The sequence below is a fragment of the Strongylocentrotus purpuratus genome, unplaced genomic scaffold, assembly GCF_000002235.5.
Source record: "Strongylocentrotus purpuratus isolate Spur 01 unplaced genomic scaffold, Spur_5.0 spur5_scaffold_7, whole genome shotgun sequence".
NCBI lineage: Eukaryota > Metazoa > Echinodermata > Echinoidea > Camarodonta > Strongylocentrotidae > Strongylocentrotus > Strongylocentrotus purpuratus.
The window spans coordinates 88018-328175 of record NW_022145613.1 but is presented as its reverse complement, the minus strand read 5'-3'; the positions used below and the strand labels follow the sequence as shown (position 1 = coordinate 328175).

Below are 240158 nucleotides of genomic sequence, written 5' to 3'. Positions count from 1 at the left end.
GGACATAGTACCTTTAAGTAATGAGGAGGGATATTTTTTCCCGGAATGCTAGATACTATGATTAAAGTCGTTGCTATAAAAAAGAATAGAACAGCTATGAAAAAAATAACCTCTCTATCTTCTTGTCTTCTTCTTTTTCTCTTGCTCCTCGATCTTCTCTTCTTCTTCCTTGGGTGTCGGAGATCAACGGCACCAGACTGCCTGTTATGGGGGTGCATGACATACAAGAAGAGTGTTAGCATTGGCTTAGTCTTGGCAACCAGAAGCTCGTATTGAGTGGATTCGAAAGATGAAGTGGAGGTTTGTGATATGTAAAGGCATGTGGGCAGGGGCGGAGGAACGACCTCCAAAGTGGGAGGAGGGGGGCGCCAACAAAAACGGCCACTTTAAGGAAGAAAAGGGCACCTACAAAGGAAAAATCTGAAAGCAGAAATATACAATTTTTTAATACATTGGTATATTGTGATGACATTATCAGGTATGATTTCAATATTTGTTTCTCTTTATATACCATACAAGATATTGCATAAGCATCATTCTTTGCAGTTGGGTGTGATGGTTCGGAATCAATTTGCGAGCGAGGAAACATTCTTAAGATTTGTTAGGTCGCAAAGCGAAAAAATACAGCTTATAAAGAGGAAAAACCCCAATCCTGTTGGGGTTATAGGCACATTCTCCTATAACGGAAGACTGAAAAGGCCTTGATAAGCAACATATAGATATCATCTCTAAATGCAAGCGAGGGGTGCAATTTATTGTGCACCACATCAAACTCCCCTACTTTCAGTCAAGTATTTCATTGTATTATGTAGTTTGGTAGGTTTATTTTACTAACTGTTTAATTATCTAATATATCAATGATAGTTTAAAGATATGGAAAAGATTCTTGTATTTTATATTTAGCAAAGCAATCTCACATACAAAATCATTATCAAGTGTCGTCTGATCCGCCGATTGCCGTCTGCTATATACGCGAACTAGCTACGTTTGTGCATGTCCCTGGTTTGTGCTAGCGAAAATGAGACAACCGGAGCAATATATTTCATCTCTGATTAGCGTCATTTTAACCTCTAATAATACCTTTTTTTAAATTAAAAAAAAATTCTTATAATGTTCTCTTTCCTTATTATAAGTGCCCCTGTTCAGGTGCGATAAATACCCCATTTCAACCTCTAATAATGGCCCTTTGTACTAAATATTTTAATCATCCCTGATAATGTAATCACAATGTAAGAGGATATAATCGTATACCAATGTCTAGGCGCGCCGGAAGCAGATTGTTTTGTTTGTTTGTTTGTTTGTTTGTTGTTGTTGTTTTTTTTTTTTTTTTGGGGGGGGGGGGGGAAACATTCCAGGGGCTCATCTTCCAGGGGCAGTGGCATAATGGGCAAAAACGTTTTTTTTCGGGGGGGGGGGGGGGCAGAAGAAAAATCTGCATCACCATCAATCTTACATGCAGGCCCCGCGGAACGTTTTTCAAAATGGAGTATTAACGATCAGGTAGAGCGTAACGAGCGTAAAGAGCGTAAATTGAAACAGGGTCCAAGGGTTTTGTCCCATGTGCGGCGGGGGTCAAGGGGCTGAGCCCCCGGAAAGCTCAGGGTTTTTAGGTATTTAATTATGGTCAGATAAGCATCCAGGGGCACTCTTCAGGGACCTGGTTGGGGTCCAGGGGGCAGAGCCCCCGGTAGCTCAGAGGTTTTAGGTATTTTATTACGGTCAGATGAGCATCCAGGGGCCATCGTTTCAGGTATTTAATTACAGCCAGATTATCATATTTTGATACCTTATTTGTGACATTGACAGGTCACTCATTTTTTCTCTCTCTTTATTTCTTTTTCTCTCTAATACTTTTTCAAAAAAGTGAGGGGGGGGGGGGGGGGGGCTCGAGCCCCCGAGCCACGACGTTCTGCAGGCCCTGACATGAAGGCTTCTAAACAAGCATATTTTTTCGCCCGACTGTAAATTTGGGAATAAGTTATTCTCCAACAAACGCATAAAAAGGTACGATTTACAAAAAATTGAGAAAAAATACCGGAAAATCATGTCATTTTAGCAACATTTGTAAATCACTGGTATCGAATGAGAACCTCTATAATAAAAAAAATACAAACGTACGCTTTCCCATTCTCTCACAATATTTCCATGATATGCGGTTATCGCTAATATGCCTTCATTGATAAATATAGGGGCATGCGGAATGTATAGGAAATTTAATTCCTGTTAACTTTCCTTTTCTTTGAATTGAATCTTCACTCCTTTTTTCTTGTTGAAAGGAGGGGGGGGGGGGGCGTTTAATTTTTTTTTTTTTTGGGGGGGGGGCGAAAAGGCGAAACTGTGTTTGCCTCCCACTTTTTCGGTTGGGGGTGGGGGCGCCCCCTGCCCCCCCCCCTCCCGGCGCCTATGCCAATGTCCAACAAATTGTATATTTCCGCTTTGAGATCCCTCTGTCGGTGCCCCTTTTTTCTCCAGAAACTGAGAAAGTCCCCCTTTTCTTCGGTGCTGCCCCCCCCCCCTCACTTTGGCAGTCGCTCCGTCGCCCCTGAATAGTATGCCATTTAAAAATCATGTTTGTCCGTCAATGACGATGGATGGCGGGCAAAATAAAAAGATAACTCAGCACTTCTTGCGTCTACAAAAAATCGAGGTGTGATGAGACAAAGATGATAATTAGGCTAGCGAGTCACGATTGCGTCACGTCACCGCCCCACATGTGCACACAGTACATGACCATAATTACTGGCAGTACATTTTCGTCTGCACATGTAAACATATCATCGAACTGAATACTCAGCAAATAGTTTGAGCAAGAGATATTACACGGTGACCTGTAAATATGCAAAAGTGGATTGCTAACGTGGGTTAAGTACGGTAAGTACGTTGTTATTTGTATTTATTATCCCGTTTGAAATGTTTCCTACCCGTATATTTACGAAATGAAATTAATATTGCCCCACATATTGATATCTGCGTGAGCTATTTAAACTGAGTTAAAACTTTTCACCTGTATTCACCTAAGACCATCTCCGAACTGAAAAATGAAATGGATAAATCATATATCGAACTAAAGCTTATTAGCCATAGAGTACAGTAATTGCTATTAATTTGCTCACAAAGTGTCATGCAGAGGAGAAATAATTGTTTAGATTCTACTTTGAAAGCTTGAATTCAAGAACATCAAAACCCGGAATTAATCACATAAGACGACTTGATGACGTTGGCATATATGCCACCGGTTGCTTCTTCACTTGTGTTTACATGCTGTTAACATGGTATGTATATATTAGACCCCGTTCTCACTCACTTTGAAAGTGGTCTTAGTTAGACCGATCCAGAGGAACGGGTCTTGAGGAACGGTTTGCGAGCGTTCACACTCCGAGCAGTTTTTTTATGGCTCAAACCGCTCCACGAGTCAAAGTGGTCTTGTTGCTATGGCAGCTCAGGTCAGCAGGTCAATTTTTTTGCGCGCGGAATACAAACCGTATGTACCGTACTACATGTTTCGCACCGAAGGTCACTAGCTCACTTCCGTTCAAAGTACGCTTCCGTTCACATTGCACATTAGAGCGCTCCAAACCGCTCTTAATAAGACCCGCTCGGAAGGTGGTCTTCTGGAGCGATCCAGAAGTCCACTTCCTGGACCACTTTGACCGTTCTCACTCACCTAAGAACCGCTCCTGAGGAACGGGTCTTAGTTAGAGCGCTCCAGAGCGCTCCAACGAATTGAGTGAGAGTGAAAAGAGAGAGAGAGAGAGAGAGAGAGAGAGAGAAAGGGAGAGAGAGAGAGAGGGGGGGGGGGGGAGAAAAACTAGAGAGTAGAGAAGACAGAGAGACAGGAAAGAAGGCGTTGATATTTAGCGTTCTTCTTTCCTTAGATGAAAAAAAAATGAAACAAAATAAAAGTAAAAAACTATCAAATTTAGCAAAAGATGCAGTATTCCATTCAATAGGCTTACACTCCTGTTGAATAATAGAACAGAGAACTTTTTTTCTCTTTGTGAAATCATATACATGTACATATAGTTTGCTTTATCATCTCACTTATAAACAGATACCGGTAATTGTATACAAACTTCCACTTTTTATTTGAAAATTATTTTCATCCCATTCAGCCTTATTGATGATCATCCTCAGTGTGGAGTTGGTTACAGTCAACAGAGACACACAGTAACCATGGCAGCAGCAGCAGCATCAGAGAACATTCAGAAGCAGGCATCCTCGCTCTTCTCTCAATTGAAATACGAGCATCTGGTAGCTGGTATCAGTGGAGGTGTTCTGTCTACTATGGTTCTTCATCCTTTGGATCTCATTAAAATCAGGTTTCAAGGTGAGACATCTATCTCATTGATTGAGGGACCTAAGAGTCATTTGAATACTTCAATAGTGATCTGTCAAGTTTATCAACCAAAATTTTATATCAAGTGTCTCTCCAAGTTCCACTGAATACTTAAGTAAATTAAATACTGAGATTAAACTTTCAAGTATATTTTGCATGTATACCAAGTGAACAAAAAGAAGAAAAGTGGCATTGTTATAATTTGTTAAAATGGAGCAGTGTTAGGGCAAATATGACATTCTTTTAGTGAAGAGAGTGCTCTCTCTCTCAGAATGAAAAGTTTGCAATGGCCTATTCATTTGATATAACATATCTAATTACCAGTTTGAACCTCAGAGTGAAAAATATGGCAACCACTTTCAATAAATCTTATTGCCACATTACCACCTTTTCCAACCAATATTGACGGGATTGTGGATTATGTTAGAAGGGGGGGGGGGGGGGGACAATTCTGGCATCAAAGTGGCTCAAATGAAAGCTTAACAATGAGAAAAGTAGATCAATGAATGTATGAGGAAGATCTGATAAAGATGACATTCAGAATCCTTCAGATTTAGATTCAGATTCATGTCTAATATCATTTTTCCAGTGAATGATGGTAACCAAGCCCGACCCACATACAATGGACTGATCCATGCCTGTAGGAGCATTGTCACACAGAGGGGTTATCGAGGACTCTATCAAGGCGTAATACCCAACGTCTGGGGCGCTGGGGCATCTTGGGGATTCTACTTCTTTTTGTGAGTTTATGTTGTAGATTTCGGTTTGAATTAATGTGTAGTTTACACTTTAAAGCCCCTCTAAAAGCTTCGGAGCCCGAAAGTTTTGATGGCAAATTTCACCTGAATTGTATCATAATGTGAAAGAAAAATGTCATTAAAAAAAGGGGATTTTTAAAACAACAAAACATCATCTTTCATGTTATGATACAATTTAAATGAAATTTTGACATCAAATTGGGGCAAATTTTCTTTAAGCATATTTTTGCTGTTTTGCCTTGAAAGCTAATCTACTGACCAATGTTTCTGCGTAATTGTTCATAATAATTCATATGTCCACAACTATGCTGTAAGAATACAGGAGATTAGAATGGGCTAGAGATAGAAATTTATGTGCAGGGATCAAATTGTTCTATTCCCATTGTGTTAAAAAGATAGCAGCCAATATGAGAGGTGTCCTGTACACTTGTAGTCATGACAGAAAGATTTAATGATCGCGAAAAGAACCCAGGTTCACATTTGTGTTTGCCAGATCAAACTGAATGCCAATTCATCGGATGAGATAGACATGTGACATGTGACATGAGACATGTGTCTTGTAGCGTTTTAACAACATTCTCAGCTTGTGATGAATGCTGTTGTTTCTTTGCATTCCATCTGCATTTCAATTAATTTGTTCCATCTTTGTTTTATTTGTCTGCAGTTACAATGCAATAAAGACATACATGCAGGCAGATACATCTACACCACTAGGTGCTGGTCATCACATGTTAGCTGCTGCACAATCAGGTGATTAATCTCTTTGAATACATACATACATGCCTACCGTTCCGATTTTAACGGAACTGTTCCGTTTTTGAAGTTTTTATAGCCCTAAAAAACGGAACGTTCCGATTTTGGGGAATTTGGCTTTCCATACATAGCATTGATCCGATCGAGGTACCTCCGATCGAGTGCTGAACGGATTGCATTGCGCAAGGTGCGTGCAGCGTGCACTGATATGTACGTACAGTGGCAGCGTGTTGCTGCTCGCCACGTGCACTCTGATATGTGTTTCCGTACGTAAATACTTGCGCTGGCAAATCTCGTAAGTATAATTTCTATACGTGTGCATGCGCATATCAGCATGCATGCATTCGCTATCGCGGCTAGCGCACCGTGGGTCCGGAGGTACTGTATACTTTGTGATTTGTCTCGGAAGAAAATCTGTCAAAATGAGCGGAACAGCAGCAAGACGAATTCAGAAGTACAAACAGGAATACAAGGAACGATTTCCCTTTATTAGAGCAAGCACAAAAGGGGAGGAATATGCATACTGCATTTATTGTCGGCAAGATGTCTTGTTCTGCTGACATTGATTTTGACAACCTCATTTACATGTAGCTCAATGAGTTACAATAATTTTGGATTGTTGACTGTTGTCTGGAAAGTTGAATACCATTATTGCCAGTCTCATTTTATGCATAGATCTATGTCATGTATAATTATTTAAAAAGTAACTAGACTTAAATGCATCACTCTGCATGAGTGGCTAATTAAATCTAGACCTATGTCTATTAATATTATATGCTCTGCCTCTGCCAAGGATAAATTAAAATGTGGAATTCACTTCAATCACTTTTTTGTTTGGTATGACACAAAAATTACCCATAAACTTGGGTTGAATTTTAGGGGAAATGGTCCCTAAAATAGGCTCAGATTGCACCAGAGAGCATCTGGAAACCCAGAGCTTCCAGGGCCCTAAAGCGGGCCCTGGACCCCGGCTAAAAACTTCGCGCTTCACGCTCGTGATGTGCGCTTCGCGCACATAGTGTACAGATTTCTGATTTTCAAATGTTGGCATGTATGATACATACCTCTTGGCTCGCACAATAACATTATATTGTCTTTCTTTAAATGAGAATTCACAATGATATTGCAAATTTTCAATCTATATGATTTAAATAGCTTCTATGAAATAGGAGAATCAAATGTATTTATCTGGCTAGGAATATGAATCAAATAGGTAATTTATAGAAATGAATCCTACACTGGCTTGCTTATCTGCCAAGATGAATCTAGATTTCTATCCTGACCAGTATACTTTGGTCAGGGGTTTATAAATTGGGAGTTCTAGTATTATGAAAAAGACATTTGGAAATTAATTTACCTAGAATGTTCTATATCATTTGAGGTAAATACAATGCCTGTTTTAAATGATAAATATTTTTTAAAGTAATGGAAATAAAGAGGATGAATATGACCAAATGTTGTCCCTTCCCAGATTTCACCGTCATGATTGAGTGTGTCAAGTGAGATTAGTTGCAATGCTACACCACTATTACAATCAGACTCTGCATTTCTCAGAAGCTCATCTTATGATTTCCTTATTTTCTACAGGTGTGATGACTCTCTTCATAACTAACCCTATCTGGGTTGTGAAAACTCGTCTCTGTCTTCAGTATGATGGTATTGACAAGAAGTTAGATACAGGTCATTCAGGTAGAAGATACCGAGGGATGTTAGATGCCTTGTACAAGATCTATAGATATGAAGGACTACGGGGACTGTATAAGGTGAGTCCAAACAATGTTTTTGTGTCTGCATTGTACAAGACACTATTCCATTGCAAATTAACTTCTAGTAGGTGCATACTATGTACAGAAATTTTTGTGGGATGTCAAGTAAATATATTTTCTTCATCGTGAGCTATTGTTGTGTGATGACTGAATATTTGACAATAGATATTTATTACGTTATAATGTTAGTACTGTGTTGTCAATGGGCCTAGTAAAAAAATCTGTAAGAAAATGACTCCATCCCCATATTAAGTAAATAATGATGTTGCTTTGAGTTCATAACATATTCTTTTGGTTGCCACTTTACTTTCAAACTTGTAGGGTCTCGTTCCAGGACTGTTTGGTGTATCCCATGGTGCATTGCAGTTTATGGCCTACGAGGAGCTCAAGAAATCTTATAATAGTTACATGAATCTTCCATCAAATGGACAACTGGTAAGCTTTCCGTCTAACACCATACTACCAGTACTTATTATGTTCATTTAAATGAATTCCATTATACAAATATATATTTGTATAACTTGCTAAACTACCAGTAGTCATAAATTTGATTTGACTAACAAATTCGTTTATCAAACTATCATTGAGACCATGTAATAACTCATTGATATACAGAGAGAGTGTACCATTGTATTCACTTAAAAGGAAATCTGCTAATCTTGCCAATTTGCATGGATTTGTAACATGATTAAGCAAGGTTTGACACTAAAAATGAATTTGTGTGATGGTTTAGAGTTTGGGTTGCCTGAAGAATGAACTTTGTCACATGTATGATTTTTTTCAGCTCTTTTATTTTCAGGCGCCAATATTTTCAATGTTTGTTTTCATGTAGTTTGCAAACTTTGTATGAAATAATCATCATCATATGGATAAGGTATAGATGACTTGTTAATTTGAATATGAAACCATCCTTCTTTCCTTCTCTGCAGGGTGCTTTAGAGTACATCACCTTTGCAGCATTATCCAAGATGTTTGCCGTATTAACAACGTACCCCTACCAGGTAGTACGGTCCAGGTTACAGGATCAACATGCACAGTACCAAGGAGTCATCAACACAATTAGGATTACACACAGGTACCATACTTGCTGCTCTCTGTTTCAATATGTACATTTTAATTGCTTGTTAAGCACTTTGGACCCATTCGGAGTTGAATTGGCGGATGTTAAAACATTATGCTATTATTATTATTACTCTGTCAATATGTTTTATGGCATTTGTCCCATTTTAATGTATCAAATATTCATACCATACGTTGTTTATTCTAATTGAGGTGTACAATTATATAGACAACTATGAAGATCACTATATGATGGAGACAAATTGGCAGATTGATGATGTGGCATTTCCTTTTTAACCTTTATTTTTGTTGTAGAACAAGTCTGATGTATTTTGTCTCATATATAACTGACATCATCAAGATTTTTGGTATACCCAATGGTTCTATCAAGTTGATAGCACTCCTAGGTCTTTGGTAAAACCAAATAACAAAGAACATCAAACATGTCATTTTAATTTTCATATATATTTCTGTCTTCTTGGTACCATATGGGTAAGAGACGGGACATAACATAATCAAATATCTTGGACGTACCCTCTTATGAATAAATAATATATGTATTGATTAGCTGTAATAATGTATGGGTACTACGACCGGAAAGCAGCACATTCATGTCATCTTTTCTGGTATGTGTTGTGTTACAGGGGTGAAGGATGGAAAGGTTTTTACAAGGGACTGATGCCAAACCTCTTAAGAGTCACACCTGCATGCTGTATTACATTTGTTGTTTATGAGAAGATCTCCCATGCTCTGCTGCCATCCAAAGGATGAACCAGATAGACCAGATTCAGAGGGTGCGGTAATATTCAGGACCTCCTACAACAACAGAGGTAGCCAAGCTGAGATTTGAAGATGATCTAAACGAGTGCTGCAATCATTAGTGAGGAATTGACATTGCACAAATATACTATTCCATTTGCAAGGTTTCTCATTTCAAGTGATGCAGCGGTTTCATTCTTAATCATCAGATAAAGCCCATAGTACTCTTTGACTAGTTTATTTCTCATTTTAGTTGTGAACATTTGAAACCCATTTTTTGATTTGCATTAATTAATTTAAGCATTATAAAATTGTTACTCCCTTTTATATGTTCCCTTCTTGTATGCCTTACTGCAACCCTGTATGTTGTATGTAATTTGTAGAATATCCTTTGGCACTAAGGGTTTTGATATTTGGGAACTTAAAATCCTAGGGCAAGTTTAACAATACCATCATGAGTTCTTGTATGTATGTATGTATGTATGGACACCTCAAAGAAAATTGCCTTATAAAATTCACATCGGTTATTCCCGACTTAGACTTGTGATGCTTTCAAGAAACTTGCCCCTGGTATGTGTAGTTTTGGGATTGACCTTTATTTCTAAAATTCATTATTTTATCATGTTCTGACATCCATCCACTTCTCTCTACACATGTTCAGTATAGTGTTGAGAAAATTGAAGTATATTTAGGATTCTCGGATTATGATTTATTCATTATTGTACCTTAATACTGTATTTACTTGAGGTGGTCGTGCTATAGGTTATTGGGTTATCCAGAGTTAAAAGATCCTTATATCAACTATTAAAATTACAATAATTTTTAAATATTTTTTAAATCCTGTAAATGTAGTTGATTTTTATTACAAGGCAGATAGATACCTTTGAAACGTATATATTAGTCATGTATAACAAACCAAGTAACAATTTAAAATCTTTGTTTGCAAAGAAGATACAATGAATACCATATCATACCATGAGAATGTGCTACAGGCATGAAGCTCACAAATGGTGAATTGGATTATGAGATGCACAGTGAAATCATGATACAAAGAAATTAATGTTAATGGTTTTTTAGCAAGTACCGGTACCACTAGAATCATCGCTGCTTTTCAGTCCCATCTTTCAAATAAGAGTCAATGCTGAACCGAGGCCCTCTTCCTTTTGTATGCACATGTAGTATTCTGGCCAAGGGCTGCCCCCACAATGCAACAGTTGCATCATCTTTCGTGTAATTCTTTTAGTTAAGAATTGTTACGCTGTTTTCTTGATATTGTTTATCTTTATTTAAGAAACAGATTTGTTAATAGAATTACCAAAAATAGAAAGAAAAAAAGGGCAGATCACTGGTTGATGGTTGTCATAGGTAACTGCGTACAGGGGAGATACAGTTATACAAAATCATCAGAAGTATTCCTGAAATGTTATGGAAGAAATGATTTTCTTGTGTAGATGCAAATGGGCAAAGCACAAAATAACTCAATTCATGCAATTTGTGCAAAGGCAAGAGGAGAAGATGCAGGGATATATAAATAAAAGAATCAAGTTGTGACATCATTGATACTCAAATGAAAGAGTTGCCATATATCTTTATGAAAAAGTGATCTTTATACAACCTTTTTGTCATCTATTTTCTTCCTGATCAAGTATGGTTTGATATTCATCTACATTTTAAAGAATACATTTTGAACAATGAATGGTGCAATCAGTGTGTGAGATGATGATGATGAATAAATGTACAATGCATTTCATAGAGAAAGTTTGTGTTTATTTTATTGGATGAATGTACATGTGTGATGATTATAGAAATGTATACGCATGCCATCTGAATTTTGGGTAGTGATAGAAGTCAACAGAAAATATATTCTCGGTTAATCATAACAAAACATACATTAAAATTTCAAAAATATAAATAAAATATTTCCAGAACAATTTTAAGAGAAAAATACAGTTGCCAAATTATGTGCAGAGAGATGTGGGTATTGAGCCAACGTTCTGGACAAATGTGTGTAACATGCCACCTTTTATGTGAATGGAGTTGTGCTTTTAGTGAATCTAATATGTAGGTGTCTCATCATATGCTGTGGTGACAATTTCTCTGGGCTTTATTTCTTCACAGAAATTGCATTACAGTCAGGGTTACTATGTAGTTTTAAGTTCATTTTTATGGTGTATGGTCCAGGGTTGAAGTTTAGAAATTACTTAAGTGTAGGGTAGTGACTGCAGAGCAATCATTGCTGGAGCAGGTCTTAGAACCAATTTCTACCAGAGAGAATTTTGACTTGTGTTGTGTAAACCCAAGGTCTGCACATCTCCAACATGATAAAAAGGTTGTAATCATCAATGCAACCAGCTTCTTTCATTACAGCCTTATACATTGATCTATTACCAGAATTATTTAAATGTTGGTGCATACTCTTAGTAGTTCGTATTTAGAGCTATTGCAGTGTGCAACATATTTCTTTGTAATCAACACCAACAATCAAACCACTTATCTGATATATCACCGTCTATTCACCTTTTGTAACCACACCATTAAAACACATTCTACCATTTATTTCTCTACTATGCTCACGTTAAATCAAACCACATTCTACTATCTCTTTCTCTCCTATCCTCACCACCATCAAATCACATTCTATCCTTTTCTCTTTTATCCTTACAACCATCAAACCACATTCTACTCTCTCTCCTATCCTCACCACCATCAAATCACATTCTATCCTTTTCTCTTTTATCCTTGCTACCATCAACCCACATTCTACTATCTCTTTCTCTCCTATCCTCACCACCATCAAACCACATTCTATTCTTTTCTCTTTTATCCTTGCTACCATCAACCCACATTCTACTATCTCTTTCTCTCCTATCCTCACTACCATCAAACCATATTCAACTATCTTCAAGTTGTATCCTCACAATACTCGACCATATTCGATAATAAATTTACAATTTCATGTTCAATTTGTTATAGAGAACCACCATTCAGGACTTATAACAAGAATGACACAATAAATGAATGAGCTTGAGACTTGGTGTTATCTACACATGAGACAATATGATTTATTTGACCCCAAGAACTGACCCCCGACCTTGACCTTACGAGGCCTGCTCTGATGGCATGCTGCGGATGATGTCACTGTCACCTGTAGAGGGTGAGATAACACAACAAAACAAAAATTACAACTGGAAACATTCTTTACATAAAGTTGACTGGATTTGGAACTATCTATTTATTTATTTCAACATAAAAGCCCATTTACAGTAATTGCAGTAAAATGATATTTGGATTGTAGAGCAATTGTAGCTGGAGCACGCATCACACATTATATTTAGGGCACAGGTATTCAAAATTATTCCCTTTGGTGAGAAATACAATCTTAAAGCATATCTTAAAACGCTGTAGCCCTCTGTTAACGAGTTGACCTGATTTGCATTTTGAGTCTACATGGGTGTCACACACGGTTAAGAACTTCAAGTCAAGACAGTATGAATGTGATATAGATACGAGCTACAGTACTACTTCAGAATGTTCTTGTGATGTTCATTAAGGTTAAAGCCCAAGTCTGCTCCAAAAAAAACTTATGTTCAATAGAACCAGAAAAATCAGACAAACCAATCAAAAAGAGTTTGAGCAAAATCTGATAACTTATAAGAAAGTTATGAATTTTTAATGACATGAAAAACTTTGAAAATCACTACACAAATTGGCAACTCACTCATGAGTCTGTGACGTATGGTCCTCACCAATTATTTTCTGTATATTAATAATATAAATTTCCTATTTTCACCCTAAGAATCGTATTTCATCACACCAGCATCCAAGTTAGATTTTGAGTAATATGTGTTTGTGTGGATGCACAAATAAAGAGTAATTTTTGTCCAATTAAATCATGAAAAAAATGAATTTTTATAATTTATAAAAAAAAATTTAAAACTATTTATATAAAAATCAATAATTATAAAAAATACAATATTCAGAAAATAGTATAAATTCCTTAAAATTCATAAAAGTTTTTGGGAAATGTCATGCACGCAATATGATACAAATCATATAACCTGGGCAAAAGCATGGGGAAATCAAGTTTTGGGGGATAAAAGGGAAATTAATGGGATTAAGCTATGTAAAGCAATTGACAAGTTGTGAGGACATGACGTCACAAATTGATAACCATCTTGGCAATTTATGTTGTGATTCTCATTGTTCCATAGTTTTACATACTTTTTCAAAAATTCATAACTTTCTTATTAGTCATCCGATTTTGCTCAAACTTTTTTTGATTGGTTTGTCTGATTTTTCTGCTTTTATTGAAAGTGGACTTGTCCTTTAATACATACCAGGGTCTGTGATGCAGAGTGTGCACACCCTGAAGTACTTTCCGCAGGCTGTCCCGAGTTCAATGTTGTTACCGCTGTAGTGATGGACACCAGTCTTGGCCAACATAGCGTAGTATTCTACTTCACTTTTCCTAAAGTTATCAAAAATGAAGAAACATTTGAAGAGTGTGAGTTTCACACACACTTCATATACTTTCAGGTTTTGCCAAAAGACCGTTATTGTACCATAATTCTCATTCTTGATGACATTTACCTTGAAAAACATTTTCATCATCATTCTAATCAGCATATGACATCTTTAGCAACACTTTGTTTTGTACTTAAAAACAGAGAAAATTATGTGGATAGCAGTAGTGCTGTAAGTCAGACGCTATGTTCGTGTTCGGTTCGGTAGAGTTCAGCATTTTTCACCCGAACTTGGTTCGGTTCGGGGTTCGGTAATATAATAGCAAGCGGTGTTATAGCCACGGCGGTCGGCACTGGGCGGGCTGGCCGGCCGGGCCCGACCAGCACGAAGGACTTCTGCCCAATCCTGCTGAAAAAACAGTGCTTCCGACCAGCACGAATTTCACATTTAAAAACTGCTCCAAACGTAATTATTTTTGAAGAAAAGTACTACTGACATTCGTATTTCCGTCTTGAATCGTGTTTTATTTTCAATTTTAAAAGAATCATGTTTTCAAATTGTCAATAAATGATATTTTTCCAAGATTTTCCGAGACGGTTGTTGTCTAATGTCAGAGTCATGAAAGCTGCCATCTTCAATAGCGATTCAGGCTCGTCAATAACTGTTTTGATTTTCAATGGGAAAAATATAAAATCCCTATTTTTCCTGAATAAATAAATACCATACTATAATATATATTTATTTCATTATTTATATTGTAAAATTTGTCTGATATTGTTACAATTAAAATATTGATTTTTTTTTGTAAAATGGGTTTGAGCTGAACTTGTTTTGATCACGCACATGCATTCTTGTTTATAGCTTGCGATCGCGACGTAGCGTGGTCAGGATTTGGGATTGAAATGAACCACTGGATAGGCATAAATCACAGAGGCGGAAAATAGGAAAAAAGTAAATATAAAATTAGCGATCATGACATGAAAATTAGGTACAAAATGACAAGTTTATTAGCTTGCAAAAACGTCAACATTTTTCTGCCAAACATCCGAACCAGGCCTTTGCGTTTGGTTCGGTTCGGAGGTGCCATGTTCGGCGAACTTCCGTTCGGTTCGGCGGTTCGGCTACAGCACTAGATAGCAGCTAACCAAAATAATTGGCCTATATGAGATGTTTTTTCTTCTTCCAGGGACTGCTGATTTGACAAGTTTTTAACCACCCAAAATGATCATGCAGAGGTAGGAAAGAGGAATAAGCTTTCAAGAAAAAAAACAACAACGATAATTTGGGCTAAGATATATAAAGGAAAAGAGAGAAGTATCTATGAAATAGAAGATTAGAACTAAAGAAATAGTAATACAATTATTCAGTTGCTTGGCTTGAGGCCATGTAAATAAGAGAGAGATTCCATTTAGTAATCCTATGGAGTTCATAGGCCAATTTCTTACCTAAGTGGGGGTGTGTTGTTAGCAAGAATGACCAGCTTTGCCTTGCCATTGCGGAGAGCCTTCAATGTCTGCTTGTAGCCAAGATTGTACTTGCCACTTTTCATCACCAGTTGAAGGCGAGTGTTGATGCTTTCCATCTGCTTTTTCTTTAAAAACAAAGCAAACATAACCAAATTAAACATGAATACTCTATAGAATTGTATCACTTGAAAATATCTTCTATACAACTTGTGAGACATTATGTACAGGCTAAGTCGTTAAGCTAATCTGATCATTTTACTTTTAGGAAAACTAACCATAGCATAAACTGGACTTCACTTACCAGTTCAAATACACTTTCTATTCTTATTTTTGCCAAGGTCCAAGATCCTCTTTATTTGTCATTTCAATGTGTTGGATAAAATTAAAAACAACACAATATGAAAGATATCAGATCAGCCTGGTCTAACAATACATTATAATAATATAAATATTCTAATGTGATTTACACTGTTGGAAAAATCAACACTGAAATGGAGAGAGCACCCCGACACCCCCTTGATTGCAATCATACAATACAAACTTGATATCAACCTAACTCAATTTCCCTGCTTAGAATCATTGTCTTCATTAGTAGATTGTATACAGTAAAGGCACAAAGCCAATAATCCTATTTGGAAGACTTTGACAAGAATTTTGGCAGACCGAAAGATTCAGTTTTTTATATCGACTTTGGGGGGGGGGGGGGGGGGGGGGTATGGTCACCTTTTTTTAGGTCAGCCATTGGCATAATTATCATTTAAAAAAAAAAAAAAATTTACACAAAAAAAGGAAGGGGTTTAACCCCAAACCCCCCTCCCCCCTGCGTACGCGCCTGGGTGTGCTGGTCCGAGATGAGGAATCGTCAGCATTTTCGCAAATTTCATATTTCTGATCTGCGCGTTGGCGGTGCAAAGACGGATTCCGCAATCATTTTTCTTGATGCATTTTACATTGACTTTGTACAGAGACTTTCACATTATGAACGATAAATCTTCAGGAAGACCCATACCTGTAGAAGGTGAACTGGGGTTATTTTTTAACGCGGAATCCGTTTTTCGCATCTCCAGCACGGGAACCCAAAACCCGCAGAGCGCCGATGAAAAAAAACCTCCGTGAATATGAGGACGATACTTATTATTTGGGACGCAATTGACTTCGTTAACAAGGATCTAGGGGGCCGTTTCTCGAAACGGTCATAACTACAAGATCAACGACATCTCGCCACTGTCACGCAACTTGTCAGCTGAGTGTTTCACGAAGCCGTCTTTGCCAAGATGAGCGACAACTTCCGCGACAAGCGAGTTGTCACTGCTCCGAACCCGTCATATCTTTTTAATTGCTGTAAAGCGCCATCACAAGTCAGTTTGTTGCCATTCCATGGGCCGCGAAATGTATGATTAGTTTCACTATCGATTTGAGAAAAATATAGACGAGTTCGCTACGTAATTCTCTGGGATGCGAAATGCAAATGTAAAGAAGTGACAATACAAATCATACAGACATTTTAAAAAGCTGAATATAAAAATTTAATCACAAATCGTTAAACTATAACATATAAATAAAAGAGATAAGAATGTTACACACCGTTGTCCATAGTCAATTAATAGTCTTTCTTAGGATACCATCATACCTTTCGGGCCTATGTGCATTATTATTCCCTCTCTAATTACTTCTTTCAAATTATATTTTCAATATCAAATCAATTATATAACGAGTATTTATAAGACTCTAGAATAAGAACTGGCCGAGAAAAGGTATTTTGCCTAAAATTCCTTGTCACAATAAACAAAAAAGTACGTATTGATAAACTATCACATTACGGTATCCTTCAACTAACTTTTCATTCGACTGCCAAAAAAAAAACACTCACCGGTTTTTCTTCAATTTAAGAATCTTTACAGAAATATGCAAATCGTTTGGTGATCTACATTTGATAATGACACTATTTGTTATTTATTTTAGGAGAATTTATATGTATATATTTTTTTTGGAACAATTTTAGCCCCAAAACTTGTTTTGGGTTATTCTTGATAAATCAAATGGATCGTGACAAAGACTATGTTCTTGAGCTGCTAGTATCGCGATATATCGATATCATGTCTGTCATGGCTTTGTGAAACGGTTTATCCGCTTCATGACATCTCCGTAGGTCGGCGACAAAGATATGACTGTCATGGAGTTGGTTTCGAGAAACGGCCCCCTGATCTATCCGTGTTTGTGCAGACGAGCCTTTTTCTCGGATCAGCGCCCCTACTGATTAAAGTAGACGATGAACTGGGGGAATCTGTTTTTTTCACATCGCCAGCGCACGGTTTTGGGAACCCAAAATCCTCAGAGCGCCAATGAAAAAAACGTCCGTGAATATGAGGACGATCCTTATTTGGGACTCAATTGGCCCGTTTACGATACGAGTAGGGAGGCCAATGCCCAAATCTAACTTTTTAATTACTAATTTGTTTATACTAAAACTAAGATTAAAAGAAAGCATTTACTTTCACTAAGAAAATCCACCCATCTGCCGACTCCATAGGTTCCATCAAATAGGAGATATCCAGCTGGTTTGTAGCCATTTCCTTCTACGCCTTTCCGTACGTAAGAGCCTTGAAACAATTATATTTCATGTCGCAAAGTTACGTTCATAATTAGACAGGCCCGAGGGACAAAGTTCATGATGAAGTTTAAAACTTCGCGCGAAAGTGCAATCACTCAACAGCGGCTAGCCTTGAATCGGTCGCACACGTACACACCTTCTTCTTCTTAGTTGATCCCTCCACCGACACAGGCAAGCCCCGATGCAGGCTGAAGTCCAGCCATCAATGTGCGAACGATTACATCTTCTACTACTACGAGCCGAAGACGATGGTTCAAAAAAGGAAAGAAATATATATAATTCATTGATATTTACCTTAGATGTGTATTCCAATAATTTGATTTCCTCATGAGTATTCCTTATTATCAACGATCGAGAAGTTACGAGGTCCAATTAAAATCCATCTTGCAGCGAACACAATCATAGCGCACATCCATGCATGCAACGTACGTGTACTAATATTTCTCTCACTCTCTCTCTCTCTCTCTCTCCCTTTCGCTATACGTAACATACACACTCACTAACCATGTATCATACAACACACCTTCAAATCATGGCTTTCATTTCAATTCTCAATTGGAGTATAGACTGCTCACGTAGACTTTTTTTTTACTGAAATATCTTTTTTAACACTTCTCATACATTACTGCACGACACTCGTATCTAGTGCTGTGAGAATAAGGTACTAGGGTCTATAAATAAGACTACGCTTTGGGCACGCTCTGACCGGAGCTCAGATTATGTCGCAATACCCTTTATTTTTGGCGCGAACAATGACGTCACTGTTCACTGTTTTCCTTCTCATTTTGAGATGGATGTAGCTATAGGGCTCAAACCAACGCAAGATTGACAGAAACATCGTACTCTATCTACTTTCGAATGTTCAGTTTGTAAAAATCTGTATTTAAAAAGATATAATCTTTTTTCTTTATATTTTCTAGTTGTTAGAAGTGGCAATTGTGAACATCTGAAATGTTGATCTCTATCAAAAGTTCTTTACTCAAAACGGATCCCATATTTTTAGGGTCTACCTTCTGCCAATGAGAAGGTTTTTAGTGAGCAAACCTCTACGCCCTCTAGGATTTTCTTAGTCGGTGGTGCCAGTGCGTCAAGGTCGTCTGCAACCACAATTATTGGTAGGGTGTCTGATCGCGCACCCGATGTTGTGTGCTAAAATTCTTCCCATAGAGATTGCACGCATCCCTATGCGGTCTACGTGCATTACGCGATCATGCAAAAAAAGTCAAGTTTTTTTTTTCAATTCGAACTTCAAACCTTTATCTGTTGTGATCCTGAAGGTGATACTCGATAAATGAGGTGTCATATGAAAGAGCAGGTGAATTCCAATATTTCCACAGGGCGTTGCCTCGAAATTCTAAAAATATCTTGGTCAAAACAGCGATTTAAACATTGTGTCCTGGCTAACTCCGAGGTTTGTCACTTTTGAGATATGACGCCCCGATCGATAAGTAGTCCCAGTCCTAAGGAATTATGTATGTGCTTTTTTTTTCGCTAGCCCCCAGGGATCACAACTGACAACAGTTTGAAAATACCCTTCTCCACATTTTTCGGATCAGCTAATTAGGGAGGCGTGACTCTGCTCAGCCCAAATCCATGGTGACAGCGCTTAAAATCCGCTGATGCATATGCATTTAGATCACGCAACGTTCAGCGGCGCTTAGCAAATTTTGTGCGTGCTACCCGTGTCGCAAGCCTTTGTACACACTATGACGCGTACGCAGCGTTGAATATGTGTAGGCCTATTATAAGATGGGTAGAAGAATCCCTGCAATCTGATTGGTCAATCTGTCTGTGATGCGCTTGCCCGTACCGTGTGTGTACTACTTGTGTGTGTATTCGGATCTGTCTGTGCTGGCGTGATGTATTTAGTGTGCACTAAGAGAGTGCATCTTCGCATTATCCCCATTGCCTGAAATGTATATGTCGCTAATGGTTAATATGCATTCATCAATTTGCAACGGGCGTCGCTGGGAACGAGCCCCTTGTTCACGTGACATTGTTGAAGGCGGGCAATTCGCATTGTACTTGTCCCCACTGCCTGAAATGTATATGTCGCTAATGGTTAATTTACATTCATCAATTTGCAACGGGCGTCGTTAGGAACGAGCCCCTTGTTCACGTGACATTATTGAAGGCGGGTAATTAATTTAAAAGGCGGGTAATTTAAAGGGCCATCTAGTGCAGCGCGTATGCGCTGCATACGTAATTACGAGCATTATCGAAATCTACTCGATTTACGACTCTACTCGACTCCAGCTCTGAATTGGTTTGCAATTGACGTTTTTACTCTGTTTTTACCTGGATTCAACTAGCTTTTCATCTGACAGCCAGCCCCAGCCAGCATCATGAACCCTGAAGCCGTAAGTAACTTTTTGAATTGTTTTCAGTCTCCTCCAATAAAGAAAGAATACATGACATTTCAGGACCTTTCTATTTTTTTCTCACATTTCGACGTCTGGCAAGAATCTAGTACTGAGTGCAACGGCACACAAAGGGAGTGCCTCTTGGCATATTCTAAAACAGTTTCCAAGAACCATATCAATGTCATTTCTATACACTTCGGTAATCTTAGGAGGAAGACAACGTACAGCTTGAAGAAAGGGAGGGGGGATGAAGTTGTACAAGAATTGCATAAACTAGTGTCGGGGTTGGGACCAAACTGTTCAAAGATTGGGGTATTGGAGGGTGATGTTCAAGCTGCGTTGTGTAACGAGTATGACCGTGAGAGGATGGGATGGGCGTGGATGACGAATGGTGTGGTTTTAGAACTCTATGCGTGGGGTAGGAAAAATGATCTTTCCACCGAAAGTTTCAAACAGTTGTTGCGTGCGCTGTTTGAGGTTGATGATAGTGTTGGTAGTGTAAGTACACATAGGCTGCACAACAAAATACGAAAGGTAACTGAACAAAGGAGCTCTGGATTGAATGAAAGAGACTTAGACAAATTCTTGAACGAGGTGTTTGTAATTTTGCCCGTAAGTGGTAATCAGGCAAGTGGGGTTGGGGGGAGAAGAAAGCCGGATGGTGGGAAGAAGAGGCAAAGTGGTGGGAAGGGAAAGCGCGGGAAAGGGGGTTCGAGGCCAGTTCGCGAGAGGGTTAGTAGAAGTCAAGAAAAATCCAATTGTAAATGTAGATTTCGAAAGGAATGTATAATACTCAAAACGAGGTTAAGGAAAATGAGAGTAAGGTTGACCGGCGTAGAAAAGAAACTTAACGACTACAAATTAAGTTTAGCAAAATCGGAAGTACAAAGGCGACGATTTAAGATAAAAGATGAAGGTAGGAAAAGGGCACTTGATAATCAAACAAAGGCAGTAAAAAAAATGCAAACAGAGTTGCTCTCAAGAAAAATGAAAATTTCGCTTCTTGAAGAACAAACAAAGCAGTTCAGAAAGTTAAAACAACAAAAAGGGGCGATGAAAGTAATGTGGAAGAAAAGTCAAGTACGCTTGAATTATCTAAAGAAAAGAAACGACTTGCTTTCGAAAACTATCCAAGAAAATAAATCTCTCAAACGAAAATTGAAGAAAATGACAGTTAAGTTAGGCAAATTAGCGAGTCCGCTATCGGAGATTGTCATTCAGTCAATCGAAAAAGGCAAGTACACAGATGAGGTTAGACAGGTATACCAAGAGTTAGAGTGCAAATTTGGAGTCAGTTCAAGGAACTGTGAAGGGGTGGTAAGGTCAATAATCGAGGGTTTGACAAAAGCAGAGGTGGGGAAATTACCAAAAAAGGACTTTGCAGCAGATATGTTTCAAGAAGCCAGAGTTCTTAGTCAAATTCAAGTATTAGATACGCTGATGAATGAAGACCAGTCAAATCTGACAATAGGGGGGGATGGCACAACAAAGGGGGGTCATCATTATGGGGCTTTTGATATTCACACACAAGATGGTGACTGCTATGTCATGGGGGTAAGAGAAAGTGTGGGGGGTACCGCCGAAGAAACTTTAGGTTTAATGAAGGAAGTACTAGAGGATATGTGTAATGTTTTAGACGATGAAGGGCCCCAGAAGATGAACAAAATTCTTCAAAAGATGAAAAACACTATCAGTGATAGGCATATTGCTCAAAAAAAATTCAATGAACTCTTACAACAGTATAAAAGGGAGGTGCTGCCTAAGGTTGACAATGGGTGGGATGGGTACAGTGAAATTCAGAAGGAAAGGGCAGTTAGTATGAACAACTTCTTTTGCGGCTTACATTATATGGTGGGATTAGCAGATCAATCGTCTCAAACATTGAATGTATGGGAGAAAATGATATTTGGTGAAACTAATGTTGGTGCCAAAAAGGTTGGGGTCTCATCAAAGGGGAATGAAGGGGGTACAGAGAGACTAGTCAGAACAGTATGCAAGGCCATACAGGACAGGGGTTGTGAAAAGTCAGGAAAACCTGTTCAATTTCGGGCATTTTTAAGGGAGAGAGGAAGAGATTGGGTGCCACTCGCTCCATTCAAGGGAAATAGGTTTAATATTTTATTTAAAAACGGGGCTGGCGTGTTCTACCTTGCAAGCGATTTAAAGGATTTTTTTAATGATTACAAAGATGATAATTTACTAATGAGAGCTGTCCACGCCGACCTACATGTACCACATTATCTGGCGGCGTGTAGGGCTCTTGGTCTCATTGACCGGTTCGTTACCAAACCCCTTTGGCAAATTCTTGAAACAAAAGAAAACATTAACACGATGAATGATAGATACAAAACGATGATGAGTAAGTTTCAGGAATTTGCGGAAGATTCCTCAGAATTCATGAAGGGCAAGTGTAAAATATTTGATGATGTAGATATTCCTAACGATGTAATGCTAGATAAGTTAGTTAACCATGAAGGGGATGACCATTTGACCCAACAAGTACTTGAAATGCTTTTCATTGGGTTTGTAACCGTAACGAATAGACTAGTACATGATCATCTACAGGATAAGTACAAAGACAAAGACGGGGAAGTAGAAAGCGTGCCAAAAACAAATGTATCTGTAGAAAGGGACTTTGGAATGCTTGACCGAACAATGAAATGCAAACCCAAAGCAAAAACAAACTGTTTGGAGAGCATTATCATGTATTCCAAAAACCAAACAAGCAAGTGGGTCTCCACTTTACCCGAAGATAAAAGAAAACAATATATGGAAGTAGCGAGAAAACAAAAACATGTTCAAAAACAGAAGTATGCGATGCGTGCCAAGAAAATTTGGGAGGGTAGGGAAAAAGCAATTAGGGACAAAAGGGAAAGCAAATTGCACAAAGAGGAAAAGGACAACGTAAGAAAAGAAACAGTATACAATGAGGTTAAAGATATGTGCGGGGGGATCTGGACTAAGGCTAATGATGTCACGGTGGGACTTGCAAATCAAACACCAAAACAAAAACTAGACATTTTAAAATTGCAACTAAAAGCTCGAAGACTTGTGTTCGGTGACAAAAATGAAAACGGTATTTTGAATTTTTCGGAGAAGGGCAGGGTTAAGACATGGGTTGAACTCAATAAACAACTACTAACACTCATTACAAAAAGTCAGGAACGTGCGAGGTTAGTAGAGGATGAAGATCGGGAAATAACAGAAGCATTGTGCGCTCCTAATGAGAAAGTAGAGGAATACAAAATAAAAATGAAACGGAAAAGGGAAATCGAGTTGGAAAGGGCTAGAAAGCGTCCCAAAATAGGAAGACAGGTGCAGTATAATGATCTGGTTGGGAAGATAATTGAACACTTGATAAAGGAGGATAATGACGAAAAATGGTATAGCGCGTTTGTTAGTTCTAAAACCAATCAGGGATTAAATCTTGTTTATCTTACTGACACCAACAACGTCTATTCTTTTAGCCAGGAGGAAATAAGGGCAGACATGGAAACAGGGGATATATATGTGAAAGAAATAAAAGCTACAGATTTACTAGGTTTTAAAATAAGACACAAGTTTAATGTAGAAGGGAAAAATGTGTGGTTTACTGGGTACGTAATAGACGCAGAAGAGGGGGAGGGAGTAAATAAGCCATGCAAAGTGGAATACGAATACTTAGAAGGGGAAGGGGAAGAGGAAGAGGACGAAGATTTAGAGACATGGGAAGGTCTCCTTCTTGAGGATTATTGGAAGGGTGAGGTGAGGCTGTTGGAAAAAATGTGAATTAATATGTACAGGGAACATATAGGTTTTTGTAATTATTTGATAATGAATTAAGGCAGTAACATTCTTTTTTACCTACCTCATAATCAAGAATGCTAGTCATGTTTAGGTCACACGTTCTCCTTCTTCATCTTCTGCTGCTTTAAAGGTAGTAGCACTCATTTGCACACCTCCCCCAATTTCGACGAAATAAATGGACAATAACTGGAATTGTGCTATATAAATGATTTGATTTGATTTATTCATTTATTACCGATTTACAAGTTTAAATATTTACATTTGACAGCAATTTATATATCGTACATTGGAACAAAAAAGCAACATGCTAAATTAGGTTAGCCTCAAGATTGTTTTGAATTACGTCTAATAAATATTAAAATTAAAGTGGTACAATTAAATTACAGAGGTTCATAATTGTTATTAATTCAATTATTAAATACCTAGTACAAAATGAGGTGTACATCTCTCTCTTTACTCAAGGTCGGTATCTGAGACGGGAGTTCCAGTATACATGGCCTATGTAGAGGGAGTGGTGTGTGGGCCCTGTTGAGGGATACTTGTTTTATTTTCGACAAATTATGTGATAATATTTTTGTAGTGTATAAGATCACTGAATTTATAATTTCATCCCTCTAGATCAATACCTTAATCACGGGACACAGCCTCATACGGGACCTCGGCCAGTATTCACCCAACCTAAATCTAGCTAAAGATAATATCGAGATTCACGGGTTCCCTGGAGCAACGGTAGGTTCCCTCATTAACAAATTTCATTCTTTATCATTTCTTAAGTACCAGCTTGTCATTTTCCAGATTGGAGGCAATGACATCTCTGCCCCACACTCCCCCCCTGACAAGGTTATGAGGGACATCCATCACCTCGTAGACAGCGTTAGGTATCTGAACCCACAAGCCCATATCACGTTCATGGAGTTACTTCCTCGTAAAAAGACTAGAGCTCACAAACATGACGTCCACATTGATATTTATAATTCTAGGGTAGATCAACTAAATGATTTGCTAAGAGAATTCCTCCCTTCTGTACAGGCTAACTTCTGGCAACATTCCCGGCAAATTAAAGACCCATGTAAGTTTTACAAGGATGATGGGGTTCACTTTGCTTACCTACCTCCATACTTTAAGTCCGTTAGAGGGTGTACCATAGAGGCTCTAAAAAACTAAACACTAAAAATGGGACCGGCCCACGAGACTGCTTTATAAATAGAAAAAAGGGAACTTGCTTTCTTAATGCTTTCTAACTTCAGTGATCTTTCACACTTTCATTTTTTTGCTATAAGATTTAGATTCAAACAAAACACTCAAACATTGTAAGGCTGAAATGAAATTGTTTCAAGGTAGCGTAAACTAAAAGCCAACACTTTATGTAAATGGTCCAATGCGTTTAAAATTACGTTTGTATTTTCTTCCGTCCGTCTGTACTTCCGTCCGTCTGTACTTCCTTCCGTATTTCTGTCCGCCCGTACTTCCGTATTTCCGTCCGTCCGTTCTTCCGTCCGTACTGCCTTCCGTCTGTTCTAATTGTGTCCGTCCGTTCTTCCGTCCGTACTGCCTTCCGTCTGTTCTAATTGTGTCCGTCCGTCCGTACTTCCGTACTGCCTTCCGTCTGTTCTAATTGTGTCCGTCCGTCCGTACTTCCGTACTGCCTTCCGTCTGTTCTAATTGTGTCCGTCCGTCCGTACTTACTTCCGTACTGCCTTCCGTCCGTTCTTCCGTCCGTACTGCCTTCCGTCTGTTCTAATTGTGTCCGTCCGTCCGTACTTCCGTACTGCCTTCCGTCTGTTCTAATTGTGTCCGTCCGTCCGTCCTGCCTTCCGTCTGTTCTAATTGTGTCCGTCCGTCCGTACTTACTTCCGTACTGCCTTCCGTCCGTTCTTCCGTCCGTACTGCCTTCCGTCTGTTCTAATTGTGTCCGTCCGTCCGTACTTCCGTACTGCCTTCCGTCCGTTCTTCCGTCCGTCCGTCCGACTACCTTTCATCCATCCATCCGTCCTTTCCGGTCATAGCTCATTTAATATGCAAAATACTTAATTATATATGCAAAAATGTGGTTAACTTCCTTGGTAGTATAATGTATATAGTATAATGGAGGTAACTTTATCTAAGCTTAATTGCTTTGACTTGTCCATATTTGTATTTCGCTTCTAAATTGCAACTCGTTATTAATTAAATTTATAATACCTAGTACAGGGGTACATCTCTCTCTTTACTCAAGGTCGGTATCTGAGACGGGAGTTCCAGTATACATGGCCTATGTAGAGAGAGTGTTTTGTGGCCCCTCTTGGGGATATTTCGCTTCTAAATTGCAACTCATTATAGTGTTATTAATTAAATTTATAATACCTAGTACAGGGCTACATCTCTCTCTTTACTCAAGGTCAGTATCTGAGACGGGAGTTCCAGTATACATGGCCTATGTAGAGGGAGTGTTTTGTGGCCTCTGTTGAGGATATTTGGCTACCAAATTTGTAACTAAAAGAATTATTAAATTTCATGAATGCTATTGAAACTGCAGTGTGCCATGCACCAATAGTATTAATGCTACACGTACCACATGCAATGCAGTGGAATCTTAAATAATATCTGAAATTTACTTTTCTAATAATTTCTTTATTGATTCTTTTTCTTCCATATCAATCTGCATGGCATGTCATGTCATGACTGGATACTGGGAGAGAATAAATACTCGAGACTTATAATGGCAGACAGAGGTAGTGGACCCGGTTGCTTCATGAACTGATCCTTGCACTGCTGCAGCTCTCAGTACGACCATCAGAACTGTTTGTGATGCTGCAGATTGCTGAAGTGATCACCGGACGTTTCCTGTCCTAGGAAGGAGCCTGTGAAGAACTGATTACTCCATCAAATGATCATGATTTTATATTTTGTTTTTATACTATGTCAGAAAATTATGTAATATTTAAGTTGTCAATATCTTTAATTATGATTTTATATACCGGTATTGTTTTCATACCATGTCAGAAAATTTGATTGATTTAATTAATACCCATTTAAAATTAAAGTTCTTCTGTAATATTTAAGTTTTCAATATCTTTAATTTTGATTTTATATTATGTTTTTATACTATGTCAGAAAATTTGATTGATTTAATACACATTTCAAATTAAAGCTCTTATGTAATATTCAAGTTTTCAATATCTTTAATTATGATTTTATATTTTGTTTTTATACTATGTCAGACAAATTGATTTATTTAATTAATACCCATTTAAAATTAAAGTTCTTCTGTAATATTTAAGATTTCAATACTTTTAATTTGGATTTTATATTATGTTTTTATACTATGTCAGAAAATTTGATTGATTTAATTAATACACATTTAAAATTAAAGCTCTTATGTAACATTCAAGTTTTCAATATCTTTAATTATGATTTTATATTTTGTTTTTATACTATGTCAGACAATTTGATTGATTTAATTAATACCCATTTAAAATTACAGTTCTTCTGTAATATTTAAGATTTCAATACTTTTAATTTGGATTTTATATTATGTTTTTATACTATGTCAGAAAATTTGATTGATTTAATACACATTTAAAATTAAAGCTCTTATGTAATATTCAAGTTTTCAATATCTTTAATTATGATTGATTTAATTAATACCCATCTAAAATTAAAGTTCTTCTGTAATATTTAAGATTTCAATATTTTTAATCATGATTTTATATTGTTTTTATACTATGTCAGAAAATTTGATTTGATAGATTTAATTAATACCAATTTAAAATTAAATTTCTTTAATTTATATAAGTTTTCAATATTTTCAATTATTAGTTGGACCAGTAGCATACGCAGGATTTTTCACAACAACTCAGCCAGCCGCTGAATAAGTGGGGGGGGGGGGGTAGTTAAAGAGCACATTATCATTGTGAGCCTGTGTTTACATCATTTTGTCTTATACATGTAACTGTTATCATCTGAATCTTACAAAGAAAAGGGCATACTTATATAATATTGGTGAAAGGGGGGGGGGGGGGAGAGCACATTATTATTGTGAGCCTGTGTTTACATCATTTTTTTTCTGATACATGTAACTGTTATCATCTGAAGAATGAAATGAAATACAATTTTTCAAAGAAAAAGGGCATACTTGGTACACATATTTTTTGGCTAAATAGATTCTGACTTCTTGAAATTATTTTAAATTGTTTAAAAAATGAAAAGGGGTATGATAAAAAGCATATCACATCCTTATGAAATAGGCCAGATCCAAGAGCATTTTGCTTGGTTGCACATATATTTCAATTGCGACTTATGATCGCAAACGTGGGCCGTAGGGGAATTTTCCAAACTATTGATTTAGGCTGTTGGGTTTTTCGCCCCTACTTGGAGATGAAGTATGACGGTGCAGTTTTGGAAGATGCACCGTTGTAGTAAATTACTGTAATCATATATCTATTATCTACATTTGAAATGTACCGATAGATTATTCAATTTTTTTGTATAAACATTGCCACTTAACGATAGAACGTAACTTGGTCTAGATATACATTGCTTGAATTATTTTTGCATGCAAATTACTGTAGATATTCAGCTACATGTATCCTTCACTTTTTGAATGATGATCTTAAGATGATTGCATATTTTCTCATACCTGCATACAGACTGCAGAGTATTGTCTGTGTCAGACAAACAGTTGTAAATAATTGTAAATTAAAAAATCAACCTGTGATTGTTGGTGGAATAACACACAAATAATGAATACAAGCCTTTCTTTTGTACATAAATAGGAGAACTAGAGAGCGAGGAGGGGAAAACTACTGAAATCTAGATTTAGGGAGAGAGAGAGGGAGAGATCGAAAGAGACTAGGCAGGACAAAACACGAGATTGATATGAAAAAGAGAACAATAAAATAAAAAGATAATAATACAACAAAATTGGACAATGTTTGAGTCAGAGAGCGAACAATAGAATTACGAGCAAGTAATAAAATGGTGCGTACAAATGTTAGCTGAAGATGGGGAAAATGAGAGACAAAATAGATATTAGGGAGTGGTAATGAGCGGATATAATTTCAAAGCACAAATCATGCAACATGCAAGGGTAAGAAAAGAGAGTGGGAATTAAAGGCTACATTAAATAATGCAATCGATAGTCAAAACAGAAAAGAATGATAGAAATTGAAATTTAAAAAATATAATAAAGCACAACAACTTGTTTGTTTTTATCATTAGATAAGTGAAAGAGATCGAGGTCATGGTAACAAAAAAGTGAAAGGGAAGGGGGAATCAAGCAAAAAAGAGTGATGTGATCCGATGAACAAATGAGTACAAAATAATTAAAATCATGTTGGCAGTGTCAAGCCAGACGGCAGACAGCCAGCGATCAATGCATCATGATTATACCAGCCCATTGAAGCTAGTGCATTGACGAAATCACCGTACACTCAAGCTCACTCAGTCACTGCATGCATTGCACTGCACTAGCAGTTGTGTACCTATAGCTACAACAGCACGATTGTATTTTGATCTGAATCTAATATCATTAAGGATCAGGCGGTGTAAGGAAATACCAAAGTATTTTTCGCAACAATTAATTCATGCAACAAAGAGATTGTTATGAATACGCACCTGAGCTTGGGAATCCCCCCCAGCTGAGCTGACGTGATGACTCAGCGCGCGATCGCCAGCTGCTGCCAAGCTTGGCTCAGCTGAGATCACGTCATCATCGCCCAGCCAGAAATGCAGCGCATGCGCACGAGGGAGCGATGACATCATGTGAAATGTCACGGGTCATCTGGAGAACGGACGCGTATGCGGATGCACACTGAAGACGAAGGAGGAGGAGTTTAACGATCGCGCTCAATAAGCGCCGCAGCTAAGCAACAGGCGTACGCTATGCATATAGCGCTACGCAGATTGCTGCTCGAGCTGCTCAGCTGTTGAGCACAATTTGCAACTCTGCGTGTAACATCTTTTTCGACCATTCTGATCAAAATCGTATGAATATTGAATAGATTTGAGGGGGCTGTATCTTTTGATAGAAACATCGGTTAGTCTTGAAATTTAGAATGGGTAGTTATGAGTCAATGATTTTTCTAAATATCCAACAATAATGGTGACAAACGATCCGAAAGTGAAAATTGAAAAATCGTCCAGACACCCTATTATTAGGGTGTCTGAACGATTTTTCAATTTTCAATTTGGGATCGTTTTTCACCATTTTTGTTTGATATTGGAATAACAAATGTAATCAGAATAATACCTTTCAAATTTCAAGACTCACCGATGTTTCTATCAAAAGATACAGCCCCTCAAAAATTGTGCAATATTCATAGCATTTTGGTCAGAATGGACAGAAAAGTGGTTCACGCAGAGTTATAATTTCTGCTCAAAAGCTGCACAGCTAATGCACAGCACGATATGCAAAGTGTGGAGCAAGGGTATTTTCAAACTGTTGTAACAAATGATCCCTTGGGACTAGAGAAAAAATAAGTGCATGGATATATTCTTTACAGCTGGCCCAACTTATCCCTCGGGGGAGCAGTTCGTGAAATTGGTAAATCTCCGAGTTACCATGGAAACGATGTTTAAATCGCTGTTTTGAGCAAGATATTTTTAGAATTCCGGGGGTGGCCCCCTATGGGGAATATGGAGAAAAACCTGCTCTTTCATATGACACCACATTTATTGAGTTTCACCTTCAGGATCATTTGTTATAAAGGTTTGAATTTCAAATTTTTCATAAAACCATTGACCAATTTTGCTTGGTCGCGCAATGCATGTAGACCACATAGGGATGTGTGCAATCTCTATGGGAAAGATTTTAGCACACAACATCGGGTGCGCGATCAGACACCCTACTATTATTGGATTAAAAAACGTCAAAATCTGCAAGATTGTCAACAAATGGTGAAAGACTGTTACAGATCCGTGATTATAGGTAGACTCTATGTTGTGAAATGTATAATTGTATTTTCTTTTCATATTTTCTTCAATTTTTATTTTTACATCATTTTTTTCCCTTTGCTAATTTTTTGAAGTGGGCGACGAGCGCACAAATCGTAGGTGTAGAAGCCTTACGCCCGGGCATTGGCCTCCCTAATACGAGGATATCCTCAATTAATTTATGCGGACGACGGACAACCGGACGGGAAGGACAACCAGACGGGACACACAATTTCTGCCAGTTCTTGGTAGGTCTAGACCTCTACTTTTTCGTTCATGACGTTCATATTGAAGCCTTCCCGTTAACATGCATCAATTCATTTCAGCTCAAATCACACACACAACACACCACACCACAAACTCTCCATGTGTTGCGATCACCGCATTTAATACCTTACCTGCTTCTTTGAGGCCACCATTTTGTCAGATTTTGCGGCTTCCTCGGTCTGTAATGAGAATCATACGATAGAAAATTATCTCATAATTATAAAAAAACTAACAAATTCTCAATTCAAACAGACAAACTCTCAAAATGTCAAATTTTGTTTGGGCAGCTACTTACATCGTGAGAAATTTGGTCCGCCGCAACGTGAAAGAGACCGATATCCCAGCATGCAACTCTGAGCTAGCTAAGCTTCCGATTCTGGTCAAAGTTGATCGAACACACATATTTTGAAGTTCTCGGAGCGAAGACTTTGCCATCGCGAAGCGATCAATCAGAATTGATGGATCCTCAATGATTGTAGCAAACTGGAGTCAATATGTTTGTTTATCTTAGTAAAAAGGTGAGAGCAAGATTGATTGTGTTTTCTTTCTCAAGAGTATTAACAAGAATCTTTCGTAATATATCTGACTAGATCTAGACTCTACGCCAAAATCGTGGGCACTGGCACTGCATGGCACTGGCACTGCGGCAGCGAGCGGGAGTTGTCGTCATGACTCCTCAACGCTTCGGGCCTCGGTCAGCTCAGGCTCTAGACCGAAAGCTTCAGTCTCTATACCGTCGGTTGTTCCACTGAGACTACGTCTGGCTCCACTAGACCTCCGGTTATAGAGACTGAACGACTGCCTATGCCAGCCTGTGTTGAACTTATTCCGCTAGATTTTAGCCGCTAGGCCCCTCCCCCAAACTTGCCACGGCCGTATTGTTATGCCCCCAAAATCCCCCAAAATGTCATTTTACCTCGTCCATATCCAATTTTAAATTAGGCCTAGGCTATAATACATCGGTTCCACTTACTAATTTGATGTAAATAATCCGTTTAATGGTCCCTTTTAAGGAAATTATGGGTCAAAATCGACATCCATGTTGAAAATCTTGCAAGCCGTCCGTTAAACTCTCGCTGCCGTCAATCTCATCCCTTCTAGTCTACGCCGAAGGCAAAATGATAATGAAGGAAAAACTGTGCGCCATCTACACGTTCGTAATGGCGTTATCACAGTTTTTTCCTTCATAATCATTTTGCCTTCGGCGTAGACTAAAAGGGATGAGATTGACGGCAACGAGAGTTTAACACGGCTTGCAAGATTTTCAACATGGATGTCGATTTTGACCCATAATTTCCTTAAAAGGGACCATTAAACGGATTATTTACATCAAATTAGTAAGTGGAACCGATGTATTATAGCCTAGGCCTAATTTAAAATTGGATATGGACGAGGTAAAATGACATTTTGGGGGATTTTGGGGGCATAACAATACGGCCGTGGCAAGTTTGTGGGAGGGGCCTAGCGGCTAAAATCTAGCGGAATAAGTTCAACACAGGCTGGCATAGGCAGTCGTTCTGTCTCTATAACCGGAGGTCTAGTGGAGCCAGACGTAGTCTCAGTGGAACAACCGACGATTATAGAGACTGAAGCTTTCGGTCTACTCAGGCTCCCACGACAGAGCCAGCGCCTGGCCAGGCCAGACCAGGTAGAGCTCAGAGTTTGCCATGGCTAGCTAGTTAGTGAGCTAGATCTAACTTAGTTTAGTATAATTTACAACAGGGCTAAGTTGCCTTACTTACGGGTTTAGTTATTGAAATACATGTAGGCCTAGAGTAGTGGCTCCGGTCTGCGGCCGACCGGCGCGGCGGGAACTGCCGATTCTATTTTTATTGGAATACTCACAGAATACTTCAATACCCTCAATAAAGAGTCCATATACTTACTTATTAAATAGAAGTCACAAATAACCTAACTGACCCACAGCGTGGTCAGCATTGACCACGTTTCGAAATGCTTCGAGTTCCCCGGTTTGCGGGCACGCATTACCGGTTTGCGGCACGCGTACGTCACAAAGCTTTATGCGCTACGTCACGATGAAAGCATGTACCAAATTACTACGGGTAACCCAAATTCTCATGTTTATCTGTTGCTACGGTAAATTTGTCAAGTTTTAAACAATTTCACCTTTTCCTCGAATGGATCATCCCATCCGGGGGTAAGTACTACTAGAAATTATCGGGTCATAGCGGGTACACACATCAGCACACATACCATCATACACGATCCCGCATGTTATGTGTGTATTAACACCCCCCGCCGCAAACCAGAAAAAACACGTAATTACGTGCCGGTTTGCGGCCACCCCATGCAACTGGCCATGCGGTGGCACAATCAAAATATCTGCGATAGGAGACAGACCACAGCCATCATACTTCCACAAAAACATCAAATTTCACCTCCAATCGGACAAATATCGGACAAATAGAGCTACAATATTGATCTAGTCATGCCTCGATCTCTTAACTTAAAAGTTAGCACCTGCTGGAATTTTCATCGGCGACTGGTGCCGTAGATTTCCGACATCGCTGACGGATACTCCGTACCGACAGGAGCACCTGCTACGGACGTTTTCGGCAAAGCAGAACTTACCGTGGAATCCACGGTAGGTTTCAATGATTATTATCGAGTCATATTCATTTTATTTTTAAAACAAATACCCCTGGCCGCAAACCGGGCGATGCCGCAAACCGGAGACTCTACTCTAGGCCTACAACATTGATATCACCTAGCCATAGCGTGCACTGTCAGCTGTCTTCAGCACGAAGAACTTTGCATAGACTAGGTCTATATTTGTAGTCTACACTACAGTCCAGACCAGAGTACTACAGTGAGTCACTACGTCACACATGCTCCCATTGGCTGAACCACTCGAGTGGCTTCGAATTTAAGTGAGAGAGGGCCTAGAGTAGTGGCTCTGGTCTGCGGCCGATCGGCGGGAACTGCCGATTCTATTTTTATTGGAATACTCACAGAATACTTCAATACCCTCAATAAAGAGTCCATATACTTACTTATTAAATAGAAGTCACAAATAACCTAACTGACCCACAGCGTGGTCAGCATTGACCACGTTTCGAAATGCTTCGAGTTCCCCGGTTTGCGGGCACGCATTACCGGTTTGCGGCACGCGTACGTCACAAAGCTTTATGCGCTACGTCACGATGAAAGCATGTACCAAATTACTACGGGTAACCCAAATTCTCATGTTTATCTGTTGCTACGGTAAATTTGTCAAGTTTTAAACAATTTCACCTTTTCCTCGAATGGATCATCCCATCCGGGGGTAAGTACTACTAGAAACTATCGGGTCATAGCGGGTACACACATCAGCACACATACCATCATACACGATCCCGCATGTTATGTGTGTATTAACACCCCCCGCCGCAAACCAGAAAAAACACGTAATTCAGTGCCGGTTTGCGGTCACCCCATGCAACTAGCCATGCGGTGGCACAATCAAAATATCTGCGATAGGAGACGGACCACAGCCATCATACTTCCACAAAAACATCAAATTTCACCTCCAATCGGACAAATATCGGACAAATAGAGCTACAATACTGATCTAGTCATGCCTCGATCTCTTAACTTAAAAGTTAGCACCTGCTGGAATTTTCATCGGCGACTGGTGCCGTAGATTTCCGACATCGCTGACGGATACTCCGTACCGACAGGAGCACCTGCTACGGACGTTTTCGGCAAAGCAGAACTTACCGTGGAATCCACGGTAGGTTTCAATGATTATTATCGAGTCATATTCATTTTATTTTTAAAACAAATACCCCTGGCCGCAAACCGGGCGATGCCGCAAACCGGAGACTCTACTCTACATAAGTTCAATGGAGATTTGTTTACCTTCCATGTGTTCCCGATGATATCGAACTAATATAACGAGATCGAGTTTGCGATGTGGTTCTGCCGGATTAAAGGTCGTTTCGCTGTGTAGTGTGTATGCAAAATAGCAGTTTTCGCGTTGCCAATGTGATGCTAACTTTACAATAATAGTGATTAGTTTAGTGCGTGCTAACTTGCATGCACAGAGTTTACTGAATTTAGGGATTTCCCTGCACATGCGCCTTTTTAGTTAATGCTGTTAATTTACATAAAAGATAGGACAAGTCATCAGTTAATGTTTGTTCAGAGTTGGCTGCATGCATGTATATATCTACTAAAAAGTTATGCAAGCTCCAATAAGAAGTGTTTTTATCTGTGCAATTTCAGTTTGTTATGATAATTAACATAATTTTCCGTAACTTTAAAGTTAAGATACCTTACTATGACCCACACCAGTAATCCTGTTGATTGTTTGTTGCAGATTGCGATTCCTAATAACATCAAACTGCGATGTGTATCTTGGAACCAGGAGCATGGTTACATAGCATGCGGTGGTGAGAATGGCTTACTCAAGGTTCTCAAACTGGATTCAGGAGCTGGTATGTTGATTGGATATCTTAACCTACATGTAGGGTAGTAGCTAGATAACTTGGTTCTCAGCTGTCTGTGGCTGTTGAATGTGTCCTCAAAATAATGCTTGAAAATTGCTCATGAGTAAAATAAAATTTTGTTGAAACCCATTTATATTTATAAGGAATATATTGTTCAGTTAGTCTATTAAAGGTTGTTTCAGGCATTTGAAGGGCATCATTAAGCTAAATTAAATTTCAAGAAACTTCTTCAACTTTAAAAAGTTAACACTTGTATAAAGTATTAGGATAAAAAGCCTTCTTACATATAAGTATTGAACAAATCTAACAACATCATAAATTTCGCCTGTGCAGTCCACATGTTATTGAATATGATTATATGCAATATCTTTAATGTGGTGTTCATCAATAGCCACCAATATATAGTTCCACTGTATTGGATTGTGATGCTAATATCTGACTCAAAATACAAAAAACAGTCTCAATGTATTGTGTGTGTGTTGGAATTCTTCATCTTTCCTTCACTTACAGCTGAAACGTGTGCAGATGTAAATCTAATCCATTATGTTATGTTTTTGCACTTATAGGGAAAGATGCAAAGCAGAGAGGTCTGGCTGCACCGAGCAACCTCTCTATGAATCAGACACTGGAAGGACATGCTGGTAAGCTTTATTCATCTTTAACCCCCCCCCCCCCCCAAATAATGATAATCATGTGTGTGAGATGATACCCTTCAGGCTCTAAACAGAGAATATAGGGTCTTTATTAGTAAGTTACCCATACAAACGTACCACCAAGAGGAACTTCATTATCATGTAGTTATGCAATAAATAATGCATGTCCTGAAGTTTAATATTGTAGAACATTGATCAAGGTTTAAAATGCAGTTATACTTTCTTGAAGTCAAATGCAGTGCCAAATTCGGAATTATGAGGATACAATTTTATACTCTATTAAGACTATTTAATGATCTTGTCCCATTCTTTTACTCCAGTCACCAATGTGAATACCTTTATCTCAAAGTTATTTCATATGTAATGCATGCATTTATTTGTCAATATTTATATTTGCTTCTCCCAATTGTTTTTGGAAAAAGGATGAAGCATATTGTTTATTGACATAGACACAGGGTCTTCATGTGATCTTGATTTGTTTCTATGTTGTAGGTGCTGTACAAGTAGTCACTTGGAATTCTCAGTATCAAAAGCTGACATCAAGTGACGAGTATGGCCTCATCATCGTATGGATGTTCTACAAAGGTAATTCTGCCCATCCATACTAGTACCATTAATAGAGTACTCAGTAGTCGATCAAAACTGACTAGGAAGAGTACTGTGAACATTGTTAAAGGGCAGGTTTTTCCAGTGACTTGAGCCTTAACATTTATGTCTCATGATTGTTTGTTAGAAATGAATCCTTGCTGGAAAATGTTGGTGCATCTGGGTTGCATTAGAACAATGTCTTAAAGCATTAGACAACTTTTGTGTATTTAAGAAGAAAGTGTTCAATATCAAAGATTGAGTCAGTCTTTATTTAATATGTAATTCATATTTAAATACCTTGTCATTTTTGTTTATATCAAGTTTATGCTTTTTAAGTTGTCATTATTCTTTTGTGGGAAAGAAGCTTAATGTGAGATACCCAGGAATGTTAAACTGTGTGTGATTTGAGACTTTGATTATGTTTGGTTTGATTTTAGGCTGCTGGTTTGAGGAGATGATCAACAATCGAAACAAGTCTGTTGTGAGGAGTATGGCATGGACATCAGATGGGCAGAGAATCTGTATTGTCTATGAAGATGGTATGTTATTATCATGAATCAAGATTTATATAACACTTCAGTCAGTAATATCTTGTTACACAGAAAAGTCTCATAAATTACGCCAGTCTCTCTTCTTTGATTTATGTTGGTTTTTAGATCTGATTTAAACAGTTTTTACCAGCAAATTAATTTCCTAGGATTCCAGGATGTTATTTGGGATTGCTGCACTAATCTCTTTGAGTGTTTTACAGTAATTAGTTATTCACAAAACCCCATTTTAGACCTGGATAGGTTGCGAGTGATGACCAATTATACAAGTTAGGGGCATCAATAGTCTCATAAATTTGAAGGATATACAATATAAAGATGTACATTGTAGAGATCATGTTGTAAAACATTGTGGTTTAATTTAAAATTATGAAAATGGTAATGAAAGAAGAGTGGAATTTTCTGTAGGTTGCAGAAAATGATAAATGGGGGGGGGGGGGGAAGTTGATGCAAGTGAAGCTTTAAAATAACATCTCCCTATTACCTCTCTTATAGGTGCTGTGATTGTGGGGTCTGTTGATGGTAACCGTATCTGGGGTAAAGAACTGAAAGGAATGCAGTTATGTCAGGTGGAATGGTCACCTGACTCTAAAACCATTCTCTTTGGGATGACTAATGGAGAGCTACATATCTATGACAACCAAGGAAACTTCTGTGTAAGTCTTCAAACACTATTTGAGTACAAAGTTTGTTTGTCTCTTAAAGCATGGTATTGTACAACTTATAGAAACAGATCAGTCAAAACCTGTTTACTGAGACCACACAGGGAAACAGAAAATGTGGCTATTGTAGACCACATATTTCGAGAAGAAGAACATGATTCATTTTAGAAAAAAGCATTAAAGATGGCTACTATAGACAGATTGCTTGTTTCGACAAGTAGCCACATAGAAAGATTTGACTGTGTTTTCTCATTATATGTACCATAGTATCCATCTCTTTAGAGTGATCCCATATTAAGTTCTTAGCTGGGTAATGTTGGAGCGCCTTGAGGACCTTGCAAGGTCGATACGTGCGCTATATAAGAATCCAATATCATTATTATTATTATTAAGTATAAACCCAAGCAAGATGTTACATTCTTGCTGTAGCACTTCCCTGATAAGGCCATGGCTACAATTTATTTAGGGAAACCTACTTGTCTTGATTTAACCCCTAATTATAAGATTTGATTACCGATATGTAACATGTATTACTTTGAATGATAACTGTCAATGTTCTTATTTTAGTCTAAATTGACTGCCTTCTGTCTGACGAATGCGACTGGAGCTGTACACCTTGCTGGTGTAGATTGGTATGATAGGAAGCATGGTTTAGTGGAGCCTGGCTGTCCTACCCTAGCTATCTGCTATGATAATGGTAGAGCACAGATCATGAGAGATGAGACTGATGATAGTAAGTTAAACATTTATCTTTAAAAGATAATGAGTTGTGTGAATTTTTTTATTTTTTATTTTTTCCATAATTTTTCTCTGTGTGCCACTTCAGACCTTTGCTTAACTCCAGAGAATGTGAAGACTAGTCTCGTTGATTTTGAAGTTTCCTTTGGTCCTTTGTTTATCCATCTCACTAAAAGTAAAACAACTCTTTTAAAGCCTGACTGTCCTACTTGTAGCTACTTGCTCCCTCTATATAGAAAACTTCCCTAATCGGTGCCTGTTGGGCCCCCATGATCCTCTATTTCTTCTGTTATTTGAGAGCTGAGTTGATGAGATAGCCACCTGTCGGTGACCTCGCTGTGTGGTCTAATCCCTCCTAGCCACACTAGTGTTGATAAGCTTTAAAAGAAAGACTGAGAAATATTGTAATTAAATTGTAAATTTCCAAAATAGTAATAAAGACATGTGGATTTGAAAACATTGTCAAGATATACTATGGTAATGTAGTGATGATGTTCAGGCTTGTTCCTATTGTAGCTGTCGAACCATTTTCATTTGTACAATATCATCTTGTTCTAGACCCGGTGCTGATTGATACCGGCATGACAGTCGTCAAAGTGATGTGGAACTACAATGGATCAGCCCTGGCTGTAGCTGGCTCACAGAAGTCTGCACAAACTGACAAGGATGTCAATGTCGTCCAGTTCTACAATCCGTTTGGAGAGGTATATGATACTATGTGAATGAAAAATTGAGTGACAACAGTTTAATTAAAATATGAATTCCTTTTCTAATTTCATATTTTCCTAGGGAAACCTTGCAGTGAAATCAACATGGAATTCTGTATTTCAGTCTAGATCAGTCATAAAGCTACTTGTACAGGTAAAGTTCAATTCACGTTCTATAAACTGAAAGTAACTGTTAACTGTGATCTTGTATTTCAGCATATGCGAACCCTGAAAGTTCCAGGTAGTGGTCTATCTGCTATATCATGGGAAGGAGGTGGACTACGGATTGCTCTGGCTGTGGACAGCTATATCTACTTTGCTAATATTCGGCCTGACTATAAGTGGGGTTATTGCGCTAGTACTGTGGTTTACTCCTTCACCAAGCCAGAACGAGTGGAGAACTGTGTCGTCTTCTGGGATACCCTCAACTCTGAAGTAAGTATGAAAGGGACAAGAAGAGTTGCTCCATTCAAACGTCTCAATATTTACTCCATGAGAATGGGAACGTGTTACAATGCGTCTGTGTGTATTGGTTTTTTTACAGACGTGTATCAATCAGATATGATTATTTACGTCTGGGGACTGACCTTTAAACGTCACCATCTGAAAGACTTGACTCGGTTTTGAACCTGCGTCCTCGCCTGAATCAGTTTGTAACTTCCACTGTTAGCTGGATTACAGGCGCACGCCTAATGCATAAACACCATGTAAATGTATTTGGTTTCTTTCAATATCATAAGCGTTTATGAGTACAGTTTAACAGTCATGATGGGCATTAATCAATGCTTAAGCCTACTGACTCATTCTGTTTGTTCATCTCAGTGCATTGACAAGGGTAATTATTACCAAGAAGGCTTATTGATGCAAGTGTATGATTATGATGCAAATACCAGTCAAGTTTGTTTATCCAATCATTATCATTGTTTCTTTGGATCTTTCAGAGATATGTGAAGTATGTGAAGAACCTATTATCTGTGACAGCGTATGGAGATCACTGTGTGTTAGCTACAAGAGCTGATGAAACTATGGGCCAAGTGGTGAGCTATACTCATATACCTACTCAGTATTTTTGTTTTTTGGTAATTTTATTTGGTAATGACCATTTTAGTCATGTTCCTGCCATCACCAGTCTCAAGAAATTTCACAAATCTATGTCATGATGATGAGGATGATGGCTTCTTGTATAGCTCCAGTATTCACCTCTATTGGGTGATTTGAGAAACTCGTACTTCTTGTCAAATTTGATGTAATAAGTTACTATTACAATTTCATATCAAGAGTTACATTAACCATCTTAAATTTGATTTACTGTTTGTGTTGAAACATACTCCATATCACTTTTTGCATATCATGTATTACAAAAAGTGAAACCCCAATATAAATCCTGTTAAGAGTAAAGTTACATATATATTGTAGTATCTGTCTGCATTGACACTGAATTTAGATACATGAGACAAGTGCAAATATAACCAAGGCGTTTATGCAAGTATGAAGATCTATGGGTGTGCATCTACATGTATTGATATTTTTTTTCTTTTTTTTAAGGGGGGGGGGAGGAGGATATTACATGATAATATACAGATGTCAATGATTGTATAGTTGAGATAGAATTTTGTATAAGTAAAAGCATATTGCTTAAAATCATCAAATGTCATTTCATGAACCACTCATTTCCATGGCAACAGGATCCCTCAGACCCAGTACAGGTAACTTGTGTAGTGTTCAATAACTTCAATTTGTTTTTGTCAGCTTGCAGTGAATTTTTTTGGGAATTAAAAAAAGAAAAATTGAAATAGAATGAAGTGAAATATTATTTGTGTTCAGAATTTCTCAATACACTGTTGTCCATTGATTTGTTACGCTCTTTTCCCAGTAAGCATTTCATTAACATCTTATGTGAATTTCTGTTAGTCATGGTTTGTACTTGAGCTTTCCTTTGTTCCCTTTTAACCCTTACTGTACTGGGGGGGGGGGGGCCTGGGAGGCCCCCCCCCTCGACATTTTCGAAGATTGCGCCGCAACCGCTTGAAATTTTGAATTGTCGTTTCATGACTTTTTCCCCTCAAGTCTTACGCACGTTTTGATACCATTTTCGTCGCAATCGGATATACCTGTGAGGTGTTACATAACAATTAGTATGCGCATGTCATCAAAAATATGCTGTAATTGCATATATTCATGTACAAGCAGAAATGTAAATACAGGTTTAGACGTATTCCTTCCTAAGTGGGTGATATGAATTGATATCGAATTGCTTTTATATGTTTCTCAAAGTAACTTTATGTATTCCAGAACAAAAGAATACATAAGAAATAAAAACAATAGATATAATAAGAAATAAAAAAAACAATAAAATACATAAGAAAATAAATATTTGAAAATCGCATCAAATTTGCATAAATTATCATTATTAATTACATCAAAATAAATATTTTGCGTTAGAAAAGAAGTTTCATGTGAATAATGAGTTTCAACATTCAAAAAGTGGAGTTTGACACATTTTCTGTAAAATGCATAAAATTAGCATTTTGCATAATTAATTAGGCTATAACGACAAAAATTTGCATATTCGCAAAAAACTAATTACACCATCTTGTTCGTTACGTAAATATCTACAAACATGCAAATTTTCGTGTTCATCGGACATCCGACGGCCGAGATCATAGGGGGGGGGGGCCTCCCAGGCCCCCCCCCCCCCCCCAGTCAGGAGGTGCTCAAAATAGCCCAGTACAGTAAGGGTTAAACCTGTTCGGTGGACAGTGGAGGCCGAAGTCATCATACCTTTTTTTTGAAAACTCAGGCCTTCTGTCACAGTATTTCACATTTGAAAGCCCTGTTCTAATCATTCTTTCAACTAATCCATCCATTTTTCCCCTTTTCATCTATCGGTATCATGTTTATATTGTGTATTGTTTGTGAAGCAGTAGAATCATCACAAGACACATGCGTGAGACCTGAAGAAACACATCTTGCTCCCATCACTAGTTTACCCATTTTCTCTATACTAACCCATGTATATATATATCCATGTTCACAAAGTCTTTCATTGATGTATTGGTTTGTAGGGGGGGGGGGGATCAATTTGAGTATGATTGCTTTTACTATCATCACAATTTGCAGTGATTACAATCCTCCCTATTCATTGTTTTGCTCCTTACATATAAAGTGAACAGAGGGTAAAGTGATCAAGTATTTCTGAAACACATCAAATTTACAAATAAGTTCATTTTGCCTTTTCACTGTAAATTTTAAACACTGATCTGAAGTGATTGACATGACTCGTAAATTCAAGTGGTTCTATTCATACATGGTGCTGTCTAATGGCAAACCATGATGACTCATAAATTCAAGTGGTTCTATAACCTCTATTCATACATGGTGCTGTCTAATGGCAAACCATGAAATGAAATTTAAGAAAATGGCAGTTAAGCTTGCAGTTAAGCTATTCTAAATTTCTCAACTTCTGTCTTTAAAAATAAATCAATCCAGTTAAGTGTGACTGCTACATGTACGGTATGCCAAGAGTGATATGTTACTCAATGTACTATGAAGATGAGTTGGTAGTTGGTAAAAAGTAGGAATGGGAAGATGTATGTTGAATGAATGTGTTGACTTGCTCAGCGGCCTCAGCCTCAACTGGTTATAAAGTGCAACTAAATATGCTTCTACTCTTTATATAATTAAAAAGTATAAAGCAATATATACATGCAAGTTGTTTGAAATCTTAATCCTATGTTATAACAGAGTGAATCTACGTACATGCCGAATTTACAAATTCTTAGAAACATTGTTCTGTCTTTCATTCTACTCAATTTTCTTTTATATACATTGTAGTGACGGGAAAAACATCAATTATTATAAAGTGATTTATATATACCTTCAACACTGAGGTACCCATTGTGATATATATAGGAATGGCTTGAGTTGATATAGTGTTTGTATGTTTTGTTTACAGTATGTACTGGTATTGTGCAACTGCATTGGTACTCCTCTGGAATCTAAGTACATTGATATAGGTGAGTGTGTAGCGATTGCTCACAGCCAATTAAACGTAACAAATTCAGTAGCTGTCGGTCTGTTCAACTCGTAACCATGTTTTATGAAATAATGCTGAGGTTTGGTATAACCATAATCAACAAGACATACATTATTATTGCATTTTAGATTTTTCATAGTCCTGGATACATGTATTTGTTAGGGTTCGTACAAGAATATGCTATGAGAGAAGATAATGTACACCCTTTGTGGATTGTGGTTTACCTTCAGTGTTATACTTCATTTACAATACAATATGGAAAAGAAGATTTGGTAAATATGAATTAACTTAAATTTCATTCAAAACTGTGAATGATTTGATGTATTCATCAAATGGAGCAAGCCTATGACAGAACAAAGGATTTGTTTTGGTATCATGTTTCTTTGGGTTTCTTTCTACCATGCAGAGCCATCCTTTGTTGCTGTGACCAAGACCCATGTGATAGCAGCCTCCAAGGAAGCCATCTATATCTGGCAGTTTAAAGCTGCTAAGAAGATCACAGCCATGGAGGTGAATACTGCTATGGGACGTAAGAAGGATTCAAGAGAGAAGGTTTATCATGTAGATGATACTCCTTCAGGTGCTGGTGATGGTGTACTGGACTTCAGCAAGGCATTCGCTGTAAGTAGAACCTACACATTGGCATAGTTTGTGACTCTTTTAACTTCAAATATGAATTGTGATTTCATGTATTTTTGATTAATCTTTGTTGTAGGTAGAAAACAACTTCACCAAAGTTTGCTTTGGTGGGATCATTTAGAGAAATGACATCTTTACATGTTTAAAGTCGATTGTGTATTGGAATCCTGTAACTAAGTATAGCTGATTTGCCAAAGGGTTAATATTTCATATATAATATTGTTTTTGAGCCTAGATGGCAATCTGGCACCAAAGTAAGAAGTTTCAGGAAGTTTAGAAAATAGAGAGAAACAGATTGAAAATGGATTTCATTAGAAAAGTAATAACTAATGCTACAGTCACACGGCCATGTTACGGACCTGCGGATGCTTACGTATATTTCATCCGCAGCAAAATTTTGAGATTTTCAAAATTCCGCTGCGGATCTGGGTATGTCTGCGGATCCTGCGGATTGAATTACGGATGGATACGGATGCTTACGGATGATACGGATCCTTGCGGATGCTTACGGACTTTTATCCGTAAGCATCCGCAGCTACCGTAAGTGGCCGTGTGACTGTGCCATTAAATGATTAATGATATGAGTGTATGTATCTTGTTCTCTTTCTCTGACAGCCTACCAGAGATCCAATCTGCTGTGTAACAGCCTCTGACAAGGTGTTGATTGTAGGACGTGAGTCTGGTACACTTCATCGCTACTCACTGCCCCATGTAGCACTGGTCAACAAACATGTGGTGAACTGCAGACCACATGCCCTCTCCCTTAACTGTACTTCAAGGTAGAGATAGAGAACCTTCTCTCTTTGTTTGTTTTTCATTCATGTCCTTCAAAAATAATAACTCTCACGCTTCATTTCAATGTTGAGGAGATATAAGATGAATAAAGTGTAAGTTTTATGGTATTTACGTTTTTAGTTTCAAACTGTGTGGACCTCGGTATTGTATGGTGAATTTATTAACTTGAATTTTAATTTAAAATTTAAAATTGCAATTTCTTGCAAAGACAAGGCATGTTGTCTTTCTCATGTGTAAGTAAGTGGTTCAGTTGTACCTTATAGCTTTCATTTCTTGAAGTGCATTGCCACCTTATCATAGCAAAGACTGGTGAATTGTTTCATAAGTTCCACAATCTATAATCATAGAAAATATAGTGGAAGATGATAACAGCTGTGCTACATGTATTGTATAGTACTTGTGATAACTGACATAATCTGAATGTGATTCCTTTGTTGCAGTCGTCTTGCAATCATTGACATCGCTGGGATCTTGACGTTCTTTGACCTTGACACCAAGTGGGTGAATCCTGAAGGTCAAGAGATCATAGGTCAACCATTACAGTTTGAGAGGAAGGATGTATGGGATATGAAGTGGGCTGAGGATAATGCTGAACTCATTGCGATGATGGAGAAGACAAGGATGTACATCTTTAGAAACCTGGACCCAGAGGTAAGAATCATAATCACAATGTTATGTTAAAGCCAGTCTGTACTAGTTTGGCCAGGAGGGATTAGACCTCCCAGCATAGGCACTGACAGGTGGCTATCTCATCAACTCCGCTCTCAATTAATATGAGAAAAAGAGGATCATGGGGGACCAACGAGCAACGCTCAGGCATTGTCTGCTATATAGAGGGAGCAATTAGCTACAAGTAGTGCAGTGGGGCTTCAAACTGGTGACAATGAAAAATGACAATCACAACATCATAGCACAATGAGGTATATACAAATTACTACGAGGAAAATCTCACTATTATGTGCATTAGGGATTCTAAAAATATACCTGTGAAACAAAAGATCAATTCTCGCTGGTGCTTGGCTTGCAGCACTTTGTCAACAATTGTGTATTCAGTGCCTCTTAACTTAAAAGATGTCACAAGATATAAATAGGAAGCACATTTCACTGAATGTTTGTTCTTTGTTTTTTAGGAGCCTATAGTGAGTTCAGGTTACATCTGTAAGTTTGAGGATCTTCAGATTACGAGTGTACTATTGGATGAAGTGATGCAGGACCGTGAACATCCTGGCAAGGAATGTATGGTGGAACTGGATATCAAGGTAGGTCAACTCAACAAGAAACAACTCCCAAGTCTCCTACACTCAAGAAACAGAGACTTTCACTAAGTTAGGGAGTGGTCTAGTTGCGCAAAAATTTCTTGCCATGAAAACAGCCGTTGGAAAGTTTCAAGTTGAAAAATTATCTAGTGTGACAGTACTCTACTATTTTATTGGTTTTACATCTCAAAACTCTCCAAGCAGTAATAATTAAGTATGAAATCATACATAGTGTGATAACGAATGAATGAGTGAACCAACCAATCAGACCTAACTATACAAGTAGTGAAGAGAGGATCAAGATTATCCTACATTACTCGTGTATGCATGTTAATCAAATCTTGTTATTATACAGGTCTTTTATTGATTCTATCATTGCATATTGGTTAAATAATGATCATAGACCATTGCATCGTCGGAAGACTTACAAAGCTAACATTGTATTATTATGTATTTATCAGAGTCTGCGAGACACATGTGATCTATTGGAGAAGGTTGGGATTGAAGATGCAGCTCAATTCATTGAAGACAACCCTCATCCAAGACTCTGGTATGTATTTGTTTAGGATTCACTGCTACATCTCTTAGTTTTTAATCAAAAGTATACAATTTATTGAAGTTGTTGCTGTTGTTGTTGTAAAACAAGAAATACTGAAATTCATCTGCAATAGAATATGCTATCCCTTAATGTCTCCTGTAGAAATAATATACCTTGTTCTTGTATAAGAATTAGAGAAAGATCTTGATGTTATTTTTGTTAAGCGTCTGTTGGCAGTGAATGCAATACTCTGTATCTAGATATTATTTTGTTCAGTGTCTATTGGCAAAGAATGCTATACTCTCTCTCTTAATTTACTTTGTTAGGCGACTGTTGGCAGAGAAAGCGATGGAGACTCTAGATCTGAAGGTAGCAGAGCAAGCGTTTGTTCGTTGCCGTGACTTCCAGGGTATTGAGTTTGTGAAGCGTCTTGGAAACCTGCAAAGTGAGACGATGAGAAGCGCAGAAGTAGCTGCATACTTCAAGAGATTTGAGGAAGCAGAAAGGATGTACAGAGACATGGATAGGAGGTAAGATCATTGAAATCAAATATTCTAAGTTAATGGATTGTGCATGAATCACTATTTTCAAATGAGAAATTCCTTGAACATGCAGACATTTCACCTCAAGAGATATGTCCCTCATTTTATAAATTAATGAAGAGACATGAAAATGGAAAGGGGAAAGGCAAAATAAAAGAAAGAGAGAGAGAGAGAGAGAGAGACAGACAGACTTAGTGTCAGAGAGAGAGAGAGAGAAAGAAAGAAAGAAAGAAAGAAAGAAAGAAAGAGGGGGGGGGGGGGGGTTGGTAGATTCTTTTAACCATTTTTGACTGACAAATGATTTAACATTTTTGCTAATGTGAGAGTACTTTTTTGTTTTGTTGTAGGGATCTAGCAGTGAACCTACGTATGAAGCTTGGTGATTGGTTTAGAGTAGTACAGCTTCTTAAATCAGGCGGAGGTGGTGATGATGTTCAGATGCAACAAGCTTGGAATGCTATAGGTGATTACTATGCTGATAGACAGAAGTGGGCCAATGCTGTCACGTATTACCTACAGGTAAGTCTCGTCAAATGACAACAGTATATCATATCAGTCAGTACATACATTAATGTTGGGCACTTGTCAGTCTACTTTAAAACCAGAGTCTTGTGTCTGCATGACATTTCCACAAATGTGGGGAGTTGATACAAATTTAGAGGTTTTATTTAGAAAGTAATTATAAAAGGGAATTTTATTTATGAATGCTTATGCTTATTATTTAAAACTACAGTTGTATATTATTATTTTAAATATAATATCACTAATTGGAATATAAAAAATGATTTTTGGAGCATATATATGATTATTACACATTTTATAAAGATCCTGTTTTTGCACCATACAGACCCCCATCCCCTTTTTACACTGAGCAAATGATATATAATTCAAACTTTTTAATGATCGATGTTTGATTTTACAGGGTAACAATCAGGAGAGATTAGCAGAATGTTACTACATGCTGGAGGACTTTGCTGGACTTAACAAGCTTAGTGATGCATTACCTGAGAACCACTTACTCTTACCAGTAAGTTCATTCATCTTTCATTCATTGTCAAACCATATAAGTGAAATCTTAAAGAATGGCATTGAAGAGAGCTTTTATCTTCCACACGTTGAGTAACCCACAAGATTGTCTCTATTCAATACTATTCTTTAAGAACCAATCATCTCTTAAGTACTATCTGCTTAAAATAATCTGAACTCTTAATACCATGCCATCATGCTTATATCACAAGTAATATTTTATGCAACAAATTTGTAATCATGGTTCAATTTTACATAGTTAATCTTGATAAAGAGTACTGGTCCATAACTTAAGCTTCAAAAAGTTCTTGTGATCCTGTTATGAATTTCAAGGAGAACAAAAAGCTTCTCTGTAATAAAAAATGTAAACCAATATCTGTCTCAATGTATACATTTATAAGCAAGTCTGGCACGGTATTGATGACAAGGAGTGTGTCATTGCTGTTGCTTGCTAGACATGTGTAAAGATGCAAGAAAAAGCCTTACCAATATTTGTATGTTTTTCGTCTCATATATGTCTTTTTTTCAGGACATAGCATCTATGTTCATGACAGTGGGTATGTGTGCTGAGGCTGTGTCTGCATATCTCAAGTGTAATGAAGTCAAGAAGGCTGTAGATTGCTGCGTACATCTCAACCAATGGGACCAGGCTGTTGAGTTAGCCAAGAAACATCATATCAGAGAGATTGATAGTCTCCTAGCTAAGTATGCTGCTCATCTCCTGGATAAGGATAAAACCCTTCAAGCTATTGAGCTGTATCGCAAGGCAAATCATTACCTGGATGCCGCTAAGCTTATGTTCCAGGTAAGAATTACGAAAATTCTCTTGGTACTCTCTCTCTCTCTCTAAAGAAAAGGAGACAGTTTTAATGAAGGTTTATAAGGCTTTATAAACTAATGGATATCTCATTAAGGATTGAATTCATACCTCATTATTCATTCTTAAAATTCAAAGTAAATTAGGATTATGTTAAGTTTGATATATTCATTTATCACAAGAGGTACAAAAGTAGCATCATTAGGCTTTTCATTTCTTAACAAATCTATGATATTCTTTGCAGTTAAGTATGATGAGTTTTGAATGGTGTGTCATTCAGCTCTGACTAATAAATCTTGATATTTTCTGTTGGGAATGCCAGCAATTTGTTACATTTTTTCTTCTTCAGAGCAGTATTTAAGGTTGTAGAAGCTTAAAATGCTAAGCAAATTTGGCAGCTGTGTAGTGATGATGGTGTTGATGTTTAATGATATTGTGATGATGTCCTTTGGCAAGGCATTAATCTTCATTTGCCACACTCAACCCAGGTGAGGTAAATGGGTACCTGGCAGGAATTTATTCTTTGAAATGCTGGAGTGCTGTAATGGCAGCTAGGCTAAAGCCGGGGTAATAATTAATGCGCCTCTGAATAGAATTTCTAGATAGACAGCACTATAGAAATGCCTATAATTATTATTATTATTATTATGGTGATTATAACGCTTCATGTGTTGTATCGTTGACTGCACAGACTGCTGAAACTGAAGGCAAGAAGAAAGTGAAGCCTCTGAGGACCAAGAAGATCTATGTTCTAGGAGCATTGCTGGTAAGACCATTCTAAACCTTCTCAATAAGTGGGATGTGTATTTCATGCTGTGGTACCACGGTATTGTGTAAAATACAACAATAGTTAGAGATTGAATGTATAAGACTAGATTTGTTTCCATCTATCAGTCCATTTATTGATTAGTCATAGATTTTGAGTTCACCACCCCCCCCCCTTCTCAGCCTAAATATGTGAATAACATGCCAGCCTGCAGGAATTGAAGCATTTAAGCCAGTTCATAGTTGCAGTCTGAGCATGAGCAGATAAAGGTCATTGCAGACCAAATTATGAAAAACACAGAGACAAAATACTGGCTACGTGCTCATGATAGTTATGTAAGACCCGAGGGTTACAGTGATTCAGTTCGCTTTTTACCTCCCAAGCACAGGTGACACCACATTAATAATAATAATATTCATTTATGCACAAGCAGTGCACTCCATTGTACACAGGTGGAAGTATTCTTTGAAAAGGGGAAACTGAAAGGCTTTTTATGCACCTCCATCGCTGTAGGAGTTATTATTTCAAAATGTACAAAGTGGGACCTCTTCAGGTTTTGAAAATCTGTGGATATTCGGCGTCATTTGGGACATGTGCTAACCATGAACTGGTCTATTCTCTAAGCATGGATAAAAAGGTTAGCAGGATTATTATATAATTTGTGTGACTTTCCTTTGTAGGGGAAATCCCCTTTGAGGGAAGGATTATCCATTACTTGCTTCTTTGTGATTTATTCTTTGTTCCCAAGTGTCTCTACTCTAGGTGAATTCAAGATGAACAATGCTGAAATCACAGATAATCCTGAAATAATCACTATACCTTGAATAATCCTCGCTCTTTACCCCTGCTATTATATCATTGATATTTTAGACGACATCTCTACCTTGTATTTTGTATATATATTTTTATACACTTTTTAAAAAAATGTCTAGATTGAGAACTATCATGAGCAGATGAAGGTCCAGTCTAAACTCAAGACTAAAAGCAAGAGGACAGAGGTATGTATTCTCTCAGCTCTATATAAAGCCTAGTCCATATTGTACAAAGTAACGAATTTTCAATTGGGGTATTAAAGGTACCGTATATGGAAAGATGGAAAATATGAAATATCTGTGATAAAATTTGAAGACAATGTAAAGTCTGTTTTTGTATAGATAATTGGTGTACTGAATACTACTGATACAAGACAAGATATTCATATTTTGTAAAATGGAATCTGATATTACCTCTATAACCACTCTATATACCGTGGCTTACTCATTTATTACCTCATTCATTATGTATGTTTATCATATTTGCATGTGTATCACTGTCCTGTAATATTTCATTTATATATTTGTATTGTATTACTTTGTAACCAGTGGTAACCAAATTTCCTGATATGGATAATAAATGATTATAATTATACTTATATGCAATCCATACATAGCTTGAAACGATTTGTCAGTACTTGATTTTGTTTTGCATCATCAGGCAAGTTCTGCTCTAGCTGGTCTGTTAGAAGAGGAAGCCTTAGCTACATCAGACACCAAACTGATTGATAATGCATGGAGAGGAGCTGAGGCATATCATTTCATGCTACTTGCTCAGAGACAACTCTACCAAGGTACATTCAATCTCACTTTCACAGTATTTGCTTGACTTTTCTCAAAATAATCACTAATTGGTTTCTCAGATTTGACTGATTTCAATCAATGCTTTCTGCTATTAAGATGTGAAACCTTGTGTGGTATTTCACAATCCACGTCGTGACCGCCATATCATTTTTAATAGTTACTTGCCTATATTCACCTATACATGTACCTCCGGGTCCCTGTTTCATAAACGTTACCGTCAATGGTAAGTTCCTTGGAAACCTTGATTATATTGGCTGTTGAGTGATGTTGCCATGGTAGTTTATATTGATGGTAAGTTTTACGCAAGAGCCCCCAGATCAGTTTTCCAAATCAGTATTTCTGTACAAGGTTATCTGTACAAGAATATTGCTTGAATGTTCATGATTGCCATAAATGTGTTGAAAATTGGATGGAAGATATGTGGTCATGACCAAGTGTTTTGTTAAGTAACTTGAAATTCATCATGATGAGAGTAAAATATACCAGTTTGCAATTAAGGTAACATGGAAATTGTAGAGTGGGACCTGACATGAATGAACTATGGCATTGCAGCATTCTATGGGGTGTTAGGAAGAGGAAAGTAAGTTGTAGGTGAACAGTATGTATGCAAATATTTATTACCATTGTTGGTACTCTTGTGCTGGATAATATACCGTAGATTAATATACATTGTGTCATTCCCTCTCTTCAGACCTGTGGATATTAAATGTGTGACATTTATCTCTCTTGTCTTGTAGGCTACGTGGATGCTAGTATGAAGACAGCATTGCACCTGCGTGAGTATGATGATATCTTGGATCCTGTAGACATCTTCTCCATCTTGGCTCTAGCTTCCTGTGCTAACAAAGCATTTGGAACATGCTCTAAGGCTCTCTCCAAACTAGAGACATTAGAAGGACTGAGTGTGGACCAGAGACAGCAGTATGAGGACCTGTCCTTACTCATCTTTACAAAGTAAGCATTCACAAGGATGAAAATCAACTGTTTGTAAAACATGTTGTATAAATGAATAGGAAGATTAAAGAGCAATAACGTAGAGTATAACGTAGAACAACGAATATTATGTAGTGAATGAGTGAAACGAGCATTGAGTAAACGTGAATATATTACAAACTTTAAAGTGTGAAGACTGATAATATATGTATTAAACAATATTTTAACACATCAATTGTTTGACCTCCTGGTTTCCACAACTTTCAGTAGCTTTTCGATCCAAACGGTATGAACAACTTCTTGAAAGTGAAACTTTCTTCTTCCTTCCTGATGCAAGCAGGATTGGTGCTTGGCATATCATTACACTTCTCAGAATTAGTATACTTGGAAGTCTTATCCAATGGGGTCATTGTTACTATGTACCTGTGGGCTGGCTGGGTGTGAATGACCAACCAGAGATTGACTCATCATAAGAAAATTGTTGCTAAGGCAGATAGTGTACCAATGACCAATAAACAATAATTATACCTTTTTTGTGCAACTAATTTATGAACAATTCCTAATTGGCATTCAACTTCAGAATTTTTGTATTATTTAGGTTTCATGCCGCTTCTTACCGGTAGATGTTGATGATGATGATGAAAATGGAGATGGTGGTAATGGTGGTGGTGATGATGATGTTCATTTTAATGATTATATTATTTGTGATAATATGTGATGATAATACTGGTAATGATAAAGATGATTTTGATTCTTATATATTCAAGGCTTCTTGTATTCTTCTATTTGTTTTATCAGGCATTCTCCCAAAGATGCTCGTAGTAACAAGGTGGAGTGTCCCAACTGTGATACTGTCATTCCGGACTCGTAAGTATTATTAATTATTTCCCAATTTACTCCTTTTTATTTTAGAGAACTGCATTCTCACATATATCTTTACTGCACTTTCACCATGGCAACTCACATTGCTAAAACTTCTATTGTGTTTAGAACATTCTCATTTGAAGAACATTATAACAAACCTGGTTTAACTATAAGGATGCGTAGTGCCACTTAAAGGTTATTATGGATTCTCCTAATTTACTATGGTCTTTCAGCTCTCTCTAGTTACAATTTTGTATTATTATTATTATTATTATTATTATTATTATCATTTTTTTTGCTGGGGGGGGGGGGGGGATATTTTTTATTAATTGTAGGGGAAATGGATACTTAATGGTGTATTGCTCGAAGCATGTGGATATCATATGTAAGTACATGAATCTCTCACCCTTTTTTTCTATACCAGATTGGGAGTGTGTGTGAACTGCGACACCAAGTTCCCAACCTGCATCGTTACAGGGCGCCCTCTATTGGACTATCAGTTCTGGATGTGTAGTACATGTAAACACAGAGCGTATGAGAATGACATCCGAACCATGTCTACATGCCCTCTCTGTCATGCTGAAATATGAACATGCTGTCATGTAGGATGAAGATGCAGGAAAATCTCATATATGATGAGTTCTGATGAAGATACCTATTTGTTTTTGAGCTAAATACCAAGGTCCCAAATTCACTTGATGATTACAAGAGCTGCTTGATGAACTTTAGAAAACAATTCTGTAGTAACAAGCAGGCTCTGATGGCTTGACAACTTGTAAATTATTATTATCTCATTCCTTTACATAACAAGGAATAGTACGATGTAGTGCATGTACTTACATATGTTCATGTACCGGTACTGTACAAAAGGCAGCCAAGACAACTTATTGATGTCATATTTCTCTTGGATGTAATGCAGTCTGCATGTAGTGCATTTCGTATTAGTCTACCATCTTGAAACTCGATGTGTCATACCAGTAATAATTACTATTATGATGGCGTTACATAATGCCTGTTAAAGGAACAATATTATTTATTAGCCCTTACTTTTTTTAAACATTAATATAGCAATAGAACCTTGTTGCGTTAGTTTTGTTTATGTGTTCACCCTGGCTCTTGTCCAATATACACATGTACATAGAATACAAGGGAAATGCTCTCGGTAGTCTCGCCTGCATAACGCAATTCAATATGATAAACCAGAACGTCAAATGACGTAGCGCTCATCCGCATCTCGCAACAACAAATATCGTAAATTTTATGTGGTACACTTTTGAACTGGTCAAAAAATAAAAATTTGATGCCCTGGAAGGGACATAGTTTCATTTCATTTGCATAAAGTACCATAAATAATCAATGGAGCAAAATCTCAAAATTCTGTGTAGAAGTTTAGTGTTCCAAATTTAGCTCTACCAGATAAGGCAAATCAAATCAAAATCGGTCAAGAAATGAGGGAGAAGAAGCAATTTTTGTTATTTTTGGAATAAATTTGCATAGATTACCATAATTAATTAATGGAGAACAATTTCAAAATTCTGTGTAGAAGTTTAGTGTACCAAAGTTAGCTCTACGATATAAAGCAAACCAAATAAAAATTGGTCGAAATATGAAGGAAAAGAAGCATTTTTTGTGATTTTTGGAATAAATTTGCATAAATTACCATAATTAATTAATGGAGAACACTTTCAAAATTCGGTGTAGAAGTTTAGTGTACCAAAGTTAGCTCTACCAGATAAAGCAAACCAAATCGAAATCGATCGAGAAATGAAGGAGAAGAAGCATTTTTGTGATTTAGAATAAATTTGCATAAATTAGCATAGATAATGAATTTCACGATTAGAAGATTTAAATCCCCCTTCTAGCCCTATCATATGAAACAATCAGAATCAAAATCGGTTGAAAAATAACGAAGAAGAAGCATTTTGAAAATCTTGATGTATATGCCACAACAAAGTCTCAGTTTGTTGACCTTAAATGACATTTGACCTTAACTTAGTGACCTGAAATTCTACTCACATGATTGGGGAGACTTGATAACCCCTATAGTCCAAGTTTCATTGACTAAGAACTTATACCCACAAAATTATATCAAAAATTCAAAAACTTAACCTTAGGTTAAGTTTTCGATGATGATGCTACACATAGTCCAAGTCTGTTGACCTGAAATGACCTTTGACCTTGACTTTGTGATCTGAAATTCTACTCACATGATTGGGGATACTTGATTACCCTATAGTCAAAGTTCAAAACTTAAGTTCAAAACTTAACCTTAGGTTAAGTTTTTGATGTTGACGCCGTCGCCGCCGTCGCTGTCACAGGAAAAGTGGCGCCTATGTCTCGCTTTTTGCTATGCAGGCGAGACAATATACCGGTACTGTGACATCTCTTTCATAGTCTGCCATGCATAAGACTTTTTCTTAGGACCGTGATTCATCAATATCACCTAGCCATTTTTTTAACTTAAAACTCCCTTCAAGTTCCATTGTTGTGGGTCCATATATATATATATATATATATATATATATCTATATATATATATATATATGTATATGAATGGAAATGTGTACATATCTCAGAAAAATTGTTCTAATTAAATGAATTTTAAAGACATACTGTTAAGAGGTAGACATGAATGATAGTTGTATGAGCCTTGTGGGATTATGCATGTAATGTGAACAATCAGTATCAGAAAATATGGTATTTCATACATGATTATTCTTACGGTACCTTTCCTATGATTTCATTGAAATACAGTTAAGCCATGTAACATAACATATACATATATATGTATATGTATATGTATATATATATATATGTGTGTATGTGTATTCTTGAAGCTGCATGGCTGAGGACCTCTTACCATGAGTCTTTTGTAGAGTATTAACATTTTCAAGCAAAGAAATTAAAACAGTGAAATGCTTGAGAAAAAACACATTTGGCATGCACACAAATTTACCTTTTCCTGGTTTAACATTTAAAAGCTGTCTGGTCAGCTACATATTTTTATAAATATGTTTCAGGCACTTTATTTAACCAAGACTTGAAAATGTTCTTGGTAAGTGCCTTGGGGAAAATGAATATTAGTGTGCATGGCTTTGTATTTATGAAGAGTCTGGGCTCCCTCTTACATATCATGTGAGTTATGATGTATATATAACAGTCAAGTGTAGTGTGTAAATTAAGAGTGATTGTATTCATAAATTATATCTCATTCTCACTTATCTGAAGTGGCTAAACATAAGTTGTAATCATGCAGAAAAAATACATTTTTCTTCTTTTGAATTGAACATCAAGTGATTTAACTGAAGAGTGAAGAGATCAGTCAGTTCAGAAGAAAATTCTACCGGGGAACATAAGTTTATCTTTTGATACCAAGTTTATGAAAATCGGAAGTTCTGTTTCTAAGAAATTTTAGGCTTTAAGTAATACTGTATTTGAATTGAATGGAATTGACTTTATTTCCTCATCTCCATTTCTTTTACATTAAAATATCTGGAAAATCACTGGTTATGTATCAGTTTAAGAACATGACTGGACGATATAATACAGATGCCAGCCCTTTCCAAAAACAAAAAAATCACTATGACCATTTTATTTATTAAGTAGATATCTTGCATTTTCTCCATTGTAGAATTTTCTATCGATTGTTTTGTGGTTTTGAGCTGTCATTTTTTGTTCTTTAGGATTGTGAATATGTATTATAACAGAATTGTAAAGCTGTCATATATGTCAGATGATTCAAAATTATACAACTGTGTAATGAAAGAAAAATAAATTGTAATTGCAAAAGTGTATTATGTAAAACTTAAAAATCACCTTGAAAAAATAAATGTGTTAATTTTTATCTATAAAGTTTTTCTGTATGGTGATTTCTTCCATGTCTATCTTACAGTATCAGGACACATCTATGCTCAGGTTCTCCTTTTCCCTCACTCTTTCAGTCACATTGCTTTTTTACTTGAGAAAGAGGGAGACAAAGGGACATACATACAGCGTGTTTCTATTAGAAGCCATTCAGTATCTGGTCAATGGCTGGCCGATAAGACTGAGATAAATTAGGGCGTGAAAGCTGTGATGCGTTCACGGGCAAAATAATGCAAGGGAGGCTAAGCGGATAACTCGAGTAGAAACGCACGCCGTTCCAATTGAGTGCACATAGCGGAGAGAAACCGGAATATATTTTACCCTGACGCACGCGACATCCCAGGTTGACCTAGCAGTCCCACAATACTTTGCGGTGACCTTAGCCAGAGTTCGATGAATTTTTATTCATGGCATTTTAACCCGCGTAATTGGAGCAGTGTATTTATCCGGATAATGCGCGTAGATAGAAACTGCCCTTCCCTGGCATTTTACGCTATTTTCTTTAACTGGATAAGTTCAGTATAACTAATAGAAACACGCTGATAGAGAGAGAGAGAGAGAGAGAGAGGCTTGTCTCGTCTGTTGAAAGAATGTTTCTTATAGAATTTAAAGATTAATTATTGCTGGCAATTCTTAGTTGTTTAGGCCATAGCACACCTTAATGTTCCAACTATCACTGTTCATTTAAAAAAAAAAGAAATATCATGTATCTGACAGATCTTTAAAAAAATCCTGATTGCAATCTTGAAAATGTCATCTTTCTCTCTCCCTACATTTTGTTTTCCTCTTTTTCTTCTACGGGACACATTTTCACTCTCTTTTCTAGACTTTCACATGTCTCTCCATGCTATAAGTCACCTCTGAATCTAATCACTTCCTTTCTTGATAACAAAACCAAACACAGACCATGTCAAAAGAGTGGTTATCATCTTTCGTATGCCTTTCAGCATTATTTTATTTATAAATCACCATCATGCCCTTGTAGTACCTTTGTAAGAATACACTCTCTTCTTCTTCTCTCTCTCTCTCTCTCTCTCACATACAAAGAAAAATATCACATTTGTGTGTTAATACATTCTTAAAAACAAACACCTACATATCATTAATGCATTTGATGGTTGTAATCCCACAAATTGTGAATCAAAAATACACATAAATAAATTATTTTCATAATGCGGAAGATGTACAGAGGAATGCAAACAATAAGTATAGCAATGAACCTAATATCAATGGTCTTTTGGGCCACTTCTGTATGTACTGCTATATATATATATGAAAAAACAAACAAATTATGGATGAATGCATCTACACACAGAAATCAAGCATCCCAAAGTGTAGGTCGTTTTTTGTTTGGAAAAGCTAATACTTTAGTCTTTAGATCATAAATTCACAATGGGGCATGGAGTCGCATGATTGCTTCTTCAACTTTACAATACAAAATTAATCCCTTCTTACATAATGATAATCATTTTGATAAGAGGTAGTAAGCAAAATAATTCAACCATGCAAATAATAGGCTAAACTGCTTTTACAGTTGAATAAATCACAAAACCAATCTGAGGCAATTTGTTATCAAACATGATGATGGAAAAATGATGCAACACTGCAGATTTTGAAGCACGGTTAAAAAAGAAATCAAAAGACATTTGTTGATTAGAAAAACCACAAAATACTCAAATGTGAAAGATAAAATTTAGGATTGAATGGGCTTGCTCAAAGTGGGTGATGGTATATTTAAGGAGGTATGTTGCTGAAAACATCCACAAACCTGTCTACCTGTTTATGTGTTATTGTGTATATTATATATTATTCTGGGTTTGTATCAAAGAGTTACAATTGATTGTATCTTCTCAAAATTTGTATCTCTTTTGATCAATTGTAGCATTAAGTAAGATTGAGCTGAATTTAAAATTGAATCCAAGTCAATTTTCATATTACCGGGTCAACACTCTAATCCTATTCATTCTCAAGATAAAAATCAGATTAAAATCTTACCTCTTTAAATTGATCGATTGGTACTATAAAATCAAAGAATATCATTGAAGAGAGACAGTTTAAGTTGTTCATCAATAAAATATAAAACTTTCTCTTTAAATACCATTTACATTGTGTGCACCTTGTCTTAAGTGGAAGGCATACATGTCTATTGATCTTCATTGTAATACAGAGAGCATTGGCTTTTTTTCTTCAGAAATGAACAAATATGTTCAGAATAAGAATTACACATATGAGTGATTTTTAGTGATCCACAAAAAATATTCTGATCACATTAAAACAAACAAAAAAAGGAAAAAAAGGATCTTCTTATATCTTTATTAAAATGGCTTTGTATGTTAATAGCCTTACTGTCCTTACCTCTGCAGTAGCATGATAGCTGAGCCAACATCCTATCATCACCATGGTAACCAACCCATCAAGGAGACTAGAGTTTGTATTCCAGAGATAATATATAACAACATTAAGTACCTTATCTGCCAGTGTATAACATAAACAAACATGTCCTAGTAATGTCATTACAAATACTGTTGGCTTTAAGACAAGGTTTTAAATTCAACAAGTAACAAAATGAGTTTTTCTTTAATTCTTGGCAAAAAGAGATAATAAGTATCTTGGTTGTCTAATATACATGTCAGCAGTTGCAGCATAGCTATATCCAGTGACGTAACACTTATAATTTTTTCTTTCCTGTTTAAGAAGAATGGAGAGAGGATAAATTACTTATGAGAGGCAGGAAACACAGTACAAACAAAAGCCTTTTAGAATATAAGCATGCAATCAGATTCACTTCCAACCTTTTAACTGGTAGAAAGGAAGTCTGGATTCAAAAGAGAAGGCCTTTTAGAATATAAGCATGCAATCAGATTCACTTCCAACCTTTTAACTGGTAGAAAGGAAGTCTGGATTCAAAAGAGAAGGCTAGAGCAGGAACTGGACTGGACAATAAGATAGGATTACACCAAGGATGGGACTAGATGTCACCAAAGTGTATTACTAGACTAGACTGTTACCTAATCTTTCCTGATACATTTTGTACATATAAATATACTAGCATGTATCATAAACATCTACATGTACTAATCCAACCTTTGTTTACAACTATAATTATAATATACAATTAATGCATAATACAAACATGAGTGCTATACAAGAAGCCACCATTATTGATTCTTGTTGTTATGTATACATCTATTAACAAGTGAGATAAAAGTAATGTCATTAAAGGCACTATTCAACTAGACAGCTCAAATGATGCAAAGCTAGACAAGGAATCAATAAATGAAGTAATTAAAACAAATTAAACTGTTTGCAATAGACGTACTGTTCAAAGTCTAACAAAAGAAGACACATCCCGTTATCAAGCTTGTGTATACCCAGCATATTTTGCCCTGATTTAAATCTCACAGTGTTCACAAATGTGCCAAAACTTGCAAAAATAGCCTTCATACGTTATGTCAAAGAGATTTTGCGGATGATTGACATTAAAATGAAATGCTTCTCCAATGGCCAGATTGGTTCAAATTCATGGTAAGATCTGTATACCCCTTCCCCTAAATATCTGTAAAAGATTACTTCAACTAGTGAATAAAATGAATACCGTATTAGTACAAAAGTAAAAAAAACAAACACTTTCATTAAGAAGGGTGGGGATTAATGCAGCCCAAGAACTTACATGTATATAAATAAGGTATGCATTGTACAAAAGTGATAAAGAAGTAGCACCATCTATTAGATAACTATTGAAAGCATTTATCAGGTAAAGCAAAATAAAGTGATGAAAGTAGCAAAATCAGTGAGTGATAATAAGAACAAAAGAGAGTATAGGGGTGTGGTTGCGTGTCTACATGTATGTATAGGATTAGGTTTGGGATTAGGTTTGGGATTAGGTTTGGGATTGGTATATTGTTAAATCCAGGTTTGTAAATAGGAGTGTAACTAGATTTGACAAATAACTGCAAAGCAATGGTTGTGGGAGCATGTTGTACAAAGTATCAAAGAGGTAACAAGTGATCGGTGGTCAGGATACTACTAGCGGTAAATTATTGAGCTCATATTCATCAAATCTTACCAAGCCTTGTGAACATCTAATATGGTCCATTCATGTAACGGCTCCAATGGCAATAGAATGTATAAATGCTACCTTACTATTAAAAGCTTAAAGATAAAGACCAGTTATGGTCATGCGATTGCATTGTGAAAGAAACGGTGTGGAATCGATCAGAAAAGGTTGATCATCTAGCATATAAGTATTGGTGTGTACTGCAAGGTTCTGGAATCATCAAAATGATAAGAAAATTGACCCAGTCTTCGTAAAGTTACAAGCACTGTACACAGAAAGATGTATATGGGACTACGCACACGTGCACGACACATGCGTTTATCTCTCACACACCAATAGATAAACTAATTTACCAAATATATCAATTAGTAGGCGGTTTCCCGGCACATTTTTTATCATCATGTATTAGTCAAAACATACTCTTTCACATGATTGGTAATAAGAGCTTCCATTTCATTTTTGGAAATTGGGGCGTTTCCAAAACTGGTCTTTACCTTTAAGTTTCATACCCTATTAATAGCTGGTAGCTGATATGGTCCCTAATTGTATTATAAACAAAAAACATTCAGTAGTTGGTAAGTAAATCCATAAGATATTCATAAAACCTAAAAATGATTTGTTGGCTCTTAGGTTTCTTTTTAGTGCAACTCTAAATCACTTGTTGGCAGTAAACCACTTATGGCATCATTAAAAAAAAATATGCATGTGGTGTAAAAAGCATGTAATTCAGTGTATCATAGCTACATTATAAAGGAGTGTAGTCAGAGGAATTCCATAGAATCTTACTTCTTATCACCATTTTAACAATTTTTAAAACTTGTTTTTTCAAGAGTTAAAGAGAAGGTTGAGTTTTGGGAAGAGGTGAAAATAATTTGTGAGCGTTATCATTGTATTATGCAAGTGTGGAAGAACATCAAATAATAAATGTTCCCTGAAAAGCATGGCTCTTCAAATGCCTAAATATTCTAAATATAGCATGTATCATAAAAATCGGGACGGATATTTATGCGACATGTTCGTGTAGTCCTGTATACATCTTTCTGTGTACAGTGCTTGTAACTTTACCATGACTGGGCCAAATTTCTTATCATTTTGATGATTTTGCAGTACACACCAATGCATATATGCTAGATGATCAACCTTTTCTGATCGATTCCACACCGTTTCTTTCACAATGCAATCACATGACCAGAACTCAACTTTATCTTTAAACAGAAGCTTATAAAGCACCAATCCTTGCCATTATGTAATCAGTATTTTCAAGAGTTGAATAGTACCTTATAAAGCATCAATCCTTGCTTCAAGGGTGTCTGTTACTCAGGAATGTAACACAATTCTTGTATTACATGTATGTTATCAGTAGCAATTTTGCTTTTTTATAATGAAGTTTTATCAAGTTGGTAGTTTAATAAGTGGTCATTTCGGCTGTTATCTTGGAACTGCAATGGATGCTGCATGCAAGATCTCCATCATGACCTCATTATCACTCTTCAATTCATGTAAGAAGGTTGTGAACTAAAGTAATATCTAAAACTATGGAGTAAATTGGTATCTATAAGGAATTAACTCCTGACATACAAGCTCCCATCATAGTTAAACCTAGATAAATATTGAAGTACTTATATTCCCCCTGTAAGGAAGATATGTAATGGCTTTATATCAATCATGATCTCCTATTCAATACTCTATTATAAAGACTATAATATCCAAAAAAGTTTAAAAGGAAAGAAGGATTAAATATATCAATGTAGGATACATACAAACATATGTGCAGAAATAATTGATGTCAATAAAAAACTGGTCATCCGGTTAAAATACAAATATTTGGACTTTGAATTGGAAGATTATAAATTGAGCAAAGTTAAAAATGCACCCTAGATATCTATAAAAAGTGCCATACATATATATTTTAGTTACAAAAAACCATTTACCCTGTATCCTGACCGAGTTTAACACACTATCATAGCAGAAAAAAGGGGAAGAAAAACATTTTCATCTGAGAAACATGGGAGCAAATTAGCTCTGAACTGTTTCAAGTACAACATTTTTGTAACAACTTTTGTTTAGAAATAATAATACAACAAGGACTACATGAACCACAACCCCTATAACTACAATCTAAATACTGTAGCTCCAATGTTAGATCATTTCAAATATGTCTTCAAGAATACTCAATGGGGAAATTAATACATGAATGGACATTCTTTAAACATGAACGGAAACAATTCTCAATTTAAAATATGTGAAGGAATCAAATCATCCACACAAATATTTTTATCATCTTAATAAACATGATTCAAATATATCACATCCTACATTCATAAATAAACAAATGCACATATAGTTTGTACTTCTTTCTCTTTGGGTATCTAAGTTTGCATGAAGGCATAGCAACTATTTATAGCACTAAAACAAATGCTCAATTAGAAAAAATTGCAATGATCAATCTATGATTAGCACCTTAATATAATGAATGCACAGTGAAATAATTCTGCAAGACAAGCTACAATATATGATGATTAAGTGTAGCAACATAAATACAAGCATTGTTGACATACGTCACATGGTCCCACACATTGTAAACATTACATTCACTTGCATATTCTTACCAGCAATACCCTTTGTAACAAACTCATATTATTTATTTCACAAAAAAAATCAAAATGATTAATAATTTGTATTAGGAGTACCTTACCTATCTTACCCTTCATTAATGTAGCTGTAATATTATTTCTATGTACATTGTATGGCATGTCCATTTATAAGTGATTTACACAACCAAAATACTAAAAATTAACTGGATGAAATTAATTTTGTGCACTTTCTAATCTCCATATCAAAGCCGATAAAACCAAATGTTTTAGTTTCTATAAAAGATCTCACTATGTAGGCACTACAGAGAACTAAGGTCTAGATACAACTGTCTTGCTTGAAATTGAATAGGTGCAACAAAATGTTTTGGTTTACAGAATTATACCAAATATTTCCTAAAAATCAATAAATAGCAATTTGCCTTGTTTTTCTGAAATATACCAAATACGGATTCAAATTTTTTGTTTGGATGGAAGATGACATCCTACATGTGTAGGCTAAAAATTGTAAAATTTTAAATTTTTATAATGAAAATGTACCAAACAAAGAAATTGAATAATAAAAGATTAAAATCCTGGTCTTCTGGAGTAGTTCACTACGACTAAATTAAATCCCACATGAAGAGTAATTAATAATACTTATTCAAAGAAAAGAGGCCTCAAGTTTACATAACGCATGCATTAATTTCAAGTTTGAACAAAGAATATTGATTCTTTAGGTAATCAAGTGAGTTGTAAAATGAACAGCCACAGAAATCTACCATGTCTAGTTAATTGAAATGAATTATACAATAGAAACTAGACAGACTCACATATAAATGTAAGAAAACAACATAAACTAAAGAACAAAGAAAATGAGCATAAAACAGTGACTATAAATACATGTAATTGAACAAGTTCATAAATGAGAGTTGCTGTTGAAACAAGATTTGACATTTTGTACAGCTAAATGGATCTTGCAGAAACAAAAGAGGTGTTTATATTGAGCATGTTGCATGTTTCTGTGATATAGTTTTCATTACAAGATGCTTTAAACCAGAAAAGTGCTCAGTCTGAACTTTATTTGTTATAATCAAATCACTACATGTATGTCAAACTACCAGTATGCTGTTTGAATGATTGGTTAAAGATCAAGCTCCTTTTGATTACATGTATAATAAAACATAGGTACGAATATGAGTAATATCATTGGTTGAGAGAGAGTGTTATTTTAGTAATACCTTTACCATACTACATTTTATTTACTAGATAATTACACTTATTAAATGCACTCAGAGCTATATGTAATTTGTATACTAAGGAAAAAAACTTTGGATCTTGAGAACCACATCAAGAACAAGCACTCTGGCTTTTTTTTTTCTCTCTCTCTCTCTGCATCACTCTCTCAATATATACATGTAAACACCATGTCCCTGCTAAAACCATCTAAAACCAGCTAAAACTCTAATCTACTTCTTCTCTTATTCCAAGAAAAATATAGAAACTCTAATCTCACTTTCACTCATATGTTATCTGTTTTTTATACAAAAAGCAAGACTTTCATTTAAAATTTAACACACACAATATTTTCAATATTTTCATAATAATACCTCATGAATAGATTACATCTGGTTTTCAAAAAAATATCTCTGCTCGAATGAGTTTATATCTGACCACTTTTCATAACTCTTAAAGAAATGATCTCATATCCATAAAATTGTCCAATGCTGAACACATACACACAAAAATATTGGCATGACATGTTAGTGAAGTATTACCCCATTACTCTCACAATGGATGCTTTATAAGAACTCTGTTTACTCTGGAAGGTGAGGTCCTGCTCACTGCTGATACTCTTAATCATGTGGGCCGGTAGGAGCACCCATATAGGGCCTTGCTCTAAGCTGCCATGCTCTCTGGCTATCTTGCTGGTCTATACCAGTACTCAGCTTGCATTGATGGATTCTTAGCGATGAACATCTATGAGCCTCATGTTGTGGTACTTGGTTGAGACATGCCCACTAATCCTGACTCACTACTACGACATCAAGAAGTTTCTAATGAGATGTTCTGAAGTGGTACCAATATCAAGAAGAGATTCTCCATATTGATTGTAAACTTTGCTTGTAGGTATTTATTGGTTTAAGGACATGATACGTCACGATTGAGAAGAAGAAGAAGCTGGACATGGAAGAAGATTAGAAAGTAGCTTGACCTTTCTTGGTCCCATTAGTAGACATTCATGTTGGTTTATTATGAGTAGTACTCTTGATCACTCCATAGTTTGGCACATGAACCACATGTTTGTAATCCAATGATGGGACACTCTGCACCATGAAAACATTCTAGTACTTTCATTTCCATTTTCATGAGATTCACTGAACAACGAACGGTGGGCTTAATATCACGTCCTTGGTTTGGGGTCCACCACCTCAATCTTTCGATAACGTTTTCTCATATTTGAGACCGGATCTTTGTAGAGGACCGGATCGAGACGCATTTGAGATCTAACCAGTGGCATGGTGCCCATAACACTGGAGAATAGATTGAGGCACTCCTGACGCTGCTGGAAATGTTCTGCGCTGAGCCAGCGAGCCGCCAGTGCTGATGTTGATGGTGTTAACATCGTATCACGGTATTGTTTACGCTGTGTTACCTTAATGGGTGGTAGCTTTGTCACACTAGCTACTAAGAAGTTCATAAGGATATCATCACAATTGTTAGTGCGATCCACATGGACACGCAACGGTGAAGGCAGTACATGGGTGAACAGATAATGATAGTACCTATGGAAACAAAACACAAAATATGGGTTTGTTAAAACTTTTACTGTATTGAAAGCAAGGAGATTCCTCTGAACTGAAGGACTTTCAATAATATGTTTTTCTCTCGCAATCATGCATAATTATTTTATTTAAAAATGTTGCCGAAAGTAGATATTAATTCCATTTCCGAAATATCTAGACTTAATTTGAACAGCAAGATGAAATCATTCTTGTGTGAAATATGACATGTATGTTATATGGGATAGTTTATGAACCAGGAAGACAAAACTCTGATAAAAATAATCGACATTTGGAGAGATTGTTGAAGTAGCATATATTTTACTGGTTTCTTCCAGTTTCAGTTCCTCTTGATATGAAACTGAGGGTTAGAGACTTAGAGATAGAGAGAGAGAGAGAGAGGGTGTGGAGGGAGAGAAATGGGAGAGGTAGAGAAAACGGGTGGGAGGGAGGGAAGGAGAGACACAGAGGGATGGAGAGGGAGAGAGGGGGGGGGGGCAGAGGCAGAGAGAGATGTGAGAGAGAGAGAGAGAGAGAGAGAGCCTACCTATGATAAAATGCTGCTCCAGAGAGTACCATAGAGTACTCATTGGTCCACTTTGATGAGTACCCCCAGTGACCTTTAGCTTGGTCCCAGTAATGGTTTCTAGCAGGGTAACCTACTAATCTGCTTGGAAAAGTCTGCCATACTGAGAAAGCAAAGTCAACCTGAAAGTCAAACAGAGAAACAAAGAAAAAAATTCTTTACATTATATATATATCATACAAAATAAAAGCATAAAAAATGATTTGTTTCTCCAATCCATTAGAGCACATCCTAGCATACATGCATATCACATAGAATACAAAGGTTGCAAGGCTTGTCCATGAACCTGGAATCCTGTGACTACCATACCACTGTCTTTTGACCTCCCTCATCAAAGTATCTTCCAATGAATACTAACCTCATCTGTAGTTAGTTGAGCATCTTCATCCAAACTCAGAATAGCATCCATCTCAATCACAGAGTTAGGTGAGAATCGACTGCTCAGGGACTGAAAGGAAACACAAACACAAGTTTATTTTCACAAAATTCACAAATAAAATGTACAAACTGTTCGGTACAAAATCAATTTCCTCATGCTATCCCTTCTGTTTCTTATATCATAGTAATCATTTCTTGTGTATTCATCACATTCAGCATACTATCTACATGGTGACACCATCATCACTGACAGAACTGACTATTCCTTGCAAAATATTACCATCATCACCACCTCATTTCTACATCACACCCACAACCTCAACCATTACTCTACTACCAAAATCACTATGGAAAGTACCTTTGAAAAAAAAACCTACCCAGATCACCACCACAACCTCGTCCATCACTTCACCACCATCTCCAATTACTAGCACCACTTCAACAATCAACACTAACTTATCCCTCCCTTATACCACCATCACCATGCCATGTCCACCAACAATACTTTACTATTACACCTATGCTCACCACCATCATTACAATCACCATTAGAACTATATCCGATACTGTGATTCTCGGTCTATTCATCTTGACCAATACCAACATTTAATATAATAGTGAACATTGTTTTCACATAATAAACCTTTAAATTATAATACACCTGGGCCCGTTGCACAAAACTTACCATTGATGGTAACTTTGCCATCAATGGTAACTACCATGGAAACCTTGATTTTGATTGGCTGTTAAGCCTTGTTAACATGGCAGTTACCATTAATGGTAAGTTTTGTGCAACAGGGCTCTGGTAACTGTTACATCGTTGTGCAAAGATGACTTGATTTAGAACAATCCACTTTCCATGATGGAGACGTTTTAATTGAGGACCTTACCTTGAGATCAGTCTCAATGACTATGAGAGGGACTTGAAGCTTGGGCCATCTGGACTTCGGTGGGAGGGGTCTATCTACCTGCCATAACACAACAATCTACAACAACAAAAAAGAGAAGAGAAAGGACAGTGTGTTTAACTCACAGCATTGATCAACACCATGGGTAATGATAACAATATGTTTCTTTCTTGGTATATTTAGATGGTTCAAGACCGAAGCAATAACCATTTTCTTCAAGCAGACTTTAATTCAAACAAATGGGGGCCGATTTTCCTCTTTATCGTTCTCCCAATTACACTTTACCTTGAAACATATTTATGTGATGAGTAATGTATACTTGCAGCAGCTATATCCAATAAAATAATCAAAAATTTGAATACTAAAGCGATAATCTTAAAAACATTTCAGAGCCAACTCTTAAGGGGCTGTACTCAAAGTTCTCAACTCCTCCAACTTGTACCACGAGTTTGCATTACCATTACCATTAATGACATTGAATAGTGGTCATATGCCAAGAGAGGTTGACAATGAAAGTGAACTAATTGTGATATTAAAGAAGAAAGCAATGGATTTTATCAGCATCAGCATCAGTATACGGAAGTGTGAGGTGATCCTATTGAAACTTCTGGTCGTTGCATTGAATGGTGCTTATGGAGGCGAGTTGGCTCAGTCGGTAAAGCGTCTGCCTGTCGAACCAAGGCGGATGACTGAAGTCTACGTTGATGTGTTAACGTGCCCCTTCCCTTGGTCATATACACAGGTTATGTCAAGTGGAAAACACTCTGTCCCTCGGACAGGACGTTAAATGGAGGCCCCGTGTACAGGAGAGTCACCACCCTTGCACGTTAAGAACCCATTGCACTATTCGTATAAGAGTAGGGGGAAACCCCGGTGTAATGGTCCACCTGCACACCCCGATCAGGCCGAGTATACGGCATCTGCAAGAATTTTCAGTATTGAAGGAGGTAGATTATCTTGAAGAAGAAGAAGAAGAAGAAGAAGATATATACCTGATGAGCATATGCAGACTTGCCTACATTGACAAGAAGTTTCATGAGTGGAGCTGATATGGAGATAGGTGGGGTCTGCACTAAGACTAGAGCAGAAAACTTGTTGGATGGTTGAGCCCCTATTGCCAGGGTGTAGAAAGGGAATGATTGGAGGCTGGACGAATACTCGCTGAAGATAGACAATGCTCCTGGATGGTGGTTCCAGATGTAGTCCTGACGAGCAAGGTGTTTCTCTACCCTCTCCTTGATAATCTATGTTAGAGGAAAGGGAAAAAAGGAAATAGAAACATTCATTAACTAAAGACATTTATATGAGGCTATTTGGACTTTTGTTCCTGAAAATTCTTAACCATTTAGCAATGACATACTTTGCTCACTGTAGCCATCCACTCACTTCATGAAACAGTAAATTGTGAAATCTTTGTTAGATTAGCCTAATAACTGTTTTCCTGTTTATATAATTTATCAATTACAAGTGTATCAATTTCTCGAAAGTAAAATAGTGAATTTGTTATTCAGTTTCATGATATTAAAAGACAAGTAATAGAATTAGTGGTGAATGTATACAGAGTACTAGTACGAGCAATGGAAGAAGCATCAGTAGTAAATCAGAACATGGTTTTTAAATAACCAATCATTTAAACCCTTTTTGACATGCTGGATTACGCTGTACTACAGAATGTGCCTGTTTTTAGCACTTTCGATACTCCCAGAAGTAATCACTATAAGCAGGCTTCCTCTATGGGCATGACCAAGACCAAGGTGGGGAAAGAATCACTCACTAAATGTGGGGAGTTTCGTTGGTAACAGAGCAACATACTGCTCAAAGGTCATGGGTTTGTAGAGCTCTTTCTATAAAGAGCCGTCTTTGAGGTAAGCCTCTATGATGGAGGGAGGAGAGAACGTAGAAAGCAAAGCGGGGATACACATGACCCAGTATGTGCCATGTTGCCATAAAACCTCTAGGCCAAAGACACAGGTATTACTGCAATGGTTTTTTCATACTCACAACCTGTGATAGCAATTGATCCTAATCAAATTTTCAGACTCAAATTCATTTGAGAAATAGCTAAATTGAGGTATCTAGAAGGATTTTTCCTTCCCACTGAATTAAAATGAGCACACAGTATCAGGAGTACATGTACATGCTCTATACTTTAATAATGAATATGAACTAGTGGTGAGCACAGCTGTTTCCAATCAATTTTCCCTTTATCCTTTTTGCTTCTTGGATTCAAACTTAAGACTTGAATCAAAGTCATACCCTGGTTAAAGATGATGGCTCTATAAACCAACCACACACTGCCAACATTTTATAGCGAACTCTGGTATCCCTGCAACATGAATGTACCACAGTGCATACCAGGCCCTTTCATGTCTGCGTATATGACATTGTCATAGAAGTAGTGAATTTGTTATTTATTTGGCTTATACAATGTACATGTATGTAATGAGAACAAAAGAATATCGTGAAATAAAGTAAAGCTCTGAAGGACAACTCTGGCCCACAGGTAGTTTGCTATTGATGAAATAAAGAGTAACTTAGAGTAACACATTTTAAATGACATGAATACTAATAAAGATGAATGTATAACATACATAGTAGACTGGGGTGTCTCTCTATGCGAAAGTAAATACAACTAAAACAATACAAAAGTTTTGTGCCTACAGATTATCACATATTACTTTTTAAACAAAAGAAAAATATGATGTATTTCAAAAAAAAAATTAGGACAACGTTTGAGGTTTATCAGACAACCCTAACTTATCATAAGACTATAAATGTATTTGAGAAAAGAGTTTCTTTTTTCTTATCTGAAAATAATAAAGTGAAAGAGAGTTTCAACATTTTTCTGAATACTAAATATGTGGTGTAAACTGACCTCCCAAATTAGTTTCTTTATACAACACTCCATATGCACACCCTCTTCACTATCCAATGATTGTTTGGGCCTATGCAACATTTTTACGAATGGATTTGTATAACCATCCTCTCATAAGAATTTCCTTAATCAATCTGTCAGTCAATCAATGCACATGTAATCCGTTGGAACTAGCAGAAAATGACTCAAATTACCATAAAATACATATAATCAAGCTCACTACAACAATGATGATGTAATTACATTGCATACAAATCCAATTGACCTAAACATTGATAAAAAATAATTATTGCTGCTTCCAAAACAAACAACAACACAAATAATGCTGAGTAACAGTGGGATCAAATTATATCTTTGGACCTACATAAGATAAGCAATGAAACTTTGTTCATCAAGATTGGGCATATGAATGGCCAAGTAATGATTAAAGTAACTGGTTATACACACATCCATACCACATTGTTTCTCTCATGATATAAGGTCCTAAGGCATATTATTGTTAATGAATGCATCTACTCTTGGGTAAATATAGCAAGAAATAATTCATCTTGAAAAGAAAATTGTATTACAAACAAAACAAAGATTTGTAAACAAATTAAAAGAAGAAATAAAGAGCTACATGCATAGAAAGTTAGAGACTGGTTAACCTAACACTACTTGCTGCATCGCTGATCTGGGCTACAGCAGGCTACATGTAGAGGTAGGTTATGAGATCATTCATCATGTATTATCCATTAGGATGACTCGTCACTGTTCACTATTCAAAATGAGTTTTCTTCATGACTCTAAATTGTCTTTCCTATACACAAATTAGGCAACCAATATCACCTAGCTGCCTGCATGAGTCATTGCCTGCTTTCTTCACTTTCCCCAAAATGTGTTTTTTCCTCATTTCTTGAAAATATAACGTAACGCCCAAGTAAGAGGGGGAGGGGATTGAAACCAATCCATATATAAACAAAACTTTGAGATGACTTTTTAGCCAAATCTTTTCACTCTGATGTTTCTATTTATCATGTTTAATGATACAAGCTTTTGAAACTGAGTGCTCAAGAAAAAGGAAAAGTGACAGCCCCCTCCAAAGAAAATATGACAGAAGACAGAAAATGTAAAGATAAAGGAGAAATTAAGAAATTAGATAAGTAACAAATGAAAGTGATGGGAAGGAGGCACAATGGAAGAATAAAGAAAAAGGGGGGAATAAAGTCGAAGAGAAGAAAAAGATGTCCAGTGTCCAAAGAAAAGAAGAAACATCAAGACTTATTTAATTCTTTCTTATATTATGAAGAATTCATATGTTCACCACTCTGTCCATCACTTTCTTCCCATCCATATTTTCTTACGGTATTCAAAGTTCCATCGTTTCATCTTCTACTATTCATGAGATTACGTGTTAAAGTATATCATGCACAATTTGCTATTCATGAATCCCAATTGGCTTTTCCAAGGAGTCACCAGACCTACATGTATCTCCCTGGCTTACTTTACATCACTCAATCATATTTCTCTGTCGTGTTCACTTCAATTACATTCATGGAGCCCGGAGGCTGTTCATACATGTATACACTCAATTATTGAATTCATATTGGACAAATCTCCAAACGTTTATTCATTTATTCTTCCAAAAGTCTCTAACTTTTTCTCATAGCCAATGAAAAATGCCTCCCAAGACCCCTATGAAAGATGCTACTCTATCTAATTGTATCTCTCTGTCTATCTCTTACAGCGTGTCCACACACACATTTTTTAAAATCCTGAAACACTATAAAGAAACGTTGTACTTAAAGAATCATCGTATAAATTCCAGGGCGTCCACACACACAAGAAAGTAATCCCGAAACTCTACAGAGAAATGTTGTATAGGTGCGCAATTTGCTACTGCAGTCATGAAACGGAAGCCGAAATGAGAGGTCAGGTCTCCTTTCACGCGCGGTCACGTTAAGCTCTGCCCAGTTATACCGTTCTAGTTCGACCAGTACCAGTACATAACACATTCTGTGATTCTTCTAGTTAGAAACGATACCCAAACCCGCGTTTCGTTATACAACGTATTGTTAGTAAGCGTATACACACACAATTTCATTGTATAACTATCCTGAAACGGTATAACTATACCGTTTCGAGATAGTTATAGGATGAATTTATTGTGTGTGGACCCGGGGTAAGTATATCTATCTGTTTATCTCTCTGTCTATCTATTTGTTTACCCCTCTGTCCATCTCTCTGTATATCTATAAGTCCATCTCCTTCTCTCAAATAAACTTGCATCATAATCTTGTAAACAATTATGTGGCTCAACATGAATCTTAGCAATATCATGCTCCAGATTTTTAAGCAATAAACAGTGTATATGTGTTCTACTAGGTTGCTATATAGTTTTCTACATGAATCAACTTAGTGTTATAGAGTCAAGATGACACAAGGCTTGAAAAGTTAAAGGACCCATGAATGATAAACTAGTTCACACTCTACATTATGTCTGCCTCAATTCAGTAATCCTCCCAGGCTACATGTCCTAAAGGTGCAAATTAAGACTTTCTCTTATAGAATATAAGATGACATCATGGGGCTTAGCTTCTACACCCATACGGAATATAACAAACTGAGATACATGTATGATAAAGGTGGGTAATATCATATGTACAGTATAATAAAGGTGGGTAATATCAGATTTATTTATTTATTTATTTATTAGTCTTTTTTAGTAGGGTGGCTCCATCAGTAGTTAAATACTGTTTTCCGTGGAGGCCCTACAACATAAATACAAAATTTACAAGCATATTGAGAACAAACAATCCAAATCCAATATGAACAGTATAATAAAGGTGGGTAATATCATATGTGCAGTATGGTAAAGGTGGGTAATATCATATATGTGCAGTATGGTAAAGGTGGGTAATATCGTATATGTGCAGTATGGTGGGTAATAATATATCAGGTTGTGGGTTTGGAGAGACCTTTACTTTCCTGTAATTCATGCATAACTTACCCCCCTGTCCACACACAACATTTTGATTAGCTATACCGTTTCGCGATAGTGATACTGTTTCGCGATAGTTTTACGATGAAATTGTGTGTGTGAACGCTCACTAACGATACATCGTATAACGAAACTAGTCTAACGAAACGCAGGTTTGGGCATCGTTTCGAACTGAAACTCAATAAAGAATCACGCCTAATCACAGAAAATGTTGTGTGTGGACAGGGGGAGTGTAACTAGTGTAACTAACTGGGCGGGGCTTAACGTGACCTCGAGCGAAAGGAGACCAGACTGTAGAGTTTCAGGATTACTTTCTGCTGTTTATGGACATCCTTGAATTTATACGATGATTATTTATATGACGTTTCTTGTGTGTGGACACTTTGAAATTTATACTATGATTCTTTATACGACGTTTCGTTATAGAGTTTCGGGATAAATTGTTTTGTGTGTGGACACGCTGTTATTGACTGTTCGCTTGACCGATCGCTTGACCATTGAAATCACATCATCCAGGGGTGTATGGCAAGTATGGTCATGACTATTGTTCAAAAGAAGCCTAGTAAAGTAGTTTTAGGACTAATGGCATATAAAACTGCAGCTTTTTTAAGAACAAGTCTGATTTTATCGTTCCTTTATTTGATATGGGTGAACAGGGCAGGCATTACCAGTCTCTGAATAAAAGGTCAGATACAGGTTTTTGTGCAAGATATTTGATTTTAGAAGATAAATTGAAAGATGCCAGCAATACTAAGCTGCTGTGAAATCTTTTCCTCCTCAAGGGAAATATTAAACCAATGAGAGGTAGAAAATAATCTAAATACCATACAGGAACATAACTTATAACTAGATGGAATTCGACTGCACGCAGTCGAAAATGATGCCTCCGTTACAGAGCAATTTTACAAACCAAAAGAGAAAAAAAAAATTGAATTCACGTTCAATGGTAATCCATTGACAGGTTCTCAGAATATAGTGATTACAAGCAATTTCTCATATACATATATGACCCTTAGATCTTTGACCTCATGACCATAAAATCTACTCAGTTCATTGGCTCTGCAAGATGTTCTGAGTTAAATAGTAATCCATCTGTCAGTTCTAATGAGAATGCGTTCACAAGCTATTTTTGCATACATAATGGGCCCATGACCTTTGACCTTTGACCTTATGAACCAAGAATCTACTCAGTTCATTGGCTCTGCAAGTAACAAACATGACCTAATTTTGGCATGAATCCATCAATCGGTTCTTGAGATAACGCGATCACAAGCTGTTTTTGCATTCATAATGTGCGCTGTGGCCTTTGACCTTTGACCTACGTGCTCCAAAATCTAATCAGATTGTTTTCCTATAGTGATACACACTATCACTAAGTTTGAAGTTTAAATCTCCAGTGGTTCTTGAGATATCATGATAACAATCTCAATGTATGGAATTTCATAAGTTGACCTCTGTGACCCTTGACCTTTGACATACGTGCTCCAAAATCTAATCAGATTGTTTTCCTATAGTGATACACACTATCACTAAGTTTGAAGTTTAAATCTCCAGTGGTTCTTGAGATATCATGATAACAATCTCAATGTATGGAATTTCATAAGTTGACCTCTGTGACCCTTGACCTTTGACATACGTGCTCCAAAATCTAATCAGATCGTCTTCCTATGGTGATACATACTATCCTTAAGTTTGAAGTTTAAATCTCAAATGGTTCTTGAGATATCGCGCTAACAAACTCAATACAAGGAATTTCATAAGTTGACCTCTGTGACCTGTGACCTTTGACCTACGTACTCCAAAATCTAATCAGATCGTCTTCCTATGGTGATAAATACTATTCCTGAGTCTTAAGTTTAAATCTTAAATGGTTCTTGAGATATTGTGATAACGGTCAAACGGGACGGACGGACGGACGGACGGACGGACGGACGGACGGACGGACGTACGGACGGACGGACGTACGGACGGACAACCCGAAAACATGATGCCTCCGGCACCACCTTCGGTGGCGGAGGCATAAAAATAAAACGGTGCATTTTTCTGAGGGAAAAAAAAGTATGAACACTCAAACCCTCTCACACCATTGCGTTCATTTAATTCTTTAAATGAAAGAAGATTCATAACTCTGGAAGGTTAGTGTATTGCTGCGAAGGGGTGAGAGTTAGGAATGAATTTTCCATTTTCATTTCTAAATTTTTCCTGCACGGGAATCACACTGGCCCTCCTGTGGTTCTGAAAAGGAGGGGTTCGCAGATTAATGTTTTACCCTTAGATTTTGTTTATTTATTTCGTTATTTTCATTTTTTTTTTCTCTCTCTCTCTCAGAGGGGGACCGTGGCCGATTTACTCGCCTTGGATTCGCCTAAGCAGAAAGTGGTGCCATTATTGAAAATGCCGTAACTTGCATTTCTTTCTAAATTTGGACGACTTCCGATCACACTAGCACAAGTTGACAATCAAAATTAATATATGTCTTTGGATGCCATTGGTAAAATGATTGACACCACGACACTCAAACCTATGACAAATTTTATCCTAGCTTTCATATCCTAGCATTTGTCGAAAAATCTTCAAAAATCAAATGAGGGATTTTTTCCTCTTACTGAATATTCTTTAATCTGGTCAGGAAATTTGAATTCTTAGTGGACGGTGCTTAGGCTTGGCTGGTGAGCGTATATATGAGTTCATTGATAAAGCCATCTTCGGCGGCTTGAATCAATTGTAGTGAATATAATATAAAGAACCGGCCAGATTCTGGACTAACATTTCACGAGCCTGCCCCCTATACCCCATCTCAATGCTGATCATACACCCCTCCCCAAGACAAAGAATGGGAGCGAGGTCAAAGGTCAAACACGATCACTTACACTCAACTATGCAGCTACTCTTTGCAAGGTCAATATGTGTCTTTACTTCCTGCAGTGCATTGCTGGGTTAAAAACCACTTTTGTTGTAAGGAGAATGTAGGAAATGCCCTGTGCATGGCATTCACAAACACAGATTGTTATGATTGGGACTATGGGGATTGAAAAGGAAATGTAATCCAGTTGCAATATGTAAATAGTAATGAATTCATAAATATTGACATTTTCAAAGCAAACCCATGCGTTGTCAAACTATACTACAGGATTGAAAGTATCTTTCCAAGTTACTCTTATTTTTTTAGGACACTTGCCCAAAATGGTGAAAGGGCCAACTTTATCCTAAAATAGAACTAAAGCCCCTAAATGAAATCAGTCAAGATCAATTCAACTACATTCAACATTTATCAAATATAGGTCCATGTTGTGAATGAGAGGGGAGGAACTCACCTCTAATGTAGTATGAACTATCTTTTCGGTGGAGGAGAAGTAGCTGTTCCACAGGAACTGAGTCTGTTGCCTTAGCAACAGGATCTGCTCGGCAGTGATAGACCTTACAATGGACGGAACCTGGAGAACAACAAAAGTAAATTCCTCTTTAGCATTCATAGAACCAAAAGGGGTACTGCTATTAATTTGTTTTTATTACGAGTACGGCTTACATCCCACATATAACATTACTACCGGTAATTTCCCTTGTTAAAAAAACAACAGAACATGAACAAAACTTGGCATAGTGTGCGAATATTGATTAATTCATGATATCATGATCCAGGGAAAACTGAAAAAATATACTTACCGGTATTCAAAAGCCATATTATTTATAAATGAAAATGAAAATGGTGATGACTAAAGAACTTGAAAAATTAAGAAAGCCTTGAAGACCTTTCTTTTCTTGTAGTAGTGTTGTACTTTTCTTTATATGTTTATATAAACCACTTCCGAAAAAACACATGGAGAATCATATTCTTATCATCATGCGCTATACATTAAAGATACATATACATACTTGTAATAGAAGTCTCTCATCTCCGAAGACGACAGCTTTACTCCAGTCTATAACCTCTGAGAATGGTAGCTCCCAACCATTGCTTAGCAGCATAGGAATACAAGCAGCCTGCAGAGACTCTAAGAAACGGAACGAGCCAAGGCGGCGCCCTCGCGGTACCAGACAGAACGTAGAGTTATGCAGGAGCACTTGGTAATCAAACCTGGAGGAAAAGAGAAATATGAAGAATGATTTAGAGATCGAGTTTTGCATTGTGCCCCGGTTGGATGAACCATGTGGAAAAAGAAATCTTAGTTCACAAATTGTGTCTTGATTATAACAGACACAGATAGTGTTAACACCTGAATAAAATATCTGCGACCAAACTGATGATAGATAGTTTAGAAGTAGAATGCTGCTATACAATAGAAAATGGTTGTCAGAGGATCTCTACAAAATGACTGAGAAACCCTTATGTTAGTAGCCGCTCAAAAGAAGAAGAAGAAGATGAAACTGAAGAAGAAGAAGAAAATTTACAATGCTTCATGCCGAGCTTATATTCTGCAATCCTCTTAACTAATATTACTTTAAGTTCCTAAAGTCTTTAATCAAAATTAAATCCTAAATATCAAATATATGAACTTATGAAGGAACTTCTCTCATTGAATCAGAAATATGTGCATTGTAAAATACATGTACATGTACTTCCTATATCCCCTCCCACTCAGTCCCACACCCATCTCTCTCTCTCTATCTCTCCCTCTACCCTTTTCTTAACTTTGCACTCTTTCCACATCAACATGCCATCTAGAAGAAAACATCCTGCCTGTTCAGAGCTCAAAAACACTGTCAAAGTTCATTTTAGATGATGTATTGCAGGCAGTGACATTCCAAGCTGATTCCAGTCCGGTTCCATAAGAAAAGGAAAGGATAGAAGTTAGCCAGGTGGATGTCATAACAGGGAAACCATGTCATGTATAAACACATGCATCATCCGATCACTACCATTTCCACTTTCGATTGTCAGTAAAGTTTAAGCCCATTTAGCCCTATCTGTTTGGCGAGCCACAAAATACTGTTTTGTCTGACTTCTCAGTTGATATACACATGAAGCAAGATACTAACAAGTCTAGCTGCTATGTATCAAATGTGTGGTGAAAAAGCTTTTTGAGACAGAAAACATTTTAGTTTAAAGTTCTTTGAAGAATGAAGAGTAATGCACAAATCTGTGTGAAACCCCTTCATAGTGCATGTATATGGAGTGATGATAGCCAGAGTTAGCCTGCATTTCATATTATTCAAATTCCTTTCATCAGAAATCATGGTTACAATAAAATAATCTTGAACTCAAGCTTGAACTGGACTTCATTATCAAATAATAAACACACACAGTAGGCCTAACAAGTATAAAAGTAAATATAATCAGTTGCAAGGATAACAATTTAGAAACCTGAAAATGGTATAAAACATGAAAGCCCATTAGTCTGGTATACATTATATTGAATTATAGACGACAGTTGTCTCATTGAATGGAATAAACAAAATAAACAAAAGCTGTAAAGTGAAATTAGCTGATTAGGTCTCTTCTAATCTTTATACATCTGCCACCAACAATAGGACCTACACTGTACGTGTACCAACAGCCTTTTCTACTTTCAATATTTGTTCATGTTCTGTACACAGGTTTGGCGGTAAAATGCAACACTAGCAATTAAACAAAATTAAGAAAATCTTTATAGCAATGAAATACCAGGAAGCTGTAACAAATACATTTCAAAGTGAGTATTCAGGCAGAAAGAATATTAAAGAAGAAGTCTCTTCCCATCTAAGCATGCTTCAGAGATTCTAAATACCGCTGGTTGAATTATTTCAAAGTTCAGCTGTGCACTCACTCATAACATACCCTTTGAAAGTACCGGTATGTCTCCAAAACTTCTCCTTATTCTAAAGGCAAATGTAATGCAACATGGTGTTGAAAGTATAAGAAGATGCACTCAATTGTGAAGATCTCATGGTTGAATTATAATTCACAAATAATACTGTATTGGTTTATTATAATACTCATCATCATCTTCATTATTGCTGTTGCTATTATTATTTAATAATTTATATATTTTTGCTCTTAATCATATTTAGTTAATCAAGAGTGAGCATACCCTTAAATAATTATAAAACCTTATATAATATTACTTTATCAAATTCTGAACGATTTTGTACAGAATATATGCACACATATTGAACAATGAGGATACATGCCATTGTATAGGCAGAGCAATATTCATGCTATTCACAACTAATGGTATAATGAATTCTGAATGACAATTGAGACTTCAATGCCTGCGACAATTGAGACTCGATGCCTGCATCACCGAGACATCTCCAAATATCATAAATCAAATTTATTAGTGGCCTCTGCATGCTCAGAATGACAACAAGTTTTGAATATAAATGTAGCCAAGATCTGAAGAAGAGGTCATAAATATCCACTCTACTCATCTTTGTCCAGTATTATCAAGTTTAGATTCTGGCCACATGTTTTTATATACTACATATACACATACATGTACATGTAAATGGGAACCACCCCCATAACAGAAAATGTCCAGATTATCTGCGCAAGCTACAATGTAGTAGTAGTACCTATTCTCCACTTTACACAAAATGTATTAAAACATTCTGATTTTAAAATCTTCAAAAAAGGATTAACATCAAGAGCAGCTTCCCACCTTCCAATAAAATATTTTCAAGACAGGTTTGGAAAAACCCATCAATATTAATAGTGGAAGCTACAATATCTTTGGTATGAATCTCAATGGAAAGTTCAAATTCACAACTTCCTATGTACACCATGTAAATGTACATACATGTACCTGGTACACATGATCTCTCTTGGTATACACATGGTGCTCTTATGAAAAGCATGTTGGCAAAAATGTCTATAGTGTCATATAAAATCATTTCATATTATAATCTATTTCTAACTCGGTTACTTCTGATCTTTTAGAGAATGGCCCTAAATAGAGAATGGCCCTAATTAGAAAAATTGCCTAATTATTTGACTCTCATTTACTAAAATTGGGTGATTTACTCCAAATAAAGTTATAAGCTCAGGCAGGTAATTCAAAAGATTTGTAAACTTGCGATTTCATTTCCTGTACCAAAAATAGTAAACCTGGATCCTAAATTTAATTCAAACTCAATATAACTAGAGGAATGAGATTAGCTGTGATTGAAGCAAAGATAGTGTTGCTGGCATGTGGCCCAAACAAGGGTACATACATGTAAATACATGATGAAAACATAGACCTCTATGTAGGCCTACATTTACATACATGTATATGCCTCCATGAATCTCCAAATCTAAAACACAAGTATAAATGCTACTACCGTATTTGCCGGCGTAAAGGCCGCACCCCCGCATAGGCCGCACCCCCGATTTTGACATTTAAAAAAAAATAAAAAAAAAAAAAATAAAAAATTGTGTTTTTGTTGTTGTTGTTGTTGTTGTTTTGCTGCCGAAAACCCACACGTGGAAGGACCTTCATTTAACATCGAGGTGCAGTTAAAGGCGCTGATTTGTGCTTGTAAACTTGTCACAAATAATAGTAACAATGTTGTTTTTAGAAGAATGTGTAAGATCATTAATGTGAATTAAAAACAATAAAGTACCTATGGTACCAGTGGTGTACCTTGTGGTACACCATTTGTTATAGAAAAAAATTTGAGGAACTATTATTATAAACTACATATTGAGATCTATTAGGAAGATTACTTTCAAACCAAGATGACAGTCAAATTTTAGTGTTGTTGTAGTTTCCGAGTGGTGAGTCAACACACTGATTACTGAGCTGGGAGACATTGCCAGGCATAGCGCCATAAATCGAAACTAAAAAAAAAAAAAAAAAAAAAAAAAAAAAAAAAATTTACTCTTTCGCCGCATAGGCTGCACCCCGACTTTTTGATATTTTCTCTTCCAAAAATACTGCGGCCTATACGCCGGCAAATACGGTATGCACATATGCAGGAGTGTTTCAATAAAGCACGGTATCACTTGAGGATTGAAAAATGAAAGGAAGAGAGGCATGATCGGAAGAAGAGTCATGAATCTACAGTTGTATAATCTCACAATTGAAGTGCTTTGCTTTTGTCCATATTACTCTCTGTTCCTTTTTGAGGAGGGGGGGGGGGGGGGGGGGGGGGGTAAGGGAAATAATTGTAAAGTGAGCTTACATTGTGAAATCCATAATAACTACATATCATATGAATAAATACTGTAACATAAAAATGATTTAATGACCACTTGCTGGAAAATAGATTTATTGAGCTGCACAACTCAGACAAATAATAATAATAGTCACATTTGTATAGCACCTAAAACTAAGTTTTGAAATGCTTTACACTGTTACCCAGTAATTGGATTCAATTGCTAATCGGCACACGGTAGTGCACAATGCACATGCTCCGCTTCCTGGGGAGTATTCTGATCAGGCACAATTTTACAAGTGCACACATGCCAATCCAACCATATTAACATTCAGATCCTACTGGGTTCCTATTAAACAAACTGGGTGGAGAGTGCAAATATAGATTTATCTCTTGCCAAAGGACATAAGAGCAGCGGAGGGACTCGAACCCCAAACCATATGATCCACAGTCCAGTGACATACCCACTAGACCATTAGCACCTCTGTAAGACTACACATACATCTATATTCTATACAGCAAAGAATCACTAAAACTACATCTTGTTTGCCTCATTACCAAACAATTATTCCTATCACAACATTTTGACAGATGTCACTTATTTCTAGTGAAGGTCATTCTGTGTAAACTTTGTTTATGTTCCTAAACTTCCTTCATTACCCGAACTCACATAATTGGCAAATTCTGGTGGTCTGTTTTGAAGTTTGAGTTGTTAGGAGTTCTAAAGGAGCCGCCAATCCATTCCCATATTCCATAATTCTCATATAATAAGATTTACACCCTATGCTGCTACCTCATGCACAAGCATTAAATCGGGTTAGCCAAGCCAAGCCAAGCCAGCAACTTGAAAGTACATGAGTTACTATCACATAGGTTTGTACATTGTAAACTTGAAATGAATTCATGACCGTCTGTGAGGGTCTTCTGTACGGAAATCGTGTCTGAAAGTTACGCAGGAACTCTATGATTTGAATAGTAGAAGAAAATGTACAAATGTGTCTGTAAAAGTTTGAGAAAAATCCAAGAAGATTTTTTTTCTTCCAGTTCTTGGCAAGTCTCTAAATGCAATTATCTTCCTGATTGAAGCATTTTGAAGGCAAAGATTTCTTCCACAGATAATAAATTCAATTTACCATGTCCTAAAGAGGCTCTAAACAAGGAGAAACTGCATTGAATTTTTACTATCTACATATAATTGTGAAATAACTAAATCTAAATAGTGATTGAGATATGATTTCTGTATAAAGGGACCAAACAGCAAACATATGTGATGAAATGAATATTTAATGAAATGGAGGAAATGGCTTTCTGTTTCTTGAACAGCTTCTCAGCATGAATGAAATTACATCCATGTGGTTACAGGCAAACAAGCTGCTAATAGCCCTTTCACACAAGGTAAAATATTGTATAAAGAAACGTCGCATGTAGAATCCATATTGCAACTGTAGAGTGAAGAGGGTGCATTATACACAAAGGATAATAATATCAAATAGGTTGAAGGAACATTGCCATGAAGAAAAAATAACCTCACTATTTTTAATCAGTTAGATTTTGGTGATGACTCTACAAAAAGTCACACTAATTAAGCCATTTTGTGAAAATTCATTATTATTTACACCTATTATGTTTGCCATGTTTTGTGTTTTATGTATTTTAAAATATAATGCGTGTTTGAATAATGCAAACTACACATGTATTAAGGCTGTGCACAACAGTGTAATGAGGTACCCGAGTACACTCCCAGGCTTACAAGCGAATACTCGAGTATTCGGACGCCATGTTTTTTTATAATTTTTTTAATTTTTTTGATTTTTTTTGATTTTTAAAAAAAAAATTAAAATTTTTAAATTTTTTAATTTTTTAATTTTTTGCCACCACCATACCACTGGGGCAGTATCTCACGTCGCCGAAAACGCATGCAATTTTACTTTGAGTTGCAGTTGAAGGTGCTGATTTTAATAATAATAATAACAGTAAACAATGCTGTTTTAAAAGCCAAAGATGGCAGAATAATCCATTTTCCTCCAAGTCCAAACAGAAATCCAGACATTTGGTCCCAGTTTCTGAGTGGTGAGTTTGACAGTGCTTGAGTTGGGAAGCATTTTTACCGACGGCACCATGTCAGCGGCTGCCGCTCACCCAGGCACAGGTAAGCGTCGGCCTGGACAGATTTTTTTTTTTTTTTTTTTTTTTGCGGCTGAATATTCGGGTACTAAAAATCGTCCCGAGTAGTTGTCAACCGTGCGGGTACTCGAGCATTCGACTACACGTCGCAGCCCTAACATGTATAATTACTGTCCATACTTTGTGTTTGAATAAATTCAGGGAAGATAAAAATGAGAAAAAATCTTTATATCCTATGTGTGAACAGGTCTACTGTGTGGTTTTTCTGTAATTGATTTTCAATGATTTGTGACTGCATGCACATGTAGATATTACAAGAATATTTTTGTTATAAAAATACTCAACTGGATGATGATTTACTATGAAGCAAAGATACATTTAAGCGATTGTGGTATGGTAAACTCCTATTGATCATATGTACAGTACTGGTAAAAATTTACTATCCACCTGTTTTTGATTGCTTTGAATCTCATTCAAATCATACAATAAAAGAAAAATTGATATCCAGAATACTTTGCTTTTCTTCATTTATAATAATAGTAGGCCTAAAACCATACAAAAAGGACATCTACATATTACAGGTATTATTGTATTACGTATTTTCAACAAATCTGCATCATATCTAGCCTTTTGACAAGGCCTCGTTGACTCTGGCTAAGCGGCTGAGATGAGTCTAGATACCCGGAGTGAACGCGCGACCGAATGACGAATGTCATGAGGCCTTTTGGAAAGTGGGTTTCACTGCTCCGCATGAATTATTCATAGATACATATTAGCATGCCAATACGTCTACTTTGGATTTATTGACCAATCAGAACAGCGATCTCCCAGTTGGCTTTGTTCGTGATTCGTTCTATGTAGAGGTCAGTGGTCTTAGCACGTACGTATAGTAGGCATGTAGGTCCATGTCCATGAGTTTACTGTGTGTGTGTGTGTGATGGATACTACAGGTATATGCTGAAGTCGTGCGAGGATACGTTCGCTGATTGGACACTACGTTTTCTGAAGCGAGTTCCAGTCGGAAACAAGGGTTAACATAAGAAATCCAAACCAGATTGATAAAGGCCACAGGTCTGGACAATTCGCACTGGTGTTCATTCAGGTTTTAGCGATTAGTCTCTTTTTAGTCGCTCGGCGTCTATCAGGCATGTGGCCTTGTTTAAAGGCTACATCATATCATGATTATCATCAATCTGAAGTGAGACCACTGGAGTACCTGTATGTTGAATCCCTTCTTACACACACACACTATACCATCTACATGTACAGTACATTGTATGTATACAACCTTTGTACAAACCAATTCTCAATGTGCAAGAAAAGCCATTCATTGTTTTACAGAACGTAATTTATGAAGCCTGTTCACATAAACAAAATCAAATTGTTTATTATGTATGTATTACTTTATAGTTTATACTGTTTGATGTGACATAGGGCCTAGCTGTAGTATATGTGGTTTCCTCTGTAGTGTGAATGAGTGGGAAGAGAGAACATCCGAAGGAAGGAAGGAAGAAAGAATTGGATTATTTACAGGATGATTATGTTCAGTGGTATTGGATACATAGTGGTACATTATAGAGAATGGAAATAATCATGAAATATGAAGAATGCAGAAGACAGGATGCTCTCCTATAAACATGAACTATCTGCATATCAATTCACTGTTCATAAGATGGTGGAAGTTCATGCTCATTTTTGTGGTTTGTGATTTCTTGTGGTTTGTGATTTCTTGTGATTTATGATTTCCAGCAATTGAAATGTTTACTAGCTACACACATCACTACAGGTTGAGTTGGTGACCAGATGACATGTGATCCCTTCATTGATCAGATACATGATAGGGAAGGGTCATTAGGTATGTTGTCGCACCTTACATTACAAACAATAGCACTGCTTGTTGACACTCTGAGCTACTGAGCCATAAAATATTCTACCTCTTCAAACTGTAAAACACATGCAAGGCCCCTGAGTATAACAGTGTTTTACTCACTGATGGGGTTACCCTGGGTAACAAAATAAATAAATAAATAAATAAATAAGGAATAAATACAAAATACTGGGTGTTTTGTATCCCTCCACAATGGCACTCATGATACCGCCATATTGGTCAAGCTTTAGCTTAGCTCCATTTTTCATGGTGCCAACAGTATGCCTTCCCAATATCAACTGAGCATTAGAATGAAAAGGTCTGTGGAATAAGACTACATGTATGTGTTCCTGTATCTCTGGATATTGACAGAGCTTTTAAAATATACTCAACAGAACAGCGTGATGAGAAAGACAAAGAGAGCCGCTTGGGTTTTTCTAGATATCAGGCTAATTCTTAAGATGCAATATCACTATTTAAACATTCAGGTAATCAAAGGGAAAATATTGGGATTGTTCCCTGTGATTCTGGAGCTGTTCACTTTTAGCAATTGAATGACTAAGGTCAAATGGTCACCCAATATTGCTTGTATGAACAAGGCTTTGATATTTACATACAAACAGTCCCTCTCCTACTAAACTTACATTGAGTTCACTGAAGGTAGACCAATTCTAAGTTTTCCCTAAATGAAACCTTATGTTATAGCTTGGACTGAATTAGCAGAATTAAGTCCAATTGTTTTGTGACACAGATGTTATTAGGGAAGGTCTTTGTTGATGTACTTTACTGAATCACATTTTGTTCCTCTCATACATTTGAGTCTTGGATAAACAAGTGAATACAAAGGCCCTTATCAGCAATATGGGCAAAACTAGGGAAACTAAATGCCTGTATGTTTGATGTGACAAATAGTTTCAAACGCGTATTGTCTGTTCAGAGCTAGGCTCGTCGTTAAATATGTGTTGAAGTATATGAGTTAACCCCCTCCTGGCTCCAAACAGATGACATGTTTGAAGCTCCTTGTTTTTAGTTTACAGATTCTGACTTCTTAGGATTGGAAATGCACTACAAATCATATACACCTTACATTCCTTTGAATAGGTATGGAAGCTTAATTCACCAACGAGGTAGCAGAACTAGTAGGATTTCCAAACACCATTCATATACCTTGGACATACAGTTTCTAATGAGTTAATCTACAAGGTAATACAAAGTTATGGTATGGGGTCATGAATTTGGTTCAAATGAACATATTGGAAGCATATGCGATCCTACAATATTCAGTGATTGTTGTCGCGGTTGAAATCGAGTCTAAAGTTATGAAATTGTAAATAATAAACTCATTGGCCCGAATTCACAAAGCAAGGTTTGAGCTCAGACCAAGGTTTGACCTCAAACCTCCTTTTGTTTCGCCAAACCTCCTTTTGTTATTTACAAACCAGGTTTGTAAATAACAAAAGGAGGTTTGGCGAAACAAAAGGAGGTTTGAGGTCAAACCTTGGTCTGAGCTCAAACCTTGCTTTGTGAATTCGGGCCTTTAAGTTGTATAGCTCCCTCTCAAGGTCAAGATATTAATTAAGCTCTAAAACAATGTTTCTTGACTAAAATCGACCGATTAGCTATTCTTGTTTGAAAATTATATATCACAACTACATATTCTGAAATTTTCATGGTCGCAGCTACGAATGTACGGCCGTGGGTTTTTTTTTGAAATTTATCAAAATTTAGCGGAAGCACCGGTAAATTTTTATTTTCAATTTTACTTGAAAGCAGAAGTGTTTTAGGGGCTAATTTTTCTTGTGCTTAAAATACATCCACAGGGGCATCCAAATATATCAGAATTGTAAAGAATCACTATCCACCCAATTTTCAAAATTTCCCAAAACTTTGTATTACCTTTAAGACTATTTTTAATAAATCTTAAAGTCATATACATGTGTAGGACTGTCCATGGTGCTTTGAGAGCAAAGGAATTACTCATGACCACCCTTCGAAGGAAATGTCAGTTATGATAGAGCCATGTTTTGATAACTTTTTAGAGAGGAAGATTTATTCCTTATGCCGGAGGATTCTTCCATACAGTCTATAGACCCTGAATTCTAAAATATGGCGTTAAGAAAAGAGGGTCGAAGGGTCTCCCGGGTTGAAAAGCCGACAACAATGCACGCCAGAGGGCACTTTTTGTATAACGACAGAAAAAGGGGAATGTCTTTATGAAAGATTAAAGTTTGAGAACCTGCCCGAGATTGTGTATTTTATGGCAGGTGCTCAGAAAAAAAAAAATGTTAGTGCATAAGTTGGTTGCATGATTTTGTTTTCCTGTGAAAAAGTTTTTCCCCCAGAGCCCCCTGCCCCTTCCTCTCAATCAGTTACTTTTCATTTCCATCTCCTTGAAATTCACTTGCATTGTGAAAAGAATTGTTTAGATTATGGATTTGACAAGGGCTTCTTTCATTTGCTGAGAAGAAATCAGAACTAGGCCCAAATGCTTCACTCTTGCTTCAAGCTGAGAAGATTGGTGTTCCAGACTTGGCAAACTGTTCAAAGTGTTTTTGGCATAGGTCCTACATTGTGGACTCACACATTACTAAATTGCTGTAATAAACACACTGTATCATGATTTGGAAGAATATTAAGAAAGGAGAAAGACAGACAGAGAGAGAGAGAGAGATGGGGAAAATAATACATGTAGCCCTACATGTACAACCTGTACATGCAAAATTGTATATTAAAAGGCTGATTCTTGTACAAAAATACATGAAGGGCCTAAATGTTCAGCAGTTTCTCTTTTTTTAAAATGACGTTCTAGAATCATGATTGAGATCTCCGTTCGTTTAAGCGAATTATAGCGACCGTGATTCTGCAGAATTGCAATACAAAACACATCTTTTTCAGCATTTCATGTTTGTGTTTTTAAACATTTTTATTTTTACGACCGACTAAAAATCACTTGAACGCAACCGTGGTTTAAAGGTAAAGACCAGTTATGGTCATGCGATTGCATTGTGAAAGAAACGTTGTGGAATCGATCAGAAAAGGTTGATCATCTAGCATCTAGCATCTGCAAGGTTCTGGAATCATCAAAATGATAAGAAATTTGGCCCATTCTTCGTAAAGTTACAAGCACTATACACAGAAAGATGTATATGGGACTACCCTATATCTCTCACAGACCATGAGAGAAACAAATTTACCAAATATATGAATTAGTAGGCGGTTTCCCGGCAAATGTTTTATCATCATGTATTAGTCAAAACATATTCTTTCACATGATTGGTAATGAGAGCTTCCATTTCATTTTTTGAAATTGGGGCGTTTCCAATACTGGTCTTTACCTTTAAACTAAACATCTTTAAAAATAGTATTCGAGGGTAAAGAGTGTCACTTGAACACGCCCTACAGAAGTTCTCTGTTTTACTGGCTATAGAACAAGTTGATCACCTTGAAGATTTCAGTCACCCACCTGCTCACTATAATGGAACTGCTGACATATTTACTCCTAATGAACCCACTTACTACTATTTCAAAGACTACATTTGTTTATAGTCCAATCCAAATTTGTTGACAGATCTATGAACTCTAATAGCTTTAAAGTGGCACGTTCCCGCCAGTGTAGTTATCGCTGCTCTAGTCATCGCCATCTTGGTTCCGAAGATCGACTTCTAATTTGCATACAGCTGTCAATCAAAGTACGCGCGGCCTGGCCTGCCTTTGCCAAGCCAGCTGATCGCTGACGATCGCGACGTCACGAAAGTGGGCGGAAACAGCAGCCGAATCTTAGAGCTGAACTGCGATTGGCATTACTTCGGCACATGTATGCGATAATCGGTATTGTCCGGGCATTCGGAACATGCCATCTGCGTAAGAGCCGTATTCTGTTGGTGTCAATAGGCAGCTAGCACTGTCCGCCAGCGGGTACGTATTTTGAACGCCCTCTGGAATACGGGGAACATGCCTCTTTAAAAGAGTTTGTCTTTCTTTTCACCAATTCTTGTTTTCACTAAGTTCTCAAGTTTTCCATCTACTCACACAAAGTTACATGAAGAATATGCCTGTACATGTAATATATACATGGTTCTCTTTGAACCACTTCCCCCCCTGCTATATATTTAGAGTTTGGTACATGTGTAACCCAGGTCCCAGGAGCTTGGTAAAACAAAAGAAAATACCTGCACTATATGGTGCTTGAGGTCCACCTTCAAACAATGGGCGTATAAAGGAGTCATTGGACCTGCTAATTGACTGTTGAACTTGAAGCATCCATGCCTATAATCTAGGTGGGAGGAACAACAACCAAACAACTAGAACTGCAATCGTATCCAAACGATGTGCATGCATTGCGCCAGTAATTTTTACTTGGAAAACGGAAGAGCCTCTCTCGGACTATCCAAAACAAGTCTGTAGCATCTCGGATAGTGGAGATAGGTAGGCCGACAGAAAGGCAACAAAAATGGCTTGAAAAGACAGAATGGCGCCTAGACGGTCACGGACAAGTGATTTTGGAAAACGAAGAGTCAGGTGACCTAGATTGGATATCACAGATTACGCCTACCAAATTTGAAAGGAATCGGCCAGGAGGAAGGGACCTACATGTAGATAGGATTAACAAGCACTACGTGCTATACAAATGGGATTTCGGGGAAGAAGAAGAAGAGATTATTCATGATGCGAACAAGAACAAAACATTGACAAAAGTCATCAATGAATAAAAAAGTCTATAGACATAACCCTAGTAAATGAAAATGAAAATGAAACACCAGCAATGAGCTTGATACTGTACAAGCAGCGATACAATACATAAAATGTAAGTACATCTGCAAATTGTTCATGTACAGTAGGCCCTCCCATGTGCATTGTTCATGTACGGAAAGAACTTTGATGTAACTCTAAAGTTCAATCTATGACCTCAATCCATGCAGTTTTTTAAACTCTATGACATTCCAGACAATTATATGGTATCATCAATTGTTCAGTAAAGTAGTCCTAGAACAGACATTCTGTTTACCGTAGGACAAATAAAAAAAAAACATGTTTAGCGTCCTGCCTTTTTGAAAAATAGGAAGGAGGAGGGCTTTTTTTTTCTTCTTCAAAATGGCTGCTCAGTTCATTTTCCCTGACAGTAGGGCTATTTTTCAAGATGGCCGTCAACATTTTTTAAATATTTTTTATTTATTGAAAAAAAATCAAATAAAAAATAGATCCATTTTAGCAGTGTTTTTATTCTTTAAAAAAAAAAAATAGGATGCAGCCCCCCAAAAGGAAGCGGGCGGGGACGCTAAACATGTTTTTTTTTTTTTAAATGGCCTTAAAATGGGCAAAATATTCTTACATACCTCTATACAACTAAAGTGTCTATCCAATCACTAGAATAGAATAATGCACTTATTTGAGACAAAGTTAATTTACTTTAAGACATAAAATGATTAGAAAAATAATTTCATGACAGAGTAGGTTTTATATTTTCTTCATGGGACCTACTTGTACAGTGTACATGTATGCTATCCTATAATAGTATAGATATATTGACTGCTATGCCAGGCATCACTGTTTCTATACGCTCAACGCCCCAGTGTGCCTTGGGGTCATATCAGAATGTAACGTCCCTGAAAGCCAGTATAGAAACAGCTACAATTGGAATACTAAAGCAGTCAATATATCTTTTATATATACCAAATTCACAAACAAATCTACAAAGAATTTTTACCTTATCCTTTTCTTGAGTAAAGCCTGGTTAAAACATCACAGAAAATATGAGACGCTGTTTGTAAATATATCTCTATCACTAAATTCTTTCTCATTTTTTCTACTTTCACCCAGCTCAACTAGTTAAGAATACCTTTCAATATACACATTGAACCATGAGACAAAACTCTTTCCTATCTCGTAAGCAGGCAGAACATTCCCTTTAACATTTGATGCAATGAAAATTATGTTACGTCAGAATACCAAGGATTCTGCGTTCTGCAGCGCTGTATGGAAATCTAATTTGTGTCCAGGATTGATTTCGTAAATGACATAGCAGGCGCCATGGGAGCATTTCGCAATGAAAATTAAATTCCAATCAAAATATACAGATATAAATATTGTGTTGGCAGTGTCGGTAATAAGGGTGAAAGCATTTAGAGTTGAACAGGATCAACAATCTATCAACCGGTTTATGACTGTGGAAGATTTTCTGTCTCAATACTGGTAGCTTGATTGATGTGAAATGAGTTTGAAATCTGAGTTTGGTGCATTGGGTAATTGCATTGTAAAGGAATGCTATATCGGTAATAGGAAAGAGATATGTTTGTAAATACTAATTTAATGCTATGATAATTCAATTATATTGAAGAAGAAAAAAATCAATATCAAATTAAGCTGACAGTATGTACAATAGGGCTTATACCTGTACATGTACTGTAGCATACATATGTATGTGTACATGGACAATGTTCGAGATGATAGGATCATGGAGATATATATCTCCATGATAGGATTATAGCCTAATAAGTATATATTAAAGATAAATACCAGTTATGGTCATGCGATTGCATTGTGAAAGAAACGTGGAAACGATCAGAAAAGGTTTATCATCTAGCATTTAAGTATTGGTGTGTACTGCAAGGTTCTGGAATCATCAAAATGATAAGAAATTTGGCCCAGTCTTGGTAAAGTTACAAGCACTGTACACAGAAAGATGTATATGGGACTACGCACACGTGGGCGACACATGCGTTATATCTATCAGGTCCAAATAGATATAATAATTTACCAAATATATCAATTAGTACGCGGTTTCTCGGCAAAATTTGTATGATCATGTATTAGTCAAAACATATTCTTTCACATGATTGGTAATAAGAGCTTCCATTTCATTTTTTGAGAGGGGGGCGTTTCCAAAAGGGGCCTTTACCTTTAAGTAGAAGAGTGATGACAATATGCTGCCATCTTTAAAATCAAAATATCAATATTTACATAGCCATCGATGCATGATGATTAATATCTTAAATTTAGCACAAGTTAACATTGAGGTGTTAAATTGAGACAATGGATGAACTATAATAGACCTGTGGATCAAGTCATTTCCTATATAGCCAGTATTGAGGAAATCACCTCTCTACCAAATAGTAAAAAATAAGAGGATAGGGTAGCCACATCCACCCAAGTTTTCTTAACCACATACAGTATCTGAACAAACAAAGCTATCATATGACTGACTCCATACTCATTCTCATGCTCTGTCTAGAAAATGTAATATTTTTAACCTCACCCATCAGAGAGCAAAAGGTTACCACTTACCAGTCTGTACATAGTACTGAACACTGTATGCATAGAAAATCCTTGCAGAGATCAACTAAAGAGCTGATACGAAGTATGTAGGCTCAATAGTTAAACAATATTTGATCTTATCAGGTTTGCGAAAATAGTTCAATTGTTTATTATTTTTTTTTAAAGATATCATCACAATAAGTTGAGTATTTTCAAAGAAATTTGATAAAATAAACTTCTGACTCCCACTTTAATACATGAAATCTCACTAGATTCAAATTTATTTAGAATCATTTGTTCTCAACATGAATGTTCAAAAGTATGTCTGTGTTAGGTGCTTGGTAAAAGGTTGTATCCAGTGGCATGACCAGAATACACTGTTTAGAAATATGCAATTATAGAGCTACCAATTATCAGGCATTAGGCGTGACATCACGCATTTCGAGGGTCTGAAAATGCTCTTACGCACGACGCGCGCTAGATGTTGAAAAAAACGCTATACCTTATACGTGTGTTATACCCTCGCACACGCGCTATTTAAATGACTTTATTGTATTGTATTGTATTGTATTGTATTGCCGATCTGTGAACTTGGCATCTCTGCAATTAGAACATTGGATTTACTCCTAAGAACAGACAATCCAGAGTAATCCTATGGTGTCATGAACAAGGCTGTCAATTTGTCATGCTGTACATGTATATGTATATCAATTAAAGGTGGATTTTGAGCTACATGTAATCCTTTTCTTTCGCATTGATAGCTTAACCACCTACAGTACATGTTCATAGGGTACTACATACACACTGTACATGTGTCCTATTTGTCACCTCTTTTTAATTCAGACGGGGTGGCACAAATTTGAGGTAATATCCGGTGGAGTCAAGATTGCGTCAAGCTATTACTCTGAATTAATTAAACTTAATTTGTGTAATTGCATAATAATTACGAGGTTCTGACCAAATCAAAGCCAGTGTATTGCTTCCAGAGCCAACCAAACCAACAAAGAATTCTCCAGTTTTGTCTGCAGTGTCATGTTGTGAAATTAAATAAAACGTACAGTGATACTTTCTGAAAGTTTCTGTTGTCACTTTCCACAAAGTTCCTATGTTTGTATAGGGGCAACTAAGGGACATCAGACAGTCGTAAGGAAATGATGTGCTATTCTGTGGAAATGATCTTTCTTGTATGCTCAGACTGGCAGGGGAAGTTACGATATAAAATGGATGAAAACTTGAAACAATGGATTTTCATGAAACCATCCACATTCTTGGAAATTGAATCACTGAGAGATAGAATTTCAAAGTACACAAACTTGTACTTTGATACTAAGAAAGTCAAATATTTACATTGTCAGTATCGCTAGAGATGCGTGATGATTACAACGCCTCATTTCGCTCCTTCAAAATATGAAGACGGTACTAAAAAGGAATGTTTCAATTCTTCAATTCTTCATACAGGGCTAAAGTTTAGGGGCTACAATATATGGCTGCATATAAATCACTGAGAGATGCCAATGTGAATGCAAACAAGCATGTAGACTTTAATAGTAGTAGGATACATCATACATGTACACAGTATGCTGTAGGCCGATACAATGAATGTACAGTTGTACATGTAATCAATTACTAATCCGTGATACAGACTCTGCAATCTTATAAGAGTGCATCAAAGAGATACATGTACACTGTATGTAAAATATGTGTCAGCCATCATTATGATATATTATTCATGAAGAATACTGTATACAGTTTAAGGTGAATTTTAAGTACCGGTAATCGTAATAATAACATGTACAATGTCTACATGTACATGTACCTTGCATTACAGTACATGTACCTGTGTATGTCTGTCAGAAGTATGTCCTGAGAAGACTAGACTGGTAGATTGAACTGTCTTTGACCTGCTACACAATGGAATGCAGTCTCTATGGTGAATAATTGATTACCTGGTTGCTAGGAAACTTGTCATCCTCACATAAATCTGAGAACCCAGATGGATGAAACTTAAATATTGTTTGCAGAAAACTTCACCACTTCACCAACTTCCCATTTCTTCACCAATATTTGGAAAGTCATGAACAAACCTGTAGGCGTTAATATCACATATTTGCCGTAAAGGCCGTGGTATTTTCGGAAGATAATTGCATCGCCAAAAAGTAAAAGAAGGCACTGTTACGGAGCTGCCGCACATACAACACAACTGCGCACCCTGCCCAAGTCGCAATTTCGTATTACACCACACATCGTCGTAGGGGTATATGTACAGGTGTAGGATACCAAATCTGCCTGCGATACAGTACTAGCTTAAAATGAAGATTTGCTAAATTACTATCATTTTTTAGGTAAACTTCCTGTAAATTTATAAGAATATTGATGAATTTGTTATCAGTTTGTAGAAAAAATAGTGTTCTACAAGGAAATTACTAAGGCTGTGCACAACAGTGTAATGAGGTACCCGAGTACACTCCCAGGCTCACAAGCGAATACTCGAATATTCGGACACCATGTTTTTTTTATAATTTTTTTGAATTTTTTTGAATTTGTTGATTTGTTGATTTTTTTTGATTTTTTTGATTTTTTTGCCACTACCATACCACTCAGCAGTTTCCCAGGTCCCTCGCCGAAAACGCATGCAATTTTACTTCGAGTTGCAGTTGAAGGCGCCGATTTAATAAGAATAATAACAGTAAACAATGCTGTTTGAAAAACCAAAGATGGCAGAATAATCCATTGTCCTCCGAGTCCAAACAGAAATCTGGACATTTGGTCCCAGTTTCTGAGTGGTGAGTTTGACAGTGCTTGAGTTGGGAAACATTTTTACCGACAGTACCATGCCCTCGGCCGCCGCTCTCCCTGGCACGGGTAAGCGTGGGCCTGGACATTTTTTTTTTTTTTGCGGCCGAATATTCAGGTACGAGAAATCGTACCCGAGTAGTTGTCAACCGTGCGGGTACTCGAGCATTCGACTACCCGTCGCAGCCTTAGAAATTACGATTATTTTGTTTCGTCCGTTTGGTCTTTTTTCCTTTCGTTTTTTTTTTTCTTTTCTTTTTCCTCTACTAAATGTCAAAGTTGGGGTCGCGCCCTTATCGCCGGCAAATACGGTAACTGTATAAAATGCTGATTTTTTTTTTCTTCTTCTCAAATTCATATTTTGAGGCTTGTAAAAAAGATCTGCGTACATATTGTTTCACAGATCACAGTGACTTGGACATTGGTAAAAAATATCTTCGTTATTTTGCCTCAATTCACCCAGGCTATTTTCAATGACAGTGGTGTGTGCATACATGTAGCTACATGTAGCTCATTGTATATTGTTCAATTTGTGACCTTAAAACAATTTGAAAGTCTTAAAAATAAGACCTTCATGAAAACTGGAAGTTTTAGCTTTTGGAGAAGGGCTGTCCATGGATATTAATTTTAAACATTTTGTTCGAGGTCACCTGCAGGCTAATTTTCGTGGATCCAATAACAGTCTGGGCTGATGTTGTTTCATTCTCCATTTTATGAGCTGATACTGCCCTTTTAATGGACATCGTCTAATGAAAACAGCGAATGATAGCTTGAGGGAGTGCTTGAAGGATTTCAGCACGCTTTTAGCTGGATTATGTCTGGTGAATCTCATTGCTAGCTTCTGGTTCAGACTATACAGTAACATTTGGAAAGGTCATCAAGTTTCTTCCCAGATTCATCGGTTCCATCCGCCAAGCAGGTCAGACACAACATTATTTGGACGTAAATAAGCAGCGCCATGCAGCAATAACTGTCCTTATCTCTTTGGAAACTACAAATGTAAATGTATGCCTACAAGTGATGTACAAAATGAGTTTGGAGTCCTCTTTTACAGCTGTCTTTAAAGTTCAAAATGCAGTAAACAATTCTTATTTTTACATACCAGTAATAACAAAAAATTAGTAAACAGATTTTTATGATCAAACCTAACCTATATGTAGGATATTTGAACTTGACATTTGAATAGTAACAATGATTTTTCCAGCTTTTAAAGGAAGCTACATGTAAATTGAGGAGGAGATAGGAGGAATCCATTGACTGTATTACCATGGCCTTGGAGTGAACCCTGTTAATGACAAAGGCATGCTATGTGAATGAGAAGGAGGATGAACAGTCTATTCTTGTTTCAAGTGCTTTGTTGTTGGCTTCTTCATACTCATAGGCTGCTGAGGCTGCTGAGGCAGTGAGGGCATATCCAAGCATTACTTGGGGGAGCAATCACGCTACAACCATTTCAAGCCTTAATTTAAATTGAGTATACAGATGCTTGTAGCAGGGAGCAATACAGTCTCGACTCTCAACCAAGTACAGACAGTAGGCCTACTACATTTACATACGTGCACGCTCTTCATGTAGAGGCCTAAGTTTATATACACGCTTTTGCATGAATAAATACTTCGCTAGGTCAAAATGCATTTTACAAGTAGATAACATTGCTACTGTACACCGTTATATAGCCTCTTCCATTTGCACAATGTAAGTCTTGTTGTATATTTTAGGTATAACTTTTTCAAGAGAAGAATATGCAGTACCAGCACTTCCATTGATTAATATTGGTAAAATGCATTTCAAGCCTGTAGTCTGATAAGCACTCTCACTCCAAATGTGTAAGGTGACAACAGGAGGATTAGAAATCTATAGAAATGTACATGTATGTGAAGGGATTATAACATTGTCTTAAACTTGGCATACTAATTAGCCACATCCTGTTCCTTGTTTTGTCTGGGTCTTAAAGGTAATGCAAAGTTTTGGGAAATTTTGAAAATAGGATGCCCCTGTTGAATTAGCTCCTTATGCAACTTTTGGTGGTTTCTTGGTGCCTGGTCACAAATAAACAGTATTTACCAAATACAGAAATAGTCAGAAAATAAAGTAAACTTAGGCATAATTATTCATTATTATTATTATAATTGAGCTTATTTTGCCACATACTTGAGATGATTGAGATTTCCAGTTTGGTTTTACGCATATCTTGCTGATCAATCTAAACAATCTACCTCATGTACAGTACTGCATGATAATCAATAACTTTAAGCCAGTTTCTTTCGAATATAATTACATGACCAGAGCTCCAAATTAGCTTTATGGCAAGGCATGAAGAGGGACTTGGGGACATGCATGGTGGGAGGATGTCATATGGTGTGCCATCGGGAGCAAGATGACAAGACAAAAATCAATTCTATATGTACGTACGTACTAGCAGAACCTGTTGTGTTCTCTGTAATGAAATTACTGACAGTATTAATCAAAATTCCTGACAGGTTTGCATTCCACTGGCAATTGTCACATTAAGCTTGAACTAGTGATTAAATGTGGAATGGTGTGAAACGGGCTTCTCGCCAAGAAATTAAAAACGTGTGGCACGAACCGAGGGAAAATTTGACCCCCCCCTTTTAAAGGTACTATGTCCCTTTTGCAGCCAACCTCAAATGCTGTAGAACTTTGCAGGAATTATGAATATGTCATGTATGTCCTTTCTGTGAAATTTAAACGTTAGCAGTGTCCTCATATTCAAATTATGCAAGGAAACCTGTTTACTTGCTAGACTTCACTGTCAGACACTATTGAGTGACTGACTGGCTTTTTTTCTTCTTTGGTAATAAATGAAAAGTGTTGTAAAGGGTACATGAGCATTTGTCTACATCAATAACCCACTTCTTGTGATGGCCAAGATTAAACTGATTGAATCTTTGCGCAGCATAAAACGTATGACCATTCGGTACAATTGTCTGAAAATCAAGACTATTACTTTTGGGCTCTATAGCCCTAAAGTCGATTTGACAACTAATAGTCGTTATTTTCCCACTTGAAGACATTTTCAAGCCCCACCTATTTTAGGGAAGTTCTAAATTAGTTTTATCTTACAAATGCAGTTGGAATTTAACTTTTTCATTTTTTTGGCCTGCAAATGGGACATAGTACCTTTAAACAAGTATTTCAAGTAATTTGATGAATTTTTATCATATGGTATTATATTCCAGGTCATTGTCATATTTACCCTTGCACTAAATAATCTAAATTATCAATGTTATTCTATCTGTCTATGTTGAAATTTGTTATCCAATGTTACAAAGAAAACAAAATGAGAATGATCCTAGTTGTTTGGATTTTTTAAAGCTGTAATTATTTTCCTTATATTAAAAACAATATTGCATTTTTTTATTTTCACAAAAAAAGTCTTTTGCTTTATATTCGAGTAAAATAAATTCTCTGTCTCAAATGAAATTTGTACACCCGTCAATGAAAGTTTGATTTGAGGTCAACACACACACACAGACTAGGCCGCTGCGCTAAGCTATGTGCACACAATACCACACCTGCCTACCATACTACCCTAATTCAGAATATTCTGTTTATTTTTATTTCTAGGACCTGAAAATCCAGAATATTCTGATTTTTCAAAATTTCGATTTTTTTTTTTAAAATTTATTTTTTATTTATTTAAATTTTTTTTTTTTTTTTAAAGAATGTGTGGCGCAAGGTCGGGCCAATCAGGAACGCGTGGCGCACGCCACACGTTATCTGTTTACGCGAGGGCCTTGGTGTGAAAGGAACAACAATCTACATCTACACCTGTACAGAAATGTACCGGTACTACAGTCATACCATACACGCTACCATCATATTAGCATTTTATTGTTATTATCCTAATTTTCTTGCATTATATTGGATTGTGAAACAGCAATCAAGTAGAAAGTACATGTACACCTTATATTTGGGCCAACGTGTACAAATGTACATTCTTACATGTAAATCAAATCAAGAAAATATCTAATCTGTGCACATTACATAAAATGGGTCCAATGTACAGGGGTGTACATGAAATGAGCTACTGTACATGTACATGTATGCTACATTTCTTTATTCTGTTTGTACTGGATTTCAACATGCACAAAGGCATCATGCATATACAAAGAACTATTTCATTAACCAAATCCAAATGTTAAAGAAAATTGCCTTATTCTAGCCAAGAGTTTTCTTGGAAAGGTAGATGTGACATGTAATGATGTAGGCCTACATGTATGTATGTGTGTACATGTGAAAACTGCATTGAATACAGTAAAATATTCATACATTATGTATAGTTATTTCTAAAATAGACATGTAATTGTAAGACAGCGTCTTTTAAGGCAGCCTTACACACCCTGGCCTACATGTACTACCGTATGTACATTGTATACAATACGAAAAAAGGCCATACCAGGTAGTCACTGACCAGTTTAGTCTGCTTCTGTACTACGTACACCATTTAGCAACAGTCTTATCATACCAAAGCTTTTTTAATTCCTTAACAAAACCTACAAATGGATTTCTCTTCACTAGCTTCTTCACGGAGGTGTAGTGAAGCATACAGTAAAGATAGACAGGGCCTAGCTCTCCTCCATGGGAAAAATCAATACCAAATTTCCACTTGAGTTAGTGGCAGACAATTGTCCCAGAAAAAAAAGAGCTTGAAGTTAATCCGAAGTTCCAACTCAGAGGCAAGCTCTTAAAGGTAATCTACCAACCTGGAACTACTGGTAAATGTAAAGGCAAAAAAGAGTATCTCACAGTATCAAACAAATTGATTCTTTATATTAATATACTTCCATGTTCAAATTTTTTTTTAACCCTGTTAATTTAAGGCTTCGATCGGATTGGAAGATCGGAGCGACACCCTCGCACCATTGCTTGGTATCAGCAAAAAGTATCGGTTCAAAAAGTTTCTCTTGTTTTGTTGTTATACTTGAAAACATACAAATGCAGGAACCCAGATTTTCAGACTTGACTCTTGGATTGAATCTAACCTTCACACAATGACTATTCAATACAAGTCAACTATTGAGCGAATGCTTGAGCAAGAGAGAGAGAGAGAGAGAGAGAGAGCCCAGTCAGGTCAGCCTACTCAGATCATCAGCTTAATGTGCTTAGATTAAAACTCCTTGCTCACATGAATAAACCCACTGCAAACATTTCCAAAAAATAAACAAAATTACCGTATTTGCCGGCGTAAAGGCCGCAGTATTTTCGGATGAGAAAATATCAAAAAGTCGGGGTGCGGCCTATGCAGCGAAACAGTAATTTTTTTTTTTTAAAGTAAGTCAAAACCAGCACGACTTTGCACATACATGTATGGCACTAGATCTACGAACGGTACAATAACTATACATTTCCACACATCTTACCGACAATTTATCTTGCATTGTTGACATGAAGACGAAAACAAACTTCCAAAAACAACATCTGCCGATAGATCTTGATCTAAGTTCGAGCCAATGCATTGCAAAAGTAAAAGAAGGGCTTGTTTAACGGAGCTGCCTCGAAGCATCCGGCACGCGAAGTCGCTATTTTGAATCCATTTCAATACACAAGAGAGAGGCGCAATGTATACATCACAGGAAACTACGTAGGCTAGCATCAGTGCGGGATGGCCGAGCGGTCTAAGGCAGTGATTTTAGTCACATCAACATTTGTACGCAAGAGATCAAATCCTGACTTTGACAAAAATTTTTTTTTTTTTTTTTTTTTTTTTTAAATGTCAAAATCGGGGGTGCGGGCTATACGGCGCTGCGGCCTTATCGCCGGCAAATAAGGTATAGCAAAACATATATGCGTTCTGTTCCAAAAACATTAATTTTCAAGAATGGTGGGTTACATACATGTAGTACATACCGTAAATCTCTGTGTATACATGTACCGTACGTGTATACATGTATGTGTAGGATTTTTAAAACAAATGTGTTTGAAGTCAAATATTGATGAAAGGATACAAAATTTAGGTTTTCTGCATATAACAGAAAACCCAAATTATGTATTCTTTTATTAATATTTTTCTTCCAACACATATTTTGGAGGAAAATCTTTGCAGAAGTACATGTATACTTAAATGACTTTCTCTTTCACATTATGATACAATTTAAGTGAAATTTTGCAATCAAAATTTGAATTTGGGGCTCCCAACACTTTAGAGGGGCTTTAAGCACTACCTTTACAGTTTAACGCCCTGCATAAGGGTGTGAATTACATGTACAAGTTTAAGATTCATCCTCTTATCAATTAGTTTGATGATTCATAACTCACAAACAAAACACTTCAAGTATGGTTTACAGATCACTGGAAATAATATATTGACACCTCACCTTGATTTCTTGCTGGTATCATAAGAATCATATTTCAGAGATTTAATCCAGAGATTAAATGGTACTCCTACCGGTATACTGTTTTCACACTGGCAAAATTTTGCTTAACCCCAGACTATACATGTAGGTGGGGTTAAAGGGGGGTCTTAGCCCCACCGGCCCCCACCTATAGTACGGGGTTAGCTTTCCCTGCAAAATAGCAGGGCTAGCCCCGCTATTGTGGTGCTAACTCCGCAATTGCGGTGCCAAGCAAATGAATGAGAACAGAAACAAAAAATAGTCTGGTACTATGCAATGGAGCGAATTAATGAATATTCACGCTATACAGTATTCAGCTACATGTAGTATGTAGCTAACGACTGTGAGAACAGCATAAATTTTTTATTCCGGTATAAATTCTAGACACAGATGAATCTCTTTAAATCATGACCACTAGCACAATATCCAACAAAGATTAAAACAAATAATAATAATGCAAAATTATTGTGAAAAAGGCAACTTTTCATATGACTTTAAGAGACTGCATTATAAACAATGTTGTTAATTTATAGTATACAACTCTTTTAAAAAACATTTTCTTTGAGCAAATATATGCAGCAGTTAAAGATAAACTTTAGTACTGGTAATGCGATTGCATTGTGAAAGAAAAGGTGTGGAAAGGATCAGAAATAGTTGATCATGTAGCATGTAAGTATTGGTGTGCACTGCAAGGTTCTGGAGTCATCAAAATCATAATAAATTTGACAGAGTCTTGGTAAAGTAACAAGCACTCACATAGAAAGCTATATATGGGACAACACACGTGGTGTCGGGGCTAGTACTACCTTGATTTCCTTGTCTTTCTATGCTCATTACTCAGCCAGTATACATTTTCTTCCAAAATTGTTTGGCACATGTCATTTATTTGTAATCTGGAACATTCAGTGTAAGTTTTGTTTTATTCTGTGAGAATTTTTTGTTTTGTTTTACCAGTACTGGAGTTTATCTTTAATGTAATGGTAGTCCTGAATCTGGCCGGTGTTATTTCATTTTGAGATCACAATCTCTCCCATCCCTTACCTCCTACCTTGTCTATATAACAAACTCATTACAATCCTGTTTAATAATCTCTTACCACCTCTTTCTTAAAGGTTTTGCTGTGTTGAAAGGCAAAGGAATAAAAATAGATTTCTTAAAGTTAACCTTCTATTAAAAACAGATTTACATGTAACATCAAATAAAATGAATGCCCGATTGTGTTTTATTGGCACTTGGAGTACAAGTTTGCACACTTACATGTACACTGTACAGTACATGTTTCAACAGGATGTATTCCTTCTAATGGCAAAAGCTACACTTAAGCATCTGCTACATGTGTATACATTATGTATACAGTACTTCTTTCAAACCACAATTGTAAATTGTACCCAAATGTACCCAAATGCAGTCCCTTTTTAAAACAGCGCTAAGGGTCATTTGAGGGCCTTTCAATCTCAATTTATTGTTTACAATTAACATTTGCATGCTGCAGTGTACACCTCTCTACTGGTACAGTGCGAGTCCTACATGTACAGTACACTACTACTCTTTTCACACTGGTTTTGCTTAGCCCCGTACTTTGCTTAGCCCCGTACTATCCTTAACCCCGGACTATTTTGGGGGGCTTTTCACACACACTGTTTTTAGTCCCGTACTAGCGCCTATTCCGGAATAAGAAAATTCCCGCTGTTCTCCCTGCATTTCGTGAACCCCGGATATCGTGAATGTTATGATTTGACATACTTCGCATCTGGCCAGCTGCGATACGCTCCATTGCGTAGTACCGGACTATTTTTCGTTTCTGTTCTCATTCATTTGCTTAGCACCGCAATTGAGGGGTTAGCAGGAGTTAGCACCACAATTGCAGAGTTAGCCCTGCTATTTTGCAGGGTTAGTTAACCCTGTACTATAGGTGGGGTTAGCCAACTTTAGCCCACTTTGGTAAAAACCAGTCTGAACAGAAAGTGGAATAGGCTTAACCCCGTACTATAGGTGGGGCTAAGATCCCCCCTTAACCCCACCTATAGTACGGGGTTAAGCAAAATATTGCCAGTGTGAAAACAGTATTAATGTACACTTGACCCGGGAGAGCAATCCTGATGTGAGCCAGGGGAGATGAAGCATAAAGCTATCAACAAGAACACTGACGATTCGGTGGAAAGCTTGATTAAACCTGCTGGAATAAACTCTATGCCATGTCAGATTTTTGTCTACTTAAATTGCAGAGTTTTGTGCTACAAAATCATATAATTATGATGTATATTCAAGACCTTTTTGTTAGCCCATCACTTCAGTTCTGTGCAGAAAATTAAATTACAACTAACTTAGGTATTACTGGAAGAAGATGATGCTACAGTACATGTACTGTACATTGTATACATCTACAAATCTAATAACAGCGGTGTCTGTAACTCTGTATCCATTCAGATTATGAGCAAGTTATTATATACATGTACATGTAAATGTACACTGTAAAGATATAAAAACATGAGGAGCTACATGTATATGTACGTGTTGAAGGCAGATGATAAGCAATTCAATCAATCATTCAATATTTTATCATCTACAGTATTACTGTACATCTACTAGATGTTGCATAATTATAAAGACACATACATGTACATGTAAATAGAGGAAAGAAAATTTGAGTATTATTTTGAACATCATGATAGATACAGTACTTACTGATAACTCAATTACCCATCAGGGTCTATTGTCTACAGTTGTCTTTGAACATCGAATGAAAGCAGCATTTGACATCTGGGTGAGGCCTCCCTTACATGTGTTATGAAAGCACACTCGGACATCATGTGGATGTTTGCGACCAGCCAGCAGAAAATATGTACCCATGAGCAAAGCTGGCATTGAACACATGATTTAAAGTGACCTTCCTAAAATCAGTTTCTTTATGACCTTCCCTTTCACAACTCTAATTGGATACATTTCTCTTGTATGCATGAATGCAATACCCTGCCACATGTATACTGTACATCTAGTTATTTTTTACACATTGTGGTGTAAGGATGTCAGGCATTAGCCTTAGGACAGGGTGTGTATCTTGCTGTAAATTCATGGTTCAATCAATGACATCCAAAGTGTCTTCTTCACTGTTGGTTTCATATCATGCAGTCAACCCTATCTTGCATACATGTATGCGCCCTCCAGCAAACTATAATACAGCCTCCTCCTCATAATGCATGGTCCACCTGCGACACTGACCCCCACTTCAAATCTCCCAGTGCCACTCTACCTGTCTAGGAGTAGGAGATAGAACTGAAAGTTTGATCATTTGCATGAACTCCTTCAAGATGGTATTCTGAGTCACTGAGTCTGAGTGGCAATCATCTTACACTGTACCTTCCCCTCTCCTTTTCCAATCTCCATTTCTCGTTATCGATTACTCTTTTTTTTCTTCAAATTTAACATACATTATGTTCAATATTAAATTTCATTCTCCTTTACTTCAGTTTGTTTTCTGTCATTCTGTCAATCATTCCACATGTATCTTTCTATTACTCTTCCTCTCTACTCCATCTACATATTGGAGAATTCATTTCAGGTAATAGTGATGCTAGAGTGATACAGTACAAAATTCTTTCATGAATTCACATGTACATACATGTACACTGTACATGTTCATGTACCTACATTGTACATTACTAGTAGCCTACTACACTTACTGGACGGGTACAGTACTTGGAGATGCTGATTGCAAAACATACTGTACATGTACTGGAAGAGTCAAGATTCTATGGAGCATGTCTTGACCCGACATTGGCCGATACTATACACAGTACACATGTACACACATTACCAAAAGAGCACTAGAAAAAAAGAAGATAAAAATCAACCACAGGAAAATATCACCTGCCATATGCACATGCCTTGAAACCAAAACTAAACAAAGATGGTCATGCGTCATACACCTGTAGATTTATTCCTGTTAAACAAACATTATTATTATTATTTGTATTAAGTATTTGGTGTCACCTGTGCCTGCGAGGCGAAACATGTACTGAATCACTGGGTCTCTCCTCCCGGTATAACTGATTGGGGGAGTGCAAGTGGACCACTACACCGGAGTTTCCCCTACTCTTAACTATATGAATAGTGCAGTGGGTTCTTAAAGGGATCCAGCAACTTGGTCGTACATGTAGATCCTTTAAAAATCCTTGATTTAGCTTATGCTGCAATGATAATTATAAACCTCTACATGTAGGTCAGTTAGGAACCCCATGACTTTTACAAACTGATCGCCTGTCTGATTATCAAGACATTTATCATTTTGAAGCGCATCATTTTTAGGGCTTCAATATAACACTATATCACAGACACTGATAAGATTGTTAAACGATCCCTTTAAAATTAAAGGTAATACAAAATTTTGGGAAATTTTGAAAATTGGCTGGATAGTGATTCTTTAAAATTTTGATGAATTTGGATGCATCTGTGAATGTACATGTATTACATGTATAAGCACTATAAAATTCAGCCTTTAAAACACTTCTGCTTTCGAGAAAAACTGAATATACAGATTTACCGGTGCTCCCGGTAAAGTTTGATAATTTTCAAATAGCGCCTATTGCCAATCTGCCATACAATGGTACATGTAGCTGCGGCCATGAAAATATAATTTTCAAACGGGAATATCCAATCGGTCGATTTTAGTCAAGAAACATTGTTTTATAGCTTAATTTATTTATTGACCTTGAGAGAGCTACATGTATACAACATAAACAGTTATTGTTTACAATTTCATTACTTTAGACTCGATTTCAACCGCGACAACGATTACTGAATATTGTAGGATATATATATGCTTCCAAAACATTCATTTGAACTAAATTAATGACCCTATTATCCCAATACCAAGACTTTGTGTATTACCTTTAAAATGCAAAGGTGGTGGCTCTCCTCTACACGGGGCCCCCATTTAACATCCTATCCAAGGAACATCCTATCCAAGGAACATCATCTTAGCAAACTTGTATTGCCAGGCTTTAAAATACAAGATACCTGTACTACAAGATACCTGTACGACAAAATTGCATTAGTTGGCATATATCTGCTAACATTATCAACAAATATCTGCTTCGATCTTGATTAAAATAGTGGCATTAGGTGTACATTAAGAAGTAATTTTTTTTATAGCCACTTTTTCAACTAAAACTCTGTTGTAACATGTAAATGTTGAATCTACGAGCCTTAATGTGTACTTGAAGGACCTACAACTGTACACCAAAAATACAGGCAAGGGTACTGTGTAAATGATTATGTCTGCAAAGTACAAAAGAAGGTAGACGTAATGATGGGAACACAAAAAGTTCTACTCCAATCTGACCACAATGACCACATTCCCTGCTGCTTTGGGCTTGACCAATACAACACAGCCTGAACACAGCCGGAGGAAGAGAGAAAACTAGTAAAGGATCTACTGTAATGACAAATCAGATGTGGTACACACACTCAGGATACCTTTCCATTTATAATTCTTGAGGTTTAAGGTTACAATGCATGTACAGTCTAGGTCACTCAAACAGCTAGCTACAATGTACATTGTATTCTATTCAACTCTGCTATAGCAGACACCAAGGCACCAACCCTGTTGTAGTCTACAAAAAAAAAAAAAAAAAATTGGACATAGAGATTGCTTTTTAAACTGGCCAAATTGCAAGTTTATTGTTTTAACTAGCACAATGTGCATGTACTGTAGGTATGTGCCATACATACTTGGTCTGAAATTTTGTTGTCCCAAATGTAAACTGTTTGTTCATGTACAATATACTGTAGATCACCCTCACCCAGGCCAAAACATACAGTGTGAGAAATGGTCCATAGGAATTGCAATGCACACCCGTTTTACCATTTCTGACATTGCATTCACACAAAACTTATTACGAGACTGAAATTAAAAAAAACAGAAATTACAATCTCAATTTTACAACACTGTTTGATTCTCATAAAGACCTTTCAAACAATTAACTAGTTTGCAAAACTTTGTGCCCTCCTAGAACTTAGAAGTCTAGAACATGTAAACATACATGTACCTGTATAGAAAGTAAAGTCACAATAGCTCATAGGCTCACGTTATACTGGGACCTTGTACATTTAACTCCCATGCTCTACAGAGTACAGGCCTTTTGTCAAAAACTGTACTTAATTACTTAGCCAATGACTTTGTCCTTCATTTTTTCAGTATGCTCAGTTGCTCACACAAATCAGAATTATAAGGCAGAAAATAGAAAATGAAAGCCTCTGATTCTTTCTAAACAGATTATAAATCTTCCAGTGCATCTTCTCAGAGATCCTTGAACCAAGACTGGTTTTTATGGAATGGTGGTAAAATCACTTCTTTATTCACAAGAATAAAATTAAATGATAAGCTGGGACATCCCCCCCCCCTTGAAGTCCCCTTGAAGTAAGACCTGGAAGCTTGGCAGCTGGAGACGGCTTTCTTCCAGAAGCTTTGGTATTCAAGGTACAGGGACCCTGATAATATTAATGTCAGAAAAAAAAAATCATATTGACTTGTTCTTTTCGGGAGTTAAATATATTGTATGAGCAGATGACAAACATTTAAAATATACATTGTATATCCCTTGAAAAGGCTTCAAAGAAACCATTTGAATTATTTGAATACACTGTTGAGTGTCCAACTATGGACACGTTTTCTAGACAGGATTGAGGAGGAAAACATCAAAATTTGTTAAATAGAAAATACAGTTACATGTACTCCATTTTATAGCAGAAAAAAACACAGAAAATACAATTCCAGCAGCTCAGAATTGTGAATGTGTTGCTACATGTATTCCATTAAAAAAAAGAAAGATTGATGGACATCAGTGTAAGAAATACTACCTTCTTCATAATTATAGCTCTTCAACTTTAAATTTTAAAGTCTATCTTTTTGCTATATTAATTTTTAATTTGCAAGGCTCGTGTCTTGGACTGGCACAAAATCAAGAAAAAATTACTTACTTGTCGAACTCTGCATTATCATGGTCACAGCGTACATCTTTATGCTTCTGCCAGTTTTTCCCATGTTTACATGTTGTGAGAAGTATGATATCCACTCCATTGTGCAAGTGATAAAGAGCGTTTCTTGTATCTGATCCTATTCCAAATAAATAACGCTTTCCTTTAAATGCTAATAAATACTTTCTTTGTACTGGAAAATTATTTCCCTGGAGGTCCCCTGAATTGCCTCCTTTCTGAGGATGAGTTTTGGCAAACAGCGGCAGTGATATGTCAAAGTTAGGCCTAAAGTACTGTTCTGAGAAACTTGCTTTTGCCAGGATTGCTTCTCCTATATTAAACCCTAAATCTTCTGAGTAGTCAGGCCACGTCCCAGAATACAGATTAAAAATCAGGTGGTTTTTGCCATTATTCCAATGACTTAACTTTGATATACTGCTTTCTATGTTTTTGACATAGGTGGATGAGAGTTTGTCCCTGTCTAGGGTGTCTATTGAAGTCACAAACAAACACGCTTCATCTGCATTAGTTGTGAAGTATCTCGACGCACGGATGGAAGTTAAAATGTCACTGTACAACTGGCTAGGTTTTTGATAGGATACTGGATAAATATACACTTTAAAGCCTTCTTTACATTTCGAAAAATCAAAGCATGTCTCCATCCGGCACTTCTGATCCTTGTCTTGTGCAGAACTGACATGTAAGCTTGATGTTTGTCCATCACGCTCATAGTTCGTTTCTGACTGGTCTTCAATTGATCGTAGCCGGGCAGCCAAGGTGGCTTGTTCCCTTTGCGGCCCGTGTAGCATGTGCAATCCCCCATAGTAAAGCAGCAGGAGTAACAACCCTGTAAAAAGTACTAAAATATAACGTTTGCGGGCTTGCATGACTCTTACCGGCCCTCAGGCACTAGCCGGTAATTCAGGCGGCACTTTAATGTTGTTGCTGAAGAAAATTATCATCCAGAAAGATATACTACGGTGGACATTCCAGTCGCATCATGTAAGTCGCCATGTTGGTCGGAGTCTCCATCCTTGCAAGCATTGTATGCACTGTGTATAGTGTAAATTGTATTACGGGTCATGTCAGAGTCACAGTCTGTGGATATAGCGATCGCGATATGGCGCTAGTGCGGCGCGGCCAGCACACACTAAACGAGCGCAGACTTTGCAGGGATTCACTGATCCATGGGTGGGGTAATACCGGTAGGCCTGCCGAATTAGCTGTAAAACTGTATTACCAGGGAGTTAGAACTCCGTGGAATTATTGTCTTTTCACAAGTTCAATGCCCGCCTAAATGGTGGTGTACATGTAACTTGTAAACATTAAAAAGAAAAAGGATCTGTACGGGAATGGAGGAAGGGGGTAGAAGAGGGATAAAGGAATGTTTGGTTGAGGGGGGGGGGGGGGGGGGAGGGGGGGGGGAGGGGGGGGGGGGCGGGGGAGGGGGGGGGGGGAGGAACTCCAGAAAAGAGTGCAGAAAATTAATCTGTCGACTTTATGCTTACCAAATGTTTTGAGGGGGAACTTTAAAATCGAATTCAACGACTTACATGTTGGACAACTCTTTACGGTTAATTGCTGTAAATGAATTAAGCAAAAGTTAGGACATTTCTCAAGGGTAAAAATTGTAACTGTTTGAAACATTTTAGACCTATACAAAGTTTTTAGAAAAAAAGAGAAGAATCCAAGGTATAACATATTTGTTTGAAGATTAATAAATCAGGATTATTCTTCTCATATTATGTAATACACATGTGTACTATAATTCATGTTTCATTTCAGGGAGTTGGAATGGAACTCCGTTTCGTGGAATAAGCTGAAACTTGAACCGAACTGAACTCAAACTTTGGGAACGGGTGACAACGACAAATGCTGTTGACAACAGTTTCCAGACTTTCTAACCGTCAAGAAAGAGATGGCGCTGTTTTAACCGTGGATCTTTTTTTCTCTTTTTTTTTCTCCATTTTTTGGACCCTCCAACAGGCCATTTATTGAAAATCAATCTCAAGATAACATATTTGAACACAGTCATGTTCCAATGAATATCATATAATATTTCATAATAAGATATACATAACGAATATCAACCATAATACTGTATATAAAGAACATACATGTAGATTAGGGAAAGAAAAACAAAAATTAAATAATAATGCAACATCATGACTGAAAATGATGTGGGAAATTCAATATACTCCTATAAAAGGATCAAAATCCTCTCAAAATTTATCCATTTTTTATCAAATTTGTCAGTTTTGTTAGCAAATATACTAACTTGCCTCTCATTTTGTGTAACTATTCTTGATATATTGTTTTATTGTCCAAAAGGACGGCACAGACTTTTGTATTCGAGAAAAATATAATTGTTGTTTAGTCCAAATTATTATACAGTTAAAAGCATCATTTCTTTTTTCAATGAAACCTAACAAAACATGTTTTAACCGTGGATTTGATTGCTATTCTCAACTAGATATTCATTTCTGAATGAATTCGGAACACATAAAAGTACATGACCCCAGGCACGTAGCCACGGGGGGAGGGGGGGGGGGACGTGCTCGGTTGAACTTTTTTAGACCCCCCCCCCTTTTTTTTACCTCGATCGATTACATGTATGTGCCCCCCAAACATCAAACTCTGGCTACGTGCCTGCATGACCCTCTTATTTATCATTATACATTTGTATTTTGTTTTGTTGTATTCTGTATTCTTGGTATTATTATGCTATGTTTGTGTTATTATTTATGTATCATTATCATGACATGTAAATGTGTTGTACTCTCATATCCCGCAAGAGTCGACAAATATTCTATTCTATACCTACATAATTATGTCAGAAGGAAACACATACCGGTAGATTACCAGTTAATAAAGACAGATTTGACGCAAATGTAGTACATGATTTGCAATGCCCACCTTGTACATCAACAGAAATTGGTGCCTAATTTCTTTATAGTTTTGTATGTCCATTCTTTCAGAGAAAAACGTATATACCAAATAACTTGTGTGGTAGTAGCTTAAGACCAAGAGCGTTGCACATGAATAAGGTTTTTAAAACAGCTCATTCTTGTCAGCTCCCCTGAGAGTTTTACAGTTCCGATAACTATAGTCTTCGGGCAGCAAAGTGTCCGAACACATACTTTTCGGGCAGAGGAGTGCCCAAATATATTAATCTTGTGTAGTTATATAGATACCCGAATAATCACATATTGGAGAAGGAGGTTTCCAAAATGTGATTCCTGAAATTCGTTCACCACAACAAATTGTAGAAAGTTTTGCAGATCTTCATACAGTGAAGAACACTAAAATGCTCGGGTGACTACGCATTTTAACCTGGTGACTCTAGGTATTTGTGCTAAAGCATTTGTATACAAATTTCCTAATTCCATTTTGTTTTAAATTCTCAGTCTAAATTATGTTTTTATCAACTGCTACTGTTCTTCATATACAATGTCTATTTTATTAGAAACCTATAATACACAAGCACTGCTTTTCAATAGGTTCCTCACATTCGAATTGAGTATCATTGAGACGTGCTGATACTTCATGTATATATTTTTATACTATTTATTTTAGATGTCTGTCTATATTTGTTGGAAAATATGGAACAATATGGTCCACTTCCCGAGCGGTAAAGTATATCACTGATGTGTGATGACTGCTTTTGATCGTTTCACGAACAGCAATGGGTTCCTTGGACCTGCCAAAGGTAAAACATTCCACAACATATTTTTTAACTTTCTAACTTTGTAAATTTTTATAATTGCCAATTTTATTTAATATATTTAGAGATTTAATGCATAAACGGTATCCTATTCATGATTTTGATCCAAAGGCAAATGTTATCACCATCCTTTATATTTCATGATTGATGTCATGTAGGCTAGTTTATTTTCTCTTTTGAATAACAAGGACAAATCATTCGAGATATTATCGAAGAAAGGCAACCAAAGACGTGTCTTGAACTTGGAACTTTCGTCGGTTACTCGGCTGTTAATATTTATTTATCTATTTTCCACAAATGGGAAGGTTCACCCTTTTCAGCTAAAAGCTGGTCTTCAAAGGGGTCCATCAATTTGTTTGTTATTTGTTTTATTAACGCTGCAAGGAGCTTACCAAAGGGGGCGCGCTTCATATGTGTAGAACCCAACGAACAGTGCGTTCAAGATCAAGCTTGCAGGAAAATTGTTGAATTCACAGGCTTGAAAAAGACGGTAACTATATATCTCACCCCGAAGAAATTCAATATAGTAGACATACCAGCAACATAATTGTATCAATTCAGATAATCATAAGTTGTGGTTTCAACCCTAAAAATTATTTTATAAAAATATTATGAGGCCAAAATGTTCACTAGGTTGCTTATTGTACACGTTTTAACCTTATTTTTGGTTTTTTTTCTTGTACATGTATTTTTACTGTAAATATGACAATTTTAGTCTCTGTACTTTTGCCATGTTCTTTTTTCCTAATAACTAATGGACAAGGCTGTTATCGTGATGCATGTTTATTAATGAATCATAGTATATTTATACATTTTTTCCTTCAGTTTTGCACTCAAAACGACTAGAATATACTGTAAGCCAGAGTTTTTTTTAAACCTTGAAAGTTCCTTTTCAGATTTTAGTCTATTTTGTGAAATTCTTTATGTACATATATTTCTCTGTCAAGATGATTATATCCCCTGGAATATCACCAGGACAACTACCCCGGATAACTGTTCCCGGACCCCTAGGCAAACTGATAGTTGTCCAAGGTTTCCTCTCCTAAGGGCAGTTTTCAGGGATTGATATATTATTGAGGGTATAGTTGTCCAAGGCTTAGTTACCTGCGTAGAGTTGCCCAGGATTGATACAGGAGGTAGTTGTCCGGGGTTGATATAGTACAGGGAGTAATTGTCCGGGGTTGATATAATACAGGTAGTAGTTGTCCGGGGTTGATATAACACAAGAGTTAGTTGTCCAGGATTGATATAATACAGTGGGTAGTTGTCCGGGCTTGATATAATACAGGGGGGGTCTGTCCGGGATTGATATTTTGTTTCAATATTTACTGTGAATGATATCTACATGCAGTCTTTATGTTTACCACAAATACGGTTGCAAAATCTTTCGAGAAATCAACTCAAGGGATAATTAAATTATTATATACGAAATCATATAGGCATATTCGGATTAAATAAACCTATACTAGCTCAATGTAATGGTTATACATTTCTGCAGGGATTACGGAATCCTAATCCTAATAGTTGCCGAACAAGGTGATGTACAAAGCTTTACAAATAGCCTCAAGTTTAATTTTTGAAAATATTTATGAACATGTTTTCAGGAATAATAAATAAGCTTCATACCCCCTCCCCACATTTCTTTATTAATGTTCTTAAATCCATATTATCCAGGGATATTCACATGATGTCATTCAAACACTTGGAGCTCTATTCCGTATAAAGGAATTCAAGTTCTTATTCTTCGATCACGAGATAAGTGTATGTAAATCGGCAGGCGCGTACGCAGGGGGGGGGGGGGGGGGGATGGGTGGTATTTTTTATGTGTGTATTTTGGAGGAAACCCCCTCCCCTTTCGTATTTTTTATTTTATTAATTTTTTTATTAAAAAAACAACAACCAATGCCTGACCTAAAAAAGGTGACCTTACCCCCCCCTCGAGAGTCCACGACAGAATACTGGATTGGTGGATTTAATTAAGGGCTGACAACACAAGTTACGGAAAGTTCTGCATCGGTCACCAATTTATTTCCAGTGAAATAAAAGTGAATGAAACAATCAAATATAGAGTGTGCTGCATTGAGTGCTTTATATCGGTGAAGTAATACGAGACTAATTGCCTCTCCATTATAATCAGTGATCTAGCCAATGGTGGAGATTTCTTGTTATGACCAGTGGGTGATGGGGAGGGGGGGGGGGGGGGGGGGAGGTGGCATTATATGAAGGTTAACGACCAGCAGGGAGGGGACTGAGAGGGATAATCATAAGGGCGTTATCACCAGATAGGAGGCCCGGGGCGCATTTTTGTACACGCTAGCCTGGCTATTTCCCCTGTCTGTTGAAAATAGGGGGAAATATTATTTATCTAAACATTGTTTTGATTCATTCATGATATTTATTAACAGTGTCACGAACCAGTCATAACCGTCATTAATGGTTACAGAATCATTCATGGTCATCTAAATATTATGTTCATTCCTTGGTGATTATTTTGATACATTCAATGTAAAAATTGTATATTACGATATTAGAAATATGCAACAACATTTCCTTGAAAAAAAAATATTGGGAAGGGCCTTTTGGCACCCACGATCCAAAACTTGTTGGCGGGAAAATCGCAACTGATATCCCCTTCTTTTGTTTTCTTCTTCCTCTTGATATCCTTCCTATCTCCTCTTTTCATTTCCCCCCTTTCCTTCCTTCTCTATTTTTTTTACTGGGGGAGAGGGGGGGGGGGGGGGGGGAGGCAAGGGCTTTTCGGCCCCCGATCTCCTTCTCCCCTTTTCTTTTCTTTTTCTTTTTCCTCTTCTTTCTTTTCTTCTCTCCTCTTTCCCTTCCCCTCTCCCTTATCTCTCTCTAGGCTCCTTTTTTTGGGGGGGGGGGGGGGCAAGGCCTGCTCGGCCACCCCCTGGATTCGCTTCTGCATCTATTACAAATTGCTTGGAAACTAAATAATTAAAAAGATGTAATAAAAGTATCATTTTTCATGCACTGCAATAAAGTAAAGTTTGCCTTGTGTAAATCTGAGGGCGGTTGGTTAAAATATACTTTGAGAGAAATACTAAAATGACTCACTATGTTCTTTGATTTATCACCAGTTTTTTTAAATTTTAATGGTACTCTAGAATCCCTAACGGGACTTGGGAGCATTGTTCAGATGAGAGAAAATGGTGCTAAGGTATTTTAATACTAAACGTACAATTAAAGATAATCTGAAAGTTTGAGTGAAAACAGACTAATTTAATGCCAATAGAGAAGATCTGATCAATTCCTGAATTCTCCCAACTCTATTATTACAATTTAATTAAATTTTAGATGAATGCAAATCGTTACAAAGCAATTAATAGGCTCTATGTATAATTCAAAACATTTAGTAATTGAAAGATTTTAAAAAGCCTGTTTTATGTCTTATTTTCATGGAAAACGGTTGGAATAAATTGAAAAATTGGTTGGGAGAATTCTACTAATAGAGGGAGTTACACATTGACGCCTTAAACTATAAATATCTTTGTTCTTTTTGGTTAGTACAGTAGAAAAGGCCAAAAAAAGTAACATTTCATACAATAATTAGGCAGTTTCTTCATCAACCTTCAACAATGTTACCAGTTCACTTTAAATTGATTCAATAAATAGTAGGTTCATCATATAGCTAAACATAAGTATTACGACGGTGTATATATTTATAGGTCGGATACGTGGGGATAGGGTATAACCTCGCACTTAGAGACAATCCCCGCTAACAGACTAATATCATGTTACTTCTCCATTCCGGATCCATTGTTTCCACACTGATGGAAATATTATAGACGTGAACGTGTGCGCGCGCGCGTGTGTGTGTGTGTGTGTGTGCTTGTGTGTGTGCGTGCTTGTGTTTGTGCGTGCGTGTGCGCGAGTATGATGTGCAATCTAGTTAGTGCCATTTGTTAATTTACTCATCTCTTAGTATACAGATAGACACACACATCTAGACAATCATGTAAATGCACCCCTCTCAAAACATTATATATATACAATTCTTCTCGGTTTCCTTTTTCTCTTTCCGTTTCACCTTTTCTATTATCATCCCCCCCCCTTCTCGTTCTTTTTTTTCCTCTCTCTCTCCCCCCCTTCTCATTCGTTTCTCACTCTCTCTCCCTCTCTCTCTCTCTTCTCTCTATTGACTCTCTCATCATCTCTCTCCCTACCCGTCCCTCTCCGTTTAATTTATCTTTCCCCCTTTTCATTTCTTTTGATTTTTTCCTTCTCCCCCCTATTTCTATTTTCTCTTGACAAACTATGGTTTTCTTGTGCTTGTATCTTTTAGTCTGCTGTCTAGGATTGTTGTTACTATCATGGAATGGCGCATATGCAGACACTACCATGATATTGCAAAGCAATTCTCAGCGATTAGTACATCAAAAAGGCTCACCATGAAGCCACATATTACACAATACAACACTTCTATCAACAAGGATGCATATTTATATTTAGGGATTTAAAGTATGCTGTTCACTGTAGAGGAAAACAGAGACAAATGTTAGTTTCAAGTTTATGAATAGAAGTGGGCATACACAGCCTCGCCTTCATACACAAGATTGATAGCAAACTTGTGCTGGTATAGCAAAGTCGTAAATAAGTATCCTTTCCCACTAACATACGACCAATTAATCACTTTATGGAAGTAGGACAGAGAAACGTGAAACTACCTGCACTTTGAGAGGGAGAAAAGAGAGAATTGCCCCAAAATACAACATGTTGAAATAGCCTTATTTGACGCTGCATCATTATATCGTCTCAACGTAATATCTATGGACTGATCATTTTACATGCAAATAAACGATTCGTATGTACGCCAATCTTAATTTTAAAGGTTACAGTTATACTGACTGCACGGAATGACTCTCCTCAACAACATCACCTTTCTACTTAGTGAGCAATGAAGGAATGAACAGTTTATGAACGAAGAAGATTGTGGAATAAAGTGCACATTATATGAGATTCTGTAGTTCGGTCAAAGTTGAAAGGGTAAGTCAATGTTCGTCAGTCTATACTCCATATCACTCCATGAGCCTTAAAACAGGTGTTGTGTTACCCTTTAGGTGCCATAACATGGATCGGTCGGTCGGAAATCTTTGGGCTAATATTTTTCAGTTTTGATTACTTTTATACATTTTTTTCTCTAGAAAACTTAAAAAAAAAAAAAAAAAAAAAAGCCGACCGTAAATTTCAGGATTTTGGGCAACGCAACATCTTTAAAAAAAAAGTCTTATAGCACCTGATGTTCAATTACAGGAAAAAGTATCGAAAGCATTATTCATTTTGATAGACCTCCTGAAGTGTATAGTTGACAAGCAATAGTATAAGTTTAATGTTTGACGTATATACTTGTTCTCCATTTACATCAAGACATCATGATTATGAATCACACAAGCTGATAAATGTTGCTTACAAAGAAATTCTTTCCTGTGATGCAATTACTTGCTTTGCAAAAACAGTGTGAGATCGAGGGAGGTGTAAATTGTTAGTGGATAGTAGTATTTGAACTTTCCAGGTTACTCTTCTATCCTACAAACACAAAGAAATTTGGTCCAGTTGGTTTAACGTGAATAAGGTTCTATTCTTGACTTTCTAAGCAATATTCTGTTCTTTTCATAGTTACGAATCCTTTATTACATCCCTCCTTCTTTTTTTAGAAATATCATTCGGTCATTCTTTTCCAAAACAACAACTTTGTTGACCCATTTATTTTAAACATACCATTCTCTGCCATGGAATCAAGCGAGGAAGATGGGTGTGATAACATTTTAAATATTTCACGATGTGATGTTTCAATACATAATTTCAAGGAAAACTTAAAATCAGATGAGCTATAAACTTAAAATTATACACAGAACGGTATTACATGTTTTGTTTTTTTCAATGGAAGGAACAAATAGCTAACGCGTGCAGAAAACAGAACAATGAGAACAAAATGAAGGTCTCCAATGAGCTAAAATTTGAGACATGTCAGAAATACCGTTAGTATTGATAATTAATCGAAAATATCATTTGAACATGTGTATCATTATATTCAAATACATTCGAACTTCTCCAGAGATTTTAATGATAACAATGACCATAATGATCTTTTCATAAAATGTCGTAAAAAGTCCCCATCTCAGTTGATCCGTCAACTCGCATTCCAGGTAAGAGCCCGCTATGATCGATTCCCAGCATGCAGACAAGAACATGATGACCCGGATCTGAAATTTAAGGCAACACAAGTAATATTATATCTTCAAGGAATGGGATAACTTGTGTATGAGAAAAGAAAAGGGGTAACGAACAGGGAAAACGTGAAAAACAAAGTACAATAAGGATGGAGCTTTTTGCTGGAACGTGTCGAATTAACTCGCATCGAATTGAATCAGTTTGCTAAATCCAAGATAGAAACAGTTCCTGTTGAAATTGAAATTGAAAATTTAAAGCATGGAATAGTTTACGTAGCTTCCAAATAGAAAATAAAATGAAAAAACACTCTGAATGACCAAATAGAATTTTTGATTGAATAATCCTATGGCAAATATGAAATTCCATTTTGTCAAAAAGGTGTGGACAATTCGTAAAATTTGAATTATGTAAAATTTGTTGGAAAACTCGTATCATGCACGAACAAAATGAATAAATACATGCACTTTGAAATAAGAATCAACAAGAGGCTTTATGAAAAGCAATGAACTAATTTGAAGAAAATATTACATAATAATGTCAACAAAATTAGAGTCATAATTTTGATATAATGCAACTCTATCTACTTTTTGAAAGTAAGCATGATGTGATTCGAAAATCATAAGAATAACAATTTTGAAAACCGAAAGATATATAACAACCTTCTGTGGTATAAACATTTCATATTTTAATTTATACTGAACATGACATGGGCATTCTGCCACAAGCGCGTAGCCAGGATTTCATTTTAGGGGGGGGGGGGGCGGTAATGAGCACCCCTAGGGGGTGGGTGCAGGGAGGGGGGAGTTTTCCCGCGGAAGCGGAAGCTTTGAAAGAATCTTTCTCGACTCATAATCCTTGTCTGAATTCAGTCCGCCCCTCCTGCGCATATCGCGGAACTTTGACGTATTATTAGACAAAAAGAAGACGATTCGTTGTACCTTTCCCGACCCTTAATCCTTATCTGTATTCAGTCCCCCTCTTTCGAAGCGCGGAAGTTTTGACGTTTCATTAAATTATTAGAGAAATTTAGACGATTCGTTGTTCCGTTCTCGACTCTTAATCCTTAATTTGAACTCAATTTCCCCCTTTACGCGCGAACTGCGGAAGCTTTGACGTTTCATTAAATTATTAGAAAAAGAAGACGATTCGTTGTACTGTTCTCGACTCCCTTTCCCTTTTTCTTCCTACGTCCTCTTACCTTTTTTCTTCTCTTTCTCTCTCTCTTTTGTTTGGGGGGGGGGGCGACCGCCCCCACCGCCCCCCTGGCTACGCGCCTGTAATCTGCCAAGTTCTCAGTCTCCCAGGAAGAAATTCATAAATGTCTTGTCTCAGGCCATGTAATGCAGCTCCAGGGCTTGATACCCATGGCCTTCGTAACTACAGTAAATCGATTAAATCAGCATTCAACGACGATCCCCTATAGTGTCCAACATTCAATTCAATTCAATTTATTCAGGTCTCCAACAAAACATTACAAATCCATTATACGCATTTAATACAAATGTAAGAAATACATGTTGGAAACAGAGGGGTCCACTAAAAAGCAATGCTTGTACAAGTGTGAACACCTCAAAAGATACTTAGGAATAATGAGTAATTAAATTAAATAATTTTACTCATTCACGCAATGCTGACCATTACATAGCAAAGTGGAACACGAAATTTGTTACGAGAGAGTATAATTGTAGATCACGGCCAAAAGGGAACGCTAATTGCTTGATTTCCTTGTTCTTTATACATTAGATTAACGGGATATAGCAGAATGCCTAAGGCAAAGCAGCCACGTGATCGTCATTTGACTTTTAATGCTAGCCATGAACTTGCCGAAGAAGATCGATCATTCCTGAGAGTTGTATCCTTGGGAAACTTTGCAAAGGTACGTCATATTTTTCTCTCATGTAAAATAACTTTAAGACGAAACCTGCAACTGAACGGGAATGCTTTTTGATAAGCTCAGTTCAAGAACGTTCAATAAGTTTTTCCAAAAGTTTGACCTTCCTATTTGACGTCACTAGAAATAACTAGTCACCACCACCACTGCCACTACCACTACTACTACTACTACTACTACTACTACTACTACTACTACTACTACTACCACTACTACTACTACTACTACTACTACTACCACCACTACCACCACTACCACCACTACTACTACTACTACTACTACTACTACTACTACTACTACTACTACTACTACTACTACTACAGGGTACTACTGCTACTACTACAACTACCTTTACCTCTTTTTCTTTTACTATATACTACTACTACTTATGATAGCACTATGCTACTATTACTACTACTACTACTACTACTACTACTACTACTACTACTACTACTACTACTACTATCACGACCATGACTGCTAAAACTACTCCTATATAACTTCTGCTGGTAATAGTACTTCTTGTCTACCATCATAGGTCCGAGAAATCATGGAGAATAGTAGTGATCCGAAGAAATTGATGCAGTTGACAGATTTTAAAGATTGCACGGCACTCGAGATTGCGACTGAAGCAGAGCACTTTGAGATCGTGGAATACTTGGTGCAAGAATTTGGCGATCTTATGGATGAAATACACCTCCATGAATGTCTTATGCTGGCTATTAGCAAGGGATATCTTCGCATTACTCAAGTTATCCTGAACCATCCTCTTTCTGATGTCAAATTGAAAGGTTCGTATCTCTTACTCGATATCTGGGGCGGCGGGGAAACCTGAACGCGAAAATATTTAGACATTGCTATATACCCCTATCTTGTGATTAATGTATAATCAGGGATGATTTAAATATTTGTTTCTCTCTTGACATGGTCCAAGATATTGCATCATACTTTGCAGTTGAGTGAGATGGTTTGAGTATTCATTTACGATCGAGCGAAATTTTGTGAGGTCGCATTGCGAGTTTGCGACTAATTAAATCTCATAAGGAAAAAATAATCCTGGTGGGGTATTATTATCATGAAAGACTGAAAAGGTCTTTAATAAGTATAATATATTAATAATATCTACATCACCTATAAATGTGAGCGAGCTTTGGGGGATAGTTAAATACAAAGTTTATTTTAGTCTCTTTAAAAAAGGGACACTTATCAGAAGGGAAAAGGACACTGATTAGAAAAGAATAGAAACACGTGTAAAATACGGGCGATTATCTCAGGTGAAAAGGGGCACTTATGAGGATGGAAAGCAGCAATATCGACGGGAAAGGAGACCCTATCAGATTTTGATAGTTGCATTTATCAGAGGTAGCAAGGGCAATTATGAGAAGGGGAAGGGGCCCTTAAAAAGGAGGTCAGGGGCAATTATAAGAATGTGGTAAAAATGAAAAAGAGGGCACTTTTTCATGTTTGAAGGGGATTTTTTGGGGTACCGTGAAAAAGTGTGTGCCTGGAGGGGACGGGGGCAGCCCGGAGCGCCCCCTCTGCCAGATATCTCTGTCATGATACTTTTACTTACTTTATTCGATTCATCCTTGACTATCACAAAGAATACTTATTCAATTCTTAATTAAGCTTCTTTGTAAGATGTAAAATGAACTTACTGAATTAAATATCTTCATGTAATCATGTAAGATGTCTTACAGACACTATGCATTATACATATGCAGCTATCTCAATTACTCCTTTTCCGAAAATCAACAGGTACCTGTGGTCGCCAAGATAGATTTCATTTCTACTTGACGAAAAACAACTCGAAGTTTGATCGCGATTTGACGCCACTGATGCTTGCTGCACAGTGCAACGAAGCGGAAATCATCCGGCTCTTACTTGATCGAGGAGAGTACATTCAAGAACCACACGCTATCTTCTGTAGCTGTAAAGATTGTACAGAAGCTAAAGGTAATAACATTCAGTTTATGTAGATTTGTAATGATTGTACAGATGCCAAATGGACGTATATTGATCTTTTGTAGTTGAGTAAATATTGCACACAAGTCATGATGAAGGTATACGTACAACGATTTTATGTAGATGTGTGAAGATTGTACAGATGCTTAAAAGGGACTTGGTAACAATGTTAAGATGAGAGAAAGTGGTGCTAAGGAAGTGAATTCAATGCTAGATGCACACTTAAAGATAATCGGAAATTGTGAGTCTAACAGACCATTATTAATCATAGAAATTGGGGGAAACTGATCTGATCGATTCCTAAATTTTCCCAACTGTATTATTATTATTAAATTAAATTTTAGGTGAATGTAAATCGTCACCAAAGCAATGACTTAGCTCTTTTACCATTCCAAACATAATAGGTGTTGAAAGATTTTTTAAAAAAACCCTGTTTTTATGTCTTATTTTCATGGAAATACTGTTAGAGGGAGTTACACATTGACGCCTTCCAAGAAAACAATAAATATCTTTGTGATTTGAGATTTTGTTCAGGATCTTTTGCATGTTAGTGGGTTAGTACAGTAGAAGGAATATAATAAGTAGCATTTCATACAAAAAATAGTCATCAACCTTCAACAATGTTACCGGTTCACTTTAAGGTACGTACGGCAGCGATCTCATGTAGATGCGTCAACATTGCAATGATGCTTACACCCCCCACTCAGTGTTATTTAGGGTATGCATATGCGTGTTCCCTCCCTTTGAAAGCACCCCCTAAGGTGGTTAAAGTCAGTTTTGTGTATCTACGAGCCGGACTTTGGTGCGTGAAAAGTACCCCTTTACCGGACATGTTGGTAACACGCATGCGGTCATTCCGACCCCGGAGTGGGGGGGGGGGGGGGGGGGGGGGTGCTTACGTTACATAAAACGATCTTGAGTAGATTTGAAAGTCTTTCGTCTTCTTTGTGCATGGCTGATCGTCAACGAAACGGAGTTAAGTCTTTTGTCAACTCCGTTTGTTGCTACGGCAGGCAGCCAGTGAAAACGAATCCGTTTAATCAAATTATGGAAATGCAAGCATTACTTTAAACCAACAGAACTTTGTCATTTTTTCCTGATTGAGGTGCCATATGAAAGGGAATGAAAATGAATTTTCTAAAAATGTTATTTTCTTTTTGAAATTCACATACCGCCCTAAAAATGACTTTTTGGTACCCTCTCTTCAAATCAACTGAAAGAGGAAGATCTAAGCTTTACAAATATGTATCATTTATTAATTATAATTGTGATAAAGTTATGATAAAACATCGATATTTATCGGTTTCGTTTTTTCTGGGACGCACTGTATAACTGTGCGCGGTATAGTTTAGTCCACTATTTTAAAAGCATCACTATTTTACTCTGGGTATCATATTGAAGCTTTCGTCTTACATGATTATTTTTAATGATAACTTTACGTCACATCAAGTTTGCTTATTTTCTGGTTTATGGCAGAAAACGACCCCTTATTACGGTCGTTAGCTGGTTTGCATACATACCAGGCCCTGGGGAGTGAGGCGTATATCTGTTTGACGAGTCATGATCCTATACTCACAGCTTTCCTGCTCAGTGAAAAACTCACAGAATTAGCTTCCATCGAAAAGGAATTCAAGGTATGTTTGTGTCATATTAGCTGAAAAATCTTTGACTCTGCCAATGTTACACGAGAGTTTATTTGCTTACCATAAATTACTATTGATGAATTCCTTTACTTCATTTCCCTCTCGCGATATCTTATTTTTGTTTGTTCTCCTAAGTTTAGAGCTGGCATTGCAGTATACTCTTTCACCTTAATGCTAACTTGTTAAAATGCTAAAAAGAATGATAACAAAGACGTCAACGAAGGTAAATACACCTAGGGATATGCTCATTTAAATAGGGATACTGAGGGATCTTAATCATGTAAATTGGTAAATATAGGCATTGTTTAGAAAAAGGGGTTGACTTGTGTAGGCTGTGACAGCCTGAGTATAGTTATCATTAGTTTTAACATGCAAGACACCGTTTAAGAAAAACGTTTTCGCTTTGACAGAATGAATACCGTGAGCTTGTGAAACGATGCAAACAATTCGCTTCAGATCTGCTCGATATGTGTCAGACGACTGCAGAGGTTCAGACTATACTCAAACAGGAAGCAACTACACAGGGAGAAGTCTTTGCTGCAGAAGGCGCCAATACTCTTCGGAAGAGAAGGGGGGCAAAACCAATATTGCCTGAAAACGACTCGGACTTTTCCCTCCCGAGGTTGGAGCTAGCTATCAAATTTCGTCAAAAACAAGTAAGTATTCAGGAAGACAAAAGAAAGTATTCCGTTTGACATTTAAACACTCGTCTATTTGCCTTAAAAATATGAGTCTACTTATTTTACATTACTGAACACTTTTAGTTTGATCTTCTAACACACTTTAAACTGGAATAACCTTAGTTTACTGGATAATTATTGTGATAAAAATTGTTTTTGTTATTCATTGTTTGAAAAGTTCGTAGCACACCCTCACTGTCAGCATCACCTATCGACATTGTGGTATAAAGGCTTTCCTTCCAAGACCCGTCAATGGCATCCTCTTATCAAATGTTTGGCTACAGTATGCATGATTGCTGCTATACCATTCCTAACGCTGGCTTACTGGATCTGCCCTAACAAAGTAAGTAACGCAGCGATTAAAACCATACCTAATCAGGACCATTTTCTAACAAGAAACATTGATTCCTATTGGCCATTGGACCAGGAAAATAGATACAAGTCATCTTCAATTCATTTGGTTAATGTGATCCTTCTTCTCCTTCTGTTTTGATCTTCTTTTGTATTTTTATTCTACTTTGACCTTCTTTTTATCATCATCATCATCCTTTTCTTGGCTTCTTCTTCTTCTTGTTATTGTGAACATCATCATCCTTAAACATTTATTGTTGTAATTGGAATCACATTCTTTTGACGTTATAGTGGGCATGTATGTGGGAGGGGGTCCAATTAATGTAAGCAAGATTGTTAATTGCAAAAAGTATTCCTTTTTATTAATGCAGTGAAAAGTTATCCAAACAAAAGGATATCTCATCATTCTTTTCTTCTTCTTCTTCTTGTTATTGTGAACATCATCATCATTACACATTAATTGGAATCGCTTTCTTTTGACGGTAAAGTGTGCGCGCGCGTGTGTGTGTGTGTGTGTGTGTGTTTGTGGGTGTGTATTTGTGTGTATGGGGGAGGGTCCAATTAATGTAAGCAGGATAGTTAATTGCAAAACAAAGTGATACACTGAATTCCAATGCTATAAGTTTTAGATCGTAATATCTTATCTCAAACTATTCTATGTATCACCTATTACAATCCCTGTCTTTGTTATAGGTCGGAGACTTTATGCGAAGTCCAAGGACCAAGTTCATGTTACATGCAGCGATGTACGTGACATTCTTACTCATCCTCTTCTTGGAGTCAGTGGTCTCTAAAGGATTCCGGAATGATGATCATCAGGATGAATTCATTAAATCACATATGAATTGCACTTACCTGTCACAAGCTGTTCGCAACCAGACATTTCATGAAGATACCGCACCTAGACTCCGACCTGACTGTTTTTCACCCCTTCAGATTTTGATCGTTGTCTTTGTAATGGGTAGGTGGATACCGTACCTATAGACTTCGAGAGGACTGTTTTTCACCCCATTAGATTTTAATCGTCGTCTTTGTGAGGTTTCAGAGAACTGGTTTTTCCATGACTCTCTTTTCAACCACGATTCGGTTTATGTTTATCTATAGTCCTTGTCTTAGACCAAATGGGCCTGCGTGACAGTCCATAATTATTTAAGCGCTTCTTGATTTTTTAATTTTTTTTTAATTCGCCACTTCTCTCTTATCAGCAAACTGTCATGATTAACTTCTGAAGACTACTCCTGAACGTTTCCTACTCTTGCCTCGCTTTTTTTCATATGAATATATTTATAAGAGTTTCATAGTTTTGTATATTCCTTTCAATTGATAAAAAAATAAAACAGGTATGTTGTGGGCAGAGATCAAGCAGATCTTCCGGGAAGGATACAAGATTTATCTTCAGTCACTATGGAACTGGATCGACATCGCAATGCTCAACATTCTCATCTCCTCAATCTCCATTCGAGCTATTGTGGTCTACAAGGTTACCAACTCGATGGCATATTTCGATGAAAATGTCGATGCATGTGAAGATGAAAATGGTCAGGCAACAAAACATCTCCGCTGGCTCTTAGCAGGTAAAAAACAGATTTACTCTACTCCAAGTCACTTTAAATTGTTTGAATTGGTTACCAGAAGTATAAACTATGAAATGAAAATTTACACGATCCATTTAAGTTATCTTTGCGATATAGCACAAGTAATGAACTGTATAGGATTGACTAAAACAAATGTATGACGGTAATCTCCCCCTCCGTAGATGCCTTAGTTTGGTTTTCATTTTGTTCTGAAACTATACCAGTTTATTGCTTTCTTCAACACCAGCACGCGGGCCAGCACGCCATGGTCTATTATTCATTAATCTTCGAGCCATCTCTGCAGATTATCCATTCAAAGAATGCTTCTCCTTCCTCTCATCTTCTTCTTCTCGATCTTTCATATCAATGCAAGATTCTTTAGTCCTCCGTTGCTAAGGGAGTGACCCATAAATATCAAACGCTTAATTCTTAGCTCACAATTCAGTGTAATGACTTTATTCTTACCCTTCTCTAAAATCAATGTTTGTGTCCATGCTGTCATGACTCCGTAGGTTCCTCATCATTCTTATGAAACATATTTTCACATTTCTCCAAGTTCTTTTCCCGGTCTGAGGTTACTTACTATAGGCTATACGTTGGTTCATGTTGATATACATACCAATCTAATACCTTCATCACTTCTCTGCAATGACTGATTCAGTAATTTCTATAGTTAGGTTTTGACTAGACAGAAAAATCCGTCTGCTTGGAGGATTCTATAAAAAATACATTTTTCTTTTGACGCTCTTCTCGGAGAAGACAGGCATAGAAACGTCTTACGACAGGGACGGAGGAGCGTATTTTACAGTGGGAGGGGGGACCCACAAAAAGGGCACTTTCTGGAAAAAGGGGCACCTGCAAAGGGAAAAATCAGATTAATATTTTGTTTACATTGGTTTATACCCCTATATCTTGTGATTACATTATAAAGGATGATTTTAATATTGTTTCTCTCTTTACATAACCCAAGAGACTTCTACGGCGCATCATACTTTGCAGTTGGGTGTGATGGACTAAATATTCATTTGCGAGTGAGCGAGCAAAATTTCAAGATTTGTGAGGTCGCAGTGCGAAAAAATTACATCTTATGAAGAGGAAATAACAGCAATCCTAATATGGTTTTAAGCGCAATCCTATCATAAAAGACTGACAAGACCTGTAGTTAACAACATGATTATAGTTAAGTGCGAGCTTTGAGTGAAATTAAAGAAAACCCAGGAGCACAATTTATGGTGAAAGAAAAGAAAAGGCGCACGTGTCAGAGTAAAAAGGGGAAATCATCAGAAACGGTGAAAAGGGACAATTATCATTGGTGAAGGGGGAACTTATCAAAAGTGCTAAGGGGCACTTATTAGATTGTGGAACGGGCAGCTACAAGAAATAAAAAGAGACACTTATCTGTAGTAAAAGTTTTCGTTTTCTATGTAAAAAGGGGCAATTTAGGGGTACACCTGTACTTGAAAAATGGGTGGGGCACGCACTGTGCTCCCCGGGTCCACTGCCTCTGTCATACGTAGCTTAGACGGGGAAGTGAGGTGAAGGTATAAACCAGTTTTGTTTCTTTCTTCAATAATGCTCTTAAACATTTTCAAGTTGAGGCCCTCCCATGGATTTAACCCAAAAGCTGCAACATTGTCAGTGCGCCTGTTGTAGGTACCCCCACCCCCTTAAACAGAAAACTAGAATTTTACCAATTCATAATATCAAATTACATCTCTTTCTTTATTGTCGTTGTTAATATTCAACGTGAATGATGTTATCATAAAATTAATGACCTATCTGTTATGTTATAGACCGAACGCTTTGGGACCAGTACGACCCAACACTAATCGCCGAAGCACTGTACGCTATTGCAAACGTGTTGAGTTTCTCTCGTCTCCTGTACATCCTACCCGTCAATGAATTCCTTGGCCCTCTCAATATCTCACTTCAGAAGATGGTTGGTCAGATTCTTCGGTTCTTCTCTGTCTTCATCGTCGTCTTCTTGGCCTTTTTCTGCGCTCTCACCAATCTCTACCGAAACTACCCACAAGAATCAAACTTTAGAGGGTAATGATATAAAAACTAGAAATCGCTGTTATTATGACGTTCTTAATACTATTGTTTCTTTCTATATAACAATGTCCGTCACAAATAACAAGACGAATTCAATCTTCAAACAAAATTAGAGTCAGAAAATGATTTCAGAACCATCATCGACTAATTCACGTCAAAATAAGTTAGTAAATCCGAGCATAACTTGGTCCGTTTGATATCAGAATAGTTTAAGCCGTTTTTCTTTCCTTTTCATAGAGATCGTTGGGATCCTTTAATGACCGGAGTCTGATGAATCTTTCTCTTGTGTCTCATGTTAATAGGTATGTGAACGCCATCCAGACATTAATCTGGGCTCTCTTCGGTCTCAGTGATGCTGCAGACGTTTCTTATCCTAGTGATGCCCCATGTGATCAGGAGTCATGTGGTCAGAAGACCACTGAGTTAGTCGGTGTTTGTTTATACATGGCCTATCATTTAGTCATGGCATTAGTCATGCTCAATATGCTTATTGCCATGATGTCAACCTCTTTTCAAGAGATCCACGTAAGTTTCAATTACAGCCAAATTTTTTAAGCCAAAGTCGCATATGTGTCGGAAAATCGCTTTAGTCGATAATAAACACTCCCTGATTTCTATTCACAGACTTACGTGTCTTAATACTATGTAAAAGTAGTTTTTTTTTGTAAGTCGATTATATTTTTCAACCACAGTTTCAAAAAATAAAGCTCATTTATTTAGCCTATATATTTAGTACTTCAGGGTGCTTATTAATGTATTGCCTTATAATTATTGAAATTATGGAGAACTATACTCATAATGCGGTCTACTTGTGTACAGAATACTGTATAAGGCTAATTCAAGGTTGTCGTTTGACATGAAAACGTTTTTTGTTAAAACGTTCTTTCTCCTTTTATTCTAGAAATTTATGTCTATGCACTGTCGAAGAAAATACCTATTTTGGTTTATAGTGATATATGAATAATACAAAAAGAAATAAATCACCACTCTTCCTCTCTCTCTTCTGATCTGTTTTAGGATGATGAAGATGTTGAATGGAAGTTTGCACGCTCTCAGCTTTGGATGTCATATTTTGAACGGGGTGCTACTCTGCCTCTTCCTATGAATATTATTCCTAGTCCCAAGTCTATCTACTACTTCTTCAAGTGGTTAAAGAAAACCCTCTGCCCTAACTGCGGCAAAAAGAATATTACTATGACACAGGTACCGGTTATAAGTTGATACACATTTTATTATTGCAACTTTCTTGAAAGCATGTACACACGACAGATTCCAGGAAAAACAAACAAACATCGGACACCTCCCCCACACCACGATACCACTACATGCATATTGAAGACAGTCCAAAATTGTGGTTTCTAATCAAACTTGAATTGAATTAAATATACTGCCTCAGTTAAGGTGGACGATGCAGTGTCGAAATAGGTTTTTAAAGTTAACAATTAATATCATTAAACAAAACATTGAAGTTGAAGACATTATGTTTTCTCTATGGACATGTATACAGTGCGTATACAAAAAGTGTACCCAACTTTGATAGCTTCTAATAAAAAAAGTTGTAACCTATGTGACCTTAAATTATATTTCATGATTAAGGATGGCTGATACCCTGTCTAATGATACCATATTCATAATTGTGCTGCCACGGATAATTTCGACATTATTTGACAGATAACAAGTTATTCTTCATCATGAAATAGATTTCAAAGTCATATTAGTTATGACTTTCAATTAGGAGCTACCAAAGTTGGGTACACTTTTTAGTTAATACGCACTGCATGTATATTGAACGTCATTTCTGAATCAAGGTCAAGAGCGGAGTAAAAAACATAAAGAATGATAACTTTTTTTCTGTCAAAATTTGACATTTATAATACTTCACTAAAATTTTCAATTCGTTTTTATCCATATATAAATATTTCTGATATTTCCCCCTTTTCCACTGTTAATTATATTATATCTGAGTAATGGCTGTGTAAAATGATTTCTTATTATGTTTAGGATTTACAGCAATTGCCAAGGCGACCCGGAATCCGCAAACAAGTGAGCACTCATGAAGTAAGTACGTTTTCAAACATTATTATATACCACAGTTAAAATGCAATTTGATTTCATGACTACTCAACGTTTACATGTGTTTGCACCCCCTCAGTACACTAGAGAGTTATAGAAAATCTTTTTTGCTCGTTCAGAACAAAAAAACGCAAAAAGTTACCTGCTGTCACAATAACTAGGGCGGCCTATCTTATTTTGATTTGTTTGTCTTTCATACAATGAATCTGGGGTAAACTATAGCGAGGTTAATTTTTTTCACGCAGGAGGGGGGGGGGGGGGGGGGGGGGGGGGGGGGGGGAGGGGGGGGGGTCTAATGCTTCCTACTGCTTAGTACATTGGACCATCAGATAGACATTATACTATGCCGAACGGAATGTAAATAAACATTCTTTTTCTTTTAATGAAAATGCAGAGCCTTATGAAGACAGTTATCAAGAGGTACCTCTTCAAACTCCAGAACGATAAAGAGGGTGAAGAAGGAGCAGAAGGTGAGTCTAGTCATATGGATTTCGTTACAAATAACACTGATATAGGACAAATATTACCTGTGTACTATTTAAGCATTATAAGTTCCCTGTATAATCACTGGTGATATCAGAACATTTTGAACACATACGTCTGAATTTATGACAGAACATGTAAGCTATGAAAAAAGAGAATAAGTGTTTTAGTCTCCAGCAAGATCATTGATCATAGAGTTCATCAGGGACGCTCACCATCAGTGACCAACACATACATAGTGTATACAATATAGCTTAGAACATACTACGAAAGAGGTTAAAACCCTTCTAAAGTGTTGGCAAAAAAAATTGATGGCAAAATTTACTTAAATTGTATCATAATGTGAAAGAGGATGTCATTTAAAACATACTTCTGCAAAGATTTTTCCTCAAAAGAAAAGTTTTTGAAGAAAAACATTTATATAAGAATACATAATTTGGGATTTCTGATGTACGCAGAAAATCTAATTTTTGTATTCTTTCATCAATATTCGACTTCAAACAAATTTGTTTTTAAAATCCGCACAGAAATGTGTCTTAAATGACATTCTCTTTCACATTCCGATACAATTTAAGTGAAATGTTGCCATCAAATTGTTGGGGCTTCCAACACTTTAGAGGGGCTTTTACTTCTAACCTAGGCCTATGTCACATTGTTTTTTTTTTTCTCTCTCTCTCTCTCTCTCTCTCTCTCTCTCTTTTTTACCGTTTGCTTCACCTTTGATATACGGCAATTATATACTTTTATCATTTACATATTACTCATTTAATTAATGTATATGTTCAAAGCCGTTTATTCATAACCTGGTTTGCAATTATTTAAAGTCGTATTTTATAATTTTCTATATCTATATATATATATTAATTTGTTGAAATGTACATACGTGTTTGTATTATGAAGGGCCCCAATTAAAACCAGTATTCATTTGCTGATTGGGCTACCCTTTAAAAAAAATATGTGTAATAAATGAATAAACATGGCTACTTAACAACAAATTTGTTTGTTCTCTATTTAACAGGTGAACTAGAAGAAATCAAAAATGACATCTCTAGCTTTCGCTTTGAGGTGATGGAAAGGATGAAACACCTGGACCCGCACGGTGGTGGTGGTGGTGGCAGTCCGAATGTGACTTTCTCTCCAACATCAGCTCCAGTGTTTCAGGAAAGAAATCGAACAGATTCAACGGCTAGCAACAAGCAAGATATCATGTTTCGTAAAATGTACATGCTAGAAAACCGTGTTGAAAAAATGATGGACTCTCTGGCAAACTTTTTTGCGCAAACCAACGAGGCTTTGAGATCGGATGTGATGGCAGACGAGACCGTTTATAAGTCACTCCGAAGACAGTCGGATGAGGGAACAAAGGTTGATTCATGTAAGACACATTAAATAATGGCCAACTGTGTATACAATCCCAGGCTTATTAGATATATGTGTATCTATAATTTTCCAAACAAATTGATGGCAGAATGTCGGCCATTTTCGCAAATTTGATGATGTGACTGTTATTGGACCAACATGGGAAACTAAGCATTGAGCAAAAGCAACAATTATCATTATCTTCCCCTTTAAATCCCACAACAAAACATGAAAATATATTGTAACCATTATTTTAGGAAGTAAAAAAACATGGGCTCACGAGCAGAAATTGCCTAGAGCTATCATCCCTTCTCGAATCAACTTCAGAAACGATTTTTAAAAACTAAGAAATGGTATCCTCTGCAGTACCCAAGGGCCCCAGCTCCATTGGCCAAAGAGCCTAACTGGATATTGCCTGTGCAAGGGAGAGAGAGAGAGGGAAAGGGAGAGATCAATGTCTTTGCATTATTTATCATTATGTAGCGTTTAAAGTTTATTTAAATTAATGAAAATTGACTACCTCGCTGGCCGAATATTTGGTGACGTTCGGGGGGGGGGGGGGGGGGGGTACGCGCCTGATATGAGATGTGATGGTGAGTGTCTGTACATTTATTCTTGTATGTTCAATGATACTGTACTAGTGTTAAACCCGAATAAAAGCTAAGGTTTTCCCCCTTGTTTCCTTCGTCTTCTATTTCTTCTTCAACTACAACCACAACAACAATTACTACTACTATTACTATTTCTACTATTGATTATGATAAGAGTAATGATGATACATGTTTGTAATAAAACAACAAAATCAAGTACACACTATAAAGGGGGATATTTGCTGCTGTTCATAGATTATGTATATATGAAGAATTCTTCATTTAATTTCTATATATTTATTCAAAATAATTCATGATTTGCCTTATATAACATAAAACATACTTAAATGTATGCTATTGATTATTTCTTGCTAAAAAAACAATCCAATCTTTGCACGACTGGAATGGAATCGTTTTATCTTTTTTATTCTGTTTTTCTTTATGAGAGAAGAGAATAAAAATCGATGAAAACAAAAAAAGAGAACATCTGATAGGTTCAATGATTTGGTTACTGTTTAGGCCTACATAGTTGAATGCTGCTATTATAGTACGTATTTGTTTAACTATTTTGAACAATCATGTAATGTTTTTTTCTTCACATGTGGAATATCTTATATTTCATGTAAATATATTATATACAATGCTTGTTAAAACGTTTCTTGCCAATGTATGTAGCAAATGTAAAGATCAGTGAGAAAAGGATTTGTTACACCCTGTGTATTGGTATAGTAACATTAGTTTTCCTTCCTCGGTACACTATAGCGTACTAAGCTGTGTTTACAAACTTACTATCTTGTGCATGTAGATTACGCCTGATTCCTATCGGCCTTAATTGACAAGAAACCGCATTTCGCTCAATGTATTTATTTAAATATCATTTGATAAGATCCAAATTTCAAATATGAAAGCAATATCAACAAATTAAATATGATATCATATTAATTTTGATTACAGTATAAATCCCAGCTTTATAATGAGGTGTAAACATGATTAATAATTCAATTATAAAATGTTAATCGATGTGGAATATGTGTAACAATCATATAATTTCAATGTGTTCCAATTCGTGATTGTTCTTAAAGTGTAAAGGTTGTTGGCTGGTATATTTAATACAGGGGTTAACAAAAGCAACAACAACTACTACTACTTATACTACTACTAATGATTATAATGTTATATCATATTCAGTTTTATTACATTATAAATCCCAGTTTCATAATGAGGTGTAAACATGAGTGATAGTTCAATAATAAAATGTTAATCAATGTGGAATATATGTAATAATCATAATTTCAGTGTGTTCCAATTCGCGATTGTCCTTAAAGTGCAGAGGTTCTTGGCTGGTATTAATACAGGGGTTAACTGGCTGCATAATTGTCTTGAAGCTTGAATAGGTTTCCAGGGTGAGTTTGCTGACATTGTTCACCGAAATGATGAAAGCATAATCCATATAGTTTTGGTTCTACGAAACATGTTCCCACAAAAATTCCTCCGCAGTTAGTTTTCTGCACTACACTGTATCTGAATTCCTATAATTTTAACTTGAACCAAACACTATACCTAACCCTAACCCCAACTTCAGTCCTGTACACTCAACCTAACTTCAGTCCTTGACCAAACACTATGACTATATCTAAGGTAGTTCAGGGATGAGACAGGGAAATTACCAAAAAGGAGAAAGATTAAATGGGGGTCCGGTGGTTTGGGTTATGCTTAGGAAAAACAAAACGGTTTTGAAATCTCGAAATCGGCGGAGGAATCCCATCCCTGGTAATTGAAGCTGAAGTTAATTTCCATGTCCAAATATTGATGATAGAAAGATTAAATTAATAGAGCATTCTTGCAGGAGTAGTTCACTGAAATCTGACGATGATGGGTAAGATTAAGATTTTCCCGGGTTTCCAGGATATTTGAATCATTCTAGCTTCCATTCCAAGATAATCTGGGCTTAATATTATGCCTCACCTCATACATTAAAATCTTAGCTTTCTACTTTGGGTTCACTCAAAGAATGAATAAATGTATAAATGAATGACTGAATAAATAATCACTCTTGAATAAAGATCAATTATAGAGGTATGTCTCTAAATAAATGAAAGTCTCCATGTGCAAAAGTCATTCCAGGGTTATATAATAAATGTATCAAATGTATATACATATAGTATGTTTCTTGTATCAATCTCTCTTTGTGTTGACTGCTACTGGTATGGTGATTAATGTAAAGCAATCATGTTCAATCATACAGAAGACTGGCACAAACAGTACAAACAAGGAGTCTGAACATGACATTTCATCCACCGACATCTATTAACTTCATATAAATAGACAATCTCTGTATATCACATTACAAGACGTACCATTAACATCCTTAGGGGAAGTCAGGATAATGTATTAAAGGGAGTGTAGCACGACGAGACTATGTGTCTTTCCCGTGGCCTGACTTGGGGGCCAATCGGGTGTAATACGACTACAGACTACGCGATAGCAGTATTCATGTGCGTGCAAAATACATGAAACGGAAGTGTGAGGAGAACTTCCGTCTGTTTCGCGAACGCTGGCTGATAATGAAGTCTGTTCGTTCATGTGCAGTTGTCCAAAAGAAGTCGTAGATGGCGTTAACAGTTTTTGCCATGCTACACCCCCTTTATCATTATTAGTATAGATACACTTTAGGCTAGGTACAAATGAAATACATTGTACTGTAACTTTTTCATGAAAGCATGAAATGTTTGTAAATATATTATGAGTAGTTTAGAGTAATGACAGTTACTGTTTTTCCAGTAGTCTCTCATTCATTACATGCAGTATCAATAGTAATCTCATCTATTGCATACAAATAACTAAAGTCATGTAACCAAATGAGTTAGATACATAATTTCCTTTTTATTTGTACCATTAATGACATCTGATGATCTACATTATAGCCTATATATGCCATATAATATATATCATAGGCAAGAAACTGAAAAATAATTTCAACTTCACATAACTTATTTCATGTTCTAAAATCTCAAATGATATTGACTGTATACAGTGAACATCATCATATAAAATAAACAAGCCTAGGGACCAGGGAAAGAACCTCGTTATACTGAATCTTGTTTTATCAGGGCTAAAATGCGATAGAAAACAAAAAAATTGTACATGCAAAAGATTTGTTAAAACAAGGGTTCCTTATAAGTTATAACTATGTTCTCTATAGTGAAGTTCACTATACTCCATACACCTAATCTTATCTCCAAGAAAGTGACTAAAGTTTCTAGTAAATGAAGATTTACATTCCCATTGCAGAAAAAATCCCACTAGGTATAAAAGCAGCCATCTTGAATTTTAAAAATAAAATTCAATCATTAGTATACATTTGAAATAGACATCATACAATGTCATACTTGAACATTCTTCAGAATAGTATTCATAAGATGAGATGAATAAAACCATGGATCTGATGCTGAATAGAATATGATGGCATTTCCATGTGCTATGCTTTATGTGTTCCTACACTTTTTTGTGTGTATATGTTTCTGATTATGAGAAGCATCTAACACAACATCTCAACATGGAATTTTTTTTTGTAATCAGTCAGTAGCATGGCGAAAAGAGTACTAAGGCCAATTCCCTCTCAAATCCAATGGTCAAAAAAGAAAAAAGAAGAAAAAGGGATTCAAAATAAAGGGAATAAAGAGCAACTAAATGTATAAAAATGCAGCTCCAATATGCCTCTCCCCATATGAAGGTAATTCATAATTACCCTTTTCCAGTACAAATGTTTTCAGTAATACATACAAGGTGTTTGGAATGAGAAAAAATGATTCCATTAAAAATTCATGCTTTAATCTAATGAACTTTAATGGAACAATTCAATCACAAAATAATGATTTACACAACTATCAAGGAGACATCTATTATAAATACTGCACATAAATCATTTATCTAATGACCTGTCTCTAAATAATATATTGAAATAATATTGAGTATTTATAATATAAGTTCATTAAAAACAATATGTACAATAGCACTTACTTAACTACTGTAAACTCTGCTCACTTTGCTACCCTATTGAGTTTACTACTTCAAACAAACTCATTTACAGCACTAATATGTCATAACTATCATTGATTAAATGTTGTGATCTTTGACCTAAATCCTCCACCTCTACTTAGTTTGTCTCCCTATATTGATGCATACTATTACTAAGTTTGAAGTTCACAGCTCAGATGGTTATCAAGATGGTTATCAAGATGGTTAACAATGCTAGAAATGTTTGATTTGATGTATATGGATCTATATGACCTTCAGCCTTTTCATCTCAAAATATACTTAGTTCATCTCACTGTCATGACACACAGACACTAAGACAAAGTTAAAGTTCACAGCTAAAATGGTTCTTGAGATATCATGATAATGGTGCTGAAAAATAAAAGCTGAAAAAGAGAGGGTATGCAACATACAAAGAGACGCTACAAATCCCTTCTCAAACTCTCCCTTTACTGAGTAGCCTTGTTCTCTTGTATTTTATGATCTATCTTACGTCTTCAAGGGTGACTTCAGATGGATAAATGAGTACATGTAGCAGTCTTGATGCACAATCATTGACTGTGTACAATTAGGTTAGTTCCAATGTTACTGCAAGAGCATTACCGAAAAACAAGGCACCAGAGCACACTGGAACTTCCTCGTCCTGCTACTCATTCTAAGAAAGGTGCTCATGCCTGCTCCTACAGGCTGGCAAGCTGAAGGTCATGTTGGAATCAGAAACAGAGCTCTGCACATATGCCCTTACTTAGCACATGCATGCATGCTGTGGAACCCTCCTTATCACCGATACATGCTGTGCATCTTACTGCTTCCACATGGTCCAGGATGTAGTGAAAGAAGTTTTGGTTGGTGACACTCAAAGGACCGCTGAGGAGGTACCGGCAGGGAAGAAGGACACGTTCTTGACACTCAAAGGACTGCTGAGGAGGTACCGGCAGGGGAAAAGGACACGTTCTTGACACTCAAAGGACAGCTGAAGAGGTACCGGCAGGGAAGAAGGACACATTCTTGACACTCAAAGGACTGCTGAGGAGGTACCGGCAGGGAAGAAGGACACGTTCTTGACATTCAAAGGACAGCTGAAGAGGTACCGGCAGGGAAGAAGGACACGTTCTTGACACTCAAAGGACTGCTGAGGAGGTACCGGCAGGGAAGAAGGACACGTTCTTGACATTCAAAGGACAGCTGAAGAGGTACCGGCAGGGAAGAAGGACACGTTCTTGACACTCAAAGGACTGCTGAGGAGGTACCGGCAGGGAAAAAGGACACGTTCTTGACACTCAAAGGACCGCTGAGGAGGTACCGGCAGGGAAGAAGGACACATTCTTAACACTCAAAGGACTGCTGAGGAGGTACCGGCAGGGAAGAAGGACACGTTCTTGACACTCAAAGGACCGCTGAGGAGGTACCGGCAGGGAAGAAGGACACGTTCTTGATACTCAAAGGACCGCTGAGGAGGTACCAGCAGGGAAGAAGGTCACGTTCTTGACACTCAAAGGACCGCTGAGGAGGTACCGGTGGGGAAGAAGGACACGTTCTTGACACTCAAAGGACCGCTGAGGAGGTAGCGGCAGGGAAGAAGGACACGTTCTTGACACTCAAAGGACCGCTGAGGAGGTACCGGCAGGGAAGAAGGTCACGTTCTTGACACTCAAAGGACCGCTGAGGAGGTACCGGCAGGGAAGAAGGTCACGTTCTTGACACTCAAAGGACCGCTGAGGAGGTACCGGCAGGGAAGAAGGACACGTTCTTGTCTGTGATCTTGAACTGTAGCATCTTCTTTGATGGTCTTGCATTGTCTACATTTGATGATTTCTGTCTGATGGTCAACTATATCAAGAGTGAATATAAAAACAATATGTCAACCTTTATACAAGACAACAGAAAAGTGTAAAAGCAAAATACCATCTTATTAAAGTACATGTATGGCAAGAGAGGATTAAAAAGGCAGCTGCTTATAAAAGGTCCCCACTTGTCCTTTTACAAGTTTTGTATTTTCATTGTAATCATTGCATTATAACATACAGAAATTTGAAGTGCACCATGCTATGAGAGTAAAAGTTGATTTTTTTTTATTTGTACGGGAGCCTTTAACAATTAACAGAATTACAACAAGTACATGTACATTAAAATAAGCAGCAGATATAAATGGGAACGCAGAATATTGCTTCTTGCTATCCATCACGTATTTCAACATGACAAATGTGCAAGGTATTGACAACTCATACATGCATAATGAAGCACGAAAGGGCCTTGTTGCATCACATCAATCTAGCAGCTCATCTGGTCCGCTGTTCTACAGCATCCATAGTTGCACAATGGCTTCCAACAGATTGCCTATAGTATACTAAGGCTCTTAACATACTAGATGTGGAAACACTACATTTCTTACACTAGGGTTCTTAGTTGTTGCCATGGACTATTACCCTACTTTGCTTTTTTATGTCTGCATTCCTGGAAAAATGTTCAAAGCACTATTTTGTATGGTGATTTGGCAAATAAATAATAGAATAACTGATTTCACCTATCAACAATGATCACTTGCATTTTCTCTGCATCACCTAGCCATATCCTTAATCTTCCAGGAATATTGTTTATCTTTTCATAGGATTCCATTGATCCTACCAATCCAACAATGGAGATTTACCTGACCATGGACGTCTTTAGAAAAGCCTGTTGGTAAGCCCTCTATCATTAGATGACAGGTACAGGCATGTTGGAGCTGAGTACTCAATGATAGCATCTCTTCATCTTCATCTCCATCACAATGAAGTAAACTCACAATACTGCCAGATTGCTGCAATGGGAATAATAATAATAATAATCATAATATAATAAATTAATTAATAAAAAAAATATATAATAATAATATAAAAAACAATAATCATAATCGAAATATTAATAGTAAAAATTAAAACAACAGTAACAATAATAAAAAATAATAGTAATCAACATCATCACCATTACTATGATAATTATAACAATAATAATGAGAAGAATTACTAATATCATAAATTAATTTAAAATTAGGGGTATTATACATGACAAGTGCCCCTGGGGTTTTGCCTGTATTTCGTGATCTTCATTGCAACTTTTGTATCACCTTCATTAATTATTGGATAAAAAGAGAAATGTTCATATTTAAAGCAGGTTTAAACTAGATGGAACTTCGACTGCGCGCAGTCGAAAATGATGCCTCCGTCATAGAGCAATTTTAGAAACCAAAACAGAAGAAATTTTTAAAATTCCAGTTCAATTGTAATCCATTAACAGGTTCTCAGAATATCATGATTACAAGCAATTTCTCATATACATATATGACCCTTTGATCTTTGACCTCATGACCCTAAAATCTACTCAGTTCATTGGCTCTGCAAGATGTCCTGAGTTAAATAGTAATCCATCTGTCAGTTCTAATGAGAATGCTTTCACAAGCTATTTTTGCATACATAATGAGCCAATGACCTTTGACCTTTGACCTTATGAACCAAGAATCTACTCAGTTTATTGGCTCTGCAAGATACATAAATGAAGTTTGGCAGGAATCCATCAATCTGTTCTAATGATTGTACGATCACAAGCTATTTTTTGCATACATAATGTGCCCTGTGACCTTTGACCTCGTGACCCCAAAATCTAATCAGTTCATTGGCTCTGCAAGATACATACATGACCAAAGTTTGGCAGGAATTCATCAATCGGTTCTTCAGATAACGCGATTACGAGCTGTTTTTGCATACATAATGAACCCTGTGACCTTTGACCTTTGACCTTGTGACCCCCAAAATCTAATCAGTTCATCGGCTCTGCAAGATACATACATGACCAAAGTTTGGCAGGAATCCATCAATCGGTTCTTCAGATAACGCGATCACGAGAACGGGACGTACGTACGTACAGACGTACGTACGGACGGACAACCCGAAAACATAATGCCTCCGGCTACTTCGTAACGGAGGCATTAAAAAATGATGGGTGCTATTATTACTACTTCTTCTAATACTATAACTACTACCATTACATCTACTACTACTACTTTCACTTCTACTACTTCTCGTACTACTACTACTACTACGTATACGTCTACAACCACCACCACCACTAATACCACTACCAATACTACTACAACAACAACTACTACTACTACTACTACTACTACTACTACGCCTATGCTTACTACTACTACTACTACTACTACTACTGCCTCTTTGACTTGTCCAAGGTTTGCTTACTTGGTAGTACTGCATGAAGTTTGCTATTTGACTGGTCTCAACTCCTAGACTATGTAGAACCCTATGGTTTGCTTACTTGGCAGTACTGCATGAAGTTTGCTATTTGACTGGTCTCAACTCCTAGACTATGTAGAACCCTATGGTTTGCTTACTTGGCAGTACTGAATGAAGTTTGCTATTTGACTGGTCTCAACTCCTAGACTATGTAGAACCCTATGGTTTGCTTACTTGGCAGTACTGCATGAAGTTTGCTATTTGACTGGTCTCAACTCCTAGACTATGTAGAACCCTATGGTTTACTTACTTGGCAGTACTGCATGAAGTTTGCTATTTGACTGGTCTCAACTCCTAGACTATGTAGAATGCTGAGGTCATCTATCATGAGAAGAGTTCCATCATAGGTTTGCGTACCAGTCTCTTTCCCAATATATTTTTGTAGCTGTTTGTAGAGTGGATGTAGAGACTTTGAGCTGCAAAAATGGAAAGATAATGACGCTTGAGACTTGCTTATATTTTAATGTGATCCTAAATCTAAAAAGTTTTAATTTCATTTCCATCAGACTTCCAGGTAACTTTCAGATTAACAAACTGTTAATATAATACAATGACATCTGTTTACTTTTGTCAAATCTGAAATTGATAAATTTGGGTCAAATTATGTGTTGAGAGACAAGTCCAGAATCCATCAGCTACATGAGTGTCACCATAGTGACTACACCTCCTTTGACAACATTTCACTTTTGCCTTTTCCTGATACACAGGCATATTTTTTACTACAACACCAACATTTGTGTCATGACCAATTGTACACCTTTGAAACTGACAAGGAGAGGGGTCGTCAATGATAGCAATTAAATCGATAATGCAGTTACACAAGAGATTTCAGTTATGAGAGGTGTATACGAAAAGATTACAGCAATAGAATACATATGACTTAACAAAAATTACTTTCTTACATTATGCAGTCTTGAAGAATAGTGTCTTGGCTGCTAGATTGAACTGATGAACCTTCTTCTCTCATTAATGGAAATGAATATTGTAAGCCACTGATGAAGTCCAGCTGTCCTGAAGTTCTGGCTGCCATTAAATTCACACCCTGATGAATAAACCATGAAATGTAATTAGCAACATAGGCTTTCCCTTTCATTTCCACAAATGACAATTTAATTTAGAATGAAAATGAGTACTTTACCATGTCATTTTACAATTTCATAAAATGTTCAGTTAAATTAATTTCTGGCAATTTTATTTCCCATAAAGCTATCATATTTCAGTAAAAAATAAAAAATGAAATTACATGCAAGGTACTCATGAAGCACCAAGGTGAAATAATTAGTTAACGTGATGTCCAAAAATAATGAAAATTATTGGGTAAACCTGCATCATATTTCAGTTAAGCATCTGCATCGTTACTGTCTTTATGAACTATGAACAATTTTCAAGACATAAGTCTTGCAGGATAAAAAGGCCGAGTGCACTGCGATCGATGTGTACTCCAACACTACTATTTCATAAACTCCTATTATTACAACTGTTTTCTGTCACCTAATTCTGATAACTACTCACCAATTTTTGTGCCACTGCATTGTAGTGACTGAATGACTGTGCCAGGCCAAGGAAGACAACTTTACTGCTAGCTGTAAATCAAAATAGATAAAAGTTGAACTTGATTATAAAAATTAGCAGTAATTCATTTTGTTAATGGCACTCTAGCTGATAAAATGAGATGACATCTTTACCTCTGTACATACTTTATACATAAGCTGGTACTGTAAGTCTAAAAGCAATGAGACTCAGCTTTTATGGGTACCGTAGATCTGAAATGGAGAAGGCACATGCAACTGGAACAACATACCATGAATTTTATTATACAAAACATGTCATAACACAGAGTTTGACTTATACTATATTTCTTTTAACCCTTTAGTTCCTGAAAAGCCTCTTTCTCTATTACTCACTGAAATAACCGAGACCATCTGACGTAGCAGAAAATGTAAGGGTCTTTGACAACAACATTTTGTGTATCACCCTTCTTTTTTTTGGGGGGGGGGGGGGGGGGTAGGGTGGAATTTTCAAGTTTATGCTCTTTGGAAGTAGAGTATGTAATTAACTTGCTGGGTAATTATATGACTCATCTAAAATGCATCATACAACAATGAATAGATCAACCAAACAGTATATATATATATATATATATACCAGGTTTCAAAATCAGTAAATGAAGCATGCAAAAACTTACATTTTAGATACTGTGTCAAGAAGTGATGTAAGATGAAGCTCCCATCAGAATCACATGCTTCCGTCACAAGAAAGAAGTCTCCCTTTTAAAATCAAGATTCAAAGATATCATAGCCTCTACATGTTAATGATTTGCAAGATAACTCATGTATACTCTCAGCACCTTGAGTATTTATGCGAAATGGATATGGCACTTTACAAATAATAATAATAATAATAATAATAATGGTGGCTTCTTATATAGCACACATATCTGTCATGTTGTGACGCTCCTGGTGCTGCCCCGATTATTACCCTGGCTTTATGTTAGTATTTTTAAAGTAAGACTAAGAGAACACTATAATTTTTTATAACAAAATTGAGAGTTGTCCATGGTGTCTAAATTACCACAGCTTCCTAATGGGGCTTTCACTTATGCACTCCGGGGCCCGTACGGCGAGTAAAAAACAGACATTTTGGGAATTTTCGGCCGGGACACTGTTCACCAGATGATTGGCGCCATGGTGCCGAGTTGGCTGCTCCCAATTCTCCTGGCGTTCTCATCTGACCGTTAAGCCGTAGAAAGCCTGTTAAGGGCCCTTGGTGCACCATACGGGTCTCGTGTGGGCTCCGGATGGTGCCCGGACTGCCCCTCACGATTTTCTCTGTCAATTCTCAATGGAGGCGCAGATGTCGGACACAAAGTTCAGTGAACCGCACGGCAGTGCGTACATTTTTACGTGAAGGGTAACTCCAGGGATCTCCGACATGAAAACGATTCAAACAGCGGGTTGGGTCACATTTTTTCGAAATTTCAAGAGGTTTTAATTACAATTTTGACTTAGACTACAATGTTTTTTCAACTTCTCTGGGCATCTTTCCAACCATTTAAAATTATAATTTGAAGAAGTCTCCAATGCGAAAAAGGGTGATTCTCCATCCTAACCCAGGACCAAAATCCAATTGAAACCAGTTGAAATCTCCAACTGGTTTCAATTGGTTTCAACTGGTTTCAATTGGTTTCAATTGGTTTCAATTGGAATAGAAAATTTCCAGTTGAAACCAATTGCCGAACTGGAAAATATTGTTATGGGTACTCATTTCCAGTTCAAACCAATAAGAAGTGCAACTGGAACCAGTAAGGTAATTTTTCCAGTTACTCAATTGGTTCCAGTTAGAAGTCATTTCCAGTTACCCAACTGGTTCCAGTTAGAAGTTCAACTGGAAACATTAAGATGATTTTCCTGTTACTCAATTGGTTCCAGTTAGAATTCATTTCCAGTTACCCAACTGGTTCCAGTTAGCATTCATTTCCAGTTAGAAGTCATTTCCAGTTACCCAACTGGTTCCAGTTAGTCGTTAGAAGTCATTTCCAGTTACCCAACTGGTTCCAGTTAGCATTCATTTCCAGTTAGAAGTCATTTCCAGTTACCCAATTGGTTCCAGTTAGAATTCATTTCCAGTTACCCAACTGATTCCATTTAGAATTCATTTCCAGTTACCCAACTGGTTCCTGTTAGCATTCATTTCCAGTTAGAAGTCATTTCCAGTTACCCAACTGGTTCCAGTTAGAAGTCATTTCCAGTTACCCAACTGGTTCCAGTTAGCATTCATTTCCAGTTAGAAGTCATTTCCAGTTACCCAACTGGTTCCAGTTAGAATTCATTTCAGTTACCCAACTGGTTCCAGTTAGAATTCATTTCCAGTTACCCAACTGGTTCCAGTTAGCATTCATTTCCAGTTAGAAGTCATTTCCAGTTACCCAACTGGTTCCAGTTAGAATTCATTTCCAGTTACCCAATTGGTTCCAGTTAGCATTCATTTCCAGTTAGAAGTAATTTCCAGTTACCCAACTGGTTCCAGTTAGAATTCATTTCCAGTTACCCAATTGGTTCCAATTGGAAATATTTCCAGTTACCGGCAACTGGATCCAATTGAAACCAGTTAATTTGCATATTATATGCTTGTGTGAAGATCAATGTTTTATGTAATTTATTTTGATTTACAATGTACTTATTAATTAGTTTTCATTTGCAAGTAATGCATTTGTTTTAGATAAATATAAAGATTAATTAGCAATGATAAGCATGTTCATTAGTAATATATTTTTGTAATTACACAGATTAAAAGTTGATTAGTAAAACACTAACCATGTACAAAATACATCAAATACAAACATATATAATGGCAATGCCTTCCTTGTTAAGTATATTATATGGTCTGCATATTATAATGCCCTTTACATTGTACTTAATGTAGACACATATAACAATGTTTCTGTGTTGACATGAGCGATAATTAGTGCAAGAGCTAATTAACTCATAACTAATTAAGTTTATGCCATCTGTAAGTTTCAATTGGATCCAATTGAAACCAATTGAAACCAGTTGAAACCAGTTGAAGCCAACTGGTTTCAATAGGGAAATTGGAACAATTGGTTCCAGTTGAAACCAGTTAGGCAACTGGAACCAGTTGGCAATTGGTTTCAACTGGTTTCAATTGGAACCAGTTGGCAATTGGTTTCAACTGGTTTCAATTGGAACCAGTTGGCAACTGGTTTCAATTGGAACCAGTTGTTCCAATTTCCCTATTGAAACCAGTTGGCAACTGGTTTCAATTGGTTTTGCTCCAATTGGTTTCAACTGGATTTTGGTCCTGGGAACTTAGCTGACGATTCATCCATGTTCAAAGTAGATCTATCATTGATTCAACATGGCAAAGAAAAAGTACGCATGCGCGGTAGTGGCACAGCAAACAAATATGAATATTCATTGATATAGACCTAGGCTAGAATTTTATCACATATTTTTCATACTATCACGTGCCCCTTGCCCTAAACTTAGGTTAGGCCAAGGGCAGTAGGGCTTCGTGCGCGTGCGCGTTTCGTGCAGATACCGCCAGTGCCAGGGGCCTAGGGTGCCGTATTTGCATACCATGGTATGCATACTAAGCCGACGCACCTGGCCTGAGCTGTCTGGAGGGGTAGATCTGGCGAAGGCGAAGCCGAAGGTCTGTTCCTCGGACAGATGCCGGTGGCGATAAAAAAAAAAAGAAGTTGCCAACTTACCTGGCTGTCAGGTTCACTGCTTACGATATGGGCATTTAGGTCAGTGAACATCTTTGAACCCTCCAAGTTTACCCTACTTGCATGCCATTTACTTGATTTAGCGGTACAGTGACTAGATAAGCTTTTCTTCACACACCTAATCGGAGATGAAGGTAGCCTATCCAATGTGTAAAAATTGCCAATTTGATAAGTGTAAGGATCGCATTGTACACACACGCAATATATTCTTTGTGTATTGTATCCGTCAGGCATGATCAGTGCAACGATGGCTGGCTACCAATTAAAATAGGCATGGTGGTCGGATATAATGAGAGTAGATGATGGAGGGGGGGGGGGGGGGGGGGGGGGGGTAAAGCGCAGTACTTAGGGGCAAATCAAAGAATTATACTAAGACCTCACCTCATGTATGTTAGAAATTAAAAAGTTATTATCTTCTTTTGAATTGCAATATATCCCCGCACCATAATTATAAGTCATGCATGAATGTTAATATGTTATATATTTGAAAGGTGGTACACGCAGAAACCAGGGCATGTGAGTTAAAGTCTCACCTCCCTGCAGAAACTATTCACCATTATGTCACCGTCATGTAAATATTTTCTATGGATATAATTTTTCACGTTCTCAACTCTTTACCACATCAGCGTCATGTACATTGTCGATGGATAAAGTGGAATATTTATTCTTCACCACCCTACGCTAACTTTTCACCACCCTAGCGTCATGTACATTGTCTATGGATAAATGGTAATATTAACTCTTCACCACCCTACGCTAACTTTTCACCACCCTAGCGTCATGTACATTATCTATGGATAACCTGGAGTATTCTTCACCACCCTACGCTAACTTTTCACCACCCTAGCGCCATGTACAGTGTCTATGGATAAACTGGAATATTAATTCTTCACCACCCTACGCTAACTTTTCACCACCCTAGCGCCATGTACATTGTCTATGGATAAATGGTAATATTAACTCTTCACCACCCAACGCTAACTTTTCACCACCCTAGCGCCATGTACATTGTCTATGGATAAGCTGGAATATTAACTTTTCGCCACCCTACGCTAACTTTTCACCCTATAGCGCCATGCATGTACATTGTCTATGGATAAACTGGAATATTAACTCTTCACCACCCTACGCTAACTTTTCACCACCCTAGCGCCATGTACATTGTCTATAGATAAACTGGAATATTAATTTTTCACCACCCTATACGCTAACTTTTCACCACCCTAGCGCCATGTGCATTGTCTATGGATAAACTGGAATATTAATTTTTCACCACCCTACGCTAACTTTTCACCACCCTAGCGCCATGTACATTGTTTATGGATAAGCTGAAATATTAACTCTTCACCACCCTACGCTAACTTTTCACCACCCTATAGCACCATGTACATTGTCTATGGATAAACTGGAATATTAACTCTCACCACCCTACGCTAACTTTTCACCACCCTAGCGCCATGTACATTGTCTATGGATAAGCAGGAATATTAACTCTTCACCACCCTACGCTAACTTTTCACCACCCTAGCGCCATGTACATTGTCTATGGATAAGCAGGAATATTAACTCTTCACCACCCTACGCTAACTTTTCACCACCCTATAGCGCAATGTACATTGTCTATGGATAAACTGGAATAATTATTAACTCTTCACCACCCTACGGTAACTTTTCACCACCCTACAGCGCCATGTACATTGTCTATGGATAAACTGCACAATTAATTTTTTATCACCCTACGCTAACTTTTCACCACCCTATAGCGCCATGTACATTGTCTATAAACTGGAATATTAACTCTTTACCGTGTTAGTTTGTGTTAGTTATGCCTATGCCTTCACGGTGACCATATGGTAGGAATACTCCCCAGCAGAGGCCGCCCTTCTGGGGGGAGTAGGGGCACAGTGCCCCCCACTTTTTCAAGCACCCGAAAAGTGCCCCTTTTTACATAGGAATAGTGCTCCTTTTACTCTGATAAGTGCCCCTTTTATTTTGACACGTGCCCCTTTTCCTTCGACAAGTTCCCATTTTCCATTGCAATAAGTGTCCATTTTCCATTCTCGTAAGTGCCCTCTTTAATCTCTAGTACTAGGGTGGGTGTGGGGGAATTGGAGACCCTTAAGCACATTTCCATAATTTACATAAACATGAAAAATGTTACACATACAGAAAGTTTTGTTTTCTCTTTAGTAACTTCTTCTCTTTATTGGGAAACAAAATTGTGGTCATGATGTAACTGATTAATAAGATAAAAATAATTTATGACGTCATCACCAAAGGTCTCTCATTACCAACATGCGTAGGTAATAAGGGACAGTTACAAATCAAGACATTTCAAATCAAGACATCAAGACATCAAGACAAAAATGGGATTGTTATAGTTAGTTCAAACACTTTTTGAAAGAGATACATGCAGCCAATGAACTTACTGTAATTTTGAAACGATTTTGAAAGAAGAAATTAATCCCTTGTTATCCGCTTGTTATGCTTTATAATTCATTGATATTACAGTATATAACATATTGCAATTTAGTATGGGCCACCAGCGCCAAAATCAAAATCAACTCTATTTATTTATTGCAAAAGAAAGCCCTTCGTATTATGTACTGGTTCACCATTATTTATCTCACACAAGTCCAATATTTTACAAACTGAAAACCCTTACAGTATTCGACATAAATTCGCTACAATGTTTACTGATCATGTTTAAGTATATAAAAAATATGCTCCCTCTTTCATTTCAAAACTTTTACACTATGAATAAAGCTATTCACTCTTACCCTACTCGTAATTCCTCAAATTTTCATCTAGTATACCCGAAATAAATCCATAAGACACCATGGTCCTGACCTATGGAACTTTCTCCCAGAATCTATTAAATCATGTTGCTCCCTCTCAGGGCCGTAGCCAGAGTTTGATGTTTAGGGGGGGGGGGGGGGGGGACACATACATGTAATTGATCGACGTTCTGGGGAGGGGTCTAAACAATTTCAATTTGGGGGGCACGTGCCCCCCCCCCCCCCCCCCGTGGCTACGGGCCTGCTCACTCTACTCATTTAAGGCCAAAGTTAAAACGATGTTATCAGAATACTCAAGGTAGAATTTCTGTGTCAACTCTTCAATGTTTATCATGTCATCTCTACTTTCATTCGCATCATTATCATCATCATCATCATCATCATCATCATCATCATCTTCATCATCATCATCATCCTCATCTGCATTGTCAATATCACCATCATCGAAATTTGTATTTTCAATTACCTATCCGTATCTGCTTAATATGTGTTAATATATTCATGAGTTTTTGTCTGGGGTTGTCGTTTTATCAAGCAATCTGCTTACAATGACAATCCTTCTTCCGCAAATAATTTGAATACATGTGGATTAGCACACACTAGGTGTAGCTCTCCACAGGGCTCTTAATATTTGCTATTTTCATTGTATTAATGTATCGCTTGTATCTGTACTTGTTATCATTTGCTTAAGCTAGTTATCTAGATGCAGCTAGACCTTTTTCAGGGCGTTTATGCTTGTTTCTGGGTATCTTAAGTTAATACAATTTTTGGCAACATTACTTATCTTAGTCAAGGCAAGAAGCTATGGCTGCCTGCACATTGTAAGTACATGTACTATTTTGTCTATGTGTAATGTAAGTCTTTGTATGTGTTAAGTACATGCACTGTACCAGAACTTTTACACAATGGGATTCTTTCATCTGTGCCTGCTTGTTGCTGTGTGTCTACATATTTGCCTGAATGGACCTAAGCACTACAATGGAAAGCCATCTGGTCATCCTCTTGTTCAGCAACCTTACACTAGAAAGCAGTTTCTACAAAGAAGGGTCTCCTACAGCTCGAACTGTGATGCCACCTTTCAGGTCGAGTTATTACAAAATGGAGACATTGAGCCAAATCCCGGTCCTGACAGGAAACTGTCTACGACATCACACATCACTGGAACTGGCGATGTTCGTCCCCCTGAGATCTCTTCTAAACCTAAAGTGAAGTATACTTCAATGGAGCTTCTACAATGGAAAGATTGTAAGTTACCAATATCTCGTTGTGTACTTAAGACCATCAGATATCTTGGAATTTATAAGCGTAAAAAGAAAACCAGAAGGGGAACGCATGGCAGTCGTCATAAGAAGACTTCTTATTGTGAACATTACTCCATTCCTGTTATTATTCAGCCACGCACGGGCCTACAGGCCCAGTCACAGAGTGAAGTTTGCTTGAATCAACGACAAATTATTCAAGCAAACTTGACTGTTGTGAAAACTATTCCTCATTTTACTAAGCTGTGTACCTTAAACATGAGATCTGTCAGGAATAAAATTTCAGCATTCACTGACTTTGTTATTGAGAATGACTTTGACATAATAGCTATTTGTGAAACGTGGTTGAGAGATGGTGACAACGCTGTTATTAGCAGAATTACTCCTGATGGTTACAGTTTTCAACATAGACCTAGGGAGGAGAAGTCTGGAGGAGGAGTTGGTCTCTTGTTTAAATCATCTTTGTCTATAACTGTTCAGCAGGTTACACCGTACAGGTCCTTTGAATGTCTTCATGTACTGGTTACAAGTGACTCCCGTTCAGTTAGGCTCATCATCGTTTATCGTCCAGAAGTTTCTGATAACCAAGGGCGTCACCTACCATTTGGCATATTCCTTGATGAGTTCGGCATGATGTTAGATACATACCATCTTGGCTCTTCTGAAGTCTTGTGCACAGGAGATTTCAATATTTGGGTTGATGATGAAACTAACAGAAACGCAAGGCAGTTTCGTGATCTGTTGTCTATGTATGGGATGAAGCAACATGTTCTGGAATCGACACATCGCTGCGGACACACATTAGATCTTTTTATATCTCGAGAATCAGGAAATGTTCTCTCGGATGTCGCCATTCTACCGGGACTGTCAGATCATTTTGCAATCCAGTGCAACCTACTTCTAAGGAAACCTAAACCCATTCGTAAGTCCATTGTCACTCGTAACTTAAAATTAATGGATCGTCAGGAGTTTCAAACTGGTGTCCATGCTGCGTTATCTTCCATCGATTTTAATCATGATACTGTTGATTCATGTGTTGCACAGTATGAGAACTCTCTCCACAGTTTACTTGATAAACTTGCTCCAAAGAAGACTCGAATTATTGTTATCAAACCTCAGTCACCATGGATGACTGATGACATTCGTAGCGCAAGACGCCTTCGACGGAGACTTGAGCGGCGTTGGAGGTCTTCTAGAATCCCTGCCGACCGCATTCTCTACATGGAGCAGAAGCAACATGTGTCTCATCTTATAGACCAAGCACAGAAACAGTACTATTCTTCTTCCATTGATGATTGTTCAGGAGACCAGAAACGTCTGTTTAGAATTATTAATAAGTTATTAGACAGGAAGAAGGATCCATTATATCCCAACACTGATAATGATCATAATCTTGCTAATCGTTTTTGTGATTATTTTGTAGATAAGATAAAAAGTATTCGAGAAGAGTTAACTGATTTAAGTTCTTACAGAAATACTGACACCCTTTTAGAAATTGTTCCTGTCCCTTCTACTGGCATGTCAGAATTCACTCTCGCCACATGTACTGAAATTAGAAAAATCATCATGAATTCCCCTGTGTCTTCTTGTGATTTAGATCCGATACCAACTTGTCTAATTAAAGAATTTGTCAATGACTTTGTTCCTTATATCACTCAGATAGTTAATAAATCTCTAAAGTGTGGATTTTTTCCCCATTGTTTACAACATGCCCTCATAAAACCCCTTCTGAAAAAACCCTCTCTTAACAGACAAGATTTGAAAAACTACAGACCAATTGCTAATCTAAAATACTTAGGCAAGCTAATAGAAAGAGTTGTTTCCGGTAGACTACAGTCTCACTTAAAGAATAAGAGTTTGCAAAATCCTTTCCAGTCAGCATACAGGGAGATGCATAGCGTGGAAAGTGCATTGTTACGGGTAAACAATGATGTATTAATTGGTATGGATAATGGAAATGTCTCTGGTTTAGTACTGCTTGATCTCAGCAGTGCTTTTGATACCGTTGATCATTGCATTTTGCTAAAGAGATTTAAGGAAATAGGTCTCAATGGTATAGTATTAAAGTGGTTTATGTCATATCTTTCTAGTAGATCACAGGAAGTTTGTATCCGTGATGCTACCTCTGCTTCAGTTAGTTTAGATTTTTCAGTTCCCCAAGGATCTGTTCTCGGTCCGCAATTGTTCAATGTTTATACTCTGCCCATACAGCATATTGTTCAAAAACACAGTATCAATTATCATATGTATGCAGATGACTTACAGCTTTATTTTATTTGCAAACCTGTCCAGAAAGAAATAGATGAAAATGTGAAGAAAATTGAAAACTGTATAGCTGATGTAAGGAACTGGATGATTGAGAGTCGCTTAAAACTAAATGATGCAAAAACAGAATTCATTTTGCTTGGCAATAGTAGACAGCTCAGTAAAATTAAGGTTTCTCATGTTCAAGTTGGTTCTGCCCCTGTATCTCCTGTACATCAAGCTAGGAATCTTGGTGTAATATTTGATTCTGCCATGTCACTCGAAACCCATATTTCAAATTGTGTTAAACTGGCCAATTGTAATCTACGTAATATCCGTGCAATTAGGCAATATCTCTCACCTCAATCCACCCAACAGTTAGTACATGCTTTTGTTACTTCGCACCTTGATAATTGCAATTCATTACTCTTTCGACTACCCGCCAACCAAATTAACCGATTGCAAAAAGTTCAGAATGCTGCTGCTCGCCTTGTAACTAACACCAGAATATCATCACATATCACTCCTATCTTGAAATCTCTGCACTGGCTCCCTGTTCAACAGCGTGTGATATATAAAATTCTACTCTTAACCTATCGTGCACTAAATGATCTAGCTCCAGAATATATTTCATCCCTTCTATCACCCCACTCTGCAGGTCGTTCTGGTTTACGTTCATCACATAATATTAGACTTAAAGAAATACGTACCAAAAGAAATTGGGGGGATAGAGCATTTGCATCAGCAGCTCCTTCTTTGTGGAATAAGTTACCTTTCTCTATTCAGACGGCCAACACTCTCTCTACTTTCAAAACTGGGCTTAAAACTCACCTGATGCTCAATGCATATTGTTGAATTTCAATGTTCTTTTTATACAATGCATGCAAAACAAACAATCGCACTGTGCCACATTGTATGTACCTTGGCACCATGAAGTTGTATGATCTAATGCAAGTTAACATTTAATATTTCTTTAATCTTAAGTATGTTAAATATTAATTTAAATTATTTGTATGCGCCTTGAGCATCTCTAGAGATGGATATGTTGCGCTTTATAAATATTGTTATTATTATTATTTTGTTATTATTTGTCTGGGGTTGTCGTTTTATCAAGCAATCTGCTTACAATGACAATCCTTCTTCCGCAAATAATTGTATAATGTTTTATAATGTTTGAGGAAACTTAGTATTTATGACATTTTATATATATATATATATATATATATATATGTATTTGCTAATTTATGATTCATTGTCCGAAAAATACTTATTGTACTTCATATTATTATTGTTATCGAAAAACTGTATGATTACACGAATGCAGAAGAAAATATAATCAAATCAAAATATACTTATGTTAATTATCTAAGGTCTTTTCAGTCTTCCGTTATGAAAATATACTTATAACCCTATCAGGATTGGGTTTTTCCTCTTTATAAGATGTAATTTTTCGCACTGCGACCTCACAAATCTTAACACTTTTCCTCGCTCGCAAATAAATGTTCAGACCATCACACCCAACTGCATAGCATGATGCATTATGCAATATCTTGTATGGTGTATAAAGTGAAACAAATATTGAAATCATCCCTGATAATGTAAACACAATGTAGGGGTATATACCAAAGTCTTAACAATGTCTATTTTCTCTTTGAGATTTCCCTTTGTAGCCTAGGTGCCTTTTTTTCTTCAGAAAGTGTCCTTTTTTCGAAGTCGCTCGGCCGCCCCTTTTCCCCAGTGAGTGGAGACTACAAACTTGCGATTGATTGGAGGACTTACGATTGATTTGGATCAATCGTAAGTCGTAAGACGGGGACAAGCTCTCATGAAATTCTCACAATGATAAACATCTGAAGTTTGAAAACAATATTAAGACTGCGGACACCAGAATATTTCGAAAACTAATAAACATTTATTGAGAAATTACAGGAAATGCCAATGCATACATGACTTTTTTTCCTTTCAATTCTATTTTCTCTTCTTCGTTCTCGTAGACATAGCCTCTATTAAAGGTAATACATGGCAACATTAGAATAAAGAATCAGTACTAGTGCTATGTAGATCAGGCGCGCCGGAAACAGTTTGGGATTGGGGGGGGGGGGGGTTGGAGGTGGCAAACATTCCAGGGGGCTCGCTTTCCAGGGGCAGTGACGTAATGTGTAAAAAGCGTTCGGAAGGGGGAGGGGCAGAAGAAAAAATCTGCATCACCACCAGTCTTACATGTTAGCTCAGGGGCTTAGGTATTTAATTACGGTCAGATGAGCATCCAGGAGCCCGCCTTAGGGACATTGGTGGGGTCTAGGGGGCATAACCCCCGAAAGCTCGGGGTTTTAGGTATTTAATTACGGTCAGATGAGCATCCAAAGGACAGAGCCCCCGGAGGCTCAGGGGTTTTAGGTATATTACGGTCAGATGAGCATCAAGGGGGCCGTCTTAAGGCCCTTGGTGGGGTTCGGGGCGGAGCCCCCTTAAGCTCTGGGGTTTAAGGCATTTAATTACGGTCAGATGAGCATTTTTTATACCTTATTTGTGACATTGGCAGGTCACTTATTTTTTCTCTCCGTCTTTCTTTCTTTTTCTCTTTAACATACTTTTTCAAAAAGTGAGGGGGGGGGGGGGGGGGGGGGGGGAGGCTCGAGCCCAGCCACGTTGCAGACCATGACATAAAGGCTTCTAAATAAGCGTATTTTTCGCTCGACTGTAATTTGGGAATTTCTTATCGTCCAACAAACGTATAAAAAGGTAAGACTTACAAACAAAAATGGAGAAAAAATACCGGAAAATCATGTCATAACAACAACATTTGTAAATCACTGGTATCGAATAAGAAATACACCCCCCATCAGTACGCCAGCGTTAGGGGGCTCATGTCTTCTCACCCCTATAACAAAAAAAAACAGACACGCTTTCCCATTCTCGCACAATATGTCCATGATATGCGCTATTATAAAGACCTCCATTGATAAATACCGTATAGGTGGCATGCGCAATGTTTATGAAATTTAATTCCTGTGAACGTTTCTTTTCTTTGAATGGAATTGTATATGTAATTTAATTCAGGATTTTATTATTGTTATGTTCTTTTCGGTTAAAAATACAAACAATGTTTACTCCTTTACTGTTTTTTTTTTGGAGGGGGGGGGGGGGCGTTTTTTGTGGGGGGGGGGGGCAAAAATGCGTTTTGTACCCCCCCCCCTTCCCCCCACTTCCGGCGCCTATGATATAGATGGTAATATCAAACTTATCTATTAGAGAAGAAAGTTGCGACGAAAGTGCGTCTCTTTGCTCATTTACCACTCTCCCTTGTGACTATGACATTCATAGTTAGCAACTGGGAAAGTATTACATTCAGATACTGTACAAGATTGTACATTAATTTCAATTTTAAAGAGATCATAATGATGATTGTTAGCCGACACAAACAGCCTTTTTACCATTGCAAATCGGCCTGCATATATGACGTACTGTCAAGTACATGATCAGGAAACGTATTAACATGTTAAAGTACAAACACTTTTCCCATAATTATACACGACACAAATAAGATAAGACAATGTTTCAAACAAACAACATCAACAGAAGGAGCTTCCTTACATTCTATAGCATGTGTCAAATGTGCCTGTTGGTTATGGAAAAGGGATTAATGGTATTTGCCCATTTTATTGTATGTCTGTTTACGTTTATATACACAATCATGCATGTACGCTTTTAAACTCTCATACGAGTTTATTTTTCTTACTAGTATATTCAAAATGTTAATTAATTCGTTCAATAACGATTTATCACAATCAACTCCTCCCTCTCCATCTCATGTGTTACCACCGCCCTTGCAGACATTTAATATAGTGTTCTGTAGACCAAGACAACACAAACTTGTTAACAAATTCGTTGTTATTCACATTCTCTCTAGTATAATTATATGGGAGATAAATTCAATGTTCTACAGTCAGTTTACATCTCAAATGCAGCTGTGCACATATTTAAAACATTAGACATGGCAACCAAGTCGCAATGAAAACCACATATTATTAAAAACATTTACGAGACCAGCTTTGCCTTCGTGCTTCATTATGTTGTCATCCCTTTGGAATCAATGTGGAATTGTGTGGAGGTCCTACATAAACAGCACAACAATTTCGCCGTTCATTTCCGATTCTCTTGAATTCATAGCGACTGAAATAAGATCCATTCAAGTTGCAAACTTCCGACGAATCAACAGTTTCCCAGTTGCATGTACCTGCATAGGGTTTTGCGGTACCGCAAAATATTTCGGGAACAAGGTGTAATTGCGCATTTGCCAGGTATATTGAGGTTCATTTGTAAAATATATTCCACATATTACAGAATGTTACAATATATGTTTTCTCTACAGTTGTATTAGAAAAAGATATACAGGCTAGTACAATAGAATTTTAAATTCTTGACGATAATATTTTGGAGAGTGCAAGTTTTATAATTTGTTTGATAGTCTGTTAAATAAAGAGGACTGTTTCATTGTTAAAGTATCTCACCCGTCTACATATCAAGCACTATATATATTTTTTAAATTTATATAGGCGACAGAAGGGGATCGCAACTGTTTATTTCAGATCATCCTCGTGAAGCAATTGCTTATACATAAACCCACCGATCGGAAATAATAAATCTCTTAAAGGTTTTATTTGAACCCCATGATCTCTTTTTCAGCCAACATGAAAGTCTGAAGAACTTTGCAGGAATTGTGAATATGTCACGTATGTCCTATCTGTCAGCAGTGTCCTATAGAATTCAAATTATGCAAGGAAACCTGTTTACTTTTAAGACTTGACCGTCAGACGCTATTGAATGAATGATTGACTTGCTTTGGTAATAAATAGAGCTGTAAGGGGTACATGAGCATTACATGCAGGCACGGATCCAGGATTTCTTAGGGGGGAAGGGCAAATTTGAAATAATGCGAGCCAAATATTGGTACGTTATGGTGACCAGCAGTAACGTAATTGGGAGGGGGGGGGGTGGGTGCAAGTAGGGGCGAGTTCCCCCCTCCCTCCTCCGCGAAGCGCGGAAGCTTTGACATTTCAAAAAATTATTAGAGAAAGAGTCGATTCGTTGTACCGTTATCGACTCTTAATCTTCGTCTAAATTCAGTTCCCCCCCCTCCCGCGCGAAGCGCAGAAGCTTTTACGTTTCATTAAATCATTAGAGAAAGAAGACGATTCGTTGTATCGTTCTTGACTCTTAATCCTTGTCTAACTTCAGTCCCCCCCCCCGTGCGAAGCGCGGAAGCTTCGACGTTTCATTAAATTATTAGAAAAAGAAGACGATTCGTTGTACCGCTCTCGAAGATAATCCTCGTCTGAATTTATTTTCTTCCTCCTGCGCAAAGCGCGGAAGCTTTTACGTTTCATTAAATCATTAGAGAAAGAAGACGATTCGTTGTACCGTTCTCGACTCTTAATCCTTGTCTAAATTCAGTTCCCCCCTTCCGTGCGAAGCGCGGAAGCTTCGACGTTTTATTTAATTTTTAGAGAAAGAAGACGATTCGTTGTACCGCTCTCGAAAATATTCTTCGTCTGAATTCAGTTTCCCCCCTCCCGCGCTCCCTCGCTACGCGTTTTGGGGGCACCACCCCACCGCCCCCTGGCTACGCGCCTGCAGTCAGATGAACTTATGTTGATACCTTGTCTGCCCCGGAAGTTCAAGGGTTTTAGGCACTCAATTACGATCAGATGAGTATCAAGGGGCCCGCCTTAGGGCCCTAGGTGGAATCCGGGGGGCTGAGCCCTCGTGGTTTTAGGCATTTAATTTAATCATGGTCAGATGAGCATATTTTGATACATCATTATAATGTGACACTGGCAGTTAACTATTTTTTCTTTCTTGCTCTCTTTCTTTCTATTTCTCTTTAATATACTTTTTCAAAAAAAGTGGGGGGGGGGGGGGGGGGGGGCTCGAGGATCCCGATCCCCGCCGTTCCGCGGGCCCTGACATGTCGGCATCTCAAGAAGCATTTCTTGCCTGGCTGTAAATTTAGGAATTTGTCATTTTCCAACAAACGCATACAAAAGTACAATTTACTTAAAAGTGATGAAAAATCTCGGAAAATTATGTCATTTCAGCATTATTTGTAAACCACCGTTATGGAATTAGAAATAAACCACGTTTGAATTTTATTTCCCCAAAGCCCCCCCCCCTCCCCTATCAGTACGCCAGTCCCCCCCCCCGATTTACACCTTGTTGACGAGAAAATTACAACTGATATCCCTTACCTTTCTTCATTCTCTATTTGCTCTTTCCCTTCTCTCCTCTTTCCCTTTCCCTTCCCTTCTCTCTCTCTTTTAAGTTTGCCTGGGGGGGGGGGGGGGGGAGGTCATTTTGGCCCCCACTCCGCTCCACACATTGTTGACTGATCTCCCCTTCTTTTCTTCTTCCTCTTTTTTGTTCCCTTTTAGCTCTCCTCTTTTCCTTTTCCTTCCTTCTCTTTTTTTAACGCGGGGACGGGGGGGGGGGGGGGGGAAGGCAAGGGCCTTTTGCCTCCACCCCCCGATCGGGAAAATTGCAACTGATATCCCCCTTCTTTTCTTTCTTCTTCCTCTTTTTCCTTCCCTTTATCTCATCTTTCCTTTTTTCTTTCCCTTTCCTTCCTTCTCTTTTATTTTTTGATTGGGGGAGGGGGCAGCAGCCTGGGAGGCAATTCCTTTTGCCCCCCGATCTCCTTCTTCTCTCTTTTCTTTTCTTCTTCCTCTTTTTTTCCCTTTTTCTCCTCTTTCCCTTTCCTTCTTTTCCTATTCTTTCTCTCCTTTTTTTCGGGGGGGGGGGGGGCAAGGCCCGCTCGCCCCCCCCCTGGATCCGCGCCTCTCTACATGTACTAAATGTACATTTGTCTATTATGTAAAAATCAGACTAATTAAACGAGCGTACTCGCTAAATTCAATTCGACAACTAATTATAGGGTGGTGAAGAGTTAATATTCCAGCTTATCCATAGACAATGCACATGACGGTAGGGTGGTGAAAAGTTAGCGTAGGGTGGTGAAAAATTAAATATTCCAGTTTATCCATAGACAATGTACATGGCGCTAGGGTGGTGAAAAGTTAGCGTAGGGTGGTGAAAAATTAATATTCCAGTTTACCCATAGACACTGTACATGGCGCTAGGGTGGTGAAAAGTTAGCGTAGGGTGGTGAAGAGTTAATATTCCAGCTTATCCATAGAAAATGTACATAATGGAAGGGTGGTGAAAAGTTAGCGTAGGGTGGTGAAGAGTTAATAATCTATAGACAATGTACATGGCGGTAGGGTGGTGAAAAGTTAGCGTAGGGTGGTGAAGAGTTAATATTCCACTTTATCCATAGACAATTATACATGACGGTAGGGTGGTGAAAAGTTAGCGTAGGGTGGTGAAGAGTTAATGTTACCATTTATCCATAGACAATGTACATGACGCTAGGGTGGTGAAAAGTTAGCGTAGGGTGGTGAAGAGTTAATATTCCAGCTTATCCATATATGACGCTAGGGTGGTGAAAAGTTAGCGTAGGGTGGTGAAGAGTTAATATTACCATTTATCCATAGACAATGTACATGACGCTAGGGTGGTGAAAAGTTGAGATCGTGAAAAATTATATCCATAGAAAATATGTACATGACGGTGACATAATGGTGAATAGTTTATGTGATTTGGTATTTAAAGAGTCAATGCCCCCTTTCCCAGAGAAAAGGCATATATATGCATGACATGCTTATAATTATGGTGCGGGGATATATTGCAATTCGAAAGAAGATAATAACGTTTTAATTTCTAACATACATGAGGTGAGGTCTTAGTATAATTCTTTGATTTGCCCCTAAGTACTGCGCTTTACCCCCCCCCCCTCCATCATCTACTCTCATTATATCCGACCACCATGCCTATTTTAATTGGTAGCCAGCCATCGTTGCACTGATCATGCCTGATGGATACAATACACAAAGAATATATTGCGTGTGTGTAGTATAGCGGTTGTACCATCGAAATCCAAGTAAGTTCGTTGGGTTGTACGTGTACAATGCGATCCTTACACTTGTCAAATTGGCATTTTTTACACATAAGATGGGCTACCTTCATCTCCGATTAGGTGTGTGAAGAAAAGCTTCACTTTAAATGGTGTTATGGAGCTGATAATAAAGAAGGAAAATTAATTATGTTGAACCCGAAGCTTCCGCAAATACAGACAGCCTATCGAGAACTGCAATTGCGGAAATTGCGGAAATTGACAAGCGTAGATTTTTTTCTTCTTTCTTCTGTTTCCTTTTAATTTTGGTAATGCGTTACACGCCTAAAAAATAAAACAACAACATTGTATTTCGGCCTGGAGGAGATGAGGGGAAATACTAATACAAACAATAAATCTTGTTTAGCATAGTGAAAGCAATAACCCCACTTTGAACATTAATGATATTTGCTAATACAGCTGGCTTGAGTTTGGAAACTCCTTCACTGTTTGATGATTTGATCTTTTATATTCTTGAACAAAGGGCAAGTAATTCAACTTGTCTATGAAGTTTAAAAGGGCATGGTGTTTAAATTTAGATGAACAGTTCATATTTGAAAGGGCTTCTTATAAGAAAGGAAAAGGGGCACGTAGGCATATATCTAAGTCCATACCCAGCGGCGTAGACAGGTTCGTACACCTGGGGGGGATGACTGGGCTGCCAACGCTAGTGAGGGCGCGAAGCGCCCAAGCGAGGGAGCGAAGCGACTGAGCAGGGGGAGGGTGTGGGTGGGGGTGTCCCCCCTCCCACGGTAGGGAGCTTTTGCAATTTGAACTTGAAATCGTGCAATCTCATGCATACTTAATGAGGTAAAATAACACACACAAGCGTGCACGCATACTCACACACACACACACGCACACTCACCCACACACACACACACACACACACACACACACACACTCACATACTACGCCTTGAATGGACAGACATACATCGACAAGATCTACACACCGTGGCATACGAATACAGAATGGACTGACACATATTATTGCATATTGAACCACACTACGTATTTATTTATCTCTGTGAATTTTGCTGTTACACCTCTTCAGAAAAAAACCAATGTCAACTGTGTACACGCAGGTATGGTCTTTGTTGTCTTGATAGGGGTATGTGGTTATGAATGAAAACAGCCTCTGTGGCCATTTGTGAATAGAACACATAAACAACAAACAAATAACGATTAAACTTTGAACAATATGTCTGTTCATTATAAAGCATAATGAATACGTACATACTATGCTTTTTTTTAATTCAAAGAAACAGGCATAGTATCCATAGATGGATATTGGCTGGCGGCTCATTAACATACAGATACAAAAAACATACACAGTATCACTATGATCCATGGAGTAACAATACTGCTTTGTAAGTTTGTGAAAAATCGGAACCATAACGGCATTGCATCGTTTCAAATTAGGGCATTATTTACTTCTATTTGATCTCAGTCTTATAATAGTAATAGTAATAATAGTAATAATAATAATAATAATAATAATAATAATAATAATAATAATAATAATAATAATAATAATAATTTTTTTTTTTTTATTATTATTTTATTTTTTATTTTTTAGGGTTGTGCGCGCCTGGTGGTTGCCCGCCCACAGAGCTCTGCACTTTACTGTAAATTTTTCTTGTTTAATCTGTTATTCAGTTACTGTATCTATATCATCTGATTCTGTATGTGTTCAGGAGGCTACTAGACTATTTTGGCCATATTTCATGTGATATTTGTCATACATTTTACATCTACTGGTTTTGCATTCACCACTGCCTTACTTGTGTTGTAAGTAGCCATATTCACTTGCCTGTCATACCTTTACTCCACATGTTAGTGCACAGTCTGCACGGTTGTGCGAGTTTACACAATGAAGGTGGCTATCCTAATAGCCTTTGTATCTATTGTATGCATTGTATGTTACACTACTGATTCTTGTACTGTACTTGTGCATTATACCACTGATTCATGTAATGTAGCTGTACATCATAAGGGGAAGTACAAGTACATTGGTACTCCCATTCAGCGGTATGCTAATTCTGTTTCAAGATTCCGCATTTTACTACTGATCTCGGGAGACATCAGCCCCAACCCTGGGCCTTCCTCTCAAGGACCTAACTGTTCTGATGATCCTTGACTATAGATACGATAGTCAGACTCTTCATGCCCTAATATTTGGGATGGTCGTTCCTCTGGAAAATGGCGAGAGGAGAATCACTTTGTTTGGGATCGGCTGGTGTCTCTCGGGATCAGTAGATCGTGTCGAAGGCGGAGGACACATCGGGGTAAGAGGGGTGGGCGTGATCGCTTTAAGGACCATCTTAAATTTGGTACTCTCAACTCCCGCTCTCTGCGCAATAAATCAACCATATTTCAAGACTTTGTCGTTGATCACAAATTAGATTTTGTCTGTATTTGTGAAACATGGCTATCATCCGATGATGATGCAGTCGTGGCTGACCTTTGCCCAGGCTCTTACATTTTCAAACACTGTCCACGAGTCTCTGGGCGGGGTGGTGGGGTGGCTTTTCTTTATAAAGACAGCCTCCAGGTTTTTATGTCATCAGAAAACTACAACAGTTTTGAATGTATGTCTGCAACTATCTCCAGTGACTCAAGCTGTATGGACATCTCAGTAATCTACAGGCCGCCTGGTGGACATAGCTTCTCCAAATTTCTGGAAGAATTCTCTGACTTTCTTGATGGTAGAATGTACAGAACTCCACCTTTTGTCATCACCGGCGACTTGAACATTCACTTCGACAATAACTCTGCACCGAACACACAAAAGTTTAATGATCTTCTCACTAGTCACGGCATCTCCCAGCTAGTCAAATCTCCTACCCATGACAAGGGTCACATCCTGGACGTTGTCATGGTGCGGAACGCTGATGATCAAATCCTGTGTTCGAAACCTCAGGTCATACCTGGCATCTCCGACCATTCTGCGATCTTATGGAAGCTAAACTTCATTAAGCCTAGTCGGACACACTCTACATATGTCAGTCGCAACATCAGAGATATTGACAGAGAGACCTTCGCGAACAGCATTACTGACTGCAACATCACTGCTCCTGCTACATGTAGTGTTGAAGAAGCTGTTCATCAATACAAGTTAGAACTCAGGAGGGTTCTAGATGCTCATGCCCCTCAGAGATCACGGAAAGTGAGGAATCATGCAGACTGTCCGTGGTATACCAATGACATTCGTACTCAGAAGAGGTTACGTAGACAACTGGAGAGGAAATGGAGGGCCAATGGCCGACTTCAGACTGACAAAGAACTGTACTGTGCCCAGCGTGACCTCGTAAATTCACTTGTGAAAAAGGCGAAGCGCTCATACTTTGTAGATCTTATTGAAGACTGTCGGAATGATTCAAGAAAGCTCTTCTCAGTTGCAAACCGACTTCTGAATCGTCGACAGTTACCACCACTTCCAGCCCACACGGATAGCCAGCAAATGGCCTCTACATTCATCCACTTCTTCCAGACGAAAGTCAAGACCATCTGCGACAGTTTATCACCTGACAAAACACCACACCATCCCCTTACTTCCTCTTCCTTTGAAGTAATACAACCTACTACCCCCAATGAGATTATGTCACTCTTACGTAAACTACCCCCCAAATCATGTCAGTTAGACCCTGTTCCCACTAAATTATTAATGGACTGTTCCTCCACATTCGCTCCCATCCTTTCTTACTTGATTAACTTGAGTTTAGAGCAGGCACATGTTCCTTCCTCATTGAAAATAGCTCATGTTACTCCGTTGTTGAAGAAACCTTCTCTGGACCGAAATTCCCTCCAAAATTATCGACCAGTTTCAAACCTACCGTTTTTGTTCAAAATTCTTGAAAGGGTTGTGTTTTCTCGTCTTTCGGATTATTTTCTGGACAATGATTTGTTCGACCCTTTCCAGTCAGGTTACAGAACCCATCATAGTGTGGAAACACTGCTTGTGAATGTGTCCAACTATATCCTGCAAGGGATGGATAGGGGTAACTCAACTGCTCTCATGCTGCTAGACTTGTCCTCCGCCTTCGACACCGTTAATCACACTATCCTTTTGAACACACTTAGTTCACTTGGTGTCAAGGGTGAGGCATACAAATGGTTCGAGTCTTATCTGTCATACCACTCTCAGATCGTTTGTATTAATGGTTGCAAATCAGTTGCTTTGCCTCTCTCTTGTGGAGTACCACAAGGTTCTGTGGGCGGGCCCACTCTTTTCTCAATTTATCTAATTGGATTGCGACAAGTTTTGTTACAACATGGCATAGATTATCATATTTATGCAGACGATATTCAACTTATGATTTCCTTCAATTCAGATCAAGCCGCTGCAGAACGAGCCGTTCATCGCCTTGAATCTTGCATGGCTGATGTTCTTGATTGGTTGCTCGCACATTCCTTGAAATTAAATTTAGACAAATGTGAATTCCTTATATTTGGTTCCAAAGTACAGCTTAGTAAAGTTAATATCAATTGCATTTCATTTTCTGGCCACATAATTCACTTGTCACAAACGTGTCGCAATCTCGGTGTTATGTTTGACTCACATATGACAATGTCTAACCAAGTTCTTAATATTTGTAGATCTGTAAGGTACCACTTGCGTAATATCGGTTTTATTCGTAAAATTTGTCCAAGTCTGCCACCGAAAAATTAGTTCATGCTCTGATTTCCTCCGTCTTGATTTTGCCAATGCCCTCCTAATCAATCTACCCAGAATCTAGTGTCCAAGCTTCAGAAGCTTCAAAACGCTGCAGCTCGTATTGTTTCTCTGACCACCAAGCGTACCCACATTTCCCCAGTTTTGCAGTCGCTACACTGGCTCCCAGTATAAGATCGCATTGTTTTCAAAATTTTGTTGCTCACCTTTCATTGCGTTCACGGCTCTGCTCCTCAATACCTTATCTCTCTAATCAAAACTACACTCCTGCAAGACCTCTACGCTCATCCACTTCCAATTTTCTTGTAACCCCAAAATTACCAAAACGTGGGGGGAAAGATCTTTTGCATACTCTAGTCCTAAATTATGGAATGGCCTTCCTGAAGACATCAAAAAATGTTTATCCTCTGATTCTTTCAAAACTCATCTCAAAACATTTCTTTTCAAGTCTTGATCTTTTTTCCTGTTTACACGCGCCTTGAGCACTCCACAGAGTGGATTTGGCGCGATATAAGTTACATTATTATTATTATTATTATTATTATAATAATACTAATACTAGTACAAAGAATAATGCTAATACTAATAGGTTCCTTTTATCTCGCATTTCAAGACAGGGTAAATTCACACTGCGCTTTACATGAAACAAAATTCTTTAAACATTTCAAACTCATGTCTTCATGCATCAATCAACATACTTTAAATGATTACAAAACAAAGTGCATCTTAAATAAAACAAAAATAAATAAATAGTTAACAATACAGAAAAGATGTAGCTGCTGCAAGCTTAACAACAAACTAATGTATACCAGTCAGTCCTGATATCAGTATTAGTGTAACAATAGTCATATAGTGGGAGCATGAAGTTGAACAATTCATGATTATACATAATTATATATGTTTGTTTGAATAATACTTGTTATAAAGATAGTAGTATGGTACTCTCTGTCACGAATTATTATGTATACTGTTGTATCACATTCATTTTCTATTCTGTTTTAGAATTGGCTTTCACCGTGTGAATGCGGCTAACAATAAACACAATTACAATAATGATGAGGATTATTACTATCATCATCATAATTATTATTATTATTAATATTATAATTGTTATCATTATTATTATTACTATTATTCATCATTATTATGACTTATTAAGTAAGCAAATATCATTCCCCAAAACCTGGGGGGGGGGGGGGGGGGGTGATTGTACATGCCATCCCCCACCTTGTGAGGTGGGGGGGGGGGGGGGGGGGATGCATCCCCCTCATCACCCCCGTTGTCTACACCCTTTCCATACCATCCTGCTTTTATGATCACTACCTTCACCTCTTTTCCTTCCCCGCCCCGTCTCCCTCTTTCTTTTTCTCTCTCTTTGTCTCACCCTCTTACCCATATAACATATACTCTTACCCTCAACCTCAAAATAAATGAAACGACTAATCTAACTTTTGGCCTACCACGTTTTCGCTGACCCTGAACGTGACTTTGGGTAATGATCTTCTCCAGATTGTCACCTTCTCTTCTAGACCTAGCGAGGGATCGGTCGCCCCATTCGAAAAAAAAGTGTGTTTGTGTGTGGGGGGCAAAACGCATTTTTGCCCCCCAAAACGCCCCCCCCCCCCGAAAAAACAGCAGTAAAGGAGTATAAATGGTTTGTATTTTTCAACCAAAAAGAAAATAAAAATGAATAAAACCTGATTTGAATCACATAAAAATTATATTCCATTCAAAGTAAAAGAGAGCAAACAGGAATTAAATTCCCTAAACATTCCGCATGCCCCTATATTTATCAATGAAGGATTTTATAATAGCGATATGCGAATATCGTGGAAATATTATGAGAAGATGGGAAAGCGTGTGTGTTTTTATTATAGGGGCGAGAAGACGTGAGTCCCTGAACAATGGCATACTGATGGGGGGGGGGGGGGGGACAGTTGCCCCCAAATACAATTTAAACATGGTTTATTTCTATTCTTTAATTCAATACCAATGATTTACAAATGTTGCTTAAAATGTCATGATTTGCTGGGATTTTTTTATCAATTTCTTGTGTAAAATATTTTTTTCTCGATGCGTTTGTTGGAAAATTACAAATTCCCGAGTTTACAGTCAGGCAAAAAATATGATTTTTTTTCTTCAAAAGCCTTCATGTCAGGACCTGCAGATAGGAGGGGCTCGGGGCTCGAGCCCCCTCACTTTTTTGAGACGGAATGTTAAAGTGGAAAGGGAAGAAAGAGAGAAAGAAAGAACGAGTGATCTGCCAGTGTCACAAATGAGGTATCAAATATGCTCATCTGACCGTAATTAAATGCCTAACACCCCTGAAGAAGCGGGGGCTCCGCCCCCAGGACACCACCAGGGGCCCGAAGACGGGCCCTTAAATGCTCATCTGACCATGATTAAATGCCCACAACCCCTGATCTTCCGGGGGCTCTGCCCCTGGACTCCACGCCAATTTATCGCTATATACTCTACCTGGTCGTTAATACTCCACTTTAAAAAACGTTCCGCGGGGCCTGCATGTAAAACATGTAAGATTGATGGTGAAAAGGGCGGCGAATTTGTTCATGACCGGGGGGGGGGGGGCGAAGGGGAAAGTGGCGTAATGAGCAAAAACATTATTATTATTGTTATTATTATTATTTTTTTTTTTTTTTGGGGGGGGGGGCAGGAAAAAAATCCGCACCACCACCACTCTTACATGTTACATGCAGGCCTCGCGGAACGTTTTTCAAAGTGGGGGGGGGGGATGTGGGGAGCTAAAGTTTTTACGATCAGGTAGAGCGTAGCAAGAGGACTGTAAATTGACGTGGGGTCTAGAGGTGAAGCCCTGGCGTTGGTGCAGGGGGTGGAGCCCCGTAAGCTCTTGGGTTTTATGCATTTAATTACGGTCAAATGAGCATATTTTGATACCTTATTTGTGACACTAGCATGCAGGTCACTAATTGGAGTTGAGTCCAAGGGGCGGAGTCCCAGAAGCTCAGGGGTTTCTTGTATTACATTACGATCAGATGAGCATCCATGGGCCGCCTTGGGGCTCTTGGTTGGGTCCAGGGGGCAGAGCTCCCGGAAGCTTAGGGAAAATCATGCCATTTCAGCAACAATTGTAAATCATTGATATCGAACTCGAAATAAACCACGTGTGAATTTAATTGGGGGGAGGGGGGGGGGGGGGGGTGGGGGGACAACTGCCCTCCAATTTTTTTCTAAAAATATTTATCGATGGAGCTTTTTATATTTCATTACTTAAGGAATTCCAAAAGTTTGGACCTTCATAATTATATAAATGTTTTTTTTTTTTTTTTTTTTCATCTAAGACGGTACGCAAGAGAGGTACGTAAAAATCGTTCTAATGTCTTATTGGATAATTTTTAACTGAGCTATTTAAATAAAACATTTCTTGAAAAACAGATGGCAACATTTTATTTTTATAATTAACATAAATTGACATATTTGGAAAAATAATAATACTCAGTCATTAGTGAGCACTATTTTTTTTTTGAGGGCCCTCGAAATTTGAAAAATCACACCCTCCCTTGAGCGCCAGAGGGGGGGGGGGGGCCAACTCCAAAAAAAGAGGGTAGAATTAACGTGTTTTTACACGTTTTTGGGGGCCCCCGGTTCCCCCGGGATCCGCCACTGCCAAGGCCATCCAACGTATGTGAAAGTTTATAAAGTGAAATATCGTGGTTAATCGTGTCGAAGGCCTAGGAGAAGTTCAGGAAAATGCCAATGACATGAGAAGATTGTTCGATGGAATGAGCTACCTTCTCAATAAAAGACAATAATGCGTGTACAGTATTAGGATTTTCCCTATAACCATATTGGAGATAAGAAAAAACATTATGACTTAATGAAAAGATACTGTCCGAATATCATTTATTTTTCTAGAATTTTCGAAAAAGAGGATAATAAAGAAATGGGTCGATAATTATTATCATCCATTTCATCACCCTGTGGCCTCGAACAGTCGTTGTTTCTGTGCCGTCTGAACCCACGTCGTAGTTAGCGGGGTCGAGTTTTTTTAATTAAAACTTCGATGCACTAGTGCATTTTAAGGAGGGACAATGGACAATATGGCAGATTTCAAACAAAGCAACAACAAAAAAGAAAAATGGGGAATATCCAATGACGATGTATGCCCAACATGTAATATAAATGAGGATATGAATCACGCATTTATAGAATGCAATCTAATTGAGCCCTTCATTAAGCATATCAAAGAAATATTAAGAGATATATACAAAGTAAGGATACTGACGCTCAATATCCAACACCTACTCAAAATAGATTGTGAAAGTCATTGTATTTTATTCTTTACAATAGCATTTTGGACCATTTATAAATTGATTGTTAAACGAAATATAACTGGGATAGACAAGAGAAAAGTTGCTTCTAAACAAAATCTCCATAGAGAAATTATAAAAAGAATGGAAAGTAAATCAAACTTAAAGATGACCAGAAAGCTTTACCAAAAGAACTGTTGGGTGTTATTTAAGAAAAGAAAAAAAAAGAAAAAAAAAAGAAAGAAAAAAAAAAGAGAGGGAATCAAAACTATCAGTATAATTTGTATGTTAATTATGATTCAATTGCTTTGCAAAGCAAAACTTAATTTCAATTCTTTGTTATGACAATAATAATGTTTTTGCGATTATGTAAATTTGATTTGTAGTATTGTATCTTTGAATGTAACCATGTATATATAATCAATAAATCCTCTGATGAGGCAAAACAACAACAAAAACAACAACAAAAAAGAAAAAGAAAAAAGAAAGAAGAAAAGAAGACAGACCTATATGCGCTGAATTTTGGCGATTCTAACCTGGCCTCAAGCAGCCGTGTCTCGTGCCGTCGAAAACCTGCCTCAATAATTCAACGTTGGAATTTTCAACCACGAGGGAAAAATAATGATAAACGATTTCTTAATCTCTACTGATGAATGATTTTTATTCTCCTTCAAATTAAATAAAAATCAAAGTTCTCTTAAAATCTCAAAATTTATAGATAAAAACTCTCGGTCGCACTGCGAGCTAGCTCAAACAAGAGGGTTAAGCATGGGTTTCGAAGTCAAAACCACAAAAACATGAAGCTAAGGGGAAGATGTGGACACGCAGAAAGCCCAACAGAGCAAATTTGAACTTTGATCTTTATATCACACGCTGATATTCAAATCAAATCCGAAATATATTTTAATTTACAAATCCAAAAGTACAATATATATAGGCCTATATGAATTATAAAACATGGACCTATCCACTTACATAATTAAGTATTGATCTGTTGTTGCCAATTAAACGACTGAAAATAAATCGAATTTATGACCCGTATTATAACTACGGGAAAAATTGTTGTTACTGAATATCAAACTTGCCAGCAGATTTTTCTCTCTGTCATTACCGCGTAAACATGTTTTCGCAAAAGAAACTTACAGCTTTTTAAGGAACATAAAACGATTACATTGTCAATCAATTTTTGATGCATCAAAACGTGCACAGTTCGGGAACGGTATTTGTCTGATCAGGAAATTAAGAGTTTTCGTCAGTTTTGAATGACCATTCTTTCCCCGCAATGTAATTTTGCGCTCCATAGAAGTTGAGGTAAAACTACATATATCAGTTATCGATTTTGTTTCATATTTGTGTCACTGGTCGGAGTTGTGATCAAACTGCGATAATAACAACTTCCGGTAATACCAACCAAACTAATGATACTACGCACATAATATTATTATGGACCTATTATTGACCCTTTGTATCGATTACTTCGGTTTGTTTCGCAAGCAATATGTTAGTTGCTAGGTAACCAGCATTAATATCAAATTTATAAAGTTTTCTATGGCACAGGCGTACCTTTTAGCTTCTTCATTAAAAAGTAAACTTTTCCTTCTTAATCATCGGCAAAGTTAAGATATATTTACTTCTCTCAGTGAATTTAGTTTTATGACTCGTGATGTTCATTCTATTATTTTGTTTTTCTTGAATTATTTAAACCACAGTGGTTTACGTAACCTGAGTATCATCTGACGTTTGCATATTTTTACCATTTTTAATATCGCATTTATGTATTTTTAAAACTTGCTTGTAAATGAAAACAACTCAGCCTTTGGCTGCTATTCATATTTTGTATTATACCATGAATAAACAAATACAGATTTATTATAGCAGTATAGTATTGACAGTTACAGTGTGAATTCATTGTATATAAGCAGAATTGTGTTAACGAAACGCGGTTAAGGTCTGGATGGGTACCGGCCCCTGAAAAGTGATCGGGTTTCTTTTCTGGCATGCTAGCGCGATGCTCTTCCACAGTGATAGACATTAATTAAAAAGTCGATCGCCCACAATTAAGTTACCACTACCGTCATTACGGCTTACTCAATCAAATGTAGTTGTGTCCAAACATTCTTTAAAATAAACAAAGATAAAATTAACTAACAACTATATTGACTTTGGCTCAAAATTTATATCGATCATTCGTAGAAACGAGACTACATCGAGTCTTTATTAGATGCTAGAAGTACTTGTTCTCGATTTAATTTGACGACTTGTATTTTGCACTGTATATTAGAACAAATTAAGTGTCAGTGATATTTGATATTGTCGGCATATTGATTTTGCACCCCTGTTATTGAGTTACGTACGTGACTATATTAAGCATGGACGATAGCATGAGCATGCTTTAGAAAGATAGAGGTAGAGAGAGAGATATATATATATATATATATATATATATATAGAGAGAGAGAGAGAGAGAGAGAGAGAGGGAAAAAGAGAGAGAGAAAGAGAGAGATCCTCATAATTAGGAAAAGATGAAATCGGCCGAGTGACCATGGCTATAGCTTGTGCTTAATGAAATGTCATTGACACTGTAATGCGCCCAAGTTTATTAATAACTCTTCTCCGTTATAAAACTCTCTCCTATTCATTATTCGACTTAGTATTCGCGAGCCCCAATATTATTATTACACAACAGAAAAGTAGTGAGATTTAAACAACCATATTAAATATTTGAATTCCCCTTCAATAATGTCTTTGTTTGTTTTCCTGCGTTAGCATGAAAACAATAAAAAGCTAACACTCACTCATATATGATAAGATTTGAATCTCACTGAACTATGAACATTATTGTTTTTGGCCGTATTAACCCTTCTCCTGCTCCTTCTCCTTATTCTTCTTTTCTCTTTCCTCATTCTCCTCCTCCTCTTCTTTTCATCCTCCTCCTCTTCATCACCTCCTCCTTCTTTTTTCCTTCTCCTTCTTCCTCTTCTTCTTCTTCTTCTTCTTCTTCTTCGATAGTCGATTTAGGCATCTGGGCTATTTTTGAGGAAGTACACGTCAAAACCAGAAGGAACCAATCGCATGTCGCGTTTTATCTTATCTGCACATAACCTGATGTACTGGTTAAATAAAACCACCCGTGTGTTTGTAATCACTTTTGCTTACCTTTTATTCTTCCAGATTTCGTTCCTCTGTCATGCGCGGTGAAGTTGCTTTTCTGCATTATTTGCACTGAGTTTTGTTTGTTTGTTTAGCTTTCTCTCTTCGATGATTGGCTGCAGTGATAGTCTCTGCAATAATTATGACACTTTCATTTTGGCGACAATAAGCCTTGATCTTTCGTCGATTCAACTATAAAGTTATCGCTTTGCTGTCGTGTCAGCTAAATGATCGGGCTCCAATCTCGAACGTTCCAAGTCATTTATTACTCCCATAAGCTCACTTAAAAAAAGAAGAAGATAATTTCGGAAGTCATCGCCGTTCGAAAGTCATACATCTCTTAAGGATCACGGGAACCAATGTGACTGAGTTCACCAGATTTCTTTTAACAAATCCAGTTAATATCTTCAATATTGTTTTGCACGCTCATATATATATTCGTTCAGAGGAACTGATTGGATGTCAATGAATTTGATTAATTGGACCCTGTTCATGAAAGAACATAATCCTGAAATCGTGACTTTAGCTTTCACATCGAAGTCTTCATCACTTAGTCTTTGGCAGCTATACTTTCGCAAATGCTAGTGAAAGCAATTTCGTTTAATCTTTGTTCACCGCCAACACGAAGAAGAAAACGTCATCACGACAAGAAATGTCCAGCTATACTTTCGCAAATACTAGTGAAAGCAATTTCGATTAAACTCTGTTCACCGCCAACACGAAGCAAAAAACATCATTTCGCTAAGAAATGTCCATTTAGACTGTCTTGTTTTTGCTGATTCTCGAAATTATCGAAAGGTAATAATTTCTTCCTTATTTCATACTTATTATGGCCTTCCATTTGAGTTTAGCAACTTTTTAAACTTTAGATTGACATTAATGTAAGTGGTACATATTTGAATTATATTGATTATTATAATTAAGGAATGATCGACAATATCACATTTCTCTGGACAAAGTCAAACATTAATGTGATGATATCAAGACTGCGTGCAAGCATGTCATTTGGTCGATTAAGACATTTCATGGTAAAAAACACTGGAATATTTTAGATGGTCATGATCATGGTGGTAATTTACTATATCATTTATCATCGTTTTCCTTCCAGTTTACCTAAAAAAAGGGACGCTTCCCCAATGATGTCATCACTTACCATCCTTGTTTTCACGAAGTGACAGTAGTGAGGAAAATCGTAACGCAAAGTGAATGCAATTTTTGTTCACTACCGTCACTTCGTGAAAACAGGGACGCATTATGTACTGATGTACTGATGGAAACGTGTTCTAATTGCTCTCGATGCTTTTGGTTATCACTATATACCCTTAAATTTTGCGACATGCCATAATAATGATAAATATTGATATCACTGGTCACCTTGTTTAGGTCAGCCATGGGAATATTTTTTTTTTTTATTAATTTTTTTATTTAAAAAAAAAAAAAAAAAAAAGGGGGGGGGGGGGGGGGGTTTATACACATAAAAATAACAAAGGGGGGGGGGGGGGGTTTAACCCTCCAAATACCCCCCTGCGTACGCGCCTGACTGCATGTATTACGACGTGAGCTCACCAATAATCAATATGCCCTTTAAAGGTACTATGTCCCATTTGCAGGCCAAAAAATGAAAAGGTTGAAGATGAAGGTGAGTTCTTGTCATCCGATTGCATTGTGAAAGAAAAGGTGTGGAATGGATCAGGAAAAGTTGATCATGTAGCATGTAAGTATTGGTGTGTACTGCAAAGTTCTGGAGTCATCAAAATCATAATAAATTGGCCCAGTCTAGGTAAAGTAACAAGCACCGTACACAGAAAGATGTATATGGGACAACACAAATGGTGTCGGGGCTACTAACCTTGATTTCCTAATCTTTCTATGCTCATTACTCAGCCAGTATACATTTTCTACCTAAATTGTTTGGCAAATGACATTCATTTGTAATCTTGAACATTCAGTGTAAGTTTCGTTTGATTCTGTGAGTATTAATTTTCTTCTTTTTTCTTTTTTAAAACCAGAACTCCAACGGTATTTGCAAAAAATACTATTTTAGAACTTCCCTAAAAAAAAAAAAAAAAAAAAGGGGGGGGGGGGGGGGCTCGAAAATGTCTTTAATTGGGAAAATAACGACTATTAGTTGTCGAATCGACTTAAGAGCCAGTAAGTTATAGTCTGATTTTCAGACCATTGTACAGAATGGTCGTATTTTTATGCTGCGCAAAGATTTAATCACTTTGATTTTGGCCATTACAAACAGTGGGTTATTGATGTAGACAAATGCTAATCTACCCTTTACAGCTCATTTTATTTATGTTATTACCATAGAAGTAAAAAAGCAGTCAGTCACTCAATAGTGTCTGACAGTGAGTGAAGCCTACCTAAAAATGCTCCAAAAAATGAATGATTCTAAATACTAAAATAATAATAATAATATTTAGCTTTTATATAGCGCTTGATACAAATGACTTTAAGCGCTTTACAAATATACTATTATCCCGGTCATTGAATCCAGTGCTTGCCCGCACACACTGTGTGCACAATCTCCACTCCCTGGGGAGCACTCCAGCGTTACATGACGCTCAAAAACTGTTTGACCAACAATGACGGTCGCATCCTACCGGGTACCCATTGAACACCTGGGTGGAAAGTAGCAAGTGCAGGTTAATATCTTGCCTAAGGATCTAAGTGCCGTGTCGGGATTCGAACCCTCGACCTTCGCATCCCCAGTCAAGCGCCTTAAACCACTCGACCACGACATTCCCACACTTTGCTTTCTCATAATACACTTAACTACACTATACACCATTACTTATGTAGCCTTTCCCTACCTATGCCCAGGGGCGTTGCTACGGGGGGGGGGGACCTGGATTTAGACAAGGGTTAAGAGTCGAGAACGATACAACGGATCGTCTTTCTTCTCTTATAGTTTAATGAAATGTCAAAGCTGGGAGGAGAAAAACTAGATTCAGACAGGGATTAAGAGTCGAGAACGGTACAACGAATCGTCTTCTTTCTCTAATAAATAAAATGAAACTTCAAAGCTTCCACGCTTCGCGCGGGAGGGGTGAAACTGAATTCGGACAAGGGTTAAGAATCGAGAACGTTCAACGAATTGTCTTATTCTCTAATAGTTTCATGAAACGTCAAAGCTTCCACACTTTGCGTGGGAGGGGGGGGGGAACTGAATTCAGACAAGGATGAAGAGTCCGAACGGTACACCGAATCGTCTTCTTAATTTCTCTATTAGTTTAACGAAACGTCAAAGCTTCCGCGCTTCACCAACTCCCCTAGGGAGCGTGCTTCGCGCGCTTTGTAAATAATTCGCACGCTTTTCGTGCTTACTACCGCCCCTAAAATAAAATACTATCTACGCGCTTGCTATAATTCGTATAATACTAATACTATAGTCAACTTAATATGATGTCAGCGAAAGAAAATAGAGGTTTAAAATTTGCAATCACAAGATTCGAACCCGAGATTTTTGGGGCACTGGCGCCGCACTCTTTCCAGTCACGCCACACCGATTGATTGCTCAAACAGGTTGCACATTTAAAGGGAAGTCCACCCTGAAATTAAGTTAGTTTTAATAGGAGTAGAAAAATGAGAGAAACAAGTCAGTGAAAGTTTGAGCAAATTCCGATTAAAAATAAGGAAGTTAGGATTTTTGAAGTTGTGATCAATCAAACACAAATTGGCAACTCTATGACGTATCATGCGAGCTCAACTTCCATTTGCTCAGTACTAAAAAAATCTAAAATTTTCATTTTCCCTCAAGAAAAATTTCAACCATACATGCACCCTAAATATAATAACTGCAAATATGTTTCTATACTCCCCCTGCAAGGAACAAATATATATTCCGTCATCAATAACGAAGAAAACATGATTTTATGGAATATTATGCACAAAGCAAATGAAGGAGAGCTCGTATAATAAGTCACAGAGTTGCCAATTTGTATTTGATTGATCACAACTTCAATAATTCATAACTTTCTTATTTTCATTCAGAAGTTGCTCAAACTTTCACTCACCTGATTTTCTTATTATTCTGCCTCTATCGAAACAAACTTATTTTGGGGGTGGACTTTCCCTTTAAATATATAGCTTCGATGTTGACTAGTCTTGACGAAATAAACCGTATAATCTGTGTAGCCCCCCGGCTCCGGGTTTATAGCGTTAAATTTATAAACATTGGGACATTGGCATTGAGTATATTTGTCGGTAATTGGTGGCTAGTTTTGTCGGTAATCGGTGGCCTCTACACCCCCCCCCCCCAACAGAAAAAGGTCTAGCGACGCCCCGGTCACGCCCTCTATTGAGAAATTACCATACACAAGAAAACATAGAAAAAGATATGAAAAAGAATACTACAAACGTCACTTACAGGTTTCAAAAACAATTTAGGAGCTGTAGAGGAGTCTTCTCCTGGCTTGCTTGCCCTGATTTCCAAGATGGCACCAAAATAAAATCAATGCTGCGCATCCTAGCTTAGCTACGGAAGCTTATAAGTGCCAACCAGATGACGAGATAAGAAGACGGGAAGACGGGTTAAATGACGAGAAGTCGAGTTGTTCGAACTCGGCAAGTCTACTTGTTTAGGACAAGAAGACAAGATGACGAGTTGTTGAAACTCGGAAAGTCGGCTTGTTTGGGAAAGGAATACAAGATGACGAGTTGTTGAAGCTCGGCAGGTCGACTTGTATGGGACAAGAAGACAAGATGACGAGTTGTTGAAACTCGACAAGTCGACATGTTTGGGACAAGAAGACAAGACAACGAGTTGTTGAAACTCGGCAAGTCGGCTTGTTTGAGACAAGAAGACAAGATGACGAGTCGTTGAATCTCGACAAGTCGACTTATTTGGACAAGAAGACAAGATGACGAGTTGTTGAAACTCGGCAAGTCTACTAGTCTGGGACAAGAAGACAAGATGGCGAGTTGTTGAAACTCGGCAAGTCGACTTGTATGGGACAAGAAGACAAGATGACGAGTTGTTGAAACTCGACAAGTCGACTTATTTGGACAAGAAGACAAGATGACGAGTTGGTCAAACTCGAAAGGTCGGCTTGTTTGATTGATTGATTTATTTGAATGTTGCTGTGTGTTTAGTCCTGCTATAAGTATATCGTAAATTTCCATTATACTGTATGTATAAATGATGTAAAGCTTATTTGAAAATAATGTTATGGAAAATGCGCCATAACTGCATTATCATTATCATCATCATCAACTTCAGGTGGCGCTGTAAAGCGCTGCTGTGGTCTTCACGAGAGCACGCCATGCAACTCTTTCACCTGCCATTTGTGTTGCACCTTTCATTCCTTGTCCAGAAACTTCCTTGATATCATCAGTCCAAGATATTGGTGGACGACCTCTATCCCGTTTTCCTTCGACTGCTCCTTGCAGTATTTGCTTCTCAACACCTTCAGATCTCCTAACAATGTGCCCAAAATAGTTTAGTTTTCTTTCCATGATTCCCCTTCTGATGGTCAAGTCTGTTCCAATCTTTTCCAGGACCCACACATTTGTCTTTTTATCTTTCCATGACACTTGCAACAGCCTCCTGTAGCACCACATTTCAAAGGTTTTAACTCTCTTTCTGTCATTCTTTGTCATGGCCTAGGACTCACTCCCGTAAGTCGCAATAGAGAAAGAAGTTGCTTGAAGCAGACGAACCTTCACACTGAGAGATAGGCCTCGGCTCTTCCAGATGTGAGACATATTCTGTACTGTTGATCTCGCCATTGCCATCCTTCTCCTTATCTCTGTGGTACTCTCTCCTTTGTTAGTGATGATTGAACCCAAGTACTCAAACCGATTTACCACTTCAATCTTATTTCCAGCTACGGTGAAGTCAGTGTTATTATCATCTCTATCGACAACCATAATTTTTGTATTTTTCGTGTTTAGAAGAAGGTCTTTCTCTTCACTTGCCTGTTTGATGCGATTCAACAAATCCATCAGCTCTTCTCTGCTGCTGCAAACGAGAGTAGTGTCGTCAGCATACCTTAGGTTCGTGATCTTTTTACCTCCAAACTGGACTCCCCTATTGAATCCTTCCAGAGCATTTCTCATAATGTCCTCAGAATAAATGTTAAAAAGGTTCGGAGACAGTATGCATCCTTGACGTACTCCCCTACCAATTCCAAACCACTCAGTATTGGCGGTACTGATTCTCACTGTTGCTTCTTGGTCATGATAGAGTTTTTTGATCAGTTCGATGATGTGACTTGGGAACCCCATCTTTGCCATTGTATTCCACGATTAAGAGTGGCTCACACAGTCAAATGCTTTGCTATAATCTATAAAGCACAAATAGAGGGGATGTCTGTGTTCTCTGCATTTCTCTTTTATGTTTCTGATGTTGACGATCTGTTCTCTTGTCCCTCTACCTTCACGGAACCCTGCTTGCTCATCTGAGATCTCGGCTTGCAGTTTGATTTTCATTCTTCTGCTAATCACCTTCAGAAGTATTTTGCTTGCATGACAAACCAAGCTGATCTTTTGGTAACTTGCACATTCTTTCAGATCTCCCTTCTTTGGCAATAATATAAAAACAGCTCCACACCAGTCCTTAGGCCACTCCCTACTTTTTCAGATATTGCAACAGAGACGCCACATCAGGTCATTTCCTTCTTCACCTGTAGCCTTCCAGAAGTCAAGTTGTCAAAGCCAGGGGATTTGCCATCCTTCAGTTGTGTCATTACAAGCTCCACTTCTGATCTTAATGGAGGGGGCTCCATTTCATCACTTTCCTCCCACTGAGTGTCAACTTGTTCCTGTGCAGCAAACAGCTTGGTTCTATACTGCACCCATCTTTCCTTGATGTCTTCATTTTCCGTCAATATTTTATCATTATGTCATCATTTTATGTCATCATTAATTACATCCAGTCTTAGGATTCTTTTCTTTGTGATTTCTTTCACAATTGCAAATGCTGACTTGGAGTTGTTCTTGTGACGCTCTAGGTCTTCACACTTCCCCTCGATGTATTTCCTTTTGTCCTCCTTCAAACTACTTGTAACTGCCTTGTTGAGTCTCGACCATTCTCTTCTATTGTGTTTTGCTTTTGCTCTCTTCCTGTCACCAGCAATGTCGAAAGTCTGATTTGAGATTCATGGTTGTTTCCGCTTCCTTTTCTTTGGGATGTGGTTCTTTGTTGCATTTTCAACTGTTTCTTTCATGTCTTCCCACAGCTCATTCGGTGTTTGCTCTGCTTCATCGTTTCTCAACAGCAGCTCAAACTTTTTCTACACTTCCACTGAAAATTGAGAAGGGATATTTTCAACATCCTACCTTGTGGGAGCTGAATCACATTTCTGAGCTTTCAGTCTTAGTCTCAGTTTAGCCACAAGCAGCTGATGATCGCTGCCACAGTCAGCACTTGGTCTTGTCTTGACGTTCTGTAGTGAAGTCCGCCACCTCTTCTTGACCATGATGTAGTCTATCTGGTTTCTGGCTCTGTCTCCCGGACTCATCCACGTCCACAGTCTTCTGGAGTGATGCTCAAACCACGTGTTAACAATGATGAAGTTGTTCGCTACACAAAATTCTTCCAGTCGATCACCTCTTTCATTTCTGATGCCAAGACCATAATTGCCAATGTAATCAGATTTTCCCACCTTTTACCAATCTTGGCATTCCAGTCACCCAATATTATGAGGAAATCTTTCCTAGGAATGCTGTCTACGACATCTTGTACCATCTCGTAGAAATCAGAGATATATTTCTCCGGTGCATCTGCTGTTGGTGCATATACCTGAATTATGGAGATATTCATAGGATGCCCTTGTAATCGCACAGTCATAATTCTCTCGTTGATCGGGTTGTATCCCAAGACACATTTAGCTGTAGCCTTCTCTATGATGAATCCCACACCCCTTCGCTTCCTTCCACTTTCTTTCCCCGAAAAGATGATTGTATTTCCTACGTCTGATGTAAATCTGCCTTGTCCAAGCCACCATGATTAAGATATTCCCAAAACTTTAATATTATTTAAAGCCATCTCCTTCTCAACCATTTTGACCTTCCCATCAGACATACCACGCACGTTCCACGTGGCTACATTGATTGGTTTCCTTAGAGGGGTGCTGTTTCTTTCCACCATGGGACCTTTATGAACAGAACCTCCTACAGGAGGCTTCGATCCTGATCCGTCATCACCCGCAAGCGTACTACGAGCAGTACCTCTCTCTATTCCTTAGTAGCTCTTGACGTATCTTCCGGCCTGCGGGTTCCACCTTTCGATACCCACTTAATTTGTTGATTTTGTACTCTCATGATGACAAACGCGACCAATTAATAATGGTGGGCAGTCAGATCCTTCCATCGCAGTACAGAAGCCATAAGCGTTCATGCCAACCTGCCCTCTGCTCCCCCGTAGCCGCCGTTGTCCAAGGTTTGGATCCTCCGCCAACTACAAGTTCTGCATCACTGCTGCCCGGTGCAGGACGGTGTTTATTTGAAGGCGACCTTACCCGCCTTGTCATGTTCTCGTCATAGAATTATGAGAGTTTTCAAGAGATAACAGCTCCACCTATTAGCTCCTCTCCTCTGTTAAGAACAACGGGATCAGACAAGCACCCCGCTGGAACCCAGCCAGTATTTCTACGGTCTCGGGGCTATTATCATCAACTCTGCATTATCATCAACTTTAAATTTTAGGATGGGTTTGACCCGGCCCCTCCACTCTGGGGTCGGGGGGACGGCATGCGTTTTCCTAAAATCTCCTGTAAAAGGGTACTTTTTTGCCGACAAAATCTTGCCCAAGAATTGTATAACAAAAAGAGGGGTTTTGATTTTTCACCCGGAGATTTCTTTTAAAAAGTTTGTGTTTTTCCCTTTTTTAAAAATAAAATTGGACTCCTGAGAAATGAAAGGCAACTAGTTTTTCATTAATACCAACTCAGCATAACTATCGGCTATTTTAGCTCCAATCTATGTTTCAAAAGTTGTCAGCTAAACCCACAGGGTGCTGACAGTAATAGACCTGTTTACAAAGTGATTTATATACAGTAGGTTTGCGGGTGCACCATGTGTGTGTGAGAGAGAGAGAGAGGGTTGAGGAGTCCTGAAAAGGACTCTGACTCAGTAATCTTTCTTGGGGGTGTGGTAGTCCTGTAAAGGACTGTTTGTTATCTTTCTTAGCATATAGTTCTAAGGAGAACTAGAGCGCTTGGGGAGGATGAGTGGCTCGACGTTTCGAACAGGTTGACTATCCGTCTCTCTCTCTCTCTCTCTCTCTCTCACATGGTGCACCCGCAAACCTACTGTATATCTACATCACCATGCAAGCCGACACTTACAAGCAGCATCTAAAGTGATTCATATTTAAGATGTTTCTTTCCTGTAGACCTCGTGACAATGTATGCCGTTAACCTGTTATTTGAAGAGTAAAAGACAGTACCTGGAATCCAGTTTGTATACATTCAACAACCCGTCATCTTGTCTTCATGTCTCAAACAAGTCGACTTACCGAGTTCCAACAACACGTCTTCTCGTCATTTTGCCTCGTCTTCCTGTCTTCTCATCTCATCATCTGGTTGGCCATTATAAACTTCCGTACTTAGCTCCTCTCACATGCACTCAGCATAAAGGTCCTGCCCTGACCAGTGCTGAAGTCGTTCTCCCATGCAACTATAGGGACTTTCAGATTTGCACGACGAGAACGTGGATTGTCACGTGTGACATCTTTGTAAGGCATTGTGATGTCCTTTTAAGGCACTGACAGTGCTCCTTGCCTAAGGTACCCGTGAAAAACACACACCACACACATATCTCTCACATTATAAACTTGCACTCTAGCTTGAGAGCCTATGGCACCCTGTCTAAAAATGTAAGCACCGTGCACGGGTCGAATCTGGGACCTCTCATTTGAAAGTCAAGGGCTTTTACCAATATTCCACGGTGTTCCCACATAAGAAGAAGAAGAAGGAGGAGGAGGAAGACGAAAGAAGAAGGAGGAGGAAGAAGGAAGAAGAAGGCGAAAGAAGAAGAATGAAGAAGAAGAAGTAGAAAGAAGAAAAGGAAGAAGTAAGAAAAAGAAGGAGGAGGAAGAAAAGAACAATCTTTACGTATTTTTGTTACTTGATATCCAAAGCAATTCAACTTTGTAACGACATTCGTTAAAATGGCATGGGCATAATCATCCTATGTCATATTAGCTCTTACATCGCAGTAGAATATTATTTGTATAGGTTCTGCGCTTTATACATGTGCTATAACTATGATAATTATAATTGCTCTTTATAATTTGTTCATACTATAGATTTCATGCAATGGATCACTTAGTGTTCTTGCTGCTTCTCAGCGTACCATTCACGATTGATAGAAGAATGGTAAACGCGAATGTCACTAATTTCACAGGTAAGATATTTAAATAGAGTGGCGTACCCAGTAGCGTACGCAGGATTTTTTAAAGGGGGGGGGGGGGGTAACATTTTTAAATCGGGCCGAAAATTTCGCAACGACTCAGCCAGCCGCTGAATAAGCGGGGGGGGGGGGGGGGGGGGAAGGGTAAGAGGACACTTTTATTTTATTTTTTTGGTCTCGAAATTTGAAAATTTGACATTTTGTTCCGTTGGGGGGGGGGGGGAGGGTAAGGTCAGCTTTTTTAGGTAAGCCATTGGCATAATTAAAAAAAAAATAAATAAATAAAAGGGTCACAAGGGGGGGGGGTTGCTCAAAAATACACACATAAAAAAACTGAAGGGGGGAGGGTTCACCCCCCCTGCGTAGGCCCCTGGGCGTACCTGACTAGCACCCGGTTAGCACTTACAAAAATAGCGACAACGGCTCAAACAATGCACTTATCTTAACAATTTATTGAAACATACTTGAATAATTTTTTAGGGAAATTTAGATAAACAAGAATGTGGCTAGGCCTATGTTCGACTTATAAATGGCAGAATTCTTCGGAGCCTATAACGACCCCCATAAAATAATTATGAAAGTGTGTTTTTTGAAACATATTTCTTTTAATCGTGAATATGAGAGGGTAACATTTCGTGTTAGCGCTTATCTATTTCAAGTATGATATATCTTAACATTCTGGAATGATCATATACACATTCGTATATAATGATAAGCAAGTGCAGTATTTCATTAAAAAGTATGAGGACAAAACTTATCTACGGATAAATGTGGGAGCTAGCTGGAACAGTGAAACTCGTTCCCATATCAGATCCAAGGTTAATAGGGCTGGAAAAGGGTAACATTTATATGCGTACATGTACTATGAAATAAAAGTTAAAAAAGATAAACAATTGAGAGTTTGTCGGGGAAACATCCAAAATTCTGCCCCTCCCCTTGCCCACAACTGACTCGGTTTTCAAGGAGTTAGCGCTGCATGGTATTACTCCTTGATATTTTGATACTGGATCCTTACAGATTGAGCAAGATCGACCCCATATAGACCTATTTCACATGTTTTGCCCACCGCCCCGGCAATATACAGCAAAATTCGATCGATGCTTCCCAATGCCGCCAGGCCATTAAATAAAAAACAAAACATGAAGTAAAAAGCTTTATTTCGTTCAACTAAAACATCCTCGCATTCCAAAGTTTGCTGTAAATCGTAATTTTATTTAGAAAGACAAATCACACATTTTCCCTCCTCTCAAGAACGCTAATTTAACTTTAAATCGGAAAGCACACAATATTGCCCATTTTTATTATGTATATAATCTGTGTTCTTAATTTATATACAAATATTTATAAACAGATAAATAATTGTGATTAATCTTTTCTATAAAACAGAATCGGTGACATGTAATGACGGACATCAATCCAATGTTCTTGACCCAACCTGCCCAGAGCCGCTTCGTATTAATTCTTTCTCTTGCGCAATTCAGTGGCGTGGACGACCGTGTAAATGTGACTCACAGTGCGCTCGAAACAATGACTGTTGCCAGCATGCTGAAGAGATGTCTGCCGCAGGAACATTGGAAGCAACATATATATACCCTAATCCTGACGTTCTACCTGAGAAGATGGCTTGGGAAGATCATTATCTCCCATATATGTCATGTGTTACCATATCTGGTACAAATTATGCTGTACTGGGAAATGAAACGCTCTACAAGTCATACCATCTTATTTCCAAGTGCCCTGCCCATGTCCTAGATGATAGTATAGTTCGTCACTTGTGTGAGAACCCACCAACTTCCCAGCAAATATTCCAAACTCCTATCGCTGTTGAAAGCATTGGCAATTTCAAGAACATATACTGCGCATTTTGTCATGGAATTTCAATCATTAGCATTCAGCCATGGCAGTGGAATTGGCAATGTGATGACAGTGGTGTAAAACCTGAAAATAGTGGAAGTAGCTCAGTTATTGCAAGAGAACCAACAGTTCAAGTATTAGTTGCCCAATACTGTTCTCGTGTACTTGAACCCCCATCTGATATACCCAATGACATCTTACCTCGGCCTTGTTTCCTCGTCGATGTGACCTCATGTTCCATAGAACATATGAAGTGTCCATCTTTTCTTGCACCTGTAGAACATAATGGGACCATTTACCAAAATATAAACTGTGCGTATTGTAACGGAATAGATGTGTGTGGAAACTATCTTGAATTGTGCAAATCGGTTGAGTTTAAACAAGAGGTACAGACGGGTATTCCTTCATTTGCCCAATACTTTAACTTCATTGACAACGACCAAGAGTTGGTTGCTTCGTCATGCGCTACAAATGAAGCCTTTGACCCACTCACTAGCACATGTCAACTGCTCTATTGCTTCTCTGGATTTGAATATAACATCACAACAGAAGAATGCGAACAAGTACCGGTAGAAGAAAAGGGAAGACTCTGCCTGTCGTTCTATTCTAGTCTTACAGAGATGAATATGACGTCATCGGACACTGAATACCTATCAGCAGCGGTGAACAATTTGATCATTGAATTATCGTTGGACGTACTGACATTCTCTGCTGTTGTATCACTGCCTGAATTGTCCTGTATCCCTGCCAAGGCTCAGATAGATGACTGTGATGAAACTCCTTATCGTTCAATTTGTCAAGTGTGCTTCGATACCGAGATGAACTTTACTGCCCTGCCTCTATCTCCTATGGAATTCGATCAGGGTACCTTGGATACATTAACCAATATAACGTCCTGTCTATACATGCCTTCATTCGGAAACCTTTCAATGGTAGAACTGTTGATTGATGTTCCTGCAGGATGGAGCTGTGAGTCCCATGATTCCTGGACATTTTCAGATTACAACAAAACCTCCGTGCAACCGTTCCGAGTTAACTTTACTAGAGAAAGGGAGGAATATATTCTGAGTGTTTTCAGCATAGGTGACATTTGTGCAAACAGTACCAGACTTGTATGTGACAAATATGTCAGTTTAGAGGCTAGCAAGTTTGAGTTTGTGACAAACCACTCAAAAGTATCGCTCCATATCACTGGTATGGACAATGTCCTTTTACATGATCAGTTTCAGATAAATCCAGATGGCTCCGCTGTTTATTGCCTAGAAGAAGCTGTATCTGAAGGCCGTAACTTACCTGCTGGTCTAGACATCATGAACATAGTAGGAACTGTCCTGTCAATTATGTCACTACTAATCGTCATAACTACATACTTAATTTTTCCTAAGCTTCGTAATGTGGCTGGGAAATCAGTTCTAACTCTATCTGTTACTCTCCTATTAACATTTCTATTGATTTTCGTGGGTGGAGTGAGTACCCGACATGATGGCCTATGTAAAGCATTGGCAGTCATAACTCATTTCTTCTGGCTCTCCATTTTTTTCTGGATGAATGCCCTTGCCATAGATCTGAATCGGACCTTTGGCTCCCATGCTAAATTTCGTGTCGGCAACAAATCTCAAATTGTCTACATCTGGTACTCCTTGTATGCTTGGGGCATACCAGCATTGATCGTAGGTGCTTGTCTGGTTATTGACCTGTGCGACTGCACCAATCTGCACTTGAACTACGGCAATGATGGGCTATGCTGGTTGTCTAGCGGGAATGTGAATCTGTTTGCCTTTGGTGTACCTCTTGCAGCACTTCTGTTCCTGAACGCGATCCTGTTCACAGACACAGTGGTCGGGATTAGACTTACCAAAAAGGCCGCAGAGAAAGCATTAAAGGAGCGACCAGCCCTGGCCAAAGCTAAAGAAGAGTTGTCTCTTTATATCAAGGTCAGTATGAAGATATGTCCCACAAGAATGCGCTAGGTATCTTGATGGACGGGGGGGGGGGGGGGGGGGGAGTACTTAATAGAAATAAATAAATACTAAATAAAAATACCTGGCCCGGGATTCAATTCAATACTGTTGTTAGAAATGGGAGTATTTTACTAAGTTCTTGGCTTAGAAAAAAATACTTGGTCAACTTTGGCATTTAGTTGAGGCTTTTGGCAAAGTATTTTAACGCAAGTTTAAGACAGGTCCCGAACAGACTTAAGCCAATTGTTTAATGCGACACGTTTATTTTTGATAATTTTTGATTGACTATGTGACGTCACAATGCTTATCAGTTAGTATTTTGCCTTAAAGTCGACTTGCTCAAGTAAAATGAAAAGATATGATCTGAATACGAGTTGAGACATATAACTTAGCCAAGTCAAATTTTAAGTAATATACTCAATGCGTTTAAACACTAATTAGTATTCAAAACTTGAATCATCTTTTATTTTGATTAGCCAATTTTTGCTTTAAGACTAGCCGACACGCTGTTGGATTGGAAAGCCTCTATGAATTTATATATTGATTTTTTTCAATCCTTTAAATTCCACCGTAGTTCAATTTCATGTATAATAATAATAACATTGGCTTTTTTCATGGTATATCAGATATATTTCATTCAGCTAGCATGAATATTACACTCGTCTTCGAATCGTGCAATATTCGCGAGCTGGATGCAATATACATGTATCTGATATACCACTCAAGGGCAGCCAATATCATATAAATGGTTTCCTATTCAAAACTTTTTTCTCACTTTTTGTTAGAAATAACTGGTTAATACCTGTAATTAAAGGGAACCAAAACCTCCATTCTAAGTTACTTTTATTGTAAAGTTTAAGATATTTGAAAAATATCAGTGAAAATTTGAACAAAATCGGGCAAGGAATAAGGAAGTTAGAGCTTTTTGAAATGACTAGTCACTAGAGGGCGGTATTCAATTTGATGACATCATCTGTGGACAACTCTGCATGCCTTTTGTACATCAAATTTCATGTTTTTCCTTCTTTCTTGTGATTGAGATAATCTACTCCCCTGAAAGCAAGATATAGAATGCAAGATGATATTCTACTTCACATGTTATGAAGTCGGATCAAGAACACAAATAAATACGAAGAAAACGAAAAAATTGTGAAATTTTATGTACAAAAGGCATGGAGAGGTGTCCACAGATGATGTCATCAAATTGAATACCGCCCTCTTGTGACTAGTCATTTAAAAAAGCTCTAACTTCCTTATTCCTTGCCCGATTTTGTTCAAATTTTCACTGATTTTATTCAAATCTTTTAAACTTTACAATAAAAGTGACTTAGTATGCAGGTTTTGGTTCCCTTTAAATCAAATTATCTGATCTTGAACGAGATCAAATTATGATTTTGATGATGAGAATAAAACTTAATAAATTTATGATGATGATAGTAATACACTTAACAATAACAATTGTTATAGTGGAGGTATAAGTAGCAGAAGAAATAGTAGTAGTAATATAAAAATGATGACAATAATGATTATAATAATAATGATAATTAACAACAGGAATATTAATGCTTTTTTATATTAAAACTATACCCATGCCCGTTAATGTTTACAGAACATTAACTGAATAAAGATTTCGATTCAATTATTTGTCATTCTTTCAAGGCTCCATTGGACGATATCACATTTTTGAAAATGATTTTTCCCCCTTATAGTTGTCTGGTGTCATGGGTTTTACATGGATTTTGGCTTTCGTCTGTGAATATGCCAACATCCCAGAGCTTTGGTATGTCTTCACTGCTATCAATTCCTTGCAAGGAGTCTTCATTCTTCTCGCTTTTGGCTTCAACAAGCGTATTATCGCTATGTGGAAGGGCAAACTGGGAGTCAGGCGTGATGATGTCACCTCCAGCACTGCTGATACAAAGAGCACCAGTACCGGCAATACCATGGTTGAGAAGTAAAACATGGATCCTGCAGCAAGTCAAATCAAATGTTAAAGATGTAAAGCTCCGCTACCGCTGTTATGGTCTCTAACATTGTTTCTGTGCTATATGACTATCAATACATATTAACATAACCTTTCCTAAATTGATCCTGCTTGTTTCTTTTTTTCATCATGGGTAACATGAAATCAAGCTCAAACAATAATATTACGTCTTTGAAGTCGATGAGAGGCCCGCCCACTATCTAGTAGATCTGTAAAAGACGTGCTAAACTTAGAAAGGGTTTACCAACAGGTTTCATATTCTGTGTGTGTGATCATATAAGTGAGAGAGTAGTCTTAAAGTTACTATGTCCCATTTACAGGCCAAAAAATGAAAAAGTTAAATTCCAACTACATTTGAAAGATAATACTTATTTAGAACTTCCCTAAAAAAGGTGGGGCTTGAAAATGTCTTCAAGTGGGAAAATAATGACTATTAGTTGTCAAATCGACTTTAGGGCGATAGAACCCAAAAGTAATAGTCTTGAATTTCAGATAATTGTACCGAATGGTCATACGTTTTATGCTGCGTAAAGATTCAATCAGTTCAATCTTGGCCATCACAAGAAGTGGGTTATTGATGTAGACAAATGCTCATGTACCCTTTACAACTCTTTTCTTGTATGTTATTACCAAATAAGAAAAAAAGCCTGTCAGTCACTCAATAGTGCCTGACAGTGAAGTCTAGCAAGTAAACGGGTTTCCTTGCATAATTTGAATATGAGGACACTGCCAACGTTTAAATTTCACAGATAGGACATACATGACATATTCATAATTCCTGCAAAGTTCTACAGAATTTGAGGTTGGCTGCAAAAGGGACATAGTACCTTTAAACTCTCGATTAATTTAAATAAGAATGAGAAAGCATTATTGCAGGATGTCTAGCTTAATTAAAGCACCTGATCTCTCTAACGAGTGAGGCAATGTAGGGTCATCTCTTCATGAGTTAAAGCCCCACTGCACTACTTATAGCTACTTGCGCCCTCTATATAGCAAACAATGCTTAAGCGGTGACCATTGGTCCCCCATGGTCCTCTTTTTCTTATGCTAATTGAGAGCTGATTTGGTGACCATACAGGGAAGTCTAATCCCTCCTGGCCAAACTAGTGCAGCAAGGGTTCAAGTCTGCCAAGAAACCCTCTAGTTTTATGGTTTAGAGACATATTAGATATATCTGATGATTGTTCTTTACAAGTTGTGAATGCTGTGACAAAATTAAGTTGTACAATAAAGTGTCTGATAATAAAAGTGCACAAATAGCATCGTTTTCATTGATGTTAGACTAGACATTTGTAAACATTTTATTCAGGGCACAATTTTACAATAAACACTTATATAAAATGATGATATTTGGCCGGTATTAACAGTTGATATAAGAACAATCAATTATAGGAAACGGACACTGTACAGTTCAAAAAAGAAAACAGAAAACGAAAGATTGCTTGTATATAAACAAAAATGTTAGCCTTGCTTTAGACTGTATTTAAACTTTAAATTTTAAATTATATTTACATGTATGTTCAATTCGGATGTAATGTCAGTGAATCGGAAACAATGAACTAACAATATACCATTTCATGACTCTGTTGCTGATATAGGATGTCCTAATATGAATTACATCAATACTTGTATTGACTGTCTTTTAATTAAATCAGATATAAATGTTTCTCTGATATTCGTTCCTCCCCCTAAGCTACCCTTCTGTGATGATTAGTTGATTCTTATTCACTCCTCTTAATTCTTCAGTCCATAATCACTTTGTGAAATCAGAAGAACAAAATATTCATCCCACTTTGAGAAATAACACAACTCACTTTCTGTATGCGCTTTAATTCAGTATATAAATCTGAACCTTTTAATTTTATGTACAGTGACTCGACTTATTGAATTCCTCCAGTTTTACTGCTGAACTTAAAACATACAAAGCAACAAAAATGATGTTGATATGAATGGTTCTGTACATATATGCCACAAACATGTGTAAGTTTAATACAGGCGAATTCCCATCTATTGTATGGATATGAACATATGCTACTGGATAATGCAGTATTTCAGTGATAGATTTGGCACCTGCGCACAATTTGTTTACTTGCTTGTTTATGAGAGTTCTCATATGGGCCCTTAAAAGCTTACATAGACGCGCAGCATGCAGACAGTGAGTGGGAGGGGGATATGTATATGTATATATGAAAAGGGCTACACCTGTAATATTTGAACAATATTGTGAAGGAACAATATCTTAGAAATGCACATGTACCGTAGAATATATACAGTAAATATGGTATAATACACACATGTCAATCTTTAATTGTTGATTGTGCAATATAACATTAATGTAGTTAAATGGATAGTTGAGTTCTGTTGCAAAGGGCGCTACACAAAATATTTTTTTTGTGAGATAATGAAAAACTGAGTGTCAAATTTGAAAGAACATGATATTTGAATGACAAAATCATCTTTGTTTGATCAAAATCGGTTCAGAGACGGCACAAATATTAGATATTTTGAAAAATTTGAAAGAACCGATGAAAAAAAAATGAAATAACACCTTTTACGTAGTATTTCAGCAAATGCCGATGTTGGCTTTTTTTTTGGCATTTTCGTGTTGCTTATATTACCCACAATTAGCCAGCTCATGTATTGTTATTTTTAATTAAATTATTAATTAACGGTCACCGTGTTTTTTGGAAAGTGGAGCTAAATTGGTATGATCGTATTGGCTAAATTTCACACATTTTAGGGTCTAAAATTACCTTCGTAGCAATTTTAGGTTCTAAAAGGGCACTATGAATGTCATAGATAAGAATAAGAGCAATAACCATGCACTTCGCAGGCATTTGCGGTCTGAAAACAGAACTCAACTATCCCTTTAAGTGATTTAACGTTCTGTACAAAGAATGGTAAATGATATTTATTTAGACGTTTAGCAGCAAATTTGTTTCCAACACAATAAATCGGTTTATCTTTTAATTCATTGCACAGACACTTAGATACATAAAATACCCCACCCCAACCTCTGTCATGGAATTGGGAGTTTAATACCAACAGTATAATGAAACTTTGAAAAGGTCATAAATATGTGTGAATTTAGATCTCATGCAATTATATAAAAATGGATCATTCATATTGAAATGCACATTAACCCATTATAGGCCTTTAACTCATACAAACTAAAAGGAGAAAATATAATATGCTGGACATGTTCAAGTACTTATTTGATTTGAAGCTGGATGACATCATAGATAAAATACTGCTCAATATTAAAAGGATGTAATAAATTATTACTATACCATATTCAACAGTAGAATTGTCCAGTGGCGGATCCAGGGGGGGGGGGGGGGTCCCCGGGCCCCTGGGAAAAAACGTGTAAAAACACATGACTTTTTAGCTTTTTGGGGGGATGGGCTCCCCCTGGCGCTCAAGGGGGGGGGGGAATTTTTTTTCTTCAAATTTTCGAGGGCCCCCCCCAAAAAAAATGTGCTCACTACCCCCCCCCCTGAGAAATCCTGGATCCGCGCCTGGAGTTGTCATCATGACTTAGTAAATTCTGAAATCCCCTTTTGATTGCATCATTCAAGACTAATATACACACTTCTTATTTTATTAAGTTAAGTTGGTATTATCTTTGGTTTTAATGAATGTGACAAGAACATTGTTGTATTTAATAGTGTCCTGTAATGATCTCAATCTTCTTTAAATAGAATAAGTTTTATAAAAAGTTCTATGTTCTACTTATAAAACTTGATGTTTTGAAATAAAGCCTAGTCTATAACAAGGGATGTTTTTTGTTCTCTATTCTTAATAAGAGACGTACCTAACGACCACTCCACTCACATATCACTGATAACGATAACTACGACTGTAATAAGAATTCAATTCATCAAGATGAAATTGTCATGGCTAGTGAGTCAGAAAAAAGATCCCACTTTTTAAAAGTTGTATTATTTTAAGCATGAATATTTAATCATGGGTTTCATGATAATGTCTTGATAGAGTTATCCTCCCAGTACATTTATGTACCATTTTCATTTGAATCTCTGCATGCATGACTGAACATCAGACATTCTTTACAAAGCTGCCAGATCTTACTTGCGCCAAGATGCTGGATGAGGAATAAAACAGTGCATTGAACAAAGACAGTCAGACAGACAGACACCCACACACCAAACACACACACACACACACACACACACACGCACGTACAGACACACACGTACACACCCACACACACATACACACACGCACACGCTCAAACACACGCACACGCACAGGCACATAAATGAGCGTTCCATTCCCGACAAGGCCCACACAAACTGTTACTTTTTGTCGGGAATTCTTCTTCTCGTACGAAAAGTTGAGTGGCCGCTGTCCTCTTAGCCTATAATCTAGGCGGAGTGCCGAGCTTTTTTCTTTGCTGCTATAGACTAACCTTAAGCAGAACGTCTGATACGGCGAGACTACGAACCGTGAGTCGCGAAGCGACTCACCGCCTATAATCACTGGTCTAGCTTTAGTCGTTGTTTTTTTTATTATCGACGTTGAATCCGTGCCAGTTTTCGTACGAAAAACTGCCACGGATTCAAGGTCGATAATAAAATTACAACGACTAAAGCTAGACCAGTGATTATAGGCGGTGAGCCGCTTCGCGACTCACGGTTCGTAGTCTCGCCGTATCAGACGTTCTGCTTAAGGTTAGTCTATAGCAGCAAAGGAAAAATCTCGGCACTCCGCCTAGATTATAGGCTACTGTCCTCTTGGCGCGTATTGGCGGATTTTGTGATGATGATGATGATGATGATAATGATGAAGATGATGACATGATGGTGGTGGTGAATGTGTACTAAACGGAAAATTGTCGGGGTTATGCCGCTTAAACATTCAGCGAACTTGATACAAATCAATGCTTTAATCAGAAAAGGGGAAATTATGAAACAATTGTCACCGTGTGCGTTGTGCGTGTGTGTGCCCGTGAGTGAATTTGTATGTGTGCGTGAGTGCGTGTGTTTTTGTCTGTCTGGCTGTCTTTGTTCGAAACACTATTTTATTCATCACCCAGCAACTTGGCGTAAGTGAGATCTGGCAGTCTTGTAAAGATTGTCTGATGTTCAGTCATGCATGCAGAGATTCAAATGAAAATGGTACCTAAATGAACTGGGAGGATAACTCTATCAAGACATATCATGAAACCCATGATTAAATATTCATGCTTCAAATAATACAACTTTTAAAAAGTGGGACATTTTTTCTGACTCATTCTGTATAAGAAGGTCCGTATTATACTGCTAGGGGCCAATCAACCACAGATATCTCCTTCTTTAATAATTAAACTGAGAACAAGTTTTTATTGTTTATCCTTAGGATGGCCATCCACTCTGGCAGGTTCATTATGACCAAAGCCAATTACAACAACTGGTTAATTACAACCCCATAAGCTGCAAATAAATCATGAAAGCTTGAATAAAGAACCTGTCCAATCACTTGATATTACCACAATAGCAGCATAACAGCTCATTTGCATACATTTACTTGGCCAGCAGCATCACGCTATTGCTCCACAAACCAAGATCCATGATGACAGTTGCCCTAGAAAAAAAATGGAACAAAGAAAGAATTATTTATTAATAAAAGGAATAGAAGTCGCAGAAATACATGTAGATCTAGTAAATCTTCCACTAGTGTTGAAATCGAAATTTTTGTACAACACAAAAGAGAGAGAGTTGTCAGTGACTATAATATCAATAATTATTATAGGCATTTCAATAGCGCTGTCTATCTAGCAATTTCATTCCGAGGCGCACTAATTATAACCCCGGCTTTAGCCTAGCTGCCATAACAGCGCTCCAGCATTTCAAGGAATTAATTCCTGCCAGGTATACCCATATACCTCACCTCGGTCGAGTGTGGAAAATGAAGATTAATGTTTTGTCATAACTTAATCACAATTATAATTAATAAACGATACATATTTGTAAAGATTAGATCCTCCTCTCTCATTTTGATGCAACTCATATGATGCATATGTCACGCATGAGTGATTAAAAACAATTTGTAGAGAGGGAACCAAAATGTCATTGGCGGGCGGTATCTGAATTTCAAAGAAAAATCACATTTCTGGAAATTTCATTTTTTACCCTTTTATATGACACCTCACTCAGGAAAAATGAGCCAGGAATATTAAAGTTCTGTTTGTTTAAAGTAATGCTTACATTTTCCATAATTTGATTAATAGTAGGAGACCAGCCTGTAGGTCCCGTGACCAATCTCAGGGAACAAAGGTTTGAAAGTGTTTTTGTGTTCCCTGATGAAAACCGAACAATTGAAAATCCCGGGCATTTTCGTGAGGGGTCAACAAAGGTCACACAGGAATAAAAATTCAAATAGTTCCAATCGTGTCAATATGCATATCAAATTACTCGTCTGGTCATGAGGATTCCAAAAATGTATAGTTTGCTATACCTCCGACCTTAAATGAGGGCGCTTTGGTCAAAAAGGTCAATGCACTTTATAAATTCACCAACACAGTTAACATTGTCCGATTCTAATGATTTTAGTGTCTAATAATATGTTTTCTGACATAACAAATTTAACTAAGCAACTTTTAAAATAAAAAGTGATTGCCATAACCTTAAAATTTTCCCCAAACCCATGGATAAGAAGTTGTTAGATGTTTGTAACCGAAACGGCAGATATTTTGAATGTACATGGTCAAGGTAAGCACTTTTACTTTTGAAAGTTGTATAGTTGAATTTGCCATGTCAGAAAACATATGATTAGTTGAAATAGTTGAAATAGTTGAAATATTTATTGGTTACTGAATCATCATAGGTTATAACAATAATGTGACAATGTCTTTACATGAGTATAAAACATAAGTTAAATTACATTTCCACATTCAGTAAATCATAGATACATACGCTCGAAGAGGTGATGATACAGAAGGGCTACAGCCTAAGCGTGACAGCTTGATACGCTTGCAGCCCCTATAATCATTAGGATCGGACAATGTTAACTGTGATGGTGAATTTCTAAAGTGCATTGACCTTTTTGACCATAGCGCCCTCATTAAAGGTCGGAGGTATATCAAACTACATATTTTTGGAATCCTTATGACCAGACGAGTAATTTGATATGCAATTGGATAAGATTAACTGTGTTGATGAATTTGACCACCAGCCAAAAGTTTGTTGACCTTTCAACATTTTTTACCATAGCGCCCTCATTTAAGGTCGGACGTATAGCAGACTATACATTTTTGGAATCCTCATGACCAGACGAGTAATTTGATATGCATATTGACACGATTGGAACTATTTGAATTTTTATTCCTGTGTGACCTTTGTTGACCCCTCACGAAAATGCCCGGGATTTTCAAGGGGGCAGCCCAAGTCAAAATTGTTCGGTATTCATCAGGGAACACAAAAACACTTTCAAACCTTTGTTCCCAGAGATTGGTCACGGGACCTACAGGCTGGTCTCCTACTATAAACAAATTAGTTTTCACTGGCTGTCTGCCGTAGCATCAAACAGAGTTGACAAAAGAGTTAATTCCATTTCGTTTACGCTTAGCCATGCATCAAGTCTTTCGTCTTCTTTGTGAATGGCTGATGTGTCAATTATTAATCGTTTATCTGGGACGCACTGTACATGTATTAACTCAAGTTAATAAATCTTTTCTACATGTCCTTTAAGAGGAATTCATGTTTAACTCACGTAGAGCCAGCACTATAGAGTACAGAAGCTGTTACATCATACAAATATCTTAGAATTTCTCAATTTTTTCTTCATTTTCTGAAAGAGCATAGAAAATAATGTCCAAATGTCGAAAACCAATTGAATATGTTAAGTATTGGCTGAAATATGACCATCTTAATAAATAGATTTCCTATAGAAACTCATTGTTATTTTGCTCTGGTTCGTAATGTTATGAACATATTCAATTGGTTTTCGACGTTTGGACATTATTTTTGATGCTCTTTCGGAAAATGAAGAAAAAATTGAGAAATTCTAAAAATAAATTTTTGATGACGTCACACTTCACCACTCTATAAAATAAACTCAACTGAGTGTCAATACCAGCTAATGGTAAAGGATCTGTTTAAATGGAATGAACATCCAGGCATTATCGAATAGTAGAAAGAAATTAAGACAAGTACATCATTAAAGCTTTAGAAAAAGAATTAATGCCAATGTGTCTCTAATATGCCGCCTATTTGCATGTTAAATGATAAATGATCATCTGACCTTATGAACCCAAACTCTTTGCTATTAATGTTTTTTTAATTTTTTTTTATTGAAATATATTTATTCAGGATGAAAAGAATCAGATATACATTGTAGATACAAAATCTGTTTTACTTCATGGTCCTGAACAGGATAAAAATGTAGTACACGGAAATATAGATAATGAATATAACCAAAGCTCACAAGCGAAGGTAAGAACATTATAAAACTAACATGTAAGCATAATACGCAATAAAAGTAGTAAAAAGCACAAAACAAAGACGACAATGCAATAATTGAAATTAACAGTGGAAAAAACATCAAATCACTTTAATAAAAGGCATTAAAATATCACCCCAGAAAACAAAAAAGGAGAAAAGATATAAGGAAACTGGTACAGAGTAAAGGAGGAAATGGAGAAAGAAAGAAAGAGGGGATTGGGAGAGAGAGATAAGCCAGGTCAAAGCAGTAAATGAATCGGCATTGTATCACACAGGTTTAAAAAAACTGTCCTTGTACATACGTTAAAAAACATCGATAGATTTAGCATTTTGAAAAGCAGAAGGTAAACTATTCCAGATTTTACGTCCAGCGTATCTAAAACAATTCTTAAACATTCAAGATTAGACTTGGGTAAAACAACATTCAGCGTATTGGCAAATCTAGTGTTAAAACCATGTCTGTCAAAAACCATTTCCACTTCATTGCATAATCGTACTGGGGCTTTTCCATGAATACAGTTGTACATTATACATGATAAAAAATAGTCCCGTCTAGTATTACTGGATTGCCATGTTAATGAATTCATTATATTCAAGCTATTTACATCATAATCGAAGTTACCTACGACAATACGTGCAGCTCTTTTTTGTAGCCTTAAAAGAATATTTCTGTTTTGTAGAGAACAGTTTCCCCATACGGAACAAGAATAATCTAAGATCGGCTGTATGGTACATTTGTATATTTTATTCAAAATGGAAGAGCTTAAAAATTTACTGAGCTTTCTCGAAGTAAAAATCTTATAACCTAATGATTTGGTAAGAGATTTAATGTGGATATCCCAAGATAATCTATCATCAATGTCAATCCCTAAATATCTGATACTCCTTACTTGTGCTATTGTTTCAGTATCAATATGCACCTTCAGACTTAATTCATCGTTACCTCGTGTGTTACTACTCAACAGCATAACATTACTCTTATTAGTATTAATTACGTAATCTATTTTTACAATACCATTTATTTATATCATAATAATCTGCTTGGAGCTTAGATGTAATGACATTAATATCCATATCAGAAACGTATAAGACAACATCATCAGCGTATATATTACATGTACTTAACCGTAAGCAATCAGTTATATCATTTATAAAAACAATAAAGAGAGAGGGGCCTAAAATACTCCCCTGAGGAATTCCTATAGTAATGTCCTTTGTTTCGGACAGTTTACCATGTCAATAAACTGCTTGTTTCCGACCAGATAAAAAACTAGAAAACCATTTTAATAAGTTCAGTATTTAAAATACCATACTTATTCAATTTGGACAACAAAAGTTCATGGTCAATACAATCAAAACATTTTGAAATATCAAGAAATCATGCACCAACTTTTTCCTTTTCATTAAAAGATTCGTACCAATCATAATGACTCTATGTTAACATGTATTAGTTGAATGATTTGGCAAAAAATCATATTGGTCAACAGTTTCAACACTAATAAGATGATTAGTCTGCAAGTAAGATAAAAACTGAGACTGAACTTCCTTTTCAAGCAGTTTAGCAATATGACATACGACTGAGATGGGTCTATAATTTGAAATATTATTCTTTTCACCTTTACCTTTATAAACAGGCGTAGTTCTGGCGAGTTTCCAATCATTAGGTAAAATCCACAATTTAAACTTCGTTAAAAAGATAATTAATAGAAATATTAATGTAAGGAGCTGAGATTTGAAGTAGAAACAGACCTATATGCGCTCGATTCGGCGATTCTACCCCGGCCTCAAGCAGCCGCATCTCGTGGCCGTCGATAAACAGTCGCAACAGTCGACACTCGAATTTCCAGCCACGAGGAAAAATAATGGTAAACGATATCTTAATCACTATGAAGGATTTTTTAAACCTTCAAATTAGATAACAATCAAAGCTCTTTTAAAAGCTCGGAAATGTATGGATAAAACTCTTGGTCACACTGCGACTTATATAGCTCACACAACAGGGTTAAGCAGAGGTTTCGAAGCCCAAACCACATAAAATGAAGCAAAGGGGAAATGTGGACATGAAGAAAGATTAAAAAAGCAAATTTGAATGTTATCCTTATATCACACACTGATATTCAAATTGAATCTGAAATATTTAAAACAAATTACAAATTAATAGTACAATTGACCTATATGAATAATAAAACATGAACCTATCCAAACTAACTTGATCGAATTGAAATGAGGATAACAGTTTTTTCTGGTTCTATACTCGCTCGCAAATAGCTATAATTCACTGACACTATTTATATAATTTATTAGTAAATATTTATCTGTTGTTGGCAATTAAAAAAATATCTTGACGACTGAAAATGAAACGAATTTATGATCTGCATTTTTCTACCTGCTACGGGAAAATTTGTTTTCTTTGTTACTGAAATCAAACTTGCCAGCAGATTTTCTTTCCATCATTACCCCGTAAATATTTTTCGCGAAAGAAACTTACAGCTTTTTAAGGACCTTAAAACGAGCATATAAGTCAATCAATTTTTGACCCGTTTAAAAATGCACAGTTTGGGAGCGATTTTTACTTGATCAGGAAATTAAGAGTTTTGTCAGTTTTGAACGATCATTCTTTCCCCGCAATGTATTTTCGCGCTCCATAGAAATTGAGGTAAAACGACGTATATCAGATATCGATTTTTTAAATATTTGTGTCACTGAAAAGACTTGTGATCAAACTGCGAGAATAACAACTTCCTGTACTACCAACCAAACCAATGAGACTACGCACATAATTACGGACTCAAAATAAACCCATTGCATCGATAACCGCAGTTTGTTTGGCAAGCGATGTTTGTAGCTAGGTTACTAGCTCTAATAAAAATAAAAAAACTGAACACGTTTTTATTTACTATAGCAAAAGCGTACTTTTTCGCCTCTTCATGAAAAGTAAACTTTTCCTTCCTCATCAACGACAAAGTTAAGATCAATGCAATTACTTCTCTCCATGAATTTTGTTTGATGGCTAATGATGTTTGTTCTGTTTTTGTTTACCTTGAATTAGTTAAACCACAGTGGTCTAAGTTAGATGAGTATCATCTGACGTTTGTATATTTTTACAATTTTTAATATCGTATTTTATGTATTTTTAAAACTTGCTTGTAAAATGAAAAAAACTCAGCCTTTGGTTGCTATTCATATTTTGTATTATACCATGAATAAACAAATACATATTATGATGGCAGTAAAGTATTGACAGTTACAGTGTGAATTGATTGCATACAAGCAGAATTGTGTTAACGAAATGCGGTTAAGGTCTGGATGGGTACCGGCCCCTTAAAAGTGATCGGGTTTCTTTTCTGGCATGCTAGCGCGATGCTCTTCCACAGTGATATACATTAATTAAAAAGTCGATCGCCCACAATTAAGTTACCAGGGAGTGGAGAATGTGCATACATTGCGTGCGGGTAAGCCTGAATCCAGTGCCCTCAGGGAGAACAGTATAAACACTGATGAGGCTCCCCCGGGTAAACAAGACACATTATTAGTATTATTATTATTATTATTACTCAAATTATTACGGCTTACTCAAACAAATATTTTTTTTTTCTAATATAGTAAAGATATAACTCTCTAACAACTATATTGCCAATGGCTCAAAATTCATATCAATCATTCGTAGAAACGAGACTACATCGAGTCTTTATCAACTGCTAGAACTTCTTGCTCTCGATTTCATTTGACGATTTGTATTTTTTTGCACTGTCAAATTATCACTGAACAAATTAAGTGTCAATTGATATTTGATATTGTCGGCATATTGATTTTGCACTCCTCAATATTGAGTTACGTACGTGACTATATTAAGCATGGAAGATAGCAGAAGCATGCTTTAGAAAGATAGAGGTAGAGAGAGAGAAAGAGAGAGAGAGAGATAGAGAGAAAGATAGAGGGGGAGAGACAGAGAGAGAGAGAGAGGGAAAGAGAGAGAGAGAGACAGAGAGAGAGAGAGAGAGGGAGATAAAGATAGAGAGAGAGAGAGATAATTAGGAAAAGATGAAATCGGCCGAGTGACCAAGGCTGTAGCTTGTGCTTAAGAAATGGCATTGACACTGTAATGCGCCCAAGTTTATTAATAACTCTTCCCCGTTATAAAACTCTCTCGTATTCATTATTCGGCTTAGTATTCGCGTGCCCCAATATCACTATTACATGACAGAAAAGTAATGAGACTTAAACAACCATATCAAATATTTAAATTTCACTTCAAAGATGTCATGTTTTGTTTTCCTGCGTCAGCATGAAAAAGAAACCCCACTCATATATTATAAGATTTGAATTCAAAGTAGCAAATTAATGATTTGAATCTCACTGAACTAAGAATATTTATGTTTTTGGCCGTATTAACCCTTTCCTGCTCCTTCTCCTTATTCTTCTTTTCTCTTTTCCTCCTCCTCCTCCTCCTCTTCTTCTTTTCCTCCTCCTCCTCCTTCTCCTTCGACAGTTGGTATAGGCATCTGGGGTATTGTTGAGGAAATGCACGTCAAAACCAGAAGGAACCAATCGCATGTCGCGTTTTTCTTACCTTTTATTCTTCCAGATTTCGTTCCTCTGTCATGCACGGTGAAGTTGCTTTTCTGCATTATTTGCACTGAGTTTTGTTTGTTTGTTTAGTTTTCTCTCTTCGATGATTGGTTGCAGTGATAGTCTCTGCAATAATTACGACACTTGCATTTTGGCGACAATAAATCTTGATCTTTCGTCGATTCAACTATAAAGTCATCGCTTTGCTGTGGTGTCAGCTAAATGATCGGGGCTCCAATATTTCCAAGTCATTTATTACTCCCATAAGCGCACTTCAAAAAAGAAGAAGATAATTTCGGAAGTCATACATCTCTAAAGGATCAAGAAAACCACTATGACTGAGTTCACCAGATTTCTTGTGACAAATCCAGTTAATATCTTAATATTGTTTTTGCACGCTCATATATCCATTCGTTCAGAGGAACTGATTGGATGTCAATGAATTTGATTGATTGGACCCTGTTCGTTAAAGAACATAATCCTGAAATCGTGACTTTAGCTTTCACATCGAAGTCTTCATCACTTAGCGTTTGACAGATATATACTTTCGCACATACTAGTGAAAGCAATTTCGTTTAATCTCTGTTCACCGCCAACACGAAGCAGAAAACGTCATCACGACAAGAAAGTCCAGCTTTACCTTCGCAAATACTAGTGAAAGCAATTTCGATTAAACTTTGCTCACAATCAACACGAAGCAGAAAACATCATTTCGCCAAGAAATGTCCATTTAGACTGTTTTGTTTTTGCTGATTCTCGAAATTCTCGAAAGGTAATAATTTCTGCCTTAATTCATACTTATCCTGGCCTTCCATTTAAGTTTAGCAACTTTTTAAACTTTAGATTGACATTAAGGTAAGTGGTACATATTTGAATTATATTGATTATTATTATAATTCAGGAATGATCGACAATATCACATTTCTCTGGACAAAGTCAAACATTAATGTGATGATATCAAGACTGCGTGTATCCATGTCATTTGGTCGATTAAGACATATCATGGTAAAAAACACTGGAATATTTTAGATGGTCATGATCAGGAATTGATATTCGTCTATTTAAATAAGGGAAGCCGGAGAACGGTATGATATGAGGTAGGGTAAGAGTATTAATTATCATGATTACGTGACCAATTGTGGCGTTATAATTTACGCGTTATAAAGCTGAATATATTCACATTTCTCGAATTTCTAACGTATTTAAGGACGAAGAAAGATAGGAAAGATGGAATAATGTGCCATGGTCTTTGTTTGCAGTTGACAAATATAAAATCCATGTCTTATTGCTTAAGATCCAATGATGAGAGTTTACAGGGCAGTACAAATTAGAGGAGCAAAAATTGCTACCCATTATTTGAAGACGTGGGTGATGGAGCAATGGGGAAGAGTATGTTTGCGTCGATTGTCAGGAGATGGGGGGGGGGGAGGGGGCGGGGGAACAACTTTTAAAAAAGGGGCACTTAATCACCGATGTCATTATTTACCGTTATGTACTGAAGAATAGCAGCAACAGAGTGTGATGGTATAGTGTTCTAATAGCTCTCGATGCTTTTGTTTATCACTATATACCCTCAAATTATGCGATAGACCGTGATAATGATAAATATTGATAATACCGCTATCGATGTTAAAGAAGAAGAGAAGCAACAGCTAAGATAGCAACGTTTCATATTCATACAAATTAGGCCTATATTATGTGCAAAATTGAAGTAGACTGAGATAGAAACTTCGAGGTACATTCTGCGCAAACAGAGTGGGTTGAAGATAAAAAAAAAAAAAAAAAAAAACAATTTGGTCTGGAGGCCTACTTATAAAACACCTCTAATGAAAAAAGAAAGAGGAGAAGAAAAAGTAGAAGATTAAAAAGAAGATAAAAAAGGAGAAGAATAGAAACAATAATTTTAGAATTAATAATTTGATCATATTTACCCAGGGTAGTTACATGTACATCGCTTGTATATCGCTCTACCTGCTGGCCGACCAGTTATATTCACACCAGAATTTTCGGGTATCCATTTAGTACACCTTTTTATTCTTATCAATATTGTTATTATTATTATTGTTATTATTATTATTATTATTATTATTATGATGATTATTGTGATTACTCTTTATAATTTGTTCGTATTATAGATTTCATACGATGGATCACTTAGTGTTCTTGCTGCTTCTCAGCGTACCATTGACGATTGATAGAAGAATGGTCAAAGCAGGTGTCACTAATTTCACAGGTAAGATCTAAATACAGTGGCGTATCTGACGCGGGACAGAGGAAGTACGTGCCCCGGCTGATCCTTCACAATATCAACCAATGCATTTGTCTAAACAACTTAATGAAACCTACATGAAATATTTTTCCGGGAAATTTTGATAAATTTTCGACTCATAAGTGGCCGAGTCCTTGATAATGACCCCCCAGGAAATTATTATTCTTTTAATCGCGAATATGAGAGGGTAAAATTTCGTGTAAAGGCTTATATATCTATTTCAAGTATGTTGTATCTTAACATTCTGGAATTCGGAATAGTAAATTCAAAATTTTAGTAAATGCTATGAGGACAAAAGTTATCTACGGATAAATGTGGGAGCTAGCTGGGGCAGTGAAACTCATTCCCATATTAGATTCAAGGTCTACAAGTCAGGATAAGGGTTACATTTACATGCATACTATAAAAAAAGAAAACAAAACAAGAAAAATTACAAAACAAAAAAATTTGAGTTTGTCGGAAAATCATCAAAAAATTTACCACTCCCCTTGCCCACAACCGATTCGGTATTTTAGGAGTGAGTGCTGGTAACTCCTTGATATTTCGTTACTGGATCTTTAAAGATTGAGCAAGATCGACCCCATATGAACCTATTTCACATGTTCTGCCAATGTACTAGCTGCCCCGGAAATTTACAGCAAAAGACGATCGATGCTTCCTCATGTCACCCGGCCATTTAATTAAAAAAAATTAAAGTAAAAAGCCCTATTTCGTTCAACCAATACATCCTCATATTTTAATAATAATAATAATACATAACATTTATTAGGCGCTTAATACAAGTGTTTCTAAGCGCACCATTGTCTGAATTAAAATTACCAACTAAAACTTGTAATAAACACAACAGATATAAATATGATCTTTATTCAATAAATCATGCATATATAATAATAAAAATAAAAATGACATCAGACATAAGGTCAAACATGAGATCAAACAAAGATCAAACAAACAAGGAATAAGATGGTGTGCACCTCCTTTGACCGACTCACAACTGCATACTAGCATTCATAAATTAAAAAGGTGCGTTTAAAGTTTGCAGAAAAGTATAGATCTATATTCCCTCCTCTGAAGAACGCTAATTTAATTATAAATCAGAAAGAACACACTCATGTCTATTATTATTATGTATATAATCTATGTTCTTAGTAAACAAATATTTAAAAGGAGATCATTAATTGAGATTAATAAATTGTATTTTATCAAACAGAATCAGTGACGTGTAATGACGGACATCAATCGAATATTCTTGACCAAACCTGTCCAGAGCCGCTTCGCAATTATCCTTTCTCTTGCGAAATTTCATGGAAGGCACGACCATGTAGATGTGACCCACAGTGCGCTCTATACGATGAGTGTTGCCCGAATGCTGAAGAGATGTCTGCCGCCGGAACATTGAACGCAAGATTGATATACCCACACCCTGCTGTTGTACCCGAGAAGATGGCTTGGGAAGATCATTATCTCCCATATATGTCATGTGTTACCATATCTGCAGGTACCAATTATGCAATACAGGAAAATATAACGATCTACAAGTCATACCATCTTATTTCAAAGTGCCCTGCCTATGTCCTAGATGATAGTTTAGTTCGTCACTTGTGTGAGAACCCGCCTACATCCCAGCAAATATTCCAAACTCCTGTTGCTGTTAAAAGCATTGGCCATTTCAAGAACATATACTGCGCATTTTGTCATGGAATTTCAATCATTAGCATTCAGCCATGGCAGTGGAATTGGCAATGTGATGTCACTCTAGACAAAGGTAGTGTAAGTAGTTCACTTATTGCAACACTAGAACCACGATCCCAACCAACAGTTCAAGAATTAGTTGCCTTCTTCTGTTCTCGTGTACTTGAACCCCCATCTGATATACCCAATGACATCTTACCTCGGCTTTGTTTCCTCGTCGATGTGACCTCATGTTCCATAGAGCATATGAAGTGTCCATCTTATCTTGCACCTGTAGAACGTAATGGGACCATTTACCAGAATATAAACTGTGCGTATTGTAACGAAATCGACGTGTGTGGAAACTATCCTGAATTGTGCAAATCAGTTGAGTTTAGAAACGAAATGATACAGAATGGTATTCCTTCACGTGCAGAATACTTTAACTTCATTGACAACGACCAAGAGTTGGTTGCTTTGTCATGCGCTCAAAATGAAGCCTTTGACCCACTAACTAGTGCATGTAAACTGTTCTATTGCTTCTCTGGATTTGAATATAACATCACAACAGAAGAATGCGAACGTGTACCGGTAGATGAGAAGGAAAGACTCTGCTTGTCGTTCTATTCTAGTCAGACAGAAATGAATATGACGTCATTGGACACTGAATATCTATCAGCAGCGGTGAACAATCTTATCATTGAATTATCGTTGGACGTACTGACATTCTCTGATGTTGTATCAATGCCTGAATTGTCCTGTATCCCTGCCAAGGCTCAGATAGATGACTGTGATGAAACTCCTTATCGTTCAATTTGTCAAGTGTGCTTCGATACCGAGATGAACTTTACTGCCCTGCCTCTATCTTCTGTGGAATTCGATCAGGGTACCTTGGATACATTAACCAATATAACGTCCTGTCTATACATGCCTTCATTCGGAAACCTTTCAATGGTAGAACTGTTGATTGATGTTCCTGCAGAATGGAGCTGTGAGTCCCATGAATCCTGGACATTTTCAGATTACAACAAAACCTCCGTGCAACCGTTCCGAGTTAACTTTACTAGAGAAAGGGAGGAATATATTCTGAGTGTTTTCAGCATAGATGACATTTGTGCAAACAATTACAGACTTGTATGTGATACATATGTCAGTTTAGAGGCTAGCAAGTTTGAGATTGTGACAAACCACTCAAAAGTATCGCTCCATATCAGTGGCATGGACACTGTCCTTTTACATGATCAGTTTCAGATAAATACAGATGGCTCTGCTGTTTATTGCCTAGAAGAAGCTGTATCTGAAGGTCGTAACTTACCTGCTGGTCTAGACATCATGAACATAGTAGGAACTGTCCTGTCAATTATGTCAGTACTAATCGTCATAACCACATACTTAATTTTTCCTGAGCTTCGTAATGTGGCTGGGAAATCAGTTCTAACTCTATCTATTACTCTCCTATTAACATTTCTATTGATTTTCGTGGGTGGAGTGAGTACCCAACATGATGGCCTATGTAAAGCAGTAGGAGCTATAACTCATTTCTTCTGGCTCTCCATTTTCTTCTGGATGAATGCCCTTGCCATAGATCTGAATCGGACCTTTGGCTCCCATGCTAAATTTCGTGTCGGCAACAAATCTCAAATTGTCTACATCTGGTACTGCTTGTATGCTTGGTGCATACCAGCATTGATCGTAGGTGCTTGTCTGTTTATCGACCTTTGTGACTGCACCAATCTGCACTTGAACTACGGCAATGATTGGCTATGCTGGTTGTCTAGCGGGAATGTGAATCTGTTTGCCTTTGGTGTACCTCTTGCAGCACTTCTGTTCCTGAACGCGATCCTGTTCACAGACACAGTGGTCGGGATTAGACTTACCAAAAAGGCCGCAGAGAAAGCATTAAAGGAGCGACCAGCCCTGGCCAAAGCAAAAGAAGAGTTGTCCCTTTATGTCAAGGTTAGTACGAAGCTCTGTTCCACGAGAATGCGCTAGGCATCATGAGTTCGGGGGGGGGGGGGGGTACTAAATAGAAATAATGAAAAAATACTAGATAAAAATACCTGGGCCAAGATTCAATTCAATACTTATGTTAGATAATATTTTACTAAGTTATTGGCTTAGAAAAAAACAACGCCAACTTTGATATTCCGTTGATGCTTTTGGCAAAGTATTTTACCGCAAATTTAAGACAGGTCCCGTACAGACTTAAACTAATTAATTAATGCGCCGCATTTATTGTTAATAATCTTTGATTGACCATCTGACGTCACATTTCATATCAGTCAGTATTTTGCCTTTAAGTCGACTTGCTTAATTTAAATGATAAGATGTGATCTTGATACGAGTTTAGACATATGACTTAGTAAAATTCCAAATAAAATACTAATGCCTAGATCATTTTGCCGCGGCGGCCGTGCGTTCTAAAATATCTACGGCCAATAGCAATTAGATGGGCGCCGCAGCATTCCCACGGTCACATACCGTATCGGTCACATATGTTAGGGAAGCCGCACGGCGAATTTTGAAATCGTGGAAACAGGAAACCTGCGGCTGCCGTACGGCCTTTGAAGTGATGGCGTACGGTCGCCTTAGGGCGTCCCTTAGGCGGCCGTAGGTTTATGACAAATACCAAGGTGACCGAAGTGCCGCCTTAAGGCTGCCCTAGGGCGCCCATGGAACTCCTGCGGCCGCCACAATTTTTGGGGGTTTTGCAAAAGTCATTTGTAATTCATAAGACCGTATGACAGCTGCATTGCAAACGCAAGGCCACCGTACGCCCAACGTATGGTCGCCGTGGAACCACCCTACGGCATGGCTACGGCGTGTCTAATTGTTACGGCGAACCTAGAAATGAAAAAAGTTCCAATTCCACGTTATAATGCCACGGCGACCCGAACAGCCTGTCAGGATAGGGATACGCCCTAGGGTGACCCTGAGGCCACCGCAGATGCTCTGTGGCCGCCGCAAATTTCTCTCGATTTTGGGGACGTACGGCCGCTGTAGCCTAGCCGTAGAGCAAATGTGACCTAGGCATAACTTAATCCGCGTACTGAATCAAATACGGTCCCAGTATATCATGTAAAATGTGTAGCTAGTATTGCGTTTAAACACCAATATATAATACAAACTTGAATCATCTTTCATTTTCACTTGCCAAATTTTGCTTAAAGACTAGTCGAGACACTGTCGATATATTGATCTTTTGTTTATGTGTGTTATTTTTTTAGAAACCCCCCTTCAAATTAAAAAAAAAAAAAAAAAAAAAATTGCTAAAGGGTGACCAAATATACTGACCACCCCCCTCCCCCTACTAAACGAAATATCGGTAGGCATAATTTTCCAATTCCCGGGACAAAACAAAAAACCAAAAAATGTGCTCTAACCCTCCCCCCCCCCCCCCCCGCTTATTCACTGGCTGGCTGAGTCGTTGCGAAATTTTCGGGCGCGTTTTTCAAATTTTAAAACCCTCTCCTCGAAAAATTCCTGCGTACGCCACTAGATATACCGCTCAAGGGCAGCCAATTTTAAATAAATATTTACTTATCCAAACCTGTTTTCCCACTATCTTGTTGGAAATAACTGGTTAATATCTGTAATTAAATCAAATTATCTGATCTTATTTGTCACCGCCAAAATATTTACACATCTTTTTTTCTCTCCAGTATTCAACGAAATAAAAAAGAGTTATAATACAGTGTCAGCGAAAAAATGACTTAAGATAGAGAAGATGAAGAAAGAAATAAAAAATACCCCAAAAAGAAATAAATTATGATTTTTATGATGAGAATAAAAACTTAATGATGATGATAATAAAACACTTACTAAGAAATGATAGTAATAGTACAGGTAGTAGTAGCAGCAGCATTAGTCAGGCGCGCCGGAAGCAGTTTGGGATTGGGGGGGGGGGGGCAAACATTCCAGGGGGCTCACCTTCCAGGGGCAGTGCCGTAACGAGCAAAAACGTTTGGAAGGGGGGGGGGGAAGAAAAATCTGCATCACCACCACTCTTACACGTTACATGCAGACACCTCGGAACGTTTTTCAAAGTGGATTATTTACGATCAGGTAGAGCGTAAATTGGCGTGGGGCTCAGGGATTTTAGGCATTAAAATTATGGTCAGATAAGCATATTTAGATACCTAATTTGTGACACTGGCAGGCCACTAATTGGCGGAGAGTCCAGGGAGCAGAGCCCCCGGAAGCCCTTTTTTAAAAAAGTTATTTAATAACGGTCAGATGAGCATACAGTGGACCGCCTTAGGGCCCTTGGTGGGGTCCAGGGGGCAAAGCCCCCGGAAGCTCAGGGGTTTTAGGTATTTAATAACGGTCAGATGAGCATACAGGGAACCGCCTTAGGGCTTAGGGCCCTTGGTGGGGTCCGGGGGCGGAGCTCCCGAAAGCTCTGGGGTTTTAGGCATTTAATTACGGTCAGATGAGCATATTTTAATAGCTCACTTGTGACATTGGCAGGTCACTTATTTTTTCTCTCTCTCTTTCTTTCTTTTTCTCTGTAACAAAATTTTTAAAAAAGTGAGGGGGGCTCGAGCCTCCGAGCACGGCCGTTCTGCAGACCCTGACATAAAGGCTTCTAAATACACATATTTTTCGCCCGACTGTAAATTTGGGAATTTCTAATTTTCCAACAAACGCATAAAACGGTATGACTTACAAAAAAATGGAGAAAAAATACCGGAAAATCATGTCATTTCAGCAACATTTGTAAATCACTGGTATCGAATAAAAAATGCCCCCCATCGTCTCAATCTATAACAAAAAGCAAACACGCTTTCCCTTTCTCTCACAATGGCCCGAATTCACAAAGCAAGGTTTGAACTCAAACCTCCTTTTGTTTCGCCAAACCTCCTTTTGTTCTTCACAAACCAGGTTTGTAAAAAAACGCGTAAAACGCGTCATATGACGTACGAAAACCAAGGTTTGTCGACAAACCTCCTTTGTGAATTCGGGCCTATATGTCCACGATATGCGCGTATCGCTATCATAGAAACCTCCATTGATAAATATAAGTAGCATGCGCAATGTTTTGGAAATTTAATTCCTGTTAACTTTCCTTTTCTTTGAATGGAATTTTATACGCCATTTAATTCAGGTTTTATTATTGTTAAGTTCTTTTGGGTTAAAAATACAAACCATCTTTACTTCTTAACTGCTTTTTTTTTTTGAGGGGGGGGGGGCGTTCTTGCCCCTCAGTTCCGGCGCCTATGGCAATAGTATTAGTAGTAGTAGTAGTAGTAATGTAAAAATGATGACAATAATAATAAATTTTTTTTAATTAAAACCAACAGGGATATTTTTTTAAAATACCGCTTATACTGTAAGTATGCCCATTACTGTTTACAGAACATTAACTTAATGAAGATTTTGATCCAATTATTTATCATTCTTTTAAGGCTACAGTGGACAATAACACATTTTTGAAAATGATTTGTTTTCCTTATAGTTGTCTGGTGTCATGGGTTTTACATGGATTTTGGCTTTTGTCTGTGAATATGCCAACATCCCAGAGCTTTGGTATGTCTTCATTGCTATCAATTCCTTGCAAGGAGTCTTCATTCTTCTTGCGTTTGTCTTCAACAAGCGTATTATCGCCCTGTGGAAGCAGAAACTGGGAGTCAGGCGTGATGATGTCACCTCCAGCACTGCTGATACAAAGAGCACCAGTACCGGCAATACCATGATTGAGAAGTAAAACATGGATCCTGCAGCACGTCAAATAAAATGTTATGACTGTTTTAAAGATGTAAATCTACTCTACCGCTGTTATGGCCTCAAATACAGCTTCTGTACTATGGTTATTTATACATAATTATTAACATAACCTTTCCTACACACCCATTTCAAGTGTTACGCACATAAGGTGTTCTTGAAACAAAAATGAATGGTATGATTGGTAAGCGAAAGGACTATAAACATCTCGGATAACACGTGGTCAAATAATATCTCACGACCATATCACATTGATAGAAAAGTATGGAGAGTTCATCACGAGCAATAGAGTAAAACATTTTAACGTCTTTGAAGTCGGCGAGATCGAGGCCCGCCCACCATCTAATAAACGCCCACCATCTGTAAACGACGTTCTAAACTTAGAAAGGGTTAACCAACAGGTTTCATATTCTGTGTTTGTGATCATATATGTGAGAGAGTAGTCTTAATTGATTTAAATAAGAATGAAGAGGCATTATTGCAGGATGTCTAGCACAATTAAAGCACTTTATCTCTCTAACAAGATCGAGGCCCGCCCACCATCTAATAGATCTGTAAAAGATGTGCTAAACTTAGAAAGGGTTAACCAACAGGTTTCATATTCTGTGTTTGTGATCATATATATTGTGAGAGAGTAGTCTTAATTGATTTAAATAAGAATGAGAAGGCATTATTGCAGGATGTCTAGCATAATTTAATCACTGTATCTCTCTAACGAGTGTTTTGCAATGTAGGGTGCATTTCTTCATGAGTTAAGTCTGCCAAGAAACCTTCTAGTTTTATGGTTTAGAGACATATTAGCGACGTCTGCTGAGTTTTCTTTAAAACCTGTGAATGACGTGACAAAATTAAATTGTACAATAAAGTGTCTAGTAATAAAAGTGCACAAATAGTATCGTTTTCATTGATGTTAGACTAGACATTTGTAAACATTTTATTCAGCTCAAAATTTTACAATGAACACTTATATAAAATAATAATAATAATAATAATAGTGTAAACTTATAGAGCGCACACACCGTCCAGGGACGCTCATCGCGCTAGCTCAGCAACAGTTCTCTTTGATACAAGTAAAGTAAATAATTTTGCAATATTTTTTGCGATATTTTGTTATAACCCATTTCAATCCTCAGCTCTGCCTGATGGGGCCCGGTGCCCTCCAGCTGCTCCGTTCACTGACAATTTAAGGGACTAGCCCAGTCAGCACATTATTCACAGAAGCTCTAGCATCTGAGGCCAACAGGCCCCACACAGGCAGCCAATGAGACTAAAGGGTGATAACTAATTAATTTCAAATGTATATACAAATAACATATCAATTATGGATTTAGTAAAATAAACTTATACAACTTAAGGAAAAACTGGGTTACAGATGGAATAGGTAAGTCTTAAGACGAGTTTTAAAGGCAGAGTATGTTGCAATACAGCGAAGTGATGAGGGAAGCTTATTCCATAATTTGGCTGCTGCATGCGAAAAAGCATGGTCTCCCCATGAATGACGGGTACGGGGAATTTGCAGCAAATTATCACTTCCAGATCTTAAGGTACGAGTTGGATTGTAGGAGTGTAGTGAGTCTTTAATGTATTGTGGCGAGATTCCATGGAGAGCCCGATAAACAAGTAACATAATTTTGAAGTGGACCCTTTTCTGGACAGGTAGCCAGTGAAGAGAGCGTAATATAGGCGTAATAGAATACATTCTTGGTGTGAAAGTAAGGAGTCTTGCACTGGAATTTTGAGTGGTATTAAAAGTTGATATAAGAACATATAATTATAGGAAACAGACGATCTACATTTAAAAAGGGAAAAAGAAAAAGAAAAAAAATGCTCGTATATATAGAATAAATATCAGCCTTGCTTTTAACAAAAGAGATATTGCATGTACTTATACATGTTTGTTCAATTCGGATGTTATGTCAGTGAATTGAAAACAATGAACTAACAAGATACCACGCCATGACTCTGTTGCCAATATATTTCCTAATATGATGTACATATATACTGATATTGACTGTCTTAAAAATATATATATATTGTTCCAACGTTTCGCTTATATTCGTTAATTCCACCCCCTGAGGTAACATTCTTTGATGAGCAGTAGATTCTTGTTCAAAATCTTCTTTCTCAATTACCCACTCTTCATATTTATTTAGTCTATAATCATATTGTGGAATGAGTAACACAAGGCATTTGTTTCACTTTGCAATGTATTTTGTGTGCTATGTTTAGTAAGGAAAAGAGAAATAACACAACCCACTTTCTGTATTCGCTTTAATTCAGAATAAAAATCTGAACCTTTCAATTCAAAGTTAAGTGACTCGACATATTGAATACTCTAGTTTTACTGTTGAACTTAAAGTAATCAGAATGAACATTAAAACAACAAAAATAATAATGATATGAATGGACCTAGACATTATTTGCCACAAACATGTAAACATTTATTTCAGGCAAATTTAAAGCTATTTTTTGGTTAGCCCCTGACGGTAATCAATATGAACATATGCTACTGGATAATGCAGTATTTCAGCGATGGATGTGGCACCCGTGAACAATTTATTGCACGTACTTGTTAATGAGAGTTCTCATCTGGGGCCCTAACAAACGCTGAGGTAGACACGCAGCATGCAGGCAGGGAGTGGGGGGGGGGGGGGGCATTGTAAATATATGTATGTATGTATATGAACAGGGCTATACCTGTAATATTTGAACAATATTGTGGAGGAACAATATCTGAGAAATGCACATGTACCGTAGAATATATACAATACATAAGTGTAATACATGTCAATCTATAATTGTTTATTGTGCAATATATAACAAATGTAATAAGTTATTTAAAGTGCTGTACAAAGAATGGTAAATTATATTGATTTAGACGTTTAGCAAAAGTTGTTTCCAACACAATAAATCAGTTAATCTTTTAATTCATTGCACAGACACTTAGAGACATGAACCTGTACCATGGAATTGGGAGTTCAATACCAACAGTATAGTGAAACTTTGAAAAGGACATGAACATGTATGAATTTAACTTTAATGCACTTATAAAATAAATGCAGATTCCATTTATAAATGCACAAAAAACCATTATAGGCCTTTAATTCATACAGACAAAAAGGAGAAGCTAGATGACATAGAAAAAATACTGCTCAATTTCAATATGATGTAATTTATCATTATTATACCATTATACAACAGCAGAGTTGTCATCATGACTTAGCAAATTCAAAAATCCCATTTTGACTGCATCGTTGAAGGCTAATATACATACTTCATTTTATTAAGTAAAGTTGATAATTAGGTTTGTTTTTAATGAATATGGCAAACAATTTAAAGTGTTAGTTTCCTGTAATTATCTCACTTTTCTTCAAATAAAATTTACAAGTTTTATTACAAATTCTATGATTTACTTTTAAAGCTTTATGTTTTGAAATAAAGTTTAGTCTAAAAGAGTACATTTACATTTAAGATTGGTGCCCCCCACCTTTTGGTAAGTCCAGGATCAGCCCCTGCTCTATTGTAACTATTTTTTTCATACAACCAGGGCTCAAATTAATTTTTTGTCCACGGGGGCTCTTCCCCCCAAAAAAAGAGCCCCCGTGAGCCTTCTCACGGGGGCTCTTTTAGTACTGACGGGGGCTCTTTTTTATACAAATATCCATTGAATTGGTACCTATGAAACTCCTCAATTATTTGCTATTTCATCATTATCATTTCAATCAGCATTTTCCCTCTTACAAATTTACAAGCTACATAGCTGTTACTGGCCTGTGTATATATACGCATACAACACTGATCTTTATGATGTCTTTAACGTGACATATCTTCTTCTCCCCTTGCAAACGAGAAAGAAAACAAGGTCATTAAAAGGGATTAAGCGATAAATAATGATTGTGATTCAAATTGATGCGAATATTTGTTTGAATAAGCACTGCTATTCACCCGAATCTTCTTTGTAAAAACAACTTTTACAAATCTCAGCCATGCTTACTGAGTTGAGACGTTCCATTCAATGTAAAATACTCATTAAAGAATACACTTCTCCTAATCTGAAAGTGATCTTACAACACAGTGGAAGATTTGCATGGCTGAGTTTTGTAAAAGTCTTTTTCACAAAGAAGATTCTGGTGAAAAGCATTGCTTATTAAAAAAAAATCCTTGCATCAATTTGAATCACAATGATTATTTGTCGCATGACCCTTTTATTAAATAACCTTGTTTTCTTTTTTGTTTGCAGGGGGAGAAGAAGCTATGTCACGTTAAGAAATCATAAAGATCGGTTGTATTATGCGTATATACTAAATACCAGAACAAAATGTTGATTATCAGAATGTCATTTTGGAATACCTCCATACAAATACCACATTGTCTTTAGCCCGTATTATTAGTATGATCCAATATAAAGCTATTATTCTTTATTTAATTCAGTATAATGCTTTTCCTCAAAAATAGTTTTGCTATTTTTTTAGGGTTGAGTTGTAAGAAATGGTTTCAAATGTACATTACACGAACCCTGAACCATTGCAAAATGATGGTGGTTCTCTCTCTCTCTCTCTCTTTATTTGAATCATGCATTATCAACTACATATAAAGCAGCAACCAAAAACTTAGGGTTATCTGAGATAGGTGAAAGTAAGAGTTAAAAAGAAAGTCATGCTAAAAAGGCGCTTCACTCCCCCCCCCTGAAAAAATAAAATAGATTAGTAGTCCTCCTCTCCAGCATCCCCCCGCTTTAATATCACATTTTCACTTGGCAGCCCAAGGGGGCCGGGGGTAGGAGGAGGGGGTTAAACCCCCTAACCCCCCCCGTAGATCTGCCCATGTTACCATATCATTCCACGACATCTTGGTCTTCGTCTTCTTCTCAACAGGGACTTTTAGATTTGCGTGGACGTGGACGTGGACGTGGACGTGTTACGTCCTTTTAAGGCACTGGCAGTCACATTTAAGCACTGGCACTGCCTTAAAAGGAGGTCACACGTTGCAGTCCACGTTCTCATCGTGCAAATCTAAAAGTCCCTAATATTGATTTACTGGTCAAATCACCAGATTTGAGCGGGTTAACGCTTTCACAACAAAAAATTTCTCCATGACCATTTCTGCCCTATATTGCGCGATCGCCTCCAGCTCCAGCAGACATGGCGCGGCAGCGTGCACACGTACCGTTACTAACGGCGCAGTAGGCCTATAACCACTGCTGACGGCGGCACTGCACTGCGAGCTGAGTCGGTAATAATAGGCCTACTCATTAACGAGAAATCTTGCACGCTAAATAAATCTAAGTTCCATTTCATTGGTTTAAGGTTTGAAAATTGAAACTTAATATTGTGTTAAAGTTATAACAGAAAAGATCCATGCACGGGGGCGATTTTTAATTTTGCAATCGCCCCCGTGAGCAACCTGACGGGGGCGATTATGTAGCTCACGGGGACGAATCGCCCACCGCCCCCATGTATTTTGAGTGCTGCATACAACTCATAATATATATTGACCTGTTTAGTTTTTTTTGTTTTGAAATAAATCAAAATTTATTTGTAAACTCTTAGGGGAGGGCTGTAGCCCCCACCCCTGGGTCTAGTTTCTACTCCTGTACAGTGGCGTACCTGGGGTACTCCGTCAGGGGGGGGGGGGGGCAAGCGACCGAAACAAACAAAAAAGGCGATGCTAATTTTCACTTCTGTCGAGCGAGCGAGCAAAAAAAAATCTTTAAGTAACGTTTGGTATATAAACTGGTATTGTTGCAAGTTGGGGGTGGGAACATTCACTTGTTAGCGACGTTAATTTCATTTTTTGCAAACGAGTGTAGCGAGCAAGAAAAAAAAAATCACTTCTTTTTTAATAATTGCCACTTAAACTTGGTGCAATTGTCCCATGCAGGGCGCGGGAACAATATTGTGTTTAGGGTGATTTTATGCCCATTTTAGCTAGCGAGCGAAAATACATCTTTCTCTCAATGAATTGAGGGGCAAGCGACCGAAACAAACAAAAAAGGCGATGCTAATTTTCACTTCTGTCGAGCGAGCGAGCAAAAAAAAATCTTTAAGTAACGTTTGGTATATAAACTGGTATTGTTGCAAGTTGGGGGTGGGAACATTCACTTGTTAGCGACGTTAATTTCATTTTTTGCAAACGAGTGTAGCGAGCAAGAAAAAAAAAATCACTTCTTTTTTAATAATTGCCACTTAAACTTGGTTCAATTGTCCCAATAATATTGTGTTTAGGGTGATTTTATGCCCATTTTAGCTAGCGAGCGAAAATACATCTTTCTCTCAATGAATTGCTATATAAAATTTGTTTCATTGTTGCAGGTAGGGGGCGGGCACAATCGTGTTTAAGGTAATGTCAATCCCATTTTGGCGGGCAGGCAACCTCCTACATTTCTCTTTTTAATGATATTGTAGCAGGTTAGTGGTGGGCACATAATTCGACGAGCTAGCGAGCGTAGCGAGCGAAAAAAAAATCACTTTTCTTTTATAGGGAAAATATGGTACATACAACTTGGGTTCATTGTTCCATGTCAGGGACGTGATAATTAAAAACGGTGTTATTTCTATTTTGGCGAGCGAGCGTAGCGAGCGAGCAAAAAAATTCACTTCTCTTTTATAGGGAAAATATGGTATATAAACTTGGGTTCATTGTTCCATGTCAGGGACGTGATTATTAAAAGCGGTGTTATTTCTATTTTGGCGAGCGAGCAAAATTTTTGTAATGATAATTGGTTCATAAATTTCAGATTTTTTTGTTGCAGGGCAGGGCTTACACAATCATGTCTAAGGTGATGTTAATTCCATTTTGGCGAGCACGAGCACACCAAAACTTCTTTGAATAACGTTTGGTACATAATTATTAACTGGTTATTGCAGGTTGGGGCGGGCACGTTAGCGGTGTCAATTCCATTTTGGCGAGCGAGCATAGCGAGCAAGCAAAAAAAAATAAATTCTCTTTTAATAGAAATTAATAAATAAACTTGTTTTTATTGGTGCAGGTCAGGATGGACGCAATTGCGTTGAACGCGATTCAATTCCTTTTTGGCGAGAGGGCGAAAAAACTCTTCCATTTTTAATGATATTGTTGCAGGCCAAGGGCGGGCACAATTGTTTCCAAAGCAATGTCTATTCATTTTATTCGCGAGCGAGTGTAGCGAGCGAGAAAAATGAATTAGTCTCTTTTAGTAACATTTTGTACATATATTGTGTGTTATTGTTGCCATGGTTGCAGGTCAGGGCCCGTCGGGACAGGCACAATTGTATTCTAGGCAATACTAATCCTTTTCTTTTTTCAGGGGGACGAGCAAGTGAAAACATTTAATACAAAATAGGCTAGCAAGCAGTTCGCGCCAGCGAAGAGTTTCAAATTTGTCATATCACTTATTTTTTTCTATTTTCATTTGTTTTAATTTTTCAGGGCCGTATGCGGAATATTTTTCTGGTGGGGGAGGGGGGAAGATGCGTTAAAAGTTTTCGAAGAATCTCAAAAGCAAAAGGAGTGAAGGGAGTTCGAGCGACCGAACTGGTCATGAGGGTACTTTTGCATTTTCAAAAGTAGAATTGAAGGATTTGGTATAGGCCTGCACTACATTATCAGGAAAATAACTGTACGTTTTCAAAATATCTGGGGTCAACTGCCCCCCCTGGTGCGTACGGCCATGGTCTTTTTTTTTTTAATTTCCCCATTTTTATTCCTTTCCTTTTCTTTTCCCTTTTTCTTCCTTTTCTCTTCTTCTTCCTTTTTTCTTTCCTTTTTTCCCTTTTTTCTCTTTCTTTCCTTTTTTCTTCCCTTTTCCTTTTTTCTTTTTCTTTCCTTTTCCTTTCTTTTCTTTTCTTTCCCCTTTTTCTTTTTTTCTCCTGGAGCCCGTCAGGGGGGCACTTTGCCCCCCCCTGCCCCCCCATAGGTACGCCAGTGCTCCTATAGTTCTACTGCTATGTAAACACGTACATTTTTGAAGTACTGAAGCAGCTGTGGCTAGCAGTTGTGCAGTAAACATAATTGCTGCGATAACCTTTGCTTAACTTAACTTAAAAATCAACCCTGTTTCCCCTCAAAACATGGTCCTGAGAATAAATATTCGTCAGTTTCATAACATTTTAATATTACCAAATCAACATGCGTACCTCAGAAATAAAAAAGTTGACTCATCAACAAAATTTCTCGCTCAAAGTGTCATATTTAGGAACTTTTTTCGTGCGACAAAAAGATGCCCGCGCTCGTGAATTGTGCGATCTTAATAATTTGCATAATGTTATGAATATTCACTAGCAAAAAAGCATTTTACAGAAACTGTCTAATGAAAATGCCTCTGTGAAGGAAATGAATACAAACAGTGGATCGTTTCAAAGTGTGTCAGGTAGGTTAGAAAGAAGTGGTACAGTAAATGGAAACACCCACTCTCTACTTTAATAACCCCTTCCCTAACTCAATCCTGGACCAAGCACTAAACTTAACCCTACCCCTGACGTCAATCATGGACCAAACACTTTATTATACCCTACCCCAACCCTAACCCAAACTTTAAACCTGAACCAAACACTAAACCTAACCCTCATCCTAAACCGTTTTTAGAATTTTTTGAAAAGGTATAGACCAGTTCTGGTTATGCGATTACATTGTGAAAGAAACGTTGTGGAATCGGTCAGAAAAGATTGATCATCTAGCATATAAGTATTGGTGTGTACTGCAAGGTTCTGCATGGAATCATGAAAATGATAAGAAATTCGGCCAAGTCTTGGTACAGTTATTACAAGCACTGAACACAGAAATATGTATATGGGACTATACGAACATGTGGCATACAAATCTGCCCGATTATTAGGAAAAATAAGCAAGGAATGACAAAGTTCTGTTTGTTTAAAGTAGCCCTTACATTTTCATAATCTTAGGAAACGAATTCGTTTACACTGGCTGCCTGCCGTAGCAAAAAGCAGAATTGACAAAAGACTTAACTCCGTTTCGTTGACAATCAGCCCTGCATGAAGTCTTTCGTATACGGCTGATTGTCAACGAAATGGAGTTAACTTTTTTGTTAATTTCGTTTGTTGATACGGCAGCCAGCCAGTGAAAACTAATTCGTTTAATCAAATTATGGAAATGCAAGCACTACTTTAAACAAACAGAACTTTGTTATTCCTAGCTCATTTTTCCTGAATGAGGTGTCATATGAAAGGGCAGAAACTCAACTTTCTAGAAATGTGATTTTCTCTTTGAAATCCAGATACCGCCCGCCAAACGACTTTTAGGTTTCCTCTCTTCAAATTGATTTTAATCACTCATGCGTGAAATATGCATTATTATGAGTTACATCAGATGAAAGAAGAGGATCCAAGCTTTCCAAATATGTGTCATTTATCAATTATAATTGTAATTAAGTTATGATAAAACATCGTTAATTCTCGGTTTCGTTTTATCTGGAACGCACTGTATAACATACCCCAAAATTAACCGGTCTGTCAGGGACTTGGACTGAACTCCAGTTGCCTACCTCTCTCTCGTTCTCTCTTACGTTGACTTTCTTCATAAGATGCTCAGAACAGCGTGAATGCCATAGTCCTATTCCTGCCCCCTTCCAAAACATAATTTTCAATGTATGGGACTAGACAGGGTAAGCCTATCCGTCTCTCTCTCTCTCTCCTTCTCTCTCTCTCTCACTCTCACTATCTGAATTTCTCCTTATCTCTGCTACATTCGACAGCTTGATTCTTCAACATTTCTCTTTAAATTATCCCACATATGAAATACCTAATATTCTTGGATTGTTTCTCTCTCTTTCTTTCTCTCTCTTTATATCTCAGTAAAATTCTTAAAAAAAACTTTCATTGACATAGAGGCTTGCCTTATAATCATGATAACCCCCTGTTGATCTTTCCAAAGCTCCCCTGTACATGACAGGCTAATCCCGACAGATTTATCTACTTTCTGGATAAAGCGATTGTATTTATTTTTTCCAATGGCCTACGTTATGGTGTGCATTTGGATGTTATATATGCATGCATTTGCATCTACAATGCATTACAACACTTTTCTCCCCAACCTTCCCTCTCCCCCTTTTCCTTTTATTTCGATGTTCTCCAGTGTTTGCTATATATTACTTATACTTATGTACGTTTGTAGATTTCTTTTTGTCTTCATTCTTTCTTCGGAAGAATCGTTAAACTTATTCAGCTTGTCTCACATTATCTGGGATATTATTCCGTGGTTTATGGGCAGCATGTTCATAACCCTGTTTTCTATAACAGTTTGCTTTAACGACGGATACGACAAAAATTTAGGTCTTTCCACCCGGACCTTAAAATTTCTTAGCAAAGGTTCATATTTTATAGGTACCTCTGAGAAATAACATGAAATAAAATGTCATGAAGTACTGAATTGCTAGTAGAAAGATCTTAAAATGTAAACTTGATCTGCTTGCTAACCTGTGGGAGGCTCTTAAAAAACCCCGCCAATATGGATTTGTTTTTGTTGAATTTATTGAACCAATCATTAAAAACAATTTACAATCACACTGGTATCGGTATATACAATTGCAATATAATGACATGCTATGGAACCCTTAGAAGCAAAGCTTGTAAATGGGGCCATTAGCCTACAGTTGAATAAGATTAAAACATATAATAACAAAATCTTGCACTCACACACAATGCAATGCACTTTGAATTTCATATAACGAGGGAGATAGATAGAGAGATAGAGACAGAGAGACAGAGAGATAGAGGAGAGGACTGGAAGAGATAAGAATGTTAAAAAGAAAGAAAAAAAAAAGAAGGCGAAACATATGATGAAAATATGTAGTTCTACCCAGTTTTACAAATTAATAACTAGTTCCCTTTTGCACAAAACTTTTAATCTTCACAAAGTTGAACTTGATCTTATGTTCTTGTTTAAATCATTCCATTGGCTTAATCCAACATTTCGAAATCATGATTTCAATGCATAAGTTGTACGCACAGGGGGTTTGCGTAATAAATTTTGCCTTGTGTTATGGGAATGAACAGTTAAATTACTTACAAATATGTTTTGAAAAATGTGCGGAAAATCACAGTTTGAAAATTATACATAAATATACAAGTAGTAAGTAAAATCAGTTCCTTGATTGAAAACAATACATTCATTCTGCTAAATAATAGTTTCGTATGAAAATTATACGTTGAATGTGTTAAAATTCGAAATGCCCTCTTTTAAAGTATTTTCATTTTGTCTAAATGAGATGAATACGAAATTTCTCACACTAAATTGCAGTAAGACAAATGTGGTAGTACTATTGAGTTGTATAATAACATTAGATTTTCTTGGGTAACGGTAAATTTTCATTTTGATAATACCCTAATGCTTCTTTATACTTTCAATGCTACATATTTTAATGTGGGTCTTCCAGTCCAAAAATTCATCTACAGTGACACCAAGAAAGGATAATGAATATACACGTGAAGGGTTATGTTGTTAACAGAAATGTAATTAATATCTCTGGGAACTCTTCTTTTTCTTTTGATTGAGAAGTAATTTATTACTCTGGAATCATAAAAGCAATTAACTTAATTCTTCATTAAAGGGACAGTTGAGTTCTTGTTTAAGACCTCAAATGCCCTCGGTTATGGTTATTGCTCTTATTCTTTATATTTATGACATTTCTAGTGCACTTTAAGAACCTATAATTGCTATATTGGTATATTGGTATGTTTAGACCAAAAGATGTGTGAAATTTAGATTAAATCCGATCATACCAATTCAGCTCTACTTTTAAAAAAATACGGTGACCGTTATTTTCGAATGATACCAATAATTAAAAAAAAATACACTGGCGGCTGGTTGTGTTTATTATAACCTACACAAAAAAGCCAACATTGGCATTGGCTGGAATAAAACTTAAAAGGCGCTATATATATTTTTAACGGCTGGTTCAAAATGACCGAATATCTGTGTTGCCGTTAGAAATGGTTATTTTCATGGATATTTCAGCCGTCTTTCAACCCATTTTTGAGCAAACGACAACGATTTTATCATTTAAATTGTATGCTCTTCAATTTGACATTTAAAAAAAAAATCATTTCACAACAAATATTTTGTGTAACGCCTTCTTTAGAAAAATCAGTTCATTTACATTTCTATGGGATTTGACAACCACGTTGTCATCAGCGGTTAATGTAAACCAAAAAGACACCAGAACTGTTAACAATATCATTAACATACAACAAAACAGGAGCGGTCCTAGTACAGACCCTTGTGATGCTCCACATAATAGTTCTTTGAAGTTTGACTCGACACCATCGACAAACACATATTGCTTTCTACCATCAAATACGATCTGAACCAGTTTAAGGCTACTCCTCTCACGCCAAAATGAAACAATTTATCAAGAAAAATGTCATGGTCGATGGTGTCAAATGCCCTTGAAAGATCTATAGATAAAGATAACTCTAAAGATAACTCTCAACGAAAATTACCATTATACAATATATTTCTCACACATTCTGACATTGTCAAGACACCATTAGAGGTCGAACGACCTTACCTAAATCAAAATCGTTCATTAATCAATATCTCATATTTAGTAAGAAAACTATACAATCTATCATACATCATTCTTTTCAAAAATTTAGAAAATATAGGTAATTATGCAACAGGTCTATAATTATCTATATTTTGTTTACAGCTTTTGTTACAGCACTACTTTTGCTATTTCAAAAGCATCTGGAAATGTAAAGATGTGTAGTGTATTAGGCATTCTGACTCCCAAGTTTATTGTGTAAGGTGACAACCCTACACACATTTCCGTGAAGTTATAATCAGCCTACTGTCCTAAAACTTGGCCTACCGATTAAGCACATTTTGTTAATGATGTTGTCTATATTCTACTACAACGGCTTACTCCATTTTTATAGTTAATGGAGATCACAATGAGACCAGTAATCCAAGGTCATAAATCATTAACACCTACTACAACAAACTCAAGATCTATAAAAAAAGGTCTACACAACACTGCAAAAATATTACTTTTAGATGTTTGGTACTTCGGATCCAAAGTTAGTAATTACGTAGAAGGAAGTACATACTGTATCAAAAAGTTCTTAAACAAACTAAAACTCGACCGTTTTGCCCAAATACACCTTTAGTAGGTTTAACAGACATAACCCCATGGTGATTTTGTTTTGTCTGGTAATCTGATAGTTTCAACTAATTTTGAAAGGATTATGACTTAAGAACACGTTATTCCTGCATCCTCGCCATGTCCACAATTATGAACCAACAGCCCTGCATGAGGACACAATAGGATGTCAGTTTCAGACCCAGTGCATGCTAGATTGTCAACGAGGATGCTTCCTGTACCTGCGCCAGCTCCACCACAGCAGATAGCGGAGCCAGAAGAATATCCCAGCATACGGCATATGACACCTGCATCAGTAGCATCGAAAGAATCATCACACACCGTCCCCCATGCTCCGTTGTAGAATATCTCCACGCGCCCCGAATTAGTAGAGCTGGCAATCCTCACTTGTGTAGCTGATTGTAAAAAGCAAATAACATCTCAATAGATTAACATATCATAACAATGATATAACTAACTGAAATGCGATAAACATTTCCAGACACATTTGAGCCGCCTATAATCAATTTTCATCCTCGGACAACAAAATTAACATTGTAAAATACAAAAATGATTGAAAAGCAATGAATGTTTATAAATATGGCAATACAATGAAGGATTTGAGTAATGCTTTCTTTTTTTAGAAATAGGCATGAAACTCCAAATAATTTCAACTAGTAATGTTTAACTGCTACAGTATCATGAAATGCAATTCATAACATTTTAACAGTTATAAGAAATTTAAGTGGTAAAAAGTGTTAAAAATACCCCAAAACAGTAGAAATTGTAGTCCTTATCGTAATTTTGCGACACAATAGAGTGTAACCCTTTAAAGGATTCAAATTTGAACGACTTGTAGTTCCCTTGTTTGTAGTTACCTTGCTAACTTCTTTCTTGTATTTCCCTTGTTTGTAGTTACCTTGCTAACTTCTTTCTTGTAGTTCCCTTGTTTGTAGTTACCTTGCTAACTTCTTTCTATAGTTTTCTAGTTTATTTTATGCCCTACTTGATAAAGTAGGGCAATGTTCAAAAATTGAAACTCTAACGCTAACTTCCTTTTGTGAAATCAGCTATTATCCAAGACCGTAAAAAATCTAACTAGTAATTTTAAGTCTTAAAATCGTATTGGAATGATAGTTACTACACTTCAATTTGAGGTTTGAAGTTCGAAAACCTGCCTCTTAACCCTACTTCATTGACTTTTCTTTTAACTCAAAAGGAGCTACTTTTTAAAGGGAGGACTGAAAGTGAGACTACATTTTACCAGAATTCTTATAATTCTACTAAACAAATCTTACTTTTGCAAGTCACCCCTAAATCTTCAGAATGACCGCAGTTGTGAGAGAGGTATCCATTATGTGTACACTGTGCGATATTAGTCTCTGATCCGGTACACACGAGATTATCTAATACGATTGATCCAGTCCCCCCACCAACTGTTGCATGTGTTGAATATCCAGTTAACCCCAGCTGTTTACACACAACATTGCCAGCGTTAAGGTCAAAACTATCATCACAAACTGTACCCCAGGCTCCGGCAAAATAAACTAGGAGACGTCCACTTGTCCCTCCAGAAAGTTGAATAGTAAGCGATGTTGCTATTTGGGGAGGTGTTAGAAAAAAATAAATAATAATAATTACTGAACATAACAATCCTAATGACTCCATTAAAATAATCATAACAAATATACGTTGCACTGAGACGGTCCAGTTGAAAGTTCGCAATATCTATTTTTATTTAATGGTGGAAGCATTACATATCACTTTACCAATCCGTGTTAAATTCTTGAACTGAAATTTTTATGCAGGATACAATTTTAATTAGGTAACATGAAAAGGAACGTTAGAGGGATTGCTAGCAGATTCTTTACCACTGACACGATGAGGATGTTGGAGTGTGTTCATCCTTTAGTCGGATTGGTTAGCTTCAACCGACACAAGCGAATACACAAATAATGTCTTTATGGGCCATTGGGTCAGGTCTGTAACTGTTAGTTTTAGTTTTAATTTCATTGTGTGACAAATTAAGTCTACCGGGAGGCACTCGAAAATTGATTTAATAAAAAACCCTCACCTGTTTCACAATACGTTCCTTCATAGCCGGTCCCGCATACACAGGAATAGCTATTGACTGCATCATTGCACACTGCACCATTCATACAGGGGTTGCTTAAACATTCATTCGTATCTGGAAATCAAGAAGCATACAAACCATTCCACAAAGCTTTCAAATAAGTTAATTAACGGAAAAAAAGTATTATTAAACACAAGCAATGAAATGTAATCATAACGTATCGTTTCACATACGTCAAATAAGGTATTGCCCTTTGTTCCAAATATACAGTTTTACTTCAATTCGCTTTTAAATGCTGTTTAGATCTTTGCTTCCTTTTCCTTTTCAAACATTACGTGACAAGTTGAGTCTCTCCAGGAGGCACTTGGAAATTTAAAATAAAAAGACACTCACCTGTTTCACAATGCGTTCCTTCATAGCCGCCAACACATGCGCAGGAATAGCCATTGACTGCATCATTGCATACTCCACTATTTAAACAGGGGTTGCTTGAGCATTCATTCGTATCTGGAAATAAGTGAAACATGTTCCAGTTCGACAAGCTTTTCAATTAGTTAATAAACACAGATTTTCAACGACATGTAAGTATTTTTAAAACACAAGCAATGAAATGTAATTATAACTTCTCGTTTTACCTATGGATGTTAATATATGTTTTTCCTTTTGCCTTTCCAAATACATGTATATGTTTTACTTCAATTCGCTTTTAAATGGTGTTTAGATCTTTCCTTCCTTTTCCTTTTCAAACATTACGTGGTAAATTAAGTCTCTCCAGGAGGCACTTGGAAATTTAAAATGAAAAGACACTCACCTGTTTCACAGTGCGTTCCTTCATAGCCGCCAACACATGCGCAGGAATAGCCATTGACTGCATCATTGCACACTCCACTATTTAAACAGGGGTTGCTCGAGCATTCATTCGTATCTGGAAATTAAGAAACATACTCCGGTTCGAAAAGCTTTTCAATAAGTTAATAACCACGGATTTTCATAAAAATGTAGGTATTATTTAAACGAAAACAATGAAATGTTATTATAGCTTCTTGTTTCACCTATCCCAATACATGTATTCTATTTTAATTCAATTCGCTGTTAAATGGTGTTTAGGTCATTGCTTCCATTTTAAACGATATGTGGTAAATTAAGGCAATCCGGGGTGCACATGAAAAAACAACAAAACCACTCACCTGTTTCACAATGCGTTCCTTCATAACCGGGCACGCATGCGCAGGAATAGCTATTGACTGCATCATTGCACACTCCATTATTCAAGCAGGGGTTGCTCGAGCATTCATCTGCTTCTGTAAATGAAGAAGCATACGAACTGTTCGATAAGCATTTCAATATAACAACGGAGAATACACGTATCATTCAACAAACAAATAATGAAATATAATGATATATTATTGTTTTATTTATGGAATGAATTTGGTATTGCCTTTCCTTTAACATTTCACTCTCAATCGTTCTTAGCTTCTGTTCAGGTGATTAATTCCACTTCAAAGAATCTAAATCAGTGATCGTGTCAGAAACACGTAAATTTTAATACATTATCATGCATATATTGAACGAGCCGATTACAAGCGTCTTGACATTGTCCAGCATATTCATGAAGTACAGTGTTGTACAGTGTTGTGTCTCGATAGTACAGAAAGTTTACATTATGCTCTGGAGCTATTGGAGTTCTTTTCTCAGTATTCAGGTTTAAATCTTAATGTAAATAAGACACATATATTGTGTATCGGTTCCTTGAAAAAAACTGTAAATATTGATTTACATCAGGTTCATGGGACTGACATATCGTTGGTTAACGGGGGATTCATAAGGTATTTGGGAATAGACTTTGGTATTGATTTAGAAAAGCTTCCGGATTTCAACTACGACAGAATATTTGATAAACTAAAAAGGCAAATGATATCTTGGTCGAAACGTAACATTTCTGTTTTTGGTCGCGTGGTCTTGGTGAAATCACTGCTAGTCTCGCAATTTAACCATTTATTTATGTCCATTCCTAACCCTTCTGAACATCTTTTAAAAGCAATAAATGTCTCTTTTTTTAAATTTATTTGGAAAGGGAAACCTGATAAGATTAGCAGAAAACAGATGGTTTGTTCTTACGAAAATGGTGGATTGAAAATGGTTGATGTTGTACAATTTTCTAGAGCTTTGAAACTGACCTGGATTAGAAGAATATTGTTGAACTCATGTGAAGACGTTACCCATTTAATGTACGCTTTCTTACGTCCACTATCATCATTGGAATGGGGTAAAGGTGATACATATTTCACTGAATTATCATTTATGCTAAGAAACTGTTTTTGGAAAGAACTTTTCCAAATACTAGCTTATTTTGTCCGCCAGGTTCAATGTACTACTACTCCTTTTTGGAAAGCTATTTCTATTTGGTATAATTCTGAGATTAAAATTGGAGGAAAGGGTATATTTTTAAAAGAATGGTGTGATAAAGGTATTCGATTTTTAAAAGATTTACTAGATGATCAAGGACACATCTTAGCAAGAGAAGAGTGTGAAAAAAGTTTTCAATCAAAATACAGTTTCTTCATTATTATGCACTCTGTCAAATAATTAAATGCAAATACAAGTCCCAATTGGAAAGTTGTAATATGAAGGTAAATGGACCATTGTGCCCTGCATATATTTCATGCTTGTTGAAAGATGAAAAAGGATGTAGACATATTTATCAAATTATGTTAAAAGAAAAGGATGAACATTTGAATAAATTATGTAATAAATGGCATGCAGATGGTGTATTATTTGATGATAAATATATGCAATATTATTTCAGGCTTATGTTTCGCTGTACAACGCATACAACAGTTCGGTACTTTCAGTACAGACTTTTGAATAAGATACTATATTTGCATAAAGATCTTGTGAAAATTAACATAATTTTAGATAAGAACTGTTCCCTTTGTGGAAGAGAAGAAGATATGGTACACTTTTTTTTACTCCTGTAACGTGACCAAATTGATTTGGAGTCGTTTGACTGACTGGTTAACTATTGTAACACGCTGTAGAATAAAACTGTCCTTAATACATGTTTTGTTAGGTTTCATTGAAAAAAGAAATGATGCTTTAAACTGTATAATAATTTGGACTAAACAACAATTATATTTTTCTCGAATATAAAAGTCTGTACCGTCCTTTCGGACAATAAAACAATATATCAAGAATAGTTACACAAATGAGAGGCAAGTTAGTATATTTGCTAACAAAACTGACAAATTCGATAAAAAATGGATAAATTTTGAGAGGATTTTGATCCTTTAATAGGAGTATATTGAATTTCCCATATCATTTTCAGTCATGATGTTGCATTATTATTTAATTTTTGTTTTTCTTTCCCTTATCTACATGTATGTTCTGTAAATACAGTATTATGGTTGATATTCGTTATGTATATCTTATTATGAAATAGTGTATGATATCCATTGGAACATGTGTTCAAATGTGTTATCTTGAGATTGATTTTCAATAAATGGCCTGTTGGAGGGTCCAAAAAATGGAGAAAAAAAGAAAAATATTCATGAAGTACTTACAGGCCAGGGTAACTACTAAACAGGTTCCCTCTTTCCATAAGGGAAATTACCTGTCTTGCCACATTCAAAAGATCCCTCAAAATTCACCTTTTCCCCCAATGATCCTTCCTGTACTGTGCATTTTTGTCCTCTTTTCATATATTTGTATTTGTAAGCGCTATGGTACTTATTGTTTTAGCGCTCCTAAATATTCGATATTATTATTATAATTATTAAAACACGAAGTAGATAAAGTGGTCACTTCTAGAAAGGTTCGCAGAAACAAAAGTAGATACAGTGGTCACTACTAGAAGGGTTCGCAGAAACACAAGTAGATAAAGGGGTCACTACTAGAAAGGTTCGCAGAAACACAAGTAGATAAAGGGGTTCTTGGATTGGTTAGAGGAAAACAGTTTAAGATAGGTTCTTGAAATAATGGAGTGGTTAGAGCTACAAGGAGATAAGTTGTTGGAATCATAGAGTGGTTAAATGGGTAAAAACATGATATTTTCTTGGAATCATGGAATGGTTGAAGAGGTCACTACGAGATAAGTTCTTGAGATCTCCTTTTGTTATTCTTTAGATACCTCTGCACTAACTTAATACTCTTTCACAAAATAAAAACTGACCATCGCAGGTGGTCCCTCCGAAACCTGGCAAACATGTACACGTGTACCCGTTGATCCCATCTGTGCACGTGCCAGAACTCTGACAAGGTGAACTCAAGCATTCATCGATATCTGAAATGAGACGATCATTCAACATGATTTTTCATTTTCGGTTACAAAATATTAAGACATTTTTCTTGAGACGAAGGGCACGGGTTTTTCAATATTAACGTGGTTAGACCGCCTTCCAACCAACGGTGCGCTTCAGCGATGCTTTTCTTTGGACACCCGTAAACATGATGAATACACTGGGGGAAGCGTAAGGTAAAAGGAGGGTTAGGGTCAAGCAATATCCAGCATGTGCATGAAACTATATTGATGCCTATAACCGTAGCTCCACCACATAAGTTCTGGATATTTATTTCAAACACTTCCCTGGATTTCGTCAAAATTGTGGGACCGTCTTTAGAGATGGTCCGACATTATATACCATGTGACGGGGCCTTTTTATGCAAGAAACGGCTTCAGTAAATTGAACTTTATGCATGTAATATGCAAATATGCCAGGTTTAAGACATTAGATACATAATTGCAGCTAGGAACAACACCGATTATAGTTTTATTTCCGATACGGGTTTAGACAATTATTACTGGTATATCAAAATTCACCTACTTGTTTCACAGTGTATTCCTTCATAGCCGGGCACACAGGAACATGAATACGCGTTGATTTCATCCTGACAAACACCATCATTCTGACAAGGATTGCTCTCACATTCATTCACATCTGAGAAAAAATATTTAAATTCCAGAATTATCCCATGTAAATGTAGCCACCCCCTCATTTGAAGGGCAATCTATAACCTATGTAATATTGTAATTTTTTAAAATAAGATCACTAATTCATACCAAAACTCAAAATGGCAATTTTATCAGGGGATAGAGTAATGGACATCTCTCCCTTTTGTCATGTACAACTCAAATATATATTAAAGATAGCATTTTATTGTAGGTCCTCTAAAAAACACAGAACTTTTGACAAAAAGTATCAATTTAAGTTATTTGTTTTAATTGGAACAAATTGAAAAGTTGCCTGGCATGGTCTGTAACGATCACTCACGTAACCGCGTTATCACGTTTGGAGTACTTTCGTAGATACAAAGTATCTAATCTACGTGTTTTTTTTAAAGGCGGGTAAATCAGGGATACTCACGATTTCTTTTCGTATTTAACCCTAAATGTTACCACTTTAAAAAAATGCAAGTGCTAGTTATTGAGACTAGTCATAATGTACATTAATATATTTACTCTTGTTTTAGTGTACATAAAACACTTGGTTATCGTCAGTTCCATTGGTGGGTGGGGAATCAAGCCACTGACTTCTAGATAGAGCCGATCTTTATGAAGGCTCCCAAAATCATGGCTGGAGAATCATGCGTGATTATTTTGAGTCAGTCCCTTCTCAGTGAACATTTAAATTGATTATGTTATTTATTATTGTTCTCTTCAAGAAAGCTATTGCTACTTTCCAAAGTTCCAGCTGGTCTTGTACCATTGACGCCCTTCTTGATCATTTCATGTGAGGTCCCTAACCTGATTTCCTCAAATAATGGCAAACAATGTGGAAGCACCTGTCACCAAAGCTAGATCTACCAAGGAGCGTAGCAACCCTGCTTTAGTGCAGGACATCATCAAAGACATTCTACAGAACGAAGGATTTATTCATCTGGTTGAGGAATCTATTCAAAAAAGAATGAATGAAATGGAAGAGTCTATTGATAAGCTGAAAGCAGATATCTTTGACTTGCAGACTAGCAACGACAACAAATCCAAGGAAATCACAATTCTCAAAGAGAAAGTCAGCACTCATCAAAATCACTTTGCTAGAATAGACAACAAGGTGAATGCTCAGGAACAATACTCCAGACGAAACTGTATTCGGGTATTTGGTTGCTCTGAAAGAAATGGAGAAAACACTGATGAGATCATAATTGACATAGCGAATAACATTCTACATGTAGACCTTCGATTAGAAGACATCGATATCAGTCATAGAGTAGGGAAAAAGAAGGAGAAAGAAGGCAGACAGATACCACGTGGTATTATAGTAAAGCTTAAACCATACAAGAAAAGGAAGGAGATCCTTAGGAATAGGCGCAGACTAAAAGGTCAAAATAAGTCAATAGTCGAGGACCTCACGTCTAGTAACCAGGAACTTCTTAATCATGCAAAAGCTTGTCCCACGGTACAAAATGTGTTGAGTTTAGACGGTCGCATCTTTGCTCTGTTCAAAGATAAAGATTTGGGCATTAAAGTCATTCATAACAAAGATCAACTAAAGTGACTATAATTAGGAAGCGAAGGATAATAATAATAGGGTAATCTCATTTTAACTTTTTTCCTGGATGGATGACACACAGTTATTTGTGTTATTCTCCTAACTGGACTTTGATCAGTGAATATTTTCGGATATTCCTCTTCTTTATTTTAATGCACTGTTTTTAATATTTAATTATTTTTCTTCAAAGTATGTTCTTTTTTTCTTTTTATGTTTGTATGTTTGAATGTATGTCAGAGGAACATGATCAATTTTATACTGTTAACTGTAACTTTCAGCAGCCAGTATTCATGTATTTACAATTTAATCTTTATGTATACCCTGATGTATTGGAAAATATGAATATTATTGAATGTATTTATGAATCCGTTAGCTGATATTGATCCAGATTTAAATTTATATAACTTATTGAATACAAATTCTTGCTCTTACACATAAAGTTTCATAAACATCATGGTCTCAGTATATTACATGTCAATGCTCGTAGCCTTCAGAAAAATTTCTAAAGAATTTCTGAACTAATATCATCAATTCAAATTTCATTTTCAATTATTGCAGTGTCTGAAACGTGGATTACTGATGTACCACTTTTATCTTTTGAGCTAGAAGGTTATACATTTTTAAATTCAAACAGACTTTTTGGTCGAGGAGGTGGTGTAGCTTTTTTGTATCAAATCAGTTGAAATATCGAGTGAGAAATGATCATATTATTTGTAATGAGAATGAGATAAATGATTATGAATATCTGTTTATTGATATCATCAATCATTGTCACACCAAAAATACAGTTGGTGTTATATACAGAAAACCAAGGGGTAATATTAATGATTTCTTGAATTTTTATGATTATATGTTATGTAAGCTCAAATGTGAACATTCGAACTTATAAATTACTGGGGATTTTAATATTGATATCCTTAAACATTTAAAAAGTTCTGATGCTGCCAATTTTTTAAGTATCAATTCCTCGTATGGCCTCGTACCCCTCATAACAAATCCTACTCGTATTACTGTAAATACTGCTTCCTTAATTGATAATATATTTACCAATGTTATAAATTCTACAGTTGATAGTGGAAGTTTGTGTGCTGACTTTTCTGACCTCCTGCCTATTTTTCATCTTTCTCAAATTGAATGCAATGTAAATAATGTATCAAATACTCAAAAATTATCTCGCAAAATTACAAATGATGGCATTAATGCATTGATTGCGGAACTGTATGTTACAGATTGGTCCTCAATATATTGTTGCTCTGATGTGAATGAGTCTTATGAATTGTTTTTATCAAAGTTACTTAATGCATTCGATAAACACTTACCATATATTAAACGTAAGGTAAAGAAACCACTTATCCGTAAACCCTGGATTACGCCAGAACTCTTACGTTGTATTAGGAAAAAAAAAAAGCTTTACAAAGTTCTTTTGAATGATCGTTCTTCTTCTCATGAGAATAAATACAAGGTTTATAGGAACAAAGTGAACCAGATTCTACGACATGCTAAAAAATTGTATTATTCTAAGAAATTAAGAATACATGTATGCATAATGGTGTTAAGGGCGCATGGTCTGTTTTGAATAATTTACTGAGAAAATCAACAAGTTCTCTTCCCAAGTATTTTATACATGATGCTAAATGTGTAGATGATCCACAACAAATTGCAAATGAATTCAATAATCATTTCATTAACTCATGTACCAAAGCAATTACTTCATTGCTCGAAAATGATAGCTTTGTATCCTCAGATTTTAAAGATTATTTGAAAAATCCTAGTGCTGTCTCTCTATATCTAACATCTATAAATGAAAGTGAAATTATTGAAAATTGTAAAAAACTGAAAAACACCAAATCATGTGGATTTGATTCTTATTAGCTCTGTCATTTTAAAAAGAATTATCAATGTAATTGTCAAACCGGTAACACATATTTTTAATCAATCCTTGGCTACTGGAATTGTTCCGGATAAACTAAAGATCGCTAGAATTGTTCCTGTTTATAAAAAAGATGATCGTCATGCTTTTGAAAATTACAGGCCTATTTCAATCTTACCTTCTCTGTCTAAAATACTAGAAAAATGTATGCACAAACGTCTTTATTCTTATCTGAGTAGCAAAAATTATATTATCAACAATCAATATGGACTCCGATCTAATCATGCAACTGTGCATGCTTTGATAGATTTACAGGAAAAAATAATAACAGCCATAAAAAAAATCATAATTTTGGAATAGGCATATTTATGGCTCTTTCCAAAGCGTTTGATATTGTGAATCATTACATACTTTTATATAAGCTTAATTACTATGGTGTTAGGGGTATACCACCTCACTGGTTTCAGAGTTATTTACATAATCGCTATCAATATACTGTATTTAATGAATATTCTTCTGGTCGTTCCCTAGTTAAAAATGGTGTGCCCCAAGGATCTATCCTAGGCCCCTTGTTATTTCTATTATATGTCAATGATATAATTAAATCCTCTGACAAATTTAAATTGACAATGTATGCAGATGATACAACATTATTCTATACGCAACCCAATGTTTTAGATTTAGAACACAATGCTAATTTTGACTTGTGTAAAGTTTCTAAATGGTTTAAAGCTAATAGACTTCTTATAAACAAAAGGAAGACTAATTTCATGACATTTTGTTTAAATAGTACGTTTGAAACTTCGAATTCATTGAGTGAAATTACCATTTGCATTGATTCTATTCATTTGAAAAAGGTGAATGCTGAAAATTTTCTAGGAGTATGTAATGACTGTAATTTAAAATGGGATACTCATGTGAACAATATTATTTGTAAAGTATCTAGATGTATTGGTATCTTATTCAAACTGAAATATTATCTGCCAGATCATGCTCTGTTCTCATTATATAATGCACTTGTATTACCACATTTATCATATTGTGTCAGTGTCTGGGGTAACTGTGGCAAACTAAAAATGAACATCTTATTTAAATTACAGAAAAAAGTACTGCGTATTTGTACCAGTAGCCATTACCTTGCTCATTCCGATTTTTATAAAGCTCAAAACCTTGAATATATTTGATTTATATCAGTATCATACGTCAGTGCTAGGGTTCCTTTGTTTTCATAATCTTCTTCCAAATACTATTTCGAACATGTTCGCTACGAATCTCAGTATTCATAATTATACACAAGAAATCGAACCAATTTTCATCGTTGTAAAATTATGTTTATGTATGAAGAAAAATCTCCTCGGTGTAATCTCCCGGTGATTTGGAATTCATTACCAAAATACATTCCCCTTTGCAATAACCAAAGACTATTAAAAAAATATCTGAAAATTTATTATTTGTCCAAATACTGACATAAAACACAACCATATTTTAGACTTTGCTGTTCCTCTGGCTTTTTTTGTTTTGTTTTTGGCTTTTTTTTCTTCTTTTTTTTTTCTTTTTTTCCCTTCTTTTTTTGTTTTTTGTTTTGTTTTTTATCCACTGTTTTTTTTTTTTTTAATTTGTTTACATGTCTTTCAGTAACAGAATAAGTTGAAAAACCAAATGATAGTTTATACTTTTAGGAAACTTATTTTACAAGGCCCTTTGGCCTTATTTTAGTTCCCCTTTTCTAATTTCCGACTAGCAAATTTGGTATCTGTGATACTGTTAACTTGTATGATTGCATGTAATTTTTTATATAATGTATATTGTTGTAATGATCTTTTGTTTTTATGGATATGGAAATGTTGGAACATCTGCGTCAAGTACCATCACTGTTCGTGTTTAACAATGGTTTCAACGAAATGTTGCGTCATACAACCCAACACTCCATAGATCAGATAATGTTTTCTACGAAGGTACCTAAACGTGATAATGTGATTACGTGAGTGATCGTTACAAGCCGTCCGGCATGGACATCATTTATCGACAAGGGCAAAATGTGTGAGTGATCGAACGCCCTATAAAATACATGTAATAATAATCTGACAGATAGACTACCGTAGAAATTAATGGAAATATAACCTCGAATAACAACAGTTCAAAAATAAACTAAATGCTTTATAAATCATCAATGAAACAACGTATTATTACATGATCTTTTACTCTCTTACTGCAAGAGCAGATGAAATAGCGTAGTAAAGGAAATTTTTGATCACTTTAAGTTATTTGACAAGAATCGTTTTGTTTCATTCAACGGAAAACATAAATTATCTTAATATATGCCATCGGGGTTACAACTCGATTTGTTAGATCAAAGATAACTTGTCAATAGTTAGACCTCCGCTGGAATGTATAACCAGGAAAAGACTTAATTAAATAACTTACTGTCCTGGCACTGGTCTCCTGCGAAGCCTGGTTGACAGGCACATGTATACTGGTTGACATCATCCGTACACACCCCTTGATTCTGACACGGATTGCTGGCGCATTCGTTGATTTCTGATCATATGAAACAGGGTCAATTAATTTTATAAATAAAAAAACAACAGGTGGAGAACAAAGTCCCAAAATTTGTATGTGTTATTTAAAATTTGATTACTATAGGTTTTCTAAGCCAATTCAATTATTTTGGTACTTAAATTATATTAACGTGCATTCTAATAAATGTAAACACCTTCGAATCTGAGCATTCAAGTTCTTCAACAGACGACCACATTCGGACATTTTCCTTCAATTTTTAGATCCACGCCTTAAAATTAACACGGTAGGCTTCACAAGCTTGTTTTCGGCATTTAACTTTATTTTTAGACGACCGTTTGGCTAGTTCGTGCATTCAAGTTGGAAGGACATGACCCTGATTTTTTTTAAATAACGGAATTAAGGAGGGGGGGGGGGGGGGGGTCCACGCTTGTGGTTGGGGATCGGTATACTATTTTCTTTTGAAGGGCATTAGTAATATTATCAGCCGTCCTATCACTATGATGTGATAAATTCGTTGTTATTTTAACCTTAAAAATCAACAAAAATAAGGAAAATTGAAAATCAATAGCCTTGTATTATTTTTGTTCTTTTTTTAACCCACCACTTTTGATTTAGGCTAACTGTAAAAAGATTTGCAATATCTATATTGTCTTTAAAAATACAAAATGGGGACAGTTTGATGAAAACAAGGCTATCGACATTCAATATTCTTTCCTAGGGTGGGTGTATTCATTACGAATAATCTTAGTCTTTCAAGGTCGGAAAAATAAACATACCACAAGATGATGACTTGAGAATCTATTATGTCCTCACGATAGGACAACACATTTA

At 37.1% G+C, this 240158-nt stretch overlaps 9 protein-coding genes and 1 long non-coding RNA gene across 12 annotated transcripts in view; 5 read left to right on the top strand and 5 right to left on the bottom strand.

Moving 5' to 3' along the window:
- Positions 1-2640: 2640 nt before the first annotated feature.
- Positions 2641-11183, top strand: LOC577787 (mitochondrial folate transporter/carrier). Its single transcript, XM_777997.5, has 8 exons — positions 2641-2871; positions 4113-4327; positions 4926-5076; positions 5759-5844; positions 7435-7610; positions 7935-8048; positions 8543-8688; positions 9317-11183. Exons 2-8 carry the CDS (start codon positions 4174-4176, stop codon positions 9441-9443), a joined length of 954 nt encoding a protein of 317 aa, XP_783090.2. The 5' UTR covers positions 2641-2871; positions 4113-4173; the 3' UTR covers positions 9444-11183.
- Positions 11184-12468: 1285 nt separating this feature from the next.
- LOC577852 (60S ribosomal protein L30) lies at positions 12469-31690 on the bottom strand. Of its 2 annotated transcripts, XM_778057.5 has the most exons (5): positions 31596-31690; positions 31432-31479; positions 15341-15486; positions 13769-13899; positions 12469-12576 (listed from the first exon to the last, which is right to left on the bottom strand). In XM_778057.5, exons 2-5 carry the CDS (start codon positions 31450-31452, stop codon positions 12530-12532), a joined length of 345 nt encoding a protein of 114 aa, XP_783150.1. In that variant the 5' UTR covers positions 31453-31479; positions 31596-31690; the 3' UTR covers positions 12469-12529. The 2 variants fall into 2 exon arrangements, with proteins under 2 accessions (XP_783150.1, XP_030829739.1); XM_030973879.1 differs by lacking the exons at positions 31432-31479; positions 31596-31690 and having other exon boundaries at positions 15341-15522.
- A 1-nt stretch (position 31691) lies between these two features.
- Positions 31692-54742, top strand: LOC577925 (WD repeat-containing protein 35). 2 transcript variants are annotated; one of them, XM_011668986.2, is made up of 27 exons: positions 31692-31818; positions 35622-35739; positions 36318-36392; positions 36897-36989; positions 37430-37531; positions 38036-38196; positions 38770-38935; positions 39499-39644; positions 39864-40082; positions 40589-40684; positions 41333-41353; positions 43603-43663; positions 44090-44304; positions 44938-45101; positions 45558-45768; positions 46248-46376; positions 46835-46923; positions 47238-47441; positions 47801-47972; positions 48376-48480; positions 49009-49284; positions 49988-50062; positions 50995-51060; positions 51536-51668; positions 52416-52632; positions 53410-53478; positions 53900-54742. In XM_011668986.2, exons 1-27 carry the CDS (start codon positions 31795-31797, stop codon positions 54063-54065), a joined length of 3573 nt encoding a protein of 1190 aa, XP_011667288.2. In that variant the 5' UTR covers positions 31692-31794; the 3' UTR covers positions 54066-54742. The 2 variants fall into 2 exon arrangements, with proteins under 2 accessions (XP_011667288.2, XP_030829737.1); XM_030973877.1 differs by lacking the exon at positions 41333-41353.
- Positions 54743-58261: 3519 nt separating this feature from the next.
- On the bottom strand, positions 58262-61588 carry LOC105439706. The gene is made up of 2 exons (XR_004062031.1): positions 60214-61588; positions 58262-60131 (listed from the first exon to the last, which is right to left on the bottom strand). It is a non-coding gene; the product is annotated as an uncharacterized LOC105439706 (long non-coding RNA).
- Positions 61589-63621: 2033 nt separating this feature from the next.
- LOC577995 (exostosin-1) lies at positions 63622-111006 on the bottom strand. Its single transcript, XM_778188.5, has 8 exons — positions 109901-111006; positions 78350-78551; positions 77791-77910; positions 69614-69865; positions 68604-68699; positions 67694-67783; positions 67297-67457; positions 63622-66752 (listed from the first exon to the last, which is right to left on the bottom strand). Exons 1-8 carry the CDS (start codon positions 110782-110784, stop codon positions 66371-66373), a joined length of 2187 nt encoding a protein of 728 aa, XP_783281.4. The 5' UTR covers positions 110785-111006; the 3' UTR covers positions 63622-66370.
- Positions 111007-118272: 7266 nt separating this feature from the next.
- On the top strand, positions 118273-134445 carry LOC580692 (short transient receptor potential channel 3). Its single transcript, XM_780733.4, has 15 exons — positions 118273-118625; positions 121554-121686; positions 122240-122492; positions 123460-123657; positions 125143-125300; positions 125720-125965; positions 126168-126332; positions 127034-127301; positions 127681-127914; positions 129708-129963; positions 130272-130494; positions 130987-131172; positions 131971-132027; positions 132437-132512; positions 133544-134445. The coding sequence occupies exons 2-15, from the start codon at positions 121573-121575 to the stop codon at positions 133912-133914; spliced, it is 2805 nt and encodes a 934-aa protein (XP_785826.3). The 5' UTR covers positions 118273-118625; positions 121554-121572; the 3' UTR covers positions 133915-134445.
- Positions 134446-136757: 2312 nt separating this feature from the next.
- On the bottom strand, positions 136758-148195 carry LOC752030 (elongator complex protein 6). The gene is made up of 7 exons (XM_030973753.1): positions 148026-148195; positions 144981-145062; positions 144308-144378; positions 143698-143837; positions 143046-143211; positions 141157-141306; positions 136758-140339 (listed from the first exon to the last, which is right to left on the bottom strand). The coding sequence occupies exons 1-7, from the start codon at positions 148074-148076 to the stop codon at positions 140214-140216; spliced, it is 786 nt and encodes a 261-aa protein (XP_030829613.1). The 5' UTR covers positions 148077-148195; the 3' UTR covers positions 136758-140213.
- Positions 148196-187310: 39115 nt separating this feature from the next.
- LOC115919758 (probable G-protein coupled receptor Mth-like 3) lies at positions 187311-191016 on the top strand. Its single transcript, XM_030973902.1, has 2 exons — positions 187311-188618; positions 190355-191016. Exons 1-2 carry the CDS (start codon positions 187311-187313, stop codon positions 190601-190603), a joined length of 1557 nt encoding a protein of 518 aa, XP_030829762.1. The 3' UTR covers positions 190604-191016.
- Positions 191017-208037: 17021 nt separating this feature from the next.
- Positions 208038-214189, top strand: LOC575986 (probable G-protein coupled receptor Mth-like 3). Its single transcript, XM_776342.4, has 2 exons — positions 208038-209535; positions 213038-214189. Exons 1-2 carry the CDS (start codon positions 208222-208224, stop codon positions 213284-213286), a joined length of 1563 nt encoding a protein of 520 aa, XP_781435.4. The 5' UTR covers positions 208038-208221; the 3' UTR covers positions 213287-214189.
- A 10743-nt stretch (positions 214190-224932) lies between these two features.
- The window catches only part of LOC105445267 (fibropellin-1-like), a 34106-nt gene continuing 18880 nt past the window's right edge, over positions 224933-240158 (bottom strand). Inside the window, exons 10-18 of the mRNA XM_030974796.1 lie at positions 239232-239345; positions 233273-233386; positions 232621-232731; positions 229640-229753; positions 229264-229377; positions 228846-228959; positions 228453-228566; positions 227677-227976; positions 224933-226794 (exon numbers count right to left, since the gene is read on the bottom strand). Coding sequence (XP_030830656.1) covers positions 226490-226794; positions 227677-227976; positions 228453-228566; positions 228846-228959; positions 229264-229377; positions 229640-229753; positions 232621-232731; positions 233273-233386; positions 239232-239345 — 1400 coding nt within the window. The 3' untranslated portion in view covers positions 224933-226489. The remainder of the gene's footprint in view (positions 226795-227676; positions 227977-228452; positions 228567-228845; positions 228960-229263; positions 229378-229639; positions 229754-232620; positions 232732-233272; positions 233387-239231; positions 239346-240158) is intronic.

Coding starts and splice junctions, on each gene's coding strand:
- LOC577787 (XM_777997.5), top strand. CDS start 4,174: ATGGCAGCAGCAGCAGCATCAGAGAACATTCAGAAGCAGGCATCCTCG. Junction 5,845..7,434: donor GTTAGCTGCTGCACAATCAG/GTGATTAATCTC, acceptor TATTTTCTACAG/GTGTGATGACTCTCTTCATA. Junction 7,611..7,934: donor GACTACGGGGACTGTATAAG/GTGAGTCCAAAC, acceptor TCAAACTTGTAG/GGTCTCGTTCCAGGACTGTT.
- LOC577852 (XM_030973879.1), bottom strand. CDS start 15,522: ATGTTTAATTTGGTTATGTTTGCTTTGTTTTTAAAGAAAAAGCAGATG. Junction 13,900..15,340: donor AACAACACACCCCCACTTAG/GTAAGAAATTGG, acceptor TGATAACTTTAG/GAAAAGTGAAGTAGAATACT. Junction 12,577..13,768: donor ACTCTGCATCACAGACCCTG/GTATGTATTAAA, acceptor CACCCTCTACAG/GTGACAGTGACATCATCCGC.
- LOC577925 (XM_011668986.2), top strand. CDS start 31,795: ATGTTTGTTTATCTTAGTAAAAAG. Junction 36,393..36,896: donor GACACTGGAAGGACATGCTG/GTAAGCTTTATT, acceptor TCTATGTTGTAG/GTGCTGTACAAGTAGTCACT. Junction 44,305..44,937: donor ACTTCAGCAAGGCATTCGCT/GTAAGTAGAACC, acceptor TTTCTCTGACAG/CCTACCAGAGATCCAATCTG.
- LOC577995 (XM_778188.5), bottom strand. CDS start 110,784: ATGCAAGCCCGCAAACGTTATATTTTAGTACTTTTTACAGGGTTGTTA. Junction 77,911..78,349: donor ATGAGAGACTTCTATTACAA/GTATGTATATGT, acceptor GTTGTTCTCCAG/GTTCCGTCCATTGTAAGGTC. Junction 67,784..68,603: donor TCATTGAGACTGATCTCAAG/GTAAGGTCCTCA, acceptor GTTTCCTTTCAG/TCCCTGAGCAGTCGATTCTC.
- LOC580692 (XM_780733.4), top strand. CDS start 121,573: ATGCCTAAGGCAAAGCAGCCACGTGATCGTCATTTGACTTTTAATGCT. Junction 122,493..123,459: donor TTCTGATGTCAAATTGAAAG/GTTCGTATCTCT, acceptor GAAAATCAACAG/GTACCTGTGGTCGCCAAGAT. Junction 131,173..131,970: donor AGAATATTACTATGACACAG/GTACCGGTTATA, acceptor TATTATGTTTAG/GATTTACAGCAATTGCCAAG.
- LOC752030 (XM_030973753.1), bottom strand. CDS start 148,076: ATGTTCACTGACCTAAATGCCCATATCGTAAGCAGTGAACCTGACAGC. Junction 143,838..144,307: donor ATGCAGTGGCACAAAAATTG/GTGAGTAGTTAT, acceptor TTTATTCATCAG/GGTGTGAATTTAATGGCAGC. Junction 143,212..143,697: donor ATTCTTCAAGACTGCATAAT/GTAAGAAAGTAA, acceptor CCATTTTTGCAG/CTCAAAGTCTCTACATCCAC.
- LOC115919758 (XM_030973902.1), top strand. CDS start 187,311: ATGACGTCATCGGACACTGAATACCTATCAGCAGCGGTGAACAATTTG. Junction 188,619..190,354: donor AGTTGTCTCTTTATATCAAG/GTCAGTATGAAG, acceptor TCCCCCTTATAG/TTGTCTGGTGTCATGGGTTT.
- LOC575986 (XM_776342.4), top strand. CDS start 208,222: ATGAATATGACGTCATTGGACACTGAATATCTATCAGCAGCGGTGAAC. Junction 209,536..213,037: donor AGTTGTCCCTTTATGTCAAG/GTTAGTACGAAG, acceptor TTTTCCTTATAG/TTGTCTGGTGTCATGGGTTT.